Source organism: Drosophila biarmipes, chromosome 2R, assembly GCF_025231255.1.
Source record: "Drosophila biarmipes strain raj3 chromosome 2R, RU_DBia_V1.1, whole genome shotgun sequence".
Lineage (NCBI taxonomy): Eukaryota > Metazoa > Arthropoda > Insecta > Diptera > Drosophilidae > Drosophila > Drosophila biarmipes.
The window spans coordinates 3,412,127-3,650,794 of NC_066615.1; the positions used below are offsets into that span (position 1 = coordinate 3,412,127).

Genomic DNA, 238,668 nt, shown 5'->3' on the forward strand with positions numbered 1-238,668 from the left:
AATAAAACAGAGTATTTAATATGAATAGCAGGGCATATACTAGCTACCTAAAATATGTACTATAGTTCTGTAACGATTATCACATTATTACTCTAACCTTGAAGCTATGTGTACTCATGTCATGCCATGCCATGTTTATAGGGTGAGAACCGGGAGAAATCGGAACGAAAACATTCAAATATACTATTTATAAATAACGACGACCAAGTAGAATATATAACTATACTAAATAAAACTATATACGAACTTAAAATACCAACTATCTATACACTCAACTAAAATATGTATAACCTATGTATACACTAGGTATTCGGCAAATGTTTATTTCATAGAGATACTGCTAACTAAGCTGATACCGATATCGGAAAACCAAACGAAATTGCGTTGGGTTTAATATACTCGCCCATTATATAAATTTGAAACAAGGCAAATGCAAAATACAAATATGTAACTGAAGTTGTTGGTGAATAAACAAGCTACAAAACATTACCCGACTTTTATTTAGTGTTAAGGGGACAATAAATTTTATTGAGGGTCTATATTATTTACATTCAATTCAAGAAAAGTTTATAACACAATCAATTAAAGTTAAAATGTGCGAGTCATGGTCGCTTCGAAATAAAATCGTCATATATCTGAAATCTGCTATGTATGGTATATACATTTTGTGTTTAGATTATTTTAAAATGGTACACTTTACATTAAGGTCAACTTTTAGAAAGCCAAAATTATAATGGAGTGGGAAAAAAGGTCAAGAACGCTTTGAACTTAAAAACTAATTCATGTGTGACTAAATGTGCAGCCCTAGGAAGTGGCCTTGGACTCATCTAGCTGAGAAGTGTCGTGCTTTTCCTTGGCAAAGGTTATGATCTGGTTAAGGCTTTCGCCCAGTTCCTCCATCACTTCGCGCTCCGTTTCCTCGACCGGCATGTTCTGTTTCTCGTGCATTACAATTCGCGATATCATGCACATGATGGTTGCCTCGATGACGTCGTCCGTAAAGTACATATTTGAGCGGTTTTCGTGCGATTGCTTCTCATTCGCCTTGTCCTTTTTTGAATCCTTACATCCGATCAAGCCGTCCAAAGAGTCCATATCCACATCCGGACGGTCCTCCATGTTCCGACAACCTGCATGGTTTGGTTTTTGTTTAGTTTGATCAAGATAATGCGGCTTTTTATGTTTCACTTACCCACGCATTTACAAATGCTGGTGCAGGGAATCTTTGCCTCGTAGCATTCGCAATAATTTTTAAGACATCCTGATCTTTTGCAATTGCAACCTTTGTTATGCAAACGCATGTCACCTGAATTTGGGGCCGTAATTTTGGGTCTGTTCGGTATATAAAGAATGGGTTAAACATAAAATCATAAGAAAATATATTTTTTGAGCCCCAAAACAAGCCATCAAGCACTGTGGTTAAAAACTAAGGGTACCGTAGTTCCCTCCAAAAAAAACTTACTTGAAGGCGCTTGGATTTCGATCAAGGCAACTCCGGATAGCTCGCTCCCGCTCGACCTCGTAGTCAAGATTATTGAAGCAATCCTTGCACGTACAATCCTGACAAAACTCGCCATTGGCGAAGCAGTCGCAGTAAAGCTTTAAACACTGTGACTTGCTGCAGTTGCAGTGCTTCCGTCGCGAAGTCATACCCAGTGCATCGTTGGCGCCTGCAACCCCTGTTACAGGGGGCTTTAGGATGTCAAAGAGAGGTTTAGCGGGAATAGTTTGCTTTTGAATTGAAGTCTGTGTTGGAAGCTTTGGTTCCATCTTTTTTGACACCGATTGGGGTGGAATCTGCAGCTGTTGCTGTCTTATCCTTTGCTTGGCCTGCGCCTGAAGTTGCAGGTGCTTGGTCTGCTGCTGGGGAATCATCTGCTTAAAACGATGCTGCTGCGAGGAAATGGAGAGCGTTCGCCGCAACTTGTTGTCCACATACCCGGTGTAACCTCGTCGCATGGCACTGGTCGATGATTGGGGCACACCCGAGTTACAAATCATGTACTTCACCCCGTTGGTTCCCGTCGATTTGACAAAGTTGTAAATTTTCTTTGGGGCATTGGGACTGGTGTTGCTAGCCACCACACGCTGCACGTTCGTTGGCCGATTGATAAGCTTTTGCGCTGGCTGTTGTGCTCCTTGCTGCATGGTGATCACGTAGCGCGGCTTCTTCGCCTCCGGACCCGTATCGCTACTGTCGCTGCCATCACTGCTGGCGGAGGTCAAATGCTTGATCTGCATGTTGAGATCAGTAAGTCGATGCTTGCGAGGCGACTCCTGGCTGCCACTGGGACTACCGCCGCTGCTACTGTTGACCGCACTGGCTGGCTTGGAGGTGTTTGTGTTGGCTCCCGTGCTGGTACCCATTGATCGCTGCAAAGGGAGAAATAAAGTTAAGAGAGTCCTAGATAGGCATTAGTGCTGTAATACTCACCTTGGAGACCAAAGTTTGCATTGAGGGCAGAGGCACAATGCTGCCTCCTGTTGTACGCATTACAATTTTGTTGGTGCTTCCCACTGAAGTGTTTGCCTTTGGAGCTGCTGTTCCTGGAGCTGCTGCAGCGGATGTCGGAGTAGATGTGGCAGGTGTGCTAGTAGCAGCTGGAGACCGCACCACTGTGACCTTATGGGCTTGCATGGTCTTTGGCATAGCCACTGTTGCACTCGTTAAGGGAGCACTCTTGTTGTTGGTCAGCACGCGTACATATTGTACTCCGCCCTTGCCGGGGAGCTGGATAGCATGCAATCCGCTGGTGGGAGAAGCTGTCTGTCCTCCAGCCGTGTTGGTCAAGGAACTGGTGGCTCCAGCGTTCGGTGACAGCTTAATTATGTTCTTGCTGGGCACAAGGACCTGTTTGCCCCCACTTTGAACTAACATCTTGCCGGGTGTTGCGTTTGTGGCCGTACTGGCAATTGAGCTCGACGTGGCTGAAACTTGCTTTGCAGGAGCTGCTGTCTTGACCACTACTTGGCCAACGGGTTTGCTTAGCACCACATTTCCCGTGGAGGGCGATAGTTTGACGGTACTGACGGCTGAGCTTCCCGGGGTGCCTGTAGTTCCTGGCAGTTTGGAATTCAATAGCAGCGAGGAACCACACTGATTAATCTTAATGATCTTCCCGTCGGCATTGCGCACCACCTGGATTTTAGTGGGCTGTGCCAAGGGCGTAGATGTTTTAGATGAGGTGCCGGAAGTCCCCGCCTTGGCACTGCCTCCGGCCAGCGGTGTAATGCCTTTGATGGTTATAGGCGTGGTGGAGGTACCTACTTTTCCCGGCACAGCCGCCTTGACCAGACCAGTGCTCGCCAAGGCCACTCCCTTGGAAAGGACTGCCTTTTGGATGCTAGACGGCGCAACGACGCGACGTATTCCCCCGCCTGGTGACCCGGCCACCGTGGCACTGCTTTGTGTTCCAGGTACAGACTTCTGGACGAAGATTACCTGACCATCTTTCGTCTTGATCTGGGTCAAATTGCTGAGGGTCTTGGTGATGCTCCCTGGTGTTGACGTAGTTTGTATGGTGGTGTTGCCTATCTTAACGGAATTACTGGGTATCGGTTTTAGCTTGTTCAAAATTTTAACGTCCGAAACTTGCGACTTGACCGGCGATGTGCCTCCGGTGGTCACTACTTTGATGGCGTGCGACTTCAAGACGGTTACTCCGGGCGAAGACAACCGTTTGTCCTCCAGTATGTGTACCACGTTCCTCTTGAACTGCGGCGTGTTTAGGGAGTCGTTGGCAGGATCAGCCAACTCATTACCGTCGGCGTCTTCGTCGTCCGTGTCCAGGGCGTCGATTTCCATGTGTTGGGAGCTCTTGTCCGACGTTGGCTCCAAAAAGTCCTCAAAACTCAGCTCGGGCAACGGTTCCGTGTCGTCCAGGGAATCTGCGGGCAGAAACAGGTATTACTCACATTGCGAATTGTAGTTTTCGCTGCTTAAATGTACCCGACAAATACTCTACGTGGTAAGTATTCATTTTTGTCAAATTTCAATTCAATTTCAAAATGTTCTTTATCATCAGCTGCGCTCAAGGCGGTTGCAGCAGTGTTGGATAGCGTCAAGTTTTTAATCGGTTTAGGTCTATCGGCTATCAGTCTTTGGAACAGTATCTATTTCGATATCACAGATGTCTGTTAGGGATACCTTCCCGTTTAGGCGGCTGAATTTAACATGCAGAGGAGCTTTAGATCAAATGCGAACCTAGTACCTCTCATAAGACTTTGCAATTCGCAAATTGTGTCAAAATTGCACCCAATTGTCCCATAAACAAAACATGCTGGAAATCGAGCATACTCCAAACACTACAGTCGTCAAAAATCTCTACTTTTTGTTGGCCTCAGACTAAATGCTCAAAAATCTTAAAGGATTTTATAAAACATCCAATGTGTGAGATTAGGTACCCCAGGTTTTCATGGTTTCCTCCCTGATAATCTCGATGGCAGTCTCTTTTTAATGGTTTGTTTTAATTTGTCTCGATTGTGATTGGAGCGCCAACAACTTATACAATATGCATAAAAATTGCTTAAGAATATGGTTTTAGTTAATGACTGACAACGTTACGGAGCTCTACTTCTTGGCCGCCACCTTCTTCTCGCGCGCCTTCTTGCCCTCCGTCAGCTCGTTTCGCTGCGATTCAGTCAAGGCGGGCATGGTGTTTGTGACGACGCCGGTACCCAGAGTCAAATTTCCGTCGCGCAATGTAAAGCGCTGTCCCTGCTCCAAGACCATGGGGCGGATGAGGCGCAGGATTAGTTTGGTGTCCTCGCCAGGCATAACCATCTCCTTGTCAGGGATCTGCACCTGGACGGCGCAATCCCAGGTGCGTGAGAACATCTGCAGTTGTATGAAGGACATGAAGGGCTTAGTCCGGCCGCCCTCCTCCTTGGACAGGATGTACACCTGGGCTTCCAGCTGGTCGAGAGCCTTCACACTGCCCGGTTTGCACATGACCATGCCACGCTTAATGTCGTCCCGCTTAACGCCTCGCACCAGCGCTCCCAGCTGATCGCCTGCCTGGGCCTCCTCCAGGATCTGGTGGAACATCTCAACGCCCGTCACCGTCGACTTGAGGACCTTGTTGTAGCCCACGAACTCGCACTCCATGCCCTTCTTAACCACTCCACGCTCAAGGCGGCCTGTGACGACGGTGCCGCGTCCGGGGATCGAGTAAACATTCTCCACAGGCAGCAGGAACGGTTTGTCTAACTCACGCACTGGCGTGGGGATAAAGCTATCCACCTCCTGCAGCAGCTTGAGGATCGCCTCCTTGCCGATCTCGGGGCTCTTGTCCTCTAGGGCGCACAGCGCCGAACCCTTCACCACGGGGATCTTGTCGCCATCGTAGCCCATCTCGGTGAGCAACTCGCGTATTTCCATCTCCACCAGATCGACCATCTCCTGATCGGCGGCGTCCACCTTGTTGATGAACACCACTATGTGATCGATGCCGATCTGCTTTGCCAGCAGCATGTGCTCACGGGTCTGGGGCATGGCGCCATCGGTGGCAGCCACCACGAGAATGGCTCCATCCATCTGGGCGGTGCCAGTGATCATGTTTTTGATGTAATCCGCATGTCCGGGACAGTCTGTGTGGCCGTAGTGGCGGGTCTCCGTCTGATACTCCACGTGGGCCACATTGATGGTGATGCCGCGGGCCTTCTCCTCGGGCGCATTGTCGATCTCGTTGTACTTCTTGCTTTCGGCCAGCTGCTTGTCGGCCAGCACCTTGGTAATGGCCGCCGTCAGTGTGGTCTTGCCGTGATCGACATGGCCGATGGTGCCCACATTGCAGTGAGGCTTGGTTCGCTCGAAAACCTTTTTCTCGTTGGCATACTGGCGGAGGTACTGCTGCACGTTTCCGGTCCTGGGTGCAGATAGTATTCCGTTGCGCTGCCAATCCTTGCAGGCAGTGGAGGAGGCAGTAGCACCCGCCAGGCGCAGCAATCTCGTAGAGCTCATGGCTCGCCGACTGCAGCGCAGGGCCATAGACATGGATGTGGCGGACCGGCAGACGACGGCGGCAAATGCGTGTGACATCTTTCTGGGCTTTCTCTTAGCACTTTTAACTGAAGACTTAGGTTAACAAAGACGTTATAAAGGGTCTAACGCAGGAGCACTTACAGGTGTAGATTTAGCTGTCCTGGCAGGGGGCAAATGGCCTTTTCACAGGTCGAGGAAAATCTTGGGGCTCGAGAAATTGCGTAAACCCTGAAATGTGCTGTTCACCAGAGCTGCCACTCCGTGATGGTTTTTCGATGGGCAGCACATCGATATCGATAACATTTTACTAAGAATAGTTTTTACGTTTATATATTTCGTAAAACTGTTCAATAAACATATAACAAACCATTTTGATTATTTATTTAAAAATGTAATATAATTTTTGGACTCGGCCCATTTTGCGTAAGAACTTGAAAAGGGGTGGCAGCCCGGGTTGACGTTATTATTTTGTGCGCGTTTCTGCCACCTATTCAACATCCACCTCATCAGTGCAGCGCAGTTAATATTCTTCAAATGACTTGTTTACATCATTTCGACAAAGTTAAGGGGCTGCCAGTCCTGCAATTGTGCGTTTTGCACATTTCATTGCAGAACAACAATTGCCCCCAAGACTGTACCCCACAAATACACCAACACAAACAAGCACATTCCTATATGTGTGAGACACCATCTGGCAACGCAGCTCAATGGGATGTTCCCAGAGTGTTAAAAGCACTTTTCGTTTCGTCAGCAGAGTGCAAAACCTTACGAAAAATCTAAATTCCGGGCGATTTGTAAATATTCGCAAATATAAAGCAGAAAATAATACGTAAATCCGCTTGAAGGTTGCTGGACAGAGAGGTAAAATAGCGTAAGGCGGCCACAAATGAGTAGGCACCATTTGCGCGCCAGCGAACGGATAACTGCCATGGCAAGTACACGCTGTACCAGAGGTTGAAAATTCAATTTGAAATACGAAACAATGAAGTCTCACCCAAATTGACGCCACTGGTGTCCATATCTGGTCCTTTTTGCGTATCCTGCGCTGCAACGTATGGAGAAATGTATTATCCTTTGATTTCAGCGCGCGGTCACTGCGGGCAAAGCACAAAGTAAATCTGCACTTGGAAATATGAATGCGTTGAACTCAAAGGGCGTCGCGGGCGAACGAAACGGTCGAGATGATAGTCACTGCGGTGGACGTCGTGATACCACTGCTATTTGCACTTTCAATGGGCGGCCTTATCTGCGTATTTACAATCAAAACGCGACGTCAAATTCAAAATTAAATTTAAATTGCCGTCGAGTTTACTTTTGTACAATTATGAATCAGGGTGGGACCGTAGCGCAACCGTTAAAGTATACCGCGGTACAGGCACTAATATACTAATATGTTTTGGATTAATACTGAAAAATACCTTAAAATACTGCTCCCTCTTACTGTGAATGGCATGAATAACGCTTAGTAGGGACTTAATCCGGCATTTTTGGAATTTAAAAAAAAAAAATTCAAAATTTATTTGAAGTTACTTTACTTTAAAAAACAAGAATGCAAAAACATATTTAATTCATGGTTTATTGATTTTGTTGTGTAAACTACATATATCAAGATATTTTGGAAAACTTATGAGAACTAAGACGATTAAATTTTCACAAAACGTTAACATCGAATATTTAAAGAGTCAATTATACATTTAAACATCTTGAACAATTAACACCTAATGGCTCTCCGTAATAAAATTAAACTAAGGACTACAAATATAAACAATTCTATACATAAGCCCAACCCTACATGAACTCTGACGAAGGACGCAGATTCACTCGCCGGTTGCGCAGAGTATAAGTGCGAGGGGTTTTTCCATTGGCTTGATCCGTTTCTGGATCCTGCTCAATGGATCGACGTTCCGAGGAAGCCTCCAGCGACATATCTTCCTCACAATCTTCCAGCTTGTCGGCGCCCAACGTCTCGTCGTTGCTAAGGTTGCCCTCCTCGTAGGTGAACTGGAAGCGGCGTACGCTCTTCTTGGCACTGAAGAGGACGGCTCGGCTCTGCCGTTTTATAGTTCCCGGCGTTTTAAGGATGGAGGTTCGCGTTTGTGGCGGCGGTGTCTTGGTCGCATTCTGCTCGGCGGCCGCAAGAATAGCTGATTTCAGAAGCGCATTTGGCGCAATGGATTGACGTCCCTCACCGCTGGACATACGGAGAACAGTGCGAGCAGGCGAAAAGGACCTACGATTACGAACCACAATTACCCGTGGCGAGCTGACTCGCGAGGAAGTCGAAGGAGCGCCGTCATCCATCGGCGGCTCCTCAACCTTCTTTTTTAAATTGGCATGGGCTTTGCGCAGAAACTGCTTCAGATTGCTGGATGGCTTGGCCTTTGACTTGACCTTCATGTTGCGATTAATCTTAGGCTTCGGCTTTGGCTGAATGGGTTCCTCAGCCAATGCATCCGGATCGTGCCAGTCGTTGGCCTTCCAACGCTTCAAATTTTCGAATCGCTTGTCCACGTTCTCGCTCTGCAGGCGCAACATGTCCCACCATCCCTCCAGATCCTCCGCCTGTACCGGCTTTGTGTCTTCGCTTCCATCGTTTGGTTGGCGGTTCTTGCCTGTGGCGCCGGCCTCGCAACGATCGATCAGACCGCTAAATTGCATCATTTTTTTAGTGGTTAACAGCCGTGTCTGCCCGATGGTCACGTTTATCATATCTATGCCCCCCGTTTCCCGCAAAAGTTCCTCGTTTTGCTTGCTATACGCCTCCCATTCGCTGCACAGGGTTTGGAGTCGCGCGATCTCATTCTCCAGCTGTAGCCTGAAGTACAGAACGGACTCGATGGCACGGCGAACTTCCAACGGCGACTCCTCGTCGGACAGGTAGAAACTGTTCCGCTTTTCCTTTTCGCAGCGAGAGTTTACCTTCCCGCGGGAGACGCTCACAAACGGGCTAAGATAGTTCGGCATTCCGTTGGACTCACGGCGTGGAGGTGTCTTCTCCGTTTCTGGCACCAAAGTAGAATCTCCGACAATTTTCTTAACTGTAACGGAATGTGATAATTTGTTTATAGAAGGAATGCATATATACTTACGGGTCGACTGTTGGGAATCTAAGATTAGAGAGTCCTCCGCTGGTGAGTTAGCCACAGAGTAACGCGAGAAGTCGAATTTTTTCTTTGCCACCGGAGCTGGCAGTTCGGCCTCATCCGCCGGCAACAATTGCCTCTTGACTGTACTATCTTCCGCATTTTGAGCCGGTGCCACCGGACTCAGCAAGATGTCACCAAAAGCCTCCAGAAGATTGCTGCTGCTTTTATTGGTCTTGCACTGGGTGGATGTGGCATGGTCGAGGAAGGGGATCTCCTCCAGCGGCGTGAGTGGCGGTATCTCAAGTGTAGCTGCCTGCAGCAACTCTGCTTTGAGCTGAGGAAGCTTTTTGACGTTGTCCTGCAGCTTTGTGTACTGTTTTTTCTGATTGATGGCCTTCATACGCATGGAATTACCAACAGTTTTTCTGGCAACTCCGGACGAGTCCTTAAATTTTCCAACGGCACCACCTCCGCCACGAATGGATTGCGGCTTCACCACGTTCGCCCGATCTGTAACCGGCGCTCTGCTTACAGAAGGTTTATCGAACGGCTGACACATCACATTTGCCAGTCTAGCTACTCTTGGCACCGTAGACGCAGGAACTCTTGCTTTCAAGCTGGTTCCTGAAGGTTGTGGCCGCACTGGGTCCGTTTTTACTTTATTGTTATTCTTGGCTTCAGATGCTGCCATCCTGTCCCTGGTATTGCCACTGGCAGTGGGAAGGGGTCGAGCAGCTGCTTTCTGCCTGGCTAAAGCTACCGGATTCGTGGTCTGACGGGGAGCACTTGGCTTTGTAGCAGGAGTTGCCTTCTGCCTCTTCAAAGCGGCAGTCACTGGTTTTGCTGCAGGAGCTGAAGTCACATTTTTGGAAGGAGGTGCAGCGGGCGCTGTCTTGCCAACAAGGAGAGCTGCAGACATCGGCTTGATAACCGAAGAAGCTGAATTTGATGAATAGGTGGCTGCGGACGCCTTTCCCTTAATGTTGTTTACGGGATTGGCAATCACGTAGAGCGAACAACGCTTGCTCGGCTGGAGCACAACTGCCTCCTTCTGCTTGGTAGTAGCCAGGTTGTCGGGAACTCGGAATGTTTCTGACTTGGGAAAGGCTTTTGATTGATTGACAGGAGGCGCTCTAATAGCTGCCCCCCGACGCGATTGCTCCCGTGTCTTATGCTCCTTGCTCCTCGCGTTCTTCCATTCCGTGTAGCGCTTAAGGAATACAGACTGGCGAGTGGGTTTTGCGGTTGGTTGCGGTGGCTTCTCCAATACGTCCTTCTTTTCCGGCTCAGGGTGCTGTTGACCCTGCAGGCCAGGAACCACGTTCTCCTGGGAGACAGCCTCTTGGACCGCCACACATGGCTTCTTTTTGCCGGGCGTGGGACTCACACTGATGATGCGGTTCTGGTAAAAACAATCCTCCCGCTTTTTGGCGCGCGCTGCTTGCAACCGATTTCGGTTCTCCTGGCAATGGTTGCGCGGGCTCAGAACCAGCGATTGCTCCTTGTACAGTTCCTTGTGGCGCTGCATGGCGACTATTCTGACGTGCGAAAGTACCCTGTTGGAATTGAATAGTAGTGCTGAGTATTCCGGCGAAGCGTCTCCTATCTTTTAATTTAAAATAAAATGGCGAAGCGTCCTGCGGTGTGACCAGGCGAAAGTCAACGGCAAATACCATGCGGCCGCGAACGGTACATTACCGTTTTGGTATTGGAGGCAAAATGTCTCCACGGTGAATTTAAGCGACCCAGCCACGGCCACGCTGCTATGAAAATAAAAGTGAATTACAAATTTAACAGTAATAATATGTTAAACCGCCCGCGCCCGTGCCTAATAAGTGTCCTTCAAGCTTGATGTGCCCAGCCCTTAAAACAGTGAGCTTAGCTGTCTATCTGCGAATGTGAAAAGCGCCAAATAACTCGACGAAACTTGTACATATATGAATACAAGAGCCGCGTGTGCGGGTGTATGTGTTTATTGGGGTTACAAAAAATAAAACAAACAACAACGTCAGCGCGGTGGCATTGCCAACAGCAAGCACCCACGCCCTAGATTGCCGAATTATTTTTATGCCCCTAGGCGGCCATTGAAGATAATTTGAAATAGGGAAGACCGTAAAACAAGCCTTCGCAGGCCATCGTTTAGTTCCTTTGCGGTACCTGATTTTCCCCGAATTTACAAATTGCAAGCTGCTGGCAACGCTGTCACGCTACACACGCACGCACACCCGCACAGCGAGGGGAGAGCGAGCGAGAGAGCGGCTCATTCTCTGTTGCCGCTCCGCCTGGAAACGTCGCAGTCGTCGGTGTATTTTTAATCGCTTTTCCCTACTCGCCTCCGCCCGAGAAATGTATTATTATTAACCCAAACAGCGCGCTGCCGAATATGCATGATTTATTGTTTATATATGTGCGCCAACTAATCACGGATTCGCTTCGTTTCCATTTCCACAGCACCAGTGAGTGAGAGAGCGCGGAGAGCCAGGAGAGAATTCCAACCTGCCCGTGTGTGCTGTGCAGTGCGAGTGCCTGCCTGTGTCTGTGTGTGTGTGTGGTGCATCAAGGCTGATAAAACTAAATCTGAAACTAAAACCACAACTAAATTTAAAATAAACTCCAAAAGCGTCCTCTAATTGCGCACAACACAGCAGCTCTAATCACAAAATGGAAGCGATTGCCAAACACGATTTCTCCGCGACGGCCGACGACGAGCTGAGTTTTCGCAAAACTCAGATCCTAAAGGTGAGTAGTAGTATCTGGATCTATTCATGGACTACGTGGGGCGGGGCAGGACCTGCATGCATAATCCGCCGCGATGCAGTTGCTCCAGGTCGTTGGCTTAACCCACATCCCGGGCCAGACGGATTTTGCTGCTACATGCATTCCGACGAACTCGAGTGGAGGCACACTAGTAAGGGCTGGCAGGGGCGGTTCAAAAGGTGCATCCGCAAAAGGCACTAAAGGATTGCGACTAATGACTCACCGTGGCTCAAATGCCCTCACAGAACCTAGCAAACTCCTATGACTACATTCGTTCCACTCCTTTTCCGCCTGCCTAAAAGCACAGTGCATATAGAACCCCAAATAATATTGGAAATGTGAAGACATGGGAGTGCAGGTCAAGTTCTAACTTATAGGAGGGTACGACTCTGTATGTTCCATGTTAACTAAGAAAAACACAAACTTTGATTTGCCGATGCTAACTTCCTTTCCTTAATAACCGAAAGTTATATAGTTGTCAACGGGGACATGGCCCACATGGCCTAACCACTCATTAATAGCTTGTATAACACATTGTTTATATGTATTATTTAATGTTTCGTGTTTATTTGTACTCTAACATATATTTTGCATTGCTTGCTTTATCATTCAGGTGATATGATTCTCCGCAGCCAATTCAGCTTTTGAGGGCACATCCGATCTGAGCTCGGTGGGTTTTCTTTTCTGGCAAACAAAAAGGCAGCAGCCAGGCTGCGATTCGATCTCTTTCGCAGTTGCCTTCCTTCCAGGTGTTTGTGCTGGCTGTCCTAGGCCAAACCCTTTGTTTTGGCTGGCGAATTTTCCGGTTTCTTGTTGCCAGGGCGCGCTGTAAGCTGATTTTCGTTGCTGTGTGTCTACCTTGTCGTAGGTTAGTCACAGCAGGAACCCAGGCCTGTGGCAGGTTTTTTCCCTTTTGCATTTTTCCATATGCTGTGCGGCTGCGGCTGATTGATGGTGTCAATGACTCGCCGAAGAAGCTTCGTTATCGCTCCCCGAAGGTCAAGTATGTGCGTTGCTCTCGCCCATTAGAGAGCCTACGCCTAGGAGAGCTGTCGAGGAACTTCCTCCCTAGTGCGGCTTATCAGTCAATAAACATCCCCACTGATAAGAGCCGTTCGTTTAACCCAACTGTCTTGCCGGCCATTACCGGTCCGGGATAGAGGCACCCAGAGGTGCAAGCTAATCCCGTCGCAGATATGGGCCCCAGTTCGAACTTCGGCCGCATTTGTTTGCCTCGCTTAGTCACTCGATGGCCTTATCTGAAAAGATTTCCAATCCACGAATCGCACAGACACAGCGATAGAGGACCCAGCCCGTGAATCATCATTCGCCTCTCTCCAGAAACTGGTTTTCAGAGCAGCAGATATTTCTTGGATATTTGGATTTAGTTTTCTGGGAACTACACCTCGAGTTGTAACGGCTTTGTGGGACACCAAAAAAAACCAAGTTTTGTCAGAACGATGGGCGAAATGGGATTCCAGGTTTAACTTTCGCTGGTCGCAAAAACAACAAAAGTGAACGTTCGTGCCGCTTTGACACTTTTCAGCGTTGAACCCGAATCCGAACCTACAATAGAATTTTTCTCTAGTAATTACATAAGCATACGAGAATAAACAATTGATAATAACACTCATGGCCACTACGTGCCAGCTTTCCTAGAGCGCCGTGAAATATTTATGCATTATCCAACAGCCAGGCACAGGCACTGAAATACTTAAAGTTACCCCTGAAAATGTTTTCAAGTGGGCTTGTACTAGTACTGCTGTTATTTGTCAGAATAACACGGTTGATTTTATTAGAATTTTTAGTATAATCAGAATCAGTGCAGTTTTCCTTCCGCATGCTTAGGTGAAAACCGTAACGACTGCACAGATTGCCCCTTAAATTTCTCTGTGTGTAGGGCCGCGAGAAAACTTTCTGTAATAGACTACGAATCCGTGGAAATGTTCTCGGCGGACTGCTTTCAATGAATGAAACAAGCTAAAAATAAATAAATATACAATGAACAATGTCTGGGTGACAGATGCGGGTGGGATCGGTTGTGGGGGTGTCTAGAACTATGGAGCTATGCCAATTAGTCGGGACAGATCCAGCTGAGCGGGCAAATCCACTGCCACTGCTAACAGTGAAAACAATAATTGAGTTTTACATAAGCTGGCATCGACTCTGACGCCCACCACCCCCGAACCGCTCTCAAAATCCGACGTGCGAAATCTTAACCAAAACAAGAAAAGAAGTTAACTTCGGCAAGCCGAAGTTTGTATACCCTTGCAGTTATAAAAAATAATCAATAATTCTATTAATTTGAATTCGAAATTCTCAAAAGTATAAAAATTTATATTCCCAATATTATAAGATAATATCTTAAAAAGCTCCAAAGCTATAATTGGTTTCACATTATTTGCCACCAATTATCCGATTGTTCCTATAGCAACTATATGATATAAGTGTCCGATTTTAATAAAATTTGATTCGAAATTCAGAACTAATTAAAAAATGTTATTTTCAAGCTCAAAAGGTTATATGTTAAAAAACACCAAAGATATAATTTTTATTTTATGTTTTCCGACTAATTTTCAGATCGTGCCTATGGCAGCTATATGATATAGTCATCCGATTTTGATAAAATTTAATTCGAAGTTCAGAACTTATTTAAAAACGTTATATCCAAGCTTAGAAAGGTATATGTTAAAAAACACCGAAGATATACTTTTTTTTAAATTTTTTCCCCGATAGTTCCTATGGGATCTATAAGATATAGTTGTCTGATCCGGCTGGTTTCAACTTATATGTATACTACCTGCAATAGAATGGAGACTCTTGGGAATGTTTCAGCCCTAGAGAGAGACTAGTTTTGCGTAGAAACGGACGGACAGACGGACATGGCTAGAACGACTCGTCTTGTGACGCTGATCAAGAATATATATACTTATGGGGTCGGAAACGTTTCCTTCCTTTGCGTTGCAAACTTATGACTGAAATCATTATACCCTCTTCAAGGGTATAAAAAACACAAGCTGGACTCTACTTTGAAATATCTATTAATTGGGCTTAGCTGGGCTTTCCATGTCTTATTCTTTAATGTACACTGTTTTAAACAATACGATCGGTCGGAAATTACTCTTGAGATAAGGAAACCGAAGGAATTCATACCCAACAACCCCATGAATTTTCCCGTCCATCTAAATATTTTACTAAGTCGGTGTAGCATTAACGGGGAAGTTACCGATGACGCAGAAAATCTTGCATCTGTTTCCGACAACCCCTTAACTACTCAGTAGCAACAGGGGCCTAGTGACTCATTTGAATGTCATTCCATTATTGTAACTTGACGAACGTACCTTTTGGGAAACCTACACAAACCTGCCAAATAACTCGGTTACTCAATGAAAAATCTGCTGGCGAAAAACGAAAGAAATGCTTAGAGATAAGCACGCATTTGGTGGCGAAGAGTTCCTGGCCCGAAATACAAGCGCGAGGAGGTCGAAGTCAACACACTCAGCCAGCACTCTCGAATACGGGAATTCCCAGTGGATAAGCAAACTTGGAGGCCTTTTCCGTCAGATGAACGAAACCATAACAACTGCGATTACGTATACTGCTTATTGTGTCATTGGCACGCGGGATGGTCAAACGAATAAGCAGCTAGGAAAAAGTCCATTAGACACCCAAAAGTGAAACTCGCACTGGGCGAGCTCCGTTTCACTTAACATTCTTATCACATGTCAGCCATAATGCTTGTTTATTTTTAGCGGTTCGCAAGAAACAGATATGAGAATCGGGCAGATAGTAGCCATGTTTCCCAAGACGTAAGCCTCTCTTCATTGCCTGCCGCTGATTGCGCCCTGACACACTTTTGGGAGTCTCAATCAACAAACAATTGAACATTTTTTATCAAAATCTCTGGGGAATCGGGCCAGTCTCCAATAAACAAAGGGGAAAAATGTTTCGATTGATCCCCATTGTCTGGCGCGATTAAAGGGGTGCGGCCTTTAAAATGGAACATCAGAAGCAGGTTCTTACAAAGCCTTTTGGATGTCGAGCTTTTTATTTTGTATTTGGTGTATAAGCGACCGGCAAACAAGATTTAATGGCGTTAAATCTGACTAAAATCGTGGTTATAATCAATTTATTAACACTCTTAAAAGGCGTCACTCGTGACTTTTTGTCCCATGTTTAGTTATTAAAAAATCAACCGTGATTTTGGAAGCCTATTAAAAGATCTATGCTCAGTTGACTGACTTACATCAAATAATTAAGCGATGTCATAATAAACTACTACCAACGGCATAAACCAAATTCGTTTTCAAAGTCTTTATACCTCCAAGTATAAACAAGTTTCATTATTTTTTGACAATACGCTATAAAAAGCCCTGTCTTACAGATATTAAACATGGAGGATGATTCAAATTGGTATCGTGCCGAGCTGGATGGGAAAGAAGGCCTCATACCCAGTAATTACATAGAAATGAAGAATCACGAGTATGTTTAAGCCGAAACCTCTAAATAAAAACTCATTTAATCGTCGTTTACTTTGTAGTTGGTATTATGGACGTATCACTCGTGCCGATGCCGAAAAGTTACTGTCAAACAAGCACGAAGGTGCCTTTTTGATACGCATCAGCGAATCCAGTCCCGGCGATTTCTCCTTATCAGTCAAGTAAGTTTCTTCCCGAGATCCCTTCCATGAAACACAAGTCAATAATGTTCTTGCCGCACAGATGCCTCGATGGTGTTCAGCATTTCAAGGTTCTGCGCGACGCCCAAAGCAAATTCTTTCTCTGGGTGGTCAAGTTCAACTCCCTCAACGAACTGGTCGAATATCATCGGACGGCGAGCGTATCCCGGTCGCAGGAAGTCAAATTGCGTGATATGATACCTGAAGAGGTGGGTGTGCTGTCCAGTTTGCTGACGTTTCTGTCGAATAGACACACGGACTCATTTTAAAAATACAAATTTCGCGTAACACATTGAGGTCATGCTTTTGCACGCAGAAGCCCACCCGTTTGAACTATAAACAAACAGCGATGCCAAGAGTATTAGATTATATTCACGATGCCCACCGATTTCTTATTGCAGATGCTCGTGCAGGCGCTGTACGATTTTGTGCCACAGGAATCCGGGGAATTGGACTTCAGACGCGGCGATGTCATCACCGTCACAGACCGCTCCGATGAGAACTGGTGGAACGGCGAGATCGGCAATAGGAAAGGAATCTTCCCAGCAACTTATGTGACGCCATATCATTCATAATAAGATAACTTCTAAGGAGGGACGCCACCACACCCTCTTCCCTTCATCGCAGAAAACACAACACTCCCCCTCAACGGTTAGGCAGCATCATCAGTAATTGCAAATAACAGCAAGAAGGCACTAAAAACGATTGCATTTTTTACGTTTTGACGTTTTTTGATAAAACAATACATTACGATACCATTACGAAATCGTTTCATAGCAACTGAGTGACACTTAAAACTAGATATGTACATTTATTTGTGTAAACATAGCAGCGGACGAATAAAGAGCACTTGATCCGAGTTTTCTCTGGCATTTTGCTGTACAGAAAGCAAGCTCACAGCTTACACTTTGACCGCAGCTATAGGCTTATGCAAGTATGTCTACATACCAGATGGCACTATTATTATTGTAAACGAACGGATTTTTGATATAAATATATAATTTAAGTTCGATAAAGGAATATTTGTACTGTGCTTCGAAACGAGTGTTGAGAGTTGCCCTTAATGTGCTCTTTAGTTTATTTGATGTTTGACGGAGTGCGTTTTAAGCGAATAAACACCTATTATTATGATTATATGATAACGAATTACCAACCAACCTAATGCTTAACACGTTTCATAGAAAACAAAACAAATTTACTATAAAAACAAAACATTTGCCTAAATGTCTCAAAGCTGAAGACAATTAAAACAAACTTATATTATATTATGGTAATTTCCTACTATGTAAATTAAATTAATTTTTGCATCGCTGGTTACTTCATGCAAACATGCACGCATCCATAATTAAAAATGTATCTCCATATAAACTAACGATATTAGGCCTCGGCTGCACATGCAACGTTTGCGGCGGCGACTGCAATTTAATAATATGAAGTTCGGTCCTCGCACTTTGAAATTTGAAATTGTCAATAATTTAGCTGTTTGCTTCTTATACTGTTTGCAAACCTTCTTCTGATTACCAACACGATTATAGGCGAAAAAAACAAACGGAAGGAAACATTTGTGACACGTGTAAAAAGTTTCAAACCGATGCTATATCACAATGTGCTATAAATTATGACTACTAATATTTAGATTGGTTCAGTGTGCTGTGTAAAACCTTTTTGTCATCAGCAAAGCGAAATAGTTGCACGTTCCATCGTTTTCAACTACATAGCTATATGCATACACAAATGTAATGAGAGTTGCCAATATAAAGTATTTTAAACAATAACAAAACGCTAAAACGAAACATTTTAAGCCTATTTTTTTATCTCTATATATATATATCGAAGCAAATACATTTATACATTTTCCTAATATCCACCAAACTAAGAAACACGACGACGATGCCTCAAGGAAACAACACATCAAAAATAACTTTTGATAGGCCATAGTTTACATAAGCCGCAATTTATATTGGGCAGCAGCTGGACACACGACAGTTTTGTACTTTTTGAGCATATTTGCAGACGTTGGCGAACATTTCTCGGCCCAGAACCAGTAGTTGCCGCATATTTAAACTTAAATTCTAATCGTAACAATAAAGCAGGCAAATGACAAGGTTTAGATAATAACTAAAAAGCAAATACACAAATGAAGCATTGCATACGGTATGTTAAGTTGAGGACGTAGTTTAAGCAACAAACTGATTTATCTAATAAACTATGATATATAAATTTGAATTCGGTTCGTTGGGGGAGGGCGTGAGCAGGGGGCTATCGATAGTTTTCATTGTTTTTATTTAACGATAAAGAGTATGTCGCTGTTATACTAACGAATCTCATGGGTTTTAATCTTTACTAAGGCCCGTTACAATATGAACGCCCGGAACAGCCGACCCAAGCGGGAAAAAGGCATACGGAACAATTAGTGGTAATGTGTTTTATTTATTATATATATATATATATATTTTATTATATAATTATAATGGGAAAATATTTGTTCTGTCGGTGGTACTCAATATCTGTTGTACTACCGGGGAGAGCATGGAATAGAGTCCACCAATAGTGCGCCAGCATTGTGGGAATAGTAGTTTCTCAAATCCTTCTACACTTTCTTGAATCTTTGGAGACAAGAAGTAGGGAGCCATAACAGATAGGAATTCAATGCGTACCAAAATGCCAAGAGTTCTGAATTCCGAGCATAGGCAAGCGAACACCAGTAATGCAGCTGTGATCATGAAAATAGTAGTGAGCTTGAGCTCTCCACTTTAGCTAGGAAAATTCATCAAATTAACCGCTCATAAAAATAATTGTGATTACTAAAAATTAAAAAAACTTAACTAAAACTCCAAAATATCTCAAAAAATCATAGTCTTTATTTATCATTTCCACCATCCACAGCTGAGTTTTACAATAGGTACAACTCTCCTAGCATCAATAGAGTTTTCAATAGAGTTTAGGTCTGGAGACGATCTCTTGTGATGCAATCCAAGCATTCGAGTGCTTACTTGTGCGTCTCGGATCATTGTCATGTTGGGACGTCCACTCTTAGGCCATTTCACAGCTGGCATAAGGTAGCATAGTGATTTCTCAAGTATCAACGTAAGTAAGTACCACCAAACAACAATTTTGCTCTCATCAGTCCGAAGTATATTGCGCCAGATGTTAATGGGCCACTTTTGAAAACTCTATTTTTGCAGCTATGTGCTTATGTGTCAAAAGGGGTACCTTTATTGGATTTCTGGTAAATAAATTAATTAATTGTTTTTTTAATCTTCCCTGCATTTAACTTACTATTGACGTTCCTGACTTCTAGTTTTTTTTTTGAACTTCTCACATCAAGCACTATTATTTTGATGAGCGCCCAATTTAGCTTGCATATTATAATTATAATAAAAAATTACTCTTCCCTTCTGGCAAATTCGAGACTGACGGAAAATGAAATAGAGTGTCGGGACTTCTGCTAGAAGATGTTAAGAATTGGTTGGGAATATCTAAGTTCTCCTCCCATAGGACAATGCACGCTGTGGTATACTTTTGGTATTTTATTCGAAATCCCTGATGGATTATTTCTTGCTCCCAGCATGGTCACACTGCTCATATGGAAATAAGAAAAAAAACTGCACGGCACGGTCGTCGAATTAAGTTAAATTTGTTAAGTAAACATACAAGTGCGGAGTCGTCGCGCGCACCCTCGTATCCGTACAGCCCACGCCACAGTTCGCAACCGCTGGACAAAGCGCGACCCGAGGTTTCGCCACCATTGCGGTCCACGTGTGGAAACAGCCAGGAAAAGCGAGCGCACACACAAGCGCGCTGCGAGGAACACGTATACAAATGCGCGCGAGGGAAAAGCGCTAGGTCAAAGGAAAGTGAAAAGTGAAAAGCGCGTCAGGGATTCGCAATCGAAGTTCGTACGACGTAACTCGAAGGAAAATGCCGCTGCTCGCCTACCGGGAGAAGCACATCTTGAGTGCCCAGCAGTTGAGGAAGCTGAGCGAGCACAAGTACTCCTGCTTCAGCGCCAGTCTCCTCGATCCGCTGCTGCAGCCGTGGTGGAACTGGCTGGTGGCCCAGACGCCCCTGTGGCTCGCCCCCAACCTCATCACTATCGTGGGATTGATCCTCAATGTGGTCACCACGCTGATATTAATCTGGTAAGCCCGTCGCCTTCGGACTCTTAAACTTGCCGGCGACCCCTTGACCCTCGCATAATCCGCGTTCTCAGCCTCTAAACGCTGCCCGGGGAAGAAATTTCCACCTCAAGTGGCGGGGATTATGAATCTGCATCAGCTGTTTGCTTCACTCTTTCAACTGTCACTTGTCATGTTCAGTTTGCCGGATTTGTTTGCTTGGGTTTGCCAGCTTTTTAAAGAAAATTCAGATGCAGAAAACTAACATTTTTGATGATTGATTTGTCAGCTCTTTCTAATTTGTTGAATAACAGAAAGTTCCATATATATTTCAAAGGGCAAATAAAATATTAAAAAATTTAATAGGTACTTTATTTAAATTTATTTATAGATTTGGCTTAGAAAATTGAGGGTAGTTAGATTGCCAAATCGTTACAGTACTGTTCTTATTAAATAGTTTTTCTAGTGTCTTAGAAAACTAAATAACTACATTTGTTTGTAAACGCACCAATGTTAATGTTTCATTACTGCAAGCCACAGGGATCAGGCGACCCCCGTTTTCGTTTCATAATGCGTAGCGATAGCGTATCGTTCCATAACTACACAGACTAACTAAACCAGGGGGAGGCGTGAAACTTGCGCATACGACGGACCCCCTCTCCAGAACTTGGACACAAACTATGCCCGTGATAAGATAGCGAGGGCTACTCGCCACTTTTCCCATTACATATGAACTGCGCGAAATATAAGTAATCGCAATCATCGTCGTTTGTCGTCGGCTTGTGACGCATTTCTTTAGACCGAGGGCGTTGCAATAAATGGCTTTTTTAAACGATGAGTAAATAAAGAAAGGCGAGCTAATCGTGGCTGCATCTAAAGGCCGATGAAACATCGCATCGAAATGCAGCAGGTACCAGAAGCCTTGCCTTGAAAGAACTGCTTAAAAAGCCGCAGCTTGTGAAACCAAAGTTCACATGAGTTAACCCACGTTTTGCATTTTCCAATTGTTTGCCTATCAATTGGGATACCTTTGATTGAATTAGAGTGACAATTTGCATTTCTAATTGATTTTTATGGGTCTTCCCACCAAAGTCCGGTACTTAAACATGTTCCGCTACTCTTAACAAACAACAAGTTGTAGCAATTACAAGAATAAAACATCGTTAGAGGGGGACTTTCTCCGAGACTGTGAAAAGATATGGCCCAGAAAGCAGCGTTTTTCTTTGTTTCTTGATATTTTTCACTGAGTATGCAGGCGATAAAGAGGTGAAAATAGTAAGACCCTGAAAGACTGCTGCTTTTAACACCTTTTTGCGATGTAAAGTCTAGTGTCCCCTCCAAGTCATGTGAAGTTTAATATCGTTTAAGGAAATTAAATATTAAAATACATATCAATCATTTAGTCATACACATTTTTGACTACTTTCCCTCAATTATGTCTGAATGCTTCAGAGGGTTGGCACGTCAACCAAAGGGGCCCAAAAGGCCTTTACTTCTGTCCCCCGGCAGATGAATCACCTTCAATGCTGCTCACGTGTCGGTCTGTTATTTTTAGATCGAAATACATGCTGTAGGATCTATATATTCATTCACAAACCTAGCCAAGAGACCGGACCGGTTTTTATTTGCACAGTATTATTTTTCTACTTCTGTTTGCAATTTGTATTTGTTTTAATAATTTTTGTTTCGCTAAAAAAATGAACTGCTGCCAGCCCGCTCGTGGATTTTCTGGACTTGTCTAGGTCAGTGGGACTCGATAAAGTAGTGTCAATCGTCGCATGATGATTCAGCTGGAATCAGGTGTTCTATTCTTTCCGCTGGCAGTTGTAGTGTGTCGAAATTCCGAGCCGGAACCGCAGAGTCAGCTGATTTGCGACGTGGCGGAGGAGATAGCAGCCCGCTAATCGGGCATTGTGAAGTGGCAGCAGCAAATAGTGATTTTATATTTAACCTGAGTAATAATTAAGAAGCCACGCTTCGGAACTTTGCTCATCAGGCGATATTATGCTCACTGACGTCAGTCTGTTCTCATTGCGAAGGGGAACGGCGCGGCTTGTTGACCAGGGAGCGCACGATTCGGTTAGAATTTATATTCCCTGGAAGTCGAATACAGCCCTAGTTCACTCTACCTTTCACTTACAAGAGATTATCAAATGTAATGGTAATATTGGAAATCATCAATACGGCTTGTTTAGGGCTTTAGGTTTTGATTATAATCTGGCTTGGATTTGTTAATTTGCTCCTTGCTTATTACAAAATGATTGATAGCTTACTTAACTTTTCGTCAATAAATTGGGTGTCGTTTTCCCCATTTATGAACAAATTGAATCATATTAAAGAAAGCAGCTAAAAGGATCTCAAGTCTGATTGTTCTTTTTCAAACCGTCTGTTGATAGGCTAGTAACTTGCTGATTTTTCAAATCCACATCCAGTTATAGCCCAAATGGCGTTGAGGCTCCGCCACGTTGGACCTGCGTGCTCTGCGCGCTGGGTCTGTTCATCTACCAGAGTCTTGACTCCATCGACGGGAAGCAGGCCCGTCGGACGAACACCTCTTCACCGCTGGGTGAGCTTTTCGACCATGGCTGTGACTCCATATCCACGGTGTTCGTGGCCCTGTCGGCATGCATTTCCTGCCAACTGGGACACTACCCCAACTGGCTGTTCTTCCAGGTGAGTGAAATGCGCACATTTTATTCAGAGCGTGATGAATTCGGAACTTTTCTTTCAGTGCTTCTGTGCTATAGCTCTCTTTTACTGCGCCCACTGGCAGACCTATGTGTCGGGAACGATGCGCTTCGGACGAATCGATGTGACGGAGGCGCAGTTTTCAATCATAGCCATTCATCTGGTATCAGCTGTGCTAGGCCCTGAGATCTGGCTGACCAAGGTAGAAGAGGTTCTGAAGGCACCCAGCGAGGACCTTCGAGTAACTCCTATTTTTTAGTGCATTATTTCCGGAAGTTCTTTGCATTCCTTTTTATTTATATATAAGCATATTTTTAAGAGTTATATTTCGTTACGTTTAGCGTAGACTTTAGCGTTCGAGATTCATACAGGATGCTTTGAATTAAGCTTGGCTAGGATGCCCTTAGTTCCGTTTAGTATGGTTTAGCGTGCTAGTTTAGTTTTGAGTTTGATTACTCTACCTTTAAGTTTCCATGTTTTAAGCATGGACAGGTCAGAACAGATAACTCTCTGATGTACTGCACAGGTTTCGTTTAGAGTCTAGTAAAAATTGAAAGGCGACGAGTATTTGTAATGTACTTCTACTTCTACTTTTATGTACCTAATGCGTACTGCGGGCGCTCTCTAATCAAACCTGCCGAAATCCCATGCCTATCGCGATAAAAACACTTAACAACCCAACACCACACCCACATATAACACCAGATCGGCATCGGCAGCATAGAGCTTTGGTATGGGCCGGCACTGACGACCATTGTGTGCGGTCTGCTTTCCCTAACCTATGTATTTTCCGTCATTAAAGCCGGTGGTGTTGGCAAGAATGGCTCCACAGTTGCTGTAAGTCCTTAACTCACACAGAACACACACACGAACACGTAACACTAAAACCACGACAACAACACCACAAACGCACACAAAACAGAAAATATTTTGGCTCCTCAAAAGAGATCGATCTGATTTGAACGAGTTTTCAGTTTTCACCCAGCTTTCTATTCGCTGACTAGCTCAGCTGAGTTTCGAGGAAGGTGCGTGGCGTGAGGATGACCCCTTAACCCCTCTATCCCACTCTTTAACCCCCAACTGCTTGCCTATTTAACCTGTGCCGTTGTTGATTCTTGTTCAGTGTCTTTGGTTTTACCGGCGCAGCTGCTGCAAAAATAATAATACCTGCTTTGTTGCTATTGAAACCACTCAATCATGACATAATTGGAAGCAATTCGAGAGCATGCCTGAAATAAACACATACACAATAACTATTTGAGGCTGCTGAATGAAACATTTAAGTTAATTGTTAGTTACCCCTAAATTAATCTATGTATTTTCCCTGTCCAATTGTCCAGTTGACATTTTTGGTATTTCTATTTACTATTTATGTCTTCAATGTCTTCCGGTTTTGGATTTACCTATTTAACCCAAAAATAATATTAAAGTCTTTGCTATTTCTTACGTATTACCCTTAAGTATATATTGTAAGAGAGGTCTTCGGGGTATTCACAGCTTGAAAAACTGTTAGCACTCCACGGTCTCTTTAACCAATCCAAACATTGTATCAAAAAATTTTCCCATCCTTGAACGTAGTCAAATATTCTAAATTTTATGTTTTCTTGCAATCTTTCATCTTTACTAGATACCAATCGTGGGCCTTTCATGGAATTATACAATATTAATATTTATCACATTCGGTTATACCTTGAATATAATCAATTTCTTAAAAATGTTTACTGAAGGCGGCAGTGGCAAAAACGGCTCCTCAGTTGCTGTAAGCATTGCACCCACCTCTTGCAATAACGAGGCGAAAAATATTGTAATCCCAGTAAAAACATAACAGACTAACCTGAAAGCGGCTCATAAATTAGTTCGTAGCCCCAGCCATAACATTTTTATCTAATTTTGGTTCTGCTTTTTGGGTTCTCTACTAATATCCGATTTGCATTTTCCGTTGACTTGGATTTGGAAATGGCTTGCGGTTTCGGCTCGATCGGTGGAGGGCTCTGGAATTTGGTTTGGGGTCTAGCACTCGATAAGTTCCTACTCCTCATACCATATTAAGCATGCTGCTGCTTGGGATTAATTAGATTTTTGAGTGGTTTTACTTTCCACTGATTTACTAATCGAATGACATTGGTATTTATTATTTAAGTTTTTAGCCTAAGTGTACATCTAATCAACATGCATATTGCCTTGCCTTTGGTGATTTTGGAGGTTGTAAAAATTAACCTTTAAGTTTTTAAGCCACTCTTTTGTTACCGAAAGACTTCTGGAAAACCCGCAACTGTTCTGTAATTACAAATGAAATTTTAATGGGCGCCGTTCTTTTCTCCCGCACGCAATCAAACAATCAACCACTCAATCAATATCGGTTGACAAAACCAAAACGAACCCGAATCCCATTCCCCAAAACCTTGAAATTGGCAGCTACCGTACTTCAATTGCGAATCCCGATTTTTGCCAATTTACGTGGCCTGCGGCGTAGATTTGATTCTAGCACTCCGCTACTCGAGGTGCATTTTGACCGAAGGGTGCGGAAAGAACGGATCGTCGGTTGCAGTAAGAACTCTTCCTTTTAATTGGTCTAGAAGAACTCCCAACGAAATAGTCTCGTCCTCGTCCTGGTGAGCAGTGCGTTTGCAAAAACACATATCTCATGCGGTGTCTGGTACCCTGTGTCCTATGTGTCTCGAACGCACTGTAAATCGGCTTCGGTTACCTTCCCTTGAGTAATGCTAACTTTATCGATCCCAGTGCACGTCCAATTTTCGTTGATACCTAGTGTAATTATTTGTTTAGCTCGTAGTTCTTGTGTTGGTGACAGTTTGGCATGGCACGTAGTTTGTTTTCGTTTGGCATTGTGCTTTCGTTTGGTAAATTGGCTTCGTATACTGACATGTGCATTTTAAACCCCAGAAAAACCAACCAATCAACCACCCACCCACACACCCGCCCAACAGCGCTAGACCATGTAAATAATACATGTAATAAACAAATCTGAAAGCGCAATTTCCCCTCGAGTCTGTCTCTGGACATATCTGGAGGGGAAATTGCTGAACCCCACCAAAAGCCAAAAGACTTTTTGTTCACTTTTGTTTGTGCACTCTCGAATTGTTGTGACCCTTGCAAAATGTGCCGTGATTCACAATTGACTAACAAATTGTTCGAAGTCCAATGAGCACCAAGCCGCCAGCGGTGACACTTTGCAAGCGAGCAGCAAACCCCAATATTCCGCCTAATTTAATCTTCTCCGAACTCCCGCAGGGCACCAGTGTCCTGTCGCCCAGCATTCCGCTTACTCTGGTGGTGCTGCCCGCCCTGATGATTGCCCAGAAGTCACCGCAGAACATCTTCACCGAGCACGCCTCGGTATACATCCTGGCCTTCGGCATGGTGGCCGCGAAGGTCACCAACAAGTTGGTGGTAAGTCTCTAGTTTTGCCCCTGGTCCAGTTGGTTTGGGTCATCTGGTGTTCTATAAAAGGCGAATGAAATGGTTCGGACTTAACTTTTCAAATATATTCATATATTGAAGTATATATCAATGCATGTCACACATGTGCGTCATTAATGAACAAAAACTTCCTAGCGTGTGTGTCAGATACACTCGTATGTTAGAGTCGTCCGATTTTTATTAAATTAACTTGCTTACTACAAACTACGAAATTCGTAAAAATACAAAAAATGATAATCCCAATAGTTAAGGTAACAATTAAAAACACCGAAGCTATAATTTATTCCATATTATTTTAAAATTAAATTCGAAATTCAGAACTAGTAAAAAAGTAGTTGTCCGGTCCGGCTGGATCCGACTTTTATACTATCTGCAAAAGAAGGAAGACTTTTGAGAAAGTTTCAGCCCGATAGCTTTAAACCTGAGAGACTAGTTTGCGTAGAAACGGACGGACGGACAGATGGACATGGCTAGGTCGACTCGCCTAGAGATGCCGAGCAAGAATATATATACTTTATGGGGCCGGAAACGTCTGCTTCACTGCGTGGCAAACTTCTGACTGAAATCATGATACTATCTGCAAAAGTATAAAAACACACATACATAACTACATATGTGAAAAGTAGAAGTAGAGCTATAACGCCTAATTCTCAATCTATTATTATCTTACAGATTGCCCACATGACCAAGTCGGAGATGGAGTACCTGGACTGGTCGCTGCTCGGTCCCTCGCTGCTGTTCCTGAACCAGTACTTTAACTGCATCGTACCCGAGATCTGGCTGCTGTGGTTCACGCTCATGTGGGGCACCCAGGATCTGCTGCGTTACTGCTCCCAGGTGTGCCTGGAGATCTGCCAGCACCTGCGCATCGATCTCTTCCGGATACCGTACACGCCCAAGGGTCAGGCCCCGCATCCGGCCACTGCCTCTGTGAGCAGTCAGAGCAACATTGGCAGCAGTGCGGACAAGAACGGCGGCACTGCGCATCGGAAGTCGAAGAGCAAACCGCACTAGGTGTCGGTTTTCCACTACATTAATTAGTTTCCTTTTAAATATTTACGTCGTTAGAGCCGAGGGATACTCGTTGGAGCAGGCGGAGCGGAGTAATCACAACCCAACAAAATTCCCCGTCAATGTGTAAGCTAAAACAGGATAAACACAACCAAACGAAATGAAACATAACAAAACAGATAGAAACGTTAGAAAAAGGGCGAAGCAAAATGTTGCTCCTACATTTTAGGAATAGTATACAGCACGTGTTGTAGCCAAGAAGGCAAGGTGGCTAGGGCTACTGGGAGAAAGAACTGTTGCAGTCTCCGATATCAATTACATGGCTAAATATATAAATATAAATATATTTTGTATGATTGTGTAAGCTGTAATAAATCTAGATTGCAGTATTTTTACTGTGCTAAATCACACTTGTGCAAATGCCAAAAAAAAAAGCAGACTAAGCCTAAAATAGCTCGATTAAAGCTCAATTTACGATTAAGTCTTGACCACCCATTGGCGATCGATCCATCCCACAAAAGACAACAAAATAAGAGAGCGCAGTTGCGATTTTGCGATTTTCAGTTGAGGCCAGTATATCTATTCATGTTACTCTTGTTAGTGCTTAGTTTTCACTCATAGGGGTCGTTCGAAGGGCCGCGACATTCTAAATGGTGACTCATTTTAAAAAGCGCACTACCTACTCTGACTAGGCCCATAATTTTAGTGCGTTTTGCGTGACATCTTATGGATCCTAATCCTAGATAAAACCTATATTATTTGTAGCTCGCACGGCGCTGGCCGGTAACTTTATAGTTAAACTATTATGGATTATGTTTTGTGTTGTACAATGGAGACGAAACAAACAAAAAGAACCAGAAATAAAACGAATTGATAAAACTAAAAGGAGTTGTATTTATATGGTGGTCTACATAGACAAACTTAAGACATTTTAAGGAATATACTTAAAGTTAGTCTTCAATTTTAGGAAATGTTTGTATTCAAAACATCGCTTTGAACTAACAATGGGTCCCGTCGCAGAGGAAGCCCATCAAAGCCATGTCGCGCACCTCCAGAGTGACGCGATTGCGGTGTTTGGTGAGCATGTAGGAGTCGGCCAGACGCTGCGTCAGATACAGTTCGCTGGACACCTGCATGGCTGTGAGGGCGCCTTCGGTGATCCTCATCGGTGATCCGTCGCTGTACTTGATGATAAACTCGCGAACCAGACGCGAGAACGGCAGCTTGGGTATCAGCACGCCGGGATGATTCTGCAGATGAAGGATCTCTACATCCATCCTTCTGGCTCTGCTCAAGGGTTTGGCCATCTTGCGTCTCCTGGTCTGATTCTGGGCACCAATCGATCCGTTTGCCGCTGCCTGAGTCCTGGACGGCTGGCTGGGAGCCAGGCGCCTTTCCTGCTGACCGCTCATCCTGCGCGTCCCCGGCGAGCTGGCTGGCGTCCGATTCTCCTGATCCTCCTCATCGCTGAAAGTTCTTCCCGCTGCTCGCGACCCAGGGCCACCTGAGGTCTCCTTGTGCAGCGTCGAGCATCGGCGGTTGGAATTCAGGGTGAGCCGGCTTGTGGTGAACTCCAAGCCGTAGTCGGTGCCATCTTCCGGTTCAGGCGATCGGAAAGCCGTGTCGTCGTCGCTCCCTGCGTTAGTGTCGCCTAGCATTGGCTTGGCCACCGGCGCCCAGGGTTTCTCCGGTCCTTCTCTTCTTGGCATATTTCGTATTCAGGAATACGAATATAAATGATAAATTTATATATATAAGAATAAATTTAAGACAGAAATGATTTTTTTTTACTTTATTTTCAAGCGCGATCCCGCCGCTTTTCTATATAGAGAAGTTCACATCTATGTCATCGATGTTTTCAAAACATCGAAGAGGAAGAAGAGGGGGGAGAACTATCGACGAATTAATAGCGCCTTATACAAAGGTTAAGAAACATTGATAGAAACATCTAAGCATCCATGACTTTAAAATTTGTTTCGTGGGGACTATCGATGTCTCTGACAATATTGCTAATAAATGCATTCAGTGCGGTATATCAAAGTCGGAAAAATATTATGGTCCAAGGACTCGATTATCGGCAGGCTACGCGTTTACGACTCTTTTCAGCACCACAATCAATTTTTTATCGATAATATAGCAAGTACAATTTAAAATTACTCCTTATTAATTGATTAGTACAAGTTAATATATCCTTTGTGATCCCGCAAAAAAACAAACTGTTTTAATTTTTGATTTGATCGCAGCTCCCGCTATTTTCTTTGTATTGCCACTTTGATATCGATGTCGTTTTAAGTTGGGATTCAAATTTTGTATCGATTTTATTACAACGATTTTTAAATTGCATTCTAAAACACCATTAAATATTTGATATCGATAAACTCCCATTTCTAACCGCTATCCAGCTGATCCGAAATTGTGTTCTTTACCATTTTCCTCTTTGAATATTTGCCTTATTTCTTTACTTAAAGCAATCGCGAGGACAAAGGTCATTGCCATGTCGGAGGATCACGGGAAGGACTACACCCTGGAAGGCGACTCCGAGCTGCGCTTTGAAGTCGAGCAGAACGACGCCAAAGTCCTGGTGTCCGTAAGTGGATACACTACTGCTGCTTTTGATACATTATTTTATTCTTTTAACCTTGCACCCCAGCTGGTCAATGGCTTTGCGGAATTGTTCGGCACAGAGCTGGTGAAGAAAAAGCAGTACGAGTTCGGCATGGGCGCCAAGGTGGCTATTTTCACATACCAGGGTTGTGTGCTTCACGTCTCCGGCAAAATGGACGTGTGCTACATCTCCAAGGAAACGCCGATGGTGCAGTACGTCAACTGCCACGCGGCCCTGGAGCAATTCCGCACGGAGGCCGAGGAGAAGGACCGTCGGGGTCCCGTGGCCATGGTCGTCGGTCCCAAGGACGTGGGCAAGAGCACACTCTGCCGCATCCTGCTTAACTACGCGGTGCGCGTGGGCCGGCGGCCACTGTACGCCGACTTAGACGTTGGTCAGGGCTCCATTGCCATTTCTGGCAGCGTGGCCACCATCCTCATAGAGCGGCCGGCCAGCGTCGAGGAGGGATTCGCGAAGACGGCGCCCCTGGTCTACCACTTTGGCCACAAGTCACCCAGTGGAAACAGTGTGTTGTACAACGCCGTCGTCTCCAAGATGGCCGAGGTCACCCTACAGTCCCTGAGCAGCAACAAGCGGAGTGAGTGTTTCATAAGTTCTGTTAAAGCCTTTGCAGTTAGGTGGATTTTAGTGTCGAGGCCACAAGAAAACTTGCCTGGAAAATCCACGTTTTCTGAATGATCTTCCCAATAAGTAAGCCTAGTTCCATCTGAATCAACACCTTTTAATCTTTCCAGCAAAAAGCTCCGGCATTATAGTAAACACCTGTGGCTGGGTCAAGGGCTCCGGCTATGGGCATCTATTGCACGCTGCCCAGGCGTATGGAGCGTGTGCCATCTTTGTCTTGGACCAGGAGCGGCTGTACAACGAGCTATTGCGCGATGTGCCCAAGGGTGTCAATGTGGTGCTGCTGCCCAAGAGCGGCGGTGTCGTGGAGCGCAGCAAAAAGCTGCGATATGAGGCGAGGGATCAACGCATCAAGGAGTACTTTTACGGAAATTCAAGGGCCCCCTTCTACCCGTTCAGCTTTGAGGTGAAGTTCCAGGATCTGCGACTCTACAAGATCGGGGCTCCGCCCTTGCCAGACTCCTGCATGCCAATTGGAATGAAGGCGGAGGACAACAAGACCAAGGTGGTGGCTGTGACTCCCACTCCCACGCTCATTCATCACGTGCTGGCACTCAGCTTTGCCGAGTCCGTGGAGGATGATGTGATTGGAAGCAACGTCGCTGGATTCTGCTGCGTGTAAGTGCTGGTTTTCGAAAACGGATTGCTTGTACTCTTATTGATTGGTGTTCTCATCTCCAGCACTGAAGTGGATATGGAGAGGCAGGCCGTGATGTTGCTTTCCCCCCAGCCGAGACCTCTGCCACCAAATGCCCTGCTGCTGTGGTCGGAGCTTCAATTCATGGACAACCACACTTAGCAAATGTAAATAAAGACAAATATTTTTCATACTGTAAATAAATACATGAAAATAAACCCAACTTTGTAAATTGCGCTGCAAATACAATATTTTTTTTTTTAATGGCTGAATATGCAGGAATATGCACCAGAAAAGTAAATTCGATAAATTTTAAATATTTAGCTAGGATCCCAACCGGCCGTTGAGTATATTTTTGGAATACCTGGAACGCCACCAGGGGTTTAGTTTAGTACATTTGTGGCAGCCACACCTGGGCCAAAGTGCTTATCCCCAGTGCGGTCACACTGTTCGGGAGAGCGAGACGAAAAACACGGGGACTCGGAGAACGGAAAACTCAGTGAAAAGTAAATCAAATATTTACAAAACAAAGTAACCACAAAATGGCTACGCTCGGTCGAATTGCGTGAGGTAAACAACAAACAGCGGCCAAATGGACTTGGTCAATACACTTTTGGCGAGCCTTAAGCCCTAAAGCTCCGTCGCTTGGCGTGTTTTTCGGTTTGTTGTGCACTGCGCGAGCTGCCGCTGCTGAAGTCGTTGTTGTGTCAATGTGTATCAAATGGTTCTAAAAACAAAACAAGAGTTTTCGGGCATCTAAATTTACGGCTTGCTTGACAGACTTTCTGTTTTCTACGCGTGTGTGTGCGCGTGTGTTTTCGTCTCCCTCACTCTGTTGCTTTGTTGCTGCATATTCCAGCGGCAAACGGCGTTTGTTTTGGTTGCCGTCGTGAAATTTTCCACTGGAAAGTGCAGCAGCGCCTTTTTGGGGGTTGCACACACACCGTCCCTCGCCGGCTTGTTGCGCCGTGGGAGCGACAAAAGTTCCCCCTAATTACCGAGTCGCCTTATCAGTTACACTTCTTCCATTTAGCAACCAGGTGGGCGGAGGAGGGCCGTGGCCGGGGTCACACCCCCCACACAGTTGCACAATTGCTTATCACTCGCACTTAGCGACAACGCTTACAGCACGCACACGGGCACACACGCAAACAGGGCGATCACACTGATCAACAAAAGAAACGGAAGCGAAATTAAGGCAGGGGAGCAACACCATAAGGCCAGCACTGCGCAACAAAATGCTAACCAAATTTAAACTATGAAACATCTATTAAACTAATAAATGCTCCACTGCACTTAAAATAACTTCTTGTGAAAACTATAAAACAGTTGAAATGAAAGCCAAATCCTCGTAAGACAGGTGAAAATACTCAAAAAAAATTTCGAGGTCGAAAATAAAAACTTAATTGTGCATACAAAAACAAACAAATAGCAATAAATTAGGCAACAAAAAATATATTTATACAAGCAGTTTTTGTTAGTTTAAAAAAATAATTGAATAGTTTATTACATTACTACCAAAAAAGGAATTACCCTAAAAGGTTTGATTTTATGAGGACTTCCTATATATCTGTTTATATATATTCATATTTCTGTTTTAGAAATATAAATAACGGAGTCTCTAATACAAACGAACGATTTTCTAACGACCTGCTTTTAAATTTTTACTATCTTCCACTTGCAGTTTTTCCGAGTGGTTATTATGTGCGCCTAAGAAAAGACAAACGATAGGGTCGCGGCATCTGTTAGTTTTTGCGCCAAATGTCTTAAAAATCCGGAAATTGTGCTTCCAAAAAAGATGGCCCTCGAGCCATACATAAAGTCTGCTGAAATCGAACCTCAATCGTGCCAAGTTATAGCCAGTAATGAAGATGTGACAACGAAAGCGACGAAATGCGCGACACTTAGCAGGGGAGTGGGATGGCGACACCTGCTGATCGGCTTTCTACTGATTTGCTTTGGCGTCCCAAGCAGTTGGCAGTACAAAAATGGTAAGTTCTGTACTTTCATTTCGAACAAAAGGCATTGCTGTGCCAAAGGAATCGACGAGCATTTGACGGCAGCTCGATTAAATTGACGAGTTCTGAGGGGTTTGAGTGTGAAAGCACAGGGATAGAGAGTTCGTATGGGGAATAGCGCTCTATTCCGCTCAAAGCCTTTCGTTTTACAGACAACGCTCGATACGGTCAATTTGGTTTAATCAAAGCATGATTGGAAAAGATAGTTTCCTAAATCGTGTCTAACCTGCAATGGGTGACTAGTACATAAATCAAGGGAAACAGTTTGGGATAAATTTAATCGAAGATAGATCATAAATTCCGCAATTAATAAATACAATTCAAATTTATACATGTATGGGGAAATGGTTCGTCCGAAACATTAAAAAAAGCTGTTCGAGTCCCGCAACAAGTGCGTATGAAGTGTACTTAACTGGGCCTTTCGACTTGACCTTTCGAGTGTCCACTGTGCTCGTTTGTTTATGTGGTTTCAACTGCACTTTTGAGCTTCCCGGCCCCTCCCCCGCCCGCTTTTGAACACTTCTTTTACAGCTTGCGTTTTCCTTTAAGCTCTTTTTCATGCTGTCAAAGCCCAAAGGCTGACAATTTCTCGGCGCAATGCTTTTATGAATAAACAGCTACTACTTATTTAGACTGTAGTACGCACTCAACTTGATTGCACTGCGCATAATTTAGTACCCCCTCCCTCCTGCGGCTCCTCCAAACACTTTTCCGACTAGATGCGACGCTAATGAGCTGAAAAAAGCAGCTCACTAATAATTCAGCAGTTGTAATATGGCAAAGTTGTCCGGTAATTGCCGGCGTATTTCAAATGCACAAAGCATTGACCCGGCACAAAAAAACATGCACACAGAGAAATGAGTGGGTCCAAATAAAACAAGTCTCAGCTCAAACTTTAGTCATGAAACTCTTTTAAATATCCATGATCAATGAATCCACATTACAACTTAGGGTGTTATAACATAAGATAAGATGGGAAATACTCTTTGCGGTAGTAAGACCTTTAATTTCATCTCTAAAGGTCAAAGTATTATTTTTTAAATATCTATGCCAAAACTATAACACGGTTTCTTCAGTGTGGCTTTAATAAGGCACAAAGGGCGGGAACGGATGGGGTCTTCTGCGGGTCAAGTCAATATGGAAATAGCAAGTGGACAAAGGCCGTCCAAACATCGTTAAGCCCCAAAAAGTGGACCCTCGAGTGTTTGACTGAAAGATAAGCCTCCGCTCTGTGGCCCTCTCCTTCAGTTGCAAGCCGGAGTTGCGGAGTCCGGAACTGCGAGTACTCCAGCATGCATTGGGGCGCCCACAAAGCAAGTGGCGCCGCCCCGAAAAGGAAGCCCAAACTTAAATTTGTCGAGCCGGGTGGAAAAAGCGCATCAAATATGTACACAAAGCTCCGGGAAAAACCATCTCCATCTTTCCCGACTCTTCCCCTCTCTCGCTATGTGTGGGTTGTGTGAGTGGTTGGGTGGTTGGATGATGTGCGCTTACTTTCTTTAACACTTTGACGCGCGCACAAAGTGTTTTTTGCCTGCGTTGATTTGCTCCGCTTTCCCCCTCTCCTCGAAAAGCCCGCACTGCCCCAACACCCACCACCCATTTCTTTAAACCTTGTTCTTTTTTGCAGCTACTGACGTTTTTGCGCTGTCATTCCGTTTGGGGGACTCCCCCTTTTCGTCCTTTTGCGTCAGAGCTCGACGCTATTTGCGTTAGCTTCTATTTACTACGCCGTAGTACGCCAGTTTAGTAGTAATGGGAGTACTTCAAAGGCGACGGCGCCTTTGACGCCACATCCACCGCCCACTGACGACATCCTGCCATACTGGCATCCCTCCATCCTGGCAGCCTTTGCATCCCCGCGGGACACTCGGCATTTCACTGTTGTTGACATTGATTTTGATTTCATTTATGTGTGTACCAGTCCCACTTTGCACTTTCCACCAGCAATGACATTGGCATAGAACGCCTGTCAACACTTTGTCTTTCTTCTCGGGGTTGTCAAGGGACTATTATCCGCTACTATTTGCAAATTATTCAATTGAAAATGCCTAAAATACATACTGGTTGACTGGTTGAATTGTGAGCTTGCCAAAAGTAATTCGGGGTTCGTGAAAATGACAAATGGATATCACTTGAAATTGATTAAATTATTTAAAAGTGAAGTCTTGAATCTCAAAGCAAACATTCCAATCTTCTGAAACAACCCTTAATTAATTCCTTTTTTTTTAATTTATCCTAATTGGTTTATTAGTTATCCATTGACTTAATTGTCTACGAAAGGGGAAAATGCAACAAAAGCGTTTTTAAATTTAGGATCCGCCTTTATCAATAGCCAGCGAAATAATATCGAGTAAATTATACTTATACATGCTTACAGTAGTTGCATTCCTACGGTTGCCTACATTACCTTTATTAATGTATAATTTAAATATTACTCCCCCTGAGGAATTAAATTTAGACTGCTGCCGAAACCCGAACCATGGAACGCCCGAACTCATGGCAAACACAATTGGGCTTTAACTAATCCAATCATCCTGGGACCCATCTGCATTCCGTATGCAAACTGCTAAAACCAAAGGCAAACTCTCGGTCCGCCGGCACAAATGTATCACTTTGCAATTTAAACAATAATGTGGTGCGGTCTGTCCGGAGTGGGTGTGTGTGCGTTTGTGTAACGCATCTGTGTTGGCCAGCGGATTGTTGCAACTTGCAATGCGGCAGCAGCAGCAGCATCAGCATCAACATCAACATCATTATCATCGTCATCGCATCATCCTCATCAACGCGCCGCCCTCCTCTGGCCGCAGATTTGTGTGGGCGGCGTGGCCTGGCACTGACCTCTGTGATGGGTGGAAAAGCATGAGCCTGGTTTGCGTGTTTGCACTGGGAAAAACATTGCTAAAAGCCAGTTTTAGAAGTTCGGGAATTGGAAAGTGGTGGCAGATAATCAGAAAATAGTATCTGGATCAATACTAATACTTTTAAATGAGAAAAAGAGAAAGGCACGGTATCTATCACAATTGTGAATCTGTGTCAAAGGCTATGTTTCGAAGGTGTACTTTATCGAAGATATCTCTTTGCCTCCCCTATTATACTACTCACAATATCTTCACAAAGACTACCTTTCTCATATGGATAACATTTCGCTCCCTGTGTATATGCGTTATCGGTTGTGGCATTACCAGCAAATTGGCTGCCATATACAGGCGGTCAGCATATGCAAATATGCAAGTGCCACAAGAGCAACAACAAGAGCGAATCGACCCGTCCAACTGCTTTTGGCCATCTTCTTCATCCTTCGGTTTGACCGGACCTGTTATCACTTATCGTAATCTTGTAATTACGTGTGTTCCACAAATGTTAATTGCAAAAGGAAAACATCGATGGGCTAAGGGCATTCCCAGCCGGTACTCCAACTCGATTCCCTGATCTTCTGGTTAAAGATTAAAAGAGCATTTGAATTTTATGAGAGTGGTTATTATTTGCGTGATTTTGAATGGACATAAAACTATCTACAACTTAGCCGGCCGATTCCCTAGGGTTTCCATCATTTAAGTCGCTGGATCGGCGAAGTTGTACAAAATGCATGGTCACAATCAGTGAGAAATAAAATTCAATGGCTTGGGGAAAAGTCATTAGTTGTATTGTTTCGAAACCAAACAGCTCAAGTCTAAACTTGTACCCAATATTGGCATGAAAATCAGCGACAACAACGTGTGGTCATAGGCAAAGGTTAGGGCGAGGATATGGATCCAGTACACAATCGCCATAAAAACCGACTTTCGGGCCGGACTGCACTGTGGGACTAGAATATTATTCCGGGTCTTTAACCACTCATCTTCACACTCGTAAGCAGTGCCATATCCGTCAAAGGGTCTAGAACAAGAATCGACGTCGCCTGAGTTCGATTTTTCATCATGGTATCGGTGATTAACTCGCGAATAGCGTACCCACTTTCAAAATATTGTACTAGATAACAAAGTTGCGCATTTACGGAGCGGTTCTGGAAAAAAGAACACTGCCAGGTGATAGAATAGCCGAAGTAAATCGATTATAACGTAGCAAGTTCCTAGCACTATTACTCCAGTGGTTTTCGAGTAGCGACAAAAGAATTTGTTTATCACAGCCATGATAGAAACATTGCCTGACTTGTTTGCCTCTAGAGTGTCAATTTTGGAGAAGCCGAGCTGCTCAACAGCTGCTTGTGCAGTATGTGCTGATGAAATTATACGACTACAATTTATCCAACGAGTTGCCAATTTAGAGTCCCAAAACATGTCAGCAAGTAATTAAATTTCTATACCAGTTTGAATATCTACAGGCGCGCAGGCAACCCTGTTTTCCGTGTGTCTGTGATCGTGTGTATCTGTGTGTATGGGCCACTTAACATAGCCGTTGGCTTTGGCCAACTAACGAACTGAACGAGAAACCGAAATAAAAGAGGGGGACTCGACTCCGGGAACATTTAGAGATGTGTATCTTCAAGATCCCGGCCACAACAGAAGTCACAGGTTCCAAAAAACTACTGTTCAGAGTTTGGGCACATAGGCTGGTCGATTAAACGATTTATAGATATTATATATTTTATTTCATTTTTTGTTGAATGTATAATGAGAATAATAACGATAAAATGTATTTTTTTCCAAGAGCGTTCGCAACAAAGAACATCTATGTATGTAAAATTAAGTGATATCCTTCTGATTAAGATTTTACATTCAGAAAAAATAATGTAACCACTGACTTATTTTTTTTTCTTAAATTTAATTACTATTCTAAAACGCTTTTAAAAACACTACAAATATTTTCCCACTCTGTTAAAACTTGAAAACGAATTTAGGTCATTTTGGGAAATACTACAAGTTTTTAGTGATTTTTAGGCAGAAACATTTGGAATTGTGATAAATATCTTATGGTTTTTAAAGACGTTCTAGATCAATCGATAGTTTTCGACTGGCCAACGGTGCCCATCGCTAGGCAGCATCTTGACCGTGTCTCCCTCGCTAACAAGCTCCCTAACCGGCCCTTCAGCCGCTCCCGCTGCCGTCGTCTGCCGTCCTGCCGGAGTTGTTGGTGGCTCGGTTCTGCCGGCCTCGTTGTTGCCTCGACTGCTTTAAATGTCTGGGCGTTCGTGCGTTGCCTGCAACGCAGCAGAGCAGCGCATAAACATGCACATCGTTAAGAGCGAGACCGGGCTCAGACCCAGACGCAGGCCCGGGCCCAGGCCCAAATCATGGCCCAGACCCTTTTGGCCCCGCTCACCGGCCGATCCCCGCCCGTCGCCACTTGTGACTCGTTTCCAAGCCGGTCATTTAGAGGCCAGGCCCAGCAGGCCTTCCACCACATATCCGTACAATCAACCAACCTGGCCAGAAGTGTTTTTGCTCTTTTTTTGTGTTCTTTTTGGCTTGCTTTGGTCTTTCGACTGCTCTTTGTTTTCGTGTAATTGTTCTGACTGCCGTTCTTGTTTACGTCTCATTGGCTCCCGAGTTTCTTTTTTCGGGGGAAAGATTGCCAATCCATATGTGAGTCTCGGGTTTCGTTATCTAATATTGCTGGGAGGAAACATTAATTCGCAGCTCGTTGGCAGATCCTTCCTTTCCATAGTCCAGCAGTCCCCGCTCGACGGACTGCTAATTTATTTCACTCTTGTACCTCGTACCGCGCTTCCTATCTAGCAAAACCAATTTAAAGTTTATTTATGGCTTTTATTATTTTATACCCTCTATATTTGGCATTTTTCCTTCTGTTCTTTTCTGGTCTTTGCAGCTGCCTTCGACTGGCGTTTGTCAATTATTAACCTCTTGTGCATACTAATTTTTCAGAAGCTCTTTTTTGGTATTCGATTTTCCATCATACTGTCCCTGAGGAGCCTCTCTTCTCCACAGCTTGAGTGACACTTTGGATGATTTGTGGGCCGAGCAAAAACGCTTGGCTGACTTTTTAATTAACTTTTGTCGAACCATAAATTAGGGCTGTTTAAATAATTATTGTCGGGCCTGCGTTTTTATACGATCCTTCAACGTTGCCAATCAAAACGTTGCAGACCCGCAGCCCAAAAGTTCTCTGGCTAACGCATAAATTAAACCTCGACGTCGAATTCCAACAATCCCCGAGATTCATCAACATCATTAGTTATAGGTCGAACACCCGACTGAAACCAGAAAACCACAAACATTAATTTGTCACACAGATGGTTCATGCTTTGTTTTAATGATTTCTGATGGACAAAAGGGAAGAGTTCGATAGCGCAAAACCAAAACACGACCATCACTAGAAAAAGAATTTAATTCTATGTTTTGTTGGGAAAATCAAACGAGACTTGGCTGGGACGAACGAGCTAAAGCTATGTAAATTGTTTATCAAGCCGATGCCATAAATTCATATCAAACTGCAATGCAAAATTAAACTGCAGGCCAACGCAACGCGAATGAGCAGACAGTTTGAGTAAACACAAAACACTATGTAAACAGACACTCGGATAAAAACTCCGGGGAAACGAAGAATTTCGTGTTGAGAAAAGATAATTTTTTATCTTAAATTTCAATTGGTTTTTTGCAGTTGTATATTTTTTAGATAAGGGTACGTCTCAATTGCGATTGAGAAAGCCGTGCAGTCCTGGTTTGTATACTTTCAGTTTATGATGGATTTTTGAAAATTTGTTCGATGAGGGGACCTTGGAATTGGCATATTTCCACACTTTAATAAAATTAAGATATTTTAAAAATTTAATTAATAATAATTTAAAAATTTAATTAATAGTTTTTAACTTGTTTGTCTTGAAAATTTGTTTATTCGGGTATTGAAAAAATACTTGAAATAATTTATATTACAATAACGAATCATATTTTTTCTAAATTACAATTTGAATACTTTGACGTTTTCTCAAAAGTTTACTTATTTTACGCTTAAAAATTCACGTAAAACATATAGGTAATGTATGATTATATTTCCTAATAAAATTTGTTTCTGAAATTTGATTGCTTATGCATTGATTGTAAAAGTAAAAGTAAAAGTAAAAGTAAAAGTAAAAGGGTATACTAGATTCTTAGAAAGTATGTAACAGGTAAAGGGAAGCATTTCCCACTCCATAAAGCATATATATTCTTGATCAGGATCACTAGCCGAGTCAATCCAGCCATGTCCGTCTGTCCGTATGAACGCTGAGATCTCGGAAATTTTGAAAGCTAGGTTTTCTGCTTATATATTTTCATTAACCTTTTGCTCCCTTAAGCATGGTAAAGGGTATCTGATAGTCGAGGCACTCGGCTGTAGCGTACTTTCTTGTTTTTTATATATTTGGCATACATTGCATATATTTTGCAACATATTTTGAATATATTTTGAATATCCAAAATCTAAATATTGGAATGTCTAAATACAAAATGTCTAATTAAATCAGTCGGGTATAATATGAGAAAATATGCAAATTTCGAGGTCTATTAATGAGTTCCTAATATAAAAATATTTTTTGTCGTGTACTCATTTGTTTGTGACGCTTGTTGAAAAAAAAGAGTTTCTGGGAGTAGCACAAGCAAATGAGTGCGTGCGTTTAAATCCATCAATGGGCACATTTGTAATTGTTACAAAGGGCAGCCGATCCCGGCTGGGACCAATGGCATGCCGCTCGGAATCGGAATAGGAATCAACCGGGGGACTGGGGGCTACTGCCGGGCACATCGGGAGCAGCAACCAATCACTCTCTAATGTGTTGATACACAAGTTGTTCGCCGTTTGTGTTTAATTTCTTCTTATGGCCCAAGCATGCTAATTAACAGCAAACGAGGGAGCCACCAGCAGCATCCGCTACGTTCCTTTCTCGGCGACTTCCTCCACAGCTCTGTGCCCACATCGTCGCACTCTCGTCCGCACACTGTGTCTGCCATCCAGTGCCGAGCTTGTGGTATGCCGTGCCATCCTAATAATGACATTTATTTGTAACGTGTTAAGATACTAAATTGCCCCGGACACATGCAACAGGCGGCACATAACCATAACCGAGCGATTCATCTCATCTCGGCATGTCACTGTGCAGTAAAGGCGTATGAATATATATTGTGGCCCACCTGGTTGCGGTTTGTCCTCATCTTCCGACCGAGTCCGGGCAATTTTCAACAATTTGCAGACATTTTTGTGCAGCAACGGCAGCGAAGGCAAGAAAAGCGAATGCAATTTCCACTACTCGAGCTTATTACCTTTGGTATGCGTAATAACTTTGGAGCTGCACACGAGTTACACTGGTCGGAAAGGGTTTTGAACCACCACACCAAATAGGATTGTATCGTTCGTTAACTTACAGATAAACGAATAATGTATTTCCCGAGCTGAAAACCAGTTTCCTCCTTTTGTTGGGCAGTGTATCCCGGCTCCGGAACCTGGACACCTCCTCCGATCTCCGGTCCGGTCCAGCCAGGTGCGTGTGAGTGAGTTCCTCCGCTGGATCTTGGCAATTGTTGTAATTGGCTACCTAATGAAATTGACTTGCCGGGCTATCGCGGTGCCTGTGTTTCTGTTGCATGTATCACTCACTCGCTCACCTTCGCGGTAAATGCAGTTGGCGCGCTTGACTAATTTTGCACTCAAGCCTGCACTGGGTGCAAACAGCCTATTTGGCCGGGTGCGCTGATGTGTGGCTGCTCCCACAAGTTTCCGTTTCCACTTGGCCTTTCGATTGGCTGTTGACAGGCGGCTATTCGCCTCCTGGCTCTAAAGGGGAGCACGGTTGAGAAGTCGGAAAATTGGGTGATGCTTAAAGGCAAGCGCATCATAACGTAATTGAAGAAAACAGATGGGAACAGAGGCAGACTGAGCGAGGTGAATCCTTAAAACACCGCGGGTTCTCTTCGCTTCATCGCCCGAAGTGGGAGCGTTATAAATTTCGCTTATGACACCTCCCCTGACAACGGACAGGCGGTAAATATGCATAGCAAGGTGTCAAGTCGAGTCAACTCAACCCCACGCCTCTTGGCGCGGCACAAAACACGTTTGGCGACCAAGACGCGCATTTAAATACAAAGAGCAGATTCGACGCTTCGAACAAATCAGCTAACAGTAAATAACCTGTTGTTTTTGCGCCATTAATGTCGAACTTCATTATGCTGATATACGAGCTGTGGCAAGGAGCATAAGGCAAAGTTCGGCCGAAAGCAGAACTTCGGGGTTCGCCAAGTAATTTTACACCAGAAGACAACAATTCATTATCGCATAAGCTCCGATTACATGCGTGCCAGAGAGCTCAAACCCAAATCTTTTGAAACAAAGGGAACCAGAGGGAGCGGACAACAATGCAAACACAATCATTATCGAGATTACGACCAAGTTTATCAAGAGGCGCAGCTCCGGTGTCTAACGAGCCCAAAAGATGGCTCCATGGAGGCACCTAGAAAAATAACTGAGCTGGTTGCACTGAGGAAAACCAAACATTGTCCTTGAATTGAGAATATTCTTAAAAAGCGTGTAAGCACAAAATTTCTTATTTTGAGCTTTGGATTTAACCAAATTTTAAGTACAAACTCAACATGATATAATCGCAAAAATAACTTTTTGAGCTCAAAAAATGTCGTTCTCATTTTGAGAACATGTGCAACTCAGATGAGAGAATTTTCCCTGAGTGGGATTTTTGTTATACTAGGTTGTTCGACTGGTGTTTGTAATCTCTAATTAGAATGCTTCTTTTCACAACTCAACTACGGTTAATTCAGCCAGAAGTGATTGACGGTGTTTTTGTGTTAGTGTTTATACATTTCGATTTTGTAGAAATGTTTAGTAGTTTTTGTCTCTGTAGGGATTTCTCTTCTTTCCGCCATCGGATGGGTTGGCTTGGCTTGGGACTCGCTTGTTTGCTCTCTTCGTTTCCCAGAGTTACCTGCGCTACCTGAGTTCCCCAGCTGTTCACGAGCTTCGACTCCGCTGCTGGCCGACCCTACAGGAGGTTGTACCCCTTCCTCGCCAACCAAATCATGGGTTTGGGCTGGGGCTTGTGTTTAGGTTTTCGGTTTTCGGTATTTCTGGGCTGTGCCCACAAAACGCCTCGAGGCAGTCGCACTCGCCACGCAACAAGCTGTTTTACGGTCAAATCCAAAGCCAAAGCCAAGCTCGTTTGTGTATCTGGCTTTGTCCCTAAACAAAAACCCAAACAAGACAGCGACGGGCGTAGAGAATTTGTATAAATAAAAGCGTGTAGGGAGTAACAAGCGAGTATACTAATTAAAATGGAAGCAGGCGGGCAGCAAAATAAGCTGGAAAGAGGATGGAGAGCACCCAGGGAAACACCCAGCACCCGAACTCCATTAAAAATGCTGAATTTGTCCGCTGAATGCGAACATTGTTGCCGATTTATTTGCATGTGAAAAGCCAGTCTGGCCCACAGAGGAGCCACACGGCATGAATAAAACGCTAAGCAACTAGTTTGGATAGGTCCAAGTATCTAATGCTCTCAGGATGGGCAGGCTTTTGTTATGCTAAGAGTGGTTATCATAAATTTCATTCAAACTGACTGGCAAATTTTTCGGAGTGCCATATAACACATTGGGAGGTCAATATGAAGACACGCGTATAAAAATGTGAGAACTTGCGGTACAGGAGATCTTCTTGGACTTGAAGATTAACTGGTATTTGTACACTTCAATGTTGAACTAGAGGAAGTAGTTGGGCTAATGGTTTGAGAGATGATTTTGGTATTGGCCAATAAATAATGTGGGACGTGTTTAACGCTTGGCTTCATCGGCGACGGAGCAATTAGTTAGCCAGCACTTTCCTTGGTCCGACATAAGCCTAAAATTGATTTATAAAGTGCCGTCCGGCAGTCTCAGCAGCCACAACACCGGACCGGGCAAAAAGTAAATGGCAATAAAATATCAATTTGCAAAACTTGGCCGTCGGACAGAGGAGAGGCGCCGGTTCTTCAGCCAAGAGATGCAGATGCAGATGCAGATGCGGATGCAGAAGAGTCCGAGGCCGGGGCGGGGGCCAATTGCAGAGGTGATTTGTTTGCAGCGATCTGGCTGCTCTCCGCCTGGCCATTTACTTTTACAACACCGAGGACTGACGCGGGATAATTTATGCTGTAGTTTGCAAGCAGCTCGCGGACCGGGCTCCAGCATGCCAACATATCCCTACATGCCCAGACTCTGGACCGCATGTGGCAATTAACCAAAAGTAAATCTCGATGTCAGCCCGCGCGGTGGAAATTGCGATTCCAATTCACTTCAATCAGCGGGCAAATACTGGGGCCGCGACAGGCAGTTCGATAATTCAATATAAACCAATTCCATCTGCCGTGCGGTGCTAATGGCCGCAAGTGGAGTAGTCGCATCGCAGTCGTCTCAATTGGCAGCTCGCTGCTGCTGTGGGTGCTCCTCCTGCATTCGCATTTTGAATTTCCCTTTTATTTGCTTTTATTTATGCCAATTCCAGGGCTCTCGAACTTGTAGTCGCTTTATTTGAACATGTGTACAAATTTTTATTTTGCGCAAGTGTTTGCCTCTGCCAGTTTTCGGGGGCGGGAGAGCGGTGGCTCTGCAAGTGTGTTCTCGAGGACGCCCGACTGCTGGCAACTAATTGAATGTCAGTTTGTGTGTTGCCTCGCTCCCAACTGGATGCCACTCATTTCGTATGCCTGTCAGGCGGCGACGGCCCGCCCAAGACACATCTGCAGGAACATGTCGCCTCTTACAAGCCCAATATTGAACTTGCATTGTAGGCCGAGCAATCGCTGCAGACAGATACTTGCCTCATTTATTTACCCAACTCGGTTTTTAAATAGGCAAATATTTGGCCAGCCGGGTTGATTTTCTTGCCCGAGTGCCGCATGCCACATGCCTGTTATCTGTGTCTGCTTAGAGCCTGCGGCGGAACTAGGGATTTAATTAAAATAGAGCGCGACTGGGCGGAACAGTTGCAAATAATTTGCTATTAAAGACGGGGTGGCAGGCAACACGGAAATTCGTTTGGCAGTGCGAAATACCATGCAAGTATGATATTGGCAGTTTAACTCAGCAGGAATTCCTCCACCTGACGGAATTCCCTTTCTGAACGCCCAGCCTTATCATTTTGTAGATAGACGATCGAAAAGACCGAAGATGACACTTGTTCCTTATAATGTGAACATTTTCGTGGCGGATCTGATATGACTTCTTGTCCCTTTAAACTTACTACGCTTTAGCGGAACTAAACTACTTAATTCATTTAGTCACCCAATTACATAAGCGCCCGCTCCACACGATTTTGATAGACTTAAATCCAGTAATGGGGAGTTCTGGTGACGCTGTGGAAGCTTGTTAGCGGTATCGATGGTCCTTCGCCTATACTTATACCGTGGCGTAATGAATGTAGTGAGCCGCGCTCAGCTGGCTGCAAATTAATTTAAATCATCAGGCCGGTGCGCAAGAATATTAAACTTAAAATTTTTTCTTGTTTTTGCTCTGCGCTGCGAGTACATGGCCACCCCTCACCGAACCCCACCGCGGTGCCCCCGCCGGGTACCCAACCCCGGCTCGCCGGCAGTGCAATTCATAGCCAGCGAGGCACATAGCCCGCAATCTTGATGGGCAACACTTGAGTGCAGCAACTACAACTACTACACAACTATGCTCGTGTACGGCGGACGAACGAGGCATATTGCCATAAAATTAACGGATGCTGGTGGATGAGGCACTGGTCCAGGGGCCGGGCGGGGCACGGTTGGTGGGGCAGCCGAGCTGCAGAAAATATTAACACGATATTTTCCAGCGTTGGAGGGTGCTGATGCACTGGTAAAAATACTCAAAGTAACTTAAAAGTTGTACTTTAAATGCCTGGGTTCTCTCGCAGTATACTTTGATACCTTTCTTTGTCTGTCTCTTTTGTTCAGTTAATCTTTAATTAAAGTTAGTTAGTTCCGAGGTAGTTTTACCGTTTTTGGAACAAAACTAAGCTCTACAAAATGTTTCTTTTCTCTATCTTGAAGGTACCGAAATGTCCAATATCCTTAGACTGTGGAGGAGGTAATGTTTCATTCCATTTCTAGTCCTAATTAAAACGGAGGCTAAAAGTGGGTCATTCACATATTTCTATCAGTGTGCTGGTGCTGCTGTTGGGGCTGGTGCTTCTGCTGACGTTGCTGCCGCTGCTGCTGCCGTTCCTCTGACCAACCCACATCGTTATCATAATATGAATGGTGGTGGCCCCAGTCGTGCCGTCGCTGGCCGCGTGGGCGGGGCAGGGGCAGGGTCGGAGAGTGGATGGCAGGCGGAGGCGGGGGTGGCCGCCTCCATTTTCTACCTTCCACCTCAGCTTGATTATGAGTGAGTGCGCCAGCCATGAGAACAGAACCTATCCGAACCGAACAGAACAGAAACATTGAGCATGGTCATGTGCTTGTCAGGCCCATTCCCCTCCAGCTTTCCTGCCGGCATGTGGGTACAGTGTTTCGTCGACAGCCCAGCCCCCGCGAGGCAGCCAGCCAGCCAGCAACCAGCAACCCTGTACATCCTGCCAGTGCTGATAATGATGCAGCACTTATTCGCTGACTAGGCTTGTATCCTCCGAACGCAGGAGCTGCGCTTGCATTTCGCCCCAGCCATCGTTGTCACGTATTTGGCACAAGTATTTAATTAGGAAGTGCTTACGAGTAAGCTCTTTAAGTAAGCACTCGTGCTATGATTTTTTCAACATTTAAATCCGCAAGAAATATAAATTGGTTCAAGAAATACTAGACGGAGAAAGTGCCAGCTGAGGGAAACTAAAAGTTTTAATTAAACTGCGCCGAAGTAAGTCGTTCTGGAAAATGCTAAAATACCTAAAACTTCACCAGGCTTCTGTGAAGGCTCGTCGGCCACTACATTTAATACAAAACTCATTTCTTGTGGGAAAACTTTGTATGTAAGAACGGAATTTAATGTATTTTGCTAAAGCAGTTGTAAGTTTATTGGCTAAATGTACTCGCAAATTGTGCAAAACATTGCTATCCACCTCACAAGAGGTAATTGGCGCTGTGGATCGATTCACAGAAGTTTGTCTTCCTGGACTTGAAATTGATGCAAATTTGAATGGCCCCAGGCCTGACGGGTGGTTCGGAACCCCAGCGAAAGGCAGCAGCTACTGACCTCTCCACACCTCAAATAAACTGAAGCCCGGTGCGAAGTTAACGACGACGATTTGCTTTTGGGCCACTGTCATTTCCAGAACCGAATCTTCTTCAAAGAGCTCTTCGCCCACTCGAGTCTTTGGCCCTTTACCCTCGGGCGACTAGCCAATGAGCTGAGGAAATACTCCTTAAAAAACCAAGGAACTCCTCCGCCTCCGATTTGGCTGATAGATGTACCTTGTTCTGACTGCAACTCAAACTCCCACTCCTCCGACTCTGTGCAACTGCATCCCAGCATCTTTGTGGCCCAGGGTTTGCTGCATGTCTGCGCCTTTTCCATGTTGTGTCGTCTTTCTGCCGGTGTGTTTTTCCGTTTTCTGTTTTCTGGTGGGGCACAGCACGTTTTCCGTTTGGAAAAGATAACAAACCCAATCGTTTGTGCAACATTTTCAACAGTTTTGGCACGATTCCTACCACAACGCTTCTGCTTTGCCTCGCCCCTCCTTCCTTTGTCAGCTAGCTATCTCTTTCAGCACGGCACCAATTTGAGGAATGCTTTTTGTTGCTGTAGCTCTGTAGCTATGCACAGAGAGAACCGGGTGGCAACTATGATTATTATATTATATCATTTAATGGCGCACTAAGAGCTTTAAGAGCTCGCGTTATAATATAAAAATGGTTTTACACAAAGAGCGTAAGGTATTCTTGGCCGAAACCTACTTTCGTTGAACATGCTTCTGAGTATTGTTACTCGTAGGATCATAAATTATTTCCATTAGATCTTCAACAGCCTTATTTCCGGGTTTATTTTCCGTGTAGCTTTAGCATGACCGGCTTCTTCTTTCGGCTGCTCCCCCGAAGCGCGAACGAGTTGAGTTTTGGCAAGTCTTTCCCTTCCGAACGTGCAAATTGCATGCTGTGCGAGTTAATGGCGTTTCGCAGGGGACTTCGTTGGGGCGGGGAAATGGGTGTTGATGCTAACGAGTTGAGAGAAAATAAAGTTCATGACTTCATTTTTTGCTCAGTATTTTATTTGGACGAGCACGTCTTCTGGGTTCCGTTCGTGATGGTAGCACACACACTCACTCGTCCTGCAGAAGAAAATCGGGTTTGGGGCTTGGGGTTGAACAGCCATATCCATCTGCATAATATTTAAATGCTCCATTCCATCTTCCATCAAGCAAATGGAAAGATCGTCGCATCCGTCCACCGCCCATTGTAATATAATGTTGAGGACTTTAAATAAAACATGAGGCCTGGCGGCAGCGGCAAAACAATGGCTGGGCAAAATGCTCCCGGCCCCTTTTCGGGCACAATTGCAATTTCCACTTTTGGCTTCGACTGGCGGCTGTGGCTATAGCTATGGCTGTGGCTTTACGAGTGTTCTCCGCTCCCCAGCTGCATCCGCAGAGTGTTCTACTATACACTGCGTTTTTTTTGGGCCGCGTCGAGTGGAGTTGATGATGTTTGCCCGATAAGTGGGCAAAGGACTGGAGAAGCATCGGGCTGTGGGCAATTTTCAACGAGCTGGGATGGGCCGATGATCTGAGCCGCAGATTCATCCTTCGGCCTGTGCTTATGATAGGCTGCCTTTCCGGGTCTGCGAATTTTGTTTTTGGCACAAATTTTAGTGCAATCATGGGGCTGGCAGCCGGGCGGGCCAACTTAGGCCGCTGGGTTCGTTTGTAATTTTACAACACTTTTATGATTTCGTGTAATTTTTGGCTTTCTTCGGGGAAGGAAAGCCGAGTCGATCTAGCCATGTCCGTCTGTCTGACCGTCCGTCCGCCTGTCCGTATGAACGGTGAGATTTAGGAAACAGTAAGAGCTAGAGTAGTCAGAATATGCAGATGGTATGCAGATTCCTGGGCTTCCTGCGCAGCGCAAGGTTATTTCAGCAGGGTACCACGCCCATAAAACCGCCCAAAAATGTGGCCTCAAAAGTTTTTATGCAAGACAAATTTGTGTACCCTTATATGTTTTCAGTCAGAAGTTTGCAATGCGGTGAAGGAGACGTTTCCGACCCCAAAAGTATATATATTCTTGATCAGCATCACTGGACGAGTCGATCTAGTCATGTCCCTCTGTCCGTCCGTCTGACCGTCCGTTTCTACGCAATCTATCGGACAACTATATATTATAGCTACCATAAGAATAATCGGGAAACATTTTTTTTTAATTATATCTTTGGGGTTTCTAACATAAAACCTCCTACGCATGGAAGTACAATTTTTTAATTAGTTATCAAGATCTAATTTAGTTTTGCCAAAATCTAACGACTATATTAAATAGCTGCCTTAGGAACGGCAAGCAGCTTACGTTTTTTAAGCGAACACGCCGGGCCCACTTTAACGCCCAACACGGTCGCTCGTAAAGTTTTAGTGCTAGAATGAAATGCCCACTTTTTATTTGAAGTGAATTTAAAAGGTAATATTATTCATCGACATTACTTAGTTTAAAATAATAGTGATTTGTTTACTTAAATTTAAATAATGTCGATCGCAATAAAAAACACTTTTTTGTCAATAAATTTTTAAACCACAGCTAATATTAATTAAAAACACATTTCTTTTTAATTTAGGTCAAGTTTCAATTTAAAAACTTCTTTAGCTTCCCTTTAATTACTATCCCCAGCAATTATATTTACGTGTATTAATGTGCAAAACCCACTTTACAAGCCTTTGACATTCCCAAAAAGAATCTGAAAGTTCTTGAGATAAACTTCTCACTCCCAGGTTTCCCGTCGTTTTAAAGCTGTTTTGACCAAGTGGTGGCTGGCAGCTTGTTAACTGCCTCGACGAACTCTGATGAGGATGTGCTTCCGGAAGCGGCCAGTCATGTATATGTTTAACTTTTTAAATGTTAATGCTGCGATCCGAGCTTTAATGCATTTTAAGTTGCTGCTGCCGCCGGTTTGGACGTCCAGTTGTCCAGCTGTCCAGCTGTCCTGTTTGCTTCAGTGGACATCCCATAAAAATTCGCCATGCTGCTGGCTACTCACAATTTTCCATGCACGTTATTGGACCTCGGACCAGGACAAGCTGATTTCCATTTTGGTGTGCTTTTTGCGCCACCACAGAGATTATTTAGCATTTTTCCCGCATCCGTCGCCGGCTCATACGATTTGTGGTTTGTTGATTTTTCTCATTCAACGCTCCATCGCTTTCCACCCATCTTCCCCTCGTGCGGCAACATAATCATTATGGTCGCGCTGCCATCGTCCAAGCTCCAGTCTTTTAGTTGGCAATTGGCGTTGCCGGGGCCATCACAGCGTATTTATTTTAACGTTAATGGCCAGTTGTCATATCGGGTGAGCGTCATCCTCCTCAGACCTCAGGCCCTTCTCCGCATCGCCCTCCCCCTTTGCGCAGCACGCGGCGATTACATTTTAAGTACGTGTGTGAACATTTTCGTGTCAGTGGTTTTGGTTTTAATTTAAATCTGTCGGGGATGCTGGAACAAGATTAATTAGGGTTGTACACTTCTTGCACAGTTGTTAACCATTCTTCAGATGGCTCATGGTGTTTTTGTTCAGAACTCTCAGGGAAATCTACTTTGGTTTATGCCTTGAAGTTGCAAATAAAAAAATAATTACTATATTTCGCACGACTCCCACCAGTTTATATGCGTTATAGACGAGTTATATGATTCACGAAAGATTGTCCATATTTTAGGATCCTTAAATATTGTAGGATCCTTAAATCAGTGCCACCTGCATGTTGTGTCCAAGCAGCAAAGTAAAAAACCGAGTAAAAGCCAGAAGCAGGCAAAAGGGTTCTGCAATTTCGGACAGGGTCTCAAGTTGCAGAAATTGAAGATGAGTCCCTTCTCGTCCTTGATAACCTTAACAATTTGGCAAACTGGAAAACGAAAAGTAGAATGTATGAAGGAAGACCAAAACTTCATCGTGCTCTGCACAGGGAGCATCCGGAGCTTCATCATCAAGGTGATCATCGGGACCACGATTATTATCATCGTACGCAGGCAACCAAGCATATGTGTTAACTTGAAGTTAAGTGGATTCGCTGGCGGAATCCCCGCTCCTCTAGAACGTCTTACATCCACTCCCTTCCCTCTTCGTGTTGATAATTTAAATGAGTGAACTCCTGGACTGGCTGGGATCTGGACCCCCGACATTCAGCTGGGACCGGGCTCCTCCGGTATCTTCGCATTTTTATCTCTCTACCTTTTTCGTGTGCTTGTTGTTCTCATGTTCCCATCGTGTTGTAGTAAAATGCACAGAGCACGCCGGAGCAGAAGTTGGTGAAGGCCAAGGAGAAGGGGGCCAAAGTTTGCCCGCAACACATCTTAAATTTTCACAAAATTGCTTTCTTTCGTTGGCTCTGTTCGGTTTCGGTTGGCTTTTTGTGTGTTCGAGGAGTTTTGCTTGAATAACTTTGGCTGGCTTTCGTGGCAGGTGCTCTTCTCCTCACCTTCCTCTCTTTCCAACTCGGGTTCCTCCTAGTGCTCAGTTTGTTGGCCATTAGGGCGGAACTGGCATGTCAACGCCTGATTGACGAAACAATGAATAAGTTGTGAATATTATGCAGCTGGCTCTGAGATCGAGGATGTGGAAAAAGCCAGCAGACTGTGATGCCAATGATGGGCTAGAGCCTCGTAAATATAAAGTGAAACTAGAGCAAACTACCCAAAAATAATTGCGCAGCTTCTGTTACAAAAATGGAAAAAAAATTGTGTAAGCAAAAATCACCTCTTGTCACGATATTTTAAGAAAACATTAAGTTATGTTTAAAACGTTTTAAAACGTTTTATTCTTTAAGTCTTGAACGTATTATTTTTTAAAACTAAAAAAGAAAGGCAAACCGTATTAAAATTGTAAGAGTACTCGAGTGAACATAACCAACCACGATTTGATACTTTTTTAAAAGGAAAACCTCCAGATGAATTTAGCATACTCTGGAAAGCGGATTCCACCTATAGAGGTTTGACTGTGGTCCCAAAACAGAGGAAGGGCGAACCTAATGGAAAAGTTTCAGAAGCCCAGAGCTGGTCCAGCTCCCTTTTCGCTGCCACACTTGTTAACGCCTTTGGATTCGGGTAGCAGCCGTTTCCACTTACTGGCTGGAATTGCATTTGCTGCCAACGAAGTTTTCGAAGTCCCAGCTCGTTGGCACGGTCGTCTGGCCGGGTCGGGTCTGGTCTTCTCGGACCGGCATTAACGCTTTGCCTTCGCCTCCTTTCCGACTTTGCGTTCTGTCCCGCAATTTGCCATGGACATCGCTGCAGCTTGTCGTCTGTCGTCTGCGGCTTGAAGGTGCGAGTAATTGATAAAAAGCATGTTACATATATAATATATTGAGCAGTCAGCCGGCACTCCGGCATGATGCATGTTGAGATGTGGCGGGCGCCTAATGGACGACAGTTGATAACAGCCTCGTTTATGCACGTACAGGTCCTCATCTGGGGCTCTTGAAGGTTTGACTTTGCTACCTCAAGCAGCAGCTCTGCGGAACCCGTATTCCGGATGCTGGAGGATGTCACTGCTCATGTGGTTTCTTTAACGTGGGCAGCTCATCTCGTGAACTCTATTTCTTATTATTTCTTACTTATTTGTTTATGTTCAATTTGGCTATGAATGCGATGCAGGAACTCTGAATTTCCCAGCTCCAGCTCCAGTTGGGCTGGCGGGTGAAAAGGGGTCATGACAAAAGCAGGGCACAGTGCTTCTTTCAATGCTATTTTAGTGCATTTTTTTCTGCCTCCTGCTTTTTCACATTTAATTAAAAATTATTCATGAGCGAAATTAATTATGGAACGCGGCAGGAAGACCCTTCTAAGCAGTGCAAGAAATTAGGGATACTACGAGTACGTGCGTAAGACAACGGATGGTTTCAGATACTAAAAGATATTTTTTTACAATTAATACACCAATGACGAAATAGATCACGCTCTGTTGCGAGCTTTTATAAACAATATATTTATTTATTTTATGTTGCTTTATCAACACTGTTTTATAGTATATGGTACAGTAAATAAAAGGTGCTTTTATCACTTTATAAGTTAGGGCCTCACTTAAAGGTAAACCTTAAAATCTGTGGTGGAAAAGACAGGAATTGTAGACAACTAAATCTTCAGTAATTCCCGCAGTGTAACCTCACAATTCCCCGTGCACTCTGTCGCTAACCAACAGCAAGTACAACAACGAGCTCATGCAAAATGCGAGCAACAAAAACTGCAACGGTGGAGCGGTAGTGTGAGCAGCAGCATATCGTGCGGCTGGTTGACTAGATTCCAGCCTGCCTTCCTGGCAGTCAACTGGTGAACGGTTCTGCTATTCTACAGGACGCCTATTTAGCTGGGCCGGGCTCTTCAACACATTTAAATAGCTGCAACTTCCGTTGCAACTAGTGCGGCGAGGAGCGAGGCATCAGTTGCCAACCGTTGCTGCGGCAGGACTCGGGTGTTGCCAGTGCCTGGATGCGGATGGAGGGGCAGCATCCTACCTCTGCCCATGCCCCTGCCCCCAGCCAGTGCTCACTTAAAGTTTACTGCGCCGCCCCCTCGAAGCTGCCCACTCTCCACCGGATCCGTGGAGTTCCCCGAGATCCCGCCCGCTCCAGTTGGCTAACAATAACAGCACTTGCACTCATTTAGCATTTAAGTGCAGTTGTTGCTGCTCGGTGCTAGCTGCCTGCTCCCAGTAGTGCAGCGCCTTCACCTGGACTTCGGAGGTCGTCATGTGCCGTGGCGCTCAAATCGTCGACTCGGTCATCCGAATCATGCCATTTTGCCACAAGCCATGAACCACAGCCAGACCAGCTGGCCACCCAACCAAACCCAGTGCCAATCGTCAAGCCGCATCATTCACATGCGCATCCGTTGCCCATTTCTATACCCGCGGCAGCTGCTCCTGCCTTTCCACTCCTGCTTCTGCTCTCACCGGAGCTTCTTGTCCGGACCCGACCCCAGTTGTATACATTAATAATTAAAATATTTTCCCCAGTCTGAATGAAGTGCAGGCTGGAGGAAGCACCGGGTTACGCCACGATTCCATCTCGGGTTTCGTCTGCATTTCAATTTCGGTCGAGGGTGTGTGACTGCACGGGGCGAAAAATGTTCTTTCCAGCGATAGAATTTGTCATTACAGAAATAAATGTAAAGAAATCTGAGAAAATGTATGCGAAATCACCCTTAACCACTGGAGATTGTGGAATTTCCTGATAAAAAGATGAGCTCTTCTGTTCGCATGGGAATCTTACGGAAAGATAACAAAACCAGGATTTGGATTACGTCCTGTGAGAATCATTTTTCTAGTTTGTCTTTTATATTTCTTTTGGTGTACAGCAAAACGAGATGGTTGTTTGGGGGACTTCTCTTCATGGCTTCGGTACTCGACTTGATGAGCATGTCTGACGATGTTGTTTTTGTTGCTGCTGCTCCGGCTGCTGATGTCGTTTTTGTTTTTGTTGGTAATGATGTTGATTTCTTAACGCTTCACAGCCGTATGCGGAGGAGCATAAAAATGTGAGTAATATGCAAGGATTTGCAGTTAAGTGCTGGTCCCCCAAACAGCAACGTCATCTAGCCGTATTCCCACTGCCAGCATGCAGGGATTACATTGCACAATACTTCCGAACATAATGCGATATAGGATTCCAGCATTAGCACTATAATCGAGCGATTCCAGAACTGCTAGGCAAGCATTTGCCTATGGAAGGGGCTCCCTACTCCTATCCCTGTGTATGAAAATATTGTTGAATTTGCACACTTGGCACATAAATCCTGATGCTGCACCTGGGGCCAACTACCAAGCGATGGGGCTGTACAGAAAAAAATAAAAAGGGGATGCGGAAAAGTGGGCGTGTGCACGCTTGATGGCGTATGAGCAGGCAACCAAGCAAGCAACCAACCCACTTTGCAAAATGTCACCATTTTTGTTTTTGTCCGTGGTCCCCGTTTCCCTCCGAAAGCCCACGGTGCTTGATGGATTACTCGAGAGCCTGCTGCTCCTCCGCCTGGTTGCATAAATGTTGCAAATGCCTGGCGCGCTGACAAGTCGGTGATGGGGATTAGGGGATTGGGGGATCGGGGATAAGGGATAAGGGATAAGGGCTGCAGCCCGCGCAGCTCCTGTTGCCTAGTGGGTCAACATTTTGCACCCGAAAGTGGATCTCTTCAAAATGGTCTAGTAGAAGTGCTTGAATTCTGTAAACAATTAAATATGGAACAGGGTATATTTTAGCAAACATCCTTACAAATTACTTGCGCAACTCTGAAAATGTAGTTACTTTAGGTTGACTAATTAGTAGCTCAACTGGGAACTTGAAATATCAATAGGTATTTCTCAAAAGTGACTTAAAGCTGTCGGCAGCTTCTAGGCACGACATGGATAACCTTTACAGGGAATAGTCAAAGAAATTTAATAAACTTTCTTTCCCATATTTTAAAGAAATAAATGTCAAAGCACTGTTACTTAGTTGCTGAATCAAATGTTTTCAACCAGTACTGCAGGCTCTTTAAGCATGTGGCACAGCTTTCAGGGTATTTTCAGTGGCAGTACCGTAGACAACCGGCTGAAATTTGTTCCACCTGGTGCGCCTCCATGCGCTTATTCATACGCAATTAGATCAGCGCAGCAGCGAACAGCAGCTCGCAGCTTGGAGTGGAGCAACCCTCAACTTGGGGGCCAACTACCCACCCACATATGTACCCATGCTCAGGCACATGCACGAACACAAATGGTAAACAAAGACCTGCCTGGGCGTAGTTGCGATTGCATTTACCATTTTCTACGGCAGCAATTCCACTCGAGCCGGCGAACCCTGTTGCTTATTTAATTCTTGATGGCTTTTGCACCCAGAGGCATTTTGGATATTGCATTTCTTAATTAGAAGCCCCAAAGCGCTACCTTAAACTACAAATTTATTGACTTGTATACACAAATGTAATCTAAAAAACAATAAGATTCCTTTATTAATCCCCTGTACACTCAATTTACTTGCAGTTCACGTGCCCAGCTCCTCGTCTCTGATAGCCAGCCCGCCCGCCAGTGTGTTTGTCAACACGCCGGCCACCCTACTCTTCACCACACGCCACGACATCCAGGTGGCGAACATCACGAGGCCCACGGGCGGCCCTCAGATCGATGTGATTGTGAGGGATCTGGCCGAGGCTATGGCTATTGATTTCTACTATGCAAAGAACCTGGTCTGCTGGACGGATTCTGGCCGGGAGATTATCGAGTGTGCCCACACCAACTCCTCCGCACTGCAGCCGCTCTTGCGCGCGCCGAAGCAAACTGTGATATCCACGGGGCTGGACAAGCCCGAGGGTCTAGCTATCGACTGGTATACAGACAAGATCTACTGGACGGACGGCGAGAAGAACCGGATCGAGGTGGCCACTCTGGATGGTCGCTTCCAGAAGGTGCTCTTCTGGACGGACCTGGACCAGCCGCGTGCGGTGGCCGTGGTTCCCGCTCGCAAACTGCTCATTTGGACGGATTGGGGAGAGTATCCTAAGATCGAGCGCGCAAGCATGGATGGCGACCCACTGTCCCGCATGACATTGGTCAAGGAGCATGTGTTCTGGCCCAACGGGTTGGCCGTAGACTTGAAGAACGAGCTCATCTACTGGACAGATGGAAAGCACCATTTCATCGATGTGATGAGACTGGACGGAAGCAGTCGGCGGACGATAGTCAACAACCTGAAGTACCCCTTTAGTTTAACCTTCTACGACGATCGTTTGTACTGGACGGACTGGCAGAGGGGATCGCTAAATGCACTTGACCTGCAAACCCGAGAGCTGAAGGAGCTGATTGATACGCCCAAGGCACCCAATTCTGTTAGAGCATGGGACCCCTCACTGCAGCCATATGAGGACAACCCTTGCGCGCACAACAATGGGAACTGCTCGCATCTTTGCCTGCTGGCTACGAACCCACAGGGTTACAGTTGCGCCTGTCCCACTGGGGTGAAGTTGATATCACCAAACACCTGTGCCAACGGCTCTCAGGAAATGATGTTCATTGTGCAGAGAACGCAGATTAGTAAGATATCCCTGGACTCGCCGGACTACACAATATTCCCGCTGCCTTTGGGAAAAGTCAAGTACGCAATAGCCATAGATTACGACCCGGTGGAGGAGCACATCTATTGGTCCGACGTGGAGACGTATACGATCAAAAGAGCTCATGCCGATGGCACAGGGGTCACCGACTTCGTGACCTCCGAAGTGCGCCATCCCGATGGCTTGGCGCTCGATTGGCTGGCTCGCAACCTGTATTGGACCGACACGGTCACAGATCGGATTGAGGTCTGTCGCCTGGATGGCACGGCAAGGAAGGTACTGATCTATGAGCATCTGGAGGAGCCGCGAGCCATTGCGGTGGCCCCCTCGCTAGGTTGGATGTTCTGGAGCGATTGGAACGAGCGAAAACCCAAGGTGGAGCGGGCATCTCTTGATGGATCCGAGCGTGTGGTCCTAGTCTCCGAGAATCTGGGCTGGCCCAACGGCATTGCTTTGGACATTGAGGCCAAGGCGATCTACTGGTGTGATGGCAAGACGGATAAAATCGAGGTAGCTAACATGGATGGCTCAGGGCGCCGAGTGGTGATCAGCGATAATCTGAAGCACCTGTTTGGCCTGAGCATCCTGGACGACTACTTGTATTGGACAGACTGGCAGCGCCGCTCGATTGACCGGGCCCACAAGATTACGGGCAACAATCGGATAGTGGTGGTCGATCAGTATCCGGACCTAATGGGTCTTAAGGTGACTCGATTGAGGGAGGTTAGGGGACATAATGCTTGTGCGGTGCGAAACGGAGGCTGCTCGCATCTTTGCCTGAATCGTCCCAGGGATTATGTCTGCCGGTGTGCAATCGACTACGAGTTGGCCAATGATAAGCGCACCTGCGTGGTGCCAGCTGCTTTTCTACTGTTTTCCCGCCAAGAGCATATTGGTAGGATTTCCATCGAGTACAACGAGGGTAACCACAACGACGAGAGAATACCCTTCAAAGATGTGCGGGATGCCCATGCCCTGGATGTCTCTGTTGCCGAGCGTAGGATCTACTGGACGGATCAGAAGAGCAAGTGCATCTTTCGGGCCTTTTTAAACGGCTCGTATGTGCAGCGCATTGTGGACTCCGGTCTAATAGGACCCGACGGCATTGCTGTCGATTGGTTTGCCAATAATATCTACTGGTCGGATGCCGAGGCGCGTCGCATCGAGGTGGCTCGCTTGGACGGCAGCAGTCGGAGGGTGCTCCTCTGGAAGGGAGTGGAGGAGCCGCGATCACTGGTGCTGGAGCCACGACGAGGTTACATGTACTGGACGGAATCGCCGTCGGACTCGATCCGCCGAGCGGCCATGGATGGATCCGACTTGCAGACAATCGTAGCGGGGGCGAATAACGCCGCTGGACTAACCTTCGACCAGGAGACTAGGCGTCTGTACTGGGCCACCCAATCAAGACCGGCTAAAATCGAAAGCGCCGACTGGGATGGCAAGAAACGGCAGATTCTAGTTGGTAGCGATATGGATGAGCCATATGCGGTGTCCCTGTACCAGGATTATGTGTACTGGAGCGATTGGAACACCGGCGACATTGAGCGAGTGGACAAGATAACGGGTCAGAACCGCAGCCTGGTGCACTCGGGCATGACATACATCACCTCACTACTGGTGTTCAACGACAAGCGCCAGACCGGTGTTAACCCTTGCAAGGTGAACAATGGAGGCTGTTCACATCTCTGTTTGGCCCAACCTGGAAGAAGAGGGATGACCTGCGCCTGCCCCACGCACTACCAGTTGGCCAAGGACGGCGTCTCCTGTATTCCACCTAGGAACTACATTATCTTCAGCCAGAGGAACAGCTTTGGAAGGTTGCTGCCAAACACCACGGACTGTCCAAACATTCCGCTGCCCGTGTCTGGCAAGAACATTCGCGCTGTGGACTTTGATCCCATCACTCATCATATTTATTGGGTAAGCTTTATGGCTTTATGGTATCTTGATTGGAGATTCATCTTAACTATTATATTTATAAATTCCAGATTGAGGGCAGAAGTCACAGCATTAAGCGATCACTGGCGAACGGAACCAAGGTTAGCTTGCTGGCCAATTCCGGACAGCCTTTTGACCTGGCAATCGATATCATTGGGCGTCTGCTCTTCTGGACGTGCTCCCAATCTAACAGTATTAATGTCACAAGGTAGATATATGATTAAAATTCTTTTAAATACATTTTCCATTAAAATATTTTAATTTTTCAGCTTTCTCGGCGAATCGGTCGGCGTTATCGACACTGGGGATTCGGAAAAACCTCGAAATATTGCCGTACATTCCATGAAGCGTCTGCTTTTTTGGACTGATGTGGGCAGCCATCAAGCCATCATTCGTGCTCGGGTCGACGGCAATGAACGCGTGGAGTTGGCGTATAAACTAGAGGGAGTCACTGCCTTGGCCTTGGATCAACAGTCCGATATGATTTACTATGCTCACGGCAAGCGGATTGATGCCATCGATATCAATGGAAAGAACAAGTGAGTTTGGAAGACTATTGTTCTTGTTCGTCTTAATCTTATATCGTTTATCAATTTCTATTTTATCGCAGAAAAACATTGGTTTCTATGCACATCTCGCAAGTGATTAATATTGCCGCCCTGGGCGGATTTGTCTACTGGTTGGATGACAAAACCGGTGTGGAACGCATAACTGTCACTGGCGAAAGGCGATCTGCTGAGCTGCAGCGCTTGCCGCAGATCACCGACATCCGTGCCGTGTGGACACCTGATCCAAAAGTGTTGCGCAACCACACCTGCCTGCACAGCCGCACCAAGTGCTCCCACATCTGCATCGCCAGCGGCGAGGGAATGGCTCGTACTCGTGACATCTGCTCCTGCCCCAAGCATCTAATGCTGCTGGAGGACAAGGAGAACTGCGGCGCCTTTCCCGCCTGCGGCCCAGATCATTTTACGTGCGCGGCTCCCGTATCGGGAATAAGTGACGTGAACAAGGACTGCATACCCGCCTCCTGGCGTTGTGACGGCCAGAAGGACTGTCCGGACAAATCGGACGAGGTGGGTTGTCCCACATGCCGGGCGGATCAGTTCAGCTGTCAGTCAGGCGAGTGTATCGACAAGTCGCTGGTATGCGATGGTACTACCAATTGCGCCAATGGTCATGACGAAGCGGATTGTTGTAAGCGGCCAGGGGAGTTTCAGTGTCCCATTAATAAGGTGAGTTCGCTTTACCACAAAGGGGAGAAATTGTATAACTCAGTAATAATTCTAGCTCTGTATATCGGCTGCCCTCCTCTGCGATGGCTGGGAAAATTGCGCCGATGGAGCCGACGAATCCTCAGACATTTGCCTGCAGCGTCGCATGGCTCCTGCTACTGACAAACGTGCTTTTATGATTCTCATTGGAGCCACCATGATCACCATCTTCTCGATTGTCTACTTGCTGCAATTCTGCCGCACGCGGATTGGGAAGAGTCGAACGGAGCCCAAGGACGACCAAGCTACGGACCCATTGTCACCCTCGACGCTAAGCAAATCTCAAAGGGTTTCCAAGATCGCATCCGTGGCGGATGCCGTTCGCATGTCGACGCTTAACTCACGCAACAGCATGAACTCCTACGATCGCAATCACATCACAGGTGCCTCGAGTTCAACGACAAATGGTAGTAGTATGGTGGCATATCCCATAAATCCTCCTCCCTCGCCGGCGACCAGATCACGCCGCCCATACAGGCACTACAAGATCATCAACCAGCCACCGCCGCCCACGCCCTGCTCTACGGACATATGTGATGAGTCCGACTCTAATTATACGAGCAAATCGAACAGCAATAATAGTAACGGAGGGGCCACGAAGCATTCTTCCAGTTCCGCGGCAGCGTGCCTACAATACGGGTACGACAGTGAACCGTATCCGCCGCCGCCGACACCGCGCTCGCATTACCACAGCGATGTGCGCATTGTGCCGGAGTCCTCCTGCCCACCATCGCCGTCCTCACGGAGCTCCACGTACTTTTCTCCGCTCCCGCCCCCGCCATCACCTGTACAGTCACCCAGCCGGGGATTTACGTAACATTTTGAGATTTACATGTAAAACGAGCGGGAGAGCAACATATCAACTCTGTGCAAAGCTTATCGTTTTCTGAAATTTATTATTTACCTATTTTAACAATTCTATTTTCTTCCACTGCTTTGTAAATATGTATGTGTTTAATTGGTCATTTAAGGCTTTAACTAATTTTAATCATAGCTTAGAGAGAGCGTCCATGCCTGGAGGACTTATTCGATCTCGTTAAGTTTCATTTTGCCAGATAGCCCGAAATAGATTGCAGTACAGTGCATTGCAACCATACGCAACAATAGACTGCAATTTTTTGTAAGTGAAATGCAATTATTAGCAATTATCTTAGCTCTTAATGATGTAATATTGAATAAGTGAGTATATTGAAATTCCGTGTGCCAAATTTTCCTAAACCTGACAGAAAATTCACAATTGATTTACACCTAACTACGCAATTTTGATTTACATGCATTTAAAACCTAGACTTAGTTTAATATTTAGTTCTAAAGTGTAAATAGATAATTATATTATGAAAGCAATATTGACGAATGTGCGACTAATTCAACTGTCTTCTTAATTGTTATAAACACCAAAAAGTGCCTCAGTAATACGTGTGTTTTTTGTTTATTCTTAAATTTTCCTATATCATTTATTCATAGATAATACAAATGAATAGTTAGTTATTCATACAAAGTAGGTTTTTGCAATAAACAATTGAAGTAAATGCATATTTATAGTTAATATTAGAGAACGTAATGTATAACAACAAATATTTTTAAATGTGAAATGCAGTATTTTTAACAAATTAAACATCGACTTTTATTTGTATACCCTTGCAGAGGGTATTATAATTTCAGTCAGAAGTCTGCAACGCAGTGAAGGAGACGTTTGCGACCCCATAAATATATTCTTGATCACTAGACGGCCATGATTAGGCCATGTCCGTCTGTCCGTCCGTTTCTACGCAAACTAGTCTCTCAGTTTTAAAGCTATCAGGCTGAATCTTTCTCAAGTCTTCTTTCTTTTGCAGGTAGTATGACTATGACTAGGTCATAGGAATAATGTGAAAAAATTATACAAATCTACATCTGGTAATATAGAACGAATTATAGGTTCGGGGTTTTTTTAATTGTATTTTATAGCAGTCAAAGAAGTGGTCGTAAAAATAATTTTTAAAAAATGTTGAAAATCACTGAAGCTAGACACACGCCAAAAAAATGTAACATTGATTATTTATTATAACTGCAAGGGTATTCAAACTTCAGCTTGCCGGAGGTAACTTCCTTTCTTGTTGAATCTCTTGACGGCAAAAACTAGATAATATTCCAACTGACATTCCTAGGTGGCGCCAAAGAAAGCTATGTAGTATTTTTTTTGTATTGGGTAAAGTAAAATAAATGTATTAGCAGGCAGTTTCTACGTTCTTGGAAGCCTTTCTGCTAAATAAAAGGAAGCTCATTTACATAAATGGAAGTTTATTATAAAAATCACAACGGTAGAAATAAATACTATTTAACAAAATGGAATGTTGCCGGTAAACAAAATAACACAGTGCTGCGTGTGTAATTGGTATGTACATATACGCGAACGTTATGAATTGACTACAGACTAGAATACAAATATGATTTATTGCACTGGGTACTTAAGTTGGTTTCATGCCGAACCAACTCATTTTCCAATTTAGGGTGTCATGCAGCAGCTTTTCCTCCTCGGATGTTAGTTGAAGTAATGTGGATACGGCTCGAACAAGATGGCGTGCTTCCACCTAAGGTATTTCAAATGTGTTATATAAGCAGAAAATGGAAAAAGTAACATACCTCGCGGCTGGTCAAGAACTTAACAATGACGTGTTTCAAATATTGAAAATTGACTTCGTCCATTATGACGCAATTACCCTTCTCGCCAGGTGAAAATGTCTCTGGTGATGAGCTAGAGATCCTGAGGCCGGGGATCGTTGTCGGATGAGTTTCAGTATCCGTGGAAATCTGCGCACTTCGGAATTCCTTTTGCACCGTTTTCTTTAGATCGACTAATCGCTGATTCAATGTTTTTATTGTCTAGACCAAAAGGAGGTTTATATAGTTAGCTCTTAAACTTTGTTAGTCTTATAGCTTACCTTGTTTTTCTCGATTATTTCCAGCTGAACTCCCTCGAATTCTGTCAATTTTTGAGCATTATCCTGGGCTGTACTGCTAATCTGTTGCAGAGTTTGACGGGCTTCAAATATATCTCTCTCCAATTGATTATTTCTATCCTGGAGATCGGTGGCTTCGCTACGCTCCAAGCGCAACTGCTGCCGTAAAATGTCCTCGCTCTGGGCGATTTCAGCATTGCGAAGAATCGCAGTCATTTTCTCCTCTCTTTCGATTTCTAGCTGCATTATAGTTTCGTCCAGCTGTTCCTGTTTTTCAGTCGCTTGGGTCCGTAGTTTTTGGGCCACCTGCTCGGCATTTGAGGCGTATTCTGTAAACCTGTCATCCGCCGCCGTGAGACGAGTCTTGAGATCTTTTAGCTCTGTTTCCAGATTTTGCTGAGAACATTCGTTTTATTGGTTTACAAAATTTCCAACAACGGAATATAGTATTGAAGGTAAATTTGTATACGTGCATTGTTTAAGGAAAAAGTTTACCAATCAGTTGCACACGATTAAAATCAGTTTAATACAGAAAGGAAAACATTTACAATCGAAAACTACATAATAGGAGTGGTGGGAAATTCCAATCCCCAAAAAGTGGTGTTAAGTAACAGAGGAACTTAAAGTATATTGTTAGTAGTGCGTTGAAAGGATTGTTAGTGTTACAAGTCCCAATGAAAATCGTCAGCATCGGAAGGCATACTCACAGATTTGTTGCGCTCAAAGAGGATTTGCTGCTCGTTCTCCTCTCGGCACTCTTTAAGTGCCACACTAAGCTCATCGATTTCTTCCTCCAACAGCTTGACCTGGCAATAACGAGTATTAATAACTGTGTTTGTACAAAATGGCTAACTCTCACCTTAGCGTCCCGCTGCTTGACTTCATCTTTAGTCTTTTCCAGCTCAAATGAAACCTGCTTGCGGCTTTCTATGGCATCATCGCGTGATTTAAGGGCCTTTCGCTTCTCGGTAGTTTCTTCAGCCACTTGCTTTGATAAACGACTGACTTGGGTTTCCAGCGCCAGATTCTGCCCACTCCAGGACCCTTTGATGTCCGATAGCTGCAGATGAGCCTCTTCCAGGTGCTGCTCCAGCAGCTTGTGTTCCCTGATGAGAGCCTGCACTTGCTGCTCGGAATTCAGCTTGCCAAGCGACTCCATGCGCGACTCCTCCACGATTTTCATACGCTTCTTCAGATGTCGATTCTCTTCCTGCACCGCCGCTAGTGTGGTGGTCAGAAGGTTCTTCTCCTGCTGTGACGAATGCCGCAGCTGTTCAAGTTCGTCGCGTAGATCCTCGGCCACGGATTCCATGGGACGCAGCCGTTCCAGCTCCTCGCTCAAGGACTCAATTTGCTGGCTCTGCTGGCGCATGTGGCCCATGCGATCCACAGATTCCTGCTCCCGGAAGCTGAGGAGGTTCTTCAGCTTGTCAATCTCGATTTGTTGCAGGTTCTGGATCTTCTCCTGCTCCTCGCAGTACATGTCCTTCTGCGTCTGGGCCACTCGCACGCTCTCCAGCAGAATCTCGTTGGTCTTGTCCACGCGCGTCTTCTCCTCCTGTAACTGCTGCAAACCCTGCGTGACGGTGGACAGTTTCGTGGTGAGCTCGTTGCACTGACTCCGCAGCTGGCACAGTTGCTCCGACTGCAAAGAGTACAGGTGTTTATCCGTTTTACCTGTGTATACACAAGTTGACTGTTTTTTCCTTACCTCATTGTAAAATGCGCCACCGCCCACATCATCAGCCGAGTTGGAATTAATGCTAACGCGGCGACTACGTAGCCTGTAGTTGTTGTTGTTGCTGCTGGAATAACGCTGGTTGGCCGGGTGAACCACATCCTCGCCAGTTTCCTCTTTGATTTTGTTTTTTAGAGTGGCAAACATTTTTGCTATTTCCGAGGGGAGCTTTTCTTCGACTGATGTTTTTCGCTGTGTGCTGCCCCCGACTGAAGTTGGTCTGGTTTTGGTTGGGGCTCTCGAAAACGTGCCCACGGAGCGTTTATAGCATGGCGCTATATCTGTGGCCGCAGTGTTCCAGTTGCTTATCAGGCAAATGCTAATTTTCGTAAACCGTCGATGTTGTTTACCATCGATAAGAATCGACTTTCCAGAAATGGAAATCGACACATAGCGTTGCCACCCCGCGGCGGCACTCTTTCTCACTCATGTGGCAATGGCAAGCCGGCGCTCGGCTGCATTTCGATAACAGACGCCAAAAACAGCTGTTTCAGCGCGCTCTATTTTCCAAATAGATCTAAAAACCCAAATTGTTAGCGTCCTTTGTGAAATTGTTAAAGAAATAATTTTAAAATATTGTACTGAAAGCGCGACTTTAGAGGACTTCCAATGGACCAGTCTAAGCAGGTTTTGCGAGACTATTGCGGCGATGGCACTGGCACCTGCGCCTCGTCCTTGCGGGAAATCTCCTTGATTGAGACAGTGACCAGTTTCCTGGAGGAGAATGGCGCCTCGGAAATCGACAGAAGGGTGCTGCGCAAACTGGCGGAGGCCCTGTCCAAAAGTATAGATGAGTAAGTAAGACTGGCAGTAAAACACAATATTCTACCAATAAGACTTGATGCTTCATGTGCCCATCACAATTCGTTCCCCGCGAGTGCGCAGCAGATGAACACCAATTGACTTGCGATCGTGCCCACTGTGATCGGGAACTAACGCTCTCAGCTGGAGCTCTCCCAAATCCGAACGCTCGCCCCATAGGGGGTGGTGCACTCACAAACATTAAGATGCCGTGCTTCCATACCCACCCCAAGAATCGGAAGAGAGCAACGATAAACATCCACACTGAAAAACACGACTGGCGATCTGTTTTAAGAATATTATTTTGTTCTCCGAAAACAAGATGGTAGTGTATTTTATAATTAATTCCAGGTGCTAAAGATAAAAAGGTTTCCATAGATTTCATCAAATTAGATTAATAAAAGGTCGCAAGTAAATAAGTTTCGTTAGAGATGTTATTTTCTTCCGGAGCTAGACCACTCAGTAGTGCTTTAATAAGGTTTAGAAAAGATTTATAAGGTATTCTTGTAAAATAATCTAAACAAGTTATAGGTTAAAAACTATTTTCTTTTTATCACCAATTATACTTTTCATTTTTAAATGAATGAGAAGAAATACAATTGTGGCTGATCCTTGAAGTAGACTACAACTTAAAGGGGAAATACATGTAGACGTTTAGGATTGTGTTGGTTTTCATGTTTTTTTTAAGGAAACCAGCAAATACCGGGGACTGCGGGTGTATTTAATGGTGATGTAAAATATGATAATGGGACCTTAAAGTCAAAAAACGGAAATTCTCACTCAAAAAAGACTTTGTAAAAATAAATAAGAAAATGGTCTTTAAACCGAATGCTAGAACATAACTGACCGAAAGTACGATGCGACTGATTAATAGAGTATGTTAACCTTTTATTTACTACGATATGTTGCACAGGTTTTTGTAAATCGAGTTTATAAGTGTTTTAAGTTAAGTTTTAAGTTTTCAATGTGCCAATGAGCCAGTTTTATTTTCTCGCTTGCACGCTCGAATTGAGGCAAAAAATTGTTTATCAAAAAATGCCAATCTACAGGTACATATATCCTTCCTTAATTAGGATCTTCAGGTAAACCCTCCCTAATAAATACTTTAGTAAAGGCACGAATCCACACTCACAAACCTTTGAAAGAACAGGAACAGCTGGCGCCAGAAAGGCAAGAACCTTGTGGTGTGGATTTTCTCAGTGTAATGCTCCGGCTATTCCGCAGTGGGAAATGCGTAACATCTGCTGAGCGCATTTTGCTTTCCCGCAGATGAGTCTGAATTTTCCTCCCGTACGCTCTCTCCGAATTTGCGGGCTCTCTTAATCAGTCGCATCGTACTTTCGGTCAGTTATGTTCTAGCTTTCGGTTTATTTGGACGTATAAAGAGCATTTTTCGGTTTATTTTGCTTGCCTCTCGGCTATCAATCGTGCCGTATATACATACCTACTCTTATATATGTACATATATGTAAATAGGAACAATCGGCGGGTCAAGCGTTGTGCGGGTGTGTGAGTGCTCGATTGTACATACATATATTTGTTTATAGTGCACTAAGAGATACAAACGTGAAAGATTGTTGTGTATTTATTGCATACATCGCTGTGGACAGGCGGTTCAGAGGATGCTGGTGGTTCTCGAGGAAAAACAATTCGAAATACATATATAGTACAAAGTGTGCTCGCTTCTTCAATGTAATACACACTGTAGTATTTCTCTACAGATGTCTGTGGTGGTGTGCCCCCGCTGTTGTTGTTGCTCGTCGGTTTGTCGCCGCGATGCTGCGACTAATTTTAGTCGGGAACTAAAGTCTTGAAACTAATTTGTTTGTGGAATAGGGCAGACATGAATCGACAGTTGTATCATATCACTAGCTGCAGTTTAGCAATTCCAGGAGTTCTTAATTTCCCCATAAGTCGCCTTATCAGTCTGGATACGCATATGTATGCTCATTTGGGTTCTCTGTGTGTGGGCTGACACATACCTACATGCGTACACTCACGTGCATTTATTAGGGGTCATGGACTTCTGGAACTAACCCCTATGGGGTGAAAACGGAACAGATCACTTCTCTTGTTGCCCTTTAAAACTGCAATGTTGTTCTCTACCCCGAAAAACGTCCTGCTTTGTAAAGTACAGTTTCGGATGCTTACATATAATTTAAGGGTCACTTGGAGATTGTTAGAATTCACAAGGAAAAGCATTTGTCACCCAAATTGGTCATCAAGTTTTAGGGTTTCAAGTTAAAATGACTATAAAGGAAAGCATTCACTGAAAAAAAGAGACATTCCGTATCGAGTTATATTTCCAGTTGTAACTTCATTTATGCTCTTATCAAGAGTATGAATAATACCCCAGAAAATTATACTGCGAGTTGGTAGTATACATTTTTTTGTTTCAACCAGATACAATTTTAATTCAATTGTACTTAAAGCTATTATCTAGTTGTTAGGGTTTTGTAAAACAAATGATCATAGTTTCCTAACGAAGTCTATAACACGCAACATTTCCCACATGGACAGATTATAGTTTTTACAATGCAAAATTGGAATAAAACATGTACTCGACATTCTGTTAGGTAGTTACATTCTGGGAAAAAGTCCTAGAGAGAGACGTTACCTTCTGAACCATATGTTTATCATCTGAGATACACAGCACATATCACTCAGTGTGTGCTTAGTCCATTTCTGTTATTTGTTATTGTTGCAGGCGCCTTTGTGTGTCATTGGCCATAGCTTGGCACCCACTCAAGACGCGCCAGGCAGTCAGGTAAATGATCACAGGTGTAGGTGAGGTGAGAATGGGGTGTTAACTGCAGTTTACCTTCCGATGGGGTGGCCCTACAACGCATTCGAGATGTGGTAACCAAAGAGCCATATATTCCAACACGTTGCCAATGCCCACCTGTTGTTTACCAGTCAATCCAGCTGGGGTCCCTTCAGTCAAGCCATTGATTTTCATTACCACCATAGTAACCGATAGCCGAAAGCCAAAACAAAACATTGTATGGAAGTGTTTGGCAGTGTTATCCCGACCCGTGCATGTTTTGCAGTCTCTATTGCGGTCGCCTTTTTCAATTTGCTCAATTCCCAAAATAAATCGCGACCAGAGGTGTGTGCGGTGCATCTGGTAGTGTCTTGAAAGATGTGGTGGCCCACATGTGCCGTCGTCCATCCCCATCTTTGGGATGCAGCCCATCCGCGGGAGCGCCAGACTCTTTGAAGCTTCTTCCGCTCTACGGCTGAATGCTCCTGATTGCTGCGCACGTCGGCCAGCAGCCCATGACTCATGGCGGCCTGCCCCTAGGAAGACGACATGGCGGATACGTAACGAAGTCTGGCGTGCGCCACGAAAGTATTTAGGGAATAAAGCCAAGCACAACAACAACAACTAGGGGTGACGTGTCCACCCTGTGTAAAAACAACTAATTAAATCTCAAATTTAGAGTCGCTGCGATATCTAAATATATAAAAACTTAAGAAAAAGAAAGCTGAAAACGCAAAAGCTAAATGAATCTTAGATCATGGCTGGTATCTTTCGATCTACCTCGCTGAACCACCCGACCGAAGTACCTGGCTCTCAATTCAAGAGATATTCTCTGAATTCCAGTAACTCAGCATTCTGGTAAGTTCTGGCTCTTTACTTGTTGGGCCTACTGTACGCAATCTAAGCTGTGCTATTAGCACTTCCCACTTTCTCGATTCACGGCGGATTCAAGGCGCGGAAGTGTAATCTCATCCAAATCGACTTGCGGCTTTTGGAAGTGCGATCATTCAAGTGTGACTCTGTCTGAAATTTAGTTCACAGAGCAATTGGCCAAAAACAAAAAGAGGTTGATTGCCGATCTGGGCAAATGGGTGTGTCTGTAATTGATTGAGTAAATACAGTACAGTGCGGATCGTAAAGCGGGCGAGGGTCAAGCACAGTTTTTTAAAATATATTGTCTGACTGGATTCTTTTCAAAACTAATTTTCAGGTTTTCTGTGGGTGTTTTTCAAAATAGTTACCCATTTTAGTTACATTAAAGATAGGGGTTTCTTTAGTTCAACCTAATGTTTGCATATTTTTGTACTGCTTACCATAGGAATTCGCACTGTAAGTGTTCCTTTGAATGAAAGCAAATCTATAATTTTCACGCCCCAATAAATAGGTAGGAAAAACTGAATTAGTTTCTTAATTATAATAGGAATGCCGATTATTTCTAGTTTACTATTTCGCACAGGGAAACATTATATTAATAAATAGTACATATTTGTAGTCAGAACAAAGTGCAACGCAAGCATCATCTTGTTGCATTGTCCGTCGCTTTTCCAGTATTTATTGCCAATTTAAGTCATAAAGCCAGGCCAAATAATGTTAACCGGTTTCTGAATCGGATTAAGCGCGCTAGTCAAGATCGCTCGATACTAGTAGATACCTTGATGGCCGGAGTTGGAAAGCCACTTAGTGATCGTAGCTCGCTCGGAATGGTCCGATCAAGTTGGTCGAATGTGAGAGTACTCCCTGGGGCTCTGCTGTGGCTCCTGTTCCAGGGGATTCCCCTGCTGGCCATTCGCCTAAAGCCCTGCGAACTTGCAGGCCAGCTGTATATATTAGATGTCCCGAAAGCGGAGTTGCCCCTGTGGCTTTGCATCGCGGAGTTTGAGAGCCGATTTAACACACACGTCGTCGGTCAGGCCAATACGGATGGCTCAAGGGACTATGGACTCTTCCAGATCAGCGATCGTTACTGGTGTGCACCTCCGAATCGGACGGAATACTATGCGTTCAACGATTGCAACGTGAATTGCACTCGGCTTCTGAGCGACGACATTACCATGGCCGTTCAGTGCGCCCGGCTCATCCAGAAACAACAGGGTTGGACGGCCTGGTCCGTCTACCCGGAGTTCTGCAATGGGACTTTGAAAGCTATCGACGAGTGTTTCCAACCGAGCAACGCCACTGATTGTTTGACCAGCGAGATAGAAGAGGACAAAGATTGTTAGAGATAGTCTGCCCATTATGTCATCACTGCCGAAATATGTGAATTGGTATAGGCAAAATTAAAAGCTTAATTACCGTTTAAACTCGACTTGTTTTATTGAATGTTCTGAGAGGTCACGGCATGCTACTTTGTTGTGCTCAATTAACAGATTTCCTCTTTCGTTACAGCACAAGTCCGGGAGCTCTGCAAGATGTCACTATGGAGAACTCGTGTAAGTGTGAAATTCACGTTTTACTTCATGCTAGGTGCGATGGCCAGGCACATAAAAATAATTACAAATAACGTTATTGATATTCAAACGCAAAAGTGTATTTTTTTTTAAATTAATTCATATTTAAATTTTTATATAAACTTGTATAAAAACGTTGCGAATTTTAATATTCATCCTATAAACAATAACTCTTATGGCTGCAGCCTCAAGAATTTGTATTTCATTATGGTTAACAAGTGAACAGAACAATGAAATTAATGATTCAATCCTTTTAAGGCTATCAAAGTTGGCGGTGGAACTAAATGTAAAGTTTTTATTATACCCAATGAAAATCATTGAACATTAGTATTCCGTTTTGGCAACACACACGAGCAATCGTACATTAATTCGCCACAGTTTGCCTTTATATATTTTCTATGTGGTTGCCCTTAACCGCTAGGCAAAAAGTAAAAAGTCATGAACAGGAATCGCTCCTCCTCCCCACATAATCCGAGAAGAGCCAATTTTAGTAAAGAATTATCTTATGATTTAAGGTGGTCTAAACTAATCTTACACCAAATTAAATTTTGCAGATGCCAGCTTCGATGCCGCGCGACCTCAGGGCGGCAGCCACTCGCCCATGGTGATGCAAGGACGCTCTGTTCGCGAGCTGGAGGAGCAGATGTCCACGCTGCGGAAGGAGAACTTCAATCTGAAACTCCGCATCTACTTCATGGAAGAGGGTCAACCGGGCGCCCGCGCAAACAATTCCCCGGACTCTTTAAGCAAACAGCTCATCGATGCGAAGATCGAAATCGAGATGCTCAGGAAAACCGTCGATGAGAAGATGGAGCTGCTAAAGGATGCCGCCAGAGCCATCTCTCACCACGAGGATATGCAGCGCAAAGCAGACTTTGACAGCCAGACAATTATCGATGAGTTGCAGGATCAGATTCGCGCGTACCAGGTCAGTATCCTTATAAATGTCTTAAAATTTCGTAAGCTTTTTAGCTATTACCTTAGATGGCGGAGTCTGGCCAATCTGGCGAAAACACTGGAGTATTTGACTCCAATAAGCTACAGCGCCTGGAGTCGGAGGTTCAAAAATTGGAACAGGATCTTCAGGAGGCCGAGGTGCGTAACACGGCGGCCAAGAACGAGATGGAATTTGCGCTGGCCGAGCGCCTGGAGACGATTACAGCCTGTGAGGCCAAGATTCAAGAACTGGCTATTAAGAATGCCGAGCTGGTGGAGCGCCTCGAGAGGGACACCGAATCTGCTGAGATGTCAAGCGTAAGTAGGGCCATTCAATGTAAACTCTCCTGCAGACAATATGAGGGATCAGTTAAAGAGAACCTCCATGTTTAGAAGATAATAGAGGGCTTAAAGGTCGAGATTGGCACTTGTCGCGAGGAGAACCAAAATCTGGTGACCTCCATAAGTGCTGTGGAACTCGAGCTGGTTCGTCAAGTAAGTTCGTTAAAGGAGGCTACCAACACGATGGACGTGCAGCGACAGTCTATCCTCCTCTTGGAAGTGAGTTTCCAATTTCCACTCTCTCAGCCGTCTTCTTCCTAATTTGCGCCCTCCTTAAGGGCACCATCAAGCGCAAGGAAAAGTCGTATGGAAGTATGCTAAACAGCCTGTTGGAGTATGAGGCATTGATAGCCAAGCTGAACGCTGAGTTGGAAATCATGCGGCAACAGAATGTTTACTTCCGCGACCTCTCCGAAAACCTGCAGCAGAAGGAGCTCCGGCAACTGGATCGCGGCCTGGCCGTCGTGCAGCCGATACTCACAGCGAAGAATGCCGGGGTTGGTAACACATCTTCTCTTCAACGTAGCGGCAGCAGTTCCTCATTGCACTCCAACTTCTCATCGATCAGTGTTTTGTATGGCAGTCGGGGGACTTCTTCGCACCAGAGCCTTTGCCACTGGAAAGCCGGTCAGGTGAAACACTTTCCATCCAGCGACCAGTGTGATCAGATCCTAAAACGTCGTTGTCTACAGCAGCAGCAACAAACATATGCGCATCCACAGTACCTCCATCAGCGAGGGCATCAGCACGGCGGGCATGCCACCTTGCTGGCCGTGACGGCGCCGAGTACGGCTTTCTACAACTATTCGCTGCCCAGCTTTACCGGATTCCGGCAGTTCCTTTGGCGCTGGGGCACGTAGCTCTCAACGTCATCCTCCTGATAGTGCGGCTCTACATCTGCCTGCACACTAACCGGATGGCGCTTCAAGGGTCCTATTGGAACAACGATTTTTTGGTGCAATTTTTCTGTCCACGCTGCCGTATTTTTTCAACAGGATTTGCCGCTCTTCTTACATGGACGCATTCACTTTCTGCTTGTGACCGTCGTCTCCTCTTATTAGTTCCGGTTTTGTTGATCGTTGCTAAAAATCGAATCCGAAGTTGCCCATATTCAATGTGAACGATGTCGCTTCTCCCAGACGTCGACAAATTTTTCGTTAAAGTGTATTAAATTTGATCCCATTGTATCTCCCGACCCGAATTGAATGTATGTTACTAAACTCCATTAAATGTACAAGCTTATCCAAAGCGAAGAGCTGTGTTGATTCCTTTCAAAGCTTTAGCCTTACCTGTTTCTTCCGATCACTTGCAGACCAAGCGAGAACTGGGTGCTCAACTGGCGGACAAAATGTGCGAGCTGCAAGACGCCCAAGAAAAGCTCAAGGAGCGCGAGAGGATCCACGAGCAAGCCTGTCGCACCATCCAGAAGCTGATGCAGAAGCTGAGCAGCCAGGAGAGGGAAATTAAGAAGCTCAATCAGGAAAAGGAGGAGTCGGTCAACAAGGTGGTGAGGACTAATAGGCGAATGTTTTTGTATTTCTACAGCCTAGTTAATTAGGTTCGTAAAGATTAGTAATGTTTGCAAAGATAAAAGGATAACAAAATAATACCATTTAATTTGGCTTTGCTATGGTATAGAAACGATTACTCGAAGGCGCTGCTCACAGTGCCAATTGGGTCGCTAAAATTTAAAAATATACATAAAGATCTTTCGATTTTATTGTGCGTGCAAATATGTGTGACAAGCAACAAGCAGCTAGATATTCACGTTTCATTCATGCATATTTGAAATAGAATAAATAGAAATAAAAACAAAACGTTAATGGAATTATATGACCATCTACTACTTCAGATTAAGAATTTCTTTGGAAAGCTAGAGTGCTTACTTGATTTAAATATTACCTTTTGGAAATAGCTTCTTGTGGACAATTAAGTGATTCGAAAAAGTTTTTTGAATCGGTTTAATAAATAATAAACAAAATGTATACTCCTTTTAGAACGACAGCGTTAAGGCGACTATTTCGCCATCAACCACGGGCCGATCGATGAGTGACAATGAGGCCAGCTCCCTGGAAATATCCACCAATCTCCGGGTGCGTTACGAGCTTAAGATCACCGAACAGGAGGAGAAGATCAAGCAGCTGCAGGCGGAAGTCAAAAAGAAGACGGCCAACCTGCAGAACCTGGTGAACAAGGAGCTGTGGGAAAAAAATCGTGAAGTGGAGCGCCTTACTAAGCTGGTGGCGAATCAACAGAAGACGATGCCGCAGAGTGGTGAAGAGTCCGCCGGCGAAGCAGATCTTCAACAATCCTTCACGGAGGCTGAGTATATAAGGGCACTGGAGCGAAATAAGCTGCTGCAGCGCAAGGTCGACGTGCTCTTCCAGCGTCTCGCTGACGATCAGCAAAATTGCGCTGTGATTGGGCAGCTCCGCTTAGAGCTGCAGCAGGCACGCACGGAAGTGGAGAAGTCTGATAAGTGGCGTATGGAGTGCGTTGACGTTTGCAGTGTGCTGACCAATAGATTGGAAGAGCTGGCCGGTTTCCTCAACTCTCTGCTGAAACATAAAGATGTACTTGGAGTGTTGGCCGCCGATCGACGACATGCCATGCGTAAAGCTGTCGATCGCAGCTTGGATCTTTCCAAGAGTCTTAACATGACTCTAAATATAACTGGTGCATCCTTGGCCGATCAGAGCCTCGCTCAGCTGTGCAACCTCTCCGAGATCTTGTACACCGAAGGCGATGTGAGCCACAAGACTTTCAATTCCCACGAAGAGATCCACACGGCCAGTTCTATGACTCCCTCGGTGGAGAACCTGAAAGCGGAAAACAAAGCTCTTAAACGAGAGTTGGAAAAGCGACGCAGCTCTGAAGGACAGCAACAGAGAAAGGAGCGTCGCTCCCTGCCACTACCATCCCAACAGTTAGATAACCAAAGCGAATCGGAGGCCTGGTCAGAGCCAGACCGCAAGGTTTCGCTGGCACGCATGGGCCTGGATGAAACATCCAACAGTTTGGCAGCACCGGAGCAGCCGGCTAGTGAGTCGGAGAGCGAGGGAAGATCGTGCGCTACCCGTTTGGATCGCAACCGCAACTGTGAACGTATTGCCCAGCTGGAGGAGCAGATTGCTCAAAAAGACGAACGTGTCCTGAACGTGCAGTGCCAGTTGGTGGAGCTGGACAATCGATACAAGGAGGAGCAACTACGCTGTCTGGATATAAGTCAACAACTAGAGCAGTTGCGAGTCATTAACGAAGCTCTAACTGCAGACCTGCAGGCTATAGGCTCGTACGAGGACCAGCGATTGGTGGAGCTGCAACGACAGCTGGAGCTTAAAACTCAGCAAATTGATCAACTAAAGTTGGCTCAGAGCACTTTGACTGCGGATTCCCAGATCACCGAGATGGAGTTGCAGGCTTTGCAGCAGCAGATGCAGGAAATGAAGCAGCACCATGCCGATTCAGTGAGCAAACTGCAATCCCAATTGGATGAACAAAAACTTCATGCAGTACAGCAGATAAAGGAGCAGGAGCGCCTGCACAAGGAGGCTCTTGAGCGCGACTGGGTGCCACTGACGACTTACCAGGAGCAGGCTCAACAACTGTTGGAGCTGCAGCGATCCTTGGACTATCACCAAGAGAACGAGAAGGAGCTAAAGCAGACTTTAGTCGAGAACGAGCTAGCCACCCGGGCCTTGAAGAAGCAACTGGACGAGAGTACATTGCAAGCCTCAAAGGCTGTGATGGAGCGCACTAAGGCGTACAACGACAAGTTGCAACTAGAGAAACGCTCCGAGGAACTAAAGCTGCAACTGGAGACACTCAAGGAAGAGCAGACAAAACTGCTAAAGAAACGCTCCAACAGCAGCGACGTGTCTCAGTCCGGTTACACTTCTGAGGAAGTGCAAGTGCCCATGGGACCACCCTCGGACCAAGCTACATCTTCCAAACTGGCGGCTGCTGCAGTAGTGGCCAACAGGGTCAATACTTCATCCCCCGATTTGGGCATAGAAAGCGATGCCGGAAGGATTTCCAGCGTGGAACTATCCAATGCCCAACGAGCTATGCTTAAAACTGTAGAGATGAAAAACGAGAGTGCAATCATCAAAACGACAAAGTCAGAAGGTGAGTTGCTTGAATTTTGCGCCCAGGAGATAACCCAACTACGTTTCCTTTCTCTTCTTTCACAGGAACCAGTTCACCCGACACCAAAACCAACCTGATAACTGCTGCACCCCCAGCTCACGACTGTGCCAAGGTAGATCTTGAAAACGCCGAGTTGCGGCGCAAATTAATCCGCACCAAACGCGCATTTGAAGACACCTATGAAAAGTTGCGTATGGCTAACAAAGCAAAAGCACAAGTCGAGAAAGACATCAAAAATCAAATACTAAAAACGCACAACGTTCTGCGAAACGTTCGCTCAAACATGGAGAATGAGTTATAACAATCGCGCCGACTTCCAGTATATCAGCATTAACCCGAGAGGCCATATACCCAATGTTTTCTTGCCATTTTTGTACCGTTTTTGCCATTTTTATTTTTGTCTTTTGCTAACTTGATCTTGATATATTTATTATTCTTATGTTCAAAGAAAACAAAAACATCGAAGTTATTAATACGACAAACCCATGCATTTTCTAAAGACTGTTTAGGGAATCGAACCCATTGAATGAAATATCACACACCTGTTTTTAGCACAACACAACGTTAACAGAATAAGTGCTGACATAATGTTTTAACCCGGCGCACTCATTCATATTGAATGACACATGTATATTAAAATGTATATATCCTCCTAGTACCTAAACACTTACGAAAATTCTCTAGCGTAATCCTTCTAATTCTTGTGTTGAATAACCCACTTTTTCATCAATTGCGTGTAGTTACTGCTTTGTTTTACTGCAAAACTGCTCTTAAACCCTGATTTCAGTTGATCATCGAAACGGATATTGAAATAATCGTTTGACTTGTACGCCAAAACGGTTAAACACGTTGCCATCCAATAACTATGTTTCGAAGCATCCCTTTGTATAATGTGTAAAAAGTAGGGGCGGTGTCCTGGACGAACAAGACCTAGTATTTAAGAGATTTGTACCCTGTCGTTTTATGAAATAAAATATTGCGTTAGAACTACATTTATTTTTGCTTTATTTGGTGGTGGATGCGATATCAAAAGAAATTGAACGCTATCATAAAAATAATGATGCGCAAGTAAATTTATTTAAATATTCATAAATGGTACTAGTTATTTGATTCCAGATGCTGCAAAAAAACACCCAGCTCTAAATTGGGTGCGGAATTTAGGTTATTGAAAGTATTAAATGTATTTTCTTTTAAAATCAAGAAAGACGGCCTTGATTATTAGAACTGGCTTTTGAAATAGCACCCTTCATTTTTTTAAATTTTTTTATGAAGGGTACGCTTTTTTTTTGTCATGACCCGTGTTAAAGTCGTGTTTCTGGCTGTTCTTTTTGGTAATTTTTTCAGCGAGCGGTAAAAGATACAACGTAAAATGTTTACCATATATTTGCGTATTGTTTATGTACATTCATGAACTATTTTGAGTAAAAATAATAGTGAAGGAATACAAAAATTGAAAAATAAACTTTGTACACGACTTTGACAGATTAAAAAACGTGGTTTCGAGAAAACCGCGTTTGAAAGTATGAATAGCGCCAACGTCGGAACGCATTTCTTCTCAGCACTATAAACAAAACGGCATCGAACATCGAAAAATCCTTTTAGCCACATATTCTAAATAAGTTTTGTATATGATTTACGCAATACAAAAATTCGATTTTTTCGACCTCAACACGGGCGACCCCCTTAACGAACATTTTGAACGGTTCGATGTTCGATAAACAGCAATCAGGTGTTTGGGAAAGCGTTGCCAGATCTGCTGAAAAGCGCAAATGATAAGGAAAACAAGCTGCGCGACTCGTATTTACAATAATTATAGAGCCGCAAAGCGTTCAGACCAATCGAGTTCCAAGTCCAGATAGGGAAAACCGGGCGCACTGGTGTAAGAGCACCTTATCGGTCTAGAGGCGGCTTTGTTTACCTCCTTATCAAAACGTATATGTACATCGTACAACGTACATACGCAAGTGAACATATGTACTCATTCCTGCGCTTAAATAGAGTTCCACCCAATCTATCGGTGCGTAAATATTAGTTCGGGTGTAGTGTAGGGCACTTATGTTTGCTGGCATAAATGACTTCCCCTTCTTCGCGAAATTGAACTGAGCGGATTGTGTGGAAAGACAAACGGAAGCCAAACAAGGGCCGCTCTTTTCTTGGTTTTCGCTTCTGCGATTGTCTCGGATGTTTGTGCTCGGTCACCAGTTGCTCTCAAGGAAGCTATGCCCTCTATTTCACGCCTTCGGTTGTCGTATCGCCGCAGCGAAGCCCCCGAGACCGGCCTCCTGAACACCTGTGAGTAATTCCACACCTTAAGCCGTGCAAGTTCTAGCTTCTGTAGCCAATAAGCCGTGGTCCCAGTCAATCTGTGTGGCTTTCTGGAAATAATCTGCACAGGGCTGTGCTTCTCTCAACCACCAAGCATTCGTTTTGCTGTGGCATCCAAAGTCATTTAAGTTATTCTTTCAAATATTTTGTTTTTAGCTTAGTAAAACTGACAAATACTTTTTCAAGAAGACAATACCTTATAATTAACAATACCAACAAATTAATGAAACTTTTATTGAGTTATACTAAGCAGAGTATATTTAGTCACCGAACTTATGTATTCACGGGACTTTTATTCGGGATAGGTCCTCAAAAATAATATGATTTACTACTAAATGCTTGCAAAAACTGCGATAAACTTAGTTAGTAGTAAGTAAAACTTAAATTTAAATCGGTATTTAAAATCCAACCGAAATATATACAAATTAAAATTCATTATAGGAACGTAGGTCTGTACATTCCGATACTAGTTAAACAATTCAGTTGAAAAACGTCCCTAAAAATAGAATTTACCAGCAAATATTGATAGAAGGCACTGCGAATCTCGGTCGCCCACAATAAAACGATAAGATTACTTTAACTGCACCTGGATACCAAGTCTACCTCACTAATTCCAAAAAAAAAAAAGCATTTGGCCCATGAGGGGATCGAACCCGCGACCTTCGCGTTATTAGCACGACGCTCTAACCAGCTGAGCTAATGGGCCGCGGTGATTTGGTGCGGCCAAGAGAAACTTCGGTCGCAACAAGAAAACCACGCGTGTGCCACAAATACTTTCATGTGGAAAATGTAAAGTATGAAAGTATGAAGCATTTTCAAAGTTGCCCAATTTATCTCGTGGTTTATTTAGTGCCTGGCCTGGCCCATGTTCGACCGGGTATTCCTGAGCGACACACATATTTTTAAAAACTTTTCATGCACGTCGGCTCTTCGGCGAAAGGGCTCGGGAGCTCATGGACCGAAGGCGGCTGTGGGTTGTCGTGGCCGTCGTTGTCCCTTTTCCGCTCTCCTTTTTCCCGTGGAGGATCCGCAGTAGGCGTTTGACTTCGGCTCGGATTGGATGTGCTTTTTCGGCTGCGGCGCTTCCGCCAGCAGATATTGTTTTGCCACTGCCGTGGGAAATCGTTGAAGGCGGCCCCGTAATCCCGCTGCCTTCGTACTTTTTGCAATTACGGCGTAGCGCAGTTCGAGAGGTGTAAATACTCAATTTAGCACTGCAGTCGAGGCACCTGAAGGCGCGAGTGCGGTTCGATAATCTGAAGGTTTCCGCCGTGAGCGACGTTTTAATTATTTAGACCGTCACAGATTTATGCCGGGAGATTGATTCTTGTCAATGAGGGCACTTAAAGGAATATAGATACTCGAATCTCCGCCGGCGAAAGCGCGCCCCGCCTTGATATGCGTGACAAGCAGACACCATTACCCCCAAATGCCAGAACTGCAATGAATTTTTGATGTAGCAGGCGAATCCAGGCCTTTAAGTCGCTTGACTAATGGCAGCGTCTCCTTCGCCAGTTGTTCCGGTTCTCAACACCTGTCAGAGTCAAGGCCCGCGATTTGGGCATGGGAATTGGGTAAAGGAAGTCGCTTTGGAGACGGCCATGGAACCACCCACCAAATTAGAGGTTGAGCGCCTTACATAACGAGATTGGGAAACGATTTAGTAGCCACAAGTGCCTTAAGTGTGCCTGCAGACCTCGAATCCTGACCAAGAAGTGCCTTGGGAGTCAGTACCCGCTTAGAGAAGCCCAAAAATGTCGGGCAGCCACCAGCGCCAGAGCCTGGAGCTCCGGAGTCCGGACCATGGGGATGTGGCCGATCCCGATGGACGTCTGCGTAACCTTTCGGGCTCGTCGGCCAGCCAGCGAAGGCGGCAGCAACGCGTGGCCCAGCAGAGGCAGGACTCGTGGTTCCGGCACTCGATGCCGCCGGCCATTAATCGGGACTTCGAGTCCCTGGAGCACTTGACCCCGCGGGCGTCGGATGGGCTGGATGAGCAGCTGGCCGCCTCCGTGTCGCACAGTGTCCATAGCGGTGGCAGCGTGACGCTGTGCGGACCCACGGATCACTCCAGCATCCACCTGAACAGTGCCAACAGCAACCTCGGCTTCATCGACTCGGACACGCCCAACACCCCCGTGACCCCGCTCTCTGGTCTGCAGCCTCCTGTCTCGGTATCCACCTCCGTGGCTGGGACTCTGTCCTCCCGCCGACGGTCGTCCAACCGCAAGGACTCCAAGGGCTCCATTTTATCACGCCAGAGCGGGAGGAGCCGGGTTTCTGTCCTGGCACAACGGGGCCTGCGAATGACCGCCTCATTTCTGCGAAGGAAGCGAACAGAGTACGAAGGTGAGTGCGGTTGGGGTAGTGGCTGGATTCCCAAGAATCCATGGCATTCCATAGGCTAGTCTCCATCCGTAGATGTTGCTTGTGAATCGGGGCATGGGTCTGCTGGCATCTCCTCACTTTGTTGCCTCCTTTTGTCGCTTTGGATCAATACCCTAGGCGCCTTGTAGTCTGGAGCTCGGTGGAGCGAGGGTGCGGTTTTTCACTGCCAATGCCTCCCGGAGATTTGTTTGCCAAGTTCTTTATTTGTTGAGAGACCATACTTTTCGATTGGCCGGTTCAATAGTCGGATAAAAAAATATTGGTTTACGAAACTTTCAAGAGTTTCCGGCTAAGCAGAATAAGAGAATTTTGACTTGTACAAAAAAAAAGCAATATTTGTGATATATTATGATTGTAATGCGTTTCATCTAATGCGACTGAAAACAACTTTTGATGAAAAATGTCAGCAAAAGATTTACACACAAAAGATTTCCACAGCAGGATTTGTAAAGCAGGATTTGTATATATGTAAATTTACATTTTCGTTGGAGTGCAATTACATTCAAAAGAGTAATTAAAAGTGTTCTGTTTAAATTAGAGTGCACGTCCATTCCCAGGAAGTATTCATAAAGATAAAGAATTCAAAATTTATTGTTCGTTTGTTCCTTTACAGGAGACTTCAGAAAGTTGTAAAATAATTGAAGTGAGAAGAAAATGATATTTTATTTACATCCCGGAAACAGATAGCTAAATTTAAATGCAGATACAGTCAGACATTTTTATACCCTTGCAGAGGGTATAATGATTTGAGTCAGAAGTTTGCAACGCAGTGAAGGAGATCTTTCCGACCCCACAAAGTATATATATCAGCGTCACAAGACGTGTCGATCTAGCCATGTCCGTCTGTCCGTCCGTTTCTACGCAAACTATTCTCTCAGTTTTAAAGCTATCGGGCTGAAACTTTCCCAAAAGTCTTCTTTCTATTGCAGGTAGTATATAAGTCGGAACCAGCCGGATCGGACAACTATATCTTATAGCTCCCATAGGAACTATCGGGGTAAAAAAAAAAAAAACTATACCTTCGGTGTTTTATAACATATAACCTTGCTTGGATATAGCATTTTTAAATTAGTTCTGAATTTCGAATTAAATTTTATAAAAATCGGACGACTATATTATATAGCTCCCATAGGAACAATGGGAAAATTAGTGGTAAAATAATATGGAAAATTATATCTTCGGTGTTTTTTAACTTATAACCTCCTACGCTTGTAAATAACATTTTTATTTGGTTTTAAATTTTCGAGTTAAATATTATCAAAATCGGACGACTATATCATATAGCTGTCATAGGAATGATCGGATAGTTAATGGGAAATAACGTGAAACAAATTATAGCTTTGGGGCTTTTTGTCTTATAGTATTGGGAATATAAATTTTTATATTTTTTAGAATTTCGAATTCTATTTAATAAAATTATTGATTATTTTTTATAACTGTAGTTTTTCTTAAATAATTATCTTTTTTGATAACTTAACACTCGAATATTGTCTAAGAAACGCTTTTGACGTTTTAACAACTAAGGTTTTCTGAATGCTTGAAAAATGAGGGAACGAAAAGTGAAAACCCTGGTTTGGTACTTTACGTTGTTGCACGGAGTAATTCACAATGTGCAAATGGAGCAGATAGGGATTTTATATGTCTTTCCCAGCCATGTCACAGATATGTCACCCGGTTGCACTGGGCGTTGAGTATGCAAACGCTGTAACTGGCTTGCCATTGCGCCTCCCCTGCCCCGGCTGAATTAAAGGCCCCACCCGGCAGCCAGCCCCTGCGGACTGACCCAGATTGCATGTTCGAGCGGCGTGGTCCACAGGAAGGGCACGTCCTGCTGCCGCATGTGTGGCATTGGACGGAGGAGCTGGATTCACAAGTCACTGCTGTCGAGCACTCAAATGAGCGGAAGCAGCAGTAGAAACGAAAGCCTGGCCGGCTGCAGTTACAATTACGAGTTGGTTTTATTGCTCCTAACTTAAACTAGACAGACTTTTGGGCCTGGAGGACCCAATCCCGGAGTTCGGCCACGTTGGCGAACACGCCAGGATAATTGGCGAGGGCGCACTCCCGTCCCCAGGAGACGACGCCCACTAATTGACCTCCGGATACCAGAGGTCCGCCAGAGTCGCCCTGGCACGCGTCCTTGTTCGCCGCCGCTGCGCAGATCATGGTCGCCTTGATGTAGGAGCCGTATCCGTACGTTGAACTGGCGCACTGCGTACGGCCAACTATTTTGGTGTCCGCGTAGAGCAGCGTCGCCGAGGAGGAGCCGCCGGAGTAAGAGGTCTTGCCCCAGCCCGAGATGCTGGCAGCCGATCCGTGGGATGGCGTCACGGTTGCCATCGCAATGGCCTTGATGCTGGAGCCAAAGGTCAGCGACGACTGCAGACGCAGCACACCGATATCGTTGACCTTGGTCTCGGAGTTATATCCTTCATGCGCGTTAATGGCAGCGACCTGGATGAGAATGCCTCCGTAGGTTCTCTTGTTGGATCCCGCTCTAACCCGAAGGTTGGACACCGTTGTCGGGGAGTCCAGGCAGTGGGCGGCGGTAACGATGATTTTGCTGCTAATGATTGAGCCTCCGCAGTAATGCGCTCCGGAACGCTGAAGGGACACCTGCCAGGGACGTTCCTCAATGGAAGAGGTTGTCCCGCCCACGATCCTGCCATCCTGTGGAGATTGGGGTACCAGACCCAGGGGGATGACGTCGGCATTCGTGATCGCCAACAGGGCTAGCAAAGTGACCATCTGCAGGAACATGTTGGAGGAGGTTGCGCTCTTCGACGTTGGCTGGCTAACTAACTGCCCTCTAGGGCCTTTTATAGCCACGAACGGCGATTACCATTGGGCATTGCCCGTGCGGATAAGGGAGTCAAGTGACACGGTCATATATCATCCATATCAAAGCTGATTGCCCGGGAGCCCATCACTCAGCACTTGTCTTCAGGTGCTGGCAGGATTATGGGTGCTCTAAACTGCATGCCGTGGTTATCGATTTGTTAGCCGATGCGGTGAGATAGGTCAGTGGCGGAGCTTAGACCTATCGTTAGAATGCTTGTTGTGAGGTCTCAACGGGGCCATAATCCACCCTCTGCTCTCTCCTGCGACTGGCTGGGCCGTACCAATTGTAAATATTTCAAATGCAGATTACTCCTTCCGCCCAGCACACAGAAAACGTTGTAAATCGCCTGCCCTCTTACGTGCTTTGAATGCAATCGAAGGCCAAAACAGTCGTAACCTAGTGTCGAGCGGCAGATGCTTTTAATACGAACACACGAAATATAAATAAGTAGAAATCATGAATAACTCATGGGCCATTTGGTCCGCTTCCTAGCCAACCGGAGGACATGGGAAATGCATTAAAAGCAACTGACAGGTCCACATCCCTTTCCCCGACAGCCCGTGGGCAGCCGTTTATTCTGCAATTAGGTTAAAAGTGTCACGTTCAGTTAACAACTTCCGCTTGTGGCTTGTGTTTGCTCTAAGTTCCATTTTTAATATGGTCACCATGGCGGACTGGAGTCACAAGTTGGGATTGTGCTTCGCAAAGTATGTTTTCGACTCTGGCGGCATGCTTCGGCGCTGGAAAAACCTCACACAAATGAATATGGGATGGGCGCCGCCATTGCCGTTCTTACCAAGTCGTTGTCGGACATCAGGTGTCTCTTCCAGCTGGTCAAGTTATCCGAGTAGCAGAAGTGCTCCACCACCCGGTTGAAGGTCACGTTCTTCTTTGGCCTCGATTCTTCCTGCCCGACACCGTCACCTCCGGCTCCATCTAATTCCTCGTCTTTTAAAATTAAGATGGACTTTAGCATCGAGTTCGCCGGCTGTTCCTCCGACATTGTTGAAACTGTTAGGCAAATATATAAATGTTCAATCTTTTTTTGTTTGATCTGTCTTCAATAAAAAGCAGAGTTTGATGGGTAGGAACTAGATAAAATGTTGTGTCAAATATAACAAAGCCAGCTTAAGGCGGATTTTTAGTCAAAAAAATGTGTTTTTGAACTAAACATGCGTGCCAATTTTTATTTTTTTATGTTTTAAAAATTGGTTTTTGGAACACACAGAGAGTTTTTGCTACGTGGCCTTGGGGCTATATTTTTATGTGTGTTTTATATATTTTAATATTTTGAAATGCTTTATGATGATTCATAATCATCATCTTCATGATGGCATTGTGTTATTGTCAATACGTAGCTACAGCCAAAAATGATTGAAATTGGACGATACATTCAAAAGAATTTAATTTTATCAAAATCGGACGACAATATCATTTAGCAGCCACAGGAAGGATCGGAAAATTTGTGAGAAAATAATATGAAACAAATTATAGCTTTGGTGTTTCTTTAAATTTTATCTTATCCAATTGGGAATATCATTTTTTTTATTTTTAAGAATTTTAAAATTAATTTTATAAAAAAGGCTGTCAAAGAAACAGTCAGAAAAATAATGTTGCTTTGTTGATTTTGATGGTGTTTTCTTTTACTCTGGGATATAGAGTAATTTAACTTATCAGATTTACGAATTCAATTTTAAACAACAAGGGTATACAAAATTTAACATGGTGTTGCTAGAATTCGCTTTTTCTTATAACTTCAAGGGTATATTAACTTGGGCTTGCCGAAGCTAACTTCCTTGCTTTTTTTTTACAAAATCACAAAAGTTATTTCTTAGTGAATTTAGCAAATTAGATATTTTTAGGAACCAAATTTCTAAAATGATTTGTTTTTGATTTCCTTGGTATTTAGAAAAAGATTTGTCAGAAGTGGGATTCGAACCCACGCCCTCAGAGAGGACCAGAACGCTCATATACTTTCGTTCAGAAAGCAAGATTTGAAGAAAACCTTGAGTCTGGCGCCTTAGACCGCTCGGCCATCCTGACACTTATTTTGAACGCCGCCCAATTTTCATTGTTAAGTTCCACAGGGAAAAGTTAAGATAAGGAGCAATAAATAAGACTTTTCTCTGTTTACTTTTTTATTTTCTAAAAGCATTTTCAATTCGTTGCTTAGATAAGATCGCCCAATAAACCGTTTAGCTTGATTGCCAAAGCAAATTAAGGTACCACACACGAACAGCAGTTCAGCAGCTGACGGGGCGGGTAATTCAATCATCCTTGATGGCAAATTGAATTGACATTTCACTTAGCTGCCCTGCAAGAAATAGACAACGTTAGATCATCCTTGTCGGCTTTATGTGACATCACCGCAGGATACTTTGTGCCCTAACGTGCACAGCATGAGATAAAGCTAGCAGCCGTCCACAAAGGGGCTTAGCTTATCTGTGTTTTGTACGAAAAGCTTGCGGGACACAATTTCATCAAACGTTTTCTACTTTTTAATTTTCGAAGTGCATTAAAAAAAATATAACAAAAAAGTTATCTTTGGCCCATGAGGGGATCGAACCCGCGACCTTCGCGTTATTAGCACGACGCTCTAACCAGCTGAGCTAATGGGCCATGAACCCCTCAGCGTCAAAAGTTGTACTTGAGAAATGAACTGAGTTAACAGAACTGTAGGGCCACAGTATCAGATCTGTTAGTTCTGCTGTTACCAACTGGTATACCAAAAGCAGAACCGTTCTCTTACTGTTATACTATCGGTATACACGGGCATAACTAGCGATTCGGGAGCTAGTTTGGCACGTGTCAGGATGGCCGAGCGGTCTAAGGCGCCAGACTCAAGATGGAAAATCTTGCTTTCCGAACGAAAGTGTGTGAGTGTTCTGGTCCTCTCTGAGGGCGTGGGTTCGAATCCCACTTCTGACAAAATTTTTTGATGGCGAGAGTGTTTGTTTTAGGAAACTGTAAGAATGATTTTTGTTTTGCTTGTTAGTCATCAGCACTTTTTTTTCCAGATCGCCTTCTTGTCTCTTAGTCGTATCAAAAAAAAACACCTCTTACCGAGGAAAAATCTGGTGACGATCGCACCTACAAGCAAACAAAAGTTTTAATATCAACATTTGTGACATTTAAAATGTGACAATGAATTCATTTTCTTTATTTTTTTTTTTCCTGTTCACATTCTTGTTTATTAGTCATATGATCCAATCTCACCCTGAATTCCGAATAAAAACCAGTCTGAACTCACATCACTTCAGTTGTGAGTGAGTCAATGAGTGCAATGAGCAATCCCTTTTTAAATGCAATTCATACACAACATTTAAATGCTTGTATATCATTTCTCAGTAAACTTAGTTCAGATAATTAAATGAAAATTCTACTACATCTACTATTTTAGTTATGCGGTTAGTTATTGCAAAATATAGCCCCTACTTAATATTAAAACTTTCGAACAAAAAGTTTTCCCAGCTTCGATTTGTTTTTATTTAGTACATTGATTACTTTCCTCTTATTTGCCTTTTGCCAGCACCGCACACATGGCCCATTAGCTCAGCTGGTTAGAGCGTCGTGCTAATAACGCGAAGGTCGCGGGTTCGATCCCCTCATGGGCCAGTCTGTTTTTTATTTTTGTTTTCAGCTTTTACTGATGTCAAAGGCTGATTATCTTTGGGCTTGGTCCTTAGACCTCTCATATCATTTGTCAGCCTGGCACCTGGTCTTCCAGTGGACGCCCAGATGGGTGATAACTAATTACCGACCGCGCTGCGTGTATGCGAATCTTAATAGTCCGCCAAAGGGCAGAAGCAAAGGGCACCGCCAGCCGAAATTGAGTTCCTGAGCGGTTACTTGCCGCGGTCTGGCAACCCACAGCCGCCCGCCAAAACAAAATCAAAATTAGCCTCCCCCACCTAGGCAAACACTTGATGTTAGGTTGCTCTGGTGCTCCGCCACGCGGGGCTCTGTGCTCACTTTTGAGTGTTTCGGTATTTCAGTCGCTTTTCGAGTCGCCGAGCAAAAAGTCGTGCCAGCGGACAGTCGCTTCTCGGACCGGTTAACGAGGTCGACGTGTTGAACCAACGCGAATTGTTACTGGCAAAAGTAAACACTGGATATCGGTTGTTCAGTCGCAATGTGCGTCGGACTTTCACGGTGATCTCAGTGATGCAGTCACCCGAACCCCAAATCGCTCTCGGATATTAGTGACGGCATTTAAATTAGCCCACAGCCCGCGCCGCGAAAGGTCAAATGTAATTATTGGGGGCTACTAGGTGGGCATTTGTTGCATGGACAACCACCACCATGGGTACCTTGTTTCGTATGCTCGAAAATACGGGTGCCGCGTCGTTTATCGCTTGATTTTCAAATGCTGTGCTATGCTGCGACCAATAAAGCCAGCAGCTGAATAATCCAATTGCAAAACGCGTGGGAACAGTGAGAGAAAAATATCATGTATACATGACTTATGTATATTCCCCCAATGTAAGGCCCACTTTTCAAACAGCCGCATGTAGTTTAGCTCCAGCGATGACTACTTGATGAACAAAATGTTTAGAATAACAATTCTGTTCGCCAAGGCATGACAATGCACGGAGAGTCTACCCTCTAGGGAGGTTTTTCCCCAGGCAGCGGCCAATACAGCATGCAGAACACAATGGGAAAGCATGTTTTATTGTCATCCGCTCATCGGCAGTGCCACAGAAGTGGGTTCGCTTTCGCAGCGCTCCTCTCTGGCACTCTCTTCTTGCTCCCGACCCGCCATATGTTAGGTGCAATTGTTGAACTGCAATGCTGTTCAGACCAGTTTTCCCTGCCGTTTGTCGCCGTCATCGGATCCACGCTCTCTTTCGCGGCTCTTTCCCTTTTATCGGGCATCAGCCGTACTTGGGTGGCATGTGCATGTGCGAACTACTGGGCTGGTAGACTGCATCAGTACCACCGGCATCGACGGGGCTTGCAGTCCGGTCGACAGGTGACATCCGTTTGGTGTCGGTGACATGTCATTGGTGTCATTGTGCGCGGGGGGCCAGCGGATGCGCCCACTCGAAGGTAAACACTAGTGAGTCAGTCGTCACCGTTGTGACACACTCTGGGCCGGGTTAGTCAATGCCCAGCTGATCAGTGCCCGTCGCTTGCCAAGTTCGCTTGTAGAAAGTTGTCTCTCTTATTAATTTTCGTCACTTTTGCTTTCATCTGCCAAACTCAAATTAATTAAACGATAGGCGAGGAAAACAAGGTTGTGCTCAAATACACCGAAAATAAAACCACTGTCTTGACAGTTCCGTCACGCTGCCCTGCACTTTCCATGCAGCTGGGAACTGGCGAGTTGCGCCGCTGCCTCAGTCGCCCGCACTTATATAAGAGCACAGGGTAATTTAGCCTGGCATTACCGTTCCCTGAACTCAAGGGGGAGGTCTTCCAAGGCAAGCGGTCGCTCGCTGGGGCCGACTAAACAAACGATGACACGGCGAAATGGGTCGACCGCCAATAAGTCTGTATTGATTGCCTGCGGACACTGTCGGGGAGGGGATGCGCCTCAGCCCCCAAATGTGGTGACAGCGTGGAGTACTCTGTGTGTTCTGTGTCTGTTTACTTTTCACAGATAAGCAGGCAAACACAGACGTGGCTCACTCATAATTATCACCTCTCTTTAGGGAAGTTACTCCCAACTCGTTGCCAGTCTAAACCGCTCAAGTGCAGCCCGAATGTTTAATTTAAGATCCAGGCCTGCGACAGCTGTGTGATTATGTCTGTTTGGGAACGGTGGAGGTTGTTTTGCCTACGGCATGCACTCCCTTCTGGCATTCCTGCGGTCGGATTTATATGAAATCCACAAATAAGTAAATTCGCTTGGAAAGAATCCAAAATACCTACTTATTCCTATGTCTATGGTGGTATTTATAGACGCCGTCGCGGCTGGCGGAATAAGTTTTAATAGCGTCGCAGATATGTACGTGTATATTTGTAGCCACATATGTTTACCAGATAGATCTGCTTGAACCGATTTGCGTCAGACTCCATGAGAGAAAAATGGAATTCCCACCAGCCCGCCTTCGTTCTGCTTAGATCCAACTGCACCTCGTTGTGGAAGCCCTTATTAATATTAAAGGCTAATTTCCCTCCCGGTCCAATTGAGTATTTCATTCTGTCGATATTCCAGGCCAGGTGTAACTGCGTTTGTTTGCTGTTGCCCCAAGGCCATCGGGAGTTGATTACGGGTACTTACCTGGGCTCGCAGAATGCAAGGCATTCCCCAAGAAACTGGTCAATCGATACACCCAGCGACCCTTGGCTGCAGTCGCCTTTCACGAGTCCAACTTCCAAATCCCCACACGTGCACTGCCGCGGAAAGCCCTTTGACAATCGAACCCTGATGGGTGTTTTAATGACTCTGCGGGTGCCATAATTCGCCTTGTTGTTGTTGCTCCGGGTGACCATGTAGTTATGGCCGGAAAACACGGAGAGCACGTACGTGGCACGCAAATAGAAAACTTTGGTTATCACTTGGTCAGCGCAGACAGCCCGAAAGGCGCTTCGCTAGCTTCCGCTTGCGAGGTCGACGCTCCCTGTACTGTCCTACCCGGCCAGGGCCACGCCCACTCCCACGCCCACGCCCACGCCATAAGCATACCTGTTTTAATTTCTTTGTGGCTGCCTGCCTGGCGAGTTTCCCCGACGGCGCGAGGGGACCTTCCCGGGGGAACTGGCGTTTGTTAGGGTTAATAATGCAAAGTAAATTGCACAGACCACAGACCACAGACCACAGACCACAGACCCTGAATCAAAGCGGCTATGCAAACAGATTTAGGATATCATGTGTCCCAGTGGCGTATTTTGAATTCAGTTGATTGGCTGGCTCCCCCTTCGCCTAATGACAACCCAATTGCCCACTTCAGGTGGCAGTAAATCAATAGCAGGTCATTGGAAAAACAGCTGCAGAAAAACCGAGCTCCAGAGAAATACATTTTGGCGTTTTGTTACCGCAGAGCGGAAAGCCAGAACTAGCAGCGCAAAGTGGGCCAGAAAATATTGATTCGAATTCCAAAGGTTTGCCTGGATTTTGATTTTTAAATAAACTGAAATCCGGTTCAGTTCTTCTTGTCGCTTAACAAGAACACATGAGAAGAGTTCGGACTATGCACCGATTTCAGTTTTCCAAGTTTGTTGATCAACAGTTCAATTCTGCTTTTATTAACCCGGCAATAATGGCAATTATTTTGGCACTGTGTTGAAGATCTGTTCCAAGCTGTGCTAATAATAATAAGGAAACAATATCAGACGGGCTTTATCAGAATTTTGGCTCTCACGAATCCACACAAATCGAACTTTGAATTCCTTTTTTTGTTAAAGCTAGCACCTGTTTTATTACAACAGACTGAGCTTATTCGATGATTCAATGCTTTTGTGAATTTTATCGCGCCTCATTAAAATGACAGCGCTAAACGCGTGCGTGCAGTAAAATAAATAAAATAGCGGATAAGCCAAAGCGATTAGTAAAACGCCGTAGCTCCAAAGATGCTCCCGAGAGCACTACCTCAGCAAGCTATTGAAAATCAAGCAAATGATGTTTGAGACCGGCAACGTCGAGCTAAAATGACAGTTAAACGCAAAATCCAAAGTGCAATAGAATTTCGCGATTGCGAAAAGTCTCGGCGGTCCTTCGAGTGAACCCACTAATTGAGTCGTGTCGTGTCGCCGCAGATAAGATCCGGAAGGTGAGTGGGGAGTGCGGAACTAATTGCAGAGCGACGCACGCCAGTCGCGGAGCCATGTTAGAATGGCGGATCCCGGCAAAAACCAGAGGGACGGACACAACGGGGCGGCCAGCGACCGCGGCCACGCCCAAAATGGGCGCAACGGACACAGTCCGGGACCACAGCAGCCGGCGCAGGAGCATCCGACCGCCAGCCAGGCCGCCCTCGACGCCAGGAGCTTGTGGCCAAGCATACAGTCCTGGATCGGCGGCGGTGTCCGGCGGATGAGGAGCCAGGTGCTCCGGCGGACAGCCACCACCGGCCCAGAGGCGGCTCCGTCCGGCGGAGGCGGCGCACCTCCGTCTGATTTACGGCCAGAAAGCCGCGATCCGGCTGCGTCATCCAGAAGTGGAGCTGGAGCCACCGAGACTGATGGCGCTAATCCCCATCGAAGGCTGAATGAACCTTCGTCCGGGGGCAGTAGGCAATCCCTGAAAAATTTTCTAAAAAAAACTGGACTTGGAAGGAAAAAACGAAAAGGTGCTTATATATTCCATACCACAATATACTCTATACTTCAATTCCTGATTCGATTTCCAAACTTGCTCTGACTGAAAATCAAACAGCAAGCCTCAATCTTAGTTTAGTAGTCAGATTAAGCCGTGTTGACTTACTGGAAAGTTTTCCTAGCATAAACTCTAGGTGCGCATAAAAAGTAAAAGAAAAAACTTTTTGTTAAACCTAAATTCTTACAAATGCCTGATTGCTCTGACAAGTGTTAGGTTCTGAATTGGGGTTGTTGTTGAAATAAAACATGTGCACAACGTATAAGACCATTGTACATACGTGACCGTTCAGACTGGACCAGTTGTTTGATGTTAAGTTTGGAAGTCTCTAGAAACTTTTCCGGATCTGCGTTGTAACATTTTTTCTCAACGCCAATTGTTGGTATAACCATATCACAAAGTTAGCTCAAGTAGGTTAACAATTAATTGAACTGAACTCTGACCAAGAAGTGAGGTGAATTTGTTTTTCCGATTTTCTTGATAAAGCACCATGAATTACCCAGACGGCCAAATTGTTAATAGGAATTATTTTTTAAGCGTTACGCGGGGCTTGTGTGAAGCAATTCGTCTTGGGTAGGTTGGTTTTCGCATCGTGAACGTATGTATGTATATCGTTCGCAACCACTTTAATCGCCTGATTTTGCCTATTCCCAAAACTCAAGTGAGCACTGGTAACGCGTTTCGATTCGAGATAAAAGCGAAGAATAACGAGTCGAGTGCTGATACCAGATACCCGTTACTCAGCTTAAAAGAGCAGAAGAGTAATGGGGAAGAATAAAAAATGTTGACCATTTTACGAACAAGTTCACCCCACTGTTCGCCTGGCAAGGCAGGCCTAGGGTAGTTGTTAGTCGACCCTTGTCTAGGTGTTGGAGAGCATTTGTCGCAAGGCGCAGACGCGCTCTCTTGGTATTCCCCTTCCTGGTTTCTCTTTCGCTCTCCGTTGCTTCTCACCTTTTGTTTTGCTAGCACCTTTCGCTTTCGATTTCGCTCTTCACCCGTTCACTATCTCCCCGAGTGGCACGCAATGTTTGGGTTCGCGATAATCGCGAGCTTTATAAGCTCCTTTGGAGTGCACTACGCAGCTTTGGGGCGGGTGGCGGAAATCAAGGGGTTCCCGACCAGAGCGCGAAGCGGGTGACCTCCCCGCAACCCATCCCTAGTGGCCGTTCTGGGTCCTTCGAGCACGTTGGAATTTTATGTCAGTCGTAGTGTCGGAGCTCGGGAGAGCGCACGTAGCAAAGGGTTCGCCGCAGGAGCGTGCTTTCTTCAGGCATAAGCGTTTGATCTACCCGAGAAGTAACCGTGAATAACCGTTTGACAATCAGTGTCAACCGAGCCATTGCCAGGGAAATCAGTGAGCTCCAATCGAATTCGTGTAAACTAGGAGACGGTAAATCGCGTGCCTGACGCAGTCAACCAAACTGCGACAAATCGATAGCTCAACGGAAAGACATGTGCAGGCAGTCGCAGGTGACGGAGGTGAAGAGTTATGCGCCCCAGATGCTAGCCAGGAAGCGCTAAGGAAGCAGTCCGATTGAATGGTCAGGCAGTGTTCCCGTAAAATACCTCCCTGGCTGTGTGTATATGCAAATGCAGCCACAGAATCCCCCGTACGGAATAGAAAATGTGTGTTCTTGTTCGCAGTGATTGAAAAAGGGAGCGCAGGCGCCTTCCCGCAGAGCTACTCTTATACCGCTCGCGACCGCCCACTTGTGGCTTGATTGGTATTCTAGCTGTGCCGGTGACCAGTGACCACCCGCGCTCATCCTGGGGCTTCCCAAGCGGAATCAGGAGGAGACCGCCGGCGAGAGCATTGCCTTCGTGCCCGTGGGCGATTGCGACTCTGGATCCGACGAGCTACCCGGGCCCGAGGAAGGGGAAGCGGAGGAGGAGGCGGCGGAGTCGGAGTCGGTGGCAGCGACGCCATCTGGAGGCCGAGCAGGACGCTTCCGCTGCGCCGTGCTTTTTCGCCGGCTCAAAATGGACTTTCGAAATGTCTACAAGGCTCTGCGCATCCGTTGGAGCCGTAAGTGTCGCAGTCTAGAGAAATACGCAAGCTGTCCAAATCTTAAACTCGAAAATTCTGTAAGAAGCAATATATTTCAAATGTATGGGAACTATGGTAAACGTCAAAAGGATACTTTTATGTTAAATAGTCAGATGATGATATAATAAGTTGGAGTGTACAATGAGAAGTGGGTCAGGGAACTTTGCAGAACTGTGGATGGTTTTATTTGTCACCCCTTATTTATCTATATTCAGCCAATTGGGAACGACAACCTCAGCCAATACATTCAATCACAACCTTTTAATAGAATAACAGACTGTACGCAGAAGCGCACAGTAGGCTGGACAGCCTAGCTCCAAACTTTTTGTCGTCTTTCCCATCAAAATTTTGGAATTCCCCACCATGCTAGTGAGTTGTCAGAAGATTAGTCCGGTGACGAGACTGGTCACGGAGCTCAAGAAGCACCACGTCATCCCTCGACTGCTGGCCTGCAAGCCAACGGAAGTGATCGCGGTGCTTTATCCGTGCGACATCGACATCAAGCCGGGCGTTACGATTGTGATCAACGAGGTGCTCAACCGGCCGATCATCCGCTACAAGGCCGACCCCGAGCGGTTCTACACGCTGATGATGGTGGACCTGGATGTGCCGCCGGACAACAACTCGGAGTGGCTCATCTGGATGGTGGGCAACATTCCGGGGTGCGACGTGGCCCTGGGTCAGACGATTGCGGCCTACGACAACCGGCGAGCCATGGAGGGCGAGAACATCCACCGAATCGTCTTTCTGGCCTTCCAGCAGTATCTGGAGCTAGACTTCGACGAAGTCCCTATTCACGAGGGCGATGATGTCCGACGCTGCAGTTTCCATTGCCACAAGTTCGCACGAAAGTACGCCCTTGGTAACCCGATCGCTGCCAATTTCTATCTTGTGGAATGGGTTTTTCGGTGGACACCGACGTTTCTGAACTTTGAAATGGAATAAAACGGAGGCATGGCGAGGCTCACATACGACTTCCTCTTGTTCTAAACTGGGAATCCTATTCTACTATTTTCGTTATTTACTCTTATAATAAGGGCTGGATTCTTGGCCGATGGTTAAGGTATAAGTGGGTTTAAAGAGAGAAATGTAATGAGCTTTTGATTACAAAAATTTAAATCTCGGCCTAGAAAAAATTGGGGATTCAAGTGATGGGTGATCATAAACTATTCTTCATACGCCTGAAATTCAGTTTTTAAAAGAAATAACGATATTCAATTCCAGTAAATTATTTTATTTCGGCTTTCTTATAACCGATTGCTATCATCAATAGTAGTACACATATTCAACAGATAATAAGCGATAAGTGATCAGGAAAGTCAGAATTCATAGAACCACGTAGTCCTTCGACTGTGCCCTTATTGATATCATCTATTAACCACGCTTTAACGTATACTTCCAGATGATGAGGACTTCACCTCGTCCGCTGGGTACGATGCAGATGATGGGGAGAGGCGTGTCATAAACCTAAACGGGCCACAGCCCACTAAGTACTGTAATAACCGCATAACGACGGCAAAGTATAGGTGAGTGGGTGGCCGCCACTTATCACTTATCTATTATCATGACCCAAATTGGTGGCTTACACCCAACTAACCGATAATTTGTCTCGTTTGCATGCAGTTTCATCAGCTTTCTGCCCGCGTTCCTGTTCGAGCAGTTTCGGCGGTACTCCAACTGCTTTTTTCTGCTAATTGCCATTCTGCAACAAATCCCAGAAGTGTCGCCCACGGGGCGGTATACCACGCTGGTGCCACTGATGTTCATCCTCTCGGTGAGCGCCATCAAGGAGGTAATCGAGGATATCGTAAGTAGGATGAGTGAGCTAGCTCCCACCAGGCAAACACATCCGATACCCCGTTTTCCAGAAACGACACCGGGCTGATAATGAGATCAACCACCGCTTGATCGAACGCCTGGACAGCGGCTCCTGGCACACGGTCCGTTGGTCGGAGCTGTCAGTGGGCGATATCATCAAAGTGGGGATCAACACCTTCTTCCCCGCCGACCTGATTCTCCTCTCGTCCAGGTGCGTACCCAGGCTAACCCCACTAGCAACCATTAACCAACGATCCGCCCGCAGTGAACCGCAGGCCATGTGCTTCATAGAGACGGCCAACCTGGACGGCGAGACGAACCTGAAGATCCGGCAGGCGCTGCCAGCCACCGCTGAGCTGCTGGAGACGAAGGATCTGCAGCGCCTCGAGGGCAGGATCGAGTGCGAGCTGCCCAACCGGCATTTATACGAGTTCAACGGGGTGCTCAAGGAGACCGGCAAGCAGTGAGTAATTAGTGTATAAATAGCGGGTAATGAAATAGTTACTCAAACAGAGGAATAAACAAACAAACTACACAACGAGTACTAGTAAACATAAAGGGGCACTAATTTCGAGACCTATTTTCGGAACGACACACCATTAAGACTCAATCCCAATTGTATAAAACTGATTTATAGTTATTTTATTTATTTATTTATTAGTTATAAATACTTTTGTTATAGGCATATAAAATGGCTATATTTTAAACGTAGGCCGTTGTGATACTAAGACTAATGCTTTGTCTCCATGTTTTAGACCCGCTGCTTTGGGCAATGACCAGGTGCTGCAGCGCGGAGCCATTCTGCGGAACACGGCGTGGGTGTTCGGGATCGTGGTGTACTCCGGTCAGGAGACAAAGCTGATGAAGAACTCCACCTCGGCTCCACTGAAACGCTCCACCGTAGACAAGCTGACCAACACCCAGATCCTCATGCTGTTCATGATCCTCATCTCGCTGTGCATCATCAGCGGCCTGTGCAACCTCTTCTGGACACGTGAGCACTCGGAGACCGACTGGTACCTGGGCCTCACCGACTTCAAGACCAAGAGCCTCGGCTATAACCTGCTGACCTTCTTCATCCTGTACAACAACCTGATCCCCATTTCGCTGCAGGTGACCCTTGAGCTGGTGCGCTTCCTGCAGGCCATCTTCATCAACTACGACATCGAGATGTACCACGAAGAGTCCAACACGCCGGCCATGGCCCGCACCTCGAACCTGAACGAGGAGCTGGGCATGGTCAAGTACATTTTCTCGGACAAGACGGGCACCCTTACGCAAAACGTGATGGAGTTTAAAAAGTGCTCCATCGCTGGATTCGTCTATACCCCCGAGCGAACACCGGAGGAGTCGCAGCTGGTGCAGAACATCTTAAGCCGTCATCAGACGGCCGCCGTGATCGAGGAGTTTCTTGTGCTGCTTTCCGTGTGCCACACGGTGATCCCCGAGCGCAAAGAGGACGGCTCTATGATCTACCACGCCGCCAGTCCGGATGAGCGGGCTTTAGTGGAAGGAGCCCAGAGATTTGGATATATCTTCGACACGCGCACCCCGAAGTACGTTGAGATAAATGCACTGGGCGTGCGGAAGCGGTACGAGGTCCTGAATGTCCTGGAGTTCACATCGACGCGCAAGCGCATGTCGTTGATTGTCCGCACGCCGGACAGCAAGATTAAGCTCTTCTGCAAGGGAGCGGACACGGTGATCTACGAGCGGTTGGCTCCGCAGGGTCAGGCCTTCCGGGAGGAGACGCTGCGTCATCTGGAGGAGTTTGCCTCGGATGGTTTGAGGACCCTCTGTTTGGCCGTGGCCGACATCCGGCCCGATGTGTACCAAGAGTGGAGCCAGACCTTCGATAAGGCCTCGGTGGCTCTGCAAAACCGGGAGAGCAAGCTGGAGGACGCGGCAAACCTGATTGAGAATAATCTGCGCCTGCTGGGCGCCACGGCGATTGAGGATCGTCTGCAGGATGGTGTGCCGGAAACAATTGCTGCTCTCCTGGACGCGGGCATCTATATTTGGGTGCTCACCGGCGACAAGCAGGAGACGGCCATCAACATTGGCTACTCCTGCCGCTTGATCAGCCACTCCATGGACATCATTATCCTGAACGAGGAGAGCCTCGACGTGAGTGTATTTTTAATTACTGTGTTGGACTATAGTGAAACATTTTGTAATTTAAACTTTTTCCAAGGCCACCCGCGATGTTATCCACCGTCATTATGGGGACTTCAAGAGTTCGTCGGCGAAGGACGTAAACGTGGCCCTGGTCATCGATGGCACCACTCTGAAGTACGCCCTTAGCTGCGACCTGCGCCACGATTTCCAAGATTTGTGCCTCCTGTGCCGCGTAGTCATCTGCTGTAGGGTTTCGCCAATTCAGAAGGCGGAGGTAGTCGAGATGGTTACCCAGAGTACGAACGCAGTGACTCTGGCCATTGGCGATGGAGCCAACGACGTGGCCATGATCCAGAAGGCGAACGTGGGCATCGGTATATCTGGAGTGGAAGGTCTGCAGGCGGCCTGCGCCTCGGACTACTCGATCGCCCAGTTCCGCTATTTGCAGCGCCTGTTGTTGGTGCACGGAGCTTGGAACTACGCCAGGATCTCGAAGCTGATTCTGTACAGCTTCTACAAGAACGTGTGTCTGTACGTCATCGAGTTGTGGTTCGCCCTCTACTCCGGCTGGTCGGGTCAGATCCTGTTCGAGCGCTGGACCATAGGTCTTTACAACGTGGTCTTCACGGCCATGCCTCCGTTCGCGATGGGATTATTCGAGAAATTCTGCACGGCGGAGACGATGCTCCGCTATCCGATGCTCTACAAAACATCGCAGAACGCGAAACTATTCAATGTGAAGGTCTTCTGGATATGGATATTCAATGCCCTGCTCCACTCGGTGTTCCTCTTTTGGCTGCCATTGGCGGCCTACACGGGGGAAGCCATCTGGGGCGATGGCAAGACCAGCGATTATTTGGTGATGGGCAATCTAGTTTATACGGTGAGCCATCTGCATAAGCTTATTCTCTTTGGACCTTATTAATGCTCACTTCCTGCGCTTTCAGTATGTGATTGTTACAGTTTGTCTAAAGGCCGGACTCATAACGAACTCGTGGACCTGGCTGACGCATCTGGCCATTTGGGGCTCTATAGTCCTGTGGTTCAGTTTCCTGCTGATCTACAGCCATGTGTGGCCGACCTTCAAGTTTGCCAGCAACTTCCGCGGCATGGACATCCAGTTGCTGTCGACGCCAGTTTTCTATTTCTGCCTACTGCTGGTGCCCATAACCACGCTGCTGATCGACGTCATTTGTAAACTGTGAGTGAGTCAGGCTGTCACCACTGAACACCACTTATATGTCTGGGCTTGTTTCCAGGGTGCACAACACCGTATTCAAGACACTCACAGAGGCTGTTCGCGAGACGGAGATCCGCCGCAGCGACATCTCGGAAGTGATGAACGAGCCGCGATCTTCGTAAGTATCGAAGCAATCGCCTTCCAGACCCCGTAGTACGCTTTTCCTCCAGGCCGGAGGGTCCCCTACATACCTTCATATGTATTTAGTTTTTGTTTGTCCAAAAACAAATCCAGACCATACTTTCAATTTGAATTGTTGCGCATTTGCTGAATATTAACTAGACCCCTAAGACGTTGATACTTCTACAACCCTATCCTACCAACCCGAAACAAGGCTGACTGAACATATGTGCCTGCACTCAGTATCCCGCTTCTTGTAGTCGTTGCACCAATACCGAAACCTACCCTAGTTGTTATTTAGCGTTTGTTTGGGTCATGTATCCATTTACCTAATCAAATCATTCCGTTACCGCACTACCACCTCCTCGAATTGTGTTTGTTGAACCTACGACGTCTGTTAGTGTTATAACGCAGAACCAAATTATCTTCTTGAGTATTGGCCACCGAAAATTGCTCCAAATATACCTGGAAATAACGCACAGAGAAAAACTAGGAGGAACACAGAGTGTTAGAATCTAACAGGATCCGTATCGATAAGAAAATGTTTCTCAGACAAGGGAAACTGACTAGTATTAGCGGGTAAATGTGTAAATAGTTTAGAGCCTAGAGTAAGATAAGTTGTTAAACACTATCTAATCTCGCCATGTGTTATCCACCCACAGTGTTGACTCATATGTAACCTCTTTAAAGGCATTTAATATACATCGCACAACTAGATATTGTTAAATACGAGTTAAACTCAATCTTAGATCTAAATGTTATGTATTTACCCTAGTTTGATACGCATTTTGTAGCAATTTTGAATGCAACTTACATTTAAATTGAATATACAATCGGCTGTGTTGAGGCCATCTCGCCTAGCTGTGTCATTGAATAAAGTCGGCGCATTCATCGAAACAAACACAATTTTATTGAGCCAAGCCAAAACAGCCAACATTTATCCAAATCAGACTTTCTCAATGTTCGACTGCATCACCATGAGCAAGTACATACTAATGAACTGAAATCCCTAAAATGTAATCTCTCTGTCTTCCTCTATCCTCCATCAATCCCCGACGGCGATGGTATGCCCCTCAATCCCAATCCATGCATTCAATCGATCCATAACCCATTCAAAATCCCTGCACCCACGCGACGCAATAGTGACTCTGGTTTCGGATACGCCCTCGGCAAGCTGATACGATCCAGCCACGTCCTAATCTCTCAAGACCGCCGCACCAACCTGGAGTCGCGGTCCAGTGTGGAGTCGAATCTGCGGGTGGAGAACCTGGAGCTGGAGGTGGACACGGAGCGGCAGCAGCGCAGCCGGCAGCGGCAGAAGTGGCGAGGAGGTCAGATGTCCTTCATTGCCACTCGCAGTGCCAGAACCGGCGCTACATCCCCCATCACGGCCACTCTGCACATGTGAGGGGACTCAACCCACGTTGAAGGCAAAGCAAATCGAATTATTTTACTAGTGTAATTCCGTATCTAATAAGTCTGCATTGTAAAGTATTGTAATACGAGTACCTCCTAAGAACTGTCGAATCGTATCATATCATGTTTCCATGCGTATATGCTAGGCCTTGTGAGCGCATTCCTTTTACATCGCATACTGTATGTGCTAAGAAACTATTTGCCAACTGTGATAGTGTCTAAGGAGTAGCCAGGTGGTTAGGCACGTAGGATAGGCCAATAATCAGGAAATGTTTTTTGTGACCCGTGTTATCATCATTCCTGAGTTACTTCGTTTATTGATAACCCTACTTATGTCTTAGCTGAATGTTTAGCCCGTACTTTTAAGAGACTTGCCAGGTTGTAACAATGACGAACCCAGTCACGAATGTTCCGTTTGGTCCTACTTAACAATCTATGATTAACCACCCGACATACATACTCATCCCAACGTTATTGGAATGTGGTGGTACCAGATGATATGTATGTATCAGTTTTGAATATATGTATTCCGCACCGTCCACCCCAGCTCGCATGCACCTAATTCGGCCGATGATATACTAACTCTCTGGCTGCTGATTTTTTAATCGATCTGAATGTGACCCGATCCGATACGCTTTGCACTTTGTTGAATGTACATTCGTTTTATTTCGTATTACTCGACACCCAACAAAGCGACTTAACCAATCACACCCAACACCTACTCGCAGAACCCAAACACACCCAACAATAACTAATCAATATATAATTTAATAAAAGTCAAAGAGTCAACAGCAAAATTCTGAAAAATGTTTATTTGAAATTTCTCTAAACGTTTTCTGCGTAAATGTCTGTGTGCGCAGTACCATGTATGCCTTGGGATCAATAATTCGGTGTAAGTAAATCGTAGAAAGCTGAAAATTCATAACTACACCCACGACACGATACATCCACACACCCACTGTGTCACATCACCCAGTCACAGGGTTTTATAGTGTTTTCTCCCTCTAAGGACGGAGATGTAGGGGCAACTAGGACCTCAACTTGTATACCTTTAACACTTTATGGTACGAATTTATGATTTCTGTAGCGTCAAAGATCGTTGTAATTTTTATCTCCAGAACCGCATCGTATTCTTTTTATTTGCCAACTTTGAAGTATGTAGGCTCTCCATTTATTACATATTCTGCATGCCCCTTCAATTTCGTACACACCTGTACACACCTCGTTACTCATCCTTATTTGATTCTACTTATGTATGCTCCCCTGCCCAAGCCCCAGCCCAGCCCCAGAAAGTCTCCATTCCGTAGAATTCGGATTGACCCTGTAACTGCAAGAACTGTGTAAAGTGCTAACAATTCAAAATGGAACCCACCCCGAACTAACCCAATAAGCGCCCCCTCGAAATTGACACCCTTACTAAACTATATCCGACCCGCTCAAAAATTAACCCAACAGATTCACGGAAACGGCCCGGCTACTACGTAATGTCTTTACCCGTCGTGCCAACACGAGAGTCGAAACGGATCTCGAGCTATCGCGTGAGTACCACTCAGTTCCAGGCACAAAGCCATTAGTGGCAGGACTCCTAGAGCAGTAGGTCCGCATCCGGGGAGCGGGGCGTATCCCCCTCTTAGGGCTCTTTTAGCGGGAGAATCTTGAGACACTGGGACCACGATCACACATTACAGAAACCACACACTACATTTTGTATAAGGAGTCCCAGAGACTGTAACTGACTTTGTCTACCTTCCCAGATGGCTATGCGTTTTCCCAGGAGGAGGGCGGAGTTGTGCCGCAGTCTATCATTATACGAGCCTATGATACGAACCTGCCAAAGCCCGAGGGAAACTAAACCGGAAATGCTGGGACTATGGATCTCACGGTGCACATGTATATAGCAAACCGAAAGGAGCGACGTCAACATTTAGATTTCCCCTCGTATCTAGAGTTATGAGATCAGAGCACACTTCTGGTAGGCCAAAAACACACCTCACATTTACTATCTATGTGTCTTGCACTTGCAGCACCCGGATACGTTTTGTAGAAGCCACACAACATTGATTATTTCGCTATAAGTTGTAAGTTGATCTGTCTTTGCTGTTATTAATTTTGTAAGATCGCGAAAACATATTTAAGAGGCTTAAGTTCGGTCCTTCGCATCTGTCCTGGTCCTTGGCGCTGCTTTGTGATACGGATACAGACCTGCATTCTTTTTTAAAGTCTATCTCTAAGTGAACTGTAAACAAGTGTACCTACAATATGCATTACATTATTGTGAACTTCAAAACATATTGATGTCGGCAAAGATTATGTATTTTTCGGTCACTAAACCGCTGATATTAAAAATAAATCATATTTCTCGTACGGTTGTGGTTTTTTATGTGGCTGAACACAAAAGTTGCTTTGAAAATTAACAGGCTATTTTTGAATATTTTTTGGCGCCAACTAAAATTCGTTGGCGGTTCAGTGACAGTGTGTACACATATAATGTGGTGCTGCCATTTAACTGTTTTTGGGTGGTCTGGCCACTTGGCAGCAAGACAACTGTGACAGCACCAGGGCGGCACAATAATTTCAAACATGTGGCAGCCTTATGGCCGTCAAATAATTTCAAACTTGTAGTGGCAACATCAGAACGGAATCTTTTTCTAGCTGTTTTAGGAGTGCTAAGTTATCCAGTTTTACGTATTTCTTGTCAAAGCTTACTGATATTTGATTTTTGATGGTGTTTGATGCATTTCTTGGTATATTCATTAAACAAGTGCCTGCAGAATTAATTAATTTAGTGTCTATAGCTGATTCCTGCGTACAGCTTACAGATGCATTTCAAGAGAGTGCGTACAGAATGTATTCAGTTTGTTGCATATAGGCGCAATATAAGCAAATATATGCATGTGACGGGCATCTTCTTTTTTTCCCGCACCCGTGTAAAAGGCATGAACAGAGTCATCAGTTCGGAACGCCTTGTTGGTGATATTTCTTAAATTCCCCTGCTGGAAATGACGTCATAAATGACTTCGACTGGCTAGTGGCCTTTTTGCAACCGCCAGTCATTTTGCAACACTAGAAGATCCGCAGTGTGATTTGCAGCCCTGAATTTTGGAGCCGGGCTTGATTGTTATCACATACATATATGTAAACAAAAAAAACTGAGAACTGCTCCATGGTGAGTAACTCTAAGGCGTATCCCAACAATCTTCCAGTCGCCCATCCTTGCAGATCGGCTTAACGCCCCTGATTACTCTAGTGCTCGCGTGCCTGGGAAATGTCGCCACCCAGAAGTTACCCAACATCCTGTTGATCCTGTCCGACGATCAGGATGTGGAGCTACGCGGGATGTTTCCCATGGAGCAGACGATCCAGCTGCTGGGTTTCGGAGGTGCCCTGTTCCACAACGCCTTCACGCCCACGCCCGTTTGCTGCCCTGCGCGGACGAGTCTGCTTACTGGAATGTATGCGCACAACCACGGCACCCGCAACAATTCCGTAAGTGGTGGCTGCTACGGGCCGCATTGGCGGAGGGCCCTGGAGCCCAGAGCTCTGCCGCATATCCTGCAGCAGCACGGGTACAACACCTTCTTTGGAGGAAAGTACCTTAATCAGTACTGGGGCGCCGGCGATGTGCCAAAAGGATGGAACCACTTCTTTGGCCTTCACGGAAATTCCCGGTACTACAATTACACGCTGCGTGAGAACTCTGGGAACGTGCACTACGAGTCGTCCTACCTGACCGACCTCCTAAGGGACCGTGCTTCTGATTTTCTGAGAAATGCTAGCCTAGCCACTGGAAATGTTCAACCCTTCTTTGCCATGGTGGCTCCACCGGCAGCCCACGAGCCCTTTACTCCTGCCCCGCGACACGAGGGCGTGTTTTCCCACATAAAAGCCGTGCGCACACCCAGTTTTAATCAAGTTAAGAAGGGTAAATGCACTATCGGTACCAAAACTGTATAGCAATAAACCCGAAACCTTTACAGATAAGCACTGGTTGGTTAGAGCATCGCGAAGTCTGCCCAACGAAACGATCGAAACCATAGACAAGTACTTTCAGAAGCGCTGGGAGTCGCTGTTGGCTGTGGACGAGCTAGTGGCCACCTTGGTGGCCGTGCTGAACGAGACGAAGTGCCTGGACAACACTTACATCATTTACACATCGGACAATGGCTACCATGTGGGCCAGTTCGCTCAGCCGTTCGACAAGCGACAGCCCTACGAAACGGATATTGGCATACCGCTCCTAGTCCGGGGACCGGGAATCGCACCTGAGAGCCATATTGACACGGCCGTCAGCTTGGTGGATCTGGCGCCGACGATATTGGCTTGGGCCAACGTTAACACACCCGCCTACATGGATGGGCAATCGTTCCACGAGATTCTGTTCAACAAGGAGCGGAAAATCCCATTTTTCGAACGCTCCTTGCTTGTCGAATACTGGGGAGAAGGAACTGTGGGCACCTACAATCCCGAATGCCCTTGGTCGGAGCAAGACCGTTTGGCGCAGTGCACGCCAGTGGCGGACTGCCATTGCCAGGACTCGTGGAACAATACCTACGCTTGCCTAAGAAACATTCGTCACCGGGAGGATCGCATTTATTGCGAGTTTCGGGATAATGAGGTAAAGTAGCAGCTTGTTGAGCCTATTGCAACATCTGAGTCGAATCCCTTTCCTTAGAACTATTTAGAGGCTTATGACCTGCAATTGGATCCTTTTCAAATGACGAACATAGCCTACGATCTGCTGCCCATAGAACGAGCTTTGTATTCATTGCGACTAAGGAATCTGACCCAGTGCTCTGGACACTCGTGTTTTCCGTAATCTTACTACTACTACTGTGGGAATACTACTCTTCCTTAACCAAGCTTGCAGTCATAAGAGCAACTCAAACCAAATTCGTGTTCGCATAGCGATATAGTTTTTGGATATTTCTGTATTCATATTATGTGATTTAAGTACCTATTTACGTGGCCCGAAAATAGTTATATGTCATATGGTCTAGTGTTTTTTTTAGGAGTACTGCAAATATCAATACATTAGTTGAGAGCTCTGGCTTGGTAATCCGATTACTTACACGCTGTGCAGGGCGTCCCCGTCCGGACACAATGGCATTTCCGTTCCTGTCGATTGTGACTGTGCGACCGTCGGGACGCTTCCAAACAGAAACATTGTTGTCCCATATACCAGCCTGGTTATCACGGGCCACAAAGTTTTCACCCTGGACGCGGGCATCGTTGACTCCACGGCGAAAGCGTTGAACGGCGGAACCATCACTGCCGAAATCTACAGTGCGATCCGGGCGCAAAACAAGGAACACTGGGCTGCGGCGGTCGCGTTGAATGTAGACTCCGCCGTTACCAACAGTTACAGTGCGATCTGGTCGTGCCACATAAAACTGGGGACTACGGCGGCTGCGCTGAATGCTGAAACCCCCGTCTCCAAAGTCAACAGTGCGATCCGGGCGCTCTACGTGAAATTGAGGACTGCGACGAGGACGTGCTGGGACTGCTCCGTAGGGGCCGTTCTGACTTGTGGGACCCACGTTCTGGGCTGAGAGACTGGGACCACTGATTGTGTGGGAGGCTAGGGTCGAATGTTTGTCGGTTATAAGAACATTTCCTTTGGCTACTGTACAAGATCTCTCTTTACCTGGACCACCAGCGTTCTTGCGGTTTACGAATGTGTTCCCGAGCTCGTCGGTGTACACATGCTCTCCCCGCCGAGGAGCGTTCTCGAACTGGCCACCCACGCCAGGCACGCTATAGACACCTTCGTTTTGACCCCGAATATAGACCTGACTACCCGGCGAGCCAAAGACATGGGGACCGTCGCGACCGTCGTAGGTTTTTTGCGGTTCCGCAACTGAAGGATGTTTAGCTCTTGTAACATTTTATTTAAAATAATATATTTCAAGGGTCTCACCAACGCAGAGAACTCCACAAACAGCAAGTGCAATTAATCCGAACGAGTTCATTTTGAGCAGTTCCCAGGCGCAGCTTCAACTGACTGCAGTCCGGCAGCTGGCAGTACTTATAGCTGGCAAGTACACAGATATCAAGCATCTGGGTGAGCTTGTTTACAGCGATCGCACAGAATTTCCCAAACGTCACAATCCGACCTGGCATGGAAGTGCCGTCGGGAATTTCTGAATCAGTTGGCGCACTGGCCCGCGGCAATAGGCGAACATTAAACATCTGCATAATCTACCTATCCCATGGAATCGCTGATCGTTTATTTGGAAGAGCTTGATAACTCGTTTAGTTCTCGTGTACTATGCATTGCTGTTATTATTTGTGACATGGGCACTAGAATGTGTCAAGAATAACATCAAACTGTGTTCCTTCGAAGGTGTTTAGTTTCACGTTGAAACTGTCGAACTTCCTGAGCCACGAAATATATGCACCTTAACTATGTTCTTTTCCTGACAGTCGCGTGTTGCTATTGGGTGGTGCTCAAGTGCCGTAAATATTGAATAAGTGGAAGCCACATTGGATTGAAATTTTAGGTATTCCTGACAAACAATAATGTAATAGCATTGCCGTTAGGTATTTTTTGTTGATGTTAGTACTTCTGTAAATATAGTTAACTTATTCAATGCTAAAAAGTTGTTAATGTTAAATATTTGTACACAATTTTTGAAATATTAGGTATTGAAATCCTGAAAATAAATATGCTTAACTACATGACTCAGTGAAGAATGGATTCGAACGATTAACCATACAAAATTATAAGTTTTTTTAAGCTATTTTTCGTTTTACTTTAAGAAAATCAAATATTTTTATTTCACTTTTTCCATGTTGTATTCATTAAAAGTGCCTCAGGTGTTGGCACCTTTTCACAAAACGGGTACCTGCTAAGATACTCCCGATATATATATATTTATTTATATTATTCCAAGTTTAGCTTTTTGAATTGATTAGAGTGAACTAGAGTAACGCCTCTCTGTTGGTAGTTAAGTAAGCCATCATTAGAAATTAAATAAAATTATATCCAGATAAGGTTGTATAAATTGATGTCGTTATGCATCACAGACTGACCCTGTTGTCTGCTTAAGTCATGTGCAGTACAGTGGCACATGACTTAAGCAGACCGTTCCCCTCCCCCCATTTGAATACAGACTGCCACAGGCATTGTCTTCGGCCACAGTCAAATTCGATTCGTTTGCCCTCATGTTTATTTAATCTGATCAATTGGCGCAGCGTGTCACATAAATTTGGACAATTTTAAAAATGCACAAAATACACTAAATTTGTCGGTTGTTTGTCTTGGCCGGCGGCGCAGGATGGCCAGGAGTCGCTGCTTGCTGGAGTAGGAGAGCCCCGCCCGGCGACAAATAGACGATACTTGTGACCAAGCCATGGCCGCAGTGGGGGCATAGCTCCTGCTGGCTTTTGGCCACGTTGGTGTCGGTGCAACTCAGCACCTTGGCAAATGAAAAGAAATGGCCCGGCGGAGGCATGGTCTCCGGATGTTTTCGGTTGCACGTGCAGATGTCTCTATATCCCCCGGTCGGCCCTCCACCCCCTCCCGCGCCCTCCTCCTCAGCCGCCGACAACATACTTCAGTGCAATTGCATTTAAATCAGTTGGCCGTGTGCTCGTGCGTTGTTTTCCTTGCGAATCCTTCGAGTCCTTCGTGTGCGCGCACCCACATAAATTATGCAAAATTTGCTCGCAGCCACCGGAGGAGCAGCGTCCGTCCCGGGCGCCGTTTGTTCATTTCGAGACCAATAAAATGAAGCATTTGAAAGTTGTAAATATGCTCCTGCCATTCGGCGTTCAGTGTCTGCGGCTCGTAAACTGTCGGCCAGTGTTTTGTCAGTAATTTTCTATTTGCCGCAGCCGCGTTCGCCTAATGAATTGCTTGTGTTGTGTGCGGCTTGCTGCACATGCATATGCATAACCGGGGAATTCGCTTATGGAAATCGCGTTTAAATACGTTTTTAGCGGCCCTTTCATTTCGTTTTAGCCAGGAGCAAGTTTCCGCCTTCTTTGTCGCCGGGTAACATAATATTTTACTCAGGGATCGCAGCGAACAACAGAGAAAAATTTGTTTGGCCAGTGGACGGGTGGACGGCTGTAAAATGGGAATAGAAAAACAAACGGAATGGCTCGTGCCATGTCATGTCTTGTGATGCACGGGTCCGAGGATGCGCCAGGGTCCTTCTGCGTCCCTTTGTCATGTCGCCCGGATGGCACTCCCGGCCACCCGGCAATCCCACCATCCTCGTCTCAACTCCGCTTTGTGCACTCGCCGTGACAAGGCAACCGAATTGAGGCATAAGTAGGAATCGCTGTAGTATTCCCGGGCAACACCCCGAGTTGCCGGACATCCCGGCTGTCCTGCTGCTGCCCGTTGGGCCCGAAAAACTTTAAGCCAAGACAATGCGACATAATCGAAAAACAACAGATGGATGAGTTCGCGTGAATTATGCTGAAAAGGTGGACCCTTCGAGAAGTTGGGCTTGAAATGTTTACTTTTGATTGACTACGCTGTTTGATGGAGTCGTCTTTGGCTGGGATTACAAGGATCCTTTACAGCAGTGCATCAGTGGGGCCAGCCCTGCTTGCTTGAGAAGTAAGATTTTAACAAATATGTATCTTCCGTGCCAACGCCAATGCTAAAATTACTTTCACTGTAAGGCGTTATTTACTTAAAAAAGCATCGAGAAAATACCCATTTATACAGTCGAGAACTAATCCCTAATGCAGACTCGGGTTACAATTCCAAAATACATTATCTTCAGATTCCTTGGAGCAGCGTAGGTACAGTCATACCGATTATAATCCGAATCCAAAGCCGTATTGCATCTACCCAGCCCCTGAGTATGCCACACTCTGCAGCCAGCCGCCAGCGAGGGGCAACGAAAACTGTTGCACACTTGGCAGCTGCACAGAGATGCACTGCCTCCTGCAACGCAGACCACCTTGGGCCACACATATGCGGTGGACTATTTATCAATTTATTACGCGCAAAAAGTTTGCGTCCGACTTAGCCAACTGTCGCTACCATGTATCGCTTCGGTCGTACTTCTATCCGACACCGTTCAATGCTCATTGGGAATAAGCCAAGTGTGCGTGCCGCAAATTAGCCCAGCGCACATACAGAAATCTGGCATCAGGTGGCCGGGGCTTTGTTAACGGATTTATGCGGCCTGATAAAACTTGCGCGCTGAAAATTGATTTATGGGGGAGAGCGCACAACAATTGCAGATACTTTTGTAGCTGCTAGGGCCGGAAAACTTTTAATTTTCTAAATGTATTCGCCGACAGAGAACTTGATGCCTTCGATACGCAACGCACATAAAGAAGCAAACCAACTGGCGTGGGACTGGACGGGCTCCGGGTTGGGGAAATGGGGGCGCACATCCGTCCCAGGGAGCCGAGTTGCAATTTAATGCCGAGGCCAACGTAAAAACTGGAAAATTATGACCAAAATGAGAATTTAATCGAAATACGTGAGTGGAAAAATGAAAATTTGACTGCAACTTGGGAACGCGTCTGACTGGCCGAAGACCGGAGCTTGTGCACCTTTCTCCTCCTTCGAAAAATCTATACAGAGAGCAAAATAGGATCACGGCGTGTTCGGCTTCATGTATAACTTCGTATTACAGATTACTTAAATACAGTGTTCAGTACTTTTCTGAGCGCGATCTTTGGAAATAACAACATCACAAGGAGAAGAGCTGAGCTGAGCTGAGAGCTCTTAAAAAGAGTTGGAAAGCTCCACAGAATAATGTTCCTTTTATATTTGCGAATATTTTTATGACTACTGTTTGTGGGCTTCTGAATAGTATTGTCCATTTTATATAATATATAATATGTATTTTATTTTATTTCTTGGCCCAGTTCTGCAGTATAAAACTATTTCTGATCCATAGTGTTTTTTGTTAATTCTATGGTATTCTGGTGTTCTTAACAATTAGGTTGTACATTTGACATTTTTTTGTGTGTAAAAGCAGAAAGGCAACAGGCGGCGGAAAGGAGCATAAAGTACCCAGTGCAAGCTCATGCAACTTTTATCATGGCCACAAATGCTGCTGCTCTTGGTAGCTGGATGGTGGGTTTCTGGTTGCCGGGGCATCCCGGCATCATCATCAACACTGTCTTCATCTGCTTACGCTTTGGCTCAAGGCCCCCCGAACCCCCTCCACTCGCTCTAGGAAATAGAACAAATTAATGCCACCGACACTGACTCCTGCCTTCTCCCCAGCACTACGCCCGCGCCACCCCGGCCTACCTTTGCCGTTCCTCGGAATCAGGCTGCACTCCTCTTGCCCGATTCCCATACGCAGGCAGACAGACAATTCTCAAATGAGTCAACAATAGTAAAATGCTTTGTGTTATTACCCGGAGACGCCTTTGTGGGAGATCAGTCTTCTGAGAGATTGTTTTCCTTGCCTTAGCATTTACGCAATCCGTATGTGTATGATCATTACTTACTGGCTCAGTAAGCAGATAGCAGATAGCCAGGATATAAGTCAAGCTTATTTTAACTTAGTAAAGCTGGGTCAGATATTTTGATGATTTCTTGAATACTTCTGCTGGGGAAAGGTCTACGGATGACAGCCGGAAAAGACCTATTTGTTAATGATTTCGCGATTAATATGAATTTACCCTTCTGAAACATATAATTACGTGCAAGCTAGGAAGGTCTGCGTCCGATTAGCACATCAAGAAAACCTTTCACGACAGCTGGTGGGCCATTCGAGCAAGTTCCGCTCGTGACCGATAAAGCGCAATAGATGCATTTAGGCGCTTAATATTTAATTCCCGCTGGCAGCATCCGCTGCTAATTGCTTATAATTAACTAAATGACAGCCGGGCCGCGGACGTGCCGGCAACTTCATCTGGAGCTCATAAAGCAATCACATGCACTTGCACAACTATAAAAACTTCCTGCCAGGACTCCTGGCTGCCAGCTGCCAGCTCCCAGCTCCCAACTGCTCGGTGCTGGCCGCCCGCCCGAACATGTTTTCTTGTCCGTCTCTTCCGACTGTCATGCCGCTGCCATTAGCCTGGCCTTTACTGCTTGGCAACATTTCCTTTCCTTCTGCGACTTCTTTCCTTGGGCAGCTTTTTTGGGTCCGACTTTTGGCAATTTTCCATATGCAACACGCAACAGACGTTTTTATGTTTTCTGTGTGCGCCGCCCATAAAAAGTGAACGAGCAGCAGCAGCTCATGGTCAGGGTCCCGGAGCTGGAGGGGGAGATGGAGATCCGGAAGGGATGACAATGGTTCCGGCGAGGCAATGGAAGTCAATTATCGAATTAATTTAGTTGGCCAGTGTCCGGGAAATGGGCAATGGCTGAAATAGCACTTCATGCACATCATAAATGCGAACGGCAATGACTAGAATCGGGGATTATGACGATTACGCCGGAGAGCTGGAGCGGAATTCAAATTGTTTTTCGCAGCCGGGCGGCATGGTTGTGAAATTGTGAAATTCTGCAATTAATTAAATTACCCGGCGAAATGAAATTTTTGTCGCTGCGAGCAACAGCTAGCCTCCCCCGCGGGCATATTCCGCGCAATGTGTATCCCTCGACCCTCCGCCCCGAGTCGTCCCTCGTCCTTGTCCGTGTAATTGATGCGTTAATCCGCATATTGACAGCGGTGGATGCGGTGGCTTTATGGAAATATGTCCCCGGGCTCAGCCACATCGGTACTTCGCGGGCCCGTTGAAAGGATTTGTCCGGCGCACATCGCGCCACTGCGTCCTGCGTCCTGCCTGTCACTGCAACTGGCTAAGTAATTTAATTACATGCCGCAAAATTATCGCTATATTGTTTATTGGCCAGCGGCGCTTGACGCATTTTGCGTGAGATTAATCCGACATTCTTTGGCGGTGAACTATCGGCTAATCTGCAGAGGGAATTCGCGGCAATTTGTCAATATCGGGCACTTTGCAGGCCGTCGTCAAGAGGGGGCAATGTATGTAAATGTGAGTAATAGAGTATTAAAGTTTGGAGAGACATTTTGTGGTGCTCGTATTGCAAACTCTAGGTAAATACTACAAATAGGAACTTAGTTCTGTGAAAACCAATTATGTATTTCCATCTAGGGAAGTTAATAAAGCATTGTCCCAACAATGAACTCTGCCAGTCAAAGCCCAAACTATAACTCCCCATATAACCTAATCAAAAATCGAGGCTTACTCCGTTCTAAGCATCTTTGGATCAAAAGTCAGGAAAACACGCAACAACAACGCCCGTTCCCCCGATACATTAAGTTTAGAAACTAAGCATCACACAATGTGTTAATTCATACTGCCTTCGTAGCATTGTTCGAAGGATAATCGAGCGGTGGAAGCAAAACTTTTAATCAAAAGCGACTGCGCTCTGTGCCCGCTAATTACATTAGTTCTGCCTGCTCCTGGGTGCTTTGGGTGGTCTGGATGGTCTGGATGCTGCAGTTGCTCCCTGAATGTTTGATTATTTTCAATTATTTCGAGCGGCGCATTGTGCCGACTTTGGCATTGACAACGCGCTGGATAGCATACACACTCGCAGCGACAGAAGGAAATAGGAAATGTTATTGTCGCTGCGCATCCCATTCCATTTCCATTTCCCCTTCCATGGGCAAAAGTTTTGGAATAAAACAAAAATCTGATTTACATGGGCGAGGAAACAATACTCCCGCTGGGAGTGGGGTCTGGGAGGCTTGGCGGCTTGGCGGCTTGGCGGCTTGGAGGCGGTGGAATCGTTTACCCGTATGTGCGGGTGGGCAACAAAGGACATCTCTTGTTGAACAGCTGTCGGAAGCCGCCGGCGCAGTCGTCGTACGTGTGCAAAAACTTGACAATGAAGCAGTTCCCTCCGGGCGGAAAGGCGGAAAGCGCAAGGGAAGGGGTGGGCGCACTGGTGACATTGCGACTCTTATCGTGCCACGTTGTCAAAGTTGTACGGCAGACACCTGTTGCCAGCCACCGCACGGAGGATCCGACCCCAAGTGCTGGAAACCAACTGAGATCGAGGTGGCTGCGGTGAGAAAGATAAACCCCTGCCTCCAGCCATCGGGCAAAGACACTTACCAATAAGTTTAAACAACAAACTGAGTTTTTCCCTTCTCGAGGAATATCTTTAACAAATGTGTCAAATTTGCATAAACAATTTTGGAAGCACTTTTTCACTCTGATTAAGACAACTCCAAAACATGATACAGAATGATCCGTCTTCTCTTATTCGTTTTTCAAATTTCTCCGATAACTTTAGGCAAACAAACTGCAGTGTACCTCTCAGAACTGACTGTCCTACGTTGCTGAAGCGCATCATTCGTCACATAACCCATATTACCGAAGAAACTGGCGAGCAATTTTCGTTGGATTTATTTCGTCTTCGAAGACTTAAAAAACTTAAACACTTAAAAAATAATTCGTCCCCTGTGACGAAGATAAAAAAGTGTTTTGAAACACCGCGATTGTAACTTTGAAAATTTCGTTGCATTAATCCACACGAGCCCTTTTATTGAGCGATTGTCAATTTGTGCGGGATCTAATAAGAATAAAACTTTTTACGGCCAGGTGTTCATCCGATATCGAATGTAGTAGCAGCCCCCGTATACTCGAACAAGCACTTTCCTAAGTCTCGTCGTTTATACGGACAACAATTTAATATTTTATGCTACTAAGATCAAGTATAATGAAAAGCTGAACATTTTATGAGCAGAGGTGTTTTCATGTGTTTCGATTTATGCTCAGCAACCCTAAGTAAGATTTTGACATTCCCATCATTGTTTTTTAAGCGAATGTGCTCACTATTCCATTTATTCATTGAAAACAATTTGAGCTGCGATACAGAATGATTTTCCTTCAACTCTGGTGGGCGCTGATGGTGTTTAGTGGTTCTGGGTCCTCCCAGCAGGTCTCGACCGTAGATGAAAAGCACCCAGTTGAGGGCAGTGACAAGTTGCTCAGCTTCAGCCGGGCGGTGGAGAAGGCTCGCCCGGAATTGCTAGAGCTCAAGGCTTCCTATGGCGGTCTGCAGGAACAGGATAATCATAGGCAGCAGCCGCGGGATCGACGAAACTCCATCGACGACATGCTGGCCAGTTTTGCCCAAGTCCCAGTCGGCGAATCCAAGTCGACCTCCGCGGATGAGGAGCGTTTGCTGCAGGAGGCGGCGGATGCTTGGTTCCGCGATATCCAGGCAAGCATGTCCAAGGGCAGTGCCAACCAGAAGCGCTCTGGGAGCAAACAGGAGCGGTCCGTGGGCAAGAATGTCATCGACCAGCACACCAAGGCCATGGAGCGCACCGAAATGGGCAAGGTAAAGCTCAAATATAAGGAGATGCCAGACGACACCATTGTGCGCAAGTACCAAGTGACTAAAACTCCCGCGCTTCCGCAGGAACCTGGGCTCACCCACCTGGACATAAAGCTGAAGCAGGTTCAACAGATGCTTAGCGATCATGAGAGCTTGGAGGCCAAGAAGCGGGAGAAATCGAAGGATGTGCGGAAGAAGGTCGACGAATCCGGGTGGGTGGACAGGTTACCAGAGTTCGGTGATAGCCCCATTCCAGATGGGATTTACGAGAGCACCCTGAACCGCCTGGCCTTTCCCCATGCCACGGCCAACAAGCTGGCCCACGAGGCCAACTACAAGCTTTCCAAGATCGAGCAGGAGGCTTCCGAGAAGGCCACCAAGTACTCAAGGACCGGCAGCATCAGCGAAGCTCCTTTCAAGCAATTCAAGCGGAGCTCGTGCAGTGGCTTCAATCCAATGAATGAGATCAAGCTCAAGACCAGCAGTAGATTGATGCTTAAGGGTCTGGGACCCTCGCTGCCGAGCAACGCCCTGATGGACATCCATCGCAACCGAATGGTGGAAAGCATGCTGCGAAGGAGGGAGCTGGAGGAGCAGCAGCAGCAGAAGTACGAGAACAGCCAGAATTGCGAAGAGGAGGACCAGCCGATGGGAATACATGGCATAATGACGCAGAAGGAGAACTTAGAGTACATCCAGCCCATCAATCCAGTCATGGAGACGAGTCCAATGATGGAGCTGCCCCAGAGCTATGACTATCGCGTGCCCCAGTACGATCGCTTTCATCCTCTGAGCCAGCGGCAAATGACCAACGTGCGTGATTTTGACAGGAGCAATCGCATGCCTTTGGACTTGGATCGTTTCAAGAGGGAACCGCAGGATGACTCGGTCTTGGAAACGTTGTCCCTAGATGAGCAAGAGTTACCTCTTAAGGCCGAGGATCAGAACATTTCTGACCATGAGATGGCTATTAAACTTGGGATACTGGACATTAATGAAGGCAAAGCCATACATTCAGTCAAAGAGCATGAATCTGAAGAGAAGGCCTCTGCTGAAGAGGTTAAGTTGGAGGACTTACACGACGAAGTCAAACTAGAGGAGGATGCTTTAAGTAAGTTAGTAGGTAAACGTCCTGAGGTATCCTCCATCGAAGGAAAGCTGGAGGATAAGTCAGAGGTCAAGGTGGAGACTAAACTTTTAGGGCCAGTGAAACGAGAAACCAAGACTAAGGATACACTCAACGATGACACTCAATCTGCTACGGAAGTTAAATCAAAAGCAGAATCAACTTCAAAAAGGGAGGTGTCGCTTGGTTTGGGCTCCAGTCGTGAGCTGCACCCAAAACTGGACGCTGTATTGGCTTCAAAGTCCGAAAGGCAAGAAACTCTAGAGAAACGTGAATGCCCTGAAACCCCCGATAGCCCAGAAAAACATGACAGTAATCCTGATTGCGAAACGGAGTGCAAATCGGAGGAAGTGGAAAAGGCAGAAGCCGATGCCGAAAGGGATGACGGTATTGTCAAAGTCAACATCAAGCTAAAGCTCCAGGAGCCGGCAGAGGAAAAGTCGGAGTGCGAGGGCACCGATAAACTGGAGCCCAAGGAGACGGCGGCATCGGTTCCAAAAGTAAATCCCGATGCGGTGGTCAAATTGTTGGCCACCGAATTGTCCCTGGATAAGGATCGTGGCAAGCGGCAAACAAGGCCAGCAAGGTTCCACAGGCAGAACCGGAGATTAAAAAGATCCGTGGGAGACAATGAACAGGATGCGCAACAGCAGGAAGTAGGTTACCAGTCGCAGGGTGCCCAACATCTGGTTAACAAACGCTTGGTTCATCTGCTAGACGACTTCGAAGACCACAATGGCAATCGTGTGGCTTTCGGGAATTTGGGGAACGGTATGCTCACACCGGACACCGAGGATTCGGGAGTCAGATCGTATCCCGGTCATGAAACGCTGGCGCAATATGAAGATCTGCAAGCCAACCAGGACCGCCTGGCAAGTATCTACGATCCCACCAAGGATGTGGTGCCCATGGTGAATCAGCGACCCAATGTACTTTTTCAGGGGCAGAAGCAGCAGCCGTTTCAATTCTCACAGCCACAGCAGCAACCAATGCAACAGCAACAGCAGCAACCGTTGCAACAGCAACAGCAGCAGCAATTGCAACAGCAACCCCAGCAACAAGAGCCAATTCAAGAGCAACAAAAACTAAACCGTCAACGTCACCAGTCCTCCAATTTCCAGGCCAGTTTCAATTTAACTCATTTTTTTAATGAGTTGCAAAAGCTGCAGAATATGAAGTCACCGCAGCAGCAGTTGCAACAGCAGCAACAATTGCCGGTACACCAGCCATATCTGCCGCAGCAGCAACCATTGCAACTGCCTCAACAGCAACTGCCCATGCAACGAAGCAACCAGCATTTGCCTATCAAGCCAGTGTCACCGCCGATAAAGTCCTTTGGAGTGCATCGTTACTTTGGACCTTTCTTTAACAAGCAACTGAAGAACGATCCCTACATGGCGGCGTTGGGAACCTCGACCACCATAGATCCCAGATGTGTGTCTATTACTCCGAGCGTGCCGCCGCCACCAGTTGGAAATACATCTTCGGTGGCGACTTTGCCTCCGAACTGCTCGACTCCGTCGAGTTCCCCTAATCCTGCGACCACCACGATATCACCTGCTGCCCCAAGTCATACGGAGAATGTTTGCAATGCTCCGGATGCCATGAAACTCAACGTTTCCATCAACGCCAATGTGTGCGGGGACCCGAAGACTAAACAGTTTTACGGCAATGGATCCATTAGTTTGCTGCCGGCTTACAGTAGGTTGCGCCCAGCATCGGACTCCAATCTCCAGGCTATCCTTCCTCAGGAAAATGCCGCGCAAGCCGACGACCTTAAGGTACGAGACGAAAGACGTATTCGCGAAGTCGGAGAAGAGTCCAAAGACAATCGTGACGATGAGTCTAAGCCCAAAAGCGAGGAAAAGCCGAGGAAGCAGGAAGGTCATATGAAAAGGCCAAGCATAAAGTGGAGCAAAAATAATCAATCAAAGGAGGCTTCTCAACAAGCTCCGAAAGTGAAGTCTAAGGTAACTTCCAATGTGGCACCCAAGGAAGTTCCAAAGGTAGCTTCAGACGTGGAACACAACACAGCAGCCAAATGGTGAGTTTTTTGACTAATCTTCTACTCTACTACGCTTCAATGACCTGATAATTGAGAATGATCTTTCCAGCCCTGGCCACAGACCCCGTATAGATACGCCTGAGTCTCGGTCGGACAGTTACGACAAGCTGATCACTGGCAAGATGTCCGAAGACATTGTATCTGCCGTCTTCGAGGCGGTTGGAAATGATCCGGGCATGGATCGCTTACTGGCAGTTCTGGAGAGGAATCGAAAGTGTGCGCAAAAGCAGACCAAGAACTTCTACCAAATCCGCAACGACAAAACCGAAAACTATCTTCATCAGACGGAAAACATGGTGCGTGACACAATGGAGGCCATTAGCAATATCATTGACCAGCAGGTGCGCAGACGAGCCTGCATTCCCCTTCGTCCAGACCTCCAGGAGTTCTATGACCTGATTCTCAAGACATCGCACGAGGAGCAGAAGTGTCGCGAGAAGAGGCAGAGCTCCCTTCGAGTCCTGGCCGAGGACTTCAGTCAGGATGTGCGCCTGCTGGATCCGACTAAAATCAACCAAAAGTCACGGATCGTGAAGAAGCTATTGCGCCAGTACGAGGACCTGCCGGCGGAGGATCAGGAGGCGGCAGTTGGAGTTCGCGACGAACTGCTTCTGGACCTCGTTTACCTGAGGAAGATGGCCGATTCGGCGGAGCGTCATCAACGGAATGCCCGACTGCAGGAGGTTCTCAAACAGACGAGCTTGGACGAGGTCCTGGAAAAGCAAATGTCCTCCGAGTACTCGCCACGCTTCATTAAACTTTTAAAGACTGCGGAGCTTTTCAAGGAGGCCGGTGAACAGCAGGCCAGGGCATTTGTGGGTCTTTAAGTTACCAATTCCTTACCGGACTTATTTTGATTTCCGTTTCTTTGATGTCTGTAGTTACGTTTACTGTGAATAAAAATTAAATTTGTTTAATTAAGCTTAAATAATTTGTTAACTAACCCTTAAAACAAGGTATTTCGAGAACAAGAATATAAGGTGCTATGAATATTTTTATACCCTTGCAGAGGGTATATTGATTTCAGTCAGAAGTTTGCAACGCAGTGAAGGAAACGTTTCCGACCCCATAAAGTATACATATTCTTGATCAGCGTCACTAGACGAGTCTGTCTGTCCGTTTCTCGCAAACTAGTCTTTCAGTTTTGAAGCTAGCGGGCTAAAACTTTCCCAAAAGTCTTCTCTCTATTGCAGGTAGTATATAAGTCGGAACCAGCAGGATCGGACAACTATATCTTATAGCTCTCATAGGAACTGTCGGTGAAAAAATTTAAAAAAAAATGCATCTTCGGTGTTTTATACCCTTGCAGAGGGTATAATAATTTCAGTCAGAAGCTTGCAACGCAGTGAAGGTGACGTTTCCAACCCCATAAAGTATACAAGTCTTGATCAGCATCACTAGACAAATCCATCTAGCCGAGTCCGTCTGTCCGTCTATCCGTCTATCCGTCTATCCGTCCGTCTGTCCGTCCCTTTCTACGCAAACTAGTCTCTCAGTTTTAAAGCGAGCGGGCTGAAACTTTCCCATTTTAATACGATTTTAATAAAATTTAATTCAAAATTCAGAACTAATTAGAAAATGTTATTTTCAAGCTTATAAAGTTATATGTTTAAAAACACAAAAGATATAATTTTTATTTCACGTTTTCCTACAAATTTTCCGATCATTCCTGTGGGAGCTATATGATATAGTCGTCCGATTTTGATAAAATTTAATTCGAAATTCAGAACTAATTTAAAAATGTTATATCTAAGCTTAGAAAGGTATATGTTTAAATTTTTTCACCGATAGTTCCTATGGGAGCTATAAGATATAGTTGTCCGATCCGGCTGGTTCCGAATTAATACTACCTGCAATGAAAGAAGACTTTTGTTTCAGCCGCTAGCTTTAAAACTGAGAGACTAGTTTGCGTAAAAACGAACGGACAGACGGACATGGCTAGATTGACTCGTCTTGTGACGCTGATCTAGAATATATATACTTTATGGGGTCGGAAACGTCTCCTTCACTGCGTTGCAAACTTCCGACTGAAGTCATTATACCCCCTGCAAGGGTATAAAAATTATATCTTAGGTGTTTTTTAACATATAACCTTCTAAGCTTGGAAATAACATTTTTTAATTAGTTCTAAATTGCGAATTAAATTTTATCAAAATCGGACGACTATATCATATGGGGGAAAATAATATGAAAAAATTATTTACTAAAGTTGATTATTTCTTATAACTGCAAGGGTATACAAACTTCGGTTTGCCGAAGTTAACTTCCTTTCTTTATTGTTAAATGATCAGAATACCAGTATGCTTTAAAAGTAACAAGATCGATTAAGAAACATATTATTTGAAAGACTTTAAAACACTACAATTGTTTTAAGGAAGGGTTATTTTAGAATAATTAACAGTAGACCTATTCTAGCCAAAGTAGTGGGAGATTCCCAAGTTGGCGCCGAAGTCCTTCTGTCCACTCAAGGGACCACTTTTCCACTTGGAGGACGTGCTGCCGAGATCGATCCTCGTGTTGCGATCCTGCGACTGCCAGAGATTGGCTCGTCCTCCCAGTTCCAATTGCTTGCCGAATCCGGGAGTGTTGGCGTGCGTCACGGTCGCTCCGTGGCCATTGATGTGGGAGTAGTCCAGGGCAGCGCCATTCCTATCGAACTTGAAGCCATTGGACAGCTGGTTCTGCGAGGCGAAGGCCTTGGCATCCAGATTGTGGACTCCATTGTTGAACAAGTTGGCGGTGGCGATTGCTGGAAGCTGTCCCGCACTCCAGGCGTATGAATTTTGGACAGATCGATGCCGTGGCCGTGACTGATAGAGAAAAGCAACATTAGTTGGCGCACAGATATACATCGGGGTGTATCTCAAAGACACTTACTTGTTGTAGGCTAGGGTGGCGCCGATGGTTACGGGAGTAGAAACGGGCTTGCTTTGGGTGTTTCCCGCTGCGAAAACCTGTCCAATCACATGATGCTCAGGAGCTCCTACGGCCTTGCTGAGATCCAGTCGGGCATCAGCCCCTCCGTTCGGACTGGAGATCAGAGAACCACCTAACACCTGACGACGTGCTCTGTAGATCCTTGGCGGCGTTGGTGGTGGCGGATAGTAGATGAGAGGTTGGGTCAAAGGACGCTGAGGCATTGCCTCTGCGAAAGCCCCAAGCACACAAATGGCTACCGCGACCAAGCAGACAATTTTGCTCATCTCGTTTTTTTGATTCGCTGCTTTTGATCTTAGAGATCTTGCTGCCAACTGATGACTGTTGATGCTGAGATCCGATCACAGTTCGTTATATAGCAGTCTATTTGACCTGGTGCTTCCCACTGAATCCGCCTGTGAACCACCGGGTTCTACTCGGATGCTTTGTGATTTCCTTATCAGCAAGCAGAACGCCGTTTCGCTACGGATTCCCCTAGCGGCCAGGGGACTTACATTGTCCGATAAGAGGTGATAAAAGATCCCCTAGATTTTACTCTTCGGTGATTTTGTAATCTTCAAAATAAGTGTATCCGTGTTATGAAAAATAAATACTTTGATCACCTTCGTCTGTTAAGGCTAAATTTGATTTTTTCTTGCCAGCAGTTTACTACGAAGTAGGTAGTAGACAGTTAGCATTTTGTTTGTTTTTTATACAAATGTGAAATAACCCTTTAGGTGATAAACAGCATTGAATGAGCAAAAAATCAATCAGTACGAGATGCAGGTGCCTCTGCTCCACCGATATACCCAGATGGCGCTGCTAAAGAAGCAGGTTAGGCGGAAGGCGAAGGAGCTGCGGCTGCGCAGGCGAAGAGCCCGTCGACGCCTGGAGGTAATGCGCCGGATCCGTGACCATCTGCTCCGCAGGATGCGGAACTTGATAGAAGTGCGACAACGGGATGCGGAGCTGGAGAGGCGGGAACAGGCGCGAAGGGCGGTGGGCGGTATGCTGGCTATGTATAAAAGCTGGCTCCGCAACTGGTCAAAAGCTTTGCGGCTACAAGGTCGCTTAATTCGGCACCAGGAGCTGCTGAAAAAAAGGCTGCATCGCAGGCTTCATCAATTGAGGAAGCAGCTGAAGAAGCGCCGGCATCCACAACAATTGGTGGACAATTCCTTTCACAAGCTTGAAAAGGCGGTAAAAAAGTGGCAGAACAGCTCGAATTACCATAAGTTTATTGAAGGTCAAGATGAAATCTGGGACGCAGAGGCAAACGAAGTTCGGAAATTCTTATCAGACATTCGGAGCAGGCGTTCCCGCAAGATCCGTAGGGTTAAGGTAAGCCAGGATGAAGACTTAGAGGACTTTGCGCATTTTTGGATGACTGAGGTGCAGCGAAAAAGCGAAAAGATCAAGAAACGTTTAGCTTCCGAAAAACCAAAAGGTGACTTGGAGTTGGAAGAGCTTTCGCCTACTAGAAAGCCGCTTATGAAAAAGGAGAAATCCAAGCCCAATTCCATCTATCTCAGTATAGATGAACTCGTCATTCAAAAAAAAGTGAAAAAACTGGGAAAAAAAAGGAAAGCTGTCCGGAAGCAAAGGGAACTAGATCCCACGAAACCTTCATTCGATGAACTAAAGATATTGGTAAAAGAACTCATAAGATTCGATAAGAGGAAGAAAGAAAGACACAAGAAACACAAACATCGTGTTCCTAGGAAGCCGAAAGGCACCGTGAAAGCCATCGTTATAAAAGATCGTCATAAAGGTATGAGGGAAGAACTTGGCCTATCAGATATTTCAATGATTTCAGATCCACAATTGCCTAAGAAAGTAATTCGAAAAAAGCCCAGAAAAGTAGTTCACCCAAAACTGAAGAAGTTGGATCCGGTCATTGTACCAGAGCCGAAAATCCTAAAATCTGAGGTATTAGGTTCCAAAAAAAGAGGAAAGTTTAAAAACAAGTTTAAGAAACATAAAACAAAGTTCGTGGATATGGTTATTAAAGATGAGCTAAGAGCACTTTTGCAAGAAAAGAAAACTAAGATAGATTTTCGTCGTGGCAGACAGACCTTAGCTGCCTCAGGAACATTGCAACATAAAAAGACCCCCTTTATGAAACCAAAAAATATAGTATCTAGGTTGTTTAACGACCTTCCCCTCTTTATGAGGCACCAAATAAGAAAAAAGAAATTCGGGCACCATCCCAAAGGCTACTACAGTAGTTCAACTAGTTCAACTTACTTCGAAGAGGTTGATCCAAATTCTGATTCCGGAAAAAGCGCGGTCGCGGGTAAACAGAGGAAGGGACATAAGTTACACGCCGATAGCAGCGGTTCCAAAATAAATGTTATCGTCGATCTAACCTTGCATCAAGAAAGTGATGAAAAAAATGTTTCTTTTGGAAAGCATAAGCAAAAATCCAATCAACGAAACGTAATTGGTCCAGCCCCTCGCCTTTCAGAAGACGGAGATCTGTTTGGCAAACTTAAGCATCGGCCCAAACTAACTGAAAAGAGCGGTTCCCAAATCGAATTCGCCACGGATAGTGTTATATCTCTGAGCGATTCAATAAATAAGATTATAACGGCCAACCGCCCACGGAGAAGTGTTCGCAGATCTATCCGCACACCACTAACGCTGCCCAAAAAGCTGCGTGTTGCTCCTCCGAAGGGTCAGGAAGAGAGCCACTATCAGTCTCTGAAGAAGGACATTATGTACATCCGAGCAAGCGATGAGGAGTCAGCGCAGCAGAGGAAGTCCAAAAGATACTCAAATCGCTTGTCGGCTAGCGATCCAGGAGTGAACAGTCGGAGGCAATCGAAGAGGTTCCTTCCAAAGAGCGTTTCCGATAGCAACCTTTCTGAGCTCAGGCCCAAGAGTCGGAACATAATTGGCGATTACAACCGAGACAATAATCAAACCACCGGTGGCGATCAGCCCCACATTCAAATTGGGGAAACTCGGATTAAGTCTGCAACGCAGAGTCGCGATCCCCAGAGCACCAGATCCCCCACCAAGGATAAACCCCGCCAGCCTTTCGAATTCAACTATGAGGCTCTCCCAGATGATCTTGAGAAATTCTTCGACCCCTTACGAGATCAAACATATACTTATGACCGACACGATAAGACCCCGGACGGGCATTACCTGGCGGGCCTCCTTAATCCTAGCCACGGAAGGTTCGCTATGAAAGATCTGATATCAGATGCTAAATATAAGCCCTTGCAGAGGTTACTCAAAGCCGTCATAGAGAATAACCATATTATAGAGTTTGTGGCGGATGTCAAGGGCCTTATGGAGGCAGTGGGGCAGCATCCGATGTGGGCCCACCTACAAAACCTTCACAGTGAACTCATGGAATCGGGCGTCAGTCTCGATGAGGCTAAGCAAATGCTTACCACGAAATATTTGGACTTCCTCAAGGGTATCGTAAGCGAAATGCACCTTCCACGGATACAGCCGCCACGAGATTCATTGCTCAACGTTGTGGAAGGCGAACCCGCCAAATCGAAACCGGCGAGCCAGGTCGACAGGTTGTTGGAAAGGAACTTGTGGAACAGGCAGCGGCTCAGCACACGACTCATTCCTTTCGGGATGCGAGGACTTCGAGGGAATAGGAGCGCTACGCCCCATAGCCGGCGCCAATCCCAGGATGCCAGGATGAACAGCGTGCTATACAAAAAACTGATCGAGCAGGAGATGAATGCAGAGCGACTGGAACGGGAGGAGCGCAAGCGGCTAACCTACGGATCCTTCGGATCGTCCATGAGCATTAACACCAGCTTGGAACTGGCGCCCAATGAGGAGCAGGAAGTGCGTGATATCGAGATGCGGTACTCCTTGGTCAACATCAAGAGCATTGTGCATGACCACAATCTGATGTTCAAGGTAGGTGTTAGATATTTATTTGGATGTTGTAATTTTGTCAAAAAATGATTTATGGGAGCATTAAACATTGTCTCATATTGTTTTAGACATTGTCAGAAAAGGAAGTCTACCTTTCAAGCCGATTTTTTTACATACATACAGGTATTTATTTTGTAAAAAAAACAAAAAAAATATAATTGAATTAAATTTTACTTTTAAAAAGTCCAATGCACACTAATAACTGAACGAAAAATAACTGAATACTGTTATAAGTTTTATTTTTAAAATCACTTTATAATAGTTTAGTCATGTCCCCGAGTTTTTAGTTGGTGAGCTCTTTATGAGCTTAAAATCGAATTCAATGACTAAACGAAAAAGTTAAGTTGTTGAGTTTTTTTCTGTTTTCAGGCAATGGAGCGTAAAGGAACGACGGCGAAGCTGGTTCATAAGGAGATGGAGGGGAAACTTGAGAAAATGATTTCTACTGCGCGCTTCAGAAGACCTAAAGAGAAGTTTTCGACTTCTACGACGCACAAGAGGCGTCGAAACCCCAGGCCCATCGAGCAGCTTTACTACTCACCCCGGAAGACTTGTCGACTGCAGAAGATCTCTGATTCTTCGGGGTGCTCGGGATGTGAGTCCGGGGAGAGCGGAATCGGGGATTCGATGGTCCTGGAGAAGTGTCCCAGATGTGGAGTCAAAGTGCCTGTTCCGGCACCTATTTCCTCTTTTCCCCAGTCTGCCTCATCCAGCAGGGAGATCTTGTCCAGCGGTTCAATAGAAGCCTGTGCCAAACACGAGCTGATAATCAAGAGCCTTGCAGATCTTTGCACACGCTGTGGCTGGGTCCATGAGAGGGGGCATCCTTGCTCCCAGTTACCCTTTAATACGCGGAAATGCAAACTCCTAAAGAGGATTAAGGATACCATACGAACTGCTCAGGATTGTCCGGCCTTTTGCTCACCCCGCGGGATTCTCAAGAATCCCAGAAGTTGATCCTTGGACGGAACACAAGGAACTGTTGCAGCCATCAAGTGGCAACCAAACTCCGGAAATGCACGGATATGAGCACCAAATCAGCCGGCCGAGGCGAATGAAACATTTGGTTTAAGTGCTAAATAAATTCCAGTAATGAGTTTGCCTCTTTCTGTGGGTGTGCCTGTGTTGTTTAATGCTTTGCCAAGTTTCATAAAATATGCAAGGACTTTTGCACACACACACATCCCCAAAAACGGCCAAGCGCATGCAATGCACTCACGTAAAGGGAAAATGTCTGCGGGCTTTTAATACACTTGCTGGGTGTTCCTGCCGCTGTTTTCGTCCTGCCCCACTGCTCCTGGCGTATGCAACAAAATTTCATCTCGCCTTCTTTTTCGGTCAAGTTTTTAAGTCGAGCCATTGCTGTAATGGAATTTTATTGCATACTCGCACTCGCATTCTGTTTGCGCAAGCGAAACATGTTTCAGACATTTTCATAAATGAAGCTAAAGCTGCCGCACTCCGATTGGTCAAAGGTCTTTTACACTTCCACTACTTTCAAAAAAGAACTAAAACACTTCCAAAAAGAATACAAAAACATTTTTGTATGTGAAACCACAAATATATATGCTATTGAAAACGTAGTGTTATTCAATTAGGGAAAAGTAACAACAGCTTAGAAAGAAATTTATATAATTTTGATCAATACCTAACAAAATATAACAGTATTTCAGTAGTTAAGATATGAGCTAATTTGGGAATTCTAATTTGTGAATTCTAAAAGTTTCTAAGTAAATTTTATTTATTTTATTTTAACAAATTAATTCTAGTATATAATACTACAATTAATGTTCAAAACAAGAAGGGGCGCTGAAAGCTAAAGTCCTTCGGCACAAAGTAAATTTTAATAAAGTATGTTGGCCTATAACAAGATATTAAGAACTTTTTTCGCTGGTAATAAACAAGGGTTATATTTGCTGTTACAACCGAAATAATCGTAAGAACGGAATGGTGCTGCAAGCCCAGGAATCTGCATGTCAAGTCCTCTAGCTGTTATAGTTTCCGAGCTATCATACGGACAGACGGACATGTGATCCTGATCAAGAATACATATATATACTTTATGGGGTCGGAAACGCTTTCTTCTACCTGTCAAAAACTTTCCGACGAATTTAGTCTACACTTTTACTCTACGAGTTACGGGTGTATATATTGTAAGAATTCATTGAAATAAGAACCCTGAAATGTTTGTAATTAGCGTATTCTTTTAGTTGTCTTCCATACTTGCCACCAAGTTCCCTTCAGTACGTGTTATAACATAGTTTGGGAGCACGAACAACTTTAAGGCATAATTAAAGCACTTGGTGACCAGCAATCGACCAACTGTCGAATGCATGGCAATAACATTTCTGCGAAATTGATGCCCGGCGATCAATCATTTCCCAGCCTACGGAGTCCAGCGCAGGACACCAGCCACTTGGCAGCCTGTGGCCCGTGGCAGCATTTTCATTAAGCTCCGAACCCATCCCCAGCCCTCCGCCTCCGTCTCAGTTTCGGATTCCAGTCCACAACCTCATCCTCTGATTGCTAGAACAAGGACTTAACGTAAGCTGAGACGTTTTCATTTGCATTTTTCCAACAAATCGCCGGGGGTTGGGCCAGAACAAACTGCCAAAAACGAATTCCATCTGAGTGTCCTCCCAGTGCCCATGGCCCTTTTGGACTCTTTCCGCGCCCGATTTGCGATGACTGCTGTAACATTATCTTGTTTGCTCATGACACGCGACCAGGCCCACAAAGTCCCTTCATGTCGGAACGTTTCCGGCCGTTTGCTGCCCGCCATTGTTCGACTCCGGGCACTCGAAAGAAAACTTTTTGGCGATCAACGATTAGAAATTTAAGTCAAGTGTTCGGGTAAAGAACTTTTAAGTGCAAATAACTTGCAAATAGATTTTAGCTCTTAATAAATTTCAATGAACACAAAAATTAAAACTTGTATATTGCTTGGCCAACAAAAAACGTTCTACTAAATAAACATATTATACATTTTTAATACAAACAACTAAGCGAAGGCATATTGAATTGCAAGTAGTTGCCTTCGCACACCCTCCTGGTGCGCTTAGTCACTACGTGGACTGCCCTGTGAACGGGCACATACAAAACTAAAAAGCTTCTCTCTGACTCTTTTCAAAAATCAAACTTCTCTTTTAAAATTCGTTGTGTACTTTTCCTCAAGCATCGTTCTGTAAGTACTTATCCTTCAAATTAAATGGACATTTTCATTACAATAAAATAGCCTCCAGTTTCTTGAAGTGCAGCTCCCCGCGACTTACGATGCAGGACTGGTGATTTGCGACAGCCTTTTGTCATTTTTCTGCGGGTCTCTGTGGCTGTCTTTTGTGACTCGATTGCGATGGCTTGTCAAAACAGGCGAGCAGGCGAAATGAAGCGTGCAATTGTCCGCAATTCGCAACTTAAATGGCCATTGTGGAATCGCTCCCTCATGGTTGTGATTGCGTTTTATTAGCTGTCAAATTTTAATTAATTCGCAACATCTTGACCGAGCCTTTATGCATTCATTTTGCCACAAATGGGCGCAGGAAAGGACCAAATCCGCACTGCAAACGCCGGGACAATGCCGAAGCGGGCACACAGTAATTATTGGACTCAGGTGTGGGCAGGACATGGAATATAAGTAGCCATAAAGGAGCAACAAATTGGACTGCTTAAGGCGGGCGATGCCGACGGAGGCTGGGGTGGCAAACAGAAAAAGTGCTCACAAAGCGGAAAGCCGTAAGATAAATGGGCTAACTTAAATTAGAATGGCTGCCAGCCGAGAATTGCTAAATGGGGATGTACCTCGAGTCGCCTGCCTTTCAAATGCAAACCAGGTCCAGGTGAGGTCTATTGTTGGAGTGTCATTGCGAACTTAATTTGGAACATATATTATGGGATAAACGGGTAAGTGGGCTTGGGCGGAAGGAAAAAACAGACTAACAAAGTCTAGTAAGTGCAGTTCTTACAGAAAAACCACAACTAAATATATATTAAATACATTTTTATCGTAGGCTGAACAGAATGCAAGAATAATGAAAGATAGATACCTCTCATTTCAACAAAATAGCGGAGAGTAAAGTACATAAAACTGTAAATTAATAAGGTACTCTGTTTCATGCAGTGAGCATATAAAAACGATTCGTACGTATCAATTATATTTTATAATTAATTTTCAACTTTGATGATGTATGACAAATGCCAACAAAGTAAAATACAGTCTATCAAACTGAGAGGTGATATGGTATTATGTTAGACGTAGTGTTCTTACCAAAAGCAATATTTATATTTTAAAATTAATTTCAACCTCCAAACAAAACTCTTGTCAGAATTTGCAGCTTGAAACACCCTCCTAAGCCAGGACAATGGTAGGTCTGAACTGTGTATGAGCAATACTTACGATAACTGCAATTTGCACTTAACCCTTGCCGCCAGCCGCAAGTTCCTTGGATCTGTCCCTGTCCCCGTTTCGGTGACTTCATCCGGCTCGTTCACTTGGACAATTAAAGGAGCAGCCCACACACTCACCCCAGCTTAGCTAACTGACTCCAGCTAACCACTCCAGCCACTCGAAAAGTTGGCCGCAAAGTGCGAATGCATAATTAATTCCAATTATGAGTTTACCCAACAACATTGGCAACATTGGCACTCGCCTTCGTTCTCGAGACGAGACAAGATGCGTTCTAGGGATCGGGTGGCTGCCCGGGAAGGGGTTCGGGATTGGGGGACAAGGACTTATCAGCGCATCGACAGGAAGACTCCCCTGCCGCCAGGACACCCATGAACTTTGATGCCGGCGAGTGTCACCCCGTGTGGAGGAGATATTGCTGCTGTGCTGCTGGTGTTGCTGCGGGCTCCTTATGTTGCTGCTACGTTTGCTGCTGCTGCTGCTGGCGCTGCTTGTTGCACAGTTTGAGGGAGCCAAGTGCTTGGCATGTTTAAACACATGCTCAAGTGGCATTCAGACAGTTATCCGCTCCGGCTGTTATCTGGCAGACAATTGATGTGCCTGCGATAGGCACCAACTTTGCCTCAATTACAAAATGCTAAAAATTGCAATATCAATAACATTTTATGTCCTTCGAGGGGACGGGGCCGGGCTGGGAGTCCTGGAGGTTTAAGGGTAACCCCAAGTGCTGAGTCTAAGTGGGGCTGCCAGTCTTCAAAGCCGCCCTCACTATTAACGGAAATGCATTCTGGTTTTCCTTGTTTGGAGAGCATTGCGTCGCGTCTGCCAGGCTCAAGTGTTTTAATGGGTTTTCCCAGGCAACATGCCTGCGAACCTTCCCCAGCGGAGTTGGACTTCCCCTCTCTGCGACTTTGTAAGCATTTTTGTGCCTTCCCCGTGCGAGGAATGTCAAGTTTTCGGGCTCGTGTTCTTCCATGTGACATCTCTGCATATGCATCAATCATTCGGCCCCCGCCACGGCATTACACCAATCAAACGGAAGTTCAGTTCATAAAAGATAATAACCTGGCTTATCCGCATGCCACTCAGGGACTTAGTGCCGGGGCGCAGCTGTATTCCGCGCAAGGATTCCATGGCAGGCCTATAAATTTGCAGATTATTTGCATATTGCGTCTGCTCCTTGCGCACGTTTTCGGTTTTTTCTTCCCTATTTTGTGTAATTTTCAGGACAATGCGCTGCAAATTCAATTTTTTCCGCTGCACAAGCTAATGTAAATTAAGGGACATTAGACGCGTAATGCAAACAACCATAAATTTGACTGGAATATTCACGGGCTACAGTCGCGCTGGATCCACCTAGTTTGTCTTGGGCCAGTGCCGTATAAATTAAGGTTAGTTTGAAACACCTTGAATGTTATTGAAGCCGTTTAACACGGCACGAATATTTGTTGGCTTTCAGATGCGGACTGGGGCACAAAGGGCTGGCCAGCCCGCCTCCGCCATTCAAATGTCAGTCGTTGACCGTTTGGCGGCAGTGCATCACATCGGCAATCATTGCCGGATGCCGAGCGTTTTAATTTATGCGTTTCCCAGTGGCAGTCCAGCAGCTCGTTCTTTAAATCATTTTTAATGAAATCTGCCCCGGCGGACTGCTGACAGGTCCTGCTAATCCCGAGTACGTTCGCTGCAGTTGATAAATGAGTCATTTGCTTAGTAATTTAAGCGTTCATTCAATAAGAGCGCACTGGCGAAATCGGGAAGGGTCAGCTCAAAGATTTGTGTAACCAAATACTCATTACATAAGTTGGGCCAGAAGTAGAAGGAGCTGGGCAAACACAGAACTGAAAGCCCCCCGGGAATATGCTGATGCGGGGTGTTCTGTGGGGTGCAGAGCGTGTGTGTGCGCTAGTTAAGCCAAAAACAAATATTGACAGGAAAAGTCAAATGCAGGGGCGGCGAGGACGGGCGATGGCATTTAAAGTAATCGAGTGTTAAAAACGGCAAACGCAGCCAAACATCGGGCCGGCAAAGTCAAACACAGCCAGCCACCCACACCCTGCAAATATTTAGTTGCTCATAAATTACGAGTATATGTTTCGGGGTATATCGAGGCTTTAATGCCTCATTAAAATATGCACGATGGCAATCAAATTCAAGCTGACGCCGCGGGCAAAGTGGCAGCGATCTGCGATCTCGGGACTCCATAAAAATCTTCGGAGGCAGCTTGACAAAGTTTTCACATAAAATAAATTGCTGCCAAATAATAGTCAGGAAACCCGTTAACGTCGATGACGATGGCGGCCTGCCATTTTGGCCCACGGCAATTGATAGGGGCTCGGGTGCCAAGGGGTTAAGTGCTAAGGAATAAAGTGAGTGGGTGGAGCGGGTGGAGTGGGGTTGCAGCCATCAGCTTGTTGTTTATTAAATTACAAATAAATAATGAGACTGATGGAAGCCGCTGCCTGCTGCCTGCTGCCCGGAGTTATTAAAAACTTTACAGAAACAATTAACACAGTCAGCAGTGGGCTGGGGAGGGCGTTGCCACCATCTGAAGCCACCACCTCTGGCTAAGAGGCTTTTGCTTCCTGTCAGGCTCTTTAAGCCGAATGACAAATTGAAATCCTGTATTTCACTTTAAGCCGCCCTTCCTCCCACACCCCACACCCCACCGTGACCGGAGCATTAACCAAAGTTGCAGCCGCAACAATAACCGGAGTACCATCGTCCTGCGTCCTGGCAGCGGGGAATTGGAATTGCAGCCGCAAATAAATTTGTGCTCGGCAAAATATATGGCAAAAATATAAAGAATTGCATGTGCATAAAAGTAAAGCCATGCCGGAGCAGGAACAATGCCAAAGCAACAGCGAGCTGCTGCTGCCCCTTTTTCATTACAACAGTCCTGGCATCAGGATACCGCCACGACACCAGGATGCCGTGCTGCCGGGCTGCCGGGCTGCCGGGCTGCGGGGTTGCGAATGGGTTCGGTTTCTGGTTGGGCAGAGCTGAGCTGGAATGGAGTGGAATGGTGAGTGCGAGGATGCAGATACTCGGGCCATTGTTTGCAGGCGCGCGCTCTGATTAGAGAGCAAAAAATAACAGGCGGCGTGCTGCAATTCCCCATGTTTTGTTGTATTCTATTCGCAAATGCGGTATCAAAAGAAGCGGGTATCTTTAAGCACTGCAAATTGAAATAACTCTTTCGGTTCAGTCGGTGGTGGTGGGGTGGGCTGTGGAAATCGACCCATCGAGTGGGTGTTTTTATTTGCCAAGCGAAATACTATCTGCAGAGGTGCAGATGTGCGAAAATCATTGAATTAAAACAAGAATGAAGCCCCACATGGAGTCGGTTATACTCGTTTGAGAACAGTGAGCTTAAATTCGGAATAACTTAAAATACAAGTTCTGCTAAACAGTCAGGGAAAACGCTAAGGGCGATGGCATCCACTGTCAGATACCCGTTACTCATTAAAATAAACTTGGGCTGTCCAGGAATCTCTAGAATCTGCATGCCTAGTCCGTTCTAGTCCGTTCATTCGGACGAACAGACATAGTCTGGTGATCCTGATTAAGAATGCTTCATCCGACGAACGTAGTACACCCTTTTATTAGGTCCCGACTTTTTACTAAAGTGGTAAAGAATGATTGATTTTTTAATGATGAAGCTGCTACCGAACAACAAGTTGCGGCAGTCTAAAAAATTCAGCGATATAAGCAATCTCAGTTAATGCTTATGTTTAATTTAATTTAACAGCCTATTCAAGGAGACACATTGTGCGCTAATATGCTTACGGATCCGCTCCATTTACTTGAACTGTTCTAGTGAGCTACCATCTGGCCCAGCTCGCCGTTAACCAACTGCAGCTGTCAGCGGCTTTCAGATGTGACCGCCCCGTCCTGCCCGATCTGCCCTCTCTTTCTGGCCGTCTCCCCGTCCCTCTCCCTCTGCCCTGCTGCCAGTCATCCGAGCGTGCGTTTTGTGCTCTAACCAAAGCGCCAGTGTTAGTCTTTGATTTGTCACACCAAAGCGAGCTTTTCATGGCGTCCTGTCAGAGTTCTTTTTCCCCATCTGCCAGGAGACCCTAAGGAGGAGAGGGAGACAGAGACGGAGACATGGGGAGCGAGAGGGAGGCCCTGTTGTGCCTGCTTCACGTCCAGTTTTAGCCCTTGGCTGATTTTTGATGAAAAGTTTTCAGTTTCACATTATTCATGTATCCTCCGAACCGCCCCCCCGCTTTTCTTTTTTGCGGTTGAATGGAGCCTGCAATTTTTCCATCTCCTCTTATTTTTACCCAAAAAGTTGTGTTGTCATTGTTGTTGGGGTATTTTAATTTTGCCCAAATGGAAAATAATAATCAAGGCAAAATAATAAAATGGACGCAGGCGAGAAAGGTGCAGGAAATCGGAAAATGGGTTGGAGGATTGACAGGACGACCCCGCATGTCAGCGAAGTGGGGCTGAAGGGGAGGGGCCCGCAGCATCCTGTGGCTTTGTTTCGAGTGATTCTCAACAAAGCGCAGTGCACTTAATTCTCTTTACGCACACAAGCACACGAGCACGCCCACACACTCGCGTGAGGGCAGACATGTATGTATGACAGGCTTTTTATGCCTAAGTATCTTAAGTTGTCAACTCGAAAGGCAAAAGAAATCCTTTAATTTGCAGTAAAATGCAAAACGCAGCGCCACTTTGTCACGAGGGGGGTGAACATCTGCGAGGGCACGGGCGTGCATCTATGGGAGGGGAGCATCTGTGCGGGGGTGTGCATCGTGTGCCAAGGAAGGCAACAAGTCAGCTCCTTCTGGCGGAGCGTACATTGGACTTTGCCACTTGGCATGCGAGCGCAGGCGAGTGGCGCCTGAAGGTATGCAGTAAATTAAAATGCAGTGACAGTGGCGGGCCATGGCCCAAAAAGGGGGTTCAGGAGCGTGGCGCTGAGGGGCGGCCGGGACTGACATGCTTCTCGCATGAGGGTTGCACTCTCCTTTGCACTTTTCACATTAAAAACTTTTACCCGCAAGCCAGCCCACGCGCACACACACGTGCGTTCTTTGTAAAAGCACTGATAAATATTGGGGGACTTTTCCACATGTATTTTTAAACGCAGAACAAGATAATATTCCAGAAATGAAACATCTTCTACTGATATTTACCAAATTAATTCCATGATATTTTAATTTTGAGGCATAATGCCAGTAATCTTTAAGCGGCGTACAAAAAAATAATAATAATTATTTTTCCTCAGTGTAGAACATGGATTGCTCTCAAGGAAAAGACAACGTTCTGAACTTCAGTTTTGACAACACACTCCCACATACTACCCAACAATTACAATGCATTGAGGCATGAGCGAGCTGGAGACTTTGATTTATCCAGGATGGAAGAGGACTTCGTAGACGCAGGACACTCCCTCTGCTTAGAACTCTAAGAACACACCTCGCTGGCGCTGTTTGCATATGAATAGCAAGCAGGTGGAATGGCAAACATATCGGGGCGGCCAGCGCTTATGGCCACGTTAATGGCAAACTAAACTGCAAAGTTTGCTTTTGCACCGACGCACGCATACGTAATAAAAGGTGTAAATGAGCAAAAGAACCACCTGCCATGCAGCAGGCGAGGGAGTGGGCGGTGGATGTGGATGGGGATGTGGGCTGAAAGCCAGCCAGGTGAGCAGCCAGCCAGACATGGACTTACGCCTTGGCCCATTATAAGGGCCACTTGCTGCCGACTAAGATGGCAGCTTTGTATTTATTTCGAAGGCACAGTGGCTGTGATGGAGATGCTAATTGCACCCTATGACTAAGAAATGAATTTAAATTTGTATTTCATAATGTACCTCGATTGGAACCTTGTAACTTCTGTTGATTCAAAAGGTGTCTTGAGTATTTCTCATCATTTTATTTACTTATTATGCTCATTTTGTTTTTAAATATTTTTAGTTAGCTACAGTTTTATTCAATTTAGGCAGCATAGTTAAACGTGTTTATAAAACTATTATCATTTCTATTGCAATTTTTTGTACTTTACTTTTTGTTAGTACAATTGATAGGTGTTGACGAAATCAATACATTTCAGATAACCTTTTTATTTTAGCATCGAAACTTGGGCGGCTGTGGGGCCTTAAGCTTGGCTTGGCAAAACTTGTGCACCTTTCCTCGAAGACAGTTGCACCCTATTATTTTATTTAATTACCTAAGTAGGTGCTGTGACGTTTCGATACTCCAAATGAAAGGACCGCTGAATCATGCATTTTGAATTCGGCTGGCTTATGCACAGTTTAAATGAGACAATTTGAAAAGGCACATTTATTGATGTATTTTTACAAGCTATGATAGTTATTAAAATTCTTATTTTCATCTTTAAAATTAACCTTAAAACCTTTCTGTTTTATGTGCTATTGTCAATTTTTGTACTATGACCAGCGGACTTTTTCATTGTTTACTTAATGAAAGTATTAACGATGAAATAGGTGCGGATGGCTAGGTTTAGAGATTCAATGATTAGGTTTTGAATTTAAGATTGCATGCCAATTGTCCCTCAAAACACGAAACAATAACATACTAGTCAGGAATTTAGTAACAGCCCGCGATGAACCACTGTTCTGTGTGTGTATTAAAATAAATTTAGCGTCACTTTGAGTTACGGCAGCGGCGGTGACGATGACTTGGTAGCCTGGCAGCCGGGCTATTATAATGCGAGAGCCGGAACAGTCAAGGCAAGAGTCCTGGGCAAGGACATCATGTTTGCAAATTTATGTAGTTGTAAGTTGTGCCAAAGGAAACGCCATAAAAATGGGAAACACAATTGTGCGGGCAGCGGGCAAACCGACGGACGGATGGATGGCTGAAGCGCCGGCTTGGCAAGCTCGGACGCGTTTAAAGTGCAATTAGCGCACGTAATTGTAATCGAGTTGGCCGAAGGCACCTGCATCCTCCGCCCACGCTCCGCTTCCGGTGGAAGGTGGTGACTCCGGCTTACGGCCCATGTACCTTCCGGCCGCCGACCCACGGGGCTGGCTCTTTTTCGACTGCCTTTTTTAAAGGCAACCGGGGAGCTGTAAACAAATTTGGCACTTAATCATATTTACGGATTTCGTGGGCACATTTATTTATGTGTCCCACAGTGGCCGCAGCTACTTACTGCACTTTGCCTTCGAGTATTGTGACGGTGATTTTTTTAGCCATTTACGCGGCTTGAGCTGGAGGATTTCTGGCCGGACGGAAATACAATCCACCCAAGACCATTTGGGCCGTTCTCGAGAGTCGGACTTTCTGCCTAATTATGCGTCCAGGCATTGTCACGGATAGCCGAAAATCCAGGAACCCAAGGCCTAATTAGGCCCAGAGCGTTGGCCATTGTGCCTCACTGTTAGACGGGCATTGTTGTCGCCATTCACGGCCGGGTTCACTCACCTGTCCGCTTCCGCCCTTGGGCTTTATGCATATTTCGGGCATTTAAAACGGCTGCTGTAAGCCGTAACTGTGATCTGATTTATTTGCCATCTGATGGCCGGCGAAATAAATAAACCAATTTCGGTTTGGCCATTGTTTCGCTGGATATGTTGTGGTTCCTGCGGGTTCCGTTCAATTTTTGTAAGTGTTGAACTCGATGTTTTTGCAAAATTTGCGGTCTGTTTTGATCGGCAGCGAATTAAACAACCGATAGCGCGGATATGTTTGTTTTGAAATGTTTTAGATGAAATTGAAAGACCGCCCAGCGGTTGTTTGTGAGATGCCATTGGGATTACTGCTTTGAGAACTCCTGTTCCCAGAAACTCATTACTCAGCCCCTCGCCCTGTTCATCGATATTTGTCACTATTGTTGTTCTTGATTATTGTTAAGTGCAGGTGGGCTGGCAAACGGAGCTTCGAGAGTGGAGAAAAACTGTCACTTGAATGCATTTTCATTACACCTCATTACATTTCACTTGCATCTGCAATTGTGTCACGTCGCGGGCTTTCGATGCCTTCGAGCCTATGAATGCCGGGCCAGAAAACTGCCGAGCGAATGGATTCGTTAGCTGAATGGGCTGTGAGTGTTTTTAATTGAAAACAATAAAGATCTGCTGGAGGAACTGAGACTTCTCCCAAACAATGCATTAAGTGTGGCTCTGCAGCTTAATACGAATTTGTGACGCCCTTTCAATCCTTTGAGTTATTATCAGGGGCTATCGGCAAAAGATATTGTTTCACACTTTATTTTTTGTTTACCGTACTCTATAATTATTTAGATAGTGCGAAAAAAGCATGGCCCGTGGAGTATAAGTATTGCGGATACCCCCTAAAATACTCTAACCCACTGAGAAGAATCCCGTGCTGAGCTGAGAGCTGAGCATTCGATGGATTGTTCGGTTCGCTTTCATTGTTCGAGGCGTAAAAGGCCTCCCATGAAAATGGAAATGGGAGCTGTAGTAGATGGATAGATACGAGTCGCTTTCGCGGCAGACAATACTCGTACACAAAATGAGAATGCGAAAGTGATAATTAAAAATCGCGCCATATACACTGGCTACCGGAGACTGTTGTTCCCCGCCTGAAATGGTTATTGTTTATGATTCTCTGCCGCTGCCGAGCAGGATATGCGCATTGCAATCAGCTCTGGTCCGGGGAAAACTGGGGAGTGCCGTGGGGACGCGAATGAAGTGATCAATGCGCCTAACAATGATTGACGGCACTTCCAGGCCGTCGTGGAGCGGGGCCATGAAAAGGCTGTCGAAGATAGAGCTCCCCCGCACAGCTGCCGCTGACAAACAATTATGCAAAAACGCTGGCGTTTGCAGTATTATGCAGAAATTCATTTTGCATTTTTAATTTTACAGCGCCTGTGGCGGGGGCTTAAAGCGAGGGGAGAATCCATCACACGGCGCAAAACGACGCGACAGCAATCCTCACTGCTCACAAAGGATTGATAAGGGCTAGAGTTGTATGGGCGTACACTTAAAGAAAGTCTGGTGGTGCTTTTCAAGCCATAGCGACGTGACTGCTACTAACGACACTCTGTTGTGTGTGCCTTATTTAAAGAATAGTTGAATAGCTTGAATTTTAAAGATTTTATGCAGTAAGGAAATGTCTTGGCATACAAAAAATTATTTTGTCAAAACTGTTAAATGAAAATTAAAATTAGTCTGATTTAGCAGTAGTAAAATTTATTTATTGGAGCTTTAATTCCTGATACATTTTTTCATTATACAATATATTTCCAGCCCAGTTTGATACAGATTGTCGTATCAATCCAACTTATATCCTTGTTTTTATGGTTATTGTTATTATACCTTTTCTTTTATTCTAGAAAAGCGTAAGAAACTAACTTGTTTCATTCAACGCTTTGGCAATTTAGTCCTATGAGAGTTTTAAAGTGTAGCTCAAGAGGTAAGCATCACGCGATTAGCGATCAGCAATCGGTTCTATCTTCTTGGAAACGTACCCCTGAGGGTGGAGTGCTGGCTCGTTTCCCGATTCTGAAATCATTCCGCGATCGGAAGACGAAGTCGTTGGTTTGCACAAGATGACTCAAGCGGAACGCATAGATTTGTTTAGCCTGCCACTTAAGTCGGCTCCTATGCAGGAGCAGGGTCAACACCGGCTGGTCCTGGTTCCGGATCATGATCGCCAGGACATGCAGTTCCCGGACATCTGGCTGCGCGATAACTGTCGCTGCGAGGAGTGCTATTTGCCACAGACTCGCTGTAGGTTGCCCCAGACCTGGGAAAACCTGGACACCAGTATCCGGGTTCAGCGCCAGAGTGCGGATGCGGAGCAAAAGGTCCTGTACATAGAGTGGTCCGATGGCCATGCCTCCCAGTATCCGTTCAGTTGGCTAAGGGAGCGGGATTTCTCCTCCGCAAATCGCCGGCGTTACCTGCGCGAATTTTACCGACCGGAGCAGAAGTTGTGGAGTGGTCGGGACTTTGAGGAAATCCGTAAAGTTTTCTTCTACAAGGAGCTGATCAGCTGTGATTCGGCGCTGCAGCGATGGCTCCACCACTTGGCTACGTTCGGAGTGGCTCTGGTAAAGGACGCCCCCCTGGAAATGGATGTCCTGCGGAGGTTATCCTATCGGGTGGGCTTTATGAGGCGCACCACCTACGGGGAGGAATTCAGCGTCCGGGCTCAGCCAGGAGCCAGCAACTACGCCTATCTGGCAGCCCCTCTTCCTCTCCACACAGATATGCCCTACTTCGAGTACCTGCCCGGAGTGACCATGTTGCACACCCTGGAACAGTCTGCCTCCCCGGGCGGGGTCAATCTCCTGACCGATGCCTTCTACGTGGCAGAGCTGATGCGGGAGCGATACCCGGAGCAGTTTCGTGTCCTCTGTCATACTCCTGTGGATTGGGCGGACATCGGAAGCGAAGGCGATCTGCAGTTCCACAACATCTGGAGGGCACCTGTTATCAAGTGAGTAAATTCGGTGATACATAATACCTGTCGCACAAACCCGTCCGTTTCTTTTTTTTATTAAAATGTTAATTAACCTTTGGTTCCGTTGTGGGAGAAATATAAAAAACACAAGTTATTCTCCTAGTTATTATTTAATCATTTCCCTATATCGTTCAAAGTTTGTTTTCTAAATCCTATTAACTTTTAATATTCTGCCCAGGGTGGGCTCAGTTTATAAATCACTTAAAACAATTATTAGCTTACTACTTAGTTTCGTTTAAATTCCAGTTGGATACAAAAATTTATAAAAATCGTTAATAAGCTTTGCAAGAACTTAGGAGACTACAAAAGAAAAACTATTTATTTTTGTCGAAACAATATCTGCTTGGACTATCTTGCTAAATCTTTTGAATATTTCCTAAGAGCCGGAAAAATATTTTTCTAAAGGAGGCATAGTTGCTGGAGCAGACTAACCTCAATGTGTCCCATTTTCCATCCGTGGCAGCTTGGATGCCCAGGGGCGGTGTGTGCGCATCAACCACAGCATTCCGCAGCGCGACAGCCACTTCAGCGTGCCCGTGGAGCAGGTGCGTCCATGGTACGAGGCGATGGCCACCTTTCTGGGCCTGGCGCGCGAGCACTCGAGCAGATTCAAGACCACGCCCGGCGACGTGCTCACGTTCGACAATCTGCGCCTAGTCCACGGGCGAACCGGCTACGCCGACACGGACCGCAATGTGCGCCACATCCTGGGCGCCTTCGTCGACTGGGACATCGTGTACTCGCGGCTGCGGGTCCTGCGGAGAGCCTGCTCACCTGACGCCTCTTAGACGTCAGCCACATGTGTTTTTCATGGCCACATTAATTAGCCATCTATCAATGCCAAACACTTTGATTGACACCGCAAGTAGCCGTAGAGCTATTCGAATTATTAACTTTAATTGGAATTTATCCTTTTATTGACATTTTGAATAAATGTTGTTTTAATGGGTATACGCCTTTGACGAATTCAATGTTAATTGACGCTATTTGATTGGGTTAAAGTTGTGATTGCTGCCCTCTCAAGGCGGGTAAAGTCGATTGAGCTTATCTGCCAAACCAAAACATCTGGCTGATAAGCTATCCAATTAAACTCAATGTTTTAGATTTTATGGGAATATTACTGCCTACGGCTTACCACACCCAGAGGTGTGTCCATTTCCTTCGGTAGCAGTGCATTTAAAATATTTACGAAAACCATTTGTTCAAATATTTTAGGTGAATGAATAAAGAATATAAGTAGTACCGAGATGGTGATGTGCAAAACTGAAATATACTTTAACAAGTAAATTATTGAGAAAAAAATATAATTCCAGTTCCAGCCTATTTTAAATGCCTTTCATGGCAGGGCATACAAACACAGCTTGGCTTCATAGCACAAACGCCACCCAACAGGCCACTGGAAGTGAAAGTCCAGCACACGTCATTGTTTACGCCGGGCAGCAAAGTGGCTTATCAGTGGCCAGTTGAGTCAACAGTGTCTGTATGTGCAAACATATATTTCGGTTATCAATTTATGGCGACGCCGAGATCTACAGCTACTTGGCAAGGCTCTTAGCTCTTGGCATGCGAGTAAATCACACTCACACACCTCCGGTGTGCCCCCGGGTTTTTACGGGACAGGAAGAAGTTTCGGTTTGTCTTGGCTCGGTTGCCGGGGTGTTCTTCGGGTGCTTGGGTGCGGTGTCCCGCAGGCAAATCCTTTGGAAATCTTTTTATTTATGTCATTGATGCCACCAGGACCAAGTGGGGCCCGGGAAGCAGCCGGCAGCCGGCATCCGACAGCCGGAATCCGAGCTGCGGCACAAGCACATGAATTTGTACATGGCAGCGAGTAAATCCCTCTAATAATCCACATAATAAGCACTGGAAGTAGCTGTGGCAGCAACAGGCCGAAAGGGTTGCCCCGGCTCTTGTTTATAAGTTCATAAAAGTCAACGGGCCGGGACGTTCGACTGGGCGGGCGGGGCTCATAAAAAGCGAGCCAAATGCAAACGGAAAATGGCCAAAAAGAAAGGCTGGCTAAAGCCACCAGTCGCAAATCCAATTTCTTCGGAATGTGTGTGAGCTCCGGAGCAGGCGAAATTTTACTGCAGTTTCGGGCAGCCGTGGCGCAGTCATAATGTGTAATTGAAAACCTGTCCTGAATCGTACCCCTGGGTGAGGTTCTATGGGGCCCTTACCGACAGAGAAAACCCTAATTGGCAGCTCGGCCACCAAGACTCAAGGTCTGCGACAGACCAGGGAGTTTTGCTATTACGTAACCAAGGAGCTATAAAACGAGTGCCTTCAAAAGATCAAAGAAAAATGGTATTTCCTCCTGCAAAACCATGCATTTTCTGGAACTATCGGTGCTATTCAACTTTATATTAACATATTATTATTTTTATATTTCATCAAGTAGTTTCTCGGAAGCTAAACATGTTATTCATGTTTTTTATGGGGTTTCGTATCCTATAATCTTTTACCCCCTCAAGTGTTGTGCTTCAGCACTGAGTCCTGGAATATTTGAATGACCCTTATATTTATTTTTACGCCAAAAGACAACATTCAACAAGAGAAAGGGTTTTCTAGCAAGACATTGCACAATTGTCCAACTAATGCGCTTACACACAATTTCCGCAATTTCCGCTGAGGCTGCGGCTTGCTTCTTGGCCTTTTCATTCCAGTTGGGATTGCGGTCGGCTTGTGTGCCAAGATTTGGGCGGGACAATGCCAAGTTTGGCTGTCACAATGATAAACACGCGGCAATTGACGCAATCATTGCCTGCCCATGAATTGAGTTAAATCAAGTCGAGTGGGAACCCCATCTTCGACCTGACACTTGCAAAATCAGCGAAGGACATCTGTATTTTCTAGCCTGTGGTTCTCGAAAATGAATGCCTCGGTTATGCCTGGCGTGGCATCGAAATCAAGCCACAACTATGGGTTACAGCGAGTGATTGTCAGACAGGCGGGAAGGGGTAAACAGGGGTTTGGGCTGCTCCTTGGGTAATGCCCCATAATTCCGATTCCGCTGCAGGACAGCGCATTTTGCTTATTAGAATCCGCTTGTGCTCCTAGGTGGATGTTTGTGCCTGGCTGTGTGCCTGGCTGTGAGCTCCCCGGTGCCGCTGGAGGGTAATAAATTCCGGGCTGCCCCCTCGTCCTGGCAATTTCAAAGTTTATCACCAACGCGCGTCTGCAACTTATGTCGACTTTTTCCGCGCCCTCGTCCTTCGACCCTCGACCTGCCCCTCCGTTCTGCTCCTGTTTGTCTGCACGTCTGTTGTGGTTATGTGAAATCACATCGTAAAAATGTCCAGGTCCAAATGCTGCTGCTGCCTGTGGGTGTGGGCGTGGGGTGGGAGTGCGAGTGTGGCTCGGGCTAAAGCCCATAAGTCCCGCCTGTCCCACCTGAGTTTCGCGGGTGGCGGCAGGGCAACCCTTTCGCCATTCAATTTATAGATGCCGCCCATATAAATATTTATTTCAATGTGCAGCCGCCTGCCCCTTTGACAGCACGCCGCGGCATCATTATTATTTTTATGCGCGCGTCTTAAAAGCATTCCGCCGATCAATAAACCAGCTCTCCGCATCCTTTCCAATAAGCGAAAGTGGTTTTCGAGCCGCCCCAGTACGTGTGTGTGCCATCAAACAATTAAAGGTCATCCAGGCCGGGAAACGGAGTCCAAACTGGGCCAAATCCCGCGCAGCACTGCAACATTAGCTGGCTGTCATCGCCAGCCATGCCACACAAATAATTTCCATTTAGCCAGCGGATGCTGCAACGTCATTTCGCATTTTTAATTAGGCTAACAGAGGTTCTACTACACGGTGGTGGGGCACAGACAATAAAGCTGCCATTAATGGAGTGGTGAATGTTTTTGGCCTTGGGTGGGGATTTATCTCTCCCCACCACCATCACCCTTGAGTATTTTGGAACTGGGCTAAAAAGTTGGCTTAAAAATACGATTGAGTGGCTTTCTTTGAGGCGGTATCAAGCACACATGTAATACTCGCCACATTCTGGGACTGCTCTGCCTAAATGTCAAACATCAGTTGTGCGGCAGCTCGCTTTCCATGGATGCATGAGCAATTGGCCCAATTGCAGCCACTGAAAGGCTTAATGGAAAATGGCAAAAATATGTGAGTACCACATCGCACATATATGAGCACCCACATATAATGGGCACTGCTCATATATAAACAGAAACAGCTTAGCTGGTTGAGCGGTTTGAAATCTCTGGAAGCGAGCACTGTAATTCCTGATGGCTGCAGGCACCGTCATCATCGTCAGCGTAATTAGGGCCAGGAATTGAGTTGCGCCCTGAATTAATAACATTTCCGGCATTATAATTTGGACAATATATCACGGGTGCTATCGAGATGCCCGACTGAGGGCGGCAGTGCCGATTGGGCGATTTCGCTTGTGGCTTGTGGCATGCAAAACGTAACGGTAAATTGGTTAACAATTACACAAATCTCATAATGAAGTTAGGGGCCCGTGCCTTCGTCCTGGCCATGGCCATTTCTATGGCCTCGCCGGAGCCGGGACGTTTCCATTGCCTGCGGTCAGCAGAATTTCCTTCGCCCGTCTCTTTCTCTTCGTGTAAGCCCCTCTCTCTCGCTCTGTGTTAAATTGATTAGATGTTGTTGTTGGTGGGCGTTGGGTGGCTTGGCGCCGTTTTCGGGGTGTTGGTTGTGTTGCCCTCAGCCATAGCTGCACTTACCACCAGCCAATTTGCAGCTTTGTTCTCGAGTGTAACCCTTAACAGGTGTTGATGTTTGCTAAGTAGCTCCTGCCCCCTTGGCCCACACTTTCCCACTTCCCACTCCGCCGCCCCTTCACGGCTAGCTGCACATTGCTTTGATTATTTTCTATTTTCTACAAATTGTATGCAAATAGTTGAGGTTTACCTTTAGCCCAGGACACAGGACGCAGGACAAAGCAACCGGCAGCCAAGGAGCTTGCAACCGGAGACAGTTAATATTTCCCAACTAAAGCCGCAATATTGACTTTTCCACCTGGGCCAAATGAAGCAAGCGTTTAAACCTTGTTTGCCGTCACACCTTCGACCTCCGGGCAGGTCCAAAAAATCCTTTGTCCTCCGGCTGAGCTCTGACATACGGGTGGTGTGACCATCTAATTTTGTTTTACGTAACAAATTGATTTTTGTTTTGGTTAACGCTATTCAAAATTCAGTTTTAATACAATAAACTTGAGAAACGCATGTAAAACGGATTTGTATCGTAACTATTCGATTAAGCAAGCTCTACATATATACATACAGCCTGATATTATCTTATTTATTTCCTAAGATGTATACAATTTTTTTTATTCGCAACATGTCGCTTTTAAAATACACGTTTAACTTTAAATAATTCATCACTTGCCCCAATAGCTTCATGACCTTTGCTTATCCTGCAGGGATAGCTTTAAAGGAGACTTCAATGTTTTGCCAGTGCGAAACTTGTAAACTTCAATTTCCTTTTTAATGGAAACCCAAAATGCCTTGGGCGGAAGGCATGTGGGCTGGCTGCAGTTCGAGCTGCTATTTGGCTAATTGCTTTACGGCCTAGCACAGGTGTGCCGTATCCTGCGAAAATCTGTGTACTGGCAATAATTTTATAAGCACTTGCAGTTGCCTTTAAATACCCGAAAGTTTTATGAACTTAATAAGGCAATAAGCCAACGTTTTCACAATCTAAGCAAATGTGGCAAGCCTTCATTTTGCAGCACATTTGGTTAAGTCTTGCGAGTGTGTGTTTTTCCATCCCTTTTTCTTTGGCAGGTTAGCCTCATTAGACGCTTGCCATTGACTCCTGGCCGCTTGGAATAAAACTCAAGTTTTTATGAGGGCTCGTAAACAGAATCGAATTGCCACCTCTGTGTGTGGGTGCCTTTTTAATAGTAAACGAGCCAAAGTTGTCGCCTTTTGCAACCCGAAAGTTGGCACCAAAACCCACCCGAAAAAACCAAACCCCTTCTCAGTCCCGAGACCCAGTTTCTTCGCCTTTCTTTTTGGTCAGCAGCTTATTGTTGTAAGCCCCATTGTTGCAAATTTTCTTTTGTGCGTGCTGAACGGGGTTATAAAAACGGCATCGACCGGAAATTACAAATGTCCATATAATGTCGCTACAAGTGCAGATTAGTGGTTGTCATGTGGGTCGTTAGTGTGCTGGGCGGTGGGCCGTCTATGAAGAGGAAAGTGGGAGGCTTTAATATTTGAAGGCTGCTCGACGATCGGTATTTGCTATTTGCTTTAAACAAACAACACTGGCGACAACTGGAAGTCACTCGCCTGCGCCCAGTATTCTTTGTCCACAGAGAAGAAAACTACATTATATTCATAATAAATATTCCTGCGTGAGTCTTAACGGCAGAGTTTGCAATGTATTAAATGAATTGTGCAAACATGTCTAAGGATAACCCAATTTTTGTAATACCACCATATAAAACATAATTTTAATGATCTGAAAGTTTCTCCAACTCCTTTATTGTGCACACTAGCAGAAACTTCATAAAGTACGATACGCGGAGAAATCGGCTATAGTTATAGGTATTTCCGGGCGGAATAGAAGATTAAAAATTAAAATGATTTTCTGGAGATTTGAAAGTTAAACCCGTTACTTGTAGAGTAAAAGAGTATACTAGATTCGTCGTAAAGTATGAAACAGGTAGAAGGAAGCGACCTCCTAAATATATATATTCTTGATCAGGAGCTTAGCCTAGTCGATCTAGCTATGTCCGTCTGTCCGTATAGAGTCCGCTGAGATCTCGTAAACTATAAAAGCTAGAAAGACTTGGCATGCAGATTCCTGGCCCTTCTGCGCAGCGCAATTTTGCCTCAATCCGTTTTTATGCAAGAAACAAATGTTTAACTGAAATGAATTCGTCTCATCGATACCTATCGATGGATCTAAAAATCGTTTGCCACGCCCACTCTAACGCCTACAAAAACCCTAAACGCTTAAATCTGTCTGCCGCCCACACACCACGTATTGAAGTAGCGGGAAGGTGGCGCTTTGCAATGTTGCTTTGCTTTGTTGCTCTGCTCCATTTTCCTTTTTCTTACTTAAGGTTAGTAGCGGGTATCTGATAGTCTTGTTTTATATTTGAGCTACTAGGTCTGTGTATTTAAAGTGCGGTGCTCGTGGTCAATCTTGTGTGCCGCAGGATATGCCCTATGTTTTTGGTTAATTCTCTTCCTAACAAACTGCAAACATATGCGTTGTTGTCGTATTGGTTGATATGTATCTTCTCTGGGTTTATGGCTTGATTCGAAGGGGTCGCATTTTGGTAAAGATTTGTAATACTTCCGGTTTGGTTTTTTTTTTTGTAATTTATTGATATCTGTGCGGCCTTGGTGATGTGGTGGCGCATTTGTTTCCTCTCATCGCAATGACAGTTTTACCGTTTGGCTACCACTTCCAGTGTCATTCTGCCTTGCCAATGATCATAATTTAACATCAAAGCTTTCTCTCAGTGCAGGTGTGCGATTGTGGCTAAATGTGTCCGCCTGATGAGATGGATTTGCCGATTTGCGGTCCTCTGCGAATGTGGCTGCTCCTGCAGCTTCGAATGCATTAAATGGCTCCAAAGTCCGGGCTCCGACGTCCGATGTCCAATGTCCATGGTCACTGCAGTCCGAGCTTCGAACTCCGGAGTCCCCAGCCCCCGGCCACGCCCACTTGCTGCTGCTGTTTTGGCATTTGTGTTAATTTCATGCCCAGCACTCGCACACAGACACTTATTGCATAACAGTTCGGCCTCTGGCGCTCGTGTGCTGGCAGCTCTGAATTATGTTTTTGATTTTAGTTGACAATGAGCGGGCACAAATTTATTGTCCACAGCTGCAAAATCGAAGCGTTGACAACAACAACGGCCCTGCGACTGCAACTGCAACGTGGGCGTTTTGCAAAATGCCAACTGCGACAAGGCGTGGCCGTGACAGCTACATAAACACTGGGCTCCCAAAGGCCAACGCCTAAACGTATGCAATTTCCCTTGTGAAGGAGGTGGTTTGAGAGGAAGGGATGCAGCATCCAGTTTTTAATGGTCAGTCAGCACTAAGCCCCTTGAGATTAGGGCCGGAACCCCTTGTCTGGGGTGACTACACCCGTTTTTGTTATGTTTTAAAGATATTTGGCTACATTTTTACTTACTTCTAGATATGTTATAATTCGTAAAATATGCAGGGCTGTATTTTCTGTACAAACTAAAATGTTTTCCTAGACTTTCTCCCAATCGTCTGCCGAAATATGAAATGGTTCTTTTAGAACTCGTTTATCTTTTAATACCGCTGTTCTCATGATGGCTCTTTACAGCGGAGTTTTCTATTAACAAACACATTTGGGCGTTTTGTGCATTCCAATTTGAGTTGGCCGGGTATTTTACAGCATTTGCTTGAGGCGACTGCAACTTTTACATGTCCACAAAATTAGTTAGAGGCCCATTACGCGACTTTATTTGTGTGAGTTACCCTTCACCGCCCCTTTGCAAGGCATCGTAAAGTTTCTCCTGCCACCCACTCGCCCTTGGCCACCTATTCCCGCATCCCCGCATCCTCTTATCCCTGCCCGTGTAATCGCTAGGTGACAGTGAAGTGCAGTGCACTTCGGCTCAGTTCGGTTGAGTTGAGTTCAGTTCCGTTCCGGCGGCAGTATTTTTGGCATGCAGTCAAGATGTGGGATGTGGACACAGACAGAGACACTCTGAAAAGGAAGAGGCCATAAATGTGTTTTTACAACTGCCGAAGGAGGCGGCGGAGGATCAGAGCGATGCGGATGAGGATGAGGACGTGGACAGCGACAGGGACTGGGACTGGGACAGGGACATCACTTCGGTGGATGGGCAGCATGTTGTTTGCGCCCGGGCCTTGCAGTCGATATTTGCACGGCTACGGCTGTCGTGCACGGCGAAAATATATATCAAACACTAAGGACTACAAGTACAATCCCATCTGTGAGACTAGCTCACATTTTTAATATGGGTGTTGCAAATTGCCTTGCAAAAAAATGGCAAAAGTTGTGTTCCTAAGCGACCTAATCAACCAATTCAATTTCAATTTCAATTTTGTAACACCAAAAGGATTTTTAAGACTGTTTAAATCAAATAATTTGTCTTGGTATTAATAGTAGGTGCCCCCAACAAGATAGATGGTGAAGCCTATTGAACAAGCAATAAGTAATAGAAATTGGAAACCCCAGATTTCTTTGCCGTGTATCGCTCATTCTCTTACCGCTCACAACTCTGCTAGGAGCCGACACCTGGTCCTGAGCCCTCGTCCCTTCCGCTAAGCGCCAGGGATTGGCTGCCAGGTAACACGAGGGCCGCGGGCAGGGCGGGTGCTAAGTTGGCTTGCAGGTGTGATTTTATGCAATTTGCTTTCATATTAAATGAGTGCCCGGCTTGGGCCCGAGTGCCCATAAAGAACTTTCATTCATTGCCCGAGCCGAATCTGGAAACTGCGGAGCCCCTATGGAGGATGCCTCTGCTGCTCATTCTGATTCTCATTCCGATTCGGATGCTGCTACTGCAAAGTAACTGTGCAAACGCTGCAGCTGAAAATCCGCAATCAGACAAAGCAAATAATTTTGCAAAAATAAATATGAGGGATTATTGTGCCGGCTGCTGGAGATGAGGAGCCGCAGGAGTCGGGGGTGGGCCAGCTGGAAAGTATGCTATAATAAAATGCAGCTAAGTCGATGGGGACGCCGGCGCTGATATTAAATTTCAAGTGCATGTGTTAAGCTCCTCGCAGAGGCCGCGTTGCCATTGAAACTCTGTCCTTGCTGCATCAGCACTTCTTCCTGCCCGCAGGACGCTTCCGCAGCCGAACGCCCCGCCCCCAGAATGCCCCTCAATATCCCCGACATTCATTTGAATGCATTTGCCACTTGAGAGATTAGCCCGAAACCCTCCACCCACCTCGTGTCACCTTTGTTTGCATTTCAAAATTTACTTTTGTCATTGCTTTTATTTATTTTTGTTATTGTCGTCTATTTCTTGGCTCAGAAGCGGAATCCATTCGTAGACCCCGTCCAATCCACCTTATTCAGGCATCAGAGTCATTATTTTGATTATGTAAAATTGTTGCAGTCTTTTTTGACAGTTTCGTTTGCACATCCTCTACCTGACTTGACTTTTTCCCTCTCCGCAACCACACCGAATTATTATAATGCTGCCGGGAATCTCCCTTTGTGCTGGTCTCTTTTTCCTGGCATTATTTTTTGAAAATTATTTCTAAAATATTAAATGGGAATGTTAACCAAACGCACTAATGATGCCTGTCACATTCTTCGGCAAATTAAATGAACTTCATTGTTATCATAGAATTCATTTGCAAATGTCTTTTTCTGTTTGACCAGTTAAAGCTGTTTCAGTCCTTTAGAGTTGTTATACCCGTTACTTGTAAAGGAAAAGAGTATATTCATCGAAAAGTATATAGAAGGAAGCGTTTGTGACCCTAAACAGTATCTACCTTTTTTTTAGACAATTTTTTTGACATGTACATGATAGAATAGTCAAATTTTTATTAAATTGTCGAATTCTTAAAAACATAAAAGATAAGATAATATTTTTTCATATTTTCGGACTAAATTTCCGATCGTTCCTATAGCAGCTATACGATAAAGTCGTCATTATTTTCCCACAAATTTTTATTTTAATAAAATTTAATTCGAAATTCAAAATTATTTAAAAACTGTATCTTCGCTTTTTTTTAATATATAACCTTCTATACTTTGAAATAACATTTTTTAATTAGATTTGAATTTTATCAAAATCGGATGACTATATCATATAGCTGCCGTAGGTCAAAAAATTAGTGGTAAAATAATATGAAAAAATTATATCTTCGGTGTTTTTTAACAAATAACCTCCTACGCTTGTAAATAACATTTTTTAATTGGTTTTGAATTTTGAATGATATTTTATCAAAATCGGACGACTATATCATATAGCTGTCATAGAACGATCGGAAAGTTGGTGGGAAAATTTTATGAAACAAATGATAGCTTTGGTGCTATTTGACATACTCACAACATTTTTATATTGGTTTTAAACTTCGAATTAAATTTTATCAAAATCGGACTACTATATCATATAATAACCACAAATACGATCGGGAAATTGTAACGAACACGGCAATGTGTGCGGCTATCTGGCAGCTGTGCAAGTGTGGGTAATGCCATGCTTAGAAAGAAAAGAAAAAAATTCATGACTTTTGAATTGCGAACCATTATCGCTTACTATAACCTCAGGCGTTCCGTAACAATAAAAAATTTAAAAATTTCTTCTTTCAGGTGGTCCACAACCATAAGCGGCCAGTAAAACTTCCTTCAAATGTTATACAAACATTTGGCTATACAGCAGTGAGAAGAAGACTGCTGATCATGAGCTGCCTTGATTACACCTTCTCTGAGCTCGGCCGGAACCACAAGCTTCCAGAAGTCTTCCGGATGCTCGGAGGAACTGTTAGAGAAACCAACCCTGTGATAAAGAAAACCATCTATGACTTGAAAATTCGGTAATTGAGACTGCGTTAACTTTTCTTTAAGTTGTGAATAGCTGGAGGATTGAAAGAATTTGGATTCCAAAGATCTTGAAATGTCATCGGCTACTACATTTTCACTACCTCGACGATGTTCTATGCTAAAATTACATCCTTGAAGTTTGAGTGCCCACCGAGCAAGTCTTCCTTGAAGGTCTTGCTGCGTCATGAGCCATCGGAGGCTCGCATGATCAGTCACAACAGTAAATTTATGACCCTCAATATACATTCTAAATCTTTTAATAGCTAAAACTACTGCTAAGCATTCAAGTTCCGTGGTAGAGTTATTTCTTTGAGATCTATTAAGCTTCCTAGACATATATGCAATATGGCGTTCTATTCCGTTTTCATCACATTGAACTAGAAGCGCTCCCACAGCATTGATCGAGACATCACACTGCACTACAAACGGTTTTTCGTAATTGAGATGAACTAATAATGGAGCAGTGGTCAGAGCCTATTTCAATTGTTCAAAAGAAACTTGGGCGTTATCATTCCAGAAAAATTCTTTTCCTCGCAACAACTCGATTAGATGGAAGGTTTGTTCAGAATATTGGCTAATAAACCGTTGATACCAACCGGTCTTCCCGAGGAATCTCTTAAGTTGACGTTTGGTTTTCGGAACAGGAAAGTTGGATACGGCGGTTACTTTATTGGGATCCACTTGCAAAGTTCCCTCTCCAACAATGTACCCTAAGTAGTTGATTTTCTTTAAACAATACTGACTTTTGGCGATATTAATAGTAAGACCTGCCTTTCGAAATTGCATAGCGCCTTGGGCCAGATGAAAAAGATGCCCTTCGAAACTTGAAGCCATGACATAGGTCATCTAAATCATCAGTAATCTAAATATACCATCACGTGTGATTTCATTCTATAAGGTATTACTTTATCCATGAGTCTAAGGCAGACATATCTGCCAAAACGCATCTTGTAAATCAATTTTCGATATGCAGTGTACTGGAGGTAAGCTACTTAGTAAACCTTCAATAAGAGGAGTAGGATAAGCATCCTTTACTGTAACAGAATTAAGCTTTCTAGAATCTAAGCAAATTCTTACTTTACCTGATTTCACGACAAGGAATGCCGGAGAAGACCGTGAGGACGCGGGCTCTTTTTCTAGTACTCCCAGACTAATCATGCGGTCTACTTCTTGGTATAAATGAAGCTCTTTGGCCGGAGATAGGTTTTAATATCTTTGCTTAATTGTTTTTGCTGCACCGGTGTCAATATGATGTTCAATTAGGGTTGTTTTTCCTTAACCACTTTTTTCAGACGATGGAAAGAATTCGATAACGGCTTGTAATCTGTTTCGATCGGTTGCATTAAGCAAGGCTGTGTCACTTAAATCATTGGAGTCAGACATTTGGGAAATAGTCGTTGGACTGGTTATTCCACGACCAAATAGTTTCCTAAAATCCATTCCGCAGATTATATCTCGTTTAATACTGGGTACTATTAAAAATTCTACATCCTGAGATAAGGAGTTATAGTGAATCATAACGACAATGATAGCGGTGACATTTTGATCTTGACCGTCGGCTGTACGAACATAACATTTTAACTTCCTCACCCCTGGACAATCTGTAGGAATAAGCTTATCCAATTTACCACCTACTACGCATTTTTTAGCTCCAAGCAAGGCCAAGAAGGTTTTGTTAAAGAATTCCAAAGCGATGTAAGGACGGTTGTTATTGTCCTGCCTAAGAATAGAGGATACGAAATATTTCTTCATTTTTCGCTGCTGTTTCCAAAATGAACACATTCAATTAGCCGATCGAGATTTGTTGGCGGAATTAATTCGTGGGGTAAATATATCCGCTCTGCGTCGATAATAGTTTCGTACTCTTTCATGGTAGGGGATAATTTTAAATTTTCGTTAGGGCTCTGTAGTGTTTTTAATTAACCTACAGTTGGATTTGTCTAATTCTGGGTTAATGTTTTCGAATTCTGTTTGAGAGTTACTTAAATTAGAAGATGGAAGATGGTTGGATGGATTAGTACCTACTATTGATGCTGAGTTTGAAACAGAATATCCACCAGATAGAATTGATGGACATCCTCTTACGAGTTTTCCAAAGGGGAATTACATTTCAATCAACTAGGCTTATAAGTGTCAGGACGACCACAACCCTAGCAAAATATGCGTCTGGCTTTGAGGCAATCATGATATTTGTGCCCGGTTTTTCACAATTCCGACATTTATAACGCTCAGCATTGCGCATCCCATTTATTTCTACGTCGTTCCTAATTTGATAATTCTCTTCTTCCCTAGACTCTTCAACCTGCACTAGCTCATTTACAAATCGCCGGTTTAGAGGAGGCCGGGCTGCCGATCTACCTGCCATGCTGAGAAATCGTTCGTGCTTGTGGCACTCTGCTCTTAAGGAGGCAATGTTTGGGGTCAAAACATGTAATAATTCTAGTCGTAATTTAGGTTAATTTTCTCCGCTTTTCTGCTTCCTATGTCGAAGAGAGTTTTTAATATCTTCGTCCAGTTCAACTTCGACAGTCAATACGAACGGTTGTGCTTCACTTGTGATAGATCAAGGAAAGACCTTCAAGTACACGAAGTAATTTAACTCGTGAATCCATTTATAGATCTCTTATCTTATGGAAGGACAAATCCAAGTGTCAGAACACAGATTGCTTAACACCTGCAAAGGAGTTATATACTGCAACGACTTGAGAGGCATTGATGAGGCAGATATATTGGAGAACTTAAAATCACAAAAAGTAATCGAAGTCCACAAAATTACAAAAAAAGGCAAGCTTTGGTCTAACCAGCGAAACGGCACTGATGATACTGACATACTCCCTGCGCAACCTACCGGAAAACATCAACATCGGTAAACTAAGAAATTTACCACACATTATCCAACGTAGCCAAAGGCGGAGTCGCCATACTAATACACAAATCATTACAACACACACAAATCTCTACAAGGCATATATTTGATGCCATTGCTCTTGAAGTTCATTCAGCTAAAGTCTCTCAAAGTGACTTGGAAACAATGTTTCCCACCTTACAGAATACACCATCCTTAATCACAGGCTACTTCAACAGTTGGAATCGTTTGTGGGGATCACCCAAAAATAATAGAAAAGGAAACACGCTAGGAAAATTTATACCTACCTATCTAGCGGATTGGAATAAATACGAAACACTCACGAATAACTTAAACACTAGTTTACCAATAGCACCCAACACCAACCAAGAAGCTAGTAACATAAATAAAATAATTTTACAGAGTGCATACAAAAGCATCCCCCAAACCAAGGCCCCTAAACAGCACTACAACGTACCGTGGTGGAATAGAAAACTAGAATCCATAAAAAACGAAAAAAACATAGCTTGGAGAACATTCAACAGAAATATGAGCACCCAAAATCTTGTAAACTTTAAACGAATTAACGCACTGTACCGAAGGAAAATCAGAACCTCAAAAAAGGAAAGCATAGAAAAATTTTAACATCCAGCATCAGCCCAGACACTAAATGCGAAACTATCTAGAATAAAATACGCACTTTTTGAGGCTTACGTAAGGCAACATTCATTGTATCAAGGACTACAGTTCAAATCACACCCTTACTGATCAGGGGGATATAGCCAACGCATTCTCAAAGCATTGGTCTCTCCGCTCAGATGACAGCAATTTTTCGAATCTTTTTCTATAAGCTAAAAACGAATTTTCTGCAGCATTAAATAGCCTCAAGGGAAACACACCAGGGTACGACAAAATCAATTACTCAATGATCAAGCACTCCTCAAAATCTTTGAAAAAAAGAATAATTATTCTATTCGACAGCATTCTAAGATCACACATACCACAAACATATAAAGTCATCCACAACCCCGGCAAAGACAAAACTTTAATCGAATCCTACCGACTTATGTCGCTTAATCCATGCATATCTAAAGTATTAGATAAAATAATCTCCAAAAGACTATGGTGGTTTGTTACAACTAACAAATTGCTTAATAGTCACCAACTTGGCTTCAGGAAAGGGAAATCGGTTACAGACTGTCTATTTTATTCCTAATAGCTTTCTACAGCCTGGCAGACATAATAGAAAAACATAGACAGCTGAAATTCACTACCTTTGCAGATTTTCTCCGTTCTCTGAAATAAGTAACTGGTGCTCAATCTCTGGAGCATCATTATCCCTAGATAAATGCAACCACTTACATATATGTAGGAAAAAAAAAACCCCATTGTAAAGTAGAAACAAGCATATGTCTGATAAAAACATCTAAAGAAATAACCATTTTAGGACTAACCTTAAACTCAAAGTATAGATGGAACTCTCACATTAACAGATTAAAAAAATCACTGTCCAAGCTGCTAAACATTATAACATGTCTTTCAAGCTATAAATACAATAGTCATCCTCATAAACTAGTCCAAATAGCAAACAGCATATTAATATCAAAAATTGAATTCGCCTTACCAATTTACGGAAACGCCCCAACGTCTCCGTTAAGGCCAATGAAAACATACATGAACTCAGCTCTCCGCTTAGCGTTAGGAGCATCCCGTCCACTCCAACCCACAATCTCTACCTTGAAGCCCGCTAAAAACCAAAATCCAGTTTATGAAAACCAAACTTTGGAACACAAAAGTACATTGCCAGGACACCCCCTTTATCCCATAGTAAACAAAATTATGAACAAACAGAATAAAAAATATAAAAACTCAGTACTCCAGGACTGCATCAACATATGCTCCAATCTAGATCTAACAATTACCCCGGTAAAAAAAACTAAGTACAGTTGCGGTCAAAATAATAGTAGTGCCGCTTGCACTAAGAGTTTTTATACCCTTGCAGAGGGTATAATAATTTCAGTCAGAAGTTTGCAACGCAGTGAAGGAGACGTTTCCGACTCCATAAAGTATATATATTCTTGATCAGCGCCACAAGACGAGTCGATCTAGCCATGTCCGTCTGTCCGTCCGTCTGTCCGTCAGTTTCTACGCAAATTGGTCTCTCAGTTTAAAGGCTATCGGGCTGAAACTTTCCCATAAATCTTCTTTCTATTGCAGGTAGTATATAAGTCGGAACCAGCCGGATCGGACAACTATATCTTATAGCTCCCATAGGAACTATCGGGGAAAAAATTTAAAAAAAAAATGATATCTTTGGTGTTTCTTAACATATACCTTTATAAGCTTGGATATAACATTTTTAAATTAGTTCTGAATTTCGAATTAAATTTTATCAAAATCGGACGACCCCCATAGGAACAATCGGAAAATCTATGGTAAAATAATATTGAAAAATTATATCTTCGATGTTTTTTAACTTATAACCTCCTACGCTTGGAAATAACATTTTTTATTTGGTTTTGAATTTCGAATTAAATTTTATCAATATCGGACGACTATATCATATAGCTGCAATAGATACAATCGGAAACTTAGTCGAAAAACATGAAAAAAATGGTATCTTTGGTGTTTTTTAACATATAACCTTATAAGCTTGAAAATAACAATTTTTAATTAGTTCTGAATTTCGAATTAATTTTATTAAAATCGGACGACTATAACATACAGGAACGATCGGATAATTGGTCGGAAATAATTTGAAACAAATTATAGCTTTGGGGCATTTTGACATATTATCTTATAATATTGGGAATTTAAATTTTTAAAATTTTAAGAATTTCGAATTCAATTTAGTAAAATTATTGATTATTTTTTATAACTGCAAGGGTACACAAACTTCGGCTTGCCGAAGTTAACTTCCTTTCTTGTTTCTTACTATTTTTTTTATTTCTTGGCAAATCTAGTTTATTTTTTCACTTAAGTAAGTCTAAGTATCTACCATTTAAAATTGTGCAGGTAAATTTGGTTCTCATACCTCTTTTTTATTATTTTTGCCTTTTTTGACAAAATCCGCGTGTATGACCCAGTCAAAACAGTATTAGTGACAAAAAAATTTCTATAATAATTAAATTTACTCAATTTTTAAGAAGGTATGTGTAGTTTAATGGGGCGGAGAAAACAATATACTGCCGAGAGGCGAGATCTGATAAAAAAATTTATTTCTCTTGGAAGGTTTTATAACTTAGTGCACAATAGTATTGGCTGCTCTTCTACAATAGTCAGAATTGCTATTAGATGTGAGCCAGCAAATGAAACGCATGGTCGACCAAAATTATTGAACAAAAGATCAGTGGAAAAGAACAGAGCCTTTCGCGACTGCTGCATCCTTAAAAAGTGATGAGACTCAGATGTAAGTTTTGAAACGGTAAGAAGATGACTTAGAGATAAAGACCTTACTCACAAAAAAATGTGCTGCCAAATGTTTAAAATTCGCAAGATAGCACTTGAATTGGCCTTTGGATAAGTGAAGGAACATTTTGTGGTCGGATGAGTCCAAAATTTTTTTGTTTGGAGACCGAGGGTCTCGGCAGTTTGTTAGACGACCATCCCATGTGCTTTTACCCCAAAATATACGTTAAAAATGCTAGGGCATGGTGGTTCATCAATTATAATTTGGGCGAGTTTTTCATACTATGGAGTAAGGCCAATATATTGGGTCAAAACCATCATGGACCTTTGCGAATACGTCAATACTTTAACCAACGTGATTCTCCCATATGCCCCCGAGGAAATTCCTCTTGCTTGGACGTTCCAGCAGGATAACGATCAAAAACATTCAAGTAAGAATACTAAGGATTTGTTTTCGTCCAACCAAGTAAATGTAATGGAAAGGCAGCCACAGTAATCCAACCTCAATCCTGTTGAGAATTTGTGGCGTGACGTCAATATATCAATCTCAGAAATAAAACCAAGCTATAACTATCAGCTTTTGAAAGCTCTACAAAGGACTTGGAGCTCTTTTCCTGTATAGAGATGCCAATTCGTGGCTTATTCCATGCATAAGGACTGTGAATCTGTTAAAGCAAACAAAGGATATGGAACAAACTACTAAAATGAAACTGAAATATAGATCAATTTAATACATTTCATAATTCAACCTAAAAACATTTTCTTTTTGCTTTAAAGAATTTTGAAATATTTCACTACTATTATTTTAACCAACTATTTTTTTAAAAATCTTATTTACTGTGCTTGTTTGATGTATTATTAGCTACTATTAGTTGGGTTTCAATGAAAATTTAAAAAATGTTGTATATTCATTTATAGATTTATTTTTTGGGGTTACTAAAAAGACTGTGTGGGCACTACTATTATTTTGACCGCAGCTGTAAGACCAACCCCCCATGGCACATAAGACCTGAAGCAATAGACACACACCTCAACAAAAAAAGAAAAGCAACTACCCCAAAAGAAATATTTTTAAAAGATTTTTTAGAAACTAAACACAAATAAAAAACTATAACCTGATATACACGGACGGATATCTATCAAATGAAATAAATGAACATAAAACTAGGTGTGCTACCTGAGTACTCTTCAGTGTATGCAGCAGAAGCTACAGCAATCCTTGACGCGACGAGATAGGACTAAAAAGTAGAGGGAAAACCTGCATTTGCACTGATTCCCTGTCAGTAGTGGAAAGAATAAAAAATACAGAAAACTCAACATATCTTATCTCCAAAATTCGAAATCTTATAATAAACAACTTCCCTAAAATAAAACTTCTTTCGGTACCAAGCCTTGTAGGGATAGCTGGAAACGAATTTGCCGATGAAGCTGCTAAAGCAGCTACAATCTCCCCCCTAATAGCTTCAACAAACATAAATAAATTAGATAGGAATAGATATTTAAAATCAACCCTGCTCAATTTTGCTCCACAACTGATTAATAAAACATCCAAATGGTATCAAACAACGAATGTCAGTCATCTTAACATTGCTCACAACACAAAAAACCTTCTCTTTAATAAAACATCAAAAATTTAACAAATCAAGCTTATACGGTTACGTCTTGGGCACACTAGACTGACCCATGCAAATAGATTTGTGCAACCGTCATCAAACCAATGCAAATTTTGCAATTGCGCGGACATATCAATAAAGCATATATTGAATGAATGCCCAACCTTCCACAATATCAGACCTACAACTCCGATCTCATCCCTCTCCTAACTAATCCTTGAAAACTTACTTATCCTTCTATTTCTAAAAGAGGCAAACATTATAAATGAATTGTAAGGCTACAAAAACAAAATGTAAAAATACTTTCTAATTTCAAGTTTAAGATTAAAAATTCTATGTTTTCTAATTAAGTATGATTTGTTAATTGTAATCTAATTGTTAAGTGTTGCCCCTTATATAAGTACTAAGAAATATCTGAATAGATAACCAGCCGTTAGCCCCAGCTGCTATGGCTGTCATCACTACTGTAGCTTAGTGTTTATAAGTAAGCCTACAGTGTACAAATAAATAAATAAATAATCTCTTCGTCAGTGCGCTGTTCTCTATACCGTTCACGGAGACTTGTACACAGGTGAAACCAATTCGGTTCACTTGAACTTCTCTGAAAACGCCAGTAAAATTGTATAGCTGACCCGGAAAGTAGTACGTTGGCAAATTGGTATAGCAAATTCCAGTTTGCGTTTAGGCATTGTTTAGTCAAACAATTTATCCTATAGATGAAGTCTTCAACAGATATGTCATTTGCCATGCCTGTAAATTTCTCATGCCAATTTGTATACATTGTATACATATACAGCTTGTGTCAAACGATCACCTGAAGGCAATCGTATACTAGAGCCTTGATTACTGTCAACTCTGCTTGCATTGGATCTATTTAAGTTACCAGGATATTCTACAGGGATATAATTTGGCGGATTTTGGGAATTATTAGCCAACTGAAGGTTTCGCATCGTATTACTGATCTCATCCGCTACTGCTGCAACCATGCTAACGCGAAAGGTTTCTTGGGAGTCTGTGATTAAATGCTGTACTCGAGTTTCGGAAATGCTAAAACGTTCAGTTGATCTATGTGTTGTGTTTTGGCTTCTCAAGCTGGAGTGTGCTCTCTGATTCGTTGAGTTCTGATTGGAATTCGTTCTTGTGTTTCGTCTAGTTCGATTGACGGTACAAGTAGCTTGATTGGCAGAAGCACCTCGAACTTCCCTATTACTATCATTAGTAGACCTATTCGATTGAGCAGCAGGAAAGGTTGTCAGCTGTACCAGGGTACAAGCACTTCGGCAAAGCGGACAAGTTTCATTAGCTCCTAACCAAAGTACCACGCATGTTCTGTGAAATTTATGTCTACATGGGGTTTCTGCAAGTTCAGTATCTATTACCATAGTATCATTGCAAATAATACAAAGCGAACGTTCATCCCCACTTTCGGTGACTGTAACCTTGTCTCGATTAGGCTGAACTGACATGTTGTAGTATTATAATAATTCTCAAATATTGTAAATATAAAAACTTTGATTTAAAATTGGGACTATCCTTTAGTAACTATGAATCAAATGAATATTAATATAAAATTAGGGTTTCTGTTTGGCAAAAGACTTTTAATACGCACTACTGCTGAGTGTCTCTCCAAAAACTATTCAGCTAAACAAATCTCAAAGCAGTAATGACATAATGTTTGATCTCTAAAAATATAATCATGAGTACTTGCTAGAAATTTCCAACAAAGTTAATCTCTAATGACTTTTCTTAGGTGTATCAAATCTGATTAATAAAAGAATAATGTTGCTTGGTGCGAATTCGAGCTTTTCCCAAATCTCACATTCCGAGACAATTTATTTATTGTTGATATGGGAACTAGGATTGAGCGATAACATAATCTAGGTTCAGCACATGCAAGAATGTGCGATGACTGAATTCCGACGAATCACCTTAAGGCTCAAATTTGGAAACTATACAAAAAATTAGATTTTACTTCAGAATATTGCTTTGGGTAGCGACATGAAAAATTAACTCTGGTATCTTCTCAGGATACGGTATTTCTGATTTCCGATCGCCCCACGTTGGGCGCCAAAGAATATGTAAGAAACACGGCAATGTGTGCGGCTATCGGGCAGCTTACTCAGCCTACAGGGTCGGCTGTGCTCAGGGAAAATGGAAGTGGGGTTTTGCTACCTAGAGAACCGCGTCGTTACATAACCCTAAATGGTAGACAGATTAGGGAACTATTGACTAACTAAACCAAAGCCCAAAGAATCTAATTTTATACTAATTGTGAGGAATGGTAGATGTCATTTAATTCCTCTTCAAAACCCACCCAACCTTGCATAGGCGCGCTTTGCGTATGTGGCCAATGCCCTTATTAATGATGCACAGTTACTTCAGGTGTCCCAATTTACTTCATTTTATACTTCATTCTCAAACACGTACCAAAATTCAATTAAAGATAAGTTGCCCACGGCGGATGCTTATGATTTTTCTAACGTTTGCTTGCCCATGGCAGATTAACCATATAATGGGTACAAATGACTTCATTTATGTTAACGTTAACAATTAAATTTTAAAAAGAAGTAAGGTGATAACAAAATAGTACAGGTGTTGAAACTTGAATCTTTAGTTATTCTATAATTATATTACTTGACTCAGATTGATATTAACAGACAGTCGGCTATGCCGTACTTACAATATGAATACTTTAAATCTGTTTCTAGTGCAGTCGACAGGCCTGTGGACGGTGTGTGTAAAAGAGAATGTGTGTATGCTAAGTGAACTACAAAATGTTATTAGTTAACAGTCAATCTATGGCTTATTTTCTCCAAATTTTAAATCCAAAAACTACAAAAACGACAAAAAAATAAAAATTCAACAGCTAGACCAAGAGTCCGGGGAGCCTGCTTATCCGCGAAACACTTGTGTTGGACGTCGTAATGGCTAACCATTAGTCCGGCGTTAGCTACTCGCAACTGGTCAGGAGAACAGGATGAACAACGCGTGTATCGATCTATGAACTGCAAACATAACTAACTGGTCAAGGCTTGGTTTACTTTTAGTTACCTTAAGTTTTCCTTATGTCTTACAACGGTTGGAAAGCTTGGCTCGGAATTTAAATTTTTCCGGCTGAAAGCGTCTAGGCTGTGCATATTCTGGTTGACAACCAGAGTGGGCCGAAACGAACACCAGGCGATTTCATCAAATATCGCTGCGCACTCTAGTTCCGTTTATCAATAAGTACACATTTATTGAAAACTATTAAATTCCCAATGCTCACCTAATTAGTTTTTCAACTATCAATTGGAGGCTACGATCGGTGCCAGTGAAATTACGCCAGCCACTTTGGGCGATTGAAAATAGCTTTGTGGTGGTTAACTTATTAGTTTTTGTCTTGTTGGGAGGTTATTAAGCCCGATGTGGTGCATACATACAACCCTAGTCAAAATTATTTTCACAACACACAATTATTTGCACATCCCAACTTCCTTTAGTTGTTATTCTTGTTGTTGTTGAACAATTTCCCTGAAATAAATGTTATAGCGTAGCTTGAAATATGCTTAAGCGACACAAAAAGAAAGGCGAAAAATAGCGGTTCATAGGACAAAGCTAAAAGAAAAAGAAAAAAAGCTTATCAGTTGTCAGAAGTATTTATTTTCACAAAACTTAGTTTAATTTATTTCAGCTTAATATCTAATTTTAACAAACGATTTTCTTAATTTTATGAAAATACATTATTAATATTTAGTTACACCACCTTCGGCATCAATGACAGCTTGTAGTCTTTTAGGTATTCACCTTACCAAAGTTTGGGCAAATTCAAGGGTATATTTGGACCAAATTTCGTAAATTTCAGCGATGACTCCGTCGCGTTTTCTATTTTTATCAATGGTTCTTTGATTTTTTATAAAAGCCCAAACGTTTTCGATAATATTTAGGTCTGGGCTTTGTGGTGGCCAAGAAAGGACCGCCTGATTAGGGTCGCTCAAAAATTTGGTCGGTATCCTACCCTTGTGGTATGGAGCATTGTCCTGCTGAAAAATCCATTCATAAGTAGGAAAAAGTCTATTTCCTGACACAAAAACATGGTCATTAAGGATTCGAACGTATCGGTGCTGGTTTAAAGTTCCTTCTATCGGTACGAGGTCTCCGAATCCATAATAGCAAAGGCATCCCCAAAACATGACTGTGCCACCACCAAACCTATTGATTGGCTGGGCTGCCAAATGCTTTTGGTTTTTCTTCAAATGCATAAAATGATGGCTGTAGGACCCCTGGAACTGAAATGCAGCCTCATCCGTCCATTAAACATTAAACCAAAAGCAAAGAGGCTTAATATATTCAACTGCAAATTGGAGGCGTTTTGTTCGGTTGGTTGGTGTGATGTCAATCACTTTGCGGACAACATATCTATTAAAATCAGCTTCTTTTAACCTGCGACGAATTGTAGAATCATTTATTTGTTTACCAATTATATTTTTTGATTCTTGGGCAATTTTCAATGGACTTGCACTTGGATTGCTCGCTACAACTCTTAGTAAGTGCCTGCATTGTCTTTGGTCCAACACAGGTTTTCGGCCTGATCTTTTCTTATTTTTTAAAGTGCCAGTTGTGTCTCGCTTTTTTACTAAGTAGTAAACATTTCTGCGCGAAATTTTATACAGTTTAGCGATTTCAGCTGCTGAAATACCGGCTTTAAACTTAATAACAATTTCAGCCCGGAGTTCAAGGGTTAACTCCCTTGTTTTAGGCATTTTGTTTAGATAAATCTAAAAGATAAATAATTATTTTAATTGAATTTTCACTGAATTGAATTTATTAGAGAAAACGAACCGCCACTTGTCGCTGCAAACCAAATACTAATGACGAAATTGCATTGTGAAAATAATTTTGACGCACCGAAAACGTGTGCAAATACTTCTGACAACTGATAAGCTTTTTTTCATTTTCTTTTAGCTTTGTCCTATGAACCGCTATTTTTCGCCTTTCTTTTTGTGTCGCTTAAGCATAGATCAAGCTACGCTATAACATTTATTCCAGGGAAATTGTTCAACAACAACAAGAATAACAACTAAAGGAAGTTGGGATGTGCAAATTATTGTGTGTTGTGAAAATTATTTTGACTAGGGTTGTATATACACGTGTACTTAGCACTCCTTTGCAAAATTCGATTAGAATTAAAACGCGTGTGCTTCGGCCGAAAGATCAGAAATAAGAGAACGAAGAAACGCAAATGGCGGGCGCAAGCCCCCTGACAAGCAGTGTTAGAAAATGCTAAATTATCGTTTCGTATTTTCTAGGATGTGTGGTTGCCACAAGATTGCGGAACCAGCAGAGCTATTTTATATTAAAAGAAATACAAGAATCTTTGTCTAATAATTTCACACCCCTACAAAATTAGTCGGAAAATATGAAAAAAATTATATCTTCAACATATTACCTTCTAAGCTTGAAAATAACATTTTTAAAATTTTTACGAATTTCGAATTCAATTTAATAAAAATCGGACTACTCTAACATATAGATGTAAATAAAAAAGAAAGAAATAATTTTTTTTAATAGCACTGAAGTCACTTAAAAATTTCACATGGTGTTACTAAAGTTGATTATTTCTTATAACAATCCTTAAAAATTTCACATGATGTTACTAAAGTTTATTATTTCTTATAACTGCAAGGGTATACAAACTCCGGCTTGCCGAAGCTAACTTCCTTTCTTGTTTTCCGATCATTCCTATGGGAGCTATTAAATATAGTTTTCCGATCTGGCTGGCTCTGACGTATACATTACCTACGAAAAAAAGAAGACTTTTGGCAGAGTGTCAGCCCGCGAGCTTTAAAACTAAGAGACTAGTTTGCGTAGAAACGGACGGACAGGCGGTCATTGCTAGATCGACCCCTATAGTGATGCTGATCTTATGTTCACTGCGTTGCAAACTTCTGACTGAAATCATAATACCCTCTGCAAGGGTATAATCGTCAAACAAAACACTCGTTAAAATATTATCATGCGGGAAGCTCCACTAGATAGAGAAGCTTAAATATTTTATTTAAAAAATATTTAATTAAAACATTTTAGAAAGTGTAAACCGTTTCTCTTAGATTAAAAGGGTATACTAGATTCGTCGGAAAGATGTAACAAGTAGAACAAAGCTTTTTTTTCTCTGTGTTCCAGAACGATGCGGTGGATATTCTTCGTGCGCCAGCCAAAACGAACCATTCCGCTCTTACAAAATGTCAGTAAATCAAATTTATTATTAGTATTCTTACAAAGAATACAATATGCATGTCAAGTTAATAGTAGTGGATATTGCATCGGGCATTTTCAGGTTCTACGACTGATGAGCAATTTCATAGTTAATGTAGCCATCCACATCATCTAGCTCCATGGAGTGGAACTTGACCACCATTACGCCACGCCCAGCATAGGGTGGAGTGTATTTCAATGTCGTTACCCCTTTGTCACCCACAGGAATTTCGCCAATCTGTAACAGTGTGATGTTTTTGGTTTGCTCAAAAAGATCTTCAAAGAATTTTTTATTTATCTATATCACTTACCTTGGCCGCTCTAGGCCCGGTCCCTCCACGACAAATACACCTTTTTGTAATGGAATTGGCAGCGGGTTCTCCAGCGTTATGGTCACATCCATCTCCTTCTTGACCACGATGTACCCCTCTTCAAAAATGAGTTTAATGGCCGGCTTTCTTACCCGAAAATTGTCCTGCGTAAAGTAATCGAAACCGGTGTCCTGGCGGTTGCTGAAATATGGAAGGAGGCTTTGGACGACAGCTTTTCGAAATACTCCTTAAAGCCGACATGCATTCGAACGTGGTCACTTCCTTCCGGCTGCAATTTAATTTCGAAGTTCAATACCTTGATCTCTCCTGCAGCCTTTCCGGTATACAAACCGGCATCGCAACGGATAGTACCAGTAGCCACGTGAGTTCGACTTTCGCTCTTGTTGGTCAGCTTAAGAAGCACACCGAAGTCCTTGCCGATATTGATGTCCTGGTTTAGATCCATTTCGAACTCAAATTCATTAAACTCTTCATTTAAATAGTATCTGCTAAATGCATGACTGGAATGCTTCAGGGCTTTGAGCATAGTGCTTCTGTCTTCCCCTGCATGCTCTGCATACTTGTAACTATCGGTAACGTCTTCCCTTTCCCATTTTAGGACAGCTTTTGTGCTGATGTTTTTACCTACTCCATCGATATTTCTCTTGATAAGCTTTATCGGATGTTCGGGGCCCTAGTAGCGCCAATAAATAATATCGGCATTCACCTCGGCGAAAACAAATCCAACATCGAAAGGTGCATGAATCTCACCATTTTTAACGGGGGCGAGACCCAGGCGATACATATTGTCTGAGGCCTCTTATGCCTCTTGCCACCCATCGAATTAATCATGCTTACCATCGCCCAAGTTCGGTCGCTGCATCCACAATTCGTTCACACATGAAAGTTCCATATCTTATCATTACCCACAACCTTGTTATTGTCGTCAACGAAGAAATCCATGGATAAAAAGGTTTTGGTGTCATGAGCGGATGAGAAGCAGGTGATAATCCTAGCCGGTATTCCCAGACTCCTGACAATTCCTGAAGGATCTCCGTTGAGCCGGTCCAGTTGGATGGTGCAACACCGCCCGAGAAATCGTCGGACCAATTACCCACCAGGATGCCATTGTCATCGATAACGTTCACCAGGGCAGACAACGCCCGGGCTACTTTCACAGGGTCGCCTCTGAAAGCGGGTGTGATCTTAGCCACACTTCCCAGCACATTCAAGCTGCACTTCAGCACGTGACGTTCGAATTGCCCGACTTTCCAAGCCGAGTGGTGCAGTCTGTTGTGGGATCCCCGCCAAATGAGAGTGGTATCGTTCAAGACGTACTCCTTCCGCTGGTCCCGATCCTCGAGATAGACTTGATCGTCGGGACACCAGGGATTGGAGAGCACATAGATGGGCAAAGGAAGGCTATAGCACTTGGAACCACCTCCAAGCAGGTTAGTGTCGAGCTCCAATTTCCACACCGCTACACACAAAGCATTTCACCTTCATGCGAAACAATCCCCGCACCCCAATCTTTCGGTTCCCCCAAATTATTAATGTTGTCATTGAGCAATAGTGTAATGTGGGTTCCTTTTCCGGGACACGGTTTTGCGTCGTCTGCAACGCTGATGATCAAATTTATCTTATCCTTGCTGGGGCTGTAATCTTGGTTGAAGTTGATCTATAGCCTGAAAGGATCTCCTCTCCTCACGATCAGGGCTTACTTTTTAATTGCCGAGTAGAAGTAATTCGTTCGGTGCTTATCATGGTTGTCCTCCAAGCAGAGATCTTGTGAAATCTGTTGATTCAAGTTCGTAATTGTAGTTAATATTTATGGGGTAAAATATCTCGAGCTACCTTATATACCTTATAAAAACCGTGTAAATGTGCTCATTTTGAGCTGAATGTTCTTAATTCTAGAACGAAATTGTAGAAACTAAAAATGTGAAATGAGTTGATTTCGTTCCATTTTCAAGTTGATTTCGATTTTAATTTAATAATATATTTGCATCAATAAAACACAATTTTTTTATTCATTTTATCTGAATTTGGGATCAAAAGAAGAACATTTTTGCCATTTTTTAAAAGGAAAAAATGAGCTCAAATCGTTTGTGAAATATGCTTAATACAAGATTGAAAACCCTTCCCAAAGAAACTGCTTTAATATTAATATTTGGTTTGTAATAGTTTTTTTCCTTTTTTAAATTGTTATATGTATTTAATGTGTAATTATTTAAAGGCTTAATTCTCTTAAAATATTAAGGTATATATATAACTTATATATAACTTACATATTTACGTTTATTATTTTAAAGCTCAAAGTACTAAGCAATTTATACTTACCTTCACAGAATTTCCTTACGGACTCCTTTTTAATATCATTCAGGGACAACTGCTCTTCGCATTAACTTTCAATAAATAAATAAACACATCGAACCGCTAATAAAATGTGCAAGCCAAATGGTTCAGAAGAAGAGGAGCACTGAAGAAGGGTCTAACGCGTGCTAGCTGTTAACCGAATGATACTTACACGTTATAAAAAATCCGCAACCCGCCAATTCAAGTCGAAATGCAACTCACTTATTGTTATATTATTAGTCCTTTCCGTTCTTACTTTAAGAACGTTTTGAGATTGTTGGGTTTCTGAGAATGAATTGAATTTGATTTAAGAACAATTTTGATTTAACCAAATTTTAAGTACAAACTCAACTTGATTCAATCACAAAGAGACAAAGTCTACAAAGTCTACTGCTAATAACAAGTACAAACAGCCTTGATTTAAGAAAAATTGCATGCTTATTATTTAAGAACGTTCGTGCTCAAAAATTCTCATATTGAGCACTTTTTTAATTTCAACTCTAATAATTCACAACTGTTTACTCTCAATGAGCTTGATATATAAGTCGCATAAATTGCACAATGTTAATGCCCGTAAGCGGCAAGTCGTAAGTAACTTAAAATATTAATATTATTTATATTTACCTCGTTTATTTCGTTTCAGTTTCCAATACTTATTTATCTATTTTTAGCATATAATAAAAACATAGTTATATATTTGCATACTTATTTAAGAAATATTCCGCCTTTAATCATGCCTAAACATTCTTGTTTTATTATTAAATCGTTCTTATTTTTATTCCAAATATGACTATATTTCAGAATTATTCATACTTGATTAAAGACGGAAATGTTATTAAACCAAGTAATTTCGGTCTCGAAAATTCGTGCTTAGAAACAGTATTTTGTTCTTCAGTTCTGTATTTTCCATGCTTGCGAAGTTTTGACACCGAAAATACCTGGTTTAAGCGTGGAATACTTGATTTTTTTCTGAGTGTATGTAACATATATGAATGCTAAAACGCTTAAATCTGTCTGCCGCCATAAATAGAAAAACCTTATATACCTCCATTTCCCTTTTGTTTTCCTTAAGCTAACGGGTATCTGATAGTAGAGGCACTCGACTATATCGTTTTTTGGATTCAAAATAGATATATAAATACGTACCTTCCTGATCTGATGATGGTCGAGTTCTAAGAAAGCGATTTTCCCATCCGTTCATTCAACTGAACATTTTTAGCTTTCCGGTATAATTACGTTTAAAAAAACTGATCTCAGCAATAGAGACACAAGGGCAGTTAGGAGAAACTAAGTTATTTATTAAGATAAATATTTCGACTTGCGTTGCAAACAGCGCAATGCTTTGATCACAACTGGTATATAAAACACGAATTAAACGTATCCTATCAATTATGAAAATTATTGGAAAACACACGTTAGTCATATTCATGGAAATGTTTGATGATGATTTTTTAGACTTATCATTTAAATGCCTTTTCAAAAATATCGTATAGCTTAAGCGTCACAAAAACAACTTATAACGAATAATTATAGAAACTTTTCATGATAATTACTTGCAACTCAACAAAAACTTTTAAAAGTATGTATGCATCATGTATGCATATGTTAATCTACTGACTACTGCCATACAAGTCAGGAACAAAGAGCTTGAGAGCCTCTCTTCCATCTGGTGGCAATGTCTACATTTCGTATAAAATTATTTTATTTTTATACAGTTTTATTTAGGGATTATTAGATTCGTCGCTTAGTATAATAGAAGGATGTATTTTCGATTCCATTTAGTAGGTATATTTACATAGTTTAACAGAAAACAGGTCGAAGGATACCAAACCCAACCTGTTAAGCCCGTGCCCATCGCAGGTATTCAAATTTATCTGACATAAACATTTAACCCGTCGGACATAAATATTTCCCACGCCCCAAGAGGTTTTTATAAAACGCAAGTGTATTTCGAAAGGTGCCACGCCTACTTTAATGCCAGCAATGATAAAAGTGTAAAATAAACATTGTTTTATTGGGCTTGTCAATGCCCACCGGCACCCCGACATTTGTTCAAATCGTACCATTATTTCGTAAGTAATGATTTTACACCAGTATCTTACAAGACCTTCGTCTTTATTTTTTATGTTGGTTGGCTGAGTAACGGGAACTGATTGTTGAAGCCATCGACTAAGCGTTCTTTATTGTTACTTCTCATTATATATGTAATTTCCGAATATATTTTAAATTTGGAATGATATATGTTTATTAGTTGTTCGCAATTTAGTTATACCCAAAGAAACACATAAGTAGTGCAGCGACACTATCATTTTATAAATTAGATTAACAGGTTTATAAAAAGGACTCCCGGAATTCGGTTTATCAACCTCTGGTTTACTTTCGACTTTAGCCCCGACCCCAATCAAGTAGTGACTTTGCAAAGGGAGCAAGCCAAGATCTGGGAGGACTTCTTGACAAATGCACGTCATTTGGCTTATTAGTGGTTTATTTGGCTCTCGGCACTCAACTCCAATACAATTACCACAGCCCTTCGGCAATGAAATCGTTGAAACCAACGCCCCTTGCCGTTCCCGCTTTCCCTTTGATGATACCAGACTCGCCAGGACCGTAGTATGGATTCTATTTAAAGGGGATATGAAACACGATGACTCGAAAAGGCATCTTGAAGTAAAGTTACGTAAAGCGAAGTTCAAATTTAATTAGCTTTGACATATAAGTTTTGAAGTCCTCCCGCAGTACTTAATCGAAAATTGAGAACAGATTTATTGCATGCTCCTGTTATGTTATAATAAACAAAATATATGCAGGATAGGATTCATTCATTTGATTCTCATAACAGCCCTATAATTTTTTGATAATTGCCAGCTAGATACACGAATCCCTTCTCCTCCTCTGACTTGACGCTTTCATGGCGCCAATTTGCAATTTCATTACAATGCTTAATCATCATTACGACGGGAACACTCCATATGTGAGCGGGACAGAGCTACTGGGAGTGTCTGAGTGTAGCAGATTCACGATATTGCGTTCGCACTTCCGGTGCGCACACACTCGAGCACTACAGGGACTACGAAAATCCATAGGAAAATGGCATTCTCACTGCAATTTCGTGCCTGCCATGTCACCGTTCATATGGCCGGACGGTCCGGGAGTATGCTCGCATTTGTTGCTACTATTTGATTATATATGTAGCCGTATCATGCACCCACTTCTTTTAGATAGACAGAGCGAGAAAGAGATGGGAAGAGCGAGAGCGAGAGAGAGGGAGAGGGAGACAGACGCGTCAAATGCAGTTTATGCCCTGGCCATAAATCAAAATTTTTGGTTTTCTGCTGTCAGGGAATGGCATAGCTTCCGTGGGCATCTGCACCGCCAACATCCAGCATCCAAACTCAAACTCCAGAGTCCCATAGTGCACATTGCCACTGCAAACTGCGCGCGGTTTCTGCCTTTTCGCGTAACTCGTTTATTTTCGTGGTCATAATTTGCCGATGCCGGCAACGTTCTCTGGCATTCCTCCGCAACCATGGCCATTCCATGGGGGCACCGAGCTCGCAGCTTGCGGCTCGCCTAAAATATTGGTTTAGATTGTGTCAAACAAATTGAATTCGCGATTTTATGATGAGTCCGAACGATAGCCCAAAGGCGTAACCCAACGAAGTTCGGGGCGAATAATTAGTGCTGTGACTTGGGCATCGATTGTCAAACCATGAGGTTATTCGATTTGAGTGCAGTGGATAAATACTATGTAAAGAGTCTTTAAAGACCTTTATCTAGTAGGAGGTCTAATCCAACTTCATCTTTTTGTTCAATTCGTATCAATCTAATACAGCTAGATTTAACAGTTTGCACTTGTTTAATGCTTCTCGTGAAACGCAACGTGGTTGATCGACGTTAAAAAGATGTATGTGTTGTACTACAAAAAATATATTTTAATTTAATTCTCCTACAAGCTATTACTGGTGCGTATAGAGGTGGCTGGATTATTGGAATTTACCTACCATGTTTCGCGTTCTGTTTGGCATATGTGTACTCTTTTCCATCACATCACATTGACCGCTTCTAGGCCGACTTCATGGTGTGGACATAAAAGCCATCATCTTCTGTATCTTACTCGCCACTCCGGTTATTATTATTTCTGGCTGCTGGCCCTCCCGACTTGCTCTGTTTTCCACCACCGTTGGCCTGGCCCCCACCTCGTGAAATGGTTATGGCAGCTTAAGTCTAATGGTCAGAGCGACGTGGCTCCTATGTGCCCCTTGCTTTTCCATGAGTGTGAGCCTTGCGACACGGGGTACTCGGCTCATTGGCTGGGATTTTCCAACTCATCATCGGGAGCATGAAAGCCAAGAGAACCTCCACACCTGGGCTGCCTCCACGCCGCCTTTCAGATCTGCACGTATTGCAAGTTAGTACAACCTGCGAATTAAGTTCTGCCTCCGAAGTCGCCGTAACAGCTCAGGCCTGTCTGCCTTTCATTTAAGCATAAATTGCTGCACAATGCACTAGACGAACATTTTCCACATGAATTGGAAATGATTTTCGATTTCGACCACTCTCGCACACAACCGACAATCGAGATTTCCCAGCTTGCCAGCGAGCGTAACGGGGGAAATACTTTTTTATCGGCTGCCATCGATCTTGAGTCTTTGCGTTTGACAGATCGAAATTAGAAATCGCCGCTTTATAGCTGCTGCTACTGCTGCTGCGGCAGCAAACTGTGCACTTGCGGCTAATTGAATGTGGCAAGTTAACAAAACACGAAATGCGGCTAAGTGCAAAAATTGTATCGTGCTTTGTTGCGAGCCAGCCGTGCAACCAATTTGCCAGCAAACAGCCATTTCCGGTCGCTTATCGCTTATCGAGTGGCTGCTGGGAAACCGGAAAAGTCGAAGAAGCCGAAAATCCGCCCACCCCGAAAAGTAATTCCTCAGCGGTTTCTGCTTGGTCTTTCATATGCAAAGGAGCCGGGAGCACTTGACTCGTCCTGGAGCGTGCCGAAGAATGGCCCGTTTAGCGGTTTATTTTAATGGCGGCAGCGAGGGCAACAATTTATGCCAGGTGGGGAAGTGTTTTCCCACCCATTTTCCGCTCGTATGTTTTGTGCCACTTGAGCGCTGTTTACAAATTTGATTTTCGTGTTTGATTTGATGGCGTTTGGCGTTCGTGGGGCGGAGAGGGTTGGCGTGGGGGGATTTTCGTGTCTGCGAAATGGAAAGCCCGCAATGGCAGCCCATGTCTGGCGGCAAATGAGCGCGACTATTTATAGTCTGACCCCGACTAAATGAAACTGTAAATTAGAGCCAGGAGACAAAGCCAGCGCATAATAATAACTGCACCACAGCAGCGAAATCGGGCTGAACCAAAAAGCAAAAAACTCGCAGGGGAAATGCTGGGAATGAACGCCAAGTTGTCCGGAAAATGAACTCCTCCCGAAGGGCCCAAGGACCTCGGCCGGGACGAGCGAACCGCACGAAGGCAGCGGCGGACACGAAGCGCCGCGCGAAGGCGAAACGAGTGCGGCGGAGAGCTTTTGCCGAGCTTTTTGGGACAGGACCTCTCGGGCAGTGCGTGCGCAGGCGGCGTCGCCGACCGCGGATGCTGCGCCCCGAGTGCGAGCGGGATGGGGGCAGCGCTGCCTCTCGGCGCCTTCGTCTTTCGTCCTTTGGCCGTGCGTCTTGCGCTCCTTTTTTTTGCATATCCCCACCCGGAAAATTCATCGGGCTGCCTAGCGGTATAAAAACGCCCGCAACGCATTTCGTCGCTCACAAGTTGAATTCGTTGCGTCCTGTGTGTGTCCTGTCCTGTTTTCCAGCAGCACCAGCAGTCCGTTGCAGTGGCAGCTAAAGAAAATCCGCCAAAGGAAACTTCGACCAGCAGCAGCGAAGGCAGCCTCATCAGCATCAGCAGGAAAAGTCAGCCAGCGAGGCGTTTCCGTAAACAAAGTGCCAAGAAAAGTGTGAAAAACTCATGCGAAATGCGAAAGAACGACGTGACTGTGTTAGTGCACTGCGCACTGGAAAACCTCCCCATTGACACTATCGCCTGCGCCACCTGGTGAGCGCTGGCCGCAACTACTTGCCATAGTTTTGCTCAAAGTTCAGCACTTATTATTTTCGCTGTCCTGGCCGCCATTTAATGAGTTGCTCTGTCAAAGTAATTTGCATAATTTGTACACTGTGTCGACGGGTTTTTCTGGTTTTCTTGCATTTACCTTTGTCCCTGCACTTGTTTAATGCATTATTTATTCGACCGTCCGCTCGATACCTCCAACACAAGCAATTACACTGGCAATTACGAAAAAATACGAACACTGACTGACCTTGCTGGACCGCACGCAATTAACGAACAAGGACATGGATACAGTGGCATATTATGTTTCATTATAAACGCCAGTCCAAACATTAGCAAATGTAGTTACTGAAATAATTAAAGTGACATTTGACTACAATCGAACAAGCTTGGTTAATTACAAAAGGACAACACACAGCTGGCATAGAAAAGGCCGTAAAACCCGAGCCATAACACAATGAATTCAATTGAAAAGCATTCAATCATTAAAATGCAAATGCCTCCCACTCGCGGTAAGTACATAAATTTGTGTTTAAATTCACTAATGCCCCGACTCGCCCTGTATGGCATTAATTGAGCATTTTAATGGCGAAATTACAACGCCTAACTGGCGCATTAATTAAAATGCAGGCAGCTCATCCGTTAAAATCTGCCTACAACGGCCCGCCGTAATTTATATTCTTTTGTTGCATTGATTACTTTCGGCGTCCTTTATTACTTTTGGGCCAGCCAGAAAAAATGTAGTTTTGCGCAAATATTTATATGCACAGCCAACACTTTACATTATTAAAACCTGCCACCTGCTTCCAGCGAAATGGCCAACAAATTGTGTGTTTTCCCTGGATTCAATTTATTTTAAATGCTTCTGTTCACTTTTTATTAAAGCTTGATTTCTATTCAGTCAAAAAAGCACAGAATCGTCTCCGGTTCAAATTTTAGACTGACTATATATTACGAGAAAAATATGTATGATGGAATGACTAATACGTTTCCCTTTTTTTGACTTTAATTTGAATGCATAAGAGGCTTCGTTTTTTAAGAATCATTTTATAAAAAAAGGAAATTGATAAAAGGTTTTCACACTTTTGGCTAAACAAATAAACAAAAATTGTAGAAATCTGTTTTAAAAATATTAAGTCACTCTAGAAGCTTGAATAAATGAAGCTGCCACCCAGAACAGACAGTCCTATCGAGGTAAGACTGTAAATGAATTTACAGTTGATACATCTGACAGATGTTTGGAGCTAACTCCATTCTTTTAATCCCTTCGCGAGCTGAAATATTTTGCATTAACTGCAACGGTCACAATCAATTAAATGCCCATTGGAGCTTGTCGATAAATAATTGCAATGTAATTTTATGAAATACCAACAAAATAATGCGCGATAACGAGAGCAATAAGTGCAAATGAAATGTTAATCAAATGAGCATGCAATTTAAATTAACCTTGTTTGTTTAAAAGTGTAAATTTTTTATGGCTGTACATTTATTTTATTGGCGCAAGCTGATAAATAAAAGGAATTTTTCAATAGAAAACTAATGGGTTAATCTTCTTAGAGGGGTTTCCCTCTAAGTATCTGTCCATTAGTATCAGCACAAGACTGTGATGAATCCAGACTTTTAGCTCCAGGGAAAAAGAGCTGCACTTTAAATTCCAATTAAAAGGAAAATGTGAATAATTGCAAAAAGTGCTAAGTAATGCGGTGCATGTGTGTGTGCCTGGGCGGGGTGGTGGAAAATTGGGCGGGAAAACGGAAGGGGGATAAGGATAGGGATAGGGATGGGAAAGGCGGCTAAGCCTGAGGTTTAAAGCAGCAAAAAGCCTCGTTTCGGCTTGGCTTAATTGCATTTTAGTTGCCGAGCTGCCGCTGCGCTCCTGCCGCTGCGCTGCTGCCGCTTCTGCTGCAACGCCCCCACAACAAGAGCAACAGCAACAACTTCCACACACTTAAGCACACACCCACACACAGGCACAGCCGCACACTTATGGCAGCACAAGCCCGAACGCGCACTGTTGATTTTGCGCCTCAGCATTTCCCATTTCGACTCGGTTGACGTTTTCACATTTTCAGTTATTTTCCGATTTCCCAGCCTGGCTTCCGTCGCAGTGCCAGCTCCCAACATGTTTGCCAGCTAAATGTGTTACTGTGTTTGCCTCAAATCAGCTTCCGTCATATGCCAAGCGGGGAAAATAAACACCGAGAGTCAAGGGGCGGGGAAGTGAGAGAGAAAAGCCAGAAGAAAAGGCATAGAAAAAATACTGCACCACCTTCAGTGGCGGTGGCTGTGGCGGTGGCGGCAGGACTAAGGACCAAGGACCCTCGCGTTTGCTCGTTAAAGTTTGCAGCCTGCGTCCTGCATCCTGCGATAAAGTGCAAATTTTGTTAATTATTCGTGCGTTCGTGCGCTTCGCCCTCTGCTTTCAAATGTTTTCCCGCAGCGCAGTGGGGAAAAGTTTTCGCTTTCCCAACGTAATTGCCACAATTTCAGCTAGGTCTCCTCGCCGTTTTTTCTATTCTATCCTGCCCGCTTTTAATGATAAAAAATCGGGCGTCTTCTGTAATTAGACGCAATGCACACTTGTCACTTTTGTTCTATTTGGACAGGGACTTGCATATGTTAGCGCCAGCGACACTTGCTGACCAGGCAAACGGGGGATATTTGCAGAAGATCTGCGGGGATTTTGCAAAGGGGTGGCCACTCATGTGTGCACGCCACGAGGAGTCCAGTGCACGCACTCCTGGCCAGCAATTGCACACGGCTGCCGTGAATTATGCAGCCAAGTGCGGAAAATATTAACTGAGGAGGGCGGCGAAAGAGCGTGGCAGGCGCCACCTGGTGGCAGTCAAACAAAACCGCACACACAGCGGGAGCTCCTGTGGTCGCGCTGGCGTATACGTAATGTGCACAGGCAAGGTGGCCTCACGCTTTCTCAGCAAACAAGTTTCCCAAGCGGCTGCAGCTGATACAGCAACTTATTCCCCCAAGCTTCAGCTGTTAAATTTCAAGGCTGGCCGATTTCCTTCTAATTATTCTGGGGTGTTTCCAGACATTGACATCTCTGATTATTCTAATCGAATGTTTTTGTGGTCCTCAGGGACAGAAACCATTCACATAAGATTCAGCCCATGTTTGCAATGTGTGGCACTATTAATCTCTTTAATTTCAATGAGTCTGATAGGACCGACTCAATTTCCCCAATTAAAAGCCTAAGGCAATTGAAATATCTAGGGAAGAGCATGAATATCGAACCAACACAGTATTTATTTCTTAAATCGCTGTGCATCCTTGCTCTTCTGGGCCGAATATAGCTCTAGCTTTCCCATTGAAAGACTTGGCATGACGATGTCTCTGTGTAAAGGCATAAATATCAATCCTTCACTTGAGATTGAACTAATTTTCGCAGCGTGTGTGTGCATGCAGGTCCTTCGGCTTCAAGGGTCCTGGGGAAATTGCATTGCTCGAATGCGTGTGTTATGATTGCAAATACACTCGACAGACTTATTGAATTTTTGACAGCATCTCGTCTTCTCCTTGGCCAAGTACTCTGCTTAGAAGCCTGCCGAGTGCTGTATTTATGCAGGAAAGTGGCTTCGGCATTCAGAGATCTGAATTCCGATCTCATTAGCAGATAATTTGCTGTGCGACTTAAGCCATTTTCCATTTACCACACCTGCGCTATCGCACTCAAAAAATTTGTTTAGCAGTGCCTGGGAAAAGTGCTGGAGCAGCAGGAAAGGAACGAAACTGAAAATAAAAATGTGCGGCAAGTGAAGAAGCCAGGGGAAGTGACTCTGCAGAGCTTGCAATAATAAAGTGAACTTAGTGCTCGGTGCTCAAGTGCAATGGCAATTGTTGTTGGCTGTTGGCAGTTGGTTGTTGGTTTTACTGGAAGCGTATACACTGGCGGGATAAGTTCGCAGCCAGGCACTCAATTTCGAAAGCAACTGTGGGCGAAGTAGAGTAATCCACGCTCGCTCATTTTCACAATTAGGGAAAGCAACTTTAAACAACGGATTTTCAACGAGCCCGGACCAACGATGGGCCTTTGTTTTTCGCCAAGCAAAAACGCTGGCTAAGAAGAATTTTCTCAACAAAAAATGCAGCAGAGGGGGAGGTCCTTTTTTGTTTAATATTTTGGACTGCTCTTGACGTCCTCGTCGACGTCGTCACGGTCGTCCTTGTTGAGTGCAAGTCCTCGACGTAGTCGCCATCTCCATGGCATGCTTGGAATTTGCTTTGCTTTATGCTTCCTTTCCCCAGCTTTCCAAGGAAGGGACTGGGTTTTCGGGCGGTGTAAGTGCACCTTATTTCTTTCATTTTTGCATTATAAAAGGTAGGAATTAATGCACAGTCGAGTGGTAGTGGTGGAGGAGCTTGAGATCGCAGGGAATGTCCAGAGAGTCCTGTCCCCGTCCTCAAGTTGCTGAAAGTGTTGGGAACTGTTTCGTGGTTTCTTCTTGTTTTATGATTAAAGTTTGTAGTGGGCTTGGGAAGGCCATCAAAAGGACGACAGAAGACCTGAAATATGAATAACAGAAAGCATAAGATGAATTTTTACGAAATCGTGCCTTGCTTGTTAAGTTCTGCGTCTTCAAAGTATTCATCTATTGAGCACCAGTTCCCTAGCAAGTTTTATTTACTTTTTCCCCTTGTTTTGCTTGAGAATTTAGATTTTCACACATAAGATAGCCTCTAAAGCCGTTTAGCACTTAGGTTTGACATTCGATGTATTTCTTGAAGTCGTTTTAAGCAATTTTCCGGTGTTCTTCAGAGCGCACTGCCCCCAATGATTTGTTGTCTCCGTCTGTCCCTCCGGCTCTCTAATTTGTGCCGTTTATCGCTCAAATATATGTATATGGATACACTTAAATCCCAATTTATATGCTCACCGAAACGAGCCATCCAGCCCGGCATATTGCTTATCTATTAAAGCAATCCCAAATCGCTCAACTTTGCATAATGCAATTCGCCCAAAAACTAGATAAACATATATATATGTATATATATTCAGCTCTCTGCCTTCTGTTGTCCCAAGGCCTTTCCCCGAACTTCCCCCGCTCTTGCCGGCCTGTGCTGGCTTTTCAAAGTTTTCCCAGCCATTGCATGTCATTTGCATAGTTTTCATTGCCCAAAAGTCTTCCTCTGCCTTTCCTACGCCTGTTGTTGCAGTTGCTGTAACGAGCTGTCAACAATCTTTTAGTTTGGGCCATCGGCAATGTATTTGCCAGTTTTTCAATTGAATTGTCGAACGACTCGTTGATATCACAGGCTTTCCACTTGGCTGCCCTCTCTCGGGCCGAGATGCAAAAATATTAAGTTAATTTATGAGACGGCCTAGGCTGTTAATGTTGCAAATCGACCGACAAATTGCTCGCCATTGGCCAGTTGATTTAACTGGGTCGCCTTCCATGGGCAGGGCAGTGGGGATGAGACTAGGCATGTGAGGGCTCAGACAATGCAACTAAATGTGCAACCTACTTTCCATTATCCTGCTGCAGCCCCCAGCCCAGGACCATGGACCAAGGACCTTCCCGGCCGCAACAACAGCAACTGTGAGCCTGGTTAACAAAGCCTGGCTGAGTGCATTTAAGCTGAATTACGGCTCTTTCTTGAGGGGCGCACAAAAAGACAGGTGGGCGAAAAGCGGGCGGATGCGCTGCATTCACCTGCATGTGCGGTGGCCAGGTGAAGTGAGCTGCAATGGGTAGGATCGCTACATGGTGGTGCAAGGTGGCGCCTGGTATTATATGAAGTGGGTGAAGGCCTCGGTACACGCCCAAAGGCGAGTAAATGGCCTTTTGTGCTCATTGTCAGAGCCTCTGCTGCTGCTCGGCCGCCATTATATGCCAAAATAAGGCCACTCAATGCCAGCATAAGATCTCCTTCTCCCTCGCCCGAGACGCCGTTTCATTTGCAACACCTGCAAATGCAATTTTCATAATTCACTCCAATTTACCAGACTTTTCTGCTAATTAGTCGCAGCTACATTTCTGTGTCTGGAAGGGCTACGAGGGAAAAGCAGATGAGAGTGCTGCGCACAACTTCGGCTAATTGCAAAATAAGCAGGGCCTCATTAAATTAGAGAGTATTGCCAGGGAAATCGCCTCGAGGCGGAAATCTGGGCAGGCAACATCCGTTTCCGTCGCTGAAATATTAACCCACTAATGCCGGGGTCCCAGCTCGGCTCCATGATTCATTCGGTGTCACGTTAACCCATTAAGCAACGCGCCGCAGATACAGTTGTTCGCCTCTGTCCTTGTTTTGCGGTCTAAATGCACAAAAGCTTAGCATAAATGAGCGCTGCTCTGCTGTATTTTGTTGTCGGCCGCGTCCGGTAACAAAGCTCATTAGCGAAAGTAGCAAAGGCAGCGAACAGCGGGTGCAGCGTCATCGTCATCCAGCGGATGCTCTGGGGCACCGCTCCCCAGAGGAACTACCCGAAAAACAGTAGGAAAAGCGAGCAGTTTTGCAAATATTTAATCAGTCCTGGACTTCGGAGATTTCTAGCGGCTCTAATTAACTTGGCGATTTAAGGCGATGACTGTTGCAATTCTATTTACTTACTATTTTGTTACTTCTCTTTTCATACACTTAGATATTTTCCCTCGCGTTATTGATGCTTATTTAAACAACGAATTATAAATATCAAACAATATTTATTTATTTTAACCGATTTGTCAGCATATTTTACAAAACGGAAATATATTTATTTTTCAAATTCTGGGTTCGGGGAAAACTTGCGTGCACGGGCTGACAAAGAAGTAGACAATTTTCCTGGCATTCCTCATGCAGTATTTATTTTAAAGTTTTCCGTTTTTGAAATCTTTTACATTCCTTCCATCGAAATTTTCCCTGATTTCCTTTTAATTCTTCGGGCAAATAATAACAAAGCGAATCCAAAGATAAAGTTCAGAGCCCCCCCTCGCCAACTTTCCCAGATTGATGCCGTTTGTCTTTGGGCGTCTTCCCCGGCTTTTCCGACCGACTGTATGGATTTGAGTACCTGCTTCCAGAAGTGGAGCAGCTGGAAATGGGAAAGTTAGCAAGTGGGGGCGGAAAAGTGTCTTAACAATTGCTCGGGCATCTATAAACATAATTAAAGAAACTCTGGCAAATTAATTCGAGTTGAGAATTTAACAATTTGCCGGGGAAAACTTTTCCCGACCGAACAATAAACAATCAAGTTGGCTTCAATGGCGACTGTCAACTGGCGACTGACAACTTTTTAATCAAGTTGAGGATGCAAATGCCGGCTAGTTGTCTATATGGCCACCTAATTGGCCGGCGTTAATAATATGTGCTTGTTACCGACAGTTAAATTGCGAAGCGGCTGACGCCAGTGATTTAATTTGTCAGCCGCTTGCTCAAAGTCCTCCGAGGGGTGGACAGGATGGGTGCCGGCGTGTTCGAATAATGTGACTTTTAGTGCCGGGCTTAATTAAAAACCCTGTTGGAGTAATCGCCGGCGTCTTGTCGTCCTCGCTCCTTGCAAGTAGTTGCAAAGTTCGATTTTTGTCGTCTGCGTCTGCGGTCGTTTGCCCCAAAGTGCAAAGCGCTGTCCTGTGGAAAAATCAGCCAGAGGATGAACCGAGCACGCGACACATGGCTTCCTCTCGCACAGCCCCGTCCCGCCCAGACTCGCTCCTAATTGAGTTGTACAAGACGACTACTAATTGCATTCGATGCCTGCCGCTCGGCGTTGATATAATTAAATTCATCGGTCGGAGAAGGAGCTTAAGGTGTTTTCCGGTCAGATTTATTGCCGTACATTTTAATTAAAATGTAATCGCGGGGAGCCCGCTCCGCTATATCTGTCAAGATCTTTTCGGTTTGGGGAGCTTTGTATCCAAATTTTTAGTTTCTCAAAAATCAAGCTAGGTGAAGCCACAAAAATAAGTAGAAAACAGGACACCCAGACACGACTACACTTTCACACGACCCGACGGATACACACTAAGACTACACACAGACAGACAATATGGTACAGCAGAGACTGTATTCGACGGACGGTGCTCTGCAGATCGGCTCCTCCTGCGAGGCGGCCTCGCCTTGCAGCATGGAGGAGGATGGGGACCCGGATCTGTGCGCCTTCTGCCTGGACCGCATTCGGGACCCGGAGAAGCTGCACTGCAACCACGCCTTCTGCAGACGCTGCCTCGAGATGTACCTAGAGGCCCGCAACTGGGTGGCCGAGCGCTGTCCCATCTGCCGGAGGAGCCTGGAGAGTCACGTGGCCAAGCAGTTCCATGACGTAAGTGATCTTTAGATGCGCAGAGAACCTTTTAAATGCACCTGGTAGATATTTCCCTTAGTAATCACTACGGTCCAATGACTAAAATAATAAGAAGTAGTATATTTGTTCCATGATATATTTCTTTTATCGCAGAAAAATATTTCACTTTTAAAAAATTCAGTTCTAACTATACCTAGATTATGCATTTTGCTTCTTGCTCTCTTTCTGTTTCCGAGAGATCCGGATTACAGTCACGCTTACCCCGATTTAGATTTTAGAGAATACTCAAAGACAGGAAATTACAGAAACGCCATTTCTTGATATCAAATTCAAAATTGATCCTCACAAATTGGTTTTAGGTGATTTCAAACTGTTGGAAGGTAATAAATGTACCATTATAACTTGTGATCTCCTCCAGGACTGGCGCCTTTTCGGGTTCATGGTGGTGCTGCTGATGCTGCTCAGTCTGGGCCCGTTTTACTTGCTGCTGCTCTACTGGTGAACTTCTTTCCCGCCGGAGCAGCACCTGACTTACGAAAATATGTATATTTGTACTTAAATAGACGCCCGAGAGATATATGCAAACTTGTCAGTGGATTTTAATTAAACCCGAAAGCCATAAAATGCGAGTGGAATGTGCTTTGTTCTGGCCTGGGCTTTGTCCCTTGTCCTTTGACCACCTTAATGAGTTTTTAGCCAGGGAGACAAATAAGGCTTTCTTAGAAAGCCGCCTGAGTAGAACTTCAAGTTGCGGGTAGCAGAAGTGCACATACGCCGCGTGGTCGCACCGCTCGCATTGGATCCACGTTTTAATTCAATTTTATGCGCCAATAAACGGCTTTGGACGAGGGCATAAAAAGTGTTGCCACGCATGCACATTGCACCGAAAAGCAAATAAATCTAAGCTGAGTCAGCCCTTCGCTGCACGGCAATATCCACCAATATCCGTGGGCCCTTATTTATGTTTATTTTGCCGCTGTAAATCAAATTGCAACTTGCAAAAAATATGTTTATTATACAAATATTTTGCCACTTTAAAATGACCAACAAGTAAATATTGGAAAATGTGAATATTAAATGTTTATTGGCCAACAGATCGTTCAGTCGATACCCTGTGTGGACTGCAACCTTTGGTATTTTTCTATTTCTTATGTAAACTATAAGTATTAATAATGTTTATTTTCTATAAGCTTTGGTTTGAGTGTTTCAACAAATTAATTTCCTTACATTGAGTATGTTTTTTTTTTTAACACACAGTTAATAGATTTCTTATTTAATATATTTAACTTAAGTTTAATGGAATTTATATGTTTTTGTTAGCCATTTTCTTTTGCATTCTGCCAGATTTTGTCTAGGGTAACACGGTATTTAAATGGTGGTATTTTGCAACCGCCGGTGTTTTTGCATTCTTTGTTTTGGATTTGGGCCCTGTTGTGGCCCAGCTTGTTCGTCTGGCCATAATAGCTCACACATGCGGTAGTCCACGGGCAAGCAAATACGGCGGGCCCATTTCGATGCAGTTTTTTGGCCATTTCGACTGCTCGCCAGCAGCTGCTGCCGCCCGTATTGTTCGCCGTGAAAACGCTCGGGAATTTCGACCGTTTCTAAGTATACCGCTGTAAACTAATATACCGCCCGAGCTATGGATAGTCCCGTCTCACTCCCGAAATGGAACTGGAAACTGGCCTAATCCCCTCAGCCGAAAGCAGAGCCGGCTTTGGGCATCGGGTTCCCTTCGCCGCTCGCTGTCACATCCGTTCGCACAGGATATGAAAAGGCTGCTGCTTTTCAGCCACTATTTTTTCCGCTATTTGTCCGATTTGTGGGCCAATCCACACTCGATTTTTCGCTTTTTCCACGGCGTTGTTTGGCTTTTGTCAGCTGGCAGGCAAATTGAAATGTTTGTCCCTGGCATCGGTTTTCCACCAGATGCCCCCCGTCGCCCTTCTCTTTGGCTGTTTGTTTGTTGATCTTTGACACTAGGCTGTAATTGAAAGTTTTGTGTGGACATTTGAGGAGACAAAGCCAATCGATAGGGCTGGGATCGAAAACTGGTGCAGCGGAGCCTGCATCCAGCATCCAGCCAATCCAAATTGAATTTCGAGTCGTGCCGAATGGGCGGCAATTTGCTTTATATTCTCAATTAGTTTCGTGGACGTGGGCGGGCTTAATTAATTTTTACATGTCCCGTCGTGACCTGCAGCCCCTGGAAATTCCACCTGTCCTATCCTCATTTGTAACGCCCATTCCGTTGCTGGCAAGCGGCTTTATCGCCGGTCGTGTTGCGACCACAATTTCATCGATAGCAAACACAGACGATGGGGTCTTTTCCAAGCGCTTTTCCGCCCGTTTTCCCACCGTCCAGCCGCTGGCTCATTGCCAATGCATTGTGCGCCGATTATTTTGCCGTTTATTTCGCTCTCGTCCGGCGATTTTCGTTATTCTCGTATTTTATTTTTCTTGTTTTTGTCTTTCGCTGACTCTGTTTTCCGGGGCCTGCGCTTTCATATTAAATTTTTGTCACTCTGCCATGTCTATCTTCGGCTTCGGTGCGCTCCAAATTGGCTGCTTTTCAACAAAGATGCAACATCTGTTGCCATGGGCCCTGCCCCTGCTCCTGCTCTCGGCTCGGCCCCTTCTGCAGCTACAGGCTCTTCTCCGTCTCCACTGCCTGCTCGTATCGCTTTGCATATCCTTTTGGCTCTGGTGCAAATTGCAGTGTTGGCCCGGCAAAAGGAGCTCATGTCCCGATGTTTCTCCGGCTGTTTCTCTCGCCGCAGAAACCCAAAATCCTATTCATTATGTCACCGGGCGGGAGAAGGGGGTGGAGATGGAGGTGGGGTGCGGCTGCAATGGGGATCTGGGATTGCCATTTGCATGTCCTGTTTTGTTTCATTAAATGCTTGCCTTGCCGCATGCAATTACCAATTTATTTTGCCGGAGAGTGCACTTCTGGCTCGCCTCGGCTTTTTATTGGAATCCCTCGGATAAGGAATAACCCCAAGTTTAGCGAGTGCTCACATGCTTAAATTGTGCCAAATTAGCTCGGTTTTTATCCCTGTTTCTGGGTCTGCCGCTTCTGTTGATTCAAATTGTGCATTTTATAAATCCACAAAGTTCAGTTGTCGTACTGGTTTGGCTCTGATTGATGTCGGCTTGTGAGGATGGGCTTAAATGGCTTTGAACTTTGCACATTTTCGGAGCGATTACCAAAAAGGCCTTAGCAATACAGCTTATATTGCTTTAAAATACTGCCGCCCAAATCTAGGAATGTTGATATCACGCTTACAAGTCATTATGGGTGTCCAAAAGGCCCGAAGTACAATGACTCCATTTAGTAAGGCAACACATTGAATACTTTTAGGCATCTATTTTTAAAACGCCAAAGTTTTTTTTAAACAGTTATTTTAGTTGGGCTTTGTAAAATATAACTAAATTACTCTTCTAAACACTGTTTTAATCAGTGTCTTGTTTGGTATATTTATAAAATGTTGATGCCGTAAAAGATTCTTGTTTCAATCCGAGCTGAGTGCACAGTAAGGGCAGTGATTTTGCTAATGCCATGCGTCTTAACTGTGGTGCACATTTGTGCATAATGATTTCTGCCCTTTTGCACCGTCGCCGACTGTAATGATATAATTAATTAGTCGACCTGAGCCCGGCTGCCGCACTTGTTTTTGCCAGCTGCTTGCACACGATCCTAGCTGTTGTTGTGCCACGGGTTACCTCAGCATATCCTCGGCACATCCGTCCGGAATCCGGAGCCGAGAGTCCAGAGTCCAGAATCCGGAATCCCTGGTGTTGTGCCGTGCATTGTTTGCTCTGATTGCCGGCGTTGCAGAAACTGAAGCCGAGGCAACGACCTCTGGCTGGTTGTCAAAGATTAAGCAAACCGAGCTAAGCGGACAAACAAACACGCACTCGAGGGCATTTGGCAGGACCTGCCAGGATGGTCGGGATGGCCGGGATGGTCAGGATGGCAGGATGCACACGGCAATGGCTGCATTTAGTGAGCAATAAATTCCCTATTAATTTACTAAATGTGTTTGTGACTGTCCGGAGCCCATGTCCTTCGCCCATGTCCAAGACCCATGTCCTTCGCTCAGGTGTTCCAATATCCGTGCTCGCTGTCCTGCGCGTGAAGCGGACAAATGGCTGCGGAAGACGGATGATGCAATTGTCTGGCTTGACTCTTAATTGCTTTTGCTCCTTGCCACTCGGAGTTCGAAGTTTTTTGGCCTCCAATTATGCAAATGCAGAACGTTTGCAGCCGGACGATTGAATTTGCAGGCCAGCTGGGCCGTCAAGCCAGTGATGATTTTGTGGCCATGCTGATTTGTTTCTGTGGTTGTTTGCCAGTCTGCCTGATTGACCGCACAGTTTCCTGTCATTAGGGTCGGACATATGCTGCTCCTCGGTGGAATCCAGCCGGCTGGATCGAGTCCTTCGCCTCCTGGAGCTGGCTCAAATGAAGTGAATTGCGTATTTATGAAAGCATCTAAAATGCATGCACAGATCAGCCAACTCCCTGTCATAATTTCACATTAACCTACTTCCGAAAAAGGAGCGGCGTCCTTTTCCACTCTTCGCTGCTCATTAGCTGACATCCTGGATTCTGGCGTTTAATTATGTCACACCCCTGTCGCATCCTGCAGGTTGACATGTATGTGAGTTGTCAGCGTGGAATTCATCAAACATGCAGCGGAATTGCTCCCCTGGTCAACCTCCCTTTCCCCGTTCCTCTGGGCAGAACATCAAAACTGCCGGCCATTAACTCTCCAATTAGATTCCTGGGCCCCTTTCGGAGGTGTGTGGGTTGCCAATCAATTTTAAATGAGTTTGAAATTGTTTGGCAAACCAACAATAGCTAATGTTGGCTTACAAAATTTGTTTGATAAGCAGGACTTTTCTGTGAGTTAAAGGATAATGTTTTTTACAAAACTATGTAAGTTTATGGCCTATTTTTTTTAGTAGTATAATTTTCTTTCTTTTTATAATTTTTAAACAAAGATCTATATTTTTAAAGAGCATTATTTTAAGAGATTGTTGAGGTTAAATATGTTACTTTATTAAAATGTAATTTGTATAACTTTTTAGTAATTTAAACTTCAAAATCTGACTTATTGCAAATAAAGAATCTAATAGCTAAAATGTTATACATATACAATATATACAATGTATATATACGAGTATATTGGCAACATACATGGTATCTAGAAAATACTTGGAGTATATACTCAAACCTCCTTAACCGTTCCGACTTTAAACTGTTATTCAATTAACGCGCCCAAGTCCTCGGCTCCTCGGTAGGCAGGCTTAATTGCCTCACTGACTTGAATAAGAAACCGGCTCACGGGGGCAGAGGACTGGGGTGGGAGGCCCACGATAGGGGACAGCAGGTGTTCTGGACTCGGCCAAGTTAATGCTCGCCTAAGCCCCGCAACTGCAAACATCATTAGCCAATATTATATGCATTAAATTCTATGCCCAAATGGCCCAGGAGGGGGTGGATGGGTGGATGGGTGGCGGGTGGCTGGTTGCGCCGAGTTTTCTGCTGGCAAGGCAAACTTTTCTTTGGCCGTAGTTAAAAATGTAAACATCAGTTGTGGCTTAATGCGGTCGGCGGTTGCTTTGGTCCTGGTCTGGGCTTGGGTGTGGGTGGTGGCTTGGGTTCGGATGGGTTGGGCTTAGTTGGGACCGGTCTGGAGTTCTGTTCAACCGCAAGCCCGGGCTGCCGGCGGTGGGTGGTTGGGAGAGAGAAACTGCCTGGGAGCTGGCATACAAATTGTCTAATCCCACATAGTTCTTGCCACCTTGGAACTGGCAGTGGCAAAACTTTGTCATTATGTTTGCGCAGCTCCCGCCCTGCCCCTTCGTCCGTATTTCTGTGTGTGCCAAAAAATCTAAGCTACTTGGTCAGGGCGGAGTTTTGCATAAGCCAAGTCCATTGAGTCGGGGCCGAAGCTGCGTATTCCGAAACAAATGTGCAAAGTTTAAATTGTTTACTAAATAAATTTTTGCAGGCCCCAAGAAAGTGAGGCGCAGCACAAAGCCATATTTAATTTTGCCTCACATCGCTTCTATAGTTTTGTTGGGCTAGTCCCCCAGTTTGCCCGCAGTCCCACTAGATTCGCAAAAAGTCTATTAAAGTTTGCAAATGATGTCAGTTATGTTTTGGCTGCTCTACCCGAAATTCATTTACAGCCAACTTTTGCACTTCGGGGCACACACCCAAGCACACGTGGCGGTGGGGCGCAAATTTATTATTGCCCGGCGAATAATTTTAATTAATTATGCCGGGCAAAATATGCGCTGCTCTCGAAAGTATGCCACGAATTTTGTGCCATCTTCTGGGCTGCAGTGGGTTTTTGCAGCTGCTTCATTGGCGACAAAGACCTCCGCGGATAGTGGATACTGCTTTCCACCGCTGGCACTTTTTAATTAGAGGCAGCCACAAAGAGGGGTTTCCTCTTTTTTCCCAGCTGATAGGGTTTTTCTTGTCAGGAAGCGGAGGGACAATCCCTTAAAGGGGGAAAGGGTGGCAGTAATGTTACCAAAACGATGCAGGTGAAGAGAAGGCAAGGTATTTAATGTCGCCGAGTTCTTTTAATAAGTTGGGAACAATATTTGCTTTCATGAAACAACTTAGCTGACTAACGAGTTCTGCAAAATAATTCATTTGCAGGCACTTTTAGAATCACAGAACTAACTGAAACTATGTTGAACAGGGATTAGTCCTCCCTTTCGGGTGGCCTCTGCCATGATATGCTAATTAGAAAAAATGACACCCTCCCCTTTGGGTTTGCACAGCTTTTGACACACATAAGTCCGGTGTAGCTGCTGCAGTTGTTGCTCTTCACAAATATTTACACTTGCTTAATGCGTTCGACGTGTTTGCGTTTTATTTATTTTACTTTCGCAGCTTTTGTCCCTTTTCTGCTCATTTAAATATTTACCGTGACCGGAGCCTGTCCTTTGGTTGGGAGTGTGTTTGCCCTCGCCCATGCCGGAGTTGGCTTTAAAGCGAAATTAATTTAAGTAATGCGTCGGGCAGAGCTGTTTAGGGAATGGTTTTCCGGGCCAAATCCCTTTTAATATGCCCGACACATTTTTCATTTGTCATGGGGCACCCAGACCACATCACAAGCGTCGTAGAGCCGAATTGGCCGGAGTACGAACCTGTTATGTGTTTTTTCGGGGGCTTGGGAGAGTTTGAGCTGGGGGCGTCAACTGGGTTGTCAACGAACCCGGCGCCAGCGTCATTATCAGCACACGCTTTTCCGACCCGCATCGTCAGCTGTTTCGTTTGTTTTCCACCTCTTTTCCCGTTTTCCTTTTCTGCTAAAAAAACCAAAAAATTGTCTTGCATATCAGCGCTATCGCTATCAATCGACACTTTTTCGCCCGCTGCCGGAGACTTTTCCTCAGCTTTTCCACCTTCTTCCCAGGTTACTCAATCAACTTGGAGCTTTCAGCTTAGCCCTTTCGCCGGCACAAAATCAAATTTCATTTCCAGCGGAGTTTCCTTCGGCCGGGCTTTTAGTTTTACTTTGTTCGTGACACATTCCATCGACAGTTCCGCTGCAAAGACGAAAACGGCGACAATGCAGAGCGGTCATTAATCATTCGGCTTCTCTTTGAGCAGGGGACAGTTGGAAAAGCAGGAAAACAAAAGGGGTGGGGATGTAAAAAGCGTTGCCAGACCGTGATTGAAAACTAGATAATTTAACACGGCGTGTGTTGATTGTTGATCAAGAGCAAGTGAGAGGCAAGGTCGAAGTGCGAAGGGGCAAGCAAATAAACTGCAGGCGACGTTTAAATTCAAATTGGTTCAGTGGGCACTGAAAAAGGGGTAAACGGGGGCTGGAAAACAAGCCCAGCCCGGGAAATTAGTTTATTGACAGATTGGGACAAGGGCCACGGATCAACCAGATCTGGTATAGTTTAAAACGGTAAGTATCGTGACATTCGGTTTAATAAATATTATATCAGCCATTTTATGGAACCTTATCAGAATAGGGGATGACAAAACCCATTCGAAGCCTGCCATGAATCACTTTAATTAAATGGCATCCAGATATGCTCGCAAGTGAGTGGACGTACATATGAGCCCGGCAATTAGTCCAGTGTCCGACTCGCACTCGCTTGATTAATAAGCGCCCGCGCTGACTCTGGCCGACTTTCTTCCGTCATGCTTTCCTTCTTGCTGGTTTTCCCTTTTTCCGCCGGCACGAACGGAAAACAAATTTGCCTTCAACATTTGACGTATGCCGGGTATCTGGAATTAAAGCAGCTCAGATTTCGCAGCAAATGGCTCGCACACGGCTCCAGTGGACAGCCAGCCCACTTTCTCCCACTTCCACTCCCACTCCCACTACTTTCTCCGCTTCAACTTGGGCTCCTGCTGCCAGTGGCTTTTGTCTCTGAGCCGCTTTTGTTTGTTGTGTAATCTATGCGCTCCATGGCACAGCTGTTTGTCCACCCCCTCAACTCCCAAAACGGGCCAAAAAAATGCCAACAATTAAGTGGCCAGCAGCGCCGCAATGTAGGCAATGCATTAATTAATTAAAAGCGCTCGCCAGCGCTAAAATTGGAAAACTGTGTAAATTCAACGTATTTAGAAAACACTCGAGAGCGTTTAGAGCCCGACGAGGACGCTTGCAGCGGGGTATATATATCCGAACCGGAGAAGCGCACCCCTCGAGTCCACGCCACTGGCCAAGACAAAGGTCAGTAGCCTTATCCGCAAGGCGCTCTCTTAGCCCGCTCTTACTGGCCTGGGCGCTCTTCCGAAGCTCCGATGTGCAAGCGGTGGCTAATTAAACGCAACATCCCGAATCCGAGCCAGAACCGAGCGTTTTTGTTTACATTTCCCCTCCGAACTTTCCACTCTCGCCCTGCGCACTGTGCTGCCAGCTTGTCCCAAAAATCCACGAGCTTCCGAGCCGAATGCACGAGCCACCGTCGAAATCGTGCATCTTGTGGATACGCAGCATCCCACGGATTCATTTGGCTGCAGAACTCGCTCGTGTCAGGTTGTCTGAGCGGCTGAACACCGGAAGAGGACCGCTTGGCCAGAGTTCCCCCAGTGCAATCAATACTCGGAGCAACAGCCGGCGGCCAGGCTTTAAGTTGAGCGATGATGACAGCTGCGGCGGTGGCCACTTAAAGTCGCCGGCGGCCAAAACACCGGAAGCAGCTAAGCGGAAATTGGAAACCTCGATACCCTTGCCCGTTCCGAGGCCTTCGCCATCGCTACACATTTCGCCATGTAAGTAAGCGTGCTTAAATCATCCGAGTGTCGAGCGTCGAGAGTCGAGTGCGTGTGTGTAGCATAATTTTAAGCTGCCAGTGGAAAATATGTTGCGTGAGTGAGCCAGATAAATGAGTTCCCCGAGGAAATCGCTTGTAATGCCATCTCGGCGCATCTCGGGGGAAGAACGAGCATGAGTCTCCGGACCTGTGCTAAATCAATTAAATGGCTAAATGGCAGTTGAAGCCGTGGCCCCATAAATTACCATCTATGACAGCCATAATCTGTTTCACTTTCGCTTTTTTATGGGCCTGCCTTTTCATATTTTTAAACGGGATATTTATGAGCCGCCCGAACAAAGGAAGGAAAGTTTCAATACTCGTATATTTGCCGGAAAGTTTTCCACTTTCTCAGATTGTTATTTATTTGCCATCGATATTAGCATAATCAGGCCAAAAATAAGACGGCATATGGCGGCGCAAACAACAATGTCAGCCTCGAAGGGAAGCGGGGAAAAGAAAATAAATGAATTAAATAAAAATAAACACACATACCGAAAGAGCGAAAGAGCAGCTCCAGGCGGGCAAACAAACGCGTGAGAAACCAAATTGAATTGAATTGCTTGACATGACGACAGTGCACCAACTCCCAGGCTCATTTCTCAGTCCGGAGTCTCGGCTTTTCGGTCTGGTTATGCCATTGAAACTGGCACTAGGCTGCGAGGCAACGCCCCCACCCATGAGCTCCCCACACCCACCAGCACGAACCACCCACAACCGCCCACCACCCACTCGCCCTCTGCACACACACATACCCTGCAGTGAGGTTTCGTATGCGACTTTTGGGTAAAATTTTATAGCAATTTATTTGCTCTCCGCCGGCAAGAGGAAGTTCTCTGTGCGAATACACGAGCGCAGTCCCAGCTCCTGGGGAAGGGGCAGGCCGAGGGGCGTGGGGCGTGGCATCATTACAATTTGAAGCCACGCCTGATCGTGCCTTCATTTGGGTCCAGAAATAAATGCCTTTTGCACTTACACAGCCTTTGAGTGTGTTCGCATGCATGTAGATACCCAGATATCCTGGGGTACAAAGATACACGGATACTGCGATGGGATGGTGGGTCGATGGGGTGCTGGGATGCTGGGAGGTGTGTGCCGGAATCCTGGCAGTTACCAGGCACATCATTACTTATTTATGATTATTTGATTGCACAACCGAGGGATGAGTGAACCAAGGATGTAGAATATTATGCAGGCATGGGGTTTAATTATAATAATCTTAGCACAGCGCTATGCAAACGGAATGCCTTTGAGGCGGAGAGTGAGCGGGCCACCACTTGTTGATGGATTTTTACTGGTTTAATGCCACACATTTTATTGCCGCCCCCCTCTGGCTCTGATTTAAATGTAAGAGCGGGCCACTTCCGCTCCGGAGCTGCCCGATAAGCCCTCATTACCATTTTCGACGAGGGGCTCGCACACATTTCGATAATGAAATGTCTGACATGCACCCGCACACTCGAGCGCAGAGCACTCAGCACACAGCACACAACACACAGCACACATCACACAAACGGACAAAGTGAGCTCATTGTGGCAGATAGAGGTACACAGATGGAACAGATTCGGAAGCAGATACTCCACGCACTGATTTTAGTTTGCTCTGCCAATTGTTGGCAGGCACGAACACTGCTCTAATCTCAGCAGCCCACACACTTAGTGCGGTGCAAACGCAGATGCAGATACAGATACAGAAACACCGAGATTCAGATAGAGATACGGATACGCTCGTATTCGAGGCTGCTTGCATTTCAAATGCTGCCGTTCTGTTCGGTTCTCTTTTGGCGGACGGAAATCGTTTATTAAACATTCCACTCTGCCCAGAGAGAGCCGTTCCCACTCTGCATCCCAAGTCCGTATCTGAATGTATGACACTTCCATCTAGCAGCTCGTTTATTTCAATCACTTCATACGAGCAAAACGGCGTCTCGCTGCCAATTTTCCAATTGAGTTGTCTTTAATATATTAATAATATTTCCAGGCCCGACTTTTGGCGCTGTTGGTTTATTAGCAGGTCCTTGGCCTCGTCCTAGCCTCGTCCCCGACTGCCGCGAATTAGTCACAATCGATTTAGCAGCTCGTTATGCCAACCGCCAAAAACACGAAGGCGCAAAACCAGGAGGCCATTCAAACAAGCCAAAATATGTTCACGCATCAGCCAAATTAGCGTTGGATTTTGGGAGAATGGGGTGGCCATTTGGGGAGGGAGCTTCAAGTCGGAGAGGGAAGCGGACTGCCTGAAACATGACTAATATGTGACTCCAAGGGGAAATGCCAGGCTACTACTTAAAAAACCACTTATATTGCATCTGTAAACATACAATTCCTTTTAAGGCGTGCCTCCCATTGTTCAGTAGATATTAATGTGTGTATAGCCCCAAGACCTGTAATTATCAACGTCTTTACCCCTAATTTATCTATATTTGATTCCATAAAACTTTAACCCAATTAGCCTAAGGTGATACCCAATTAAAGCTCCCAAAAAGGAGAGAACGTTGTTGTCAGTCTGTTTGGAAATAATCCCATGGCTTAAGCCACAGGCCATGCATAATCATAGACCCCCACCAATAATTTTCATCACCTCCTATCTGTTACAAATCCCGAGCAACAACAAGCGCCCAAAAACCCTAAAACCAGAAAAACTCCTAAAAGCCGATGCTCGGCCAAAACTAAATACCGTTATCGTTTAAAAAATTAAGAAGAAGAGAGAAACGGGGAAAATGGAAAACTTTTCAAAACAAAACTGTGCGGTTTCACTTTGTTAACAGCTCAGAGAATGTTTGGCTCGGCTCGCCACGGGCTTCTAATTCCGTTGGGTTGAGGGAGCTCCCCAACGGTTATAGAATCCGGATCAGGAGCCGGAGCCGGACCAGCAACAGCCGCAAATAATGCAGACAATCTTTTAAAAGACCGCACAGTTGCACGCCATGTGTGTGTGTAAATATTGGCATATTATGAATTTTCATAACTTTTCCAGCAAAATGTAAGCTGCACGGCCAGTTACACTCCCACACAGCAAAAACATTGGGGAAAACTTTCGATATTTTATAGAATTTTTATGGCCAGGGGGCCCGGGTGGATCGAAAAGTTGTAACTAAAATATTTTGCTCAACTCACGTGGGAAAGATGAACAAAAGCGCAGCACACTTTTCGGGGGACAGGATGCGGGACGGTGTGCAGCGCATCGATAAATGGCCGCAGGGCGCTTTATTTGTTCGCCAGCTCTCCCGGTTTTCCATTTCCCAGCCCGGGTACTTGTACTTGTTCTTATGTTGCCCGTTGACTCCCCCGGCAGACATCAAACAACTCCTGACGTGCCTTTGCATAATCCCGCCCCGGTCAGCAGCAGTTGGAGCACGTCCTGGCCCGGATCGGCGCCTTCGCCGCCTGTTTTCGCCTTGGCTTTAATCATATTTCCATCGGGCACACACTGCGCATATTGAACAGCCCGTCGCCAAAGCTCGCTCAAATATTTCCCTGACTTTTTGTCAACTTTCCGTGTGGGATAATTTTTTAATCTCCGCAGAGAGAGGAGGATGCAGCTGCCTCGTTGCAGCCATCAAAATGTCCTCGATGCATGCGAGTGCTGCAGGCGAGTGTGGCACGTACTCGCCGATGACTTGGCAGCTCCGCCAGCCAACACGCCCACAATTTAACGTCTGCTTATTTGCCTGTTCATCGTGCACTGGCAGAAATGGGCATTCTTTTTTCTTTCGGTTAGTTGTGTGAATGATTACTAATTATTATTTAATTTACCACTTTTTCAAGCAACCCAAACTCGCCAACCTTTAAATTTTACGGAATGTGAACATTATCAGTTATTTTTTAAGTTTAAAAGCACAAAAAACTGAAAATTAAATAATTGCCCCTTAAGATATTCTTATCCAACAAACAGCTCAGTACAAGCTACGCAGTCGTTCTGACTGTGCAACACTTTTTTGTGTCCTCTTGAAGCTCCTCGATGTTTGTTTTTCCTTCCATAAGGTGGACAAATCGCCTCAAGTATTTAAGCTGCCCGCCCCGCTTTTCCGACATTTCCGCTGGCGGATGTTGGGGCGAGTTCCAAGTAAATTAACGTTAATTAACGGAAGCTAGCCGGCAAAGCGCCACCTGGCGGCGGGAGAATCCGCCATGGCGCCTTGCTCGTTGCCTTGAGGTTGACAAATTAGTTGGGGGTGGTTTGGGTGGTCTGGCAGGGGCAGGGGTTGGTGTTGCTGGGGCAATGAACAGCTGCAAGTTCCGGCTCGCACGCACACACTGCCTCTCGAATGTTGGCCACGGTTCGGGGATCGGGACTTGGCTTTTACCATTTGGGCAAGGGCCGCAGCATCCGCACATACTCGCATATTCAATGCTCACTCAAGACAATGGGAATGGCTCCACCCCGCCACCACTCCCCGGTGGCCACGCCCCTGTCAATGGGCTGAGCCAAACAATGGCGACAAACAATTGAAATCTGTGCGCTTTGTTTTAGGCCACCGCATCCACGCTTGGCAACCTTTTTGCCCGCTGAAAAGGTTTGTCCTTGCTAGCCGGGGCTGTCTCTGCCCCCGGAACCCCCTGGAAGCCTCCTCCGGCGGCACAGTGGCCAGCAGTCCGGCAATTTGCCGGCGAAAATAGAAATTTGTACAGATTTTAATTAAGGCCGCAAGGAGACAGGATCGAGTGAAAGGAATCGCCTGGCGACGAGTGACGAAGGACAGTCACATTTGCGGAAGCCAGGCTGCACGAGGGTTGAGTCTCCCGGCTCGCCAAAAGCAAAAAATGTATTTGAGGAATCGCTAAAAGCAAACGCCGGGCTAACAATGCACTCGGAATGCGGGACCATCGTCGCAGCCCCTTTTCTGCCCTAAAATCCACTGAAACGACACGGGGTTTGTGTATGAGAAATTAATTATCGCATAATTTTATGGCTCACTGACATCTGAAGAGTTTCATTTACCACTTTTTGACAGATTTCGTTCGCTCCGCCTCTGGCACTGCATCCTTTGTCGCCTTCCGCAGTCGTCCTGCTCGACAACCTCATCCCGATTGATTGGTGCATTTTAAGGGTAACCGGGTTAAGGGTCTTCGAGAGGGTCCTCAGCGCTACGAGTACAGTAAAAGCTTTCGGCTCTGAGGGGGATTTCGGTTGAGATTTGGTGTGGAAATGTGATTTGCTGCGCATTTTTTGCATTCAAAGTTCCACATCAGTTTGCCTCCAATCTAGGCAATGCGTAATACAATAGTGAGTAAAATACAACACGTGGGGAAATGGTAGTCCTCTTGTCCGTTCCTCATTTTGGCCCGTCCAACTTGACGGGGAAACCCAAGCGTGGCCTCGAAAATATCATATTTAATCCCGTCTTTGCCCCGGGGCTTCCGTCTTGAGTGGGTTTCTGGGAACGATTCGCGGGTGTAGTTTCGGTATAATGGTTACTTGAAATTCCAAACGCACAAGGACCCCGCCCACGCCGCTCGATTCCAGGCCATTATCTGAATTTGTTTGTAAATCATTGCCAAATGTTAATTCAATAGCTCAATCAATGCCGGGACGCGGCGCTCACTCGGCTTGAAGGCGGGAGGGGAGCCGCCAGGTTCAATGCCAAGTGGTTGGGGTTGCTCAGACCCTCCTTCCGCTCCCTCTCCCGACCCTTTGCCCTCGCAGGCCTCATTGCTCCGCTCGTACTCCGACTTGGTCTGTTTGCCATTTGGAGTACACAGAGAAAAACCCAATAAGACATCGCGATGTTTGTTCAGATACAGGAACTAGTGCTTACGGCTGGAATTCGTTCTTTGCCTCACATTTTCTCCGTGGAAGGACGAATAAAAAACTCCGAACTGTTCCGTGCTGGGTATCCGAGCGCGCACCGCGATATCCAACAGATGTTGTAATGGCTCATATGGCAACGCTAGCATATGGCGGTGGGTCTCATGCCCCCGTCGCCCGTCGCCCACGGCTAGAACTATATTTAAAGACGGTTGAAAGGCGGAGCAAGCGGGCATCTTGACATCAGCATTCATACGTCAGACCTCGGTGGAGGAGTGGGGACAGAGAGGGCAGTTTGCATATGCTGGGGCTCGCCCGCTCATCGCTGCTCCGGCTTGCGTGCTCATCTGCTTTCCATTGAGTTTCACATCTTTAGCTGCGCGCTCAGCAGAACTCCTTGGCCGACTAATTTCTGGCACCCCCTCTCCCTGCGACCCGCAGGCTGTGACGCAGACGAAAGGACTTTCGCGGGCAAGTCCCAGGGTCAGAGAACATGCCATTGACATGTGTTCCGCAAATGCTGTTGGCGTTTTCCGCGTCTCTCTGTTCTGGTTTTGCAGATTCCACTGCCGTTTCTTGGGCAATCGCAGCGTTCTAATGCGCGATAAAAAGGAATTATGAATAATGCGCGAGGGAGAGGGTGGTCAGCCTCAGGCTGCTCCGCTCCGGCAGGCGCAACAAGCGATCGCTGATAAGCGGAGCGAAAGAACCGCGATGGAAGCGGAACACCCCCTCTCTTGCCGCTCGTCCGCGCTCTCTCTGTTCCCTTCCTGCGTTCCCTGTTCCGTTCCGATTTACAATTCTCGAACGCTTCTCTTGCCTTTTACAGTTGTGCGACGTCAGTGGTGGAGAACGGAACGGAGCGCAGCGGAGTGCGGAACGAAACGGGTATCTGGGTGAAGGCCTCAGGATGTGTCCGCCCACCAACTGCTCACCCACTCCGAGCGCGAAAGAGGGCTCCGTCTGCGACACAGAGCTATCAAATCGCCCCAGTCGCGGGAATCGACGCATCTGCCCGTTGCTGCCGCCCCTCATGGAGCAGGGTCCAGCGACCTCCATCCGACAATTAAGCGATCCGCGCCTGTTAATTGAAGTGCCTGGACGGCAGCGATCAGCATTGGAGCCGCGATTGGAATTTCATCCGGGTGAGTTGTGGTGCGTCGACGTAACTGAAGTACTTCGCCTGCCACATGGCCACGTATACGCACACAAAGACAGTGCATACAGGGCGAGTAATACCCAAAATACATACGCTTATCGCCCTACAAATTGCTCAGCGAGCTGATAAGAAAGCCACACAGCGGAGCCACACCGAGCCGGACGGAACGGCGACGCAAAGAGGGCACAAAGAGGAGAAGACGGGCGGAGTGGGCATGTCATTGTACCGTCTGCTGTCCATGACGTTTCGGGACCTTATCTCGGAACAGATCTGCCCGAGTGTCCCTTTCAAGTAGGTTTCTGATGGGGGCATCTATTGAGGAAGCTAGCGACAAGGAGCTTGAGGACCAAACAGGAACAATTCATAGAGACGGGATCTGAGCTTTAAAGTGGGATAGACGCGGGAGAAAACCTTGTAGGATGTATTCCTTTCTCAGAGCCTCTCATATTTGCTTCTCAGAAGTTTTTGAAGTACAGTTGAAACTGGGTTTATCGAAGAAGTGTGTATATCGGACTTAGAGTTCATTTTATATTTCACTTACGAGTTCAGTTTCGCTGAAATATAAGATCGGTTTCAGGATAATTAATATCCTATACAATTCCGTGCTCGAAATAAGCAAATTTGGAGAGCACTCCTCACGCGACAAATCCTGTTCTGCACCTCTGCTCATTAGCAGCCGGGAGACGAACGTTTCTGGCAAACGATCCCCGGCATCCCTTGGAAACAGGATATTCGGGTTTCCTGGGACGGAGTGTTGTGCGAACTTTGAACCGCGCTAAGTTCCCGACCGCAAGCACTGGAAATAACCAGAACAGTGCCTGTCAAACGGTGTTTTTTGGCGAGTTCCTTTCCTCTTTGGCTGTCGCTGGCCCGCTCTCGTCTCATAAATTTCGCTTTTATCATATTATTTAATTTTGTTATGTCTGCTCTGGGCCCCCTCATTGCTGAGCGAAAAAAGCGAACTGAGAGATACACACAACAAACAGATACGCAAGCACAAACACAGACACGACTACATGCCCCATTGGGAGCGGCGAAAATGATAGCAGCGAATGTATCTGTACCGCTGCACATGTGTGTGTGCATGCCACGGCAATAACAGTTAATTTATTCCAATTAAGGGATTTTCCTGTTGAATATGCGACTCTGTAGAGACACTCTCCCCCGACCAAATGAAATTGTTGAGCCAAACGCTCTCTATATCTCACCTCTTTTCCGCCTTTCGGTTTCTTTTTGCCATGTGCCTGCCAGCTTTTTCAGCATTTTTCACGAATTGTTTGTGTGCCCACGGGGATTTCGTTGTCTGTTTGTTGTTAGTTAGTTCTGCTGTTTTTCGTTGCGCCACATTTTTTCATTACTTTACGCAGGAGTCGGAGTGGAAAAAAATTAGCAACATGTCGCGCGTTTTTTGTATCCTTGCGGGACTCGCTGTCGGCTTTGTCCTTGTGCTAATTTCGTGAGCCGCCCCCAGCTAATTTTGTTTATGTTTTCATTTATTTTCCACATCCTCTGCGTGCAAACATTTTAATAAATGCCCTCGCCAGATCCACAACAATTTCCGAATAGCTCAAAGAGTTGCCCGACCGAGGGGTTATTTTGGGGAGGGAAGCGGAAGCGAAATTTATGCGCACATTGAACGCATTGGCCCCGCTCCCCACACACACTCGCACTCGCCCCAGCCCATCGCTTCGATTATTAAAATTCTAATTGAAATTCAAATGCGCGACGTTGTTGCCGTCGCTTATCGCTTAAGTGTCGGCGTCGCCGTCGTTCCACATACACTCGATGCCCCATTCCCAGCCAGCTGCCGCGTGCCCCATGTGCCCCAAATGCCCGTTGTTGCTAACCCCCTCAAAAACATCTGCCCCTCCCCGGGAGCCCCTCTCGCCAACCCCCCGCCCCAACGCCCCTGAGCTTTGGCTTCCGCTATGCGGGCCTCGCCAGGAAGTGGACAGTTAAGCAGCAACTCAACTCAACTGAACTCAAATATGGGATATGGGTATGGGCATGGACCTAGGAGCATTGGGGCGTTACTTGGTCAGGGGTCTGGAGGTGGTAGAGTTTCGCTGACAGTGCCAAAAGACTGCCCCTTCTGTCAATTAAAAAACACTGATTAAAAATATGCTATTTCTTAAGCCAATAATTCAGCTCTTTCTGTTCTATGGAATACGAGTCTGATAAAAGCTTGAAACACGTTTTTTGAAACCTTAGAAACCCATTAAAGAAAAAATTTTGAAATTGTGCAACTCATTTCGGCTTATTATTTCCTTTATCAACGCGTTTTTAATCGTTAACGTACAAAATTCCATGAAACTACTTTATTATAGCTTTGCTCGAATTCTTTTCTGCCTTAAAAAACTATTTCTTCTTCATAAATTTTTTTTGAGCTCTAAAGTCTTACTAAAGTTCTTAACTTATAGAAACTATTAAAGGTTTAAAAGATTTTCTGTGACCTGGGAGAGGTCGTTTTAATCGCATTACGTCCTGGATGTATTCGGCATCCGATTTAGCTGATTTCTTCATTCGCTTGTCGCATCATTAAATGCAATTAATCAAATTTGGCCTGGTCATGCGTGTGCGGTTCGCAATCTAGACGGGACACAATGTCTTTCATGTAATCTGTCAAATTAGCCATGCAAATCACACGAGCCTGCATCTCTGGAAACCGAGGAGCCAAAGATCTCAGATGTATCTGTGTCTGCGGTTCGTCCTGCCGGGTGCTCGGTGGTGACTCCGGTTTCGTCCTGCCATCAATTAAATTGACTTTGCTGCCTCCACCATCGCAATGATTAATTAGCGTCTTGAGCCAGAGCATAGGGGTGTGCGAGAATGACTATATGTCGGGCTGAAAACATTTCCAATCGATTGGCATTTTCTCGGAGGCATTTGGTAGGCAAATGAGCTGGGCGACATCCATTATGCAGTCGACTCGGAGCCAAACAATGCCCTTCAATTGATGTCGCCGAGCCACATGGTTATCTGCAACTGCAGCTCGGCTTTTTATCGCCTTCCCGCTCGAAACGCCAGCTCAAGCCGGCATTCCCTATCGGGCGTCTTATCGCAGACCACAAACTACTCCCCAAGCTGTGAAGCCAAATCTTGGGAATTGGCGTTTAATCTCAATTCAAGGAACCCAAATGGAGACGGAGAAAATAGCAGAAATGCGATGCCCGCACACATTCCGAAGCATTTTCTGCTGACTGCAAGAAATAATAAACTGAAACTGAAAAAGCGAGACAAAGTTGCCAGGGTAAACACGATATGGGCTAACAACTGTTGGCTCCAATCGGCTTGGGCTTGGGTTTGGGTTTGGGTTTGGGTTCGGGTTTGGATTGCTATTCGAGTTTGGGTCTATCTCTAATATAATCACCGTCGTTATCCTCTCGGCTATTGCCCGTTTCCGGAGCATTTTGTGGCATTTATGATTTAATGTTAATTACACGAATATTGCAACTGCAACTGCAACAACAACTTCCGTTGATTTGGTTTTGTGGCCTGCTTATTGAATATTTGTCCGCAGCAAAGTTATACTTAATTAAACAACAAACAAAGCGAGGAGAACGGGGGCTGCGAAACAATTACATATGCATGGCATAATTTATGAGCGTGTTGTGTAATTGGGAAATGTTAATAGTTGTCCATAAACAAATTTCAAGCCCATCTACCAGCGATGGCCGTCCCGGGCTTTCTGCTAATTAAATGCAAATATTCTGGGCATGTCTCGCTCTCTCTTTCTTTCCCTGGGTTTTGTCTCGCTTCGCCGCAATTTGAATGTTTCGTAAATCCTTTCCAATTCAGTTGAGCTAAAATGTATCTAAATCTCGATATGTATCTGTATGCTGCTGCTGCTGCTGCTGCTGCTGCTGCTGCCGCTGCCGCCTCTCCATCTGCATTTCCAATTTGCATTTGATTTTATATTTATGACATTTGTCTCGCTTCGTCCCGTCTCTTTCCCTTGCGAGTGTCCCCTCGCTTTCATTGTAGCTCTGTGGCCGGGCTAAACGCTTCACTTGATTGTTTTGATTTCCACATTTCGAACCATTTGGAACGATTTTGTGCACGGCTCGGTATTTGCATGCCAAATTCATTTGAAATGCGAACGCATTTGCATAGCCACACACCACCCGTTTGCATGAAAGTATCCGAAAGCCGTGTGCGAGTTGTCAACAGGCTACATAGACATCCAGAAGGCCAATGGCCCAACACCCAATGCCCTACGCTCTATGCCCCATGCCCAACGACCCATGATCATCAACGGCCAGCTTGTAAATTGATTCGAGCATATTTCATTTCGGATTTTGCCATCATCATCTGATTTTTATCTTCACCTCTATGTGAGTGGCATTCCGGTTCCTTTGGCCGGCCAATTCCCCATTTACATGCAGGTAAATCCAAATAAATATTAACTTCTCTTCTGTCCAAGTTCTGAGAGATTTTCATTGAACAAATTGGTGAGGCAGTAAAGCAAGAGCAAACTTTTATTCATAATTGCAATGGGCAAATGTTTTGCCATGAGTCGTGAGCTTGGAAGAGCTGAAAATCTGCCAAAAATGAGAATGTTTGTGAGCGCTTCAGAATGTTTGCATCTGCCTTAGAGGCTTTCAAAGGAGCGCAGGTGTATAAAAATAAGGAAAGTTCGGATGTGCGTTGTTTGTTGTTTACTTAAATACTCTAACTTAAGTAAAATGTAGATCTGCATTGCATTTCTCGGTCCGTTCTTATTTTGATAGCGCTCTTTTTAAATTTAAATCCTTAACTTATAAGATGCATATTTATCAGCGTTATTATTATTTATTTGTTAAATACAAATGTTCAAATGGCTGTATTCACCAATCTAAGCAGTTTACAATTCCTGAAAGTCCTTATGTATTTAGCATATAAACTGCGCTAAAACTTCCCGAACTTCCCTGCAGCACTCCATTGGACCAAGGAAAACCCAGGAACCCAGGAATCCAGCACAAAGCCAAACCGCACCAGAGCCAAAACACCGAGGGAATGGGCGGACGCAAGCTATTCAAAATGCAAAATGGCAAGCGTAAAATTGTTTCAATATTCATAACGTTGGCGCTAAATGCTCGATTTTCCATGGCGTAGAGGGGCCAAACTAAGAACTCCGAAACGGGAGCGCATAAAAACTCAGTATTCGATGTCACAGGCCCATGAATGTTGACACTCTGCGTCCTGGATCCGGGGATCCTGCGCTCTCGCCCATCTCGCCTCCCCGTTGGTCAACATGTTGGGAAATTTAAAGCACCTGGGCTGCCACTAGCAGGCCAGATAACGCAGTAGGTGCCGCACCAACAACACGTCCTGCGTGTCCTGCCCGTTGGCGATAGCAGGCCATGTCCTCGACCCGGAACCCAATCCCGAACCCGAGCCCCAACCCAACCCGGCCAATTGCCATTATTGGTTAGCCAAAAGCGGCAGCCGCACGACCCAGATGCAAACAATGGCCCCTCCTTCAGGATTCCCGGCCACGTCCTGTGCCTACCCACACACACTATCATAGAGAGCGCATAAAAGCCGATAAGCGACATTTATGTGCCCCGAAATTCTCCCAGGAACAGGATAACCACTCTCGGCCACCTCGCTTCCATTCACTTTTCGTGTAAGTTTCAGCACTAAGCAAAAATTGAATATTTTTGGCCAATTTCAAAGAGGCGCTAATTGAAAAGGACACAGACAGGGCTCGGAACAGACACAGACTCACACACGGCCTGCAGCTGGGAAAACGCTTTAACTTCCGCCGGAAGAAGACGAGGAGCTGGCTGCAACTCCTTGCCATGCATCAGCATCCTTTGCCATGCATCAGCGAGCTGTGAGCATGTTTGCGCCGAAGATTAAAAGCATGTGTCCGGTTTTATGTGCCACGCCCCCCGCCGCCGCCGTCTGGGGGCGGAATTTATAACCGTAAAAGTGCAACAGTGAAAAAAGCAGAGCGACAGGGAGGCAGGGAGCCAAACCAGCTGGCTGGGTTATACATACATGGCAGCGTTTTACGGAGCAGAGATAAGTCCTCTGGCATCCTTTTGGCTTGGCAGGGCATGGCATGGCGGCAGGATCTGCAGGAGTTGCTCCGCGTTTTGTTGCATAGTTTTGATTTATTGCAGAGCAACAACGGCTACAGCAAATTCCATTTGAAAATTCATAACGTGCAGCAGCGAGACAGGGGGTCCGGAACGTGAACGTGAATGGCATGGAAGGTGAACACAGTAGAGCGAGGAGCGCGGCGCGAGGAGCAGGGGCCAGCGAGAACCTAGTTTATATCCGCAATATCAGGGGCATTATATTACCAGCGACAGCCGGGACTGGGACTGGGACGGGAACTCAGTTGCGGATTCGGATTTGGACTCGGAGCTAATTTTAAATGCCTCGCTTGCCATTTGGCCCCGAATGTGATTTGGAAAATACCCATGCCCTCGTCCACTTGAAGTAGCCCAACCGAAAACTCTGGTGAGGACTACTCGAACGGGCGAGTAAATCAATTAGCAAGTTTCCAACTAAAAGCGTTTGAAAAATATTTTAAAGGCGGCAAAGGGATTTTTGGAGAAGGCCCTTTGGGGCCCGTCGATTGTTGAATTATTTATATGCCCGCATCTGCAAACATTTATATGTGTGTGCGCTCACTTGATTTATATATACATATGCGTTATGCAAATGAATTATGCACATGAGTTGGCAGTTGGCAGCCAAGGGCTTCTCTTCAGTTCTGGTTTTTGGCTTTTCATTTGCTCCTCCGCCAGCTGATGTCTAACACCTTCCCCCGACCCCCGAAAGCGCTTTGTCAGCCGCTTAGCCAATTCGGCTGGCTCTTGTCCCAGATGCGCAAATGATTGATTGGTAAGTATCCAGCAAACATTTGTGCCAATTAAGGATAGTCTAGGCTGACCCAAGGGCTGGCCGGTGCATTCGTACCCTTATCATTCTCTCGCCCCGTGTGCATTATGAGACAACTGGACGGAGAACTGATAAGGGCTCGTATCACCAATTCATCAAGTAATTCCCGTAAAATCAGCATGAATCCCCGAGCCAAAAGGGGTAAGAATGGCACATGGACGCTCACCTGTGCGATAGAAATAAGAACAGAATGAATCCCGGACCGCCGCGCATGGAAGCGTGAACAGAAAACAAAACTACAGATACCAAGCTCCGTATCCGATTCTCCGCGAATCCGCATTCCCATGTGGCGCTGTGCAAAATCATTTTCAAATTAGCGGCTAACGTTGCACAAAAATCACCCAACTGCTGTTGGTTTCATTCTTTCTGCAAGAGTAAATTGCAAATTGAACGTGCGCAAAATTGAAATCAAATTGTCGATAGTGCCCCCCATTCTCCACTCCCTCTGTCTATGTTTGTGATATAATTTCATCAAGCTGCGATATTTAAACATTTACATTGCGTTTTGTGGTTGCGGAATTAATTAATTGCTCTTTGCCATGCAATACCAAAAGTATTTACCGAAATTCAATATTGTCATCCCGATGAATACGTTGATCTATTTATCTCCCTCGGGTAAACATAACTGAGCGAAAGCTGCATTTATGGTAAAGCAATTATCGGTATTTTATTGAATTCTTTGGGGAGTCGCCGTTTTTTACGATTTTAAAATAAAGCAATAATTGCCAATTGCGGCTGGTCTAAAAAATAACTTAATTTTTACTTTTTTAACCGTAAATTAGTGTATTCAATTTTGCCCCAAAATCGTTAAAAACAATACATTTACTTTTTAGTGTACTTTTAGTGAATAAATCAAAAAGTGCACCAGCTATATAAATTTTCGTGACACATGGCTTAGTAATCCGATAATTATATTGAATATATTTTAAAGAGCACAAGGTCTCGGTTAAATACAGAATCTTAACATATTGAAAAGCATAATAAAGTGTTTTAAGAATAAAAGTGAAACCAAAGAAAACAATCTCATTTGAATTCCCAACTACGAAATAATAAACCTAGACGGGCTCTAGGTTTCTAATCGTTTGTGGGCGGAAGAGTGGGAGTGGCACCCTTCTGTACCAAACTGTCGCTTTGCGAGAAACTCAACAATCTGCATGTCAAATCCCATTTCAAATTTCTGACTCTTATAGTTTCTATGACCTCGGCATTCATACCGACTCCGATAGTGATCCTAAAAAATAAAAACATGTAACATACTTTGCGACGAATCTAGAAAGAGGTATAAATAGTAAAACAAGACTGTTATTAAAAATCGAGCAACTTACAAGTCCAGGAATTTATTTGTAATAACCGCCTTATGTACCTGATTTAGTAAAGGCCCTGGTAGTTTAAGAGCTCAGCTAAGTCATACTTTTTTGATCATAAAACATGGTACCACATATTTTAGGCTATCAATCATGGATGAAATTCCACATGGCAAGAGCCAAGAAACTTCATAATGAAGCCAGAGAAGAGCTTTGACGAGTACTTTTCTTGGTCACCTCCTGGCGGGTAATTAAGTTCCACTCAGCGGGCCCTGCCGAATTCTCTGTGGGGTTAATCTATCAGCGAGTGGCAGTTACTCCTGCTCCGGGCCTTCTGCTCGGTTCCGTAGCCCCTGGACCACCACTCCGCACACATATCCGTATCGCTCTCGCTTTAATTATCAACAATGAGCAGGGACCAATAACTGTACGCAATTCCCCGCGGTGACATTGCAGACGCTTTAATAAACAAACCATCGGCACTTAAGGAATAAGAATAAGCAAGATACACATTAAATGTCCGGGGCCAGGAAGCGTGGAGCATAAGTACGAGAGCCAGAACGAATGCGAGAACGGGAACGACAACCAGTACAAGAGCGGCAATCAGCGAGGGCAGCTGGAATTATGGCAGAGCAGCGAATAAGGAGGTATCAGGAATCAGGAATCAGGGTCCAAGGACCAAGGACCAAGAGCCGAGGACCGAGGACCAAGAAACTGCTGGCAAGGGGCGAAAAAACAATCCAACATTCATTTATTATTTAATACGAAAACGCAATTCGTGCATTCACCTGGAAACCATCAACAAACGTCACCAGCGGGAATACTTCTGCTCCTTACACACACACATATACAGCGACACACACGAATCCGGGAGGATTGCCCGCTCACACAGATACGGATACTCGAGCAGAACAGATACACACGGCAAATAGTTGGCAAGTTCGAGTGGCTGTGGCCTGAAGGCACAGGACGAAGGACGCGGGACGCAGCCGAGCATAACGGTAAACCAAGCTGACGTTAACTGGCAAGGCGATAAAGCAGCGACACACAGAGATACTCAGGGCACACATACCATCGCAGCTGCTCACCATCACGGGAGCAAAAGTCTCAGTCGGACGGACACACACAAATGAAATTCAAGCAAATTGAAATTTTATTTCAGCAAATGTCTTGCTCTTTACGCTCTGCGGCTGTCTACCTCCACACAATGCACTCAGAAAAAAAACTTGATCGTAGGACACAAATAAAATGGTAAAATAGTATTTAATGCCTTGAGAAGAAATCTGAACTTAGAAAATCCTCTATAAAGTGTGGAAACTATACTTCGTGTCTGATCAAGAACAGAAGTTAAGTTCGATAAGTTGAAGGTTATGGAATAATACCCTGCATACTTTATGTTAGTTACTTTATTATTTTTTTTTAAGAACGGGTGCTACAGTAATATTTAACGAAAACGATATATACAAATTTAGTACCAAAACTAGAAGAACATATTATATCTGGAGTTATATGATGATTTCGGTGGCGGATCCTGAATTTCGTAATAATGAGAAGGGCGCTATGACAGTTATGTAGACCGACTTTTATTAAATTTATTTTGTAATTCTAAAAAATTTTTAAAATTATATAACCGGAATAGAAGAGCGGAAGACAAAATGAATAAACACACAATTATTTTCCTAAAAAGTCACTACAATAAATGATTCTAAAAATTATATATGCATTTGTTGATATCTCGGGACGTTTGTATTGATATTTTTAAACATTTAAACATTTTTAAACCCTTGATTTCAGTTAGAAGTTTGCAACGCAGTGAAGGAGACGTTTCCGACCCCATAAAGGCCGTCCGTCCGTCCGTTTCTACGCAAACTAGTCTCTTAGTTTTAAAGCTATCGAGCTAAAACTTTCTTTCTATTGCGAGTAGTATAAAGGTCGGAACTAGCCGGATCGGACAACTAATCATATGGCTCACATAAGGAAACATCGAAAAACCAAATTAATAACAAATATATTTTTGGTGTTTTTCAACATATAACCTCCTACGCTTGGAAATAATATTTTTTAATTAGTTCTGAATTCCGAATTTAATTTTATCAAAATCGGACGAGTATATCATATAGCTGCCATAGGAAGGATCGGAACCACTGTAACATATTTATTTAATAGTAATAAAATATATTTATATTTTTTAATATCTCGTTGATTATTTCTTATAACTGCAAGGGTATACCTTGTGTATACAGAAACTTCCTTTCTTGTTTTAAACAAATTTAATACATTTTTGCTCCTTGTTATTATGTTTTTTTCTAATTATACCCGTTACTCGTAGAGTAAAAGGGTATACTAGATTCGTCAGATAGTATGTAACAGGTAATAGGAAGCGTTTCCGACCCCACGCCCACTCTAACGCCCACAAATGTCCAAAACGTTTAAATCTGTCTGCCGCCCACATAACATCTACTGAAATAGCCGGTAGGTGGCGCCCTAAAATATCGCTTTTCTGCTTATAAAAATGTGGCACGCCCACTCTAACGCCCACAAACGGTTTAAACGCTTAAATCTCTCTGCCACCCACACAACATTTACTGAAATAGCCGGTAGATGGCGCCCTCAAATATCGCTTTTCTGCTTATATATCATCATTATCCTTTTGCTCCCTTAAGCTGAGTAACGGGTATCTGATAGTCGAGGCACTCGACTATAGCGTTCTTCCTTGTTTTGAACTTGAAAAATAGGGTTCTTCAAAAAGTAATCTAGTAAAAGTCTAAACAGTAGATAGAGTAAAAATGATTTCGGAATCCTTTAACGAGCAAGCAAAGCTTTTCCCAAGTGCCTCGATTAACAGATACCCGTTTATTAGTTGACCACTTGATTAAGCTTGATTGGTTTTAATATGTTTTGAAAAAAAATTAATTAGTTTAAACCAATATTAAATTATGTTTTGGTTCAAAAAATTAAAAAAAAAATTAACAAATCAACTAAGTTTCTTTTTAGACTTCAAGCAACAAAGAATGATCGAATTATGAACTTGTGGTTAGATTTAAACCACTTCTGGCTGAGTCCTTTGCGACTTTAAGCGGTTGTGAGTTTCCAACGTCGCTAGATGGCTCCAAATTGTATTTGCCTATACTCTTTTAATGGACAACCGTTTTGAACAATTGAGTACCTTAATTAAATAGTCTGCTTAGCTTTAGCTGAAGAAGCTTTTAATCAATTTCTTGGTTTTTTATTAACTTAAAAATAACAATTAAAAACAATTAGCCCATTTTGATGTAAAGTCCAGACTACAATATTCTTTCAAAAACAATAATACGAAAGTTAGATTAGTTATTTAAAGCTTATTATTTTACCTATTTTTTATTTCAGCAACGCTATAGCCAACAGCATCGACTATAAGATACCAGTTATATAGCTACAATTAGTGCAAGGAAGATGGAGATATACATTGTCAATCGGCTGTTTCTAAGGTTTCTCACTTTATTTGCTTTTAATGAATAGTCCGAATTGTTCGATCAATTAATGGGAATAGATAATCGGAAATAATCACACCTTTTAGAAAATGATAAATCACTTGGGTGCCAGACAGGTTTTAGCGTCGTCCATCCGTTTGTGTTCTTATTATCAATACCCGATGATGGTGGCGCTAGCTAGGACAAGTATGCGCTATATGGCGATAGCACAGCTGAGTAACGGGTGATCTAATGGAGTTTTGGGAACCATGACGAAATAATCATAAGGTTAATTATTCATAAAACAAAATATGGAAGTTTATTTTTGCCCATACCGACTCTAATCCTAAGGTGGTTTTAACACTGTCGAATGCAATGCCAGGAATGCATTTGCTCCCCTCCATCGATAATTTTCTGTTTTAATATAACTCTGGATATTTGATCAGTTTTTAATGCAAAAACATCTCGATTTGAAAATCAATATTTCTTTTCTCTAAGCTTAGCCGCCCCTCGGGGCACCCACTCATTCAGGGACCAAATCACCCTCTGGATGTCTGTCTGGCACTTGGTTCTGTTGGTCGCTTTGGTCATCCTTAAGTTGCGCGATTTGTTGCACTTTTCAATTTAGATAAATTAAAAACAATGCCACAGAAAACTTTGCTGTGCTTGCGGTAAATGTTAAATGTTTGCCAAGAATCAAACTTGAGAGTTCCACCGCCACCTAGAGATGCCGACACTTTGTGGACCCAACTTGTAATCGCCCGGGAATTGTGCACTTTTGTTTGTTCTTTCGTACCTCGACCCCCGACCCCCGACCCCCAACCCACGACCCCGGCTCCCCTTGGATCCGTTTGTTTATTGCAGTTCTGGGCCCTTGGGGGAGGTGCTGGGAATACGAGGAGTACGTGCAATCGATGCTGCTAGCAATTCAAGTGAAAAGAACGAAGGATCCTCTGTGGGGCTAAGCTGCAGCTGGAATTCAGGGAATACGGCGGAATAGGGAGAGTCGCGTGAGGAATTCCGCCAGGTGCTGCTGTTGTCTCTCAATTGAAAGTGCTGCCGTCTCCCGCGAGGCCCACAAGTTATCGGACAAATAAAAAACCCCGGGCCGGAGCAAATATCAAGGGGCTGGGTGAGTGGTCCCGGGCTAAGAGCATTGCTCATACGCCAGTTACGTCGCCCGTCTGCTCGGCTTAATCGATGGCACACGAGTGAGCAGCGGAAAGTGGGTGGTGGGTCAGGTCGACCTGCGGATCTAGCGCGAATAATGAACTCAGCAGGCGGCCTTTAATAACGAGCTGCTGGGCCCTTTAATAGATCGATTGCCACGACTAACCTGCTAACCAGGCCAACAAACGAACACACACACCTCCAGGATCCGAAACCCGCATCCGCCAGACGCCAAGCCATTGGATATTTATGGCATTGCCCGGGCAGATTATGCGGCTAAAACTTTAGCAACTTTGCACTCGCAAGGCAAGTAACTGGCGAGTTTACGTGGCTGCCAGCTCTGGCAATGAAATGCAATTTGGTTTATGAACTCCACGCAAAGCAGGCCAAAAGGTGCCGAGATTTAGCCACTGCCAAATGAACTTGGCGCCAGTTCCAGCCACCTTCAGCTGCTCTTTCTCGCTCTCCACTCGCACTTGCAGTCAGGACTTTGCGACCACTTTGTGTTACATTCATAAGTTGTGAGATGCGAGATGTGTGTTTGCTTGCCACAAGGATAACCTTGTGCGGCGCATTAGTATGGAAATTGTTGCAGGTAAATAAACGAATATAAATAATTGAAAGGAATGCAGGAACTTTCAAGCAAAAGGTACACCTATACATAACTTAGAACGCTCCCCTTTATTGATCAAATTAATAATTCACAAACAATTAACATTCTCTCATTAGACATTATGAATTGATAATTTGGTCATTCCCATGAATAAAGGATGCGTTTTATTGAGGAAATCACTTAAATCGCTAAACGCTTCATAAGGATTTCTATGAAAGTTATAAGCCTGGAAAAACAGTTTCCTTTTTTAAGCCTCTGTTAGGCATCAACTGTCCGTGCTCATTGAAATAACTTGACGCGAATCCTTGTTGAAAATTCGAAAGTGCGCGGAAACCAAGCTTACCATTCAGCTGAAGCCACAAATCGTTTATTTTCAATATTATTATCTAATCAGCTAACATAGCTTTAGTGCCGGGTCCGTAATTTATGCAGCTAATTAAATGTCCAGCGATGTCCCCGTTCAGATGCGAACCCATACGAGACTCGACAATGCCCTTTGGGTTAAATGCTGGGCCATAGGCTAATTGCTATAATTAAAATGTATTAGTTGAATGGCTTTAGCACACGGTCGACCGAATTCAATCCATTTGCGGCACTCACTTAAAGCGGAACTCCTGCCGCCGGAGGAGGATCCATCCGAGGTTGATTAAGCGGGTGCATAGAGCAGTGCCTCCGGCACTAGCGGTGCCAGGTAAATATTTGTAAATCAGGCCCCACACCCGCACACATGACAAACTTTGGGATTGCCAAGAGCGACACGCACTTGACTTTCGAAACTCTCTCGAAGTCTAAGTTGGCTGTGTTGGCTGAGTTTTTCGCTGCCTTCAGTCTGCGAGTTCGCCTGCGAGTTTGTCGTCTGTCTGTTTGTTTGTTTGCCTGCGCTTGCTGCTCTCAAGTTGAGCTCGCTTTTTGCTTTTTTGCCGTGATGTTGCGCTTTTTGCGGCCCGAGAATAAAGTTGTTTTCATCCGAGCAAATCTGGTTAAATTACGAGTGTGTCGCTACATATCTGGCCGTGCCAATTGAACGACTGCCAGGTGTTCGAGGGCATCCCGTGCCCCGTCGGCCACCCCAACCCGTGGCCTAAAGAGCCAGCAGGGCGGTCTGCAGCCACCCCTGTAGAATATGTCAACACATCTTGGTCGGCCGCCCCCTTTGGGCGCCCCTCGGCTGCCCGCGTAGACCCCAAAGTGCGGAGCCATCCGGCCTGCAACATGCACTCATTCATTCACTTCATTTGCCGAGTTACGCACGCTCTGAGAAGATTGGGCCGGGAGGACCGGGGAGTCCTGCGATGACATCAATTTGCGTAAATTGTGCTAGGAAAACGCTGCCGGAAACAGGCAGACTAATGGAGCGGAAGTTTTTCCAAAGCATTCGAATGCCGCTCGATGAGTCGCAGGCCTTTCCTGCAACAAACTACTAAACAGAGAAAAACGATGAAATGTAAGGCAATGTTTTTAGTGTTCAGAAATACTACAGATATCTGAGTAAATATATCGAAATTAATATTAAAATTGCTACCTTAAAAAATAAAAAAAAAATTTATGATTTTAATATTTTTATGAAGTTCTTTTTCCTAACATTTTCTAATGACTTAAGTTAGCCTTTAAAATAATCTTGGGCTTTTATAGTTCCCCATCAAATTAAATAAAAATGTAATGTATACATGTAAACATCTTTGTTTTCTTACTTGCACAAAAGTTATTTCTGCCAATCTGGTTGATTTTTTTGTCTGTACTGAGCCAGGCCAGAAGGAGGACTCCCCGGAAGCCAGGGTCCTCGGGTTGCCAGCCAGTCAGTTAGCCATTTCGTGTTGCACATTCAAACGGCATGCAGATGAGCTGGCAGGATGTTGTTGCTGCTGCTGCTCCTGCAGGACGGGGACAATCACGGGGAGGGGAAGGGGGAGGGTCTCGCCTGGTTGACTGGCAGTTATTTAGCAGCTCTTCTAATGAAGCTGCTGACGGCAATTAAACATTACGCATACGCACCGTTGTGCAGGCGAATTTAATGCAATTGTCTCGTGTTCTCACTCACTCACTCATTCGGCGGATGGTAAGTGAGACAGACAGACAGAGGGGCGGAGGGGTGCAGAGAAAATGTTCCGCTTAATTTGTTTGAACGTTGGCCGGGGCTATGTAAAATTAAACTTGTCTGCTGCGCATTTAAAATGTCACCGAGCAGGACCGTCGACATGGCCGTGATCCGGTTGTGGTGCCGGCCTCGGTCCCATTCCCCACCCACAGCCCCTTGTGAGCACCATCGCCGCCCATGATAGCAGCACTAGCTGCGGTGCCCGCATGCAAAACGAAATTTTATCAGCATCAGCATGAAAATGTCGCCGCATATTAACCTGTCATCCATCACTTTTGATACTTTAGCAGTCCGCTGCCGTTGCCATCGCCGCGTGTTACCTTTTCCCAGGTCCCGACCCTGTTCCCCGCCCCGGCAGCCCCGGTGACATCACGCAGCGGCAAAAAGGGTCAATTCCGCTGCACGACGATACACAAAAGGATAACGAGCGCAATATGAGTTGGCATTATAATACGCCAGCCCCAGCAACAACTGGCTGCAAAAGAAAGTGAGCTAAAAAATGGCACAAAGAGAAAATAAAATGGCGTCGCTGTTGCTATCATCGTCATGGCTGTAGTGGTAGTTGTAGATGTGGCTCTGGTAGTTCCATCACCCCAGTGCTGCCTTGGATGACGATGGGGAAATGCAAGAAGTCTCGGCTTACATTTTTATTCAATGAAAACTTAACTTGACTTCGAGCAATACCCAACAGTCGAAATCCGATAAGGATTGGGGAACCCAAAAAGGAGTTGCGATACGAGAAGGCTTTCACTGAGGGGGTGCTACCTAAATAGCGATTTAATCATTGCTTTCCATTTTTCCTTCCATTTTCGTTGTGCAGAAATTCATTTTCCAAATAATAGTGCTTTTAGTGCTTTCAGTTTAATGCTCAGAACAACATCGCAGACAAACATAATTGTGCATTCCATTAAGTCCAGCAAACCTGCGAATTTATTAGCGCCCAGAAATCAGATTTGGGAAATTCAACCAAATGAAATAATAGTTGCATGGGGGTACTTTAACCCTTGCCTGCCCACCCCACTCCCTCATGGATGTTTCATTTACTGTTGATTCGCTGTTGGCCAACTTTGGCACAGCCAAACGGCAAACTTTAAAGGGGTTTGTCGAAGGCTTTTGTTGGGGTTCCGGGGGCTGCGAAAGGGAGGGGTGACGGAAGGGGTGTCGGAAGGGTTTCTAGGGGTGGCTTACTGGGCTGTTGTGGTATTGTGCTGGTGTCTCTCCCTGTGTGTGTGCTTGTGCTTTTTATGACTAAAATTGTAAATTATGTCAACTGGCCACGACCCACAGAGCTCGTTATAGTTGGACTGCCACGGAGGATATGGGGGAGCGCTCTGTACTTCTCTAACTGCTACACGAAGCTAATGAAAATTTATTGATAATAAATTTAATATGTTTTGCGGTTGGATGTTTTATGTGCCCCCCACACAACTCCTACATATCTGAAGTTTCGTAATCGATAGTCAAAGTGAGCAGGTCTCCGAGTTTCAGTGCCAACGAATCATAATTAATTTATGGCAATTAATTAGTGGGGTCTGTAATGCAGTTGGCAATGCATGATACCAATTGGCCCCACATCCCCGACACCACCACCATCACTTTTTATCGGCCACCATTATTATCTATCGTCATACCGCTGTTGACATTTCATTGAGTCGAGCTCAAACTTCATTATGTCCTGCAGCGGTCCTGGCGCCAGGACGAAGTCTCATGTCGTGTGCGTGCTGTTTTCCCAGCCAGCCAGCCAGTCCACTTCCTCAGTCCCCGTTTTCCCACCCCGACTTGCACTCCGTCTTCTTCTTGGCTCGACATCTTGCCGTGCCTGTGTGACTTTGTCTAAGTTTGTTTGCATAACCTATTTGTATAAATATTTTCCTTGCTCTGTTGCTCAACTTATTTGCACGTAGACCTTCTTTGAACCCGAGCCCCGCCCACGACCCGTCCTGCGAAACCCCTGGCACCGTCTCTGTTTCGTAGGTGATAACAATGTTTGTCTTCATTTTCGGGGTGGAACAAAACTTTACTCTTAACATTTTCACTTAAACTTGCACAACAAATTCGGTTTATTATTTTATAGTTCGGACACGTGTGAGCTCAGTGCTGTGAGTGTGAGCCCGGCTTGGCTCAGCAGAAATATTTGAAGCAAAATAAAACACAATTTGATGCTGCATACTTTTGGGTCTTCGGTCCTTGTCGTCTGTCCTGTCCTGCCTTGCCTTTGCCGTAGCCCTGCCCCGGAGTGTTTATGCAAAACCAATTTAATTCCAGCGATTTGTTGACACATCGAGGAGTCGTAGCCAAGTTTGTCGGCCGAGATTAGAGTAGAAATTAACGTGTCTGTTCCGCCTGATCCCCAGATCCCTAGATCCCCAAATCCAGAGGCCAAATGCAATTTACGCCAGGCAATGGCAAGGGCGATGGCAATTTCGGCGCCCCGTTTGCAGCTTAATGAATTGTCAAACACTTTAAGCCAATAAACGCAATAATGGCAGCCGCACTCCGACATACAGGTAAGAGCCACCTACTGCAAGGCGTTTAGCTGTGAAACTTTTAAAAGTTGTCAACTTATACACACTCTCGCAACCTCCCGAGCATACACGCACATTTTGCACTCACATGCCAGGACATTTGTCACAGGGCTTTTCTTTTTGCGGCCATGACTGTCAGCGAAACTTTGCCCCGCTGCTCGACAGCCAGTAAAGTGTTTATGTTGGCCGGAAGACATAAAAGCGAATGCAGTCAATAGTCCGCACGGGCGGAGGAGATGCCAGTGACACGCAACCGCAACAAATCCAACCGGAAATCCACTTTAAACTTGGCCAAGAGCAGCTCCATCTTCCCGCCCCCATCCTGCTCCTGCTCCTCCTGCTCCTCATCCTCGTCTTCCTTTTTTCTGCCCGGCAAAGTGGAGCTGCACTTGCACTTGCACTTCAACGCTTCGGCCGAGTGCTATCGAGCAATCGATGGACAATGCCGAACAAAGACAATAACCAATGGTGGAAAAGGGGAAGGAAGAGGGGGAGGAGAGGGTCCGAGAAAGCCTTTCCATCCTCACCGAACTGGCATTAAAAGCTTAAAGCAGAGAAAAGTGAAAGTGGCTGGAGGTGAAAGTATCCTAAATGGCCATTAATAGCTTTGAATTAGACATTCAAAAGAGGTTTATTTTCATGGGCAATGTCACTTAAGTATCAAATAAACTGTAAAAGAAAGTTCATGAAGACTTTCTAAAATGTTCGCATTCTGCCCGCTTAAGCCAAATATTTCAGGTTCTCGCATTAAAGGAATTTTTATTGAAGCGTGCCTAATGAGAGCAATTTAGAAAGTATTTTTATTTAGTCGAAAAAAAATGAAAAAAAAGTTATGATGTTGGATTTTTTTTAGAAATATTAAGTTTTACTCCTGGGAATATCATTCTTTTATTATTTCAGTACTTTGAATAAAAAATAAAAAAAATCAGACGACTATATCGTAGCTGACATAGGAAGGATCTGATAATAAATGTTAAAATAATACAAATACCGTTAAGTTTTTTTCTGCAAGAAGATTTTTAAAATTTTAGTAATTTGATTTTAAAAAGTTTTAGTCGATGAAAAAACTTAAAAGTGCTTTCCTCTTAATAACAAAATATCGAGTACGAATTTTTTCTTATCAAATTACTGTTGCATAGTTTTGGGCATGCGAAAAAGCAATAAAATCTTTTTATAACCTTGCAGAGGGTATTAATTACATTTTTTTTTAATTTTTTCCCCTATAGTTCCTATGGGAGCTATAAGATATAGTTGTCCGATCCGGTTCCGACATTTATACTACCTGCAATAGAAAAAAGACTTTTGGGAAAGTTTCAGCCCGATAGCTTTAAAACTGAGGGACTAGTTTGCGTAGAAACGGACGGACAGACGGACATGGCTAGATGGATTCGTGTAGTGATGCTGATCTAGAATATATATACTTTATGAAATTATTATACCCTCTGAAAGGGTATAATTATGTCTTCGGTGTTTTTCAACATATAATCTTCTTAGCTTGGAAATAACATTTTTAAATTATTTCTGAATTTCGAATTAAATTTTATCAAAATCGGAAGACTATATCATAGAGCTGTCATAGGAACGATCGGAAAATTGGTGTGAAAATAATATAAAAGAAAATAATTAAAGCTTTGGTGCTTTTTGACATATAACCTTCTCAGCTTGGAAATATTTTTTAATTAGTTCTGAACGACGATATATCATATAGCTGTTATAGGAACGATCGGGAAATTAGTGGGAAAATAATAGGAAAAAATTATTTACTAAAGTTGATTATTTCTTATAACTGCAAGGGTATACAAACTTCGGCTTGCCGAAGTTACCTTACTTTCTTGTTATACTGAAGAGAAACAGGTTGCTATTTTTATCGCTAAATATCCTTCAAATCGTAATGTTTATCGCAAAATTGTTATATATGAGAAGTTGAGTGATCTCAAGGGCTATAAGATTTGAAATTTAAAAAGAAATCGTTCGATTCAATTTTGAGAAAATAGTCAAAAATTGATTTTAAAAAATAACTTTTTATCATAACTCTAAATCTATTACATTCAGACAATCTCACTATAGGTAGAGTATTCAGCAAATGAAATCGCTCGTCTTTATGGCATTAGTTGTTTAGTTATTATTAGCATTTAAAATATAGATTTTTTTATTTCCCGCTAATCTAGCGGGTTTTTTGCAAAAGTAGTAGAACAAACGTTTTCTATCTCGAGCTACTTTATACACCCAAAGGGTTCCCAAAACCCTAGAACTAAGATGGGATGCATACAAACCCACAAACGAAGGGACAAACATTTTAATTTTGGGAAGAGGAAGAAAATCTTGGTTTTGGAATTACTTTTAAGCGGGACATCCAGCAGATCCTATTTTCTAAATTTTCACTTTTACACATTCATTGCTTTTTCTTCAAAACAAATTCATATTTCTAAAGCTCTGGTAGCAATCTTCTTAGTCTTTCCAATACCTTCGATTGGTGTATCAATCGATACGATCGGACCATCATAGCAGATTTTCAATTCTGCGGCTGTATATAGTAGTTGTCTTCGCACGCTTTCTTGGGCGCTTCGCCACTACGTGGACTGCCGTCCACAGTGATGCGATTGTTAATAATGTGCAATTTAAGAAAGTCGTTAAGGCCTCTTATTATCGATTATTAGTTATAGATATAAGCTGGATTTTAAGTGATTTCATCTTTATATAAATGTATTTACAAATATTTAAAGTAACTAGTTTGCAGTTAAAAAATTCCTTAAAATTCTTGATCAGGGTCACTAACCTAGTTAAAAAATCAATGTCCTTCTATCCCTCTGTCCGAATGTCCTGAACGCTGAAAACCCCCCTCTAAAACCCGCCTAGCGCCCACATTGTGTGATTTTAAGAAAGCTTAAAACGAGATTGAGTTCTAACTTTTAATTGTTAAGATCTGAGGATTTATTAAAAAGTTATACCACATGCAGCGAACCATCTGTTCTCACTAATAATTTAGTGCTACAGGCGTGGTGGCGCTAGGTGGGAGTAAAACAACAGATAGGTATCAAATAGTCCGTGCCATCGAAAATAGCGATTTCTTTTGTTTTATAAGAATTACAAATTAGAAAAAGCTTCAATCTGTTGGACTGTTTCTTTGTCAGCTTTAAGTTAGAGTCAACCGATTTTAATTAAATTCAATTCGAAATTCTTTAAAATACACAAAATGGTATTCGCACTAGAATAAGATAATATGTCAAAAGACGCCGAAGCTTTAGTTTGTTCCATTTTGTTTTCCCACCAATTTTCCGATCGTTCCTATGGCAGCTTAATGATATAATAAACCGATTTAAATAAAATTAAATTAGAAATTTAGAACTTATTAAGAATGTATACATACGTTCCTATGAAAACTATATAAAATGGTCGTCCGATTCTAATAAAATAAAATTCGAAATTCAGAACTAATTAATAAATCTTATTTCCAAGCGTATGTTAAAAAACACCAAAGATATAATTCTTAAACATTTTTCCCCGATTATTCCTATTGGAGCTATAAGATATAGTTGCCAAAATCGGCTGGTTCCGACTTATATACTACCTGTATAAGAAAGAAAACTTGTGGAAAAGTTTCAACCCGATAGCTTAAAAACTGAGAGACTAGTTTGCGTTGAAGCGGACATGGATAAAACGACTCGTCTAGAGATGCTGATCAAGAATATATATACTTTATGGGGTCGGAAACGTCTCCTCCACTGCGTAGCAAACTCCTGACTGATATCATATACCCTGTGCAAGGGCTAAAGTTCTACAAATAGCCAACTTATTATTATCAAAGTACTGAAAATATAATATGGAAAAGTATAATGCTTTATTGCCCGTGACCGGAACGTCGCAAGTAACCTTAAAAGACTTATCTAATGTAAATACATCTTGTTTATCCATTTACAGTTTATGACAATCTTGATTTAAAATATTTGATTTGAAAGTTTAAGAGCACACAAAAATATTATTTCCAAAAGATTTACCATTGAAACACATAAATGCAAATTGCATTTTTATTGCCTAAAGAATGTGTTCCCAAAAGTATATAAAGTAAGCAACTTTAAATGCACACACTATAGCTAGACTTCGCACATGCAAAGGCAGGCGAAAGGAACCGATGAAAATATTTGGCATGAAATGACACAAAAATTGATTAAAAGCCAAGAGACCGAATAAGAGGCCATGAAATATTGAGCACCATATACCATTAAAGGCCAACGGCAAACAGGCTAACAAGCAACAAGCCAGAGAAATGCGATAAAGAATGCGTGAAAGAAAGGCGAGAGAAAGGAAATGGAAAAGCGGGAAAAAACTGGAAGAAGGCAGGAACAAAAGTTAAAAAATCAATTCGTGGCCAACTGAAACCTGATTTATGGCTGCATTTATGAAATGCCCCAAAAGGAGCGAAGGGAGCCGGGCAAACACACATAGATACTCCTCGGCAAACACTCAGGCACAGAAACACACACAGAACGGAAAGTAAAACGGCTCGGAAATAGAAAACTAAGTGATTGAGGAGTTCTAACGAGTCCCAACAAATTTACCAGAAAATTGACTTTTTCTGTTTGGAATTAAAGCGCTTGGCTAGCTCCGCCCAGCCACAGATTCGACGGGCGTGGCCTGTCAACTGGGGTCGGTCCTCGGAGTGGGTAACGAGTGAAATTGAACTGTTTGCAACTACAAATTGCAACTTGTTTTCACCTGGCTGCATTTTGTTTTATTTTCGACAGGTGAAATAACCGCAATTACGCTGATGCAGCTCCTCCCCCTCCCCACCACCCCATGTTGGCCAGTAAACTTCAGAAATGAAATTGCCAGTCCGAGGGCCGGGCCAAAACACATTTGCTGCGGCAAGAAGTACGCTTAAGTGCCGCTTTGCGAAACATTTCATTGCATAAGCAGGGGAGTGGGCGTCCTTTTTCCCACAGGGGCGGGCGGGCAGGTCCTGCAGGAAGCTGGCTAAAGTGAAATACTAGCGGCAGCAGGGGTAGGAGCAGAGAAGGAGCGGAGCGCAGCGTTGTCGTCCCGGCGAAGTCAAAAAACTAACGAAATCGGAAACGGAAGCACACAAAGCGCCACGGTCCCGCTCCTGCTGCTGCCTCTTCTGCCGCCCTCCTTCCGCCCGACGTTTGTCCTGCACCATCATTGTCGCTCTGCTGGCTGCCCGAGAACTGCTTAAAAGTCAAAACACAGCGAGCGGGAAAGCGGGGAGCCGGGGAGGCGGCAAAACGGGGGGCCAACTTTTCCCCAGTCAAACGAGAAACAAACAGAACGGACCAAGTTGCCACAGTTTTTCCCGCACTGTTTCCCTCTCGCACTTTTTCCACCACGGGCTGTCATCATTCCTGTGTAAAAATTGGTTGCTCATTTGCTGCTCTTGGTCAGTTTTGCACCCGCTTTCCCGACTTCTTCCGCCTTTCCCCTCGAACCGCTGGTAATTTGCAGCGGCCAATCTTTGCGCTCCCTCCGCCGCACACTCGAATGCTTTGTTCAATTAATGAGACTCTTGACAGTTTTCCGCAGCGCAGCTTTCGGCTGCTCCTTGTCCGTACGCTTCCCGCTTCCCGCTTTCCCCTCGCCGCCCTTGCCGCCTTCCTCATTTCCCCTTTTGCAGCTCTCAGATCGCAGTTAGCGGGCCACTCGTGCCGCTGTTTTGTAATTTATAATGTTAGCTTTTTGATTTTTGCCAGGTCAGGGCGCACTTAATTAATGAAACAGGCGCAGCAAAGGCGAAGGACTTGCGGAGCAGTGCAATTGAACACAAATACATAAATTCAATTAGGCAGGCGCAGCAGAAATCAATAAACGAGTTTTGCCCCACCTAATTGGCCGCCACGCCGCTTGCGGCCGCCCCCGCCCCTCATTAATTGCCCCACGTACATTGCTCATACGTCACGTGGCGCGCAAATGCCAAAAGGAGTGGATGAAGTGCTGCACAGGAAAAATAAGATTGTTTTGGGCCTGAGGATGGATACTACGTCCTTTATGGATATTCATTTAGGTTTTAAACTTTTTAGGTTCTTAATGTCTAAACTGTTTGTAGTGGGTGTTATACCTTTATTACTTACTGATTGTAATCTGTTGGCAATTTTGAAATTTATTGTGACCCTTCTTAGGTGTTTATATCTTAACAAAAAATGCAAATACATCTGGTTTCTTATCTTTAAAGATTCTTAACTCTACCAACGCCATCATTTTAACTCCAGTTGGGCCACCGGATTCGCGTAAAATTAGGATTTCGATACATTTCGTTGAGTTACCAGTCTGGCATGTTGGAAAGCCTCTGTTTTTGCAAGTGTTGCAGAGAGTTATGTAAGTGTGGGAGGGAAAACACCAACTGTCAGCTGTAATTAGCACACTCTCGCACCACACCAACACACACGTCGCCTAACTCGAGTTGACGCGCTGAATTTTTGACTGAGTGGTGCCACATCACTGCCGGAAACCGGTTTTTGGCTGGAAAAGATGAATGTCTTTGGCTTGCCGGCGAGCATGCTGGCTGTAATAATTAATGCCATCATCATCGCCATTATGGTCATCATCGCATCGCGTCGCATCGTCGTTGTCGTTGTCGATGGCGTTGATGACTCGCCTGCTTTTAGGCGGCTCTTAAAGTGTTGAAGTTGCCGCTCGGCTCAGCCCACAGATGCAGAGTCGGCTGCCACACCCTAAGAGGGAAAACAGCAGCGCATATTAAACAGACTACAGCCCAGACTCCTTCAGCCGCGGGCAAAAATAATAATTTGCAGTGCACATTTCTTGCTCTCCTTTTCCGTTTGATTTTTTCTGTGCCACTTTTTGTGCGCTGGCTTACAGTATATTTATATGTATGTTACAAGTTGGCATACCTTTTTTCAACTCCCGGACGGACGCGGCCACGGATGATGGGAACGATGGGATCCGGGGATACTGGTGCTGAAGCCCGTGCTGAAGCTGATGCAGCTCTGATGCGGCGGTGTTCATGTTGTTTGGCGCCATTATTAATAAAGTTCACGAATGCAATGAGCACCGAGCGCGTTATGAGTGAGTTTCCCCGCGGAACCCACACACTCGCGCCCAACTCATAAGCACACACCCACACGCGTGCGGGTGGTGCTGCGCCTGCTCACGGTGGGAGGATGCACAGCACACAATTGCAACAGAAGCCCCGGTGCTCCACCAAACACCCTGCGATGGAGACGCACGCTTCCAGGAATGGGTCCTGTAAGGGCTCGACTAAATTCTCTTTAGTCTGGTCCATAACGCTGGCTTAGGCTTACGATCTCGTTATCTTATGTATTTTAACAAGAAGAGGTTAATGCATTTTTTACTGCCTCACACTTTATCCCTTAGAGCTAAATATCTAGTAATCATTTATTCAATCGATTGAATTTGCATCAATCTTTTAATGAAAAGCTCAGGAGTTTAAATAGTGGCATTTTAGTATAGCTTTCATTTCGTTAGTTTTGTAATATGATGGATTTCCTACACCTGGGGAAGGGACTTCCAATGTCTGGGAAGTTGGGCGGATTCGTACACTTTTTTATGCTATTTACGCTGGGAGCCGCCGCATCTCCGGCTCGACTCGGCCCACAAGTCCTTCCTCGCCCTCGCGTCTTCCCGCTATCTGTGGCACACACACAGCCGGTGGAAATACAAACGAACATGGCGCGCACTTGTAATTCCGCCTAGGTGCATGGCGGCCCAAAGTGTTTCTGTTTCATGCCCATTGCAACAGTTGCAAGTTGCAGCGGCAATGCCACATCAGCTAGCGCACACACAGTTGATGTTGATGCGCCTCGAGTTCTGTGGAGTGCGGCTTTTGTGGGAAAAATTAAAAATTTCGAGTGGGCCGCAAGTGGTTTCAAGGATTTGCATTAAGCGCATGCAACTTGCCAACTGTGGGTGCCACCCACTCGGCACCGACGCCCCGCCACCGCCACCGCCACCGCACCCTGCACCACCTCCCCCCGGGCACCGCCCACTAACCACATGCCACCCGTACAAAGGCTCAGGCACATTAACGGTGCGGATGTGTTTGGGCTGTTAGTTTGTGTTTGTTCACGGCCTCCCGCCTCCCACCTCCCACTTCCCACTTCCCATCGCCCACAGACCACCTCCCCACATCCGCCTTGCCCCATCCCGCTTCCGGTTGCGATGGCGACTTTCGCTTTAATGACTGCCCGTCCAAGCGTTAAAATTGCTGAGAAAATTCAAATACTAATTCTTATTAACGGATAAGAATTAACCAAGGCTACAAGACTGTTGGAGTTTTTATCATAACTTTTATTATAAGTAAAGCCGTTGGCTTTAATTTTACATTCCAAAAATATAATTATCTGTAGATATCACTTTAAATCGTTGCCTCCTTTGAAAACGATAATGTTCAAACTAAAGATTTTCTTAATAATGTAAGTACATTTAATTAAGGTTAATTAACTTTAATTTTTAACATACTACTAGAATACTTGTAGGTTATCAAATCATTCTTAATTACAAATAACTAAAAAGACCCTACATTTTATAAAACTAAAAAAAAATAAAACTGAAAAAGAATATGGTAGGTGGGTATATGAAGTTCAAATGTAGGCACCGGTGTTACTCCACCTCTTATCAAAAGTACACTTATTAATTTTCAAAATGCCCGAAAATCAATATTTTAGTTCGACGCTGTGCTGAGGTTCTTTAAAACGCATATGTTTATTGCGTTTTAGGAAAGCTTACGTAACGTACCACTCACCAGTTAAAGATGAAAAAATTGGTTTAGGAACCATGTTAACACAATTATCGGGCACATCCGGCCCCGGGCCTCAGCTTCTGGACCGAGCAACTTTTCTGAGATCTGCCTCGGGCCGGAGCCATCAGTATCCGTTGGATTTGCGTCGCAGCTTAATAATGATCCGACTGCCTTTGTGATGCTCCCCGGCAGCGCTTCTCCATCTCAGTCGGAGCCAGAGCACATGCATATCAAGCTGCTTTCAGCTGCATTCTTAGCAATTACACAGGGCTCAGACTTGGCAGGCACACAGAGGCAGGGCCGGGAACAAAAAGGCAAAGAGTGGAAACTAAACCTTTGCATGGCCCACTAAGCACACTCGTCAGTTTGTCTCTGTCTCCGTCGCTGGCTGTTTTCCCAGCCGTAGTCGTCCGCTTTTGCGACCCTACAGACCCTCGTTGTGTTGTTTTCTATTTGCCAAGCGCTTCAGTCGGCTAACACACACACACTCAGCCACACACATGCCGGGTACAAATGGTATTTTTATTTATTCTGAGCTTTGACTGCAGCATGACTCGCAGAAATTTCATAATAAAGTTGTTGAACTATTTTTCATTGCATAGTTTTAGGGACTCGCCGTGCACTTAGGCGTATTAAAATGCACTCGAAAGGATGCAAATAGCAGATAATAATCGGGCGTCTGAGTTTAGGAGCGAGTGGCAAAAGTGAAAATGAGAGCCAGGTTTCTCGTTTGGCAACGTGTAATTAAGTTGCCGGCAAGGACACAGTGCCAGAGTGTGTGAGAGTGTGCCCCTTTCTCCGGGGCACTTTAAATTGCTCTGGACGGGGGTGACAAATGGCCAGGGCCCGCAGCTCTCCGATGGTCGCATGCACGTACTCTCTAATCCTTTTTTCGGGTCCGGGTCCAGAACCGAGCAGCGAGCTCAGTTGCAACGTGCGACGAAACGAAATCAAAAAGTTCCGAAACAATTTCGTCGTAAATCTTCGAAAATAGTTTTGCAGTCAGGCCGACAAGTAACGGCAAACAAACAGGGCAGTGAATCCTCAATTGGAAAATGCTTTCGGGTCACGGCGAGCAAATGAAACTGAGCCTGGCTGTGCAAAAATGTGTACATTGCATTGTAGCAGCGTTTTCGGACAAGTATTCTAATAACCATGGCACAGTGCTCGGATTGGATCTCCGCGTCTGGCCTGGCACGGTCTGGCCTTTAATGCCCGAACTTGTGCGAATCAGAGGCAAAAGTTCAGACTCCTGACCGCAGGATGCCACACAACTAAGCTGGCCAAGGAAGTGAAACGAGCGAGCAAATAAACATTTAAAATGCTTGCAAAAGTGTGGGAAATCAGTTGCTGACAATGAAGGGGAGTCGTCTGAGGTTTGCGGCGAATTTAAACTGCCAGATCCAAGTGGTCGGCGGGCGGGTGTGCGACTGTGGGAATGGGGGAAAGTGTAACTAATGCTCGACACTGGCACTAATTTAATTACGAAAAACGCAAAAGTGTCGCCCGGCAGCTAATGCAGCTGCAGCTCCGGCAGCATCGCCTTTGCCATTTGCTGATTGCCACAAATTGCTCTGGGGGGCCTCCTTCCTGGCCACGTTTTTTACTTTTGGCCAGCAGGAGTCACTGCGTCCGCCCTCTTTCGGTTTTTATCAGGAGCAGCAGGCGGAGCAATTGCAGCTCATTAGGCAGACACTTGCCAAAGGATTTGTCCTGTCAGTGCACTTGTGTGGCTTCTCTTCCCTCTGCCCCTCCCCGGGGGTGTATGTGCGGCAAATTAATTAATTTAAGTCTTATGCAATTGCAATTGCATCGCACTGCATTGCACTGCCTGGCCAGTGAGACAGCAATAAAACATTAGACAAGTGTCTGCTGCAAACGAGGTTAAACATACCACTGGCATGGCCCTCGGGGGAATGCCACGCCCCTGCCCACACGCCCTCGCAACCCTGCTGGGCAGGGCACTCAATATTTTCCGGACAAGCGGCAGCTGCTCGGATGAAAAATCGATTTTAGTTTAAAATTAACAGCCTCAAAAATGACAAACACTGGCACTTGCTCTCGATTTGCAGGGAAGCTGCAGCCACAGGATATTGCATATTTGCCCACACACACAGGGCAAATGAAAAATGTAACTTTAAAGCAGGCGGCCTGGAAGGGAGTGGAATAGCCCAAACAGTGTGCAGCACATTTGAGCTACATTGTGGGGGCCTTCGGACGGAGTTTCGGCCTGTTCAGCTACTGCCAGGCATTTCTTACATTTTGGCTGCATTGCAGTTACACTGCGAGAATAGGGATGCAACTTAGTGAGGGTTTAGCACTTAAGGTTTGATTTTAGATATACATGTAAGCATTTAGTGGTCCTTGCTTACCCCTTAATCATACCAAACTCGTTGATAATATTCATTTAAATTGCCTACAAATATTATGGATTTTGGTGGGTTTTATGCCCGCTGTACCTGTTGGTTTACTTTAGACATTATCAAAATTGGTAATACCAGACCATATTTGATATCGAATCGAGGATTATGCAAAGGGTGAACACATTTCCGCGTGCCCACACAGATGCAAACAGAAATTACATTCGAGCGCTTGTCAAAGGACATGGAGAATCCTTCGCCTGGCGTTTGGCATCCAAATGCCCAGCCACGCGTCCTTTGTCCTCTCGCCCTTCGTCTGCATCCTTCGTCCAGCCGCCAATGCTGGTCCCTCGCTTAAAGTGAAGTTGTCCACATTGACATGACCAGATCGGCAGCCGAACAAGGGGATGGGGATGGGGGTGGCGATGGGGAAAGGGTCCAAATGTGGATGTGGGCGTAACGAAACGGAATCGAGTTGCATGTGTGACGGAAATGTGAAACAAGTCCTCCTTTGGCCAGCCAACCCCCGTTTCGGCCAGTGTGTGCGGGCCAAAAATGCTTGTCACAATGGCCAATGTGGCAGCCACTGTGCTGCAATCGTTGCACCGCTCCGCCTGCGGCAACCGGAAGTGGTAAACATGCATGCCAAGACCTGCAGCCTCCGACCCCCATCGGATGCCGCCTGGATATGTAATGAAAAATCAATCAATGCGATACACTTGCGCCTGCCATACGCCATAGGTCAAGAATTCCACTGGCCCTGTGCGACGGTCGTTTGGGTCCTTTTGGCCTACTGCTGTTTGCAGATTAATTCCGACGAAATAACTATTTTCAGCAGTAATATTTTTACTTGCTGCATGAATTCTTCAGAATGAAAATATTGCATCAATCAGGAATATCTTTCAATTCCAAAATATACAGTTCCTATTGCATTGTTACACCTCAAGTACTGCCCCAGCATCAAACTGCTTTTGCTTATTTAAATATAGTCAATTTTTGTGGCTTAAGTATGATAAGAGTTTAAAACTAGTTGTGTAAGTCTCTTATTATGTCTTGAATTAGGTTTAGGTCTTGATTTAGTTTATAGAAAAGGGTCAAAAGTGGAAGATATCAGTGGTTGAGTAGTCCAATACCTCAGTTTAAAACCCAAAGTTAATTACCAAACTCAGTTCGCAGATCCCTGAGTCCAGACAACTCTTGCCTTTGGCTACACTGCCGAACCGCACTGTAGAAAAGTACAGCTTAGCTCGAGGACGAAGTCAAGATGCTCCAAGTCAAGAGCTTCTCAATTTCCCGAGGACTTCGCAGCAATAACTACAACTCAGCCCCATCCAGGGGCCGGTGGAGCGGAAAAGCGGGGAAAACGGGAAGCTTCGTGCGGCAGGCAAATTCCGAGGGAAAGAAATGGGCGACAGGCAGTTAAGACAAAAGAATTGTGGCCAGGCCAAGGAAAAGGTCGGGGAACACAGACGCAGACAGCAAATTGAAATAAATGCAAGACGACTGTAAAAGTTGCCGTCGCACGTTTCAATTGCAATCCACCTCCCCCAAGAAGGCCACCTCCTTCGCCAAGTGGCAGGCAACAACAATTTTTCGGCTTATTAATAATGCAGCGGCCGCAATTCAATGAATTTTTGACTTCGGTCGGAGAACTCGGCCGGGCGATGGCTCCGAGGCATGCCATCGCTGCACGGAAATCAGCCGCCGCAGCATCAGGAGCCGGAGAAGCAGCATAATTTTTCTCCTCTTCCTTTGGCTATCTGATGAACCTTTTAGCTGCGACAGGCTGGAGGGGCTGAAAGGGAGGATAACACGGCTGCTTAAACCTTTACGTGCGACAAATTTACGACTTCAAATGTGACCGCAGCAACAACAACAGCAGCTACAAATGGAGCAGCAACAGCAAGGTGAACACATTTTGCGGCGAACAGCAAACAAAGTCCGCCCACGCAACCACAAGCCCACACACAATTCCATAGGTGGATGACAGGGCGTTTCGATTTCTCAATTCGCCCGGAAACCGCTAGTGTTTGAGAGATATGTATTTGTCCAGGAATAGTTGTAGCTGCAAAAACAGCCATAAACATTTTTTAAACCTATATTTTCACACAAAACGTTGAGTTGTGTGGCATAATGTTTTCTGTGTAGGAGGCGGCTTCTGTATGACATTTTATTAAAAGATTTATTTAGGGAATTTTCCGATTTTCGGGAGACATAATTTGATACATAATGCCTAATACTAAAACATATAGATATAACTTCTTCAAATTCTTACATTATAAGGTTGAAATAAAATGTATTTAAGGCCCTAGCAACTTAAAAACAATATTAAACTTAAAGGATAATAGAAAGAGTTATTCAACAATAAAACAGATAAAGGACTAGCACATTAAGGTGTTACAGCACTCAACTATTTTGAATAAAGTGTACCAGTCCTAAAAATATTAAATACTAAAAATTTTAAGAAAGAGAGGAGAAAAAAAGGCAAGTTTCTGAAAAATAAAATCGAAAATTATAGACTATAGAGTTTTTTGTGCTTTTCCTTTCAGAAGATTTTAAGAACAGCTGCGAGGGGACCTATCTGCATGCGGATTCCGCTGTCCTTCAGGGGCCCACTCCGCCGGGTGTGCTAACCTTTTTGCCCGAACCCGCATCCTCCCGTCCGACCCTTCCCTCCCCTCCCTTGCTCCACCACGCTTTCCGCCACGCAAAGAGTTCACCGTCCATTACATAAATATTTTATTTCAATAAAACGTGAGCAGTTTTTATGAATTTCATCGACATTTCATGCACTCTGGTGCACGAATTTTGCACTTTACTGTCGCTTAGTGGCATCGTTCGTGTTTGGTTAGTGTTATGCGCGCAGTTTTGCCCATCCGGCGCTTAAAGGGTTAAAGCCAGCTGCGACTGTGTGTGGGAGAGTGTGCCTATGTTGGCCACGGGCCTCGGTGTGTCCGTGTCCGTGTTCGCTGATGTATGAAACGTTTGATTGAATTGACAGCACACACACTCCGCTCCGCATCCTCCCCGGCATCCCTGTGGCCCCCAGGGCCGTGGGCCAATCGAGCGCGTATCGAAAGCAAGCTCCACGCTCCACGGACCTCTGCTCCTGGCCATAAAAAACAAGATGTCATAAATTTTCAACGCATTTCTGTTTGTTTTCCACGGCGCTCTTCCTTGCTCGTTTCACGTTTTAAGCGTTGCGTGTGCATTTTGCGGCTGCCCTTGCTTTTTATGCACATTAAGGTAATTGGAAAACTCATAAGGCCCAATGAGCATCGGGCCATCCGCCTTCCTGCGGATTGAGCTAGTCGCTCCTAGCGCGGCCCGAAAACATTAATCTCCGCTTGCCACTAAGAAGGGGAAGTACCCCATGATTACGGGACAGCCCCCACAAGCAAACAAAACGAGGGGAAAATTGAAAAATTTTAATCTCTGCCGCGAGGCGGAAACACGCAGCTCAGTGGTGCCGCCTCGATTTCTGAAAATTCCTTTCGTAATAGATCTAACTATTATTTGAAAACAATTTTAAAATTTTTTTGTACTGGATCCAAGCACTAAATTTATATGACTGCCGCACAAAATCATTCTACTAAAAGCTGAGGCTGGTATTTTTGCCTACTTGCAGGCTAATCTTATTTAACAGGATGTCCAACGTTCGATCGAGCATGTTTGAACCCCAATTCTCCCTACTTTATTCAAAGCAGTTTAACAACAATCTGAAGCTTCTTTGGGCACATCTAGATAAATGTAGAACGTCATAAACCTCTTTTAAAATTATTATACCTATTTTTAGCCACTGGGATCTGGCTTCTGGTTGTCGTTTTTTCTCCAATGCAGATTATTGTGGCAACACTGATGTTGACAGTCGCTTGTCGACGCTTTTCCCGTGACTGCCCACCATTGATGTATAGCCAAGCCAGGGGTTAGGGGCCAAGGACTAAGCACCAAGGACACGCCAGCGGGCGGCTAACAAGCCAGCCGCATGAAGCAAATTGAAATGAGGCGTACGCAACTGTCAGCTCTCGCCCGACCCCCAAAAGTAAATTTAATAGCCCAGCATATTTAAATCGTAAAAAGGCGATAGCAAACATAAACGCAAGTGCGAAGCCAAACAAAATTTTTACAAATTAGCTCGAATTTATTTAAATTTTGCTGTCTGCACTCGAGCAGGTCAAAAACGGTTGGCGGAAAAATACCTATTAAACGGTTGTACACTTTTTTCAAAACGAAACCAAGTACAAAATTGAAGAGGGTTGAAAAAGTTGTCGCTCACTCTTATGCTTTAAATTAAAACAAGAAAGGAAGTTAACTTCGGCAAACCGAAGTTTGTATACCCTTGCAGTTATAAAAAATAATCAATAACTTTATTAAATTGAATTCGAAATTCTGAAAAATATAAAAATGTATATACCCAATATTATAAGATAATATGTTAAAAAGCCCCAAAGCTATAATTTGTTTCACATTATTTCCCTCAATTATCCGATCGTTGACAGCTAAATGATATAGTCGCCCGATTTTAATAAAATTTAATTCGAAATTCAGAACTAATTAAAAAATGTTATTTTCAAGCTTATAAGGTTATATGTTAAAAAACACCAAAGATATAAGTTTTATTTCATGTTTTCCGACTTTTTTCCGATCGTTACTATGGCAGCTATATGATATAGTCGTCCGATTTTGATAAAATTTAATTCGAAATTCAAAACCAAATAAAAAATGTTATTTCCAAGCGTAGGAGGTATGTTAAAAGACACCGAAGATATAATTTTTCAATATTATTTTACAACTAATTTTTCGATTTTTCCTATGGGAGCTATATGATATAGTCGTCCGATTTTGATAAAATTTAATTAGAAATTCAGAACTAATTTAAAAATATAATATCCAAGCTTAGAAAGGTATATGTTAAATAACACGAAAGATATAATTTTAAAAATTTTTTTTTCCGATAGTTCCTACGGGAGCAATAGAAAGAAGACTTTTGGGAAAGTTTCAGCCCGACAGCTTTAAAACTGAGAGACTAGACAGACGGACAGACGGACATGGCTAGATCGACTCGTCTTGTGACGCTGATCAAGAATTTATATACTTTATGGGGTCGGAAACGTCTACTTCACTGCGTTGCAAACTTCTGACTGAAGTCATTATACTCTCTGCAAGGGTATAATCAGTCTAGTTAAATGACTCGGCAATGTTATCGGTGACGATTTGAGCTGGGACAAAAATCTAAACGCGTTTCAATATCCTTATGCGGCTTGGCGATTATCTTTCTGCGGGATTTCATTGCAATTACGGTTGTTGGCTGAGCTGCTGACTGAAAAAATTCGCATAAACGGAAGCCAAATATCATTCGCATCTGCTGGAAGCTGCTGGCAAAATGGAAAATGTTTGCCAAAGCCATGTCGCGTTTTATGCGCTTGCTTTTGTGGCACTTTGCACTCGCCGAGAGCCGAAAGGCAGATGAGGCAGCATTTTTATGGTGCACCACCCGGACCCACCCTCACGCACTTCTGCACCATACAACCATCCAGCAACCCACTGGATGCAGCAGTTTTTCGCACACTCGCGATAATTGCAGCCGCAGCAGCAGAAGCGACACGAAAACTGTTGCAATGCAATTAGGAGCTGGCCGGAATTTATTTTTTGCTGATGTCTCGCGCTTCCGCTCCTCGAAATGCCGACGGAAGGACCGCGCATTATCCTTATTAGTTTTGTGCTCCATTGCGCCAACTTTTCGGGCATCATTGACACTGTTTTGGCCATGGCCATTACGCTCATGATTATGGGGAATCGTTGCGACCGGCTGACGGCCAACCAACATTTGCTGACCATTTCGCCAGAAATGTCATTTCAAATTCTATCTAATAATTAACACGGCCATAAAAAGCCAACCGCCGCCCCTTCATTCACTATGTAAACTGTCTCGCTGGCATTTAAACTTTACACAAAGCAGAAAAAAGCACACAACATGCCGGCAGGACAACAACAGCCAACCGCTTTTATTTTTATTCTCAGGCCAAGAAAACAAAAACAACCTGTCGCCAGGCGGAGCGAAACTCATTTAAGCCAAACAAACATTTGTAGTCTTAATTTTCGTGGCTCATCATAAACTTGGTTACATTTCCAGCCCCCGAACGCCCCTGTTCCCCAGCCCGCCCCGCAATGGCCCTCACTTCGTTGATGATTTTCATTAAACTCTTACGCCTTTTCTCCACAATGTTGTTGTTGCTCCTGCTGATGGTGATGCTGTGCTTAAGGGATACACACGCACAGTCACACTCTGTGCGGCGGGAGTTTCATTTGCCTGCCTTAAAATCCGGCTCAACGCTCGCTTGCTCCTGCAGAGAAAAAAATACACATTTGGCATTGCCTTGGGAGGAAAACGAATTTTAAACCATTTTTTCGAAATGCATATGCTCATAGTGTAGTATAGGGCACAACATTTTGTATACTATGCTTATTCGTTAAATTTTTTTTGCTGCATCCACATCGCCTTCTTCCTCGCACCCTCTAAGCTGATATCTAAAAGTCGCGGGGTCTAGCTGGCATAGTTTCTCCCAGTGCTTTCCCCGTTACTGACTGCCTGCAGTTAACTCTGTGTTTTTATCGTTATTTGTGTTGAACACGCATACTTAACACCATCGCACGCACACAGCCGCACACAGCCGCACACACTCGCAGAGAGATAGGAGCTTTCTCCAGGAGAGCAGCACCGTGCACAATATGGCTGAATTCTCATCAAAATTTTATGCTGAAATTAACAAATCTGTTTACAAATTTATTAAAACGCAGCTCGGCTCGCTCATTTGCAGGGTGGCTGGGAGGGCTGGGAGGGCTGGGTGAGCCATGGAGCCAGGGGAGGCTCATAATGCGCCCACTTTGTCGCCATCGTCATCGCCTGTCAGCCCTCCTGCCGCGAAATACCCCTTTCACCGGATCGTCGCATAGCTAATGTTGAAAGTGCCGCCGTTGTTTGATCTGTTGACAGTTTGATGTGTCCGCCAATTTTTCCATAATGGAACCTATTGACCAGCGACAAACAAAGGCCCGGAACGCCCACACATAAAGGCAATTATTCAATATGCAAACAGGCAAACGGTAGCGATTAACATATTATAACTCATACAGGAGGGGCAAACAATGGCCGGGCCAGCACCCACACACAAAAGGTGTTAGAATACAAATGGGCTGCGTGTGGGTGTGCGTGAGTCAGCAGCGTTTTGCATAATTCCCGAAATTTCCATAAACACAAACGGCGAGAAATTCATAGTTCAAACAGTTACCGTGTCGCCGACTCGATTTGCATGCGGACTCAAACTCAAACTCGAATTCGAGCTTAAACTCCACGACGTAGGACGGGATTTCGATTTGGTTTTGCTTTCCGTTTAGGATTTGGTTTTGAATTTGGATTTGCATTTCCGCATGAATTAGCTGGCCAATAAGTGGTGTGAGGTTTCCCTGACTCATTCTGGGATTCTGTGTTCTGTGGGAATGTAAACACAGAAGAACTCGCGGAGGGTCTCAAAATATATAAAGCCATAGACCGTGGCGATGTTTAGATACACGTGCCATTGTTGTAACGCCGGACAGAGGCTTTGTGTCTTCAGGTGCCAAGTTTGCGGACTATTAGCAGCTAATTAAAGAGCTATGTGCCAATTAAAGGGAGAAATCAGGCTGTGGACCAATAATCAAGTCACTAAATCGATAAAACCGGATTGAGCAAAAATTATTATTTTGCACTTATTAACCACTTTATAGTAACCTAAATCCTGTCCATTAATATTTAATTATTATTTTTTAGTTTTTGTTATTTATTTTGTTTAACTATTACTTAATATCTAATTGTATTACGATAATACAACGTGTTTAAGCCACAAATAAACTTAGCATTGTGACTTGAATAAATCGATGCCAGAATCAGAAGTTAATTACTTGAGCACTTTGAAGATCTGGAATGTTTATGTACTACATGTTTGCCACTTGGATTGGCCTACATTTCCCGCAACGAGGGAAAGCAAGAGTTGAATCCTTTAGTGCTCCCATTGGCCATTCAAGTGAAGCGTTTTTGCATTCGATAACCCTTGGCGAAATCCCTAGTATATGCGGCCAATTTGAATGCGAAGTCTTTAAGCCAAGCGGCTTAAGCATTTAATCAGTTAATTGTTGGCGACTGCGATACGCAGGGGTGTGATTTTTTAATTAACAGCGCCATTTACACAGCATTACCATCCCGGGACGCCGCACACAGATACGCCCGCCCACGCACACAGGCGACGCAGGCGACCGTCGGAATGCTGGAGAAACAAGAGCAAGTACAAAAATTGCCGTTATCACGCCACAATAACCTCAAAATTTATTCACTTTATTGATAATGCAATAAATCGCCGAGTGGCCAGTGCCAGTGTGTGGGTGCGTGGACGGGTGGGCGTGTGCAGTTGGATCTGAGTCCGGAGCTGCAGCTCTGTGTGTCTCGGGGCTCTCTGTAAACTGGCAATTTTTTCGTGGCATATTTTCGGGCTGGCGCATATTTTTCATGTTTGCATATTTCATTTCAATTTTATTCCTTGCTGCACCCTCGCACACACGTACGCGTGTGTATTTACGGGCAGTGTAAAATATGCCATGGAAATCAACAAAAATTCGCACACAGAGCACACGTGAGTGGTTCCCGCCCTGTTCCCTTCCTCCCTACGCTGCGCTCTCTCCTTCTCATACTCTGCATTGCAATTGTATCTCGAATTCGCAGTTTTTGTCTTTAGAAATGTTATGGGAGCAGGACATTTCGGTGGGCAGCGCTCGATAAAGGACCGCCCGCCACAAAGGACAGCTTCAATATTTTCGTTTCATTTCATGAGCCTGCATGTTGGCAACAATGTGTTGATAAGACTACAACAGCTCGGCGAGAAGGAGCCGTGCACGACATGCACGGTGAAAATACGATCAAAGTGGGTCATCAATTCCTGGCATTTTTATAATTACTGGAACGTATATATTTAAGATTTTAAGTGTTAGTCTATGCATTTTGTATACGATGCTCGAAAAAGGCAAGAAGGTGTCTAAAAGTGGTCTTTAAATGTATACATTATAACAATATCATTACAAACTTTTAGACACCCTAGGACGATATTTCAAATCAAAGTTCAGGAACTATGTTAGAAATTATGTTACGGAACGAAAACTTATATTTTACATTTTAAATTCATTTAAGAGGTTGCTTCTGATTTAGAAAACGTTATGATGGAAAGCGCACGAACACTTTACTGACGTGTTTTTCTCAGTGCACTTACACGGACCCTTACTGTTCCCATTGGCACTTTCGCGAACCAAAAACTGCAGCTTTGTGTCACCCACTTTGGCATGCATTTTCGCACCCCTGTTGGCCGTGACAAATTGGCTTGCACTCGTGTGTCCGAGTTTCATCTTTTTGCGTATTAGCAATCAATGCGAGGTGGCTTTAAGGGCTTTAAGCCCGATTTGAAGGCGAGTCTTATCTTGGTCAACTGGTCGTCCCAGCTGCACGCTATTCGCACTTCCGGTTACACTCCATTTAGGGCACCATATTGCCGGGTGTTGGTGCTAGCACTTTTGCGCATATTTTACGAAATCATTACTTAAACACACAGACACGCTGGGCGAGCAAGAAAGAGAGAGGGAGAAAGAGACTGGCCAGTCCAGTGAAACGCTGCCCTTTTCCTTCTGCACGCCCCGTGTGTTTTTCCTGGCTTTTCCTCGCTCCGTCCTTCGCCTCGTTTGCTTTTGGGGGTTTTAAAATGCATTTTCGTTATTTTCACTGCAGCTGCGACGCGTTGCCAGTTGCTGGCTGTCGTCGATCTTTTGCCACTCACAGCATTTAGCCTCAGCCACCTCAGGAGGTCCTGGGATCCCCAGCCCTCCAACCACTATCCAGCAGCAGTTTAGTTTGGCGTTAATTTATGAGCAACA

General features: G+C 44.6%; 23 protein-coding genes, 1 long non-coding RNA gene, 5 other non-coding genes and 1 pseudogene across 69 annotated transcripts; 16 read left to right on the forward strand and 14 right to left on the reverse strand.

Annotated features, from left to right (window-relative positions):
* Positions 1-507: 507 nt before the first annotated feature.
* On the reverse strand, positions 508-7,124 carry LOC108029466 (protein lin-54 homolog). 2 transcript variants are annotated; one of them, XM_017101717.3, is made up of 5 exons: positions 6,978-7,124; positions 2,435-3,888; positions 1,463-2,373; positions 1,193-1,332; positions 508-1,130 (listed from the first exon to the last, which is right to left on the reverse strand). In XM_017101717.3, exons 1-5 carry the CDS (start codon positions 7,000-7,002, stop codon positions 805-807), a joined length of 2,856 nt encoding a protein of 951 aa, XP_016957206.1. In that variant the 5' UTR covers positions 7,003-7,124; the 3' UTR covers positions 508-804. The 2 variants fall into 2 exon arrangements, with proteins under 2 accessions (XP_016957206.1, XP_016957205.1); XM_017101716.3 differs by lacking the exon at positions 6,978-7,124 and adding an exon at positions 3,950-4,071.
* On the reverse strand, positions 4,447-6,302 carry LOC108029471 (elongation factor Tu, mitochondrial). The gene is made up of 2 exons (XM_017101725.3): positions 6,125-6,302; positions 4,447-6,069 (listed from the first exon to the last, which is right to left on the reverse strand). Exon 2 carries the CDS (start codon positions 6,038-6,040, stop codon positions 4,571-4,573), a length of 1,470 nt encoding a protein of 489 aa, XP_016957214.1. The 5' UTR covers positions 6,041-6,069; positions 6,125-6,302; the 3' UTR covers positions 4,447-4,570.
* LOC127011028 (uncharacterized) lies at positions 6,313-7,498 on the forward strand. Its single transcript, XR_007764034.1, has 2 exons — positions 6,313-6,844; positions 7,068-7,498. It is a non-coding gene; the product is annotated as an uncharacterized LOC127011028 (long non-coding RNA).
* Positions 7,499-7,545: 47 nt separating this feature from the next.
* Positions 7,546-10,780, reverse strand: LOC108029467 (guanylate kinase-associated protein mars). Its single transcript, XM_017101718.3, has 2 exons — positions 9,073-10,780; positions 7,546-9,021 (listed from the first exon to the last, which is right to left on the reverse strand). Exons 1-2 carry the CDS (start codon positions 10,595-10,597, stop codon positions 7,772-7,774), a joined length of 2,775 nt encoding a protein of 924 aa, XP_016957207.1. The 5' UTR covers positions 10,598-10,780; the 3' UTR covers positions 7,546-7,771.
* Positions 10,781-10,794: 14 nt separating this feature from the next.
* On the forward strand, positions 10,795-18,724 carry LOC108029473 (growth factor receptor-bound protein 2). 4 transcript variants are annotated; one of them, XM_017101728.3, is made up of 6 exons: positions 10,795-10,941; positions 11,521-11,808; positions 16,211-16,308; positions 16,367-16,486; positions 16,548-16,713; positions 16,906-18,724. In XM_017101728.3, exons 2-6 carry the CDS (start codon positions 11,731-11,733, stop codon positions 17,077-17,079), a joined length of 636 nt encoding a protein of 211 aa, XP_016957217.1. In that variant the 5' UTR covers positions 10,795-10,941; positions 11,521-11,730; the 3' UTR covers positions 17,080-18,724. The 4 variants fall into 4 exon arrangements, with proteins under 4 accessions (XP_016957217.1, XP_016957219.1, XP_016957218.1 ...); XM_017101730.2 differs by having other exon boundaries at positions 10,797-10,846; XM_017101729.3 differs by lacking the exon at positions 10,795-10,941 and adding an exon at positions 11,313-11,417.
* Positions 18,725-20,087: 1,363 nt separating this feature from the next.
* On the forward strand, positions 20,088-28,647 carry LOC108029630 (cholinephosphotransferase 1). 4 transcript variants are annotated; one of them, XM_050887414.1, is made up of 6 exons: positions 20,088-20,646; positions 23,055-23,295; positions 23,354-23,551; positions 25,726-25,857; positions 26,563-26,721; positions 27,424-28,647. In XM_050887414.1, the coding sequence occupies exons 1-6, from the start codon at positions 20,426-20,428 to the stop codon at positions 27,763-27,765; spliced, it is 1,293 nt and encodes a 430-aa protein (XP_050743371.1). In that variant the 5' UTR covers positions 20,088-20,425; the 3' UTR covers positions 27,766-28,647. The 4 variants fall into 4 exon arrangements, with proteins under 4 accessions (XP_050743371.1, XP_016957515.1, XP_016957513.1 ...); XM_017102026.3 differs by having other exon boundaries at positions 20,089-20,646; positions 23,354-23,512; XM_017102024.3 differs by lacking the exon at positions 25,726-25,857 and adding an exon at positions 24,016-24,147 and having other exon boundaries at positions 20,090-20,646; positions 23,354-23,512.
* On the reverse strand, positions 28,637-29,676 carry LOC108029631 (histone H3-like centromeric protein cid). Of its 2 annotated transcripts, none has more exons than XM_017102028.3 (2): positions 29,554-29,676; positions 28,637-29,460 (listed from the first exon to the last, which is right to left on the reverse strand). In XM_017102028.3, exon 2 carries the CDS (start codon positions 29,418-29,420, stop codon positions 28,761-28,763), a length of 660 nt encoding a protein of 219 aa, XP_016957517.1. In that variant the 5' UTR covers positions 29,421-29,460; positions 29,554-29,676; the 3' UTR covers positions 28,637-28,760. The 2 variants fall into 2 exon arrangements, with proteins under 2 accessions (XP_016957517.1, XP_050743372.1); XM_050887415.1 differs by having other exon boundaries at positions 28,637-29,463.
* Positions 29,677-30,139: 463 nt separating this feature from the next.
* On the forward strand, positions 30,140-31,867 carry LOC108029799 (protein CLP1 homolog). The gene is made up of 4 exons (XM_017102314.3): positions 30,140-30,349; positions 30,413-30,965; positions 31,123-31,630; positions 31,694-31,867. Exons 1-4 carry the CDS (start codon positions 30,257-30,259, stop codon positions 31,809-31,811), a joined length of 1,272 nt encoding a protein of 423 aa, XP_016957803.1. The 5' UTR covers positions 30,140-30,256; the 3' UTR covers positions 31,812-31,867.
* A 222-nt stretch (positions 31,868-32,089) lies between these two features.
* LOC108029641 (low-density lipoprotein receptor-related protein 6) lies at positions 32,090-62,594 on the forward strand. 3 transcript variants are annotated; one of them, XM_017102049.3, is made up of 7 exons: positions 32,090-32,219; positions 33,334-33,640; positions 56,698-59,687; positions 59,756-59,913; positions 59,975-60,244; positions 60,316-60,940; positions 60,996-62,594. In XM_017102049.3, exons 2-7 carry the CDS (start codon positions 33,448-33,450, stop codon positions 61,794-61,796), a joined length of 5,037 nt encoding a protein of 1,678 aa, XP_016957538.1. In that variant the 5' UTR covers positions 32,090-32,219; positions 33,334-33,447; the 3' UTR covers positions 61,797-62,594. The 3 variants fall into 3 exon arrangements, with proteins under 3 accessions (XP_016957538.1, XP_016957539.1, XP_050743355.1); XM_017102050.3 differs by having other exon boundaries at positions 32,102-32,155; XM_050887398.1 differs by lacking the exon at positions 32,090-32,219 and adding an exon at positions 32,293-32,309.
* Positions 37,096-37,803, reverse strand: LOC108029323 (uncharacterized). The gene is given in 4 exon segments (XM_017101517.3): positions 37,096-37,290; positions 37,353-37,488; positions 37,491-37,646; positions 37,648-37,803. Coding segments are annotated over 4 exon segments (546 nt in total). The 5' UTR covers positions 37,801-37,803; the 3' UTR covers positions 37,096-37,189.
* Positions 62,595-63,242: 648 nt separating the features above from the next.
* On the reverse strand, positions 63,243-66,037 carry LOC108029771 (golgin subfamily A member 1). The gene is made up of 6 exons (XM_017102279.3): positions 65,630-66,037; positions 64,778-65,563; positions 64,626-64,724; positions 63,901-64,314; positions 63,602-63,841; positions 63,243-63,549 (listed from the first exon to the last, which is right to left on the reverse strand). The coding sequence occupies exons 1-6, from the start codon at positions 65,801-65,803 to the stop codon at positions 63,427-63,429; spliced, it is 1,836 nt and encodes a 611-aa protein (XP_016957768.1). The 5' UTR covers positions 65,804-66,037; the 3' UTR covers positions 63,243-63,426.
* Positions 66,038-66,131: 94 nt separating this feature from the next.
* Positions 66,132-78,087, forward strand: LOC108029622 (centrosomin). Of its 9 annotated transcripts, XM_017102014.3 has the most exons (11): positions 66,133-66,450; positions 71,607-71,650; positions 72,223-72,596; positions 72,653-72,922; positions 72,998-73,165; positions 73,225-73,443; positions 73,515-73,578; positions 73,639-73,875; positions 74,260-74,453; positions 74,944-77,074; positions 77,140-78,087. In XM_017102014.3, the coding sequence occupies exons 1-11, from the start codon at positions 66,266-66,268 to the stop codon at positions 77,394-77,396; spliced, it is 4,143 nt and encodes a 1,380-aa protein (XP_016957503.1). In that variant the 5' UTR covers positions 66,133-66,265; the 3' UTR covers positions 77,397-78,087. The 9 variants fall into 9 exon arrangements, with proteins under 9 accessions (XP_050743369.1, XP_016957503.1, XP_016957496.1 ...); XM_050887412.1 differs by lacking the exons at positions 72,998-73,165; positions 73,225-73,443; positions 73,515-73,578; positions 73,639-73,875 and having other exon boundaries at positions 66,132-66,450; positions 74,259-74,453; positions 77,140-77,207; positions 77,883-78,087; XM_017102010.3 differs by lacking the exons at positions 66,133-66,450; positions 72,998-73,165; positions 73,225-73,443; positions 73,515-73,578; positions 73,639-73,875 and adding exons at positions 67,816-68,149; positions 69,901-70,079 and having other exon boundaries at positions 74,259-74,453.
* LOC108029623 (lysozyme 1) lies at positions 70,788-71,585 on the forward strand. The gene has a single exon (XM_017102015.3). It carries the CDS (start codon positions 70,877-70,879, stop codon positions 71,438-71,440), a length of 564 nt encoding a protein of 187 aa, XP_016957504.1. The 5' UTR covers positions 70,788-70,876; the 3' UTR covers positions 71,441-71,585.
* Positions 78,088-78,862: 775 nt separating the features above from the next.
* Positions 78,863-104,036, forward strand: LOC108029509 (phospholipid-transporting ATPase IA). Of its 21 annotated transcripts, none has more exons than XR_007763954.1 (14): positions 80,964-81,769; positions 96,363-96,486; positions 96,584-96,767; positions 96,829-96,989; positions 97,044-97,241; positions 97,534-98,905; positions 98,973-99,779; positions 99,844-100,097; positions 100,156-100,254; positions 102,533-102,564; positions 103,128-103,210; positions 103,427-103,644; positions 103,697-103,750; positions 103,809-104,036. XR_007763954.1 is itself a non-coding variant. In XM_050887399.1 (12 exons), the coding sequence occupies exons 1-12, from the start codon at positions 81,175-81,177 to the stop codon at positions 103,568-103,570; spliced, it is 4,053 nt and encodes a 1,350-aa protein (XP_050743356.1). In that variant the 5' UTR covers positions 80,964-81,174; the 3' UTR covers positions 103,571-104,036. The 21 variants fall into 21 exon arrangements, 15 of the variants coding, with proteins under 15 accessions (XP_050743364.1, XP_050743366.1, XP_016957281.1 ...); XR_007763955.1 differs by having other exon boundaries at positions 103,818-104,036; XR_007763951.1 differs by having other exon boundaries at positions 103,427-103,750.
* On the reverse strand, positions 80,053-80,126 carry Trnai-aau (transfer RNA isoleucine (anticodon AAU)). Its single transcript has one exon. It is a non-coding gene; the product is annotated as a tRNA-Ile (tRNA).
* Positions 83,748-84,890, reverse strand: LOC108029512 (trypsin alpha-3). Its single transcript, XM_017101809.3, has one exon. The coding sequence runs from the start codon at positions 84,566-84,568 to the stop codon at positions 83,786-83,788; it is 783 nt and encodes a 260-aa protein (XP_016957298.1). The 5' UTR covers positions 84,569-84,890; the 3' UTR covers positions 83,748-83,785.
* LOC108029514 (uncharacterized) lies at positions 85,048-85,756 on the reverse strand. Its single transcript, XM_017101811.3, has 2 exons — positions 85,447-85,756; positions 85,048-85,390 (listed from the first exon to the last, which is right to left on the reverse strand). The coding sequence occupies exons 1-2, from the start codon at positions 85,651-85,653 to the stop codon at positions 85,331-85,333; spliced, it is 267 nt and encodes an 88-aa protein (XP_016957300.1). The 5' UTR covers positions 85,654-85,756; the 3' UTR covers positions 85,048-85,330.
* On the reverse strand, positions 86,569-86,693 carry Trnal-caa (transfer RNA leucine (anticodon CAA)). The gene is made up of 2 exons: positions 86,656-86,693; positions 86,569-86,613 (listed from the first exon to the last, which is right to left on the reverse strand). It is a non-coding gene; the product is annotated as a tRNA-Leu (tRNA).
* Trnai-aau (transfer RNA isoleucine (anticodon AAU)) lies at positions 87,196-87,269 on the reverse strand. Its single transcript has one exon. It is a non-coding gene; the product is annotated as a tRNA-Ile (tRNA).
* Trnal-caa (transfer RNA leucine (anticodon CAA)) lies at positions 87,458-87,578 on the forward strand. Its single transcript has 2 exons — positions 87,458-87,495; positions 87,534-87,578. It is a non-coding gene; the product is annotated as a tRNA-Leu (tRNA).
* Trnai-aau (transfer RNA isoleucine (anticodon AAU)) lies at positions 88,192-88,265 on the forward strand. Its single transcript has one exon. It is a non-coding gene; the product is annotated as a tRNA-Ile (tRNA).
* On the forward strand, positions 95,216-95,963 carry LOC108029513 (putative odorant-binding protein A5). The gene has a single exon (XM_017101810.3). It carries the CDS (start codon positions 95,324-95,326, stop codon positions 95,903-95,905), a length of 582 nt encoding a protein of 193 aa, XP_016957299.1. The 5' UTR covers positions 95,216-95,323; the 3' UTR covers positions 95,906-95,963.
* A 192-nt stretch (positions 104,037-104,228) lies between the features above and the next one.
* LOC108029510 (N-acetylglucosamine-6-sulfatase) lies at positions 104,229-106,728 on the forward strand. The gene is made up of 4 exons (XM_017101807.3): positions 104,229-104,838; positions 104,892-105,594; positions 105,650-106,287; positions 106,345-106,728. Exons 1-4 carry the CDS (start codon positions 104,836-104,838, stop codon positions 106,486-106,488), a joined length of 1,488 nt encoding a protein of 495 aa, XP_016957296.1. The 5' UTR covers positions 104,229-104,835; the 3' UTR covers positions 106,489-106,728.
* On the reverse strand, positions 106,583-107,708 carry LOC108029511 (baramicin A1). The gene is made up of 4 exons (XM_017101808.3): positions 107,590-107,708; positions 107,317-107,529; positions 106,742-107,250; positions 106,583-106,686 (listed from the first exon to the last, which is right to left on the reverse strand). The coding sequence occupies exons 1-4, from the start codon at positions 107,639-107,641 to the stop codon at positions 106,678-106,680; spliced, it is 783 nt and encodes a 260-aa protein (XP_016957297.1). The 5' UTR covers positions 107,642-107,708; the 3' UTR covers positions 106,583-106,677.
* A 7,716-nt stretch (positions 107,709-115,424) lies between these two features.
* LOC108029793 (trichohyalin) lies at positions 115,425-120,044 on the forward strand. Of its 2 annotated transcripts, XM_017102307.2 has the most exons (3): positions 115,425-115,935; positions 116,017-119,102; positions 119,173-120,044. In XM_017102307.2, the coding sequence occupies exons 1-3, from the start codon at positions 115,468-115,470 to the stop codon at positions 119,948-119,950; spliced, it is 4,332 nt and encodes a 1,443-aa protein (XP_016957796.1). In that variant the 5' UTR covers positions 115,425-115,467; the 3' UTR covers positions 119,951-120,044. The 2 variants fall into 2 exon arrangements, with proteins under 2 accessions (XP_016957796.1, XP_016957795.1); XM_017102306.2 differs by having other exon boundaries at positions 115,425-119,102.
* Positions 120,045-121,336: 1,292 nt separating this feature from the next.
* LOC108029405 (attacin-C) lies at positions 121,337-122,399 on the reverse strand. The gene is given in 3 exon segments (XM_017101638.3): positions 121,337-121,869; positions 121,872-121,933; positions 122,001-122,399. Coding segments are annotated over 3 exon segments (723 nt in total). The 5' UTR covers positions 122,327-122,399; the 3' UTR covers positions 121,337-121,534.
* Positions 122,400-122,723: 324 nt separating this feature from the next.
* Positions 122,724-127,048, forward strand: LOC108029800 (uncharacterized). The gene is made up of 2 exons (XM_017102315.2): positions 122,724-125,933; positions 126,321-127,048. The coding sequence occupies exons 1-2, from the start codon at positions 122,820-122,822 to the stop codon at positions 126,906-126,908; spliced, it is 3,702 nt and encodes a 1,233-aa protein (XP_016957804.1). The 5' UTR covers positions 122,724-122,819; the 3' UTR covers positions 126,909-127,048.
* Positions 127,049-139,831: 12,783 nt separating this feature from the next.
* Positions 139,832-141,748, forward strand: LOC108029443 (gamma-butyrobetaine dioxygenase). Of its 2 annotated transcripts, none has more exons than XM_017101692.2 (2): positions 139,832-140,747; positions 141,235-141,748. In XM_017101692.2, exons 1-2 carry the CDS (start codon positions 139,855-139,857, stop codon positions 141,557-141,559), a joined length of 1,218 nt encoding a protein of 405 aa, XP_016957181.1. In that variant the 5' UTR covers positions 139,832-139,854; the 3' UTR covers positions 141,560-141,748. The 2 variants fall into 2 exon arrangements, with proteins under 2 accessions (XP_016957181.1, XP_050743424.1); XM_050887467.1 differs by having other exon boundaries at positions 141,153-141,375.
* Positions 141,749-166,343: 24,595 nt separating this feature from the next.
* On the reverse strand, positions 166,344-170,102 carry LOC108029334 (annulin-like; annotated as a pseudogene).
* A 12,823-nt stretch (positions 170,103-182,925) lies between these two features.
* Positions 182,926-183,944, forward strand: LOC108029446 (E3 ubiquitin-protein ligase RNF125). Its single transcript, XM_017101697.3, has 2 exons — positions 182,926-183,377; positions 183,778-183,944. The coding sequence occupies exons 1-2, from the start codon at positions 183,105-183,107 to the stop codon at positions 183,859-183,861; spliced, it is 357 nt and encodes a 118-aa protein (XP_016957186.1). The 5' UTR covers positions 182,926-183,104; the 3' UTR covers positions 183,862-183,944.
* Positions 183,945-238,668: the final 54,724 nt, after the last annotated feature.

What these genes read in the sequence shown, in the direction of transcription:
- LOC108029466 (XM_017101716.3), bottom strand. Translation starts at nt 3,980, where the DNA reads ATGAATACTTACCACGTAGAGTATTTGTCGG. An exon ending in TGCAAACTTTGGTCTCCAAG is followed by an intron (nt 2,374 to 2,434) that starts GTGAGTATTACA and finishes CTCCCTTTGCAG; the next exon opens with CGATCAATGGGTACCAGCAC. An exon ending in CGAAATCCAAGCGCCTTCAA is followed by an intron (nt 1,333 to 1,462) that starts GTAAGTTTTTTT and finishes TATACCGAACAG; the next exon opens with ACCCAAAATTACGGCCCCAA.
- LOC108029471 (XM_017101725.3), bottom strand. Translation starts at nt 6,040, where the DNA reads ATGTCACACGCATTTGCCGCCGTCGTCTGCCGGTCCGCCACATCCATG.
- LOC108029467 (XM_017101718.3), bottom strand. Translation starts at nt 10,597, where the DNA reads ATGCAGCGCCACAAGGAACTGTACAAGGAGCAATCGCTGGTTCTGAGC. An exon ending in AGATTCCCAACAGTCGACCC is followed by an intron (nt 9,022 to 9,072) that starts GTAAGTATATAT and finishes ATTCCGTTACAG; the next exon opens with TTAAGAAAATTGTCGGAGAT.
- LOC108029473 (XM_017101728.3), top strand. Translation starts at nt 11,731, where the DNA reads ATGGAAGCGATTGCCAAACACGATTTCTCCGCGACGGCCGACGACGAG. An exon ending in GCAAAACTCAGATCCTAAAG is followed by an intron (nt 11,809 to 16,210) that starts GTGAGTAGTAGT and finishes CCTGTCTTACAG; the next exon opens with ATATTAAACATGGAGGATGA. An exon ending in GATTTCTCCTTATCAGTCAA is followed by an intron (nt 16,487 to 16,547) that starts GTAAGTTTCTTC and finishes CTTGCCGCACAG; the next exon opens with ATGCCTCGATGGTGTTCAGC.
- LOC108029630 (XM_050887414.1), top strand. Translation starts at nt 20,426, where the DNA reads ATGCCGCTGCTCGCCTACCGGGAGAAGCACATCTTGAGTGCCCAGCAG. An exon ending in CACCCAGCGAGGACCTTCGA is followed by an intron (nt 23,552 to 25,725) that starts GTAACTCCTATT and finishes TGAAATTGGCAG; the next exon opens with CTACCGTACTTCAATTGCGA. An exon ending in AGAACGGATCGTCGGTTGCA is followed by an intron (nt 25,858 to 26,562) that starts GTAAGAACTCTT and finishes GAACTCCCGCAG; the next exon opens with GGCACCAGTGTCCTGTCGCC.
- LOC108029631 (XM_017102028.3), bottom strand. Translation starts at nt 29,420, where the DNA reads ATGCTAGGCGACACTAACGCAGGGAGCGACGACGACACGGCTTTCCGA.
- LOC108029799 (XM_017102314.3), top strand. Translation starts at nt 30,257, where the DNA reads ATGTCGGAGGATCACGGGAAGGACTACACCCTGGAAGGCGACTCCGAG. An exon ending in ACGCCAAAGTCCTGGTGTCC is followed by an intron (nt 30,350 to 30,412) that starts GTAAGTGGATAC and finishes CTTGCACCCCAG; the next exon opens with CTGGTCAATGGCTTTGCGGA. An exon ending in GTCGCTGGATTCTGCTGCGT is followed by an intron (nt 31,631 to 31,693) that starts GTAAGTGCTGGT and finishes TCTCATCTCCAG; the next exon opens with CACTGAAGTGGATATGGAGA.
- LOC108029641 (XM_017102049.3), top strand. Translation starts at nt 33,448, where the DNA reads ATGGCCCTCGAGCCATACATAAAGTCTGCTGAAATCGAACCTCAATCG. An exon ending in TCACTCATCATATTTATTGG is followed by an intron (nt 59,688 to 59,755) that starts GTAAGCTTTATG and finishes TATAAATTCCAG; the next exon opens with ATTGAGGGCAGAAGTCACAG. An exon ending in TTCAGTGTCCCATTAATAAG is followed by an intron (nt 60,941 to 60,995) that starts GTGAGTTCGCTT and finishes TAATAATTCTAG; the next exon opens with CTCTGTATATCGGCTGCCCT.
- LOC108029771 (XM_017102279.3), bottom strand. Translation starts at nt 65,803, where the DNA reads ATGTTTGCCACTCTAAAAAACAAAATCAAAGAGGAAACTGGCGAGGAT. An exon ending in GTGGCGCATTTTACAATGAG is followed by an intron (nt 65,564 to 65,629) that starts GTAAGGAAAAAA and finishes TACTCTTTGCAG; the next exon opens with TCGGAGCAACTGTGCCAGCT. An exon ending in TCAAGCAGCGGGACGCTAAG is followed by an intron (nt 64,725 to 64,777) that starts GTGAGAGTTAGC and finishes CGTTATTGCCAG; the next exon opens with GTCAAGCTGTTGGAGGAAGA.
- LOC108029622 (XM_017102014.3), top strand. Translation starts at nt 66,266, where the DNA reads ATGGACCAGTCTAAGCAGGTTTTGCGAGACTATTGCGGCGATGGCACT. An exon ending in AATCTGCTGAGATGTCAAGC is followed by an intron (nt 72,923 to 72,997) that starts GTAAGTAGGGCC and finishes CTCCATGTTTAG; the next exon opens with AAGATAATAGAGGGCTTAAA. An exon ending in TCACAGCGAAGAATGCCGGG is followed by an intron (nt 73,444 to 73,514) that starts GTTGGTAACACA and finishes CTCATCGATCAG; the next exon opens with TGTTTTGTATGGCAGTCGGG.
- LOC108029623 (XM_017102015.3), top strand. Translation starts at nt 70,877, where the DNA reads ATGGCCGGAGTTGGAAAGCCACTTAGTGATCGTAGCTCGCTCGGAATG.
- LOC108029509 (XM_017101792.3), top strand. Translation starts at nt 81,175, where the DNA reads ATGTCGGGCAGCCACCAGCGCCAGAGCCTGGAGCTCCGGAGTCCGGAC. An exon ending in CTGATTCTCCTCTCGTCCAG is followed by an intron (nt 96,990 to 97,043) that starts GTGCGTACCCAG and finishes ATCCGCCCGCAG; the next exon opens with TGAACCGCAGGCCATGTGCT. An exon ending in TGAACGAGGAGAGCCTCGAC is followed by an intron (nt 98,906 to 98,972) that starts GTGAGTGTATTT and finishes ACTTTTTCCAAG; the next exon opens with GCCACCCGCGATGTTATCCA.
- LOC108029512 (XM_017101809.3), bottom strand. Translation starts at nt 84,568, where the DNA reads ATGTTCCTGCAGATGGTCACTTTGCTAGCCCTGTTGGCGATCACGAAT.
- LOC108029514 (XM_017101811.3), bottom strand. Translation starts at nt 85,653, where the DNA reads ATGTCGGAGGAACAGCCGGCGAACTCGATGCTAAAGTCCATCTTAATT. An exon ending in TGATGTCCGACAACGACTTG is followed by an intron (nt 85,391 to 85,446) that starts GTAAGAACGGCA and finishes AGGTTTTTCCAG; the next exon opens with CGCCGAAGCATGCCGCCAGA.
- LOC108029513 (XM_017101810.3), top strand. Translation starts at nt 95,324, where the DNA reads ATGCTAGTGAGTTGTCAGAAGATTAGTCCGGTGACGAGACTGGTCACG.
- LOC108029510 (XM_017101807.3), top strand. An exon ending in TTTTAATCAAGTTAAGAAGG is followed by an intron (nt 105,595 to 105,649) that starts GTAAATGCACTA and finishes AAACCTTTACAG; the next exon opens with ATAAGCACTGGTTGGTTAGA. An exon ending in GCGAGTTTCGGGATAATGAG is followed by an intron (nt 106,288 to 106,344) that starts GTAAAGTAGCAG and finishes CCCTTTCCTTAG; the next exon opens with AACTATTTAGAGGCTTATGA.
- LOC108029511 (XM_017101808.3), bottom strand. Translation starts at nt 107,641, where the DNA reads ATGAACTCGTTCGGATTAATTGCACTTGCTGTTTGTGGAGTTCTCTGC. An exon ending in TTGTGGAGTTCTCTGCGTTG is followed by an intron (nt 107,530 to 107,589) that starts GTGAGACCCTTG and finishes AACATCCTTCAG; the next exon opens with TTGCGGAACCGCAAAAAACC. An exon ending in CAAGAACGCTGGTGGTCCAG is followed by an intron (nt 107,251 to 107,316) that starts GTAAAGAGAGAT and finishes ATTCGACCCTAG; the next exon opens with CCTCCCACACAATCAGTGGT.
- LOC108029793 (XM_017102306.2), top strand. Translation starts at nt 115,468, where the DNA reads ATGATTTTCCTTCAACTCTGGTGGGCGCTGATGGTGTTTAGTGGTTCT. An exon ending in CACAACACAGCAGCCAAATG is followed by an intron (nt 119,103 to 119,172) that starts GTGAGTTTTTTG and finishes TGATCTTTCCAG; the next exon opens with CCCTGGCCACAGACCCCGTA.
- LOC108029800 (XM_017102315.2), top strand. Translation starts at nt 122,820, where the DNA reads ATGCAGGTGCCTCTGCTCCACCGATATACCCAGATGGCGCTGCTAAAG. An exon ending in ACCACAATCTGATGTTCAAG is followed by an intron (nt 125,934 to 126,320) that starts GTAGGTGTTAGA and finishes TTCTGTTTTCAG; the next exon opens with GCAATGGAGCGTAAAGGAAC.
- LOC108029443 (XM_017101692.2), top strand. Translation starts at nt 139,855, where the DNA reads ATGACTCAAGCGGAACGCATAGATTTGTTTAGCCTGCCACTTAAGTCG. An exon ending in TGGAGGGCACCTGTTATCAA is followed by an intron (nt 140,748 to 141,234) that starts GTGAGTAAATTC and finishes CATCCGTGGCAG; the next exon opens with CTTGGATGCCCAGGGGCGGT.
- LOC108029446 (XM_017101697.3), top strand. Translation starts at nt 183,105, where the DNA reads ATGGTACAGCAGAGACTGTATTCGACGGACGGTGCTCTGCAGATCGGC. An exon ending in TGGCCAAGCAGTTCCATGAC is followed by an intron (nt 183,378 to 183,777) that starts GTAAGTGATCTT and finishes GATCTCCTCCAG; the next exon opens with GACTGGCGCCTTTTCGGGTT.